The sequence below is a fragment of the Mangifera indica genome, chromosome 20, assembly GCF_011075055.1.
Source record: "Mangifera indica cultivar Alphonso chromosome 20, CATAS_Mindica_2.1, whole genome shotgun sequence".
NCBI classification, from domain to species: Eukaryota; Viridiplantae; Streptophyta; class Magnoliopsida; order Sapindales; family Anacardiaceae; genus Mangifera; species Mangifera indica.
The window spans coordinates 10,005,669-10,244,768 of record NC_058156.1 but is presented as its reverse complement, the minus strand read 5'-3'; the positions used below and the strand labels follow the sequence as shown (position 1 = coordinate 10,244,768).

At 31.7% G+C, this 239,100-nt stretch overlaps 26 protein-coding genes, 1 long non-coding RNA gene and 2 pseudogenes across 46 annotated transcripts; 17 read left to right on the top strand and 12 right to left on the bottom strand.

Moving 5' to 3' along the window:
• The first annotated feature begins 12,462 nt into the window (after positions 1-12,462).
• LOC123204643 lies at positions 12,463-14,660 on the top strand. The gene is made up of 4 exons (XM_044621416.1): positions 12,463-12,619; positions 13,376-13,570; positions 13,677-13,740; positions 13,908-14,660. The coding sequence occupies exons 2-4, from the start codon at positions 13,413-13,415 to the stop codon at positions 14,196-14,198; spliced, it is 513 nt and encodes a 170-aa protein (XP_044477351.1). The 5' UTR covers positions 12,463-12,619; positions 13,376-13,412; the 3' UTR covers positions 14,199-14,660.
• A 4,362-nt stretch (positions 14,661-19,022) lies between these two features.
• Positions 19,023-25,262, bottom strand: LOC123204016 (kinesin-like protein KIN-14P). Of its 3 annotated transcripts, XM_044620542.1 has the most exons (21): positions 25,022-25,262; positions 24,639-24,886; positions 24,389-24,546; positions 24,180-24,290; positions 23,769-23,979; positions 23,570-23,697; positions 23,380-23,463; positions 23,221-23,298; positions 23,045-23,137; positions 22,934-22,963; positions 22,621-22,844; positions 22,221-22,515; positions 22,058-22,139; positions 21,881-21,976; positions 21,629-21,805; positions 21,225-21,331; positions 20,971-21,149; positions 20,257-20,421; positions 19,919-20,172; positions 19,655-19,818; positions 19,023-19,377 (listed from the first exon to the last, which is right to left on the bottom strand). In XM_044620542.1, exons 2-21 carry the CDS (start codon positions 24,718-24,720, stop codon positions 19,306-19,308), a joined length of 2,790 nt encoding a protein of 929 aa, XP_044476477.1. In that variant the 5' UTR covers positions 24,721-24,886; positions 25,022-25,262; the 3' UTR covers positions 19,023-19,305. The 3 variants fall into 3 exon arrangements, with proteins under 3 accessions (XP_044476477.1, XP_044476475.1, XP_044476476.1); XM_044620540.1 differs by having other exon boundaries at positions 22,221-22,844; positions 25,022-25,261; XM_044620541.1 differs by having other exon boundaries at positions 22,221-22,844; positions 25,116-25,261.
• A 4,782-nt stretch (positions 25,263-30,044) lies between these two features.
• On the top strand, positions 30,045-31,153 carry LOC123204046 (LOB domain-containing protein 41-like). Its single transcript, XM_044620585.1, has 2 exons — positions 30,045-30,332; positions 30,420-31,153. Exons 1-2 carry the CDS (start codon positions 30,143-30,145, stop codon positions 30,884-30,886), a joined length of 657 nt encoding a protein of 218 aa, XP_044476520.1. The 5' UTR covers positions 30,045-30,142; the 3' UTR covers positions 30,887-31,153.
• A 5,469-nt stretch (positions 31,154-36,622) lies between these two features.
• LOC123204079 lies at positions 36,623-38,986 on the top strand (annotated as a pseudogene).
• Positions 38,987-46,313: 7,327 nt separating this feature from the next.
• On the bottom strand, positions 46,314-48,500 carry LOC123204074 (zinc finger protein CONSTANS-LIKE 16-like). Its single transcript, XM_044620620.1, has 2 exons — positions 47,332-48,500; positions 46,314-46,831 (listed from the first exon to the last, which is right to left on the bottom strand). The coding sequence occupies exons 1-2, from the start codon at positions 48,310-48,312 to the stop codon at positions 46,559-46,561; spliced, it is 1,254 nt and encodes a 417-aa protein (XP_044476555.1). The 5' UTR covers positions 48,313-48,500; the 3' UTR covers positions 46,314-46,558.
• Positions 48,501-51,899: 3,399 nt separating this feature from the next.
• On the bottom strand, positions 51,900-55,543 carry LOC123204202 (lysM domain-containing GPI-anchored protein 1-like). The gene is made up of 5 exons (XM_044620796.1): positions 54,467-55,543; positions 53,169-53,283; positions 52,547-52,708; positions 52,423-52,454; positions 51,900-52,298 (listed from the first exon to the last, which is right to left on the bottom strand). The coding sequence occupies exons 1-5, from the start codon at positions 55,116-55,118 to the stop codon at positions 52,039-52,041; spliced, it is 1,221 nt and encodes a 406-aa protein (XP_044476731.1). The 5' UTR covers positions 55,119-55,543; the 3' UTR covers positions 51,900-52,038.
• Positions 55,544-55,575: 32 nt separating this feature from the next.
• On the top strand, positions 55,576-56,673 carry LOC123204203. The gene is made up of 2 exons (XR_006499467.1): positions 55,576-55,846; positions 56,157-56,673. It is a non-coding gene; the product is annotated as an uncharacterized LOC123204203 (long non-coding RNA).
• Positions 56,674-60,504: 3,831 nt separating this feature from the next.
• On the bottom strand, positions 60,505-62,243 carry LOC123204186 (ethylene-responsive transcription factor ERF117). The gene is made up of 2 exons (XM_044620769.1): positions 62,044-62,243; positions 60,505-61,684 (listed from the first exon to the last, which is right to left on the bottom strand). Exon 2 carries the CDS (start codon positions 61,653-61,655, stop codon positions 60,693-60,695), a length of 963 nt encoding a protein of 320 aa, XP_044476704.1. The 5' UTR covers positions 61,656-61,684; positions 62,044-62,243; the 3' UTR covers positions 60,505-60,692.
• Positions 62,244-84,378: 22,135 nt separating this feature from the next.
• On the top strand, positions 84,379-85,083 carry LOC123204321. Its single transcript, XM_044620927.1, has one exon. The coding sequence runs from the start codon at positions 84,379-84,381 to the stop codon at positions 85,081-85,083; it is 705 nt and encodes a 234-aa protein (XP_044476862.1).
• Positions 85,084-85,736: 653 nt separating this feature from the next.
• LOC123204320 (F-box protein SKIP23-like) lies at positions 85,737-94,019 on the bottom strand. Its single transcript, XM_044620926.1, has 7 exons — positions 93,949-94,019; positions 93,707-93,827; positions 91,837-91,901; positions 91,402-91,519; positions 89,492-89,562; positions 89,344-89,408; positions 85,737-86,848 (listed from the first exon to the last, which is right to left on the bottom strand). The coding sequence occupies exons 1-7, from the start codon at positions 94,017-94,019 to the stop codon at positions 85,737-85,739; spliced, it is 1,623 nt and encodes a 540-aa protein (XP_044476861.1).
• Positions 94,020-94,039: 20 nt separating this feature from the next.
• LOC123204319 lies at positions 94,040-95,090 on the top strand (annotated as a pseudogene).
• A 488-nt stretch (positions 95,091-95,578) lies between these two features.
• LOC123204318 (non-specific lipid transfer protein GPI-anchored 10-like) lies at positions 95,579-96,555 on the bottom strand. The gene is made up of 2 exons (XM_044620924.1): positions 96,022-96,555; positions 95,579-95,883 (listed from the first exon to the last, which is right to left on the bottom strand). The coding sequence occupies exons 1-2, from the start codon at positions 96,500-96,502 to the stop codon at positions 95,735-95,737; spliced, it is 630 nt and encodes a 209-aa protein (XP_044476859.1). The 5' UTR covers positions 96,503-96,555; the 3' UTR covers positions 95,579-95,734.
• A 50-nt stretch (positions 96,556-96,605) lies between these two features.
• Positions 96,606-97,362, top strand: LOC123203888. 2 transcript variants are annotated; one of them, XM_044620357.1, is made up of 3 exons: positions 96,606-96,737; positions 96,823-96,907; positions 96,997-97,362. In XM_044620357.1, the coding sequence occupies exons 1-3, from the start codon at positions 96,726-96,728 to the stop codon at positions 97,179-97,181; spliced, it is 282 nt and encodes a 93-aa protein (XP_044476292.1). In that variant the 5' UTR covers positions 96,606-96,725; the 3' UTR covers positions 97,182-97,362. The 2 variants fall into 2 exon arrangements, with proteins under 2 accessions (XP_044476292.1, XP_044476291.1); XM_044620356.1 differs by lacking the exon at positions 96,606-96,737 and having other exon boundaries at positions 96,751-96,907.
• A 4,089-nt stretch (positions 97,363-101,451) lies between these two features.
• LOC123204081 (aluminum-activated malate transporter 9-like) lies at positions 101,452-105,643 on the top strand. Its single transcript, XM_044620627.1, has 6 exons — positions 101,452-101,978; positions 102,923-103,060; positions 103,167-103,436; positions 103,550-103,686; positions 103,778-103,924; positions 104,601-105,643. Exons 1-6 carry the CDS (start codon positions 101,627-101,629, stop codon positions 105,273-105,275), a joined length of 1,719 nt encoding a protein of 572 aa, XP_044476562.1. The 5' UTR covers positions 101,452-101,626; the 3' UTR covers positions 105,276-105,643.
• Positions 105,644-107,126: 1,483 nt separating this feature from the next.
• Positions 107,127-114,169, top strand: LOC123204085 (serine/threonine-protein phosphatase 2A 65 kDa regulatory subunit A beta isoform-like). Its single transcript, XM_044620630.1, has 13 exons — positions 107,127-107,226; positions 107,739-108,153; positions 108,447-108,693; positions 109,294-109,406; positions 109,500-109,579; positions 109,855-109,996; positions 110,133-110,213; positions 110,935-111,039; positions 111,473-111,655; positions 112,651-112,743; positions 113,022-113,161; positions 113,246-113,312; positions 113,947-114,169. The coding sequence occupies exons 2-13, from the start codon at positions 107,761-107,763 to the stop codon at positions 114,064-114,066; spliced, it is 1,764 nt and encodes a 587-aa protein (XP_044476565.1). The 5' UTR covers positions 107,127-107,226; positions 107,739-107,760; the 3' UTR covers positions 114,067-114,169.
• A 931-nt stretch (positions 114,170-115,100) lies between these two features.
• Positions 115,101-119,646, bottom strand: LOC123204086 (aspartyl protease APCB1). The gene is made up of 9 exons (XM_044620631.1): positions 118,811-119,646; positions 118,075-118,192; positions 117,029-117,255; positions 116,694-116,933; positions 116,220-116,367; positions 116,058-116,143; positions 115,867-115,981; positions 115,707-115,779; positions 115,101-115,348 (listed from the first exon to the last, which is right to left on the bottom strand). The coding sequence occupies exons 1-9, from the start codon at positions 119,356-119,358 to the stop codon at positions 115,209-115,211; spliced, it is 1,695 nt and encodes a 564-aa protein (XP_044476566.1). The 5' UTR covers positions 119,359-119,646; the 3' UTR covers positions 115,101-115,208.
• Positions 119,647-120,916: 1,270 nt separating this feature from the next.
• LOC123204418 (DENN domain and WD repeat-containing protein SCD1) lies at positions 120,917-136,695 on the top strand. 3 transcript variants are annotated; one of them, XM_044621050.1, is made up of 31 exons: positions 120,922-121,255; positions 121,332-121,425; positions 121,584-121,785; positions 121,894-122,032; positions 122,132-122,232; positions 123,040-123,103; positions 123,302-123,415; positions 125,855-126,075; positions 127,154-127,208; positions 127,414-127,497; positions 127,743-127,938; positions 128,047-128,176; positions 128,272-128,335; positions 128,424-128,468; positions 129,265-129,340; positions 129,465-129,538; positions 129,620-129,670; positions 129,900-130,057; positions 130,497-130,544; positions 131,608-131,665; positions 131,789-131,872; positions 132,469-132,727; positions 132,818-133,017; positions 133,417-133,481; positions 133,606-133,729; positions 134,648-134,829; positions 134,925-134,996; positions 135,094-135,254; positions 135,376-135,417; positions 135,862-136,070; positions 136,292-136,695. In XM_044621050.1, exons 1-31 carry the CDS (start codon positions 121,088-121,090, stop codon positions 136,385-136,387), a joined length of 3,636 nt encoding a protein of 1,211 aa, XP_044476985.1. In that variant the 5' UTR covers positions 120,922-121,087; the 3' UTR covers positions 136,388-136,695. The 3 variants fall into 3 exon arrangements, with proteins under 3 accessions (XP_044476986.1, XP_044476985.1, XP_044476984.1); XM_044621049.1 differs by having other exon boundaries at positions 120,923-121,255; positions 121,891-122,032; XM_044621051.1 differs by lacking the exons at positions 134,648-134,829; positions 134,925-134,996; positions 135,094-135,254; ... (1 more) ...; positions 135,862-136,070; positions 136,292-136,695 and having other exon boundaries at positions 120,917-121,255; positions 121,891-122,032; positions 133,417-133,504.
• Positions 136,696-138,959: 2,264 nt separating this feature from the next.
• On the top strand, positions 138,960-146,595 carry LOC123204959 (protein CASP-like). Its single transcript, XM_044621785.1, has 19 exons — positions 138,960-139,178; positions 139,813-139,923; positions 140,147-140,325; positions 140,560-140,709; positions 141,202-141,290; positions 141,522-141,631; positions 141,855-141,949; positions 142,452-142,507; positions 143,082-143,244; positions 143,478-143,570; positions 144,097-144,225; positions 144,447-144,566; positions 144,661-144,741; positions 144,953-145,039; positions 145,162-145,305; positions 145,388-145,489; positions 145,809-145,888; positions 146,150-146,242; positions 146,314-146,595. Exons 1-19 carry the CDS (start codon positions 139,088-139,090, stop codon positions 146,372-146,374), a joined length of 2,034 nt encoding a protein of 677 aa, XP_044477720.1. The 5' UTR covers positions 138,960-139,087; the 3' UTR covers positions 146,375-146,595.
• Positions 146,596-148,471: 1,876 nt separating this feature from the next.
• LOC123204017 (peptidyl-tRNA hydrolase, chloroplastic-like) lies at positions 148,472-151,307 on the top strand. The gene is made up of 8 exons (XM_044620543.1): positions 148,472-148,896; positions 149,069-149,153; positions 149,887-149,954; positions 150,065-150,115; positions 150,233-150,306; positions 150,607-150,665; positions 150,751-150,827; positions 150,903-151,307. Exons 1-8 carry the CDS (start codon positions 148,813-148,815, stop codon positions 151,011-151,013), a joined length of 609 nt encoding a protein of 202 aa, XP_044476478.1. The 5' UTR covers positions 148,472-148,812; the 3' UTR covers positions 151,014-151,307.
• A 4,391-nt stretch (positions 151,308-155,698) lies between these two features.
• On the bottom strand, positions 155,699-157,526 carry LOC123203921 (protein ASPARTIC PROTEASE IN GUARD CELL 1-like). Its single transcript, XM_044620410.1, has one exon. It carries the CDS (start codon positions 157,457-157,459, stop codon positions 155,990-155,992), a length of 1,470 nt encoding a protein of 489 aa, XP_044476345.1. The 5' UTR covers positions 157,460-157,526; the 3' UTR covers positions 155,699-155,989.
• Positions 157,527-162,423: 4,897 nt separating this feature from the next.
• LOC123204156 (protein ASPARTIC PROTEASE IN GUARD CELL 1-like) lies at positions 162,424-164,277 on the bottom strand. The gene has a single exon (XM_044620737.1). It carries the CDS (start codon positions 164,146-164,148, stop codon positions 162,673-162,675), a length of 1,476 nt encoding a protein of 491 aa, XP_044476672.1. The 5' UTR covers positions 164,149-164,277; the 3' UTR covers positions 162,424-162,672.
• A 3,974-nt stretch (positions 164,278-168,251) lies between these two features.
• On the top strand, positions 168,252-176,262 carry LOC123204862 (actin-related protein 4-like). The gene is made up of 20 exons (XM_044621667.1): positions 168,252-168,393; positions 168,501-168,592; positions 168,820-168,987; positions 169,082-169,155; positions 169,610-169,690; positions 170,254-170,314; positions 170,461-170,510; positions 171,193-171,247; positions 171,637-171,714; positions 171,828-171,881; positions 172,641-172,694; positions 172,770-172,830; positions 173,699-173,750; positions 173,991-174,057; positions 174,267-174,329; positions 174,435-174,497; positions 175,062-175,124; positions 175,312-175,376; positions 175,762-175,830; positions 176,004-176,262. Exons 1-20 carry the CDS (start codon positions 168,381-168,383, stop codon positions 176,047-176,049), a joined length of 1,329 nt encoding a protein of 442 aa, XP_044477602.1. The 5' UTR covers positions 168,252-168,380; the 3' UTR covers positions 176,050-176,262.
• A 1,294-nt stretch (positions 176,263-177,556) lies between these two features.
• LOC123204050 (carbon catabolite repressor protein 4 homolog 3) lies at positions 177,557-181,149 on the top strand. Its single transcript, XM_044620593.1, has 13 exons — positions 177,557-177,912; positions 178,019-178,182; positions 178,464-178,529; positions 178,635-178,687; positions 178,764-178,845; positions 179,108-179,194; positions 179,574-179,666; positions 179,768-179,800; positions 179,896-180,008; positions 180,199-180,310; positions 180,413-180,498; positions 180,582-180,666; positions 180,892-181,149. The coding sequence occupies exons 1-13, from the start codon at positions 177,612-177,614 to the stop codon at positions 181,009-181,011; spliced, it is 1,395 nt and encodes a 464-aa protein (XP_044476528.1). The 5' UTR covers positions 177,557-177,611; the 3' UTR covers positions 181,012-181,149.
• Positions 181,150-184,113: 2,964 nt separating this feature from the next.
• LOC123204534 (lipase member N-like) lies at positions 184,114-189,217 on the top strand. 6 transcript variants are annotated; one of them, XM_044621249.1, is made up of 10 exons: positions 184,114-184,399; positions 184,634-184,807; positions 185,787-185,945; positions 186,054-186,177; positions 186,310-186,593; positions 186,689-186,757; positions 186,839-186,895; positions 187,300-187,352; positions 187,442-187,517; positions 187,723-189,217. In XM_044621249.1, exons 1-10 carry the CDS (start codon positions 184,359-184,361, stop codon positions 188,660-188,662), a joined length of 1,977 nt encoding a protein of 658 aa, XP_044477184.1. In that variant the 5' UTR covers positions 184,114-184,358; the 3' UTR covers positions 188,663-189,217. The 6 variants fall into 6 exon arrangements, with proteins under 6 accessions (XP_044477184.1, XP_044477183.1, XP_044477187.1 ...); XM_044621253.1 differs by having other exon boundaries at positions 184,115-184,251; positions 184,365-184,399; positions 185,852-186,177; XM_044621251.1 differs by having other exon boundaries at positions 184,116-184,251; positions 184,365-184,399; positions 185,787-186,177.
• Positions 189,218-189,920: 703 nt separating this feature from the next.
• LOC123204784 lies at positions 189,921-194,760 on the top strand. Of its 2 annotated transcripts, none has more exons than XM_044621582.1 (7): positions 189,921-190,037; positions 190,137-190,299; positions 190,872-190,965; positions 191,889-192,088; positions 193,016-193,124; positions 193,745-193,844; positions 194,336-194,760. In XM_044621582.1, the coding sequence occupies exons 1-5, from the start codon at positions 189,978-189,980 to the stop codon at positions 193,117-193,119; spliced, it is 621 nt and encodes a 206-aa protein (XP_044477517.1). In that variant the 5' UTR covers positions 189,921-189,977; the 3' UTR covers positions 193,120-193,124; positions 193,745-193,844; positions 194,336-194,760. The 2 variants fall into 2 exon arrangements, with proteins under 2 accessions (XP_044477517.1, XP_044477518.1); XM_044621583.1 differs by having other exon boundaries at positions 189,945-190,037; positions 190,209-190,299.
• An 11,949-nt stretch (positions 194,761-206,709) lies between these two features.
• On the top strand, positions 206,710-217,097 carry LOC123204574 (histone deacetylase 15). Of its 2 annotated transcripts, XM_044621310.1 has the most exons (18): positions 206,710-206,827; positions 208,511-208,710; positions 208,892-209,068; positions 209,237-209,345; positions 210,574-210,650; positions 211,216-211,291; positions 211,427-211,491; positions 211,822-211,877; positions 212,498-212,621; positions 212,707-212,832; positions 213,679-213,729; positions 214,398-214,466; positions 214,561-214,669; positions 215,417-215,496; positions 215,863-215,945; positions 216,031-216,076; positions 216,503-216,674; positions 216,768-217,097. In XM_044621310.1, exons 2-18 carry the CDS (start codon positions 208,546-208,548, stop codon positions 216,914-216,916), a joined length of 1,734 nt encoding a protein of 577 aa, XP_044477245.1. In that variant the 5' UTR covers positions 206,710-206,827; positions 208,511-208,545; the 3' UTR covers positions 216,917-217,097. The 2 variants fall into 2 exon arrangements, with proteins under 2 accessions (XP_044477245.1, XP_044477246.1); XM_044621311.1 differs by lacking the exon at positions 206,710-206,827 and having other exon boundaries at positions 216,798-217,097.
• A 522-nt stretch (positions 217,098-217,619) lies between these two features.
• On the bottom strand, positions 217,620-219,431 carry LOC123203899 (transcription factor MYBS1-like). The gene is made up of 2 exons (XM_044620370.1): positions 218,878-219,431; positions 217,620-218,404 (listed from the first exon to the last, which is right to left on the bottom strand). The coding sequence occupies exons 1-2, from the start codon at positions 219,351-219,353 to the stop codon at positions 217,927-217,929; spliced, it is 954 nt and encodes a 317-aa protein (XP_044476305.1). The 5' UTR covers positions 219,354-219,431; the 3' UTR covers positions 217,620-217,926.
• A 4,293-nt stretch (positions 219,432-223,724) lies between these two features.
• Positions 223,725-228,494, bottom strand: LOC123204507 (protein DENND6A-like). Of its 5 annotated transcripts, XM_044621196.1 has the most exons (5): positions 228,236-228,487; positions 228,056-228,150; positions 226,072-227,853; positions 225,722-225,914; positions 223,725-224,515 (listed from the first exon to the last, which is right to left on the bottom strand). In XM_044621196.1, the coding sequence occupies exons 3-5, from the start codon at positions 227,670-227,672 to the stop codon at positions 224,360-224,362; spliced, it is 1,950 nt and encodes a 649-aa protein (XP_044477131.1). In that variant the 5' UTR covers positions 227,673-227,853; positions 228,056-228,150; positions 228,236-228,487; the 3' UTR covers positions 223,725-224,359. The 5 variants fall into 5 exon arrangements, 3 of the variants coding, with proteins under 3 accessions (XP_044477131.1, XP_044477132.1, XP_044477130.1); XM_044621197.1 differs by lacking the exon at positions 228,056-228,150 and having other exon boundaries at positions 223,725-224,509; positions 228,218-228,489; XM_044621195.1 differs by lacking the exon at positions 228,056-228,150 and having other exon boundaries at positions 228,218-228,487.
• A 693-nt stretch (positions 228,495-229,187) lies between these two features.
• Positions 229,188-238,778, bottom strand: LOC123204927. 4 transcript variants are annotated; one of them, XM_044621742.1, is made up of 14 exons: positions 238,480-238,776; positions 236,824-236,914; positions 236,581-236,665; positions 236,240-236,324; positions 234,998-235,067; positions 234,364-234,433; positions 233,633-233,678; positions 233,245-233,494; positions 232,971-233,176; positions 232,792-232,866; positions 230,971-231,040; positions 230,640-230,720; positions 230,171-230,250; positions 229,188-229,426 (listed from the first exon to the last, which is right to left on the bottom strand). In XM_044621742.1, the coding sequence occupies exons 1-14, from the start codon at positions 238,593-238,595 to the stop codon at positions 229,396-229,398; spliced, it is 1,356 nt and encodes a 451-aa protein (XP_044477677.1). In that variant the 5' UTR covers positions 238,596-238,776; the 3' UTR covers positions 229,188-229,395. The 4 variants fall into 4 exon arrangements, 3 of the variants coding, with proteins under 3 accessions (XP_044477677.1, XP_044477676.1, XP_044477678.1); XM_044621741.1 differs by lacking the exon at positions 229,188-229,426 and adding an exon at positions 229,598-230,044 and having other exon boundaries at positions 238,480-238,774; XR_006499644.1 differs by lacking the exon at positions 229,188-229,426 and adding an exon at positions 229,598-230,044 and having other exon boundaries at positions 232,792-232,901; positions 238,480-238,778.
• Positions 238,779-239,100: the final 322 nt, after the last annotated feature.

Genomic DNA, 239,100 nt, shown 5'->3' with positions numbered 1-239,100 from the left:
TTCGCGGTTCTACCTCGCTGCTGCGATTTGAAATGCCAGTCCCTACATCAACTTTTTTAGGTAAATGTATAGAAGGTGGCAGTTTCTTTATGTATTCATTTTCAAGTTCCAGGGTTTCGAGTTCAGAAATTCGGTTACGGTTATGACAGGGACTAACCGATTTCAATTTTCTGAACAATTACAAAATTGATTTCGTTACTTTATAAAGAGAATGCTCATATTAGTAAAGCATGCGCTGTTTTGGCTTTGCAGGCGCCTGCCCGATAAACTTTGAATTTAGTTGAGATGCATGCAGATAAAGCATCAGTCTCTCAGCTTATCTCATTTGGTTTAAAGACAAAGAAAATCTGTAAAATTTCGTAAGAGAATCTCCTTGTCTTAACATCTATCCTGTCGGCCAATCTAGCCTCCATACCTTATTCGAACCTTCAACAACCTCAACAAAGAAGATCCCTGCAAGATTATATTTATATGTTAAGGAAACATAAATAAAACAAACACACAAATACTCAACACAAGAACACAACTACATACATGAAAAACCCAATAAAAATCGTGGGCAAATGAGAGTGAGATTTTTCACTAGGTATGAAAAATATTACAGGATGAAAAAGAGATTTGTTTGTTTTCTTTGTCTGAGCTCTTAATCTTAACTCTCTTTATTTTATTGTATATACTCTCTTTTTGCATGTATTTTAATACAATTTTTATTTGACACGTATACTCATTGGTGGCATTTTCATAACAAGTCGTATTCTCACTATAGTCATACCTTTGTTAAACTAGACAGATCTGTTATATTTACCTAAGTGTACTGAAATGATTCATACCGCGGGGACAAAACCCCACACCCATATGAGATTATATGGTGGTGGGCTATGAGATTAGTCCTCTTCGCTACCACCACAAATCCCCTTAAAAAAATCATCGTTCAAATATGCACTTATTGAATTTGGATAACCCCTTATAAATTTGAAATCACCACTAAAGAAAAATAAGATAAAAAAATTAGGCCAAATGACTATTTCCCACCCAAGGTTTAGCGTTTTCTCAAAAGTCCCCCCTTTAACTATGGAAACACCAAACACCCACCCATGGCCGGTTAGATTTAACCAAACCCTAACGGTGGTAAGGGTAAAATCGTCATTTTGGCTATAATATTAAAAATAAACTAAAATATAATCTAATTTTGCCCCCCTAAACTTTAAAAACTAAAATTTTCCCCCACCCTAAGTTTTAAAAAATCACAGCTTCACCCTAGGGTTTGGTTTTGAAATCTCCGGCGACCTCTCCGGCTCCGTTGCCGACGATCGCTCCCTCTCGAAGCAACCTCTCCTTCCGACGATCTCTTTCCTCCCATTTGGAGGTCCGATCGGCGCCCAGAGACGCCGTGGAAGACGAAGACTTCGTCGGGAAGACGAAGTTCTTCGTCTTCCCAGAAGAAGACCTCTGGGAAGACGACCGTCTTCCCAGACGAGGACGACAGCGTCGGCTTCGTCTGGGAAGACGACCGTCTTCCCAAACGAGGAGACAGCGTCGGCTTCGTCTGGGAAGACGACCGTCTTCCCAAACGAGGAGACAGCGTCGGCTTCGTCTGGGAAGACGAAGAACTTCGTCTTCCCGACGAAGTCTTCGTCTCCCACGGCGTCTCCGGGCGCCGATCGGACCTCCAAATGGGAGAAAAGAGATCGCCGGAAGGAGAGGTTGTTTCGGGAGGGAGCGGTCGTCGGCAACGGAGCCGGAGAGGTCACCGGAGATTTCAAAACCAAACCCTAGGGTGAAACTGCCATTTTTTAAAACTTAGGCGGGGGAAAATTTTCAGTTTTTAAAGTTTAGGGGGGCAAAAGGAGATAAAATTTTCAGCCGTTAGGGTTTGGTTAAATCTAACCGGCCATGGGTGGGTGTTTGGTGTTTCCATAGTTAAAGGGGAGACTTTTGAGAAAACGCTAAACCTTGGGTGGGAAATAGTCGTTTGGCCAAAAAATTATTAATTATTTGTTCTGACCAACTATACTATAATAACTTTAATCTTTTATAACATTTGAAGATGATTCATAACCGTATTCAATAATGAGTCCATTTCATCAAGAACACGAAAGTATAACAATATAATCAAAGTATGGCATATTGTGATGCAAAATTTCCACAAATCAAGTGATTTAAGTCAGCCTGGATGAACCTTTAGTAGTCTTATGATCTTTCTGGGATTCTCTGGTCAATTTCTTTAGTCAAAATGAGTGTTGATATCATGATGTAGGCCAATAATAAATCATGCCAATCTTAACTTTTATTCTTCGTGCTTACAAATTCAGTAATGTTCCATTATTAATAGCTTTTCACAAAGACTTCTGCTTTATTAGTCAAATGGCATCACAATTATTAGCAAGTTAACTACAGTCTGCTGTGGTGGGGAGAAAGCAATTAAACTAACAAGACCAAAATCAAACTCTTCCCATCTTGATTGAATTATGTGACAACAAAGAATTAACCAAAATATGATTCTAATACACCAAACAACAAAAGCAAGTATAACAAAAAAGAACACTACAATTTAACATAGAAACCTCTTCAATATAAAGAGTAAAACTATGGGGTATCATCCAAATAAATCAATCCACTATATACAAAATAATGGTACACTGTTTTCACTCTATAAATGAGTACACAACCCTTCAAAGCAATAAAACAAATAAACAACACAACCATAAAAAAAAATAAAGAATATCAAAGCAAACTCGTAAGCTTATATCTTACATTACAGGCATCAAAAACAGATCTCTACCATCCAAAAGATAGCACCAGATATACTTAAAATACTATCAAAATTTGAGAGCAATCCAAGAAAAAGACCTTTTTTTAAGAGTCATCTAAATAGAATTGCACCAAACAACTGGTCACATTTTAACACAAATAATAGCTTATTTGAAAAACAAACACAATCTTCATCATTCAAGATAAAGAACAATGAATCTTCTATCAGCAATCCAAAAATTAGAGCGATCCAACAGTGAACTTGAGAGAGAACGAAAATCTGCCACGAATGAGCACAAAAAATTCTCCTCTTCTCTTTTATGTATTCTGACTTTGTGTGTTATTTCTATGTATATGTTGAATCTTATTTTGCCTTAATTTATGAATATAATAGGTTGAACTTTTCACCTAAAATAAATTTAGGTTTCTCCACATACGCAGATGGTCAAGTAAAGCTTCTATTTACAATTTCATACTTGTAAAAAAATCTATTCTACAAAAAAAATACACCCATGAAACATATATAAATCACATCGGACTAATGTAATCAGGGGATGATTTAATTCGACCTATTTGAGTTTGGATAAATGTTAAACTCAAATGAGTTGAACTTCATTTAAAAAAAATTCAACTTTAGTTCAATTTAAACTCTTCACCACGTAGCTGTCATCATACAAAAAATCTAACTTATAGATGATTTTTCTTCTTTTTCAATGATTTTTATCTAACAATTTAAATAAGTCAACCTCGATATCAAATCATCCATTCTGAATTTAAGATGAATTCCATTAAAGTCTCATTTAGGTTCAATTTGAACCCACATATCCCTAAAAAGGTGTTTGGTTTGAGTAATGTTTTATTATCAAAATATAAAGATTCCCTTGAAGATAGATTACTTAGAAGATTACTAGATATAAATAATTATTGTGTTTGGTTAAAAGTAATGAAATATTACTAGTAAATTATTTTACTTAAATACCCTTAAATATAATTATTTTTAAATTTTTTTATATTATTTATCATATTAATTAAAATAAATTTATTTTTACCTCAAAAAATTAATAAATAATAATATAATTATAATAAAATCAAGATTATTTTGGTAATCAGATTATCATCTATATTATCTGTCATGTCAATATTAGTAATAGAAGATTACTGTAATCTTTTATTACTGATAAATCAAATAAAAAAATAAAAGATAGATTATCAAAATAATTTTCAAAAACTGGAATCAAATTGTCCCTAAATGTAATATATTTTGACTGGTTGGTCTCACCCGATTTGAGGTGATAAAATAGACGAACGGTAGAAACAACAGTACCGAACATACGCAATGATTTGTCTGTCGTTAAACAACACGACAACGGAGAGTTACTTTATACAAACTCTCTCTACTCAATTGATGTCGGCCTTTTCCTCCCACGCTCTTCCACGTGTCGTACTTCTCACGCCACTGCTAGCCTTGGAAAATGCGGATTATCTTGGAAAGAAAGGATGATCTCATAACATACCCCAGTCTTTCTTTTTATATTAAAGGTCCTCAACTTAATAAATTTAGGAATAATAAACCTTAAATTTAAAATATGAATAATCCTAATTAAATTTTAATTTAATATTAAATAGGCCAAAAGAATTATTTCCACCAAGTTTTAATCCATTTCCAAAAGTCATCTCTTGGGTTTTAAAAACCTGAATCCCTGTCCACCATCTAACTTAGTTAAATTTTTCTGTTAATTATAAAGATAAAATTATTATTTTATTATTAATATTAAAATAAATAAAATTACATCTCATCTTTTCTCTTAATTTAAAAAACTTAATAATTTTTTCTATCTAAAAGTCTGAAAATTTGCATTTTCCCCCTGTTATGGTTTAAATTTTTCATTTGGAGCACGTACTATCAGAGGAAAACTTGAAGCCTACCGATGTAAGTACAAAATGGAGTGTTCTGGGAATGAGCTTGAGCTTTAGATTTATTGAAAGGGAACTAATTTTATTGTTCATTTTAGGCAAGCGCACGGAAGAGGAAAGGGACCTATGAAGCAGTTGGAAGCCCGAGGTACATCAATCTTGCACTGTGGTGTTCTAAAATTTTTAGTCACTTTATGCGTATTTAAATATGTGTTTAGTTAGCTTTTGCTATAATATTGCTTCTTTAATAATTTTTATGTTATGTCATATAGAGTTCACTGTTGTGCATAATATTTTTTCATCTTTTCCTTTATTACGAGAACAGAATAAATTGTGCACTTTTATTTTGCTTTTGCATCTTTTGCTATTTCTTAAGGAATAGTGAGTAATTTGTATTCATTATTTTTTCTGATCTTAATATGCTTTTCCTGATTTAAAGTAATGAAGTTGCAATGTTATGTCATTCTTTTTTCTTTTCTTTTTCCTTCCTCTCTCTTGGTCTGGCATATCCATCTTTCCTTATGTTTACAATTCACTGGAGGCTGAGGGCGTACCAGCAGAAAAACTTTTGAAAAGATCCAGGTTGTGAATGCTGCTCAGATGGGATTTGAAGTGTTGATTGTGTGTGTCTCTTTAACTTGTTTTTGTCTATTCCGGTTCCAGGGATGAGACAGAGGTAGTGCTCTACTTGCTTCTTACACTCAGTTGCATGTATGGGGATTTTAACTTCAGGTATCTCTTTACTGCCATTGTTAGCTTATTGGGCGACATGGCAACCCACTGTATCATCCTGTTTTAATTGCATTGGGAGTGTTGTCAAAAGGTTTGACAAACAGTTTATAAAACTGTTGCTCTAGGAGGAGCTAAGAGTTCAAGTCTCTCCATTTCCCAGGTCTAAATCTGGCTATTCATTTTCTTGTTTCATGTTTGATACAATTCATATTGTTATTACAATTCATATTAGTACCATGAATTGCACTATGATGATGCATCTATGTGTCTTCTATTTTTATTGTCATGTATTACGACATTGCTTTGGATTTTTTGGGGTTTTAGTGCAGTGAATGTTTGTCAATACCTCCAAGTGATATCTTGGAACAAATTTCAGCATATGTTTGAGGATGTGATGTCTGAGGTTACAAAGGTATTAAATTATACTATTTTTCGTAGTTGTCAAAGGTGTGCCTCCTACGTAAGGGTTTACTTCATAATTTTTATGAATAGTCTGCTATTCTGTGTTTGTTTAAATATGGGAAATTTACACTTTGGGGTTCTTTTGTCTGGAATGATTTTTGGTGCTCCTTTATTGATTACTCCTTGACTTGACTGTGGCGACTTGATTGTGGCTTCTTGCTTACGCAATTGAACAGGAATAGGCTACGAGATATGGTGACCCTTCCTTGTTGGCAACATTGCATGAGTATCTGGACGAGGTGAACTTTACTTCAAAAACTAAATGCATTTGTACTTAGAAACACTTTTTGACGCATACCTAGTGATGCAGGCTATAACACTAGATGAGTGTAAAATTTACCATTACAATCCAAAGTATGAAGAAGACCCAATTTATGTTGATCATGAGATAAAAAGACTGTAAATACCCGTATATTAGGGATGGATTTAAACCGTGTTGACTCGAATCCTCCCTTACTAGTGTTATGATCATACAACACATAATTTGTATTCTTGTCTCGGTATATATGAATACTTATCTGTTTTGTTCAAATAGTGCATGTATTTCTTTTTCTACAATATAGAACAAAGACGAGTTGTGGGCTATGCTTTTTAGTGGTCAAAGTGGGCAAAAATGTTTTACTTAAACATCAGATCTCTTGAACTATCATGAGTATTCATTGGTCTTGCCATCCCTAAAACATTTCCACGTGCCTACCTATCACAAATCATTATTATAAAGTTTTTTTATTCTTGTTTAGTTTAGTAGCCACTGGTCAAAAGATGTTCATCTCCTCAAAATTTTGGATGAAGATGAGGAAAATTTTGAGGAGATGAACATCTTTTAACCAGTGGCTGATAAACCAGACAAAAATAAAAAAGACTTTATAATAATGATTTGTGATAGGTAGGCGCGTGGAAATATTTTAGGGATGACAAGACCAATGAATAATCATATGATAGTTCAAGAGATCTAATGTTTAAATAAAACATTTTTGCCTACCTCGACCACTAAAAAGCACAGCTCACAACTCGTCTTTGTTCTATATTATAGAAAAAGAAATACATGCACTATTTGAACAAAACAGATAAGTATTCATACACACCGAGACAAGAATACAAATTATGTGTTGTATGATCATAACACTAATAAGAAAGGATTCGAGCCAACAGGGTTCAAATTCATACCTAATATACGGGTATTTACAGTCTTTTTATCTCATGATCAATATAAATTGGGTCTTCTTCATACTTTGGATTGTAATGGTAAATTTTACACTCATCTAGTGTTATAGTCTACATCACTAGGTATACGTAAAAAAGTGTCTTTAAGTACAAATGCATTCAGTTTTTGAAGTAAAGTTCACATCGTCCAGATACTCATGCAATGTTGCCAGTAGGGAAGGGTCACCATATCTCGTAGCCCATTCCTGTTCAATTGCATAAGCAAAAAGCCACAGTTAAGCCAAGAAGCACCAAAAATCATTCCAGACAAAAGAACCCCAAAGTGTAAATTTCCCATATTTAGACAAACACAGAACAACAGACTATTCATAAAAATTATGAAGTACAGCCTTGCCTAGGAGGCACACCTTTGACAACTACGGAAAATAGTATAGTTTAATACCTCTATAGCCTCAGGCATCACATCCTCGAACATATGTTGAAATTCGTTCCAAGATATCACTTGGAGATATTGGCAAGCATTCACTGCACTAAAAATCCAAAGCAATGTCGTAATACATGGCAATAAAAGACACATAGATGCATCATCAGAGTGCAATTCATGGATTGTAATAACAATATGAGTTGTATCAAACATGAAGCAAGAAAATGAATAGCCGACATCTGATCTGACCAGTGGCTGCTAAACCAAACAAGAATAAAAAAGACTTTATAATAATGATTTGTGACAGGTAGGCACGTGGAAATGTTTTAAAGACAAGACCAATGAATAATCATATGATAGTTCAAGAGATCTGATGTTTAAGTAAAACATTTTTGCCCACCTCGACCACTAAAAAGCATAGCCCACAACTCGTCTTTGTTCTATATTGTAGAAAAAGAAATACATGCACTATTTGAACAAAACAGATAAGTATTCATACACACCGAGACAAGAATACAAATTATGTGTTGTATGATCATAACACTAGTAAGGGAGGATTCGAGTCAATACGGTTCAAATCCATCCCTAATATACGGGTATTTACAGTCTTTTTATCTCATGATCAACATAAATTGGGTCTTCTTCAAACTTTGGATTGTAATGGTAAATTTTACACTCATCTAGTGTTATAGCCTGCATCACTAGGTATGTGTCAAAAAGTGTTTCTAAGTACAAACCGCCTCCACGCACGAATCAACATTCTTCTTTTTCGAGCTGTTTGTAGCTCATTTCAATGCATATTGCACCATCCTCCAAAAGTCCTATATCTAGAATCGATTTTAAAGGCAACTGACTTTCTCAAAGGTCCCAAACCTGACAAGGAAGGCCCCTTTATCCTCATAAAATCTACTGTTTATGCCATCCAGCCCTTTGACGGTGAAACATCTGCACCATGGTTGGTCGAAGTCGAAGAGACAACTTCAGGAAAAATCCAAATAAAAATCCCCTCTCTGGATCTTATCTTAAGAACTTGCCACATAAGCCTTCGAACTTGTTGGATTATCGGGGTAAAGGAAATAAATAAATCCTACGTGTTTGAACCAGCTTTCAACTAGAAAGGCAATAAGACAAAAGTTGTAAAAGTAATGCCTTCTTCTTTTATCGATCAAAACGATGACGAGTTTGCTGTCATGGCGAAATTTAACAGCTACCTACTATGCGTATGGAGAAACATAGATAAGAAGTGGACTAAGGTATACACTTTTATTGGGCTTCCTGACTATCTTGTCGATATTGTTTATCGCAATCACAACTTCTATACCGTTACCTACTATGATTCTATTATAATTATCGATCCTAAATCTTTGAAAGTTGTGGAGGTTGAAATACCAATAGATCCGCCAGGTAAGTTTGATATATATTTGTTGGAGTCTTCAAATGATTTACTAATGATTGCCAGGTACTACGGTATAGATGACAAGTTTTTGGTGCTAAAGTTGATAAGAGAAAATTGCTGGGTACTACGGTATCGATGACAAATTTTTGGTGTTAGAGCGTGATGAAGAGAATTGTCTATGGATGGAAGTGACGAATGGATTGGAGGATAGAGTGTTCTTTGTGGGTCTAAGAAGTTCGTGTTCTATTGTGGCTGAAGAATTTAGTGGGTGTAAAAGGAATTATTTTTATTTCAAAGAAAAATAAAAAAATGATTTATTTTGTGGTGAATTAGATCTTAAGCTTGTTAACCTAAAGGACTAATCTGTTGAGAAGATTGACAATTTTCCTAACCTTTTCTGGCCTCCACCAGCTTGGGTTCTTGCAGATTAGTTATGTATTTTTATGTTAAGTATTATCAAACCGTGGCTCAAAATCTCTTCTTTATGCAAATTTTTTTTTCTTTTATATCTGAATTGTTCGGTAGATTCATTCAACAAGTGTTTGTTGGGGTGCATGTGAATTTGGATTTGGAATGAAATATGCTAGCTGAATTTTTTATATATTAAGTTTACAATTAATTTATTAATAAACTACAAATTTAAATCGTAAATTTAAATCATATATTTGAGTCAAATTTAAATTAAATTATTTTTATTTAAGTTAAATTTAAATTATTATTAATATTAATTTGATAAATTTAATTTTAATTTAAATTAAATTATTTTTTATTTAAAACAAATTTAATTCATTTCGTATTTCCAAAAGGTTTAGGAATGATTTGTTTTGGGGCTATGAAATTTAAGAGAAGAGCGAAGGAAAATACGTGTCGTGTGGGGATTGGGCATGTGACGTCAACAAATCAGACAAAGCCAACAAAAACAAAGCAAAAGAAGAACAAAAATGGGGTCCACATAAATTTAGTTGTCCCCACATGCAAATTCTGTTTTGTCTTTACGAAACGGAATCACGGAGCTACTTGGCTTTTTGTCAATCAGTAATGTTTTGTATAATTTTTGTGAATAAATAATAATATATTATTATATTTAAAAATAAAATATTATTTAATTATATAATAATATATTATTAATTATATATATAATTATGTATAAAATTTACATAACTTTTTTATTTAAAAAATACATCCCCACCGATAATCGTATCCATGTCAAATAATCCTCTGCATATTATATGAAACATCTTTTGATTCTTTAATTAACAAACAATTATTATAATTTATTTTCTTAAATTATATAGGGATGAGGGCCATCGGCCCATTTCATAGTGAACACACTTGGGAGATTTATCAAAGAGCAAATAAAATTATATATATTTAGTTTTAAATATTTAAATTAAGATTAAATTTAAATTAAATTTATTTAAAATAGAATTTAACTCAATTTAGTTTGAAATGAGTTTAATTTAAATAAGTTCAAACTTAATAATTTAATAATTATGAGATTAGACTTCAAGAATGTTTGACTCAGTTTATAATCTTAAAAATTTTAATATAAAATAAATTATTTTCACAAAAATATATTAAAATAATATCATTTTAGTACTAAGATAAACTTAAACTCAATTAAAGTTTGACATATTTGAATCAGACTAGAGCACTTTTGAATCAAACTCGAGCTTAGTTTTATACAAATCAAATTGAGTTCAAACTGAATCTAACTCTAATCCAACTAACTCTAAATTATGCGTATATAGCATTACTCTTAAAGTATATATAAAAATAAAACTGTGTTTAATATTTTATATACAATGATATGGGCAAATTATTTATGGATGTTGGTGCGAAATGATTCTTATGGTGCCATCGATTCATATGATCTTTTATTATTAAACGTAAAGTATTATCACAAAAAAATTATTTAAAAAGGAAAATTAATATACAAACGAATTGTATAGAATTCTTTATACAAAATAATGAGATAAGTTGTGATTAGATGATATAATTATTTTTTTTTCCCCTTCAAAATCACTTATCAGACATTATTATCTTAATTTATATAATTTATTTATATATTTAATATTAATAAGTATAAATTATTAGTATTTTTATTAAATTAAAAAATATAAATAATTATTTTATTCGATAGACATTAATATTGTTTTATTGAAATGTCTAAACATGTTAAACTGTCATAAAGGCGAAACCACGTGGGTGAAATTACAATAAAATAAAAGTTGGATAGGGCTAGATGAGATAAGATCAACGAAACTATAGTAGATGAAACAATATTATCATCAAATTAATTTAAATTTTGTTACAAACCTATCTTTATTTATTAATTTTTTAAAAAACAAAAATATTTTTAATTTTCAATTAAAATAGCAAATTACATACAAAATAATTCTTAAAAAATATATTAATAATTTGAAAAAATAATTTAATTAATTAATTTTATAATTGAATAATATGAAAAAATTCTAATATATTATTGAGATGAAAAATATTTTTAAAAATATACAAAATAATAATATTAATTTATACTTAATAATTTTTTAAAGGTATTTAAGTAACCCATTGTCATAACATTATATTTTTTCCACCAAATATAATAAAAATTATCCTATAAATCTTTAAAATAATTTCTTTTTATATTTTTTTATTTTTTATAATAAAAATTTATTCAAACCAAAGGTTTGTAAATTTTTTCTTTTTGTAACAAGCAACTCTACTTAAGTTAGATCATCTCTTTGGAATTAAACCAATCACATCAAATATGACAAATTTTGGGTTTAATAATCGACCTCACAACTATTAAATCAGATAAATTAATAGTTTAATCTTAACATATTATTAGAAGAAACTTAAATTTATGATCTCTTATATATAAAATCATATTTTTAAGAATCATCTCTTTAGAATCAAATCAATCACATCGAATATGACAAATTTTGGGTTCAAAAATTGATCTCACAATTATTAAATCAGATAAATTAAGAGTTTGATCTTAATATATCATTAAAAGAAACTTAAATATATGATCTTTTATATATAAAATTTTATTTTTTATCATTCAAACTATTTTTTTATATTCGAAAATATGATAATGAATCTCAGTAATTTATCACTTTTAAGAAATGGACAACCCAATTGTTGGCAAAATTTCATGAAAATTTATTTAGTCCAATTGTTATAAATTTGATCGTTATATTCCACATTTATCTGTTCAACTAATATAAATAGCTTTTGGCATAAATAAAAAAGGGATAATAATTTAGTTACTAAATCTAGTTAAAACTCAATGAACGCGGACAAAATATTAAAAAATTTTTATTTGTTATTAATATTAATTATTTAATAAATATATAGTTTATTTGTTTTTTAAATGATCAGCCAAATCGAAAAGACTATAATGCCCTCACCTACGGAAAAAGATACACGTGCATGCGTGTATCTGTAGATAAAATCTCATCTCCACAACCGCGATTCACAGTTGATGTTGACAGCGCATCCAAACGACACGCTGGCCGTTCGATGGTAGTCAACTATCGAGCGATTATACGGTGAACAACACCGGTATCACAGAACTGCAATAAACGGGACCGCGCACAAGTCTACTGAATCTTCTTCTGTTTTGGAATGTTTAAAAGCCAACCCATTCGTCGGATGGGTTCCTTTTTCTCCTCTTCTCCCACAAAAATCTCTTTTTTTCTCTCAGATTTGTTCTAAACTCTCTCTATTTTTGCTCCTTGAAACCCTCCTCCTCCTTGGAGGCAGCTAAGGTCAAGGCCCTCTCTCTCTTTTTTCTTTTTTTTTTTGGTTGTTTTTTACGTTTAGATCTGTGAAAGAACCATTCAAACTATGGAATGAAAGACATGTATTAAAAAGCTTTTTCTTGTATGGTTTTCACTGTTTTTTCTCTTTCGTTTGAAGGGCTGCTACTCTCTTGGCTTGTAACCGGTAGTGGTTTTTCTTCTCTTAGGTCTGTGTTGTACCGACACTTGTTTCAGATCTTAGTGTCTGCTTGGTTCCCGAGAAACCTTGTGAGCCAAGCGAAAATGGAAATGACTTAAGGTTTTATCTTTGTGGGGTTTCTCTGTCTTTCGTTTTGAAGGAGAAAGTTTTTGACTCGTTTGGTAATAATTGTAACTGTAACAGTTGCGTTAGATCTCTGTTTCGTTTATTTTCTGGTTGTTTCCCAGGAAAAAAAAAAAGAGCGAAAATTGTTATAATTATGTTTTTCTGATTCTGGGTTTTCTTTGGTTTTTCGTTTTGAAGGAGAAAAATTAAACTTGTTTGGAAATAAACAAGCTTCACTTTATGTGAGTTGTCAAATTTTAATTTTCAGAAAAAAAAAATTGTTATTTTCAAGCAAGGAGTTTTGTTTGTGTTTTTGCGAGATGACAAAGGTTTTTTTTTGGGGTTTCATTTAAAGACAAAATAATATAAATCTAAACATTGGTTTTCATAGATCCTTGATATGATGGCACAGAGTTTAATTAAGCTGAAACACAATATTTTGATGTGTGTATGTACAGGCGTTGGTGTTCTGATCTTTGATTAATTAAAGAGAAAATGAACATTTGCGCATATCACCAGAGGAACGCCATGGGAGGAGGAGTCTATGAGGAGGAGAGGAGCTTTTGTTCAGTGGTTTGCCCTAAGCCCCGTAGATTAGGCCTCTTAAATCCAGCCATTAACGATCATATCAGACATATGAGATGGCCTGCAAAGTATTTACTTAATTTTATTTTCTATTTATTCCTTTTTTAACCATTTAATGCTGATTGTGAAGTGCTATTCTGATTTTCTTTTTCATTTTTTTTCCTCCTAAATCAGTCACCATAGTGAGATTGGAGATTCTAAAGCAGGGACTGAACTACTGGATATGATTCTTACTAAGGTACTTCTCTTCCATTGTTGAATTTTTATGAATTTCATTTATTTCTGTTTACACTTCTGAAGTGTTTTGTTCGTGTAATTTGATGGCAGTTTCAGTGATGAATAGCAGGTATCAATCAATTTGTCAATAGATTTTATCTAAATTTGGTGCTCTTTTATTGATGACAGGGAAGTTGTGGTGCCGAAAGATCTGGTAATCAGGTGGCTTCATCACCGCCACCTTTTTTCAGCGGGTCACCACCTACTAGAACTTCAAATCCTGTAATCCTGGATGCACAATTTGGGAATGAGAAGTTCACTCCCTCTTCGCCGTTGCCATCACCTCTGTCTCCATCATCGCGAATGGGAGGTGGATGTGTAAGAATGAAGTTTGGCCACAAACCTGCTGCTGTGAGGATTGAAGGGTTTGATTGTCTTAGCCGAGATCGCCGCAACCACAGCATCTCAGCTGTGGCATAAACCACAGAGCTCATCACAGGACAAACAAACCCAGATGAGAAAAAATGGCACATTTTGTAGCAAATTTTGGCATGGCCAGAAAGGTGAAGTAGAGGAGGATCTAAATGGGCAATAGTTGTTAAATTAATACTTGAAATTTGTTGTATATCCAAGTCTAAGTCAAATGGGGTGTTCTTGTTTGAGTAATATCTTTAGTCTTCCTTTTGGTGTCATCAAATCTTCCTCATAATATTTGTGGATGCAAGAATAAAAGGAAAAGAAGAAAGGCTAGAAGAACCTGTAACTTTTCCCTGTAAGGTTTTTGTATATAGATAAAAGGTTGAGAGTCTTGTTGAGAGCTAATGTGAGGTTTCATGGTGAAAATTTGTAATATCATGATGTTCCTCCATTGTCACTTTCATCCTCCTGTTGTAATTGTAATTTGGAGGAAAAAGAGAGAATTGAATCCATCTGTTTTCTTTATTCTTGTGCTTAATATCTGAGAAGTTGCTTGGAGCCTGCAATTTGTTTTGAAGATGGTCTTTTTCATTTATTAGTAAGCCTGGAAAAATTCCAACTTGATGGCTCCAAAATCATCTCCTTTACAGGTTCCTTCTCATGATAGTATTCTTTTGGCCATTTGAGTTAGGAATATGTTAATTTATGGTGGCATATGAGAAGAGAAGTTAAAAGTTAGGCTTCTAGTCAGGGGGCCATGGTTAAGTTTGTTTGTGTGTGGAAGATAAAGAAGGCGGTGGAAAAGGCTTGAAAAGTGACAAAGTCGGTTTGATTGAATCAACTAAGGTGTGGCTTTTTCTTTTTTTACAAAGAGGCATGCTTACTTGAATTGGATGTCTTTTTGGGTTGAATCAATCATTTTACACAACTGATATTGAAAATTTAGTAATTAATCTTATAATTATTATACCGAATAAATAAAGAATTTGATATTGATATATTTTTTATAAATTTCAGATCATTATAAGACATCTAACAATGAAATTTTGTGTAAAATTTGTTTGATGTACATAACCGTACATTTTATGAAAAATAAATTACAATAATAATAATTAGAATATAACGAGAGATAAAATTTTTAATCAATAATCAGAATGTATAAGTTTACAATATTATTATTGATAAATATGTATTATAATATAATAACGATAATACATTTCGAGAGAAAAATACATTCAAATTTGACAAATAAGGATTTCTTATCCTCTTAGTGTTATAATAAATATATTTCTAATTAGGGATGCAAATGAGTTAGTAAATTGAGTTTGAGCAGCTTAAATTCATTCTTTGAACCAAGCTCATGTTTAATGTTGTTAGGTTTGATAAGCTAGCAAACTTACAACTCGACTCAAATAAAATATTAAGAATTCAAGTTTTCTCGCCGAAAAAATTTTCAATCATCTTGTATCAAGTTCCCTGGTGATAATTGAATATTTCATGAATCATGAAAAAGCTGAGAAGTGCCTTAGTTTCCTCTTCTTCACTATAATTGGGTATTTAATTTAATTTCTCATAAAAAAAATTTGTGAAAGAAAAATTGTTTTTGAATGAGATATATGTAAATAAATTTAACGGTGCGTTTGATTGAGAGGGATTAAAGATTACTATAGGGATTAATAATTATTATGGTAATATATTTTTTATTATTTATATTACATTATTTTGTTTAGTTTACTATTATCAATGGTGATGTGATAACTCATATAAGAGGTAATTTGATTATCATTTTTATCTTAAATATTAAAATATTATCAAGGCAAACTTAATTTTATTATAATATATAATTTTTTTATTAATTTTTTTTATAGTGAAAATAATCATATTTTCAATTAATATAACAAATAATATAAAAAATACTTTAGAATAATTATACTTACAGGTATTTAAGTAAAATAATATATTAGTATTCTTTTATTACCTCTAATCAAATATAATAATGATTTATATGTTTATATTTTTATTAAATATAATAATAATTTATATCTAATAATTTATTTTTAAAATAATTTTTTAATTTTAATAATAAAATATTCCCATCTCCAAATAGCCCTAATGGTTTTGTTTGAATATGGTCAGGCAGGCAGGCTGGCTGGCATAATAAGACTTATCTGCTTATGGCGTGAATATTGAAGAGAATGAGCTAGAACTGTATAATTTTCTGGTGCCAAGCAGTCCCATACAGATAATGTCTCCACGCTATGAGGGTGAACTGGAATAGTATTATGACAATACTACATTATTCATCCTATTAGTAGTCCCCCGATAATACTTGGTATAAATTTAAATTAGATTTCGGTACGAACTCACTTAAATTCAAATAATTTATGGTTTTAGTTTGATTAAAATAAAAAATTGTTTGATTTAAGATCTTTGAGCCAAAATTAGAGATGATTTGAGTTTGATTCAAATAAAAAATGATTCGGTTTAGTTTAATTCTAGTTCAATTCTGGTTCATAACTAAAAATGGTGGTTAGAATTTGTAGTTTGGTTTGGCTTACATTTATTACTTGAATCGATTATTTAAATTTGTGACTCAGATTCATAGTTCAAGTTTGTTAAGTATTGATAAAACGACATCATTTTATCTAAATAATAAACAAAACCATATATTTAAGTCATAAATTCAAATCGAATTAAGTTATAAATTTGAATCATTAATTTAAACTATGAATTTGAGTTGGATAGAACTACAAATTCAAATCACTAATTCGAGTTATAAATTTGAGTAGAACATTAATCATACCAAACCGAACATTTTTTAGTTCAAGTTTAATTTAATTTAAAAATAAATTAAAAATTTTTACTCAAATTTGACTAAAATTTGTTTAATTTAAATTTAAATTAAATTGATTTTCAAGACTGAATTGATTCAATTTGAATCTAATCATAATTTAAACAAACTTAAACTCAAATTAAATATTATATTTTTTTACGTAAAGCTCGAGCCAACCAATCAACCCCAAGCGTAAATTTGTATTAACATAGCTGCAGCCTAAAGATTACCGCTGATTTGAGGACCACTTGACACAAATCGGTGACTCAGGATCCACAAAACCTGCAACAAGTTATGGTCTTCTACTGTTTTCTTCTTCTCAAAAAAAAAAAAAAAAAAAAAATCTTCTGTAATAGAATTTATTTATATTATGTTTCTTGTCACTTATTATATTAAAAAAATATAAAATAAAATAAAATATGGTGGGTCCTGAAATTATACAATAAGATAAGGTGACGGTCTGATGGACGAATTTTTGTGCCATGTGGCAGATGGAGAATGGCTGATATCCATAACCAAAGATCAAATTCCAACCGTTAGATGGAAATCTCTCAAAACCCACAAGGTCATGTATGTAAAAGTGAGTATTTAAATGATATAAGAAATATACGTAATAAGAGTGAGAGTAGGAGAGTTTATATAAATATGATAAAGGGTAATTTTGATATTTTTAAAAAAAATTGAGTTTTTGCTTAGGAATAGGAAATTTGGATATTTTTATCTAAAAATAGTGAAATTAAACATTTTTACTGAACAAAGAGGTAATTTGGTCATTTATTATAATTTCCCTATAATATTCCATATGGTGATTATCCCCTTGTATTAGAATAAGACAATGATATTATATATGCACTTTTGGTGGTGGCGCTATTGCTAAGAAATTAGCCAAACAAAGCATTACTACAAAATCAACCATGGGATATGATGGAGTATTAGACTTTATAGGAAAAATGTTTGGGTTTGAACTTTTATTATATTTGTAAAATTTTAATTTATTTAATATAATAATTATAGTAAGTCTGATCATTCTATTCGAATTTATAATAAGATTCATGAGAGTAATAACAAGTCATTTATTCATCTTGCCAAGACTAATTATTTTGCCCCTTCCTAGGCCATGGTTATTGCTAAATTGCATTAATTGAAATTTTGAGTGCAAATCTCTCGATGAATTTCATATCTCTTACGAGTGGTATATTTCATTGTAGTATACACTTGACGAAATCTTCTATGTCTAGTGTGAACGGTCTATTAGCACAAAACAATGTTGAACAACAAAAATGGGGGTGTAATGTGATTAATAAGGTTTCAATTTTCAATAAACAGATTATAGTTCATATAAGCTAAAAGTTTCACCATTCTAGAGGACTTGACTTTATTTTGATATAAAGTTTTTTTTTTTTTTTTTTTGTGATTTATAAACAATTTTACTTCGTGGGCTTGTATAGGGCTAATTAGGGCCAGATTCATGTGCATATCCATACTTTTAATTATTTATTTTATTTTTTTACAAAATAAAATGCTTACCTAAAACTTGTTATTTTTTTGGTTTAGGGGCATGTTACACTATTTATCTCATTTTCAATTGTAATTAATGTTTTTAGAATCGGATCAAATATCGATTTGGTAGAGAGGACGGTCTAATCCAATCAATATTTAGATCAGTTGATCAGTGGTTAGAAGGTTAATTCGTCAAACATAATATTTAAGAATTTTTTGTATATTTTATCATTGTATCATTAAAATATGTTCAGTTTAATTTGATATATATTCAAATGTGATAAATAAAGTTTTAAATTTAAATTTTCATAATAAATTTTTAAAAAAATTAATTTTTTTATATTAACCAAATCAAACCCAGTATTATACATATTCTAACCGAATAGTTCGAATGATTTAATGTAGTTCAATCTTGTTTAACTGTAAAAACAATTTTCAAATGAATCGAAACTGATTTGACTAATAGTTTTTTAAAGCCATAATTATAACATAAATATTATTTAAGTGATATGTCATTATTTTTTTATTACATCCAACATTCATATGGTTTATTATAGTCAAATATTGGTATTTTATTTCAATTATAAAGAGTATTGCTTTCATGTCAACTCATGTTCCTTTTTCTATTCACAGCTTCCTCTACCTGCAACTTCCTCTATATGCATCTCTCTATCCACAACTTCTTTACAGACGTTATAAATTTCCTTTCCTTTCTTTCATTGTTTCTGCTCCTAAATTTTTTCCAAAAGTGCTTGTTCAATCTTGAAAGATTATTCTCGCTCATAGAATAAATCCTCAAGCTTCTGGTCCAACTTCTTGTCTCTGAATTATACAACATTATGTCTTTATGAGGTTCAACCTCTCAATCTCTTCATCCTTTTTGGCAATCGTGTCTTTAAGAGATGCCAGCTGCAGAGGTCACAAAATTTAGTAATAAACACAAAAAAACAAGCAGGACAATATGATATATTCTCTCTAACCAATGATATATAAGGTAATTAGATTATATATAATTGCGTTACCCAATTACGTAATAATCTATTATATAGATGTCTAATTAGATATTTAAAACTGGGTATATATAGTTTTGTTGATTCTCCTTTGACAAACAGAAACTTCCCATTTATGGTTAAAATTTTTCATAAAACTTCAATCACATTATCGAGGGAGAAAAAAATTAACAAACCTGCTCCATTAATTCCCGAACATCCCTGCCCTCTTTGCTGCTCTTTGCAGCACCCAGCTCAACTCCAGAGACCCTCTCTGCAAACTTCAAGGTACCCAAACTCTCAGTAAATGAAGTTGCATCAGGATTGAGCTGCACAAACATAATGGTTTTTGCTCGGCCTCCTGCAAGCCATAAACCCAAAAACATACTTTACGTGAATCCAAAAGTTTTATCCAGAAACAGAACATTTTATGACAAAGAAAATAACTCAGATGGAAATACCTAGAGAGCTTTGAAGTAACTGAGTAAGCTTGCTGTTTCTATAGGGGACATGAGAACTCTTTTGTGCAAGAGCAAAAATAACATCTCCAAGGGCTGACAAAGATTTGTTTATATGTTGTGCTTCCTTCAGCCTGTCGCCTGTCACCTCAGAGCGATCTACCCTTTCACTTCCTGCAAGATCTACCAAGTGGAGATTGCCATAAAGAGGAGAACCAGTCTTCAAATCCTTCCCACGAACATGAATGGTGACAACACTGTGCAAAATTTTGATTTAGTTCCACAACACAGGAAAAAACAAAATGCATTGTAAAAGGGGTTTTATAAGTTCAGTTAAGAACCTGTGAGATCGGCTGCTTCTTTCATTAAGGGCAGTGGAACTAACAACTCTATTCTTAAATCCGAGGTCGATTAATTCCATCACATCTGCTGTCACTCTAACAGGGTGCATGGTGGCATCGGGAACAGCTAGCCCATTGGCTTGAGTGGAAGATAAAATCCCAAGTGTGTGCAAATCAAGGAAACAAATATATAGTCCACATTGGTTGAGAAAAGAGTTAAAGTGCTAGCATACGAAGTGTGAAGGAAAAACTCAAACTCTTCAGCTAACTTTTGAGGTGAGAGTGGTTCAATACCACCCAACAGTGGTATCAAAACCTAGTTATAACAACTTTAAACGAAAGTCTATCAGACCAGAGTGGCCCAATGCCCTAAGTTGATTTGGTGGCGAGGTCAAGCCAAACTATAATAATAAAACTATATACATCTAATTTTAAATATCTAATTGAGTATTGAAATGAAGTGTGATTATGTAACTCCACCCAGTTTTGTGTATTTAATTAGATACTCACATGAAATGTTTGGATAATCAGATAATGTGTAATTGAGTATTATTTTATCTTTATTTTAAAATCAAATAATAATGATGTGTGATTAGGTACTACATAATTTTAATTCAAAATCATTCAATCATATCATAATACATAATTTATATATTTAAAACTAGGTGCACATAAACATTTCTCAAACTATAAATATATTAGTGAAAAGGATATTTTTTCTGGGAACCATCACTTGATAGTAAATCACGCACTTGTTCATTGTATATTTCAATCATTTGAACCTCAACTTCATAATTTATGGAGCTTCCTCTACTTTGTGAGATATTGAAAAGGTAATTGAGAGCTCGAAAATTAACTCCCAAATCTTTTTCACTCGCTCCATTAGGACCACTCTTGAAATGGAGAACAAATTTCATTAGTTTCCTCATAAACAAGCTCATATATCATAATGGAAACAATTTTCTCACCATTGTATATGTTTTTCCTGAACCTGTCTGCCCATAAGCAAATATGCAGACATTGTATCCGTCAAGCACAGATCTGATAAAGGGTTGGATATCTGAAAACACCTCCACTGCCAATATGCAGAAGTGCTGAACAAGTCAGACATTTCATGCTTTTATTAACTAATGAATAAAACTATGTATACAAACAAATCTTACCAACTTACCTGTACAAAATGAGGTAGCAACTTGTGATTGGGAGATATTATTGTTTACTTTTTCTCTCACCAAAAAATCACCCAATCAGATGCTACCACATCAGATTGTATAAATATATTCATACAATTTATTTGTACATATAGTATTACTCTTAACTAATACATTATGCATGCAACAGCCAATATACATGTTGAAAGATAGATTATAACCTTGAGTAGCAGCTGGATCATAGACCTTATTAAACTTAAACATCCTTTGCCCATCTTTTCCTGGTTTGGATGGATTTGAGATGATTATCTCCCCATTATCGCCAATATATTCTATGCATGATTTTCCAGTCTGTTTAGGCAAAAATGGCCTTGTTCGACAGTAAACTCTAATGTTGCCTGCAAGGGAAGTGAAAAATGATGTTAAAATTGGACCTTTATACAGCCTAACACAGCAGAGCCAGGGCACTGAACCTTTTAGTTCTTGAACTTCGTTAAATAACTGTCGGTTTTCGGCAAGAACACTATGATAATTTTCGGCTGCATGTGCTAATTCTTTAAGCTTCAAGCCTGAAGAAGGTGAAAATTAACTAGTGAAAACCTACTGTCACATATTGCACAGCAGTGACACAGGTTTTTGAATTATCCTACCTAGGGAATTAAAGTCATCTGAGAGGCTCTTTTGAGTTTTTAAAACTTCTTGCTTGATGGAATGTGAAGAAAGCTTCAACTCCTGAATATTTTCATAAATTCAGCAAAGTAAACAATATTGGACAAAATTGTTTGAAGGTAGAAAAGGAGCATCAGAACATACCCTCAGCACACCAAGTTGAAATTCCAGGAAACTTCTGCAGATGTTAGCTTTCCTAGTCCATCCCTGGTTCCTTGAATCAGAATGTTCCTCAAGCTCTTTGACTTCATTCCTCGATGCCGTTAAAAGGCCCTCAATCTCCTTCACTTCCATCCTTGATGCCGTTAAGAGGCCCTCAATCTCTTTCACTTCAGTTCTCGATGTCGCTATGAGGCCCTCAAGCTCTATTACCTTGGCCTGAAGGTCTTCTTTAGCTGTATTAGCTTCTGTTTCCACTTGCAAACAGTGCAATTCATATGTCTTTTTGGTCAATTCTAGTTCTTGCTTCAGAGCTGAAATCTCAAGGCTACTTTGCTCCTTCTCTTCAGCTTCTGTTTCCACTTGCAAACAGCGCAATTCATATGTCTTTTTGGTCAATTCTAGTTCTTGCTTCAGAGCTGAAATCTCAAGGCTACTTTGCTCCTTCTCTTTGGCTTCTGTTTCCGCTTGCAAACAGCGCTTTTTGGTCAATTCAAGTTCTTGCTTCAGAGCTGAAATCTCAAGGCTACTTTGCTCCTTCTCTTTTGCCAATTCTACTGCATTTTCCTCTCTAAGTTCCTTCTTCTCTTCCACTTTTGGTTTCTCAGACTTCAGAAAGAAAAAGAATTGCAAAAGGGTAATGTGAGATATATACACAACAAAACATAGATCAATATCTAATTGTCTTTGAACTTTACCTTTACTTGCTGAAGCTGTTTCATAACAAGCTGCAGGAAGTAATGTCAGTAATTAATAACTGGTAGAAACAAACTACAAAAAAAATACCCACATCAAATTATGTACCAGACCTCAGTCTCTTCACCAGTGGCAGATGCAAGGGCTTCAAGCACTTGGATTCTCGATTGGTATTTCTCTTCACGAGCCTTAAAAAGATTGTTTTGCTGTAGCATAGAACCATGAAGAAATTAGTACAGGGCAGCTGAGGGAAATCTGCTGTAATTAAGAAATCAAGAACAAATTTTACTGTTCTCAGGTGTTCAGCTTGAGTTGATATTCGCCTTTCAATCTCCTGAACAACTTTTCTCAACAGACACGCGACACGCTGCGCAAGAAAGGCAGTAAGCTTGGACTTCAATCACATATAAACTTCAATTTTACATCAATTCATCCTTGAATAACTTACATAAGGTATTTCACCGTTCTTCCTTTCGACACTTTCGTCCAGAATCCCATTTACAACACTTAGAAGTGAAGCAGTTGGAGCATTCTGTAACAAGAGATGCTGGAATGTATTAAAGAAACATAACTAACAAACAGGAATTTCAAACATGGTATGAAGGTCTATTAACATAACAATAAGACTGAGAACTTACATCTAAGGCATTTGATTTCATCATCTCTGAAATCTTCACAGCAGGAAGATCTGAGTAATGGCCTTGTTTCAATTGAAGAACCTCAGGGAATTTATGTCCAACATTATGCAATAAAGCAGCTGATTGCTCTGTAAGAGGAGGAAAAGTGTGACACAAAATGCCCAGAAACTCTTTGAAGCTCAATCCAGATTTGTAGTACCTGATATTAGTGAACTGCGTGAAGCACCATTAATTTTGGACTCTGACAAAACTTTTCTCCTTTCTTCTCCAAATACTGGAGAAGGAAGGCCTTCATCATTTTGCAGGTTTCCAGATTTTGTAACTTTAGTATTGATTGATAAATTCTCTTTGGCAGGGGAAAATCCAGCTCTAAGTTTTAAAAGACAGCCTATAACAGGCTTCATACAACCCTGAAGGAAAAAGAACAAATTGAAAATAGTCCGAGAAAAGAATATGTTATTAGGATCTGAAATGTAAGGTATGAAACTTGGATTCCATGTTAGAATGTATAAGCTTAATAGTTAGCTTTTGAAGTATGATTTTCTCAAGATCAATCATATACATACACAGAAACAGAAACGTATTAGAATTTCAGGTGAAGAAACAATACCTTCTCTAGGTCTGACACTGCAAATCCAGGAATCCCTAGCTTATCCAGAGTTTCCAGAAATCTTCTGACATATTCTGAGCTGGAAACTGAGGAATGATGAGAATTGCCTACCTAGAATAAAATAAAACAAAAAATTTACAAAAAACTAACCATCTAATGAAAAACTTAGAGTATAAGTCAGCAACAGAAAGATACTAGATTTCAACAACCTCATTATCTGAAACTAGTCTAAGCCTCTTCAAAATCTGAGATAGGAGAGTGCCATCAATCAGACATGCTCTCAGCTCTTCATCAGAAGCTTTTGTTGGCAAATTTAAATGTGGGTTAATACTATTTAACCACTCCACCAATATTGCACGTTGGTTGGCTACAAAGGGAAAACAAAAGAGAGAGAAAAAAAAAAAAAACTCAGTGCTACGAGTGGTTGATCAAACCAAGCAGCAAGAAAATCATCTTTACCTTCAGCCTCAGGACTAGCGTTTGTTAATGTATCAGAAACCTCCCTTTTACCAGATAAACTGGATCCATTTTGCCAACTCATTATGACCCACAAGAGATGAACATCAAGACTTGAAACTCAATTATAACTATATATGGTTCAGGAGATCCTCCTCATCTTCAATGTAGTTTAATTCAAATCGGAATAAAGAAAAATAAACACTCAAATAACCAGATGAATATAACATTTTCTGCACCTTGAACAGAAGCTGCAATACAAATCATACAGCACATTAAAAACCAGAATATTTCAAACGCATAAACACAAAACCCAGAACACAAATCCGCATTGAAAACACACTAAAATCCATTTGAACCCAACTGAGTTTAAAAGAAAATCATACCCAGAAAATGATTTCTACAATTAACAATGGTGAGATGCAGAATGGTTCAAGAAATTGAAATAGTATGAAGAAAGTCAAAGGGAGGGAGACTAACAGCTATTGCACGTTGCTATTCAAGGTGGAAGGAAAACTTGTCATTTCTAAGTGATTATAATAATGCTAATTATGATTTAAACAGAAAAATTGTTAACGATAATATGTGATTAGTTTATCATTAACAATTATTATCGATTTTCTTTCAGGTTTTATTTTTGGATTTGATTGTTTGGTCTTCCGTGTACCGATGGTGTTCCTAACGACTCAGAAAGAGAGAAAATCCTTCAACGTAGGAGTTCAATCAAGTCAGTTTTTGACGCGTGTCCACACCCCCGACCATGACGGCCCTTCGCAAGTTCTTTTGTGTTTCCATGACCTGGAAAGTGGTCTTCATTTTAAGCCTACATCTTCATCTGGCCCTTAACCAGGTCAACCAATGTGTTACAACAATTGAATTTAGGGCTGGATTCAATCTAGTTAGTTGAGTCCGAGTAAGGCCTATCTCGAGATTTATAAGTTGAAGTTCAAACTCATTTCTAAAATAATTTTATTTTAGATTATATTTTAATAAATTCAAATTCAAATTTTTGGATGAACCAGTTTTATAAAATTGAGTCTAATCTTTATCTAAATTTTGATTTATCCAATTTAAGTCGGAATAAAATTTAATACAAATTGAATTGTGGGTAGTTTTTTTTTTTTTAATAAAAAACTTGTACTGCTCCTAATTCAACATTTGAATCGGTCTTGTCTTGTGGTAACTGAACAACATGTTGTTCTTATGTTTTCCGAAAAAGTAGTTGAAAAGCCAGAATAATGTTGTGTTTTGTTTATTAATTATGGTTTTTAACCTGGTGGAAAGGGTTTGATTGATACATATATAAATATCATAGCTATTTGTGTTAAGGGTTAGACACAATCTGAACTAGTTCAGATTTAGATTGAATAATCCGAAATTAAGCAAGTGTAATCCTAACTCGAGATCAAGTCTAATTGGCTCAACTTGATCTCATTGTAAGAAAGTTTTTGATAAATTCATCTTCTCTGACAATTTCTCGTCTTTTTCAATGATTTTTCTTCTCTTTCAATTTCTTCATATTATTTTTCATCTCTAGTGACATTTCTTCATCTTATCCGACAACTTTTTTAATGAAATCATCCCCGATTGAGTGAATAAAACTCAATTTTAAGATGATCATTTTTAATTCTAATCAAATTTAAATTAACTCTTCTTCGAGTAAATAGTAGCGAATAAAAAATATATAATAATTGATCATTTTAAGATGAAATCATCGCTTTTTATAATGTTTTTCAACCATAATTAGAAATTAAATAACTCATATCAAGTTAAGAGCGAACGATTCTCCATTTTTCATAACAATTTAACTTTAACATACAAGTATATAATTACTCTCGTAACATTGGTCCTTGTCTTGTAAATTCAAAACTGCACAAAGGTGAGGGATGAAACTTATAACATTTTTACTATTATGCTATCAAATTATAATAAGAAATACTAATAATATAATGGTGAATGTCGGCTTTCGAGTAGTAAGTTAAACTAAGTTAAAAAATGTTTCTTTGTTATATATTTCATAGTTTATTATTGTTCTTAATTCTTTACACTAAATTAGTATTTACACTTTCGTGTACTTCTTACAGGTTTGGGCTAAGTTGGCTCGAGCTCAATTGTTAGCTTAACTAAAACGAGTTCAAAACAAGCTCTGTTTAAGGAAACTTACACTCGAGCTTGAGTCTAAAGGTTTATATTATCAAGCTCGAGCTTAAGGTTGTTTGGTTTATTATGCTCAAGAGTATCTTAAAGAAGTTTAATTCGACTCAACTAAAAAAAAATCATTTCAGTCAATATACATTAAAACGACATAGTTTTTATCCATTTTACTTGACTACGATACCAAACCAAGCTCAACTCAACTCCTCTCAAATCTAATCAAACTTGAACTAGTTTAAAGGAAGCTTGTCAAAGTCAAGCTTATATTCGACTTTGACTCTTTTAAGTTAAGTTGAATTCAGGCTAACCTAAACTAAACTCTACTAGTCTCTAATCCAACTCTTTTCATTATAGGTGCAAATTTTAACATTCACATTAATTACTCTATTTTGTCTTAAATCTCAATTTATAATTAAACTAAAAATAAATACAAATAAATTATACAAATTTATATATATAAATTAAGGTGATAGCATCTAATTAAGTAATTTTAAAATGAGAAAAAATTAACAATCATATTATCTAATTACAAATTATTATCATAATTTTTTCACAAAAGTTTATACAAATAGTTTTAGGCCAAAAGACTTATTCCCACTCAAGGTATAATGAAATTCTAAAGTTTTATCCTTCGACTTTCCTTAGGTTTAAAAATCTCACAATTTTTCATCGCCCAAAGTTTAAAAAATAGCAATTTTCTTATAGGGTTTTTCCCTCTTTTCTTTGGAGACGATATGTTGTCTCCGACTATCAACTGTCCTCCCTTTTGTCTTATCTTTCTTTCCAAATCTCTCTCCCTTTCCTCTCCAGCCACGAATTGATGAAAATTGTCTTGAAATTTAGATGATTGTAGTCTGAATGATGACGCATCTAGACAAAAATTGTCTGGATTTTTAAACAATTATTGTTAATTTGTGCTTAGAGAGGAAAGAGAGAGAGAGAACGGGATGAAGAGATAAGACTGGAGGGAGGATGACCAATGGTAAGAGACAATAGATTGTCGCTAGAGAAAATAAGAAAAAATTTTATGGAGAAATTACCACTTTTCAAATTTTGAAAGAAAATTTAGGGAGAAATTGTGAAATTTTAAACTGATGAGGAAAAATATGATAAAATTTTAGTTTCTTAAATATTTTGTTAAACTATTTTATCTCTAACTCTAATTGAGATTTTTAATAAAAATTGTCTCATAAATAGGTATTTAAATTTTTTAAATTTTGAGGGTAAAACTGCAAAATCTCATTATATCTGGGTGGGAATATGTCTTTGACCATAGTTTTGTTCGGACTAATAATAAGTCCAAGGAAGAAAACGTGTAACGTTCCAGGCAAATTGGATAAGACTAGAAGTGAAAACGAGGTTGAAAAAGACAGAGAATCCAAAACCAGAGGCTGAAGAGACAAGATCAGAGGGCGCCCACAGTCCACTTCTCAAAACCGGTGTACGGATTCCAGCTTCCACAATACCAGGAGATGAAGCAAGTGGCTCCTTCGACCGTCGTAACATGAACGTAAAGGACGTTTTCTCACAAACCAAATTTAAACACGTCGTCTCAAGTCCACGCGCTTTTCACTTCACCCAACAATTTTACCCTCTGCCTAGCAGCCACGTGGCGAGATTAGAATTTGGCCGTTGGATTGTGGTTATCCATTGCGTGATTACGATGTGCGTGTGGGAATGTAATGGGGCTGTGAGTTCGATGTGGCGACTCGTTTTTACGGAAGTCATAACACGTGTTGCTCGCTAGCTGTTTATTACGTTCGAATTCTAAATTACAGTTTTGCCCAATCCACGGTGATACGTATAGCTTTTAAATAATAATAATTTAATTAAACAATTGAAATTAATCAAATAACTCAAACGTGATGCCAAAAATTATATATACAAAAAATTTAACTTACAAACTCATTTGTTATGATCCAAGTGTACAAGTATATAATTTAAATCTCACATTAAAATGTAACATTGGTTGTTTATCCCGTAAATTCAAATTTATATAAAATTCAAAGACAAAACTTTTAACATTCTTATTATTATGTTATCAAATTTTATTAAGAAACATTAATAATATAAAGGTGAACGTAATCTTTTGAATAATAAATCAAATCAATTTAAAAAATGTTATTTCGTCTCTTGTAACTGTATATAATTTTATGCTAGATTACAAATTTTTTTCTAATTTATGGTGACTTAGTATATTATTTTTTAATAATTTAAATTAAACTATTGAAATTTAATCAATTAATTCCGACATGATGCATATATATATATATATATATATATATATATATATATATATATATATATATATATATATATATATATATATATATATATATATATATATACACATATATATATACACACACACACACACACATACATATACATATACATATATGTATGTATGTATGTATGTATGTTTTTTTTAATTATTAAAGTTATTTGTTATTATCTAAAATGCAAAATATAAGATTTATATATCATATTGAAAATTATGAATTTTTTATATAAAGTTCATATTACTCTGGACTCTCATATCTTAATAATTAACATTTTCCAAGGTTTTTAATATTTAGTATTAAAGTCGTAATTATATCCCATACTTATAATTGTGTAATGTTCATCGTAGAGACATAGCATATAGTCAACCCACATGGGTGCTACAGAGTACTATAAAATATAGTCGTATGTTAACTTCTATTGTACAAAGCTAGCACATAGTCAAACTATGGATGCCACGGAGCACCACAAAATATAGTCGTATGTTAAGATCCAAAACATAAAGTATGGGGCTTGGTTTTTACGTCAAAAAAGTAAAATATAAAACTTGAATCTAATATCGAAAAATGTATGCCTCTTTTGTGTGAAGTTTATATAAGATTAGAATCTTGTGACACAAGCAATAGCTTTAGCATTTTTGTGTTCACCTAGAAAGTTTGTGTATAGCCAACAATCAGGGAAGGATTCTCCATTTCATAGTACCTAGCTTTACACATTTAAAATTTTTAAAATGATTTATTCATTTTTCAAGCATGTTTTGTGCATAGAATTTTTGTTTGAAGGCTAATTCTGGAATTTCACTGGGCTTAAAATATCATGGTCAAGTACAACTAATTAAAAACTGAGAAACCAGACAGCGCCCACCCGCACTACACACCCAGTTTTCTTGGAAACCACTGCGCCCCACTTTCCCCAAATCCCAATCCCACCACCACCTCACTCACTTCAATAAATTAACCCTTTTCCCCTGCTTTATCTCTCATAATAATTTTCTCTTACTCTTCCCTTCAATTTCTCCCCAAATTTCCCTCCCTTTCCTCCTTTCCAAACAACATCAAACCTCAGTAACCATGCGTATCAGCTGCAACGGCTGCCGTGTCCTCCGCAAAGGCTGCTCCGACGACTGCACCATCCGACCTTGCCTCCAATGGATCCGAAACCCCCAGTCGCAAGCCAATGCCACCCTCTTTCTAGCCAAATTCTACGGCCGCGCGGGCCTTGTCAACCTAATCGACGCCGGACCCGCTCATCTCCGTCCTGGTATTTATTCATCATCTTCTTTGAAAGACTACTTATTTGTTTTTCGTCTGTGAATTGATTTTAATTGTTGATTTGTGTTATCTACAGCAATATTTAAATCTTTGTTATTCGAGGCGTGCGGGCGGATTGTAAACCCGATTCATGGATCCCTCGGGTTGATGTGTTCCGGGAGCTGGCAGCTCTGTCAAGCCGCTGTTGAAGCCGTTCTCAAGGGCAAGCCGATCACTTCAATTTCCTCCGACTCTGAATCAGCTTTTCGAGCTTGTGATATTCGCCACGTGTCCAAGGATAATGGATCTGATAAGCTCCACAAAGTTAAGTCTCGGACGCGGTGTAAGCGATCGGGTCCTAAGCCGAATCCGAGTAAGTTATTACCCGAGGGCTTTTTAGGTGAGTTTTGTGAGTCAAAGAGTCATGAATCGGAGGTGAGTCAGCATCGGAGTAACGGAAGTGATAACGGAGAAGGTGACAGCGTGTCAGTTGAGACGGTGGAGGCTAAGCCAGTTAAGTCTGACGGGAGTGACGTGGAGCTGGACTTGACTTTGTGTTTATAAAAGTTGGTGCCGTGATTAATCTGGTGTGGCCAAGTCCATGGTGGAAATAGTTTTGACGTCTTAGATTAAAGGAAAAGCATCATAGTAGTGATCATCGTTGTTTTTGTTCTTGATCAAATATGGTTATTATAGGCTGTATACAAAGACGCCATAGAAAATTATAAATATGGCATTCTTTTTTTTTTTTTCTATTTTGTATTTTTACTTATAAATAGGAATATAAAATTATGTAAAATACATTTAAATAAATAATAAAATTATATATTATTCGACCATCCCAAATTAAGCAAATTGGCTATGCTTACAAAGAAACAAGAAAGTCTGAGGAATGTTATATATATATAGATATATTATTATATTATTAAATATTATTTTATTATTAATTTAAAATAATTTAATTGTATATATTTTTATGGATATATATTTATTTATAAAAAATATATATAATTTTATTATTTGATATTACAATGTTACATAATTTTAAGCATTGGACTGAGTCAAGCTATACTGTGCCTTATTTGAATTGGCTCACCAGAAATCAATGCAATGGGCAGATTCATGGTTTTGTGGATAAACTTTTTGCTTTTTGAAATGACCAACAAAAAAATTAATTTTTTTTACATATAGTTTTATATATTTTAAATTTTTTATTTCAATAATGCATCGTGGAACGACCAATTATCGTATCTAAAACAAATCAACACCTTTTAATCATAAGAGATAAAAGAAATATCTTTGTACCCAAATAAGCTTAGACTTAGTCAAACGATTGATTTAGCACTGAAACACAAGAGCTTTTGATATACAGTTACATTTATAAGACCAAAAGATTTATTTTATCTAAAGTTTAGTGTAAAGATAAATATATACTCATAAAATTTTAAAAACTCAACTATCTATTCAAAGTTCACTCTATTTCTACACACCTAAGAATTATTTGTTAAGATTAAAAACAAAATCATAATTTTATCAAAAATATTAAAATTAATAAAATTATATTTTATTTTTCTTCTTTAATTTGAAAAACTAATAATTTTCTCAAAAATTAAGTTTTGAAAAATGACATTTTTCCTCTTTAGGGTTTCAAATTTCTCTAAGGATTTTCTAGAGAACAACAACCGCTCTCTCTTCCTCTTGACAATAGTTTTCCCTCCAATGTCTTTTCTTGATTCGAAGCCCTCTCCCTCTGATCGGAGATATTTGGATTCGGAGAATCCAAACGAATTGTCATCATCTAGATGATGACAATTCATCTAGATTTGAATTCTTTAAATCTAGACATCGTTGATCGAAGAGAGAAAGCTTCAAATAGAGAGAAAGTGCCAAAGGAAAAACTATCATCGAGATGGAAAGAGAGCGGTTGTTGTTCGTCAAAAAATCGTTAGAGAATTTTGAAACCCTAAAAGAGAAAATATTATTTTTTAAAATTTAATGCTAAGGGAAATTATTAGTTTTTCAAACTACAAAGAGAAAATGATTTTTAATTTTATTTACTTTAATATTTATAATAAAATAACGATTTTGCCATTAACCTTAACAACAAATTTTTGGGTGTGTTAAATTAGAGTAAACCTTGAGTGAGTATTTAAGTTTTTGAAATCTTGTGGATATGTGCTTGTTTTTGTATCAAACCTTAGGTGAGAAAATATCTTTTGGCCTATCTATTATGTACGTTCAAATAGAATTGTTGGATAATGTATTGCATATCTTGACAACCTTATGTAATTGCATAAAAAGAAAATAAGTTAAAAGTCGTGGTAATTTAAGCATGTCCACTGAACCAACGATTGAATACAATCTAATGGCTTAAGCCATTTTTAGTATTCATCCTATTTGAACTAACCATAACCATTGAGTTTTGGTCGAACCATTTGATCCGGTTTGAATTTCAAAACTATGGTTGTAAATTCATAAAATACTACACTTTTAACATAAAATGTTGTATTCTAAATTTTCAGTTCCCTATTAGATTGTCAATTAGCCTACTGAACTTGACCTAGCTTGTTTAAGTGTAAGCATGTAAATTAGTTTCAATTCAAGCTTTAGGCTTGCTCATTCGAACCTTAGATTTTTTCATCAAACCTGATTTATTAAAATATTTAGGGTTTAAGCTTGTTTTAGGCCAATTTTTGGGTTGACTTTAAAAACTTGCAAAAACACCTTGTAGTCCCTTGTAGGTTTGAAGATGTAATACTCACAAATAAGTGCAAGGACACTTTAGTCTTTTTCTTTGTTTTAAATTAAGTAAATTAATGGTTTCCAAAGTGATACATGCCCGTGTATAGGGGTATACACGACCATGTATCATCGGCAAATTTGAATTTATAAAATAAGCTCATAATCGCAGTAAGATCAAATGTTGTCTTAGTTGTGCAATATGACATACCCTCGTGTATTGTTGGTAGATGCTCGTGTGTCGCATCTAGGAGGCAAAAATAAACGTGTATTTAACTTAATTCCTTTCATACCTAACTGCACCCTAAAAAGAGAAATGAGAGAGGAAGAAATGCTTTGGTCGCCAAAGGAAGTTGTTGATTGCCAGAAATCACTATAGCCACGGGAAGAATTGCTTGTACATCGAAAGTCAAGTAAGTCAACGTTCCTCTTGGTGATGTATAATTGATTTATGACAGGTTTATGTATTATTGTTCTAAACCATGATATCTTGTGATTCTCTGAGAGTTTTGATGATTGTATTCTTGCATATATGTATATAATCATAGTTGATTCTTGTATGAATTTTATTAGTATGAAATCGGGATGAGCATGATAGATTGGTGATTATAATGATTAGGGATTGAAGTTTGTTTATGTTTATGTAGAGATGTTGATGGGCCGGGCTGGCTCCGACTCGGCCCATCGGGCTAATGGGCCGTGTCGGGCCTAAGGCCAAACAGTAACGAGCCTTCGGGCTGGGCCGGGCCATTAAAATATAAAGGCCCAAGGCCTAGCCCATATAATAATGGGCCTTAATCGGGCCGGGCCGGGTTGGGCTTTAATCGGGCCGGGCCGGCCCATTTAATCAATTTAAAAAAAAAAATTAATTAACATTTTTTAACATAAATTTTTTTCAATTATTAAAACCGATAACAGTATCCCGAATATTTTATTTATAACCCCTCACTTGTGACGGAGGAATACTGTAGTTATATAATGAAAAATATTATAAATTGATAACATAGTACAAATAAATTAATTTATATACGGTATAAATTACAAAACATAAATAAAATATATCTACTATATAATATTTATTTATTCATCTTTTATACTTAAATCTCTGAATTCTTCAAAAATAAATAATTATTATTTACGAATTTAGATATTTTTTGAAAGAGAGTTAATGAAATTAAAAATATAATGAAATAATTGAAATTGAGTGATTAAAAGATTTATAAATAAAAGTGAAAATAAAAGGAAATAAAATAAATTTATTTAAAATTTTTTTTTTAAAAAAATTATGTAGAGGCTTCTGCCTGGCAGAAGCATGGCAGCTTCTGCTGCCAGCAGAAGCTGCTGCCCAGGAAAAAAAAAATATATATATAAACAGTACCGGGCCGGGTCGGGCCAGCCCATGGGCCTAATATTAAAGCCCTAGGCCCGGCCCGGCACTCTACAGTGCCGGGCTGGGCTTTATTGTGTCCGGGCCTTTATTCGTGCTTCGGGCCGGGCCTCCATTTGGCCCGGCCCAATTGACTTGTCTATGTTTATGTGTTGACAAATGTGAAAAGTTAATTTAGGGTGCTTAGAAACATATTTACATGGTTATACATATGTTGGATCGTTAGAAGAATGGTAGGTTGTGATTCTAGATCGTGACATACATAGCCATGTGTCCTCAATTCAAAATAGGAATTTTCAAAATTCCCGCATATTTATTTTGAGGAAAGGCATACACAATCATATGGTATGAGACAGACGTTCGTGTGTAACTTTCCAAAAGTAGATGTAGCACTTAAAAAGAGGCAAATAGGGGTGCACCTTAGGCACACACTCGTGTAGCCAGTTAAAAGACCATTTTACCCTTAGTTTAAGCACAGTGAAGGAGAAGAAGAAAAAAGAAGAAAGAATAAGAAATTTTAGTAAATAAGTAAATAGAACTAGAAATAGTGTTTGATTATACGGAAAACAACACAAGACCCTGACCAAATTGAATCTGGGTTGAAAGTTAGAAAAGGTAATAGAAGTGGTTCACATCTAGATAGCAATCAACAATATATATAAGTGGCAAGATACATGAAAACAATAAGGTTGAATACCCATGAGATGCATCATGAATTTGGCACCAAGGTGTATAACTACTCAATTCATTTCAAGTGTGCATGGCAAAGATAATGGCTTTTTAGATATTTCTTCATATGATCAATGAGATGCATTATCTATGTACCTATGTTAAGGGTCATCCTAAGATGGTTTAGACAATAGTTCCAAATAACTTATATGATAAAGAAAGGGACTATTACTAGATTATTCCCTATCTGACCAGAGTGTCATAGATAGCTAGCCCAATAGGACATATGACATGTGCACAAGACATGACAGACAGTGATACACAAGGTATCTTACATTTTCACTAGGGCATCTTATATGCTAATTTCAGTTTAAGCTATAGTAACCTTTGTAGATGGCTTATGTCAGAGCACGAGAGTATTTAGTTGTGACCACATTCAAATTCATAAATGGAACTCTAAGTTTATCAGTTTTATGAGTATTCAAGATACCAAGAAGTTACCGACTCACTGAGTGTTTTCACTCATGCATTTTTTTGTTGTTGTTGTTTTACATATAGAAGTGAGTAGTGAGGCATGCAGAAAATCCAACGATCCAATGAGTAGCTACAAAAGGGTGAGGGGCGTATTAGTCATTTTATTCAGATTTTTCTATTTTCATATATTCAGATGTTCAATTATAATTTTATAATTATTCAAGCACTAGTATTATTTTAACTAAGTTTTAGATATATTTATTTATGAATATTAATAAATGAGATATTTCAATATTTTCTTATCACACTTTTTTACATGCTTGAGTATTCATGATCATACATTAAATTACAAGTTTTAAATTAACTTGTACAATCATGCACGTCTCTTTGAATCCTATTTTAAGTAGAGGTATATATTTGGAGATAGGTGTTACAGAAGACCTAATAATATATCCTTACCTACAATGAATTTTCGAGTTTTATCTTAGACCTTGAGTATGAACTGTCTTGCTTCAAGCTCAAACTTGAAAACTTAATGGATAATTTATTTTATCCAAACCCACTCAAGGCCCAAATTATGTTTGATCATACACTAAATTTTTCGGATCAAATAATCAAATCTCGAATTGCTCAACCCGTTATCAAATCAAGCCTATTCACTATTCATTTTGGGAAGTCATCCCTTTTACTTTCAATACGATTATGTATATTTACTTTAAATACACATTTATATGTGTCATTATGTGATGAGATGATTTAAAATTGCTGATAAAGTAACACTCAGTCAAATGACATATAGTATTGCTCTTTTATATAGACTTTTTCTAAAAATATTTTGATTTTTTCATTTTTGTATATTTTGAGGCTTTTATCATTAAGAAAGATGTTAAGATGATATTCCCATTAATTATTTAAAAATATATTTAATTGGAATAAGTAAATTATTTCCGAATAATATTAAAAAAAAATTATTTGATACTTTTCTTTGGCCCAATGCAGATCCCAAAAAAGTCCACAAAAATGACCCGGCCCAGAAAATACCAAACGGAACCCGAAACCAAAAGCACAACAAACAAGGAGGCTGAACACAGTTAAGAACTAGACCGTCGGAATGGAGCGGAAGAAGGGAACAGTTGAGTTCGATGAAACGGCGCCGGATGACTTTGATCCATCGAATCCGTACAAGGACCCGGTGGCGATGCTGGAGATGAGGGACCACCTGGTGAGAGAGAAGTGGATTGACATCGAGAAGGCGAGAATACTAAGAGAGAAGCTGCGATGGTGTTAACCATCTACAAAAATGCCGCCATCTCGTCCAGCATTACCTCAATTCCACTCGCGGCATCGGCTGGGGCAAGGACGGCCGCCATCCCTCTCTCCACGGTCACTTCCAATTGTTCCATTTTTTTACTTCCTGACTGATAATTTGTCTGAGAGAATTCAAACTCATTTTCTTTTATTTTGTTTTGATCAGGACCAAAGGTGGAGTCTGCTGAGTCTGAAGAATGAGGTTTTCTTTAACCTTGAATTAATTAATAAAGTGCATGTTCTTTCTGTTTACTTCTAGTTTTTGGCTGTAACATTGCTGGTAGGTTATTTTGGTGGTAAGATATGAATATTTTTAGTTGTAATCAAACGGTAATATAGCATTATAGCTTGTAGCATTCTATAAAGGTCTATATTAGTTTACAAGTTTTGTGTGCAATGCTTTTATTGAATGCGATTTATGAAGAATTAAATACCACTAGCTTTTGTCTATGATTCTTTGGGATTTAGAGTTTCATTTTTATTTGCTTTTTAGGTATAACAGTGCCTTCTTTAGTCTCAATAAACAAATTATGGGTAATGGTTTTCTGGCTGGCATGTGTGTATGTTGTTTCCAAATGAAGTTTACGTCTTATAGTAGGTCTCCTGTAAATTTACTTTTTGTTTAAATGTGCTGAGGTTGCTTCTGTGGAAGGGATACTATTAGTTTATAAGGATTGTACCAATTGAGAGCGTTGAAAGATTGTTATCCAAGAGCAGATTGCAACTAAATTAGTTAAGCCATCTTGGTCATATTAAGTGGAAATAGCATTTGAGAAGTCGGTGAAATTTGTTTCAACTGGATTGTTATGTTAGATTCAGTGGAAACTTAATCAAGTATTGGAAACTTATTGTGTCACGAAAGGAGTTCTGGGCCCTTGAAATACTACCAATGACTATCAATCCCAGGGTCTAATGGAGAACAGACAATTTCCTTTAACTCAAAATCATTTGGTATTCTAATAAATGGCATTCCATAATTATGGTGTTGAATCTAGGAGTTTATTCTCTGCTCTTATTTGCTTAAGACTGTTGGTGAATTGAGTGGAATATTACTAAATTAAAGGCTTTATTCATTCTTATCTTTCTGTATTTTGTTTTTTTTCATATTCTAACATGATAATAATCTTATTTTGTTGCACTATGATTGTTCTTGATTCATCACACAATTATGAATGAAGAATGGCTGATTGGCTTATATTGACTCTATCATTGAGGTCAGTGTCAGTTGAATTAATTAATCAAATGACAAGATTGATTGAGGTAAAACCCCATTGAAAAGGATATATAGCATGCCTCAATCACATTAAATAATCAAAGGATGAGATCAGCTCATTGGCATGTATATATCACCATTGAACAACATGGCCTCTGTCAAATTAATTAATCAAATGATGAGATCATATGATATACTTGTTTATTATTATACATATTCTGTTGGTTGGAAATGATATGTTATTGGTATTTAAAACTTTTAAGTATCTTTTGTCATCTAAAAAATCTATCGGAATAAAATAGATTCCGGTAGACATGCTTTCTGTCCAAGATTTTCCTTTATAAAGTATCTATTGTCATTTCCATGGATAATATATATTTTGATGTCAGTTTCGTAATTATTGTGTATAATACCTAAAGTAGTTTCATCTCTGAATGTGAGGATATCATTTAACATTTGCATTATAAATCCTTGTGCTCATTTTATTATGAGTTTTCTTCCTGATATGTGATAGCACTGTATTTTGCAATATCTGGAACTGAAAGTTATTGGAGTTAAGGGAACATAAGTTTTGCATCCTTGCAGGTGATTACATTTTGCCTGTGGAGGAACGTGGAAAGTGAAACAGAGGCTGGGCCAGTTTACATACCAGTTACTTTCTTATCTTTTGTTCTAATTAAAACGTCTGCTCTTCCTCTTTTATTTCCTTTCATATTATGTATTGTGGCTAGATGATACTGGCTTGTGCTTGTACCTCAACTGCTAGTGTGAGTTAGCATCCAAGTGTTGGTTGCAATTTGGACTCATTCAAGTGACGAAAAATACATCAAATAATGTTAATAAGTTAATTGTCATTACTTGTTATAGTAATCAATCAATGGGTTCTAAATTTGTGGCCTGATTGGTTACGCGGTTGTTGATTTGATGAAGGAAAAGGACATATTGCCATCCTCCCGCCATTTTGGATGGGCTGTATAGTTCTAAAGTTTATATATTTTTTTAATGTAATGGGGGATTAGTTATAATTTTACATCTCCTAGGGTGAGAAGAATTCAGTAACATTAAGGTGCAAAAAGCTTCAGTAGTTTGTCAAGATTGTTTTTGTTCTTTGGTTTTTAGCGCTCATGAAATTTTACTAGTATAAGTCGGAAGTCAGGTGTTAAGACTGGGTTCCAAATCTAGATTCGTCTGCCTCTTTCAGACAAGGGGAGCATTCAGAGTCTTAATCCTCTCATTCTATTTTGTTCTCAAATTCTCGAATCTACATATTCATTTAAATGAATATATTTTAGTGAGACTGAAATGATTTTCGTTATTTGATGCAATATTTATATGTCCTCTTCACCAATATGGCCTGTATAAATTGCTTCCCTCAGTTAATAATTTGTCTGTTTAAGAGAAAAACATGAACATCTGGCTTCTGTGACGAATTATTATTGCTAGTAGATGGTTTCATTTACACAGATGAAATAATAAAAATTGAAAACTTCTTCCTTGGGTCTATTCCTTAAGCATTGTTATGGTTTTTTGCAGTTATGGTTTCATTTATAACGGTGAAATAAAATTGGAGACTGTAATGGCTGATCCTAAAGAAAGGATACCCTTTGAAGCTGACTTTCTGGGCAACCAAAAAGGTTTTTCATTACCTTCTTCTTATGATTTTTTAGGTAAATCGATACGATGGACTATGTCAACAAAGATGCCACATCTAAAAATGTTATATATATCTAATTTTGAATATCTAATGAGGTATTTAAATAATTTATTATTATATGATTAAGTGTTATTTTATTCTCTATTTAAAATCATTCAGTTATATAATAATATATTTTTTATTATTTATATAATAACATATTATTTAGATATTTAATTAAATACTTAAAATTACAGAAACTGCATCATTACGGCACTTTAAACTGGAAGGCTGCATGCCTATTAAAAAATATACATTTAAAAAAGAATGAGGTGATGCCTATTGAAAAATATACTTAAAAAAAGAAAGAGGTGAAGAAAATAAGAGGCATAGAGGCTGCTCTGTGAACCCCAGCTAACTTCAGACTCAGACTTATCACCTGAAATAAAAAAAAAAATGAATGAAACAAAATTAGCACCCTGTGCAACCAATAACTAAGACTTAAGCAAGCTGGAAACTTTCTGAAACTGAAACTAAAACATGCATGAACATGAAGAAGAAGAAGAAGATGAAGAGGCATGCATAGATAAAAGGAATGAAATAATTTGAAAAACAAGTAGCTAAGTCTGTAAAAAGGAGCTCCCTTCAGTCCAATATGTGGACGAAGTAAGCGGTAGGAGTTGCTCCCAGACCATGCACCTGGCTAAACTCAACACTCATTGTTGCTAGCCAGCCAGTCTCTAGAGAAATATTAAGTGTAGCCCAGTGCATGAGATGGCAGCTCTAGCCGCTTCTCAGCCCTCGGTATTGGCCTGGAGGGAGTTCCTAAGGGACCTCAGCAGCTAAAGTTAGGAGAGAGAAGATATTATGGACCACAACTTCACTCCTTGCTTCTTTAAATGCAACTAAAGGTGCTAATTTATAAAATCCTAGAGCAGGTCTCCTTCGGAGTGAACACAATTAGTTTTACTATTATTATTTTTTAAAATGTTAGGTCAAGTTTTCCCGGAGTGAAAGATTTATTTATTTTTTGGGAATCTTGTCTTTCCTTAAGGTATTCATATGGGATTCTAAGGTTTTGTCTCTTTTCAATTTTGAGTTACCTCTTCCTCCAAGGTTTTTTTTTCTTTTTTAACATCGTAACGTGGTTGAGTTGCTTGATTTGATCTTGGTAGTATTTAAAATGCTACTACAAATGAACAATGTTGATAGAGAAATGATCAAATCACCATCTTGATACATCATATAAGTACGCTCTAATTCTTAGAAATCCACTATAAGGGAAAATAAATTAAGAAAACCAATAAGAATTTTCTCTATAGGAAAATTGATATCTTATTCGTTTGATGAAAATTTAATACAAAATAACTCTATTTATATTAAAAAAAGGTAATATTATATGTGTAAATAAATTTTACCAATTTATCTATACAACTTGATGTACCCAACTCTCATTTAATGGTTGTGAACATAAGTTAAGAGTTATGATAAAATCTTGTGTCTCACATATATGATCAACTCATATAAATGTGGATATTATTTGTTCAAAGTAGCATAGGAACCTTGATCAAAGATGTCAAGACATGTGAATACATAAATTACCTTATAAATAAAACATTTTTTTTATTTATAAAATAATAATTTTTATTATTTCAGAAAATCTTTGTATTCTTAGAGTATAACACTAATAGACACGTCATTTTGTGATTAAATGATTTTAAATTAAAACTAAAGTAACACCTAAATACATGACAACACATCATCATTAGTGCACTAACTAATACTTATTATTAGAGTAGCGTTATGTGCATAACTTTTATGAACAACTTTATACACACACAACGACATGTCATCATCTAATTGAATAGTTGAAAATTAAAGATAAAACAACATCCAATCATATAGTAACACATCGTTGTTTGTACACATTGTTTCATTGTTATTATTAATATACACAGTTGTTCTTAATAATAAAACTCTAATTCTAAGTCCTAATAATGAAACAAATGAAATTAGTAGTCAACTCTGGTTTAGGAAAACAATTAAAATTAAGAATCCTAAATAAACTATAACAGCTAAATTCTAAGTTCTTATTAGATTCTCATTTAATTACTTATTATGCAATCACAATGTGACAGAAGGAAGCACAATTACATGTACTGGGATTGCCACCTTATATATTCTTCCTGTGAACAACTGGGTTTACTCCATTTTGATGCAAAAATACATAATTCTATTTTTTGTTGTTTGTTTTTGGCTTGTGTATTTTGTTTTTTCATTTTTCTTCTGTTTTAGCTAGGAATTGGTCGATGCTTTGCATGCAAATTTGATACTGTTAGATCAAGACTTGTTCTTGCTAGTTATTTTCAGATGACAGTGCAAATAAAATTGTTGGTATTTCCATGGATTTAGCATTTTTCTTTTTATAGTAAATGATTAATGAGTCAATTTTCGATAAAATATTATGAATTTTAGCTTTATTTTTGTGAAAATTTCTACCTGATCAATCGAGTGCTTGTGTTTAAAGCCCAAAAATTATGCAGATGTTTCAGTAGATACTGTAAGTCCATCACACAGAATAACCATGAAAACTGAACTGTATCAATATAAAAGCAACTGCCAATTTTGACCACCAAATTGATCACTCTGACAAAATTTAAGATATTATTGTTTGGACTCACTAAATCTTTGAATCAGATTCACCCTTATCAATTTTTTTGGGTTGTATGAGGTCTTCTTACTTGAGTTGGACTATCAATTTAGGATTGGACTGATTAAATCAAACATATCTAATAATTGATTCCACAATTACTGAGTTTGATTTTGAAATATGGTTAGTGGATTTTGAACTTCGACCCTCTTGTTTAGATATTATTTCTTTATCATTCAAACTTCCTTTTAGAGATTTAGTCATACCATTTTATTCTCAATGAATCTAACTCTCTCGTACCATTTTCTCTCTTGTTTTGGATATTTTCAGCTGTTTCTCTGTTCTTACTTTTCAATAGAATTAAAAACATAAAGACAACCAGGTGTTCTTAGATTCAACCAATTTTTATTTTGTAAACAAGTAAATATATTTGAAAATAACAAATCAAATTGATGATTGATAGAGTTTAGAAAGATTAAATCTTAGTAAGTATATTTCTGCGTGAATGATATTTCCAGAAGACTAGGAATCAGAGGCCTGCTTTTCAGAGTTATTCGGAAACTGAGTCTAGAAATGAGGAATGGGCCAAACAGTAACAAATAGTTGGCCATGAAAATCTAGTACTTGTCACCGTCTCCCAATCTATCAGGATTTTGATTCTCTTTTTCGAATCTTTCACACATATTTACAGGAATCCTGCTTGTAATTTATTCAGTTTTTTCGTTAGAGACGGCAGCATTATATCAATAAAATTATGTGTTGTCAATTTTAAGAATCTGACTAATATTATAATATGTTATTATATGATTAGGTACAATTATATCTTTAATTTAAAATATTTTAATTATATAAAGTTATATCATCTGTGTATTTAATTATATAATTAAAATAGTATGTGTATATATATATATATAGTTTTGTTATTATGAATTAATGATAAAATAATATTTAATCATATTATGACATATTATGAATATTTCTTAATAGAATATTCAAAATTAGATGTACATAATATTGCTCCTAGCACCGATTGATTTGGATTGAAAAGGAGGGAAGCAAGAAATTGTATATGTGGGGTTGACATGTCAATTTGATAAATAAGAGTAGCCAAATATTACGTTTTCAAGAGATAATATTGATATAATTACATAAAGTTATATATGAATTTCAAAATTTTATTTTTCTATTTAAATATTAATTTTAGATCATTATCTAATTGCTTAAGTTAATTTAATATGGTATTGAAGTTTAAGATCTTTAATTTGTTCAGATCGTCGTGACGATTTTCATATGAATTTTATAATATATATATATATATATATATAATGGATTTTTAATGGCTATTTCTAAATCATAAGTTTCAAGAAACAAAAGCAGTTTAAAAATTAAAAATAATAATAGTTTATGTATAAATAGTTAAACACTAATTAATAAGAATAAATAAAATATTTATCTATGTAATAGTACTTAATTAAAAAAATAAATTTAGGATGATGAGTATTACTTAATTTAAAAAATAAAATATATAATTTTTAAATAGATTAAATTGTGATTTTTTATTGATTTTAATGTATAAAAAGAGTTTTGGGAGCGAATTAAATAATGCGGCCTTTTTCTCTAAAATTGGGCCTCTTTGTAGGAACGATTCGAAAACAGAAATATTATTATTTTACAGCATAATAAAAGAAAAAATAAATAAATAAATTAGCCTAACTTAGGTGAGATCAAGCTTAAGTTTATGTTTAAGCACGAGGTTGAAAAGTGTTTGACTTGTCAAACGTGTAAACTTAAAAAATTTAATTCTGTGTCAACTAAAATAATAATGTTTTAAATAATACATATCAAAATGATATTATTTTTTATTGATTTTTACTTAGTTACAATATTAAACTTGAGCTCGACTTAGTACTATAGTCAAATTCGAATTCAAGTCTTCTCAATTTGAACTAACTCAAATTTGTTTAAAAAGAGTTTGTTGAACTCAAGTTAACCCAAACTGATTTGACTATGTTCAAATCCAACCCTATATGGAATAAGTTGGAAATGGATGAGTTTATTTCATAAATTAATTAAATAAGAACAATACTATATGTACAAAGTTTTGATATACAATCTGAGTGTACAGATGACATGTCATCATATAATTAGATATTACTTTATCTTTCATTCAAAATTATCTAATAATATAATAAAATATCATCTATACACTTAAATTATATACTAAAAATATATATTCATAATTTAAATAAACAAATAAATAAAGCGATATAAGTAAATGACTTGCCATAAGAATGGGAGTACTCATTATGGTTTAGAATAAGAATTTGCATGGACAGTCGACTTCCATCCAAAAGCCTTTTTTTTTTCACTCCGAGTAGTCGTCCTCATGCTCCAATTTTTATGGGGAAATCTGGCTCAAAAAGACAAATTCAAAGGATGTGCTGGCATCTTCTCTGCAAATTTAGTAATTTTAATGACATATAATAGCTACCTCGCATATAGGTAAGATCAATAATGAACTATTGGTAAAGAAAATGTTCAGCATTGGTAAATCAAAGTTTCATAAGTATAATAAAAATTTAAATTTAAATTCAAATCTTTTTTTTAAAAGTTTTAATACTCACCAGTTTTACTAATCCTTAAAGTCATATTGTTTTTACTTTAGTTTGTAATAGAACAAATGTATTTTAGATTATTTATAAGGGTAAAGAGGAGTTTAATCTTTATTATTTTTATTATTGTCTTTGTTAACATTTTTTGGATTTGTATATAGCAAATCAATTAAAGCCATGAGGTATTATTTGCTGTTATTTTCATTGATCTCACAATTTTACCCTGAAAAGGCATTATGCGAGGGAGATGAAAACAATGAGTTTATATTGATTCAAGACTCTTGACTCTTGTTTAATATAAAGTTTTTGGCATCAACACAACTCTCAATCGAGGGCTTGGATAGAGCACTTAACATTGTCCTTACAAAGGATGTTATTGTTGATATGTTGTCTTGATATAGACATAACAAGTCTCTTAAAATAATAAAGTATTGTTCATTACAATCTTCATTAGTCTCACTATACTGCCCTTATAGAGCATCTTGTGAGAAAAGAGACGATGAATTTGTATTGACCCAGAGCTCTCAATTCCCATTTGATGTGAGATTTTTTACATCATAAATCATGCTTTCCATTTCTCAATTAGAACTATCAACTAATTAAGCATCTTCATTCATATCAAGTGTTAATGTTTAAACCATGCCGGCCTGAAGTACAATCAAGTATTTAGTTTTTTACTTTAAACCAACAGAAACAACCTTAATTAAGCTCATTATTCATGTCTTCTACTTCTCAGTAATATTATAGATAAAATATGCCATTTTCTAGTTTTATATATCAGCTGATGAAGCTTGCTGCGAGAAATTTTCATACTCATAAGCCACAAGATTTCAAATGGTAAGAAACTAGTTCATTTCAAGATAATTACGATACGAATCTTGAGAGAATCATACCCAAAAATTGTTGAGATTAGAGAGCTCCCCTATAAACATATGAACATTGTAATGTCAAGGCATCCCCACGTCTGTTGCACAGTTGCAATGGGAGACCTGTTGGTAACTTGATGCCAAATTTGTAGAACCAAAATCCAAAAACTAAATATTAAAATTGGAGAGTTAAAAACGATATTAACCCTACACTTGAAACTCGTATTTTTCAATATTTTATACCTTACTCTACTGGTTACATTATATAGTAATTCTTTGTTAACAAGGAATTAACTTCATACTTCTTGTTAATTAAGCAACTCATGAGCCTTCAGTGTTTCAGTTTTTTACGAGGGTTTTTCTTCACAATAAAATTATATGCATCCAATTTTGAATACTTAATTAAATACTTAAATGATAAATTATAATGTGAATGGATATTAACACATCAACTAAGTATTTAGTTATATACTGAAAACTAAATACAGATAGCATTGCTCTTTTCTATATTCCCCTTGGAGATATTGATATACATATGATGTACTCCAACGGTTATTTATTATTCTAATTTAAGCTACCTATTCAGCTTCCCTTTATAGTAAAATCAGCCATGAGTAGCAATCAACACCATCTCCACATTTAGCCCCGGAGACAAGCAATCTCCCTGTAATTCGGCCATCACCATTTATTTCTTCAGGTAGGGAGAAACAGAAGCAGCCGCAGCTGCAGCTGTTATAAATGAAGCACCATTAGTCCTCTTAACGAACCTCCCTTTCATTCTAGGCCTCTTCTCCGCGTTCAGCTTCCTCACTTCGTACCTTATCTTCTTCGAAAACAACCGCGTCCGTCGCTTCTCTCTATACCTTGAAACTCTCGCCTCTCGTCCTGCATCGCCACGGCCGTGACACCACACTGCTCCACCGTAGAAGTGATGAACATGATCTTCAGAACATGTGCCCTATAATTGCATACACAACAAAATAATCAGTTTTTTGATTGAAATTACGCTGAAAATAGATGGATGAATTGATGGATTAAGAGAGTATATTGTCACAGGCTGACTGTCCCGTCGACGCAGTCTGGGCAGCACTTAGCGGAAACTCTCGCTAAGCCAGCCTTTAACCCCAAACACTACTAGAAAATATGCGGAAGTTTGCTGTAAAGTCCGAAGAGCAGAAGCACAATCAAGAATACAGAAAATAAGCAAAAACACAACATACGAGAGAATAGCTTTGTTGGAATAAGTTTGTATTGCTTGAATGTTGTTTCCTCTATTTGGATTTTATAGCAAGCTTCTGCATATTTTCAAGTAGTTATTGGGGTTAAAGGCCGACTCAAGGAGAGCTGCCGTTAAGTGCCACACAGGCTGCGTCGACAGGACAGTCAGCCTGTGACAAGTGGTATCAGAGCTGACATTTGCGAGGAGGTCAGAAATTTTAACATGTGACAAATACGTACCATGCAGTTGGGCCAGAAGTCTTTGGGATTAAGCTCAGGTCGGGTCCCCGTCCTCCATGGACGACCTTGGGTAGCCCAAGCGTTGATCACAGCTTCATAATTTAATCTCAAAGATACGTTTCCCTTCATCTCAAGTTTGCATTCGGTGTTCGCCATTGCTGTATCTGCTAGAGGCGTCACTTTCTCTTCTTCCTCATTGACTATAGTCGGTGATTTACAGTCAAAGTTCCAGTCTGTTCCTTCTCTTGTTATGTTGAAAGCGGGATAAAAACGGCAACTGTTAAGATCTAATTCCTCTTCTTCTTCATCTTTAACCTTCACTGTGCTGTCTCCGAAGTTTACATTGGCTTGAGTTTCAGTTTCTTCTTTGCAGTCTTCATTGAGCCCACTTACTAGTAATCTCTCAACATCAGCGGCAAACTCAGCAAGATCCGTATCTGATTGCAAGAACCCTTGTAAATCATCCAAATCACAGCCTCCTCCTTCCTTCACCGTGGCGATTTCAGTGTCACAGTATAAACCTGAAGCAAACGGGTCAAATACCGGCACCTGATAAAGCAGCTGTTCTTCTTCTGATGAATTCTCCTCTAGTGACCCTTCTTCACAACCAATCTCAGGAACAAGAGGATCATTATTAAAATTTGAAACTTTCTTTTTCTCTTTCTCCTTCCCTTGTTTCATCAACACGTTCTTATTAGGCCTCGGGGTCCTCGGCTTTCTGGTGAACCCCTGGTGCCATGCCGGAGCTGCTACAGATTTATCATTTGATGCTCCATTCAGCTTGGCCGATGCAACTTCAAGTCGAAGCCTTTCGTGTCTGCCGGCGAGCTGGTTCGCCGAGTGAACAGATGCATCACAAGCTTGGCAAAGGAAGGCATCATCAGAGGCGCAATACCAACGTGCCCGCTTGCGTAAACAGCCATCGCAGGCTCTTGCCGTCTTTCCTCCCATAGCATTTGCAGCTTTCTTTTCAGTGATCATACCGCAAAGACTCTTTTTTTCAAGCTGAAGATGAAATCAACGAACTCAAAAAGGCCTGTGAAGTTAGCAAGTACTTATTTTGAAAGACCTGTGATTCAATTATTGTACAGAGAGACTTGACAGTGTAATGTGGTGGCCGCAGAGACACGAAAGCGCAAGAACCGAATATTTCGGGGGTGTTTCAAAAATGTAAAAAAATTCTAAACGCATTTTTTCCTTATTTTCTAATGGATTTTACGTTTCACTTTTTTTTTTTTTATTTCGAATGTTAACTTTAATTTTGTCTCCTCTTATCTCTTGTATTTGAAAGCTTATCTTCTCTCAAACGTATTAAAACTCATCTACTATCTATTTTTAACTTTCTTGAACTATTGGTGAACAATTAAAATAATTAATTTCATTAAATTTAATATATATTATTATTTGATTATCAGTTGATAGATTCGAAGTGGTTAAGTGCACCGTTTATTACCATTAAAAAGTTGTTGCATTACCTTAAAGAGATACATGTTATTTTTTTTTTTATAAAATTTGGTATTTATTAAAAATCTTCCTATTTTTCATATTTTGGACATTTCCTTAATATTTCTATTTCTTATATTTTCAAGAAAATACATTTTAACATTTCTACATTTCGCGTTTTCATTTCGCTACTACATAGCTGGCTATAGTGACCCATAATGGCGCTTTTACTGATGCTATAGAATTTTTCCATGGCCAATTCGGGACCCGGAAGTTGGTCTTATCTGGGTGTTGATTGGCTAAAGTTTTGAAATCCATCCGAATCTATGAGCCCTGATTGGCTGCCTGTCATCCCAGGGGAGATTGCTCATGGGGCCAACAAGCTGTCAATACAAATTCTTGAAGAAGACCCTTGTGTTTTCTTGTCTCTATATCTCAACTATTCCTTTTCCGACTTTTATAACTCTTGTTTTGCGGTCCCCTGTGGGCCGTTTTCAACTTCCCTGCACCAGAACTTTATGCTTAACTTTCACTTAGTCAGGACAAGTTTATTACAGTGCCATTTCAATGAATGATATCCCAAAACTAACTAATTAAATGAGAGAATCCAAAGCTATATAAATTATAGACCGATACTTTCCAATGCACTCTGCAGCCAAGTGCCCATGTGGATTGTCCCCACATGTGCACTAGTTCCTTGCTATCCTTAGGCTAACATTGTAATAATAACGGCACCACCTGCATTTGCATAATTATAACTAAAAAACGTGATGATGACTTTATACTAAATGAATTTTAGGAGACTCACACTTTAAAAGCTAATTAATGAAATTAGAAAACTTAAAGTTATATAAATCTCTAATTAGAAACTCTCACTTTTCAATATGACATTTAAGTCTCATACTCTGCACTTGCCACAGTTTGTTATCTTTCTTTCATGTTTCAAGAAAATTATAAGCCATTCGCAGAAGTAGACATAGTAGCTCTCTCTTTTCATTGGTCAATGAGAACCAGAAATATCAGGTCCAAAAATTAACATTTTTCTTTAATTTTCATAAGAAAAATACAATCACCAACTTGGAGTAAGTTCTTATGTCGACGTCAAATTAATTTGAGCCATAAATGGTGGCTTCAAACGAGTGTTCTGATACAAAAAGGAAAAAATAAAGTTCATGTTCATCGGAGTCGCCGCATATATACATAAAGGTAGGGAGAAGCCCCCCTTGCTGTAGTTGGAACTTTCAGATCTCTTCCTTTGTTTGTTCAAATACAGAAAAAACAAGAAAATTATTATTTTTTATTATTCTTCCGAGTTGAGGCAAATTTGATCTCTTGTACAAGTACAAACAAACAAATTATATGTTGAATTTTACAAATAATTCAGAAAGATAGTAGCCAGAAGCACTGAAAATAGGTTGATTTGATTACTGTTTATTATATGTATTTTACTATATAGTCAACCAAAAAGGTAGAGTGTGTATCCCAACCCGCTGAGCACATCCTTGAGAAGTGATCATACGCAGAAGGAACAGTTCGTGCTTCAACTAGTAGATAGACATCTTTCGCGCAATGAACATAATCAATCAATTGGCATCCATCCTAGGTCATTTGTCCAAAATGAAAAGTCATACTTCTTTCCTTATCCGCCCTCATGGTGATCTTATCTTTTATGAAACCAATTATGAAATTATTATTTCAATTTGAATATATTCTGATTATAACCGACTTCTCTCATTTTTTAAATAAAGAAGAATATTGAGTGAGAGGGCAGGGGAAAGAAACCATAAAAGTTAGTAAGTACTGTTATTAATTTTCATTTTTTTTTCAATTTTGATCAGAATATACACGATATATACAACAAAACAATTTAATTAGCAATCAAGACTAGTTTTCATCATTATTTATAAGGCCAAAGGACTTATTCCCACCCAAAGATTAGTGAGAAATGGCTGGGAGAGAGAGAAGCTAGGAGGTAAAAAGAACGTCGATGGCTGGAGAAGAGCTTGTCGCCGGAGGGTTGCCATCAAAACTCTAAGGTGGAAATGATGATTTTTCAAATTTTAAATGAGAGGAAAATTGTTAGTTTTTAAACCTAAGCAGAAATGTGCTTAATTTTTTAATTTTTTTTTAATATTTTTATTAAATAATGATTTTACTTCTGACACTAAAATATTTAATTTTTCAAAGTTAATGAATAGAAACTTGATAAAACACTAATTTTTGGTAGGAATAATAAGTCTTTTGGCCTTATTTATAATCACCAAAATTGACCTCCGGGACTTAATAAGCTTCATAGATACGGAATTAAAGTAAATGCACGATTGAATATTAGAGTTCACCAGAAGATGATTACTTGGATGCAAGCCAGATTTTTTCTGCACTGTGTGTGTATTTAAGCTGTTAAAAGGTCAATATGAAATAGACATGGACAACTTCTGAGTTTTGAGCCAAGTCACAAAAAATTGACTAATGATTTATTTGTCAACAGATAGATAAATTAAAGTTTCCTATAGTCATCCATTTGCTTCTGGGTGATTTTTTCTTCAGAAGTCTACATTTGATTGTGATGGGTCGAAATCAAATATTGTAGAACTGATATAGTGAAAGGTAAAATTTGTTATTATTGGACACTTGTTCCGCTCTCCTGGTGAAACATTTAAAATATAGATCAATAGACTAAAGATTTTCTTGTTACTGAATAATCCTTCAAATTGGGTTCCCGGTCAGCCTCTTTCTGCGGGAAGTGGATTCCTCAATAGGCATTGGGACAAGGATGGTTAAAATCTCCATAAATGAGACAGGGTGCAGAAGGAGATAAATATATTTCTTAAATATTGAATTTCTTTAAACTATTGAATTTCGTTAAAAGTTTGAATTATTTTATATATATATATATATGTGTACACACACTTAGTACATATTCTATGAGTTTTTTTAGCATTGATGAAAAGGGGAATGAAAGAGGAATTTTTCCATGGGGATGGAAAGAGGAATGGGAAAGAAATTTTTCTTACAAAAAGGGGATGGGAAAGGTTTTTTCTGTAAGGACGAGATGAGGATTAGGCCAATTGCCATACCTAATACTAAATTAATTGATCTTTTTCTATTTTTTTTCCCATTGTCTATTTCCACAAATTTTACTCCAGAGAGTTTTAAAAAAAATTATATATGCATGTCGACAGAGAACAAGTACAATATATGCCCAAGATCCCTTAATTTCGTATCATTGTTGAAGTGCTAACACAAAAAAAATAAAAGAAAAAATCATAAGAAATATATAAAACAGAGGACCAATTCTAAAGGCAGCAAAACGTAAAATAATATAGCTTGACCAAGCAATCTGCTTCCATGGCTAGAAGAGTTGGAAGTTCGTTTGCTTGCAGGGTTTGTGTTGTTCATTCCCCTGGTTGGATTAGAAGAAGAAGATGGTGATGGTGATGGAGACGGGGATAATATTATGACTGGAACGGTCAGATTAGATGATGGAGACACACTTGCTGGCACTGCCTTATCACTTTGGTTACCTGTGGTTAAAAATTTTAAGGCGAGACCCAGCTTTAGATGTATAATTAGATATTCAGATAATGTGTTTATATATGTGGGCAGAAGAATTTGACGGAAAGAGTCATGAGAAGGCAGCAATCTTACCAGGGCATTTTACGTTTGAAGAATTTGATAAACTGCAAACAAACAATTGACATACATATAATCAAGCTCCAGTTCATTACAGTTGAAGGCTGCTGCTTTCTTTATAAACAAAATTCTGGTATACCTTCTGAAAATTTTGCCACCATTGTGGCCACGATAAACACAGGTAGTGATATTGCATCCGATGCGTGTGCGATCTACGTAAGAGTCGCCGATGAAGAGGTTGGATCCTTGGCACTGTAAATGGGAGCAGGAAGGTACCATACCAGAAGGTGCACATTGCAAACTGATCATCATCATCATCATCGTCCACCATATTAAAATATACTAGAGTTAAAGCATATATTCACAAAGAAAATTAAAACTCAAACAATAAAACTAGATGCATTCAGTTTTGAATATCCAATTAGATATAATGATACATCATCATGTGATTAGATGATTTTAAATTAAAAATAAAGTAACACTCAATTACATAATGACATATCATTTAGATATTTAATTGGGTGTTCAAACTGGGTGTATATACATTGAGCCTAAAAGTTAAGTATTTTCGTGTTTGAGTTTGAGTTTGCTTGAGTTAAACTTATTTTCGAGCTCATATCCAACTTTATATGCATCCAGTTTTGAATATTCATTACATTATTTTGATATCTAATTAGGTAGTCAAAACTGGTTCTATATTATTGCTCAAAGTAAAAAATGAAGGAATAAATGTGATATAAAATTGAACTTTAGAGACTTACTTGAGATGGGTTCCTCCACAAGTGCATTTGATACAATTGGAGGCAGTAAGAGCATAAGAGCCATTTGGAACAATGAGACTCTCGTTGTACCATTTAAGATTTGCTGATGAACATGCTGCATCCATGCACATTGTTTTTTATTTTCAGGTGGAGATTTTGAAAGAGAATTGGTTGATGTATCTTATTTATAGTAATTGAATGTTAAAAATCAAAACATGACTATGTACATCCAGTTTTGAATATCCAGTTATATATTCAAATAATGTTTTAATTTATTATTATTTTATTTTTAATTTTAAATTATTTAATTATATTATATCATATTATTTACTTAAATATTAAAATTGGATGCACGTATTTTTACTATAAAGACAAAGTATCTTTACTATGACTAGAAAAGTGGGTATCAAGTACTTTTCACATTTATTATATGATGTAATTGGGGCAGCTCTGGACCACTAAATAATATAAGAACAATCTTATTTTACCGCAAAACCATGAAATATTAACAATTAATTAGCAGTTTTATATTATCTGGCGATCAAACATTTTCTTAGTCAAATTCAAAAAAATGAAATTTAAGAGACAAATAACCATTATATGGCAGTTGACTATGTAAACAATAAGTTACGACTAAACATATCATCTATCCGTAGATTAACTTAAATACAATAAGAAATTTTTTTATTCAAAAATAACAAAAAAAAATGAATCTTAGTAATTTTGTGGTGTAATTAATCACATTTATCTTTGACGTTAATAGATAAAAGGATAATATTTTTATCTTTGGCGAATACATGATATCGATCATAACACAATTATCTCACATTACTTCAAAACAACATGATAAAAAACTTTCGATTAGAAAACTAGATTTGAAATATTAGGATCTACCAGATATTTCTTATGTAATTTCCGGAATTAACTCAACCTCTTTAGTCTTATAAATGAAGCACCATATAGAGATAAGAGGGATCATTTAGCAAACTATGGCTCATTTATAGTCTCTTCGTCAAATTCTGGTAAAATATTCAATAACATAATAATGATGTTGACTTTTAAATAATAAATTAAACCACTTTAAAACGTCTTTTATTTTTTTTATTGTTTTTTGTTAATATTATATGCATCTAATTAGATAAATTTCAAGTAAAAAATAAATAATCAGTCACATTACACATAATATTTTATTATTTATTGTGAAGTTGGGAAATCCGTTATGTAAAAATTCTTAGAAAATATTATATAAATATCTTGTAAATTTAAATGCTAATTAATCCGATTTACTCTACACTAACCTGGAATCGGAACTGCCAGTATGTCTCCAGGTTCAACTCCAGGTTGGCCAAGTAGTCCATTAACAGCCCCCAGGTCGGCCACCGTAGTCCCAAAAACCTGGCTAATTCTGCCCAAACTCTCCCCTTTCTGCACCACATATGACAGATACACGGCGGCGACACCATTGTTACTGTTGTTAAAGCAAGTGCACGGCAAAGGAATCACCAAGCTCTCCCCACTTGTCAGCGGATTCGTGGCATTGATCCCATTGAAACTCCTCACTTGCTCAGAGCTCACAAGCCCTCCGAATTCCTCCAATATAGAATCAACAGTGTCCGCCGCCCGGACAGTGTAAGCTGTTGATACGGAGCGTCTGATGCCATCCACACAAGGGCACAAAACGGGCACTTTGACAAGAGAATTTGCACGAAGAATTTGGTTTCCTAGGGAAGGAGTATTAGCTGGGTCGATGGAGTTGGCGGCTAATAAATCGGAAACATTTAATTGAAAACGGTAGGCGATTTCTGAAAGCTTAGAGTCAAAAGGTAACAGATAAGAGAGAAGAGAAAGGCAAGAATCAGAAGTGTTACAGGGCTCAATGACGGATTTTGCTTGTGTTAAAGGAGTGAAAATGAAGAAGAGAAGGCATAATCGCAGTTGAATATGTCTCATATTTCTTTTTCGGTTTCTGGGAAAATTTCTGGAATGATTTCGAAGAATTGAAAGTGTTAGGTGGATAAGTTTTGTTATTATGAGAGTAACATGGGTTGTCAGATTTGAAAGGAGGATGAATGATGATGATGATGATGATGATGTTGGTAAAATGTGAGCCCATCTAACTCAGTTTGCCTCCAGGTCTTCTCTTTGGTGTGGCCAAGAACACTTTATTTAGCACAATTTTGTAGTTATTTCTACAGAAATCTTTGCCTCTGATGTATAGAGAATTCAATGAGCGACCAGTCCATTGGGATGCATTAATTGCTTATAGACATAAGGGAAGCAAAACAATTAAAAGTCCTTGCCAGCTTGGCCTGGCAAAAATGGGCAGTACAAGAGAGATAATGAGTTCAACCCCACTTGTAATATATTAAGATTTAACTTTTGACTTACTTAATACGACCGATGGCTGGATCCAAGATTTCAGACTGATTTGCTCACGATCAAGGGTGTAGCATTGTTTGTAGTAGCTATCCTTATATATAATATTAACAATCAAATATAGTAGTTGAAAGAAAAAATCTCTGGAAAAAGTGTATCATGCCCGAATCTAATTGGGGTTTGCCGTGGTGGAGGAACTGGGCTCGAAAGAGATCAAACGCGGAGGAGAAGGAAGTCGAGTGCTGCAGACAAATGCCGCTGCCAGTGGACTTTCTCCTTCGGCAATTCTTCTAATTTTAGAGGTATAAAGTTGAAACATTTCTAACAAATTTTATGGAATTAAGAATGTTTTTCATGAATTTTAATATTGAACTGTATTCCTTGTATATGCATGTGCTGCCTGTGCTCTTGGAATTGGAGAGGAGGAATAAGCTGATATGTAAAGAGATTGAACCTTACAATGCAAGCAAAATTTGTTTTCTGGCAAGTTTAAATAAGTTGCCAGTGTTTTCTGGCACAGACTGAAATTCTAGAAGGAAGTTTTAGATGGGATAGATTCTGCAAATGGTTCGTTGCAATTATGATGATTGATAGTAATGTTTGCTTTTGCAGCCACAAGAGTTTGACTGTTTTGATGCTTCAGATTATCTTCTTTGGAAAGATGACTCCAGGGGTGATTATAAGGTAATAACATATGGCAAATGCACCCCGAGGGATAGTTTAAGTGGTAAAAGATGAAACTTCATTATGAGAACATGAGTTCAAGTTTTCTTTGATAACATATCAAAATTAAACTTTTGATTTAACTAATTTAGTAGTTGCGGGCCTTAATTTCTTAATTTTTTCTGTAATAGTAAATATTAGGCCATTCAATTATGCTGTATCCAGTGTGAAATCTAGGAAATTTATGTGGTATTAAGTTGATGTGCACTCTAGTGGTTGGATGTCTATCTCAAGGCCATTGATAAAATATGGATAGACTGATGAAGAACTAACAGTGCAATTGGCAGAAACCAAGTAACACAACTTCGGCGCCAATTGAGCACTACAGTGCATAGTTTGGGATCCTGTAAGCTGTTTATTAAGGATATCTTATGCATCTATGAATTTCCATTTTGTTTGTCATGAATTTTCTTGTACTTCGATGGATTTGCAATCTTTAGATAGGGAAGTCATAAGATGAGAAAATAGAGAACCCATATAGCACGGAAATGGAAATGCAAAAATGCATCAAATATATACTTATTTATGTAATAACACATTATGTATATACTTATTTATGTACTTAAAAGTGAATACACATAATATTATTCTTTTGAAAAGCATTGCAGGGCTCCCATGTTAGGTACTTATATAGTTAGTAATTTTTAAGGTTAATTTGTCACTTGATATCTGCCTCAAATAAGAGAATAAATGATAATTTGCTGTGTTAAAAAATTTCAATCAATCCAATCCAATCCAAACTAATCCTGTTTTGATCAGGCTGATGATAGAAGAGTTGTCTTAATCGGGAAAGAAAAATATCCCAATTGAGTTTGTAGTTGACTAAAGCAGAGCATGCAACATTTTCATTATTTTAGAATGTGAAATGTTATCATAAATGTCTCAAACATAGGTTGTCTAAGATTCTGCAGTTGACTGGCTCAAAGCATGCATGATGAAGAAGCCTTTGATTTGAAATTTTCAAATTGTGAAGTATAAGCTGAATCTCAAATGCACAATCCAAATGTTTTCTAACTCAGGGAGATTTAAATCTTATTTATTTATATAAATTGGGGTCGTAACATATGATCGGATAATATAATTATTTATTTTTTCTCTCACTTTAAATTTATTTAATCACATATTGTCACATCAAATTATACGAATAAGTTTATAAAATTTATTTGTATATAAAGTATTTGCTCTTAAATATTATATATAGCCTTCAGAAATGGTGATAGTGTCTGAATTCTTATTTCGTGTTAAATCCTTGAGTGGTCATCATAGATTTTGAAAATGCTTAAGAGACGTAATCTCGTGGAGAAATAGATTCTTCATCAAAGTGCATTGCATCGGAGTAAAAAAAGATTTTTCTTCTTCATTTTCTTCTTTAACAATTTTTCTCTTTCTCTAATATTATTGTTCATTAGCTTGATTGAGTCAAGGTAGAACTTGCCATTCAAGTTTCAAGCTAAGTTTGTGATATTCCTTGTTTGGGTTTGCAGCAACAATAATAGTCTTAAACCATATTTACTAATTTAAACCTTAATTTTGACGTAATCATTCAGGCTGCTACTATTTTTGTGAGGCCTACAAGAAACTGGTCATTGTGTGTTTGACTTTTTTTCAGTTAAATATTAAGTTGGTGATGGTCTTTCACCTAACAGATTTAATAAGTGGGCATGAGTCACATTGTTTATTTTTGACAAAGACAAAGAAAAAGAAAGAAGCCTGTCACTAAATTCATACTAAATCAATGCCTTTTATTCTAGAAAATTAAAGTGAAAGAAACTCTTAGAAAAAATTTGAATCCCCTTATAAAAGTATCAAATTTTGATATTATCATGATATGGGCATCCATAAAATTGATTTTTTTTTTAATTATTAAAAATCCCCTTACAAAAATATCAAAAATTCATTGGGTATAACATTTTCATTATTGATATTATTATGATACGGGCATCCATAAAATTGGCACCAAAGCTTCATTGGAGAAAGAGAGAACAGAAGAAGAATAAATAAAAAGGCTTGTGTGTGGATTTGATTGGTCTTGGAAGGCGGAGGCAACAGAAGGGAAACAATATGAAAAATAGTCAAAAAAAGGAGGCCACACCGCACAAGACAATCTTCCCAAACTGTGAAGCTAGACAAAAATTATTTTGATTCTCCATCATTTTCTACAAAATTCAAGGGCTAGGATTTGACACCAAAGCTCAGTCTTTGATACTTGAGTCTACACAAGCAGGATTCTCAACTGGGTTTGGGTTCTAGTCATTTTCTAGTATCTACATATAACACTATTCTTCAAAATATTAATAGAAGAATATTCATTAATCACTCGGTCAAATTTGGTATACTTAGAACTTTTTTTTGATTAAACTTACAAATGCTAAATTTTAAGGGATTCATGACAAATAGACAGGCATTGCACTGGCTCATAGATCAAAAAGTTGGATCTCACAGCTCAATAAGACACCTCGAGAAGAATACGATTTCTTTTAAAAGTCACAAACAAAAAATAACGATTTATATTCATCCATAATGCATAAAATAACAGTTTTCTATTGTCTTATAATCATTCTACTCAATTTTGATAATCATATTAAGGTGTAATTGATTTTCTACTGCTTCGGGTTCATGACAACGTCAATCAAACCACCAATCTCCACATTCCCTATGAAAGTTATATGTATAATTCGAACTTTCACTAGTATAAATTGGTAATAGTGAAAGAGTTAAAAGGGCACAAAACACTTGAAAACATTCAATTAGTGATATGGCTTTATAATCTCTCTCCTACATTTACCAGTACAATAAAAATAGGTTGTTGGTATTTTCGGTCGAACCACGTTAAAAACCAACTCTCCATTTTCTCTTAAGTGTATTTTCATATTTTTACATTGAATTCTACCTAGATTTGGTATATTTTTGTGTCGGCGTGAATATCAATTTGTATATTTAAATTAATAAAGGTAATATTCTAAATTAGAAGAATCATTGAAAAGTCCCAATTATGTTGAAAAGTTGGGTTCACTCAAATTGGAGGAAGCATTATTGGTTGTTATAATTGTAATTGACAAGTACATATAACTACCACATCATGGAAACTTCAAAGTCCACCTATTTTGCTTTTGCTTGCCCAACAAGACATTTCTTCTCCTTTTATCATCAGCCGCCTCATTATCTTTGCATTCCAACCAAGCAACACTGACTTACTATTTTTCCCACATTTTTTTCCTTAATTGTTTGTCTTAGTTGTCTCATGAAATTGCTACAATAATATTTTTACCAAACAAATAGATTTATTTTATTTGTATTGACTCTATTCACTCCAAAATAAGGGTGCAAATGAGTATAACAAAATTTTGTTTGGTTCACCCCCAAAGGATAACTTAAGTAAAAAAAAAAAAAAGTTTTACATATAAAAAAACATTGATTTAAATCTCCTTTAACGGTATATCAAGATCAAACTCTTGATTTATATAATTCAGAAGTCGTAGAGTCGATCACTAAATCGAGGTGTATATATATTCTTTGGTTCAAATTTCAATAAAGTTTACCTATTTCAATAGTTTGGGTGTTATCATGTTTCAATATGAGATCGATAATGAAAATGAAAACTCAAACTCAGCTAGAGTTTGGCTTGAGAAATTGATTAAATCTCGTAACTTTTTATATTTATTAATTATATTTCTGATTAAAGGTTTGATGATAAGATTTTAGAATAGTAAGTATAAGATTTTTTAAATCTTAAAAATTTATTAATATTATATTCAAATTGAGTGTTGAGCTTGTGAACCGAACAACAATAAGCTTAAACTTGACTTAAATATAAGACTTGAGTTGAATTCCGACAATAAACAAGTCAAGCCTGGCTAGTTGGCCGCCCATCTCTAAAGCCTAAGCAAAATATACTATTCCTTGTCTTTTTATTTGCTAGGGAAATGCCCGTCTATGTAGGCCTTGGTCTTCTATATTTGTTTTTCAAATGAAAAAAAGACTCCAATCACCTAAAATCTGATGAACATTTTTAGTCTAAAACACATGTTATGATTACGAGAATATCAATAAAATTATGTATACCCAATTTTAAATATTAAATTTGATATTCAAACAATAAATTATCATATAAAAAAATAATTTTGAATCAATAATATAATCACAATCCAATCATATAATGAAAGATCATCTATTAGATACTCAAAACTGAGTTTATGAATTCGTCTAAAAACTTGAAAAGACAAATAGACATGCTCAATTAAGAAAATAGCAAAAGTTTATATCATAAGTTATCATTCAGGTACAAGGACTTGCAAAATCTCAGAGGCTCCAACGAGAGAAACTCTCCTCGACAAATTTGACAAAACTCTCAAGAACTTCAAAGCATCTTGTTCTTAAGATTTTATTAACATATAGTAAAATCATATTCCTAACTGCAAAAATTTATCAGCATGAAATATTCAGAGCTCCGTCGGCCCAAGCAAAGTCCTCCAGACTAGGCTCCATGTCAGATAAATTATTAATCACCTCACCATTTCCCAAATCTTCCAACACACAGGAATCTTCAAGGTAATTTTGATTATGCACCGCAGAGAATTGGTCATAATCGTCCTCGCCTCGCTTAAATATGTCATTGAAACTGAAATCTCCCAAATCATCGGCAATTTTTTGTGATAATTCTGGCACTTCCAACAGATATGATACAGATTGCTCATATTCATAACAGAATTCTCCTCTGGCAGCCTTCTCCAGGTTGCATTCTTTCACAAACTTTTCATAGACATTCTCTTCTTTGATTTGATCGCCGAACGGGTTAGTAAGTGAAGCTGAAGTTGTTACGTCCAGCACAGATGATGGCGATGGATGTGAAAACTGATCCTTACTATCTTCTAAGGCTAGAGTTGATTCAGTAGATGCAATCGACAAATTCTTATTCTTCTTGAATTCAATCATATTCTCAAACTCGCGCTTCTTGTTCTGATAAGCCATTGCAGCCTCTTCTGCAGTAGTATAAGTTCCAAGCCAAACTCGAATCCGCCTGAACGGATCCCTGATCTCTGCCGAATACTTCCCCCAAGGCCTCCGCCGCACGCCTTTATATATGGTAGATGACTTATGAGCTCTCTTATTCTCTTCAACCTCTGTACCATCACCAGCTTCAGTAGTTTTGCCTTCAACAACATTATGCTGCAAAGAATTTTCTCTACAGGCTTCTCGTAGCAAACCCGGAAGAGAAATCTCTGCAACATATCGCTTAGCACCCGGAAATTTACGAGCTTTTCTGTGACGGCAATCATCTTCTTCTTCACTTGAGGAGTCTGTGGCTTCAGGATCATGGTAGATTATGCGAAGCTTCCTCATTGAAAACAAATTTTCTTCTCTTTTCGCCTTTGTTTTGCTAAAATTCATCTCTTGATTCAAAATTTGCCTTTGAAGGCCTGGCATTATATTACAGGCGAATATAACTTACACAAGGAAAACAAATCCTCTTAAATCCCTGAATAAATTAAAATAGGAAAGAAAATTTTCTCAAAATTGGCTACTTGAATAGCAAGAAAAACTTAAAATCCCTCAAACCCAATTATGAAAAATAATTATTATTATGATGTTTTCTTAAACAAGCCTTAAACGAATCAACCCAAGAAGAATCCCTGCAACAAGAGAATTAAAAAGCAAAACAGAACAAAATCAGAAACAGCCTAAAACCCATCTAATAAATCATGAAACAAACACATTAACAACTGGATTTCAAACAGATATACGATAAAAACAAATCAAATAAGACAAACCGACTTACCTTTTTGTCCTGGTAGAAAATCTGAAAAACCTCTGTGGGTTTCTCTTTTCAAGAGACCAAAAGTTAAAGAAGAAGAAGGAACAGAAGCAACAAGAGAGAGTGAAAAACCAGAGCTTGTTGACAGCCCCAGTGTTAAACAGATCAGACTTAGGCGACATAAATATCCCCGTTCGTTTGCTGAGAAAATCTGAAAAAGAAGAAGAAATCAACACAAAGACAAAAACTTCAACATCAGGCACGGAGCTTTTGTTTCGAAAAAACAACACACTGACAGAAACGAAAGCGTGGCACCTAAATTAAACAGAAAAATCAACAGAATATTCTGTGTTGCTTACTTAAATAAAATGAATGGGAACCAAAAAGAAGGCTTAATGCTGATTTGTGTGTGAAAATCTCTGAAGAGAGTGTCTTTATAATTTTGAAACTTCAACGTTATGCTTTTGTTGGTGTTATGGTGAATGGTAGTTTCAATCAAGAAAGACCTTGAAACCCGCAAGCACCAAACAACGCGCGCCTCTCCAAACACAATCCAAACTCTAGCTCCTGCTCCTTCCCGGCTGTGGCCCCGCGAATTTTTGTAAGATTTTGTTTATGATTTAATCAAGGTTTTTGGGTGCTGAAGTTTGATTTGATTATAACACTAAACCTTTATTTATTTATTTATTTTTCACTTTCGGCCTATACTACGTTACAGGGTGGGTTGGGCCTTCTTCGACTTAGCTGCATATCACCCACCAAAACTTTTATTTATCATTGTAGTCAACAATGGAAATTAATTTGAGTCTAACTGATTTAATTTCGACAAACTGAGTTTGAGTAAAAGTTTCAACTCAATTGTTTGGCTCATTTCTCTACCTAATCAAATTATTTATACGAAATCCCTAATTTTAACAGATAATTTGAATGATAAAAAAAAGATTTTATATAAAAAAAAATATGGGTTTAACTCTCTTTTAATAATATATCAAAATTAAACTTTTAACTTACTTAGTTAAAAAATTATAGAGTTAATTATTAGACTTAAAGTTTATTCTATTTGACGTAGTTGGTTTCGGTCTAATATGACGGTCTAACTAAGGGGGTTTCATCCAAGTGTTGATTTGGCTTTACCCATAAACATAGTTAAAGTAAAGCATAAGTTGTAACCATAATTATTAACTCATCATATTTATGACAAAAAAATAGTAATTTATGTACTAATAATAACGTGTCATTATATAATTTTAAATTAGAAATAAAATAATTTTTAATTACATAAAAATATATTATTATATTATTACTTTCATTTATTAAGAGTAACATTATACGTGTAAATAAAATTTACTAACCTAATCATACCCTTACAAAATTATATTTAGTCAACTATTATTTAAACTAACAATAAATGAAAAATTAAAATAAAACATGTAATGGTGTTCATTAGTCAAAGAAATACCAACTCTAAAACGAAAGTCTACTTGCTTAAATATAAATTTAGAAAATTATTTGCATAAATTCAATGTCACGCCTTTCTATAAGAATAATTCCACTTTTCCTAAACCAAAAAAAAGATTAAGTACACCTTGTATTGAGTATTTAACTAAATTTTCAGATAATATATTATAATATGATTAAGTAATTTTAAATTAAAGATAATAATCACATAACACCTAAGTACCTAATTATAAGCAATCTTATATGTACCCACTTTGGATAAACAGATAGATACATATTTATATGTGTCATCATATGATTGGGTGTTATTTTATCTTTATTTCAAAATCACACAATTATATATAAATAGGTACCCATTTGTATACTCAAAGTGTGGTACACATAATTTTATTGTCTATTTATATACTCAAAATTGAGTGCACGTAACATTATTTTTTTAATAAAATTATGTATACATATTTTAAATATATAAATAGATACATATTTGATATACATTATCATATGATTCGGTGATTTTAAATTAAAAATAAAATAATATATAATTATATAATAATATATATAAGAGTGTTTATATTTTTATACTCAAAAAAAATACACATAGTTTTTAAGGGTGGGGGGTTAGAAGCAAATGGGTCTTATTTCCAAAGTCTACTTCATATCAGCCCAATTCCATCTTAATTTTATTTCTAAGTACTCTCATAAGTCCCCTCCCCTTTTAGCCCATCAAAATGCGGCGTAAGGTTCAAGTGAATCGGCCCAATGTAGACCAACTATATAATTATTAATCAGAGTTAACATCTTAAAAGACGGGAATCATATTTTAAAAAGAATAACCATGTGCCACCGGTTTTTTGTTTGAGTGACGATTCCCACCCTTAAAATCAAAAAAATGACAAATCACTACCTACTATTAAATTTTGTTAATAAATTTCATTAAATTTTAGGATAAAAATACCTTAAGTTGTGTTTTGTTTAAAGAATAGGAAATTACGGTAATCTATTTTTAAATAATAAAATATTATAATAACATTTTATTATTAGATTATCATGAAATATGATATTTCAGTTATTATAATCATTACATTATCTTTAAATATTACAAAATTGTTAATGTAATTTTAATTTTATTATAATTTTACTTAACTTAATAAGTTTAGTATTATAAAGATTTCAAGTTTCTTTTATTACTACGAATCTATTAATTTAAACAAATACATTATTAATTTAAACGTATTAATTATAGTAATTTATTTATTTTTTTGATAATCTATCAGTTTTAGTAATAAAATATTTCTGAAATTAAATACAACTTTATAACAATATTAAAATGAGAAAATTGTCCTTCATGATTCTTTTACATTGAAGACTTGTAATTTAAAAGGTTAAAATTTCTTATTATTTAGCATAACATAAACCATATCTTCTCTGTCATGGTGTGTTCATATTCCATTTACTTAACTCGAACAAACTTCTAATATTATTAGGAATCTCCCTTTTAAACTCATTATTAACAAAGTTAAACTCGTTTAATTTCTTTAAAAAATGAACCTGACTTGATAACTCATTTGATAAATCATCACTATCAAACTCAAGGGCTCCTCACCCACCAAGATTAGTAAAACCCTTGACAGTTGTCCACTAAACTTATTATCACCACCATAAATGACGATAAAGTTTTTCAAGAAACCAATCTTTTCACACAAAGAAAAATCAATCAAACAAACAATTAAAATTCTTGTCATTGCTTCAATAATAATCAAACAAACCCAATTTAAAAATTAATTATAATTGAAATCACACCATTCGTACACAAATCCCACCGAAGGCGCTTTGGTGTTTGGGGTTCATGTTGTGATCAATTTTGCAATTGAAACTTGGAGATGAAGAAGAATAGATGGTTGGGGAGTGTTGAAAAATATGGTGAAATAAAAATAGAAGAAGATGAAATACAAGTTAGCCGCCACTTGTTTTTCCAAGGAGAATTTTTGGTAAATCCAAGTTAACGGCAAATGCTTTGACTTTTAGATAAATTTTCAAATTTTTTTTCAAATAATGCGTTTTTGAAAAATTCCCATGAAAGTTGCTAGTAAATAGTCATGAGATACATCGAATCGAATTTGATATAACTTATTTTGTTTACAAATCATGTCGTATCAATTTACAATATCGCAAATTTTAAAATACGATTCAAAACTCCTTAATCATGTTTCATAGACTTTTAACAGATTAATCTCTGTGTATATATATATATATATATATATATATATATATATATATATATATATATATATATATATATTTATTTATTTATTTATTTATTTATTTATAAGACGTACTGAATCAACTTATAGACCAAGCCTTAAGACTCCCGGCATGATGGCACAATCTGCGGGCTTGTGGACCGGCATGGGCCCTGAACATGTCCAGTTGCTAGAGACTTTTTCTAACAAGATGTTATGGGGAGGAAAAAAAAACAAAAAAAGTCTTGATGAATTTAGCACATGTTTAGTATGCCTCGCTATATTATATTACTATGAAATTTCTAATGCAGAAAACTTTTCTCTTCTTTTGTATTTTATTCACCATCAACGTGGAATGCGATGATATAATTTCATAGTTTCATATTAACTTTCAAACTAGGTAATATATATATTAATAATAAATATAATTTTAAATATAAATATAGAAATAAAATATTATTTTATTTTTAATTTAAATTATTTAAATAAATAATATATCAATATTTATATGAAATATTATTGGATGATAGGAGCCATTTATGAAATTTCCAACGCAGAAAACTTTTCTCTTCTTTTGTATTTTATTCACCATCCACGTGGAATGCGATGATATAATTTCATAGTTTCATATTAACTTTCAAACTAGGTAATATATATATATTAATAATAAATATAATTTTAAATATAAATATGGAAATAAAGTATTATTTTATTTTTAATTTAAATTATTTAAATAACTAATATATCAATATTTATATGAAATATTATTGGATGACAAGAGCCATATTTAGATTAAAATTATTAATAATATTATTATATATATTTATAATGAATACTAATTTATGTATCAATGATGAGATATTACTATATAATTTTGTGATTTTAAATTAAAATAAAGTAATATCTAATTATATTATATTATATCATCATTAATATTTAAATTAATATTCATTATTAGGATTAAATTTGAGTCAAACCAAACTCAAATAAAATAAAACCCATTTTCAAGGGGCTCAGTTTGGGTTTGTCGAGCCTAGAGAATAACTTATTCGTGTTTGACTTACTTCATGGATTGGGATTTCATGTTTGGCCCACATAAGACTCAAGTTTGCGTAAAGAAATTGAACTTGGCTCAAACTCACCAAACTTATTTGTTTGAATTTGGTCCCCTTATGATTTATGCAGCTTCATTTAAAAAATATTTTAATATATTTTAGCTCAGATTTATGCTTATGATTAATTTTCAAATATATTTTAGTAAGGGTTCGAGCTTAGATTCGTATATATCAAACTTGAATTCAAGTTTGTGATCGATTTTCAAATTTACTGTAGTTTAAATTCAAGCTAAAATTTGTATATATCAAACTCAGGTTCATATCATTTGAGCAAAACTTCAAATTTAATTTTATTTATTATAAATATATATAACATTCATTTGTAAAAAAATATAAATAAATTAAAAAAGTATAAAATCAAAATCACCGCTATAATAGTTGATGTGGAATAATTATGTAAATCATGAAACATACATTGAAAATTTGATATATAATATTTCATTTTTATACATAATTTTGTTAAATATCTTAAAATACATATTATTATAAGAATAATATTATATATATAAATAATATATATAATTTTATATATAAATAATAATATTTTATTATATAATCAAATAATTTTAAACAAAAGATAAAATAATATTTAATTATATAATAATATATTATTATTTTTAATACATAATTTGATAGAGAGACCAGAGAGAGAGAGAGAGAGAGAGAGAGAGAGAGAGGGAGGTGGCTACGTGTCCCAAGAAATCCCCGAAGTTAAACTGCAGAGAAGTATCGATATGAAAAGGAGGAAATTTTTGGTCCAGGCAAACTGTACAATGGGCCCGTACACTTTAGAATTTTTCAGCCACTAGCCAAGGTGGTAGGGCATATCTAATTTTGGGCTCAGAATAAGACTCGACAAGTCCCTCCACAACTCTTTATTCATTTACAATAATTAAGTATTAAGAAACGAATATATTAATTTAAATTAGTCAACCCATTTGGAAAAAAAAAAACATTATCAATTATTCGATTCTCATGACATTTTTAATTTCATACTTATCACACAAAACGTCCCCTTATTAAAAGGAACCGAATTTGTTACATATTGACGTGGCATTAAAACAAAAAAACAAAAAAAAACATGCTCACGGGACATGTCACGGTTCATGGAAAAGTTTATGGAAACACGACCCACAAGTGCTGTAAACCATGCTTCAAATCTTATCATTAAAGCCACTCAGAATGATGGATTGTATCAAATTAGACACAACCTAACCTAATACAACCTATCTGGAATTGTTACGGGTATCAATTTTTTAAGTATATGAATAAATATATTTATGATGTATTATCATATAATTGAATATTATTTTATTTTTAATTTAAAATTATTAAATCATTAAAAAAATATATCAAATATGTATTTATTTATATATTCAAAATAAATAAACATAATTTTATAGATAAATTTTAAAATATATAAATAATATGTAAAATTTTATATATAAATAATAATATATCATTATATAATTAGATAAATTTAAATTAATATTAAAATAATATTTAATAAGTGGATAGGCTTGCGATATTGAATAAGGTAACAAATCCTTATAATTATCGCCACGTGTAAAATCATGCTAAGGTACACAACATTTACATGCACCCGAGTAACACTTAATAATTTCTGTTTTCCCGCATAAATTAAGTTGACTAGTTGGGGAATTTACTATTGGATTTCTTTTAGGAATCATCGCTGCAAGGAACACAAAAGCAACTTTAAAAGAATCGTTTCCACGCGCTATCCATTCACGGGCAAGCCAAAACGACAACGTCCACAACTTTCTTTAGTCTACCTTCGTCAACGTACCCCCCGAAAAACGACAACTAAGCCTCAGAATATATGTTCTGGTTTGAACCAGAAAAACACACGGTACACACCACTGGAATCTAATAATTTAACAAAATTATTCATGATTCGAAATTTTTACAGCACCCTGGATGATTACACGTAATGTTTGTCGCCATGGTTAGAATCTTTAAATTATATTTCTAGTAGTGTAATTTTGTGTTGGTGGAGTTAAAATTATGGAAGGCAGTGGAGAGAAGAGGAGGAGGTTGGAGAAAGACGGTGAAGAGAAGAGTAAGAAGAAGAAGAAGATGGTGAGGAAAGAGTTGGAGCGGGCGGAGGAGGTGGCGGCGACGGAGGAGGAAGTGGAGGAGTTTGTTGCGATACTGAAGAGGATTCAGACGGCGGTGAAATATTTTGGAGAAGGATGGAGGACGGTGGTTGAGAGTGAGGTTGTTGTTCCGGATGGCGCGGCGGAGGTTGTTGAGGAAGGTAATATTAACGGCGGTGACGATGAAGGAAATGAGGAGGAAGAAATGGTGGTGAGGAAGAGAGGTGAAAGAGTGGTCCTGGTGAAGGAGGATCAGAATGGCGGTTTGGATTTGAACTCCGTGCCGAAAGGAGAAAGCCATCTCGCCGCCGGTTGATTTGTCCTGTGCATGACAAAGTGTAGCTTCGTCAAAGGTTGCAGTTTCGATCTTCGAGCAAGAAGGGTTTTTTAATTATTATTGTTTTTCTTATTTTGTTTATTTTCTATTTTCTGCTGCTTTTTTTTTTTTTTTTTTGAGTTTAATTTGTAGTCAGTAATCAATTAGTTACTTACATGGTATATATTTAATTATAATATATATATATATGAGCGTTTTTATTATTATTTTTTTATAAAAATAATATCAAATTATAAAAATATTTAACATAAATATTATAGAATAAATAATAATTATTATTTACAAATTAAAATTAAATCTTTTTGAATTTTCCAAAGAAAAAATAAAGGTTGTTTAAAATCTCGAGTTTGAGTTCAAATTAAATTTAAATAGGTATTCGGAGACTTGGGTGAGCAAGCATAAATGAGTTTTGAGTATGGGGAATGAACAGACAGACCGATATCCCTTCTTTTATCATATCTTGCATGTACTCTTTATTTCATAAGGAGGGTCGAAACAACTCTCAAACAAATATTTTATAAAATTAGATGATGTTGCATCATGTGTTTTTTAAAGGCGTGACATGCCCAACGCTAGGCACTTGTGTTCAGATGTTGACACTTGGGGAATTTCAATCCCTAATCAAATCTATACATTCTAGGATCCTAGGAAACCTCCTCAAGCTCCTCAAGCTCCTCAAGCTCCTAAAGCACGCATAATTGCCCAATTTCCCAAAAAACCCTATGATCGAATGTTTAATTTAGTCAATTCATTCGGCTTAAACCAATATTTTTAAATTGGCCAAATAAATTATTTTAATAATTTATGATTTGATTGATTCAATTTATTATGTATTTCTTGAATAATTATAAATATTTAATATATTTTTAAAATATAAAATATAATTTGAAATATGTTAATTAAATAATTTACACTTCATTACATAAATAAAGAAAAAACTAATTACAAATTTTATCATTAATTCAATAAGATATTACAAATTCTAAATCTTTTAAATTTTAATGAGATAAAAATTATTTAGTATTAGATAAACTTGGTTTTGTTAATTTTAAATAGTTTTTTGGTTCAATTGAGTTATCAAGTTTGACTATATTTTAAATAAGTTATTATTTATATATAAATTAGACTGGATTGTGAAACCGAACAAGATTATAAATTAATTTATAATTTAACTAATCAGTTCAGTCTGTTTTTAAAATACTAGTTTAAACGTTGTCCCTAAATTATAAAAATTAAAGTTATTGTATTCTAATGCAAAGGACTCAATTTTTATGAAATAAATATACAATTCACTTACCTAAAACCTCTATTGAGCAAAATCACCATTGATTTTCCTTCTTAAAGAAATTAAAACATCTGGAGACATGTTTTATATAATTATATAGTTAAAAATTAAATCAAATGGAATCCTAAGACTAGTCCTGGCCACGGGCCAATTTGGCTTGTGAACCAGACCAAAACTAGTCTGCTTAAAATCGAAACCGTCAAAATCAGAACAATATGAACCAAAATCAAAACCGAATTTTGATAATTCGGTTCCAATTTTAATATTTATAAAACCATCGGTTTATGAATAACTGTTCAAAAATTCATAGACCGATATTTTTTTTACATGAGCTGGCAACATTTGCAGAGGACTGCCATATTTTAAGCATTTACAAGGGACCGGTCCCCTGCAAAATTTTAAAATATGGCTGCCTTTAAAACATTTGCAGGGACCGAGTCCCCTGCAAATGTGTAAAATATGGTCGTTTGGTTTTTTTTTTTTAATTTTTTAATATAAAATTCTACTCATAAATATTATTCAATCTTTCAAATCTAATTTTATTATTATTATTTTTTATTATATAATTTCATAATTAATTATAAAATTTATCTTTATAATTAATTTTATTTATTATCTATTTTTTTCATTATTTTTCATAATTAATTATATAATTTATTTGAGCAATACTATGTGTACCTATTTTTGATACACAATTTATATACACAATGATGTGTCATCATATAATTAAATGATTTTAAAATATGTGTTATCATATGATAAAGAAACATCCAATCATATGATAACACCTCATCTATGTATACAAATTGTGTATCAAAATGGGTACACATAGTTTTATTGAATTTATTTTATTCATTATAAAAAAATAGTAAATAGAATTACATAAACTTCGATTCTTCTAAATCTCAAGAGGATACGTAGAAAGTTTAATTGAAAAATTAAATTAAATTTTTTTTAATTTTTTATTCTTATTATTATAATTATTAATTAAAAAATAAAAAATAAATCAGGTCATGAATCATAACTGATGGTTTAATATCGGTTTCAAACCAAGGCTATGAATCGAAACCGTTGATTCCAAATCGATTACGAATCGTCCTGTAACGGTTCTGATTCAGTATTTGAACCGTGACCAAACCGTTGGTTCATAAACCGCGGCCAGGTCTACCTGAGAATATTATGAATAAAAACTATTTTTATATCAATTGAGAAAATATCACATAAACCTCTAGATTTTACCTTTCTTTTTTATTACCCTTCCAAGTTAACCATTTTTTTTTTTCATCTCACAATTTAACAATTAACAATCTCTCCCCTTCATTTTATCAATTCTATCCTTAAATTTATATAATTATCACTTACCCCCCGGGGAAGATCTTAACCAAAAATAACATAATGATACAAAAATATATCCATTCTCCTGTAAAATTTTCAGCCCCATAATTCTTTAAATCTTAACATATTTATTTTAATTATATAAGTATTAGAAATCAAATTGTTTTCTTTTGGGTAACATTGTCTATATCTGAAATTATAAAAAGCAAAATAATAATAATAATAAAGGATTTTATTTTTATTTTCTTTTTATATTTAAATTATTGGGCTTCCATAACAACTGGAAGTCTGGAACCCAACTTCTTCAGACTAAAGCCCAAGTCAGTTATAACTTTCAAACCCAACGGACACTATGAAATCCTCTCTAGGGTAGATTCAATCTAAACGTGCTCCGAACGTATCCAAAGCTCGGTTAGAATAAATTGCTTTTAAGAGAAGAGTTTCATCATAATAGATCGATTTATTTATTTATTTAATAATATTATTTATTTTATTAATAATATTATTTATATCCTAATAGCATTATTGATCTCACTAGTGATCTTCCAATAATACTATATACTAATTCGAAATATTATGGGTTCAATTTAAACTTGAACTTACCTCAAAGTGAGATCAAAGCCACCCCTAATCTTTTCAACCAATAAACTATTTTTATATATAGGTTAATAACAGTAATAATAAATTTTAATTCAAGAATTACTACTTTTATATATGTGTGCACTTTTTGATAATTTTACATCTTATATAATATACGAGCAATGTTATGTGTAGGGGTGGATACGAACTAGGTCAAGTCTAAATACTCTTTGTTTCGAGTTTAGTTCAAATAAAAAATAATGTTGTTTAGTTCAATTCAAATAAAAAATGATTCAGTTCGAGTTTAACTTGATTTTGTAGCTCAAATTAATAGTTCGAATTTGTAGATTTTTCAATTCGAATTTATTATTTGAATTTATAGTGCAAATTCGTAGCTCAAGTTCATGGTTCATTAACAAAATGACGTCTTATTACTAATTCAAGCCAAAAATTTGAACTAAACCAAACTACAAATTTGAGTCATAAATTTGAACCAAATCAAACCACGAATTCGAATTACTAATTCAAACTATGATTTTGAGCTAAACTCGAACCAAGCCGAATTGAACACCTACAAGCGCAAGTTCAGTTTAGTTTAAAAAACAAGTCAAATCTTTCAGCTTATGATCAACTCAAATTTGAATCAAATGAATATACACAAAGTTGAATCAAGCCAAACCAACTTGGATCATATCTAGGGCTAGCTATATATGTCTAGTTTTAGATACTTAAACGATATGTCATTATATGATTGATTTATTTTATAATTCAAAATCATTTAATCATATTATAATACATTATTTTGATATCTAATACTATCGATAAAATATGGCATTCGAATAATGTTGCATCATATAAGTGACAATCAACATATGTATTAAATGCTTAGAACAATTTGATAATTTATTAAAAAGGAAAAAGTAGTAATTTGCAAGATGGGAAACTTATTTCGTCCTGATGTGAAATACTGATGGCTTCATAGACACTGGCCCAGATTTGCAATTCAATTATGCAGAAGTAAACAGTCCTTTAATAATTCACTATGATTTCTAAGGCCCTACAGCTTTATTATCAATCAAATGATCACCCTTTCAATCTTTGAAGAGACTTTTATTATTGCGATTTCACATGGGATAAATACATATAGACACAATCCGCTGGTTAACAAAACTGGTGAAGTATTAAAATTTATAAGATGAAGGTTTAGGGTCAAACTTTTTATTATACTTATAAAACTTTAACTTATCTAGTATAGTTTTTATAGGTTCGGTCATTGTATTTTGAATTTATCCTTCCAACAAATATGAACAACGCTCTCATTATCATATATATATATATATATATACACACACATACACAGAGAGATTTATCCGTCTAATAAATACAAATTTATTGTCTATAAAAAATGGCATCTTGTCAAATATGAACGCAACAGTGTCTTTTCTTTTGTCTTTTCTTTCATCCAAACTCCTTTAAAGAGTCATAAGATCGGTTTATAAGCAACAAACATGATAAAATGGGTAGATCACCCACATGATCCATAAATAATCACTTTAAGTTATTCTAGTAATTACAGTTGAATTTGATCTAAACTATTTAAACTTAAATTTGAATTTATATTAAATAAATCGAATTCAGATCAATAATTCAACTTATTTTTATAAATGAGTCAAGTTCGAATTAGTTCAAATCAAATTTAAAATTAAATTATTTTTAAATTATGTTCGAGCTTTATTAATAAATTTTGAATTGATTTTTTTAATTTCAAATCAATTTTAAATTCAATTTTGTTCAGATTCATCCTAAATCACATCATGCCCTAGTTATAATTAAATAATTATATTGTGGTAGTTGAAGAGCCTTCCCCAAATATTAATTAATTGAAGCATGGACGCGAGTAACTGCTTGATTTGCGGGCTAATAGATTCTAATTAAAGTATTAATTAGCAGAAGAATAGATGTTTAAACTTTAAAGCAGACGCAACCCTTTTCTATAATTAATATTTATTAATTAAAATTAATAACACAAATAATTAATTAAAACAATATTATTATATTTAAAAAAATATAAATATATAATTTTATTAAATTAACCATGCCCCGAATTTAAAAATTAGTATTATAAACACCATCTTTTAAATATAAAATATAATTTTTATATTTCCGTAAAATTTTGTTGATGGTTTCAAATAGGTCGAATGACTTATTTCCTCTTACGGTTTGATGTATTTTAAAATTTTTATCCATAAAATTTAAAAAACTCAAATATTTATCATTCTGTTAAAATTTTTTTATTATAAGTAATGGTATATAAAAAATTAAAATTTTATCTCATTTCTCTTATTTAGTTTAAAAAACGAATAATTATTTTATTCAAAGTTAAAAAATTGTATTTTTTCTTTTAGGGTTTGATTTTTTTCAGTCACACTTTTTGGTTATTACTTAGTTCTGACCGTCAACCGATCTTATATGTATCTCTCTCTTCAATGGTTTTTTGATGTAAAAACCACCTAAAATCCTACTAAAACAGTTAAATAATATCGCATAAATCTATATATTTTACAAATAAGAGTTTGGGAGCGTATCAAATTTTGGGTGGGACTAAGTCTTTTAACCTTTTACATATATATAAATTTTGTTAATTTGCTCTAAAATATGAAATTTGATTTCATCTTCAAATATATGAAATAAATGGTGTAAAAAATAAATAAATTATTATTATTTTGTAATAAAATAAACTTACATAAATTCATCCGAGATAATTACTTGTTCCTGTAAAATCAGGCAAATAAAAGACTCGTATGGGGCACGGCTTATCTGATTGAGATTGAGAGTTAGTCAAGAGGAAAATGAATCAGAAAAATCCAATTAATATTTTGGATGAATTATCTTGTAATTTCACAATTGCATCACTGATATTGACTTGATTTAATTGTTTCTAGAAGAAGTCAGTCTCGTACCTGCCCATTTCAATTCTACCGAATGTTGGATCAAGTCGGTTCCATGAATACTGAAATTACGTAAGTGGGTTTGAAATTAAATTTCAATTTAAAATTTTAAAATTTTAATATTTAAATTTATAAAATTTATACGAATAGATTAACTTAACATCGTTTTAATCAATATGTATTAAAACGATATTATTTTAATATCAAACCAAACTCAAGGCACGATTGGAGCTCAAATTCGAATTTGACTTTTTTCAAACTAGTCGAGTTAGAATACTTTTGAAAGATACTCAATAAATATGAGATCGACTCCATTGAGAAAAGTTGAATTCAAGTTTAGACAAATTCGAGTTTGATTTAATTCAAATCAAACCTAAACTGAAATCTAAGTATTTCACTCGAAACCTATTTTTAACTTAAAATGAAATATACAAAGGTATAATAGTCAAGATCTAAGTATACTTTTCAAGCTTAATAGTGTCAATGTTTTTGTAATCAAATAGAATATTACCTCGATGGAGGGGATACTCCGGAACAATTGATAGTCAGATTAATTAACTGTTTAAAAATATGTTTATTTAATTTATTTTTAAATATCTAATTTAAACTATTTTAATATTAAAATAAAATTAATTAAACAGATGATCTGATTTTCAAAATCCTTAAGCATAAAAGAACGTTTCAAATTATTTTATTAGATCCAATTATTTGAATTACTTAACTCAATGGGATCTAATTTCAAAAATAATTTTCAAATAATTAAAATTGTTTTTATTGATAAATGTTGGCTCAATAAATAAGGGTCAAACAATCTGATCCGATTTTAAAATCATAACGTTTCAACGTAAAAAACACAAGGATGTATTGCGTTCACATCTCATAGAACAAATATTTTATTAGGTGTGAAAACAAAGAAAATCAAACATTCTCACTACAAATTCACACAATTGATTCAATTTTACCAACAAACTTGACCATTTTGCCCTTTAAATCTCTCTTGCCATGATTTCAAGATGTGAACATCTTTTTTTTTAAATTTTATTTTCTTTCTTTTTTAAATCAATTTTTTTTGTAAATTTCATCAAAAAAAAATAAAATTATATGTATAATTTTATATACAAATAATTATATATTATTTTATGATTCAATATTAATTTAGTTTTAATTTTTAATTATTTAATTATATGATGATATATCGTTATTTATATGTAAAAATTATATATACGACATTACTCACCCAAAAAAAAAGAGTGGGAGAAGGAAAGTAACCTAACATGGAGAGTTGGAAGAATTATTTATTAAGATAAGTAATCTTATCTTATTCTCCCACTAATTATGTTTATAGCCACAATTATTGCCAAGTTAGCCTTTTTTTAATGAATAATTTAATGACCCAAAACACTTTTATTTTTTAATCACAAGTTTATTTTCTACCTAATCACAAGTTTCATATCTTCCAAGATAATCCACAATTATTAATATTATATATGCATATTTTATATACATAATTTAAATATATAGATAATATATCACTATATAATTAAATATTATTTTATATTTAATTTAAAATCATGTAATTAAAAAATGATATTTCATCTGTGTATCAAAAGTATATACATATAATTTTATTAAATCAACCAATAATATAGGTAAAAACAATTTTTATTAATTAAATTGTATAATTTGATGCGATAACATATAATTGAGTAATTTTAAAATGAGAAAAAAAACAATTTATCTGATCCTCCGATCACATATTACAACATCAATTTATATAGATATATTGATAAGATTTGTTTGTACATATTATTGTATTCATAATTCACATATGAATAATGTTTATATATACACGTTTTTTAGTTTATACATAATGTATTATCATATAATTAAATATTATTTTATTTTTAATTCAAAATTATTTAATTATATAATAATATATCGTATGAATACTTATTTATATGTTAAAAAATATGTACATGTATTTTTATTGTTTACATGTGAAGACAAATCTAACCCGTCAAAAACAAACCTTTGACCAACTCAAAGTCTAGTATGAATATGAAAATATTAATTTATACTTTCCAAAGATGTGATATTTGTATTATGTGTAAAATTTACATTAAATGTGATAAAGGTGTGCACAATCTAATTTGATATGATTTGATAGTTTTTTCAAATCAAACTGAAAAAAATAGTTTAAAAATTTTTCAAATTAAACCAAACCAAATCAAATTAAAAAAATACAATTAAAATTACAATTTGAATATATTAAAATAATTTACTTTTAAATATATATTATTTAATAAAATTAATTCAATTATAATTTTTTACAACATAATATAAATATAAGATATATATATATGTGTAATACACATATAAAGAAAATAATAAAATAAATATGAAAAAAATAAATTATACACTTAATTACTTATTAAAAAAAATTATCATATATATATTAAAAACACACAATATAGTTTAGTGCGGTTTGAAAATCGTCTAAACTACAATTTAAATGAAAAATTATTTTTTTTTAAATTTATAAATCCAACTCAAATCAAATCATAATTTTTAAATATTTTGGTTTGGTTTTATGGTTGAAACTAAAATATACACAATCCTAAAATTCGATTTAGATATCATATAAAATAATAAAACTATGCGTATCTATTTTTGATAATTTTAAATTAAAAATAAAATAACAACTAATTATATAATAATATTTAATTTATATATAAAAAATTAGATACACAAAACAGATGACAATATAAAGTAAGCCTGGATATGATAAGACCCATTTACTTTTACTATTATTATTATTTAATTAGTTATTTATTTAAAATTTGTTGGCTATGATATTATTTCTTTCCAATCATCTCTCAACCTTCCACGTGTTTTGCCATTTTTCTCCATTAAGTATTTAATTAGTAAAATAATCGATTAATTAATTCATGATTATTAAATATTTGGATTCATATCATATCCAAATTTTAACGGGGCCAAATCAACCCTCAATCAATTCAATATTTAATACAAATTTAATAAAAAAAGAAAAAGACATTTTAAAATATTCAAACTTGCGACCTTTCTTAAAGTAATTGTATTCCCACTTTGCCTTGTACTCTTCACTTTATTTCCAATAAAATCATACGCACATTTTTTTATATATAATTTAAGTTTATAAATAATATATTATTATACAAATAGATAATTTTAAATTAAAAATAAATAATATTTTATTATATGATGATACATGATCCGTGTATTTAAATTATATATTAAAAATATGTACATATAATATTATTTTTTATGTAATTAATTTATTTGATAATACTATTAAATGGGCAATATATATATATATATTAATAAAAAACCTTTTATGTATTAGTTGAACATGTAAATATAAAGTATAGTAATCAGACTTACAATTACATAATAGAGGCTCAAACTAAGAGTTTTTTCTTGAAAGTTTTAATATTCTATCAATTTTGTTAATTCTTAAGATCTAAAAGAACAATATTATATAAATATATTTATATATTTATAAATATTTTATAATTATATAATAACACATCATTTATATATAAAATATTTTACGTAATTTTGTAAATGATTTGATATATATACTAACAACTTTTGATATATTCGTAGAATGTCAGCTAATCTCTCTAGGGTTTAATTTAAAATTTTAATAATAATAATAATAATTATTTTTTTTTCAAATCACTCTTTCCTACCTAACCTTAAAGAAGAGACTTGAAGCTTTATTCCAGAAGCTTCATTTCATTTTCATGGCAAGAGCATTTCTTGGGACTCTTATAACAATTGGGAAGATGCAAAATATTTTTCTCATTTCTTTGATGGTTCAAAAGACACACAAATTCATCATTCCTGCCTTTATTGAAGAGAACAAGCAAATAATATGCTTTCACTCTATCATCGCTTTGGAGAACAAATATACTTAATTGCTTGGAAGATAAGATACGACATATCTTAAAAGTGATTTTAAGATAATATTTGTTGAGATTATTCTGTTTTGAGTATTTAATTAAATATTTAGATAATATATTATGATATAATTAGATATTAATTTATCTTTAATTCAAAATCACTTAATCATATGATAATATATCATCAAAATTAGGGATGAATAAGAACTCAACTGAGTCCAAACAATTTTTGACTTAGGTTTGACTATAATAAAAAGTAGTTCAGTTTGATTTTGACAATTTATTAAATTTATAATTAAACTAGTTCGAAAAGTGACTCAATTTAATAAAATAGATTTAAATTTATAATTTAAATTTATAGTTAATACCCTCAGTAGTTTCAAATAGAGAGAAAATGGGAATGCTTTTCTTAGGAAGAGAACAAATACCCCCTTAGTGGGTAGGTTTGAAACTTTTGAATAAAGCCCATGGCTTTTCCCATGACTTTTAATGATGATTAAGTCAGCTTAATTGCCTCTAAATTTGGCTTAACTATAATATTATTATCTTTATGAATAAGATTATAAGTATAATTTTATATATAATTAATGATATATTATTATATAATTAGATAGAGTTGAATTAAATATAAAATAACACATAATCATATGATGACACGTCATTATTTGTATATATAATTTTATTGTATTATTGTCATCATTTGGTTTTCAAAGTCAGTTGCATGATTAAAAAAAAATGTAATAAAAAATTTTTTTATTAATAAAAAAATGTGTATATATATTTTATTAATAAAAAAATATATACATAATTTTATTAATAAAAAATTTAAATTGGACGAGGTTTTTTATAATGAAAAAATAATAATGAGAATTAAGTGGTGCACATGATAGGTAAGGACAGGTGGCAATCCAAGCTAGCTGAAGGTGACATTTTTGAGAAATTTCAAATTATTAATTTCCTTTCAATTTTATTGAAAAAGAAATGCAAATGCATATGTACACCTAACTTTTCCGCATCATATTCATTATCTTAAATTTCTTTTTATTTGATTACGAATAATTTTAAATTAAAAATAAAATAATTAATTATATAATAATATATCATTTAAATATATAATTAGATATTAAAAATTAAATATATATAATAAAAAAATAATATTATGTATATCTATTTCAAATATAAAAATATATACATACTTATATATGTTATCATATGATTGAATATTTTTTTATCTTTAATTTAAAATTATAAAATCATATGATAATATATATAAATATGTATGTATTTATATGCCTAGAATAAATACATATAACTTATTGAAAATAAAATAATCACAATAGATTAAAATGTATTCTAAAAAATAATAAAATTATATGTATTTATTGTGAATACATAAATGAATATAGTTTTTATATATATTATTATATGATTATATAATTTTAAATTAAAAATAAAATAATATTTAATTATATAATAATAAATATATATATATTTTTTGGTTACACATTCAAAGTAAGAATTTATGGGATTTCCCTTTAAAAAATTATTTTGGTTGAAGTGAGGAGAGGTCCTAATCCTAGGATAGAGCCTGGCATTACATTCAACCAAACAAGCCCAGAGCTGGGTAGGTGAGCTATCACGTAATTGTGACAACACATTAAGGGTATTTATGTAAAAATGCATAAAAAATATCTTGTACCTTTCATGATAATCTCACCACCACCGTGCATTTGATGCTTCACTTACTGCACTAACCACAAGTCCGAACAAAAAGCGTGTGACTGACGGCTTCTTTTCGTGTCACCGCTAATACGTGTCAATCTGTGATTCACTTGTGATTTATTCCCCGTTTACCCGAAAAAGAGGCGGTAAAAAGACCACCGGTTACGTGGGCGGCTATTCTTGCGGCAAGCCATGACGTGGGGCAGAGCATTGATGAGAGCCGCAGAGAATGTTCCCGTTATGTCATTGACGGTGCATTTAATTTTATAAAAAATATTAATATATTATTTTATTTAAATATTTTTAATATAATTATTTTAAAATATTTTTATATTATTTATTATATTAATAAATAAAAATATAATTATAACAAAATTAATATTATTTTAATACAAAAATAAAAAAATAATTAGATTATTATTTATATTATTTATCACTTTATTATAACATTTTATTATTAATAAAAATAAATAAAATAATAAAAAAATAAATTATTAAAATAATATGTAATTGGAGAAAAATAATCAACACTTTTTTCCTTAATTAGCCAAGCCAGCTATAGATTTAGTTAAAAAAAGTCGTTGGTTAATACTAATAATCTAAAAATCAAATCATGTTAAACTTTTTTCCTTAATTTTTATATTAAATATTTGTTGTAAAATATATATTTTAAATAATAATTGTGATATTATTATAATAAAAAATATTACAAATTTAGTTAAAAATTTAAAGTATATATATATATATATATATAAAATCATTTTATCCCCCTTTATAAAATAAAATTATATTAATATATATTGATAATATTATCGTATTATATAATAAATATTATATTATATAATACATGTATTATATTATATCAATATTAATATATTTATTTATATTATTTATATTTTACTTTATGTATCATATATTATAGAGTCTGATTTTTTCAATTCGGTAATACAAGAATTAATGGATTATCATTGGGTGGGTTTAAATGATGATTAATTTTAATAAATTAATTTGCATCACCTAATTTATTTTTAAATAAATAAAAATAATTTAATTTCGATTAATAATTTTTAAAAATGAAATTAAGTGTAACGTACCCGTTCATGTTAAGAAACCTAATCTCTAATCATGTCTGGTTGGGATCGAACTGAAACCGGTAATTACGATGGAAGGACTAGTCCCGGTTTCATGTGAGGTGGGTCCCAAAACTTTGGCTACATTAGTTGAGACATTTTCTTTCTACTTTACTTTTGTTGTCGCTTTTTTCGTTTTTTAAAAATTAAATTAATTGGTCCAAATCGTCGTCGTACGGGTGGGCCCCTTCTATTAAAAATCAAGGGGGACCGACGAAAACATAGGACTGAATGGGCGGTTAGAAAATTAGCACGCCCCATCGGTTAGTTCGTTAGTTGCTAACCGGCGTACAATTTTTGTGTAGATTTTTCCGTTTACGTGGAAATTTCTAGAATATTTTTTTAATAAGTTCCCCTTCGTTTGCAAGTTTAAATGATTAACGGAATAAATAACATAAATTTAAAAAATATTTAAAATGTAATTTCGATGACTTAAAAACTTGAATGTTCTAGTCAAATTAAATATTTGTGGATTACGAAAATTCTTTCGTGTAAGTCATAAAATTTAATAAAATTAATAAAATATTTAAAATTTTAAAATAAAATTTTGAGTTTAAATCTCTATTATATTCATAAAATATTAATTTACTTGATATATTTATTATATCTTAAATTTATCTATTTAATAATTATTTTTATAAAAAATAATTTATTTGATATAATTATTATATTTTGAATTTATCCATTAACATTCGGATTACGAACAAAATTCTCAATTACAAAAAAATAATTTTTTGTGTGGATTTATAATTCAACCATTTAAAAATGATTGAAAACATGTAAAAAAAAAATTATTATTGTTTTTTTTTATTTTGCACGAGATCAAATGAATAATTTATGTTATGTGTTTAAAACTCATTTAACATTTACAAGGATCATCTTAGCTTATGTATAGATACTAAATACTATGATCCCAAAGTGGGTCATCACATGTAAATAAAAATAATTTTGATTTATTTGAATTGAATCCAATGATTCGTATAATTGAATTGAATAAAAAATTAAGTTTTACTTAATTAATAAAAAAATAAAATAAAATAAATCCTTTGATAAAATTGAACACAAAACATCAGTTATATACTATTAAACTATCTCAATTATATTTTTAATAATTTTTAATTTTATTTTTAGATATCAATCAAATAGTTTATTTATTGGTTAGATCAAATTGCCCTTTCCGTCAAATGATGATCCATACGATTTTGAAAATATTGCTCTTTTAATTTTTTTGTTGAATTTTATAATCGGTTCAATAATTTAAATTAGAATGAAATAGTTTTTTTTTTATAACGAAAAACATTATTTGAATCAAATTATTACTTTTGTAATCGGATCATCTACACGGATAAATTTGCCATTAAAAGAAAATGTATAAAAAAAATTCTTAACAAATAATACATTCATCTAGAACGATAAAAAAGGATAAGATAAATGTGAAATATAAATGGAATATGGGCAAAGAAAGGAAAGAAAGGACAGAAACTTGGCAGCCATATTTAGTTTATTAGAATACCGAAAATACCCTCAACAAAACGGAGCGTGTCAAATGAAACGAAACCTCCCATTCAAAACGACAGCGAAGCAAAAACCGAAAAATCATTTTTCATCTTTGGACTACTTCACAAGTCACTCACTCATCTCAGCCAAAGTCCACCACACATGATTATTCCCATCCCTCTCTCCTCCTAACTCACTGGGCCCCACTAACGGATTTCAAAGATTTCTTTTAAATTTAGTTAATTGACAGAAAATCAGAAATAAAAATTAAATTAATAATAGAAATGGAATGAGGGGCAAGAAAAAGAAAAGGCATGAATGTGGCCTTTAAGCCTCCGCTCCGCTCTACACGCGCCTGTCTTTTTTATTAAAACTAATTCTCTCTCAATTTAATTATAATATTTATTAAAATTTTAAAAAATCTTTCAGTTCCTTCTATTTTCTTCACTATATATATCCTCCTCGTTTCTATTTCCCTCTCATCTCCAACCCCTCATTCAACAACTCGTCTTTCTGCATCTCTACGACTGAGTTTCAAGTTACAGTTCAATTCGCAATCTTCAACGATTCTACTTTTCTTCTTCTCTCTGTCTTTTTCTCCCTTCCAAACTGAAGGCATTATTCTTTTATTTGAGTATTTTTCATTATAATGGCGGAGTACAAGGAAGATAACGTCGACGACAACAACAATAAAAACAAGAGGAAGCGAGTATCGCAGCACGAGGACTTGGACGGTTGCAACTCGGCCGAGTCGAAACTCGCCCGAGTTGACTCAGTTGACTGGGAGGAGAACTCGGCCGGAGCGAACGTTGTCGATGCTGATGCGTGTAACTCCGGTTACTCTTCCGGTGTGGACTCGCCGGCTGCGAAGCGAATTGAGGACGATTTGCTTAGCAGCATTCTCGACGAGTCTGATCCTGATCCGGCGATCCAGGGGCTCGATTCGGTGATTAAGAGCTTTGAAGAGGAGATTCTTTTCCCCAGGGAGTTGCCACCGGTGGTGACGTCAGCTTCCGGCGAACAGAGGCCGGAGATTGGTTATCTTTTCGAAGCTTCTGACGACGAGCTGGGCTTGCCTCCGGCGCTTTCTGCCGGAGACGAGGAGAACGCCGGAGAAACCGTTGATTTGAACGAGATCGAACCTGAGCCGTTCTTTCCATGTGATAATATCGGTTTGACTTTTGACGACGGAATGTTGAGTTACGACCCCTTAAAATTCGGAACCGGCGGTGATTCAGATAATAACGAATTTTCTCATGATTTTATCACATTAGGGGGAGGTTTATTCGATAGTTTTGAACCAGCCGAAATATCGGAACATTCGTGGCGGCAAGAGTCGCTTTCGGCTTCGTAAGAATTAAAAAATAAATGTTTCGGCCAGCCGACACGTGTGTTTAACAATGAAATGTGTTGATGGTACGGTAGGGGAAAAAAAAAAAAAAAGAAAGTTAGAATGTTAATCGTTAATACAACAGTAACAGGTGCCTTGGAAAAGAAATTAGCAAAATTTATTTGTTTTTTAATCTAAATATTTACACAGATGTATTAAATTATTAATTCCACAAATACGTTAAAAATAAAGGAAAAAATATTTTCAGTTAAAGAATGTACGGATTCTCAGTATTTTAAAGATTATAAATTTAATTTTATTCTGTAAAAAATACATAAACTTCAGATATGTCTAATCCTTACTATGTAAGAAATCCTATAATTTAAATATGCGTCTCAAATTTGTAATTTGAATTGGTGGGTTATCAAGCAAGTTAGGTGTAAACTTAATATATGTAGGCCCTTAGACAAGATTCAACTGTAAAATATTTGGTCTCATCGACAGATTATTTCATTCAACTAATTTTTTTTCGCAATTCGTGGCTGATTGACAGGTTCATCTGAAATTCAGCTGCTTCATATTTTATTTCATTACAATCCAAACCCCAACAAACACTTGCTGAATGAATGAATCTACCGAAAATTCAAAAAAAATTATGCATTACATCAAAAACATAACTAATCTGCAAGAACCCAAGTTGGTGGAGGCCAGAAAGGGTTAGGAAAATTGTCAGTCTTCTCAACAGAATAATCCTTAAGGTTAACAACCTGAACATCATCTAATTCACCACAAAATAAATCATTTTTATATTTTCCTTTGAAATAAAAAAAATTCCCTCTACACCCACTCAACTCTTCGGCCACAATAGAATACGAACTTCTTAGGCCCACAGAGGACACCCAAACCCAATCCTCCAATCCATCCGTCACTTTTATCCATTGATAAATCTCTTCATCAAGCTTTAACACCAAAAACTTGTCATCTATACCGTAGTACCGGACAATCATTAGTAAATCATTTGAAGACTCTAACAAATATATATCAAACGCACCTGGCGGATGTACTGGTATTTCAACCTCCACAACTTTCAAAAATTTAGAATCTGTAATTATAATAGAATCATAGTAGGTAATAGTATAGAACTTGTGATTGCGATAAACAATATCCACAAGATAGTCAGGAAGCCCAAAAGCCACTGTAATGTCTACCTTAGTCCACTTCTTGTCTATATTTCTCCATACACTCAGTAGGTCGCCGTTGAATTTTGCCATGACAGCAAACTCGTCATCATTTTGATCGAAGAAAGAAGAAGGCATTACTTTCACAACTTTTGTCTTATTGCTTTCATAGTTAAAAGCTGGTTCAAGAACGTAGGATTTACTTATTTCCTTAACCCGATAATCCAACAAGTTCAAAGATTTATGTGGCAAGTTCTTAAGATAAGATTCAGAGACGGGATCATTTATTCGGAATTTTCCTGAAGTTGTCTCTTCAACTTCGACAAACCATTGTGCAGATGTTTCATCGTCAACAGGCTGGATGGCATAAACAGTAGATTCTATGAGGACAAAGGGGCCTTCCTTGTCAGGTTTGGGACCTTTGCGAAAGTCAGTTGTCTTTAAAATTGATTCTGGAAATAGGAGTTTTGGGGGACCGGGCAGTATGCATCGGAAGGAGCTACAAACAACGCGAAAACGAAGAATGTCGATTCGTGTGTGGAGGTGTTTTGCTATTGACGTAAGGAGTTTTCCAGGAAGACTAGTCCAATCCGGAGTGGTGGTATCTATGACTGCAAAATAGCTCAAGAACAAGAGGATGAAGAATTAAGAAGAGAAAAATAAAAATGCAGCCAGGCATTTGAGATAACAGTGATTCAATAGGAGGCCACTTAATTGTGACTTCTCCTCTCAGTTATTTATAGGTTAAAAATAAAGCTTTTTCTTGTCAATTAAGTCTTTGAAAAGAGTAAGAGTCCTGATAATACGAAGAGACATAATCACATTGTTAAATAATATATATACCTTTTTATTTGATCTGATTCTAATTGAATTCGATTCTAATTTAGTTCAATCTAATTCTTATTTGATAGTATTTTGATTTGGTGTATATTATTTTTCCAATTTAAAAGGGTAAATTTACCTTTCAGTCAATAATATTTATGTAAGTTTACAATCCAATTTGACATGATCACTAGTCAATACTATTTGATAATTATACATATTTATATATATAATACTAATCAAACTGCATTATTGCAAGAAGAATCAAAAGGGAGACCAATGAATAATCATATCATGGTTCAAGAGATTTGATGTTTAAGTAAAACATTTTTGCCCACCTTGAGCAATGAAAAGCACAACCCACAACTCATCTATGTTCTATATTATAGAAAAAGTAGTACATGCTCCATCTGAACAAAATAGATAGGTATTCATGTACATCGAGACAAGAATACAAATTATGTGATGTATACAGGTACATATGACATTTTTATCTCACCATTAGAATAAATTGGGTCTGTTTCATAATTTGGATAGTGATACTCAATCGCATGATAATACATCAACTATGTATTCAATTATTTACTTAAAATTATGTACACATAATATTATTTTAATAGATAATGCACCAGCAGTAAATCGGCCTTCACTTTACTCTTACTATATCAGTAATCAATAAAGGAACACCAAAATCATTTCAGACAAACGAGCCTCAAAATGTAAATTTCTCAGATTCAAGCAAACATAGAACAACGGATTATTCATAAAAATTTTCAATTAAATTATCAAGGCTAGGCTTGCCTAGAAGGCACACCTTTGACAACTACAGAAAATAGTATAATTTAATACCTTTGTAGCTTCAAACATCTTATTCTCGATTATATGCTGAAATTTGTCTTCGAGATTTCTCTTTGAGATACTGGTAAGCGTTCACTGCACTAAAAACCCAAAAAATCCAATGCAATATCAGAAAACATGGCAAGAAAAATAAAAGACACATAGATGCATCGTCAGAGTGCAAATCTGGATACATGCAAGTGAGTGTAAGAACCAAGTAGAGCAATGCCTCTGTTTCGTGGTTGGAATCGGAATAGACAAAAACAAGTTAAAGAGACAAAAAATCAACAGTTCAAAACCCATCTGAGCTGCATGCACAACCTTGATTTTCTCAAAAGTTCTTCTGCTAAGGTGTTAGCGTCCAATGATTCGTAAACATGATCAAGGATCTGAAGTAACAAAGGGATATGCCAGACCAAGAGAGGGGAAGAAAAAGAAAAAAAGAAACACATAACATTGCAACTTTGTTACTTTGAATCAGGAAAAGCATATTAAGGTCAGAAAAAATTAAGAACACTAATTACTCACAATGTGCTCTTGCGTATTTTGTTAAGAAATAGCAAAAGATGCAAAAGCAAAATTATGATTGATTTACCTCGCATCTCCAACGGTTACATAGATCCCTTTCATCTTTTGTATGCTCATCTAAAAAGAACAATAAACTAAATTCCCCTTCAATAAATCTAAAACTAATTTCCAAAACACTCAATTTTAAACTTACAATAATAGGCTTCACGATTTGTGAGAATTAAACCAATTTTTATTTTTTTATTTAATTAGTTTAGATTATAGCCTATATATTAATTTTATATTAGAGATATTACTGTTAGTTTTTTTGTGTGGTTGGTTTCTTATTTTTTGCCTAAATTTTGTGGCTAGAGTTAAGTAATGGTTCTATGATAGTTCTGTGCAATGAATTAGAAATTAAAAATTCTGCCTCATAAAATTGTTTTATTCTGGTCATCATTTATGTTCTTTTAATTTTATTATTTTTCTTAACCAATATTTTGGCTCCCGCAAGATTTCCTCTTATACTATGTGCTGAAATTCTCGAACATATGCTTAAATTCGTTCTAAGATTTCTCTTTGAAGTATTGGCAAGCATTCTCTGCACTAAAAACCCAAAACTTCCAAAGTAATATCCTAATACATGACAATAAAAATAAAAGACAATAGATGCATCATCGGAGTGCAATTCATGGTACTAATATGGATTGTAATAACAATATGAGTTGCATCAAACACGAAACAAGAAAAGGAATGGACAGATTTAGACTTGGGAAATGGAGAGACTTGAACTCTCAGCTGCTCCTATTGGCACAGTTTTATAAACTGTTTGCCAAACCTTTTGACAACTCTCCCAATGCAATTAAAAGAGGATGATACATTGGGTTGCCATGTCGCCCTATAAGCTAACAATGGCATTACCCATGATCCTCCTTTATACCTGAAGTTAAAATCCGGCTACATGCAAGTGAGTGTAAGAACCAAGTAAAGCAATGCCTCTGTTTCCTGGTTGGAATCGGAATAAACAAAAACAAGTTAAAGAGACACACAATCAACACTTCAAAGCTTATCTGGGTAGCATGCACAACCTGGATTTTCTCAAAAGCTCTTCTGCTGGTAAGACGTTAGTGTCCAATGATTTGTAAACATGATCAAGAATCTGAAGTAACAAAGATATATGCCAGGCCAAGAGAGGGGAAGAAAAAGAAAAGAAAAAAAGAAACACATGACATTACTTTAAATCAGGAAAAGCATATTAAGATAAGAAAAAATTAAGAACACTAATTACTCACTATGTGCTCTGGAGTTTTTTGTTAAGAAATAGCAAAAGATGCAAAAGCAAAATTATGATTGATTTACCTCGCATCTCCAATGGTTTGCTCACCTAAAAGGAACAATAAACTAGATTCCCCTTCAATAAATCTAAAGCTAATTTCCAAAACACACTTCTATACTTACAATAATAGGCTTCATAATTTGTGAGAATTAAACCAATTTTTATTTTTTTTATATAATTAGTTTAGATTATAGCCTATATGTTAATTTTATATTACAGATGTTATTGTTAATTTTTTTGTGTGGTTGGTTTCTTATTTTTTGCCTAAACTTTGTGGCTAGGGTTAAGTAATGGTTTTGTGATAGTTCTGCGCAATGAATAGAAATTAAAAATTCTGCCTCACAAATATATTTTATTCTAGTCATCATCTTTGTTCTTCTAGTTTTATTATTTTTCTTAATTAATATTTTGGCTCCCGCAAGATTTCCTCTGATACTATGTGCTCTGAGATTCAAATTATGGAAAAATTTGTTTAGTCTGAAACTATAAGATTAAATGCCCTAATTCCAAGATCAAATTCAACATAACAAATTTAATTTTAAACATTGAAAATTTTACTATATAAAATCGTTATATAATAAAAAGATCATTATAAGTTGATTCAACTGTATGCTATATCTTCTTTGTGAAAATGGAAAAAGAAAAGGCACAAAATTAATAATAATTTTCATAGTTATTCATAAACCTACCAGCGAAGTGGAAACAAGAAGGAAAACGTTGGGATAAGTGGAATTACCTTGAATATGAGTTGCACTGGCCCTTGTAAACTTTTGCACTAACAGTTAAAGAACCAAAAGAACAGGACAAAAAAACTCAAGAGGGAAAAATGAATGCTCTGGAATTTTATTCTCTGAAAACCTTAATGGTTTTACAAACTACACGGCTTTTATGCATGAAAAAGAGCGGGAAAAGTAAACAACTATTGCCAGTTGTAGTAGGTAATCGAAGCTGTTTAGCGGAAACCAATCTAACCGTGATTATTCCTTCATCAGATGACAAGTAACGCTTCAGCTTCTAGCTTTACTTCTTAACGTATAAAATGTGATTCTTCCTATTCATAGCTATGTTAATGATATAGTGCGTATTAGCAAAACATGCCGTATCACTAAAACATTTACATCATCCGCTTACTTCGTCACCATATCACAAATTATGAGACGTATGATAATAACACTAGTAAAAGAGAATTTGAGCCCACACGGTTCAAATTCACCCCCAATATACAAGTACCTTCTATCCTTTTATCTCATCATTAGCATGAATTGGATCTGCTTCATAATCTAGATGGTAACGGTGAATTTTACACTCATCTAGTGTTACAACCTGCATCACTAGGTACATGTCAAAAAGTGTTTCTACGGGGAAGAGTCACCATATCTCGCGGCCTATTCAGCTGGGTAAGCAAGAAGCCAAAGTCAAGTCAAGGAGTCTTTGATCGTCATAGAACTTTTTTTCGGCCTTCACTTTACTCCTATTAAATTAGTAATCAATAAAGGAGCACCAAAACTCATTTCAGACAAAAGAGCGTCAGAGTAAATTTCCTAGATTTAGGCAAACACAAAACAGTAGACTATTCATAAAAATTATCAATTAAATTATCAAGTAAAGCCTTGCCTAGGAGGCACACCTTTGACAACTATGAAAAATAGTACAATTTAATACCTCTGCAGCTTCAGACATCGCATTCTCGAACGTATGCTGAAATTCATTTTGAGATTTCTCTTTGAGGTATTGGCAAACATTCTCTATACTAAAAACCCAAAACTTCCAAAGTAATATCCTAATACATGGCAATAAAAATAAAAGACACATAGATGCATCATCAGAGTGCAATTCATGGTACTAATATGGATTGTAATAACAATGTGAGTTGTATCAAACATGAAGCAAGAAAAGGAATGGCCAAATTTAGACTTGGGAAATGAAGAGACTTGAACTCTCTCCTAGAGGAACAATTTTATAAACTGTTTGCTAAACCTTTTGACAACTCTCCCAATGCAATTAAAAGAGGATGATACATTGGGTTGCCATGTTGCCCTATAAGCTAACAATGGCATTACCCATGATCCTCCTTTATAAGCCTCTGTAAAGAGATACCTGAAGTTAAAATCCGGATACATGCAAGTGAGTGTAAGAACCAAGTAGAGCAACGTCCTTTTTGCCTGGTTGGAATCGGAATAGACAAAAACAAGTTAAAGAGACACACAATCAACACTTCAAAGCCCATCGGAGCAGCATGCACAACTTGGATTTTCTCAAAAGCTCTTCTGCTGGTAAGGCGTTAGCATCCAATGATTCGTAAACATGATCAAGGATCTAAGGTAACAAAGAGATATGCGAGGCCAAGAGAGGGGAAGAAAAAGAAAAGAAAAAAGAAACACATGACATTGCAACTTTATTACTTTAAATAAGGAAAAGCATATTAAGATCAGAAAAAATTAAGAACACTAATTACTCACTATGTGCTCTAGAGTTTTTTTGTTAAGAAATAGCAAAAGATGCAAAAGCAAAATTATGATTGATTTACCTTGCATCTCCAATGGTTACATAGATCCCTTTCATCTTTTGTATGTTCACCTAAAAGGAACAATAAACTAGATTCCCCTTCAATAAATTTGAAGCTAATTTCCAAAACACTCAATTCTATACTTACAATAATAGGCTTCATGATTTGTGAGAATTAAACCAATTTTTATTTTTTATATAATTAGTTTAGATTATAGCCTATATGTTAATTTTATATTACAGATGTTACTGTTAATTTTTTTGTGTGGTTGGTTTCTTATTTTTTGCCTAAACTTTGTGGCTAGGGTTAAATAATGGTTCTGTGATAGTTCTGTGCAATAAAATAGAAATTAAAAGTTTTGCCTCACAAATTTATTTTATTCTAGTTGTCATCTTTGTTCTTCTAATTTTATTATTTTTCTTAACCAATATTTTGGCTCCTGCAAGATTTCCTGTGATACTATGTGCTCTGAGAATCAAATTATGGAAGAATTTGTTTAGTCTGAAACTATAAGATTAAATGCCAACTTAATTCCAGGATCAAATTCAACACAACAAATTTAATCTTAAACATTGAAAATTTTACTATATAAAGTCATTATCTAATAAAAAGATCATTGTAAGTCGATTCAACTATTCGCTATATCTTCTCTGTGAAAATGGAAAGCGAAAAAGCAAAAAATTAATAATAATTTTCATAGTTATTCATAAACCTACCTGCAAAGTGGAAACAAGAAAGAAAGCGTCAAGATCAATGGAATTACCTTGAATATGAGTTGGATTGGCCCTTGTAAACTTTCGCACTAGCAGTTATAGAACCAAAAGAACAAAACACAGAAACTCAAGAAAGAAAAATGAACACTCTGGAATTTTATTAAAGAAACAATGTTATAGCAAAAGTTAACTAAACACATATTTAAATACACATACAGTGACTAAATATTTTAGAACACCACATGTCCAAGCTTTAAAATGATGATCGATTTACCTTGGGCCTCCAACTTTTCGATAGATCCCTTTTGTGTTTTGTGCGCTCACCTAAAAAGAACAATAAACTAAGTTCCCCTTCAATAAATCTAAAGCTCAAGCTCATTTCCAAAACACTCCATTTTATACTTTCATTCATAGGCTTCAAGTTTTCCTTTGGTGCTACTTGCTCCGAGATTCAACTCATTGAAGAATTCGTTTAGTCTGAAACTATAAGATTAAATACCAACTTAAGTCCAAGATTAAATTCAACCCAACAAATTTAACCTTAAACACTGAAAATTTTACTGTATAAATTTGTCATGTACTAAGAAGATCATTGTAAGTTAATTGAATTGCACGTTATATCTTATATATGAAAACGGAAAAAGGAAATGCACAAAATTAATAATAATTTTCATAATTATTTATAAATCTACTTGTGAAGTGGAAACGAGAGAAACAAGAAGGAAAGCGCCGGGATCAGTGGAATTACCTTGAATATTATGGATTGGCCCTTGTAAACTTTCCCACTAGCAGTTGTAGAACCAAAAGAACAGAACATTGAAACTAAAGTGAGGAAAAATGAACACTCTGGAATTTTATTCTCTGAAAACCTTAATGATTTACAAACTACAGCAGCTTTTATACATGAAAAATAGGGGGAAAAGTAGACAACTGTTGTCAGCTGTGGCAGGTAATCTGAGCCTTTCAGCGTAAACCGATCTAACTGGTCACCTGAGATCCCCTGTTCCTGCCGTTGGATCTGTTATTCCTTCATCAGACGACAAATAATGGCTCAGCTTCATCTGATGAAAGGAAAAGGAAAATGACTGTATCCTCCGATCCATCTGTCACTTGGTTCAGGACATAATGATGACGACATATTGTCAACAAATTAGTTGCATAATCCAGACATCAAAAACATAAATAAGCTGCAAGTACCCAAGCTGGTGGAGGCCAGAAAGAGTTAGGAAAATTGTCAATCTTCTCAACAGACTTCTCAGTGGGACGGTTTAGGGTTCTTTATGCAATACATGTGCGCTTTTGGCATTGGCTTTGCTGTATGTGTTGTTGATTTTATTGAGTCTCGAATTAGAAAATGTTAAATCAGTTGAATTGGGAATTCTTGAACAAGGATTTTGAAATTTGAAGCTGGCTGGTTGTAAATGTAGAAGATTATAGCAGTTAAAAGATTCATTTTATTCACATGATTATATTTCTTGTTTAACAAAATAATATTTCACAATTGGAAAATTAGATTAGAAGTTGTAATGTAGGCTCATGGGGAATACGATTTGGTAATTGAAATCATTTTTTGTCTCTCACATATTGATCATTGAGGGTGTTAGCATTTTCAGTAATTCATTTTGGCGCAGGATTGTTTTAGGTTAAGAAATGACTGCTTATGTGTTAATTGTTGGCGTTTTATAAAGCTAATTCTTGATGGCTCTCTGGGCTGATGTTGCTGTTCTTGTGTTTTTTGGTTAATGAAACAGCTGATTGCCCGTGGTATTGCTGTGGTTACATAAAATGAAGGAGCCATGGATTTTAAGGAGACGCCTGCATACAAAGAGTCAGTCCAATCTCGAGAGCTTTTAGAGGGACTTGAGGCGTCTGATTCGGATGTCTTCGAGTCCAACCCAACAGAGGTAGTACCTAGTCTGGATTAGTCACCTTTCAAATGAATGGAAAAGAAATTGTATTCCAGACACGGTCTAGTTCTAGTTGAAAGAAAATCCTTTGAAGGCATTGCCCTCAATTTATAAGATAACGTTTGAAATTTATCTCAAATTTATCTTAACATTGTGTCACATGTTGATACAAAAAGACATTTTATTGTGCATTCATGACTGGCAAATTGCCAAGATGTACATCAGTTCGACCTTTGCAGTTGTGCTTGTAGAAAGGCTAGGTTTGGTTTCTGGGGTATCCCTCATTTTTCGAACATTCGACCTTTTTGTGGATTTGTCAGCAGGGTCCGCCCTGTCTTTTAGATGATAATAGCATTTGGACAGAGAAAACAGCCAAAAACTTCATAGGAGATTGTTTGTAGAAATTTAAAAAAAAAAAAATTGCATTGGTCCATTAAAATCTTCGGGAAAATCTCAATTGATGTGATATTGAACAGAAATTTAGAGTTGATTTTTGAGCTTATGCTGTAAGAATGCTTGAAATAGCCCTGTTTTGGGATAGCAGAAAACTGATATCTCTCTGGTTAGTAATGTAGTTGGCGTTTGTTTGTGACTTAAGGCCACTAATTATTGATAATTTGCACTTAAATTATTAATATATTCTTGTATGCGATATGTTAAATTTACTTCTGCCATTGCCCCAAGCAAGCAAGCCTTATTTATAAACATAATGATAATAACATCTGAACACACTTCAAAGGGAAACATGGTAAATTACACCAAAGCTGATTGCTTAATGCATATACTGATCTCAAATACTAGTAAAGTTTACCAGGACACCATAATCACCTACTGACAATGACTTAATTGAAAAAGCTACTGTTGGATTATTAGATTTCACATATTGCAAACAGAATTGTTGAAATTGCAGCCATAACTGTCAATACACCTTCTGCCGGCAACTTTATACCAGTGCTCCTGCCAAGTCCAAGTCCCATCATGCTTGGCCTAGGTAAATCCGGACCCAGCATAGGAGGAGCTTAAAGTCAACTAAAAGGTGCTTAAAATTTTGTCAATTGCATACAGCAACACTAAAGTTGGCATTGGCGCCAACGGGAACTTGAGGACCGGCTGGGGCAAGTACCTCTTCAGTGAAATCAGAACAATGCTTAAATTGAGGTGGACAATGATATATCCGCTATTTGTGACCTTATACATTGAAATTTTATACAAAGAATAGGCAGCTGCAGGGCTAGTGTGGAGGTAATAGGCAAATTCCTGAGGGTAGTGCCAATGAGCAAGAGGCAAAGGCAAGCAGGTTGCCGGCTGTAGATTTGCTTGAGGTTGATACAACACATCTGCGCTGGTGACTGGGTGGTGCCTTGGACAAATGGCACACATGGGGATAGTGGTAGCAAGTGAGTTACGCGATTGGTTATGGTCAGCGGAGTTGGAGCAGCAGGGCCTTGAGAAAGGGCAGTTGGAGGAAGGGCAAAGAAGAGCAGCATGACCACAGACCTTCTAGCAATGACAGGAAGAGAATGAACAGGGAACATAGATTGTTTCTTGTTTTGTGTTTGTGTGTGTGATTTCTTGAGGGAAATTAATTTCAACACAAATTGGTAACTTATAGATACTGAAAATAGATATTGGTCCATGATGTAGAAATATGGTCCCTCAATTTATTATTCTAGCACGCTTTATCTCCATCCATTCGCTGTTAAGAAGTATAATCAGCTAAAGAAGATCAGATTTCTCAATCAAAACTGGTCCAATCTCTTGCAAAAATTGACAACCACTTTTGTTTGTAGTAACCCTAAACTTAAGCCACATATCATGGCCTTACCTTCTTAGACTTAAACTCTATCTAAAGCTATAGAAATGGCTCCTCTGGTTGGTTCTCTGTCACTGCCTCTGGTTTCAATGGAGATTTCATATAATACTAATGAATTTTGGGACAATGGTGTTTTGGTTTCAGTTTCAGGAAGTGATTTTAGCAGCTGATATGAGGTGTGCCAAGTGCCAAGCGAAGGTAGCCAATGTAATTTCCAGAGCTGATATTGGTATGTTTCTTCTTCAAAATACATCTCAACCCATTATTTAAATCAGAATTTTAAGCTCTGTTTCGTATAGATTGACCATATTTCTGCAGATGTGGAAGCTATAGAAGTGAATGTATCAAAGAAGGAGGTGATTCTTACTTGTACACCTGTCAATGAAGGATCATCATCAAGAGAATCTTCTACCGTATGCAACAATTTACCCAGAAAAGCCCCACCGACTGTATGGTTTCCTTCCTATAATCGATCTCAAATCAGTGTTATCTACAAATTATGAGTCCTGTAGCAGTTTGTAGAATCAGTATCCAAGTGATGAAATAAATGTAAACCTTACAGGCTTTTTGTTGGGTCTTTTTTAACAAGAGATGCAGCCTCAGTCTGTTCCACACCAGTTTGATCATGAACCAATCCTCATTGCTATAATAATTTGTCAAAACTGAAAAAATGTTGTGGCTAAATCTTTTGGAGATGATCTGAAACATGCTAATTATTGTCTGTTTTGCTAGTTTCACGAGTACTGATATTGGAAATTTAACCCGATCTATGGCAAGCGTTATCTGGTTATTCATAATTTTTCTTTTCTTCTAAGTTACTCCTAATATTATAATTTTTCTTTTCTTCTAGTTCGAGAGGATTTTGTTTTTGGGTTTTGGACAGTCATTATCTAAGTCTAGTTCTAGAGTTGATTAGAGAGACTTTCGACGCTTGAAAGGCCAGAATTAGGGGACTTTGGATTCTTGAACTGGCAGTTTATAGTTGTAAATCCCAATTATTTTGTAAATCCCAACTCTAGAGGATATATACATTATTTCTTTTTCTCACCAATAAAAGTAAGACTAGATTCGAGTTGAGCTTGCTAAGTCATGTCCTGAAAAATAACAAACAAATTCAGCAACTTCGACAGAATCACAGCTACACAAAATCGACAAACAAGTTCCCCAAATCTCCCTGGCGAAATGGCAAACAAACAAAACCAGTTCCCAACCTCAAATCTCCACAGTCAGCCAATGACTGCAGGGCCTAAGACTGATACAAGATTGCAAATATGGGATCAATCTTTAGAGGAAATCCACAATGCCAACCCATATGATATCAAAGCCACAATTTATTCGTAATCTTATGAATTAGATCCAAACCAATAACACTAGTAGAGTAATGCTGAATACAAGTAGTTTTGAGTAACCAAATGGGAATTTTGATAATGAGACTATTACTTTATTTTTAATTTAAAATCATCTAATAATATAATAAAATACCATTTGAGTTCCCAAAACTGAGTGCATATGCATTATACTCAGAATAGTAAAGATCCCAACTACAACTATAAACAACCATTGCCAAATTTAAACCTGAATGATGTGAGGTTGATGGGCCATGTCCATGTGCCGCTGGAGGGTATCCAGCCGGCGGATAGCCGGCAGGAGGGTAACCTTGCTGTGGCGGATACTGTCCTGGAGGATATCCATGGCCTCCATGACCTGCCACATGACCAGCTAAATGAACAGCAATATTAAAAACAGCCCTTCACCGGATTCTTCATTTTTGCCACCGCCCATGTTTTCTCGATCCCAAAATAACTATATATCTGCAACAACGATTTCATAAACCTAAAGATAAAAAATTTACAGAACAAAACTGTATTAGATCACAAAAGAAACCATACCAGATCGAGTTAATTGAAAATTCACAACAGCAAACGATCAAACAAACAGTTTAAATTAACTTAAAAAATAAAGAAAACAAAATAACCCTGAGATAAACAGAAATAAAGAGAGATGACAAAGACTGACCTTTTACCAACGAGATTACGAATTGCAAAACCAAAAAGCAATGAAGTTGGTGATCTACTTCCGAGCAAGTTCGTACTTCAAATAATAGTCGAAGCCGAGCTTGCTTATACCCACTTGAGTTGCTTACGAGTTTTGCTGATAAAATGTATTTTGTTATGCATCCAGAGCTTTCCACCTCATCGAATCAAAATAATGTCATGGGAAAGCATTTATGTGAGGGTGGCTACATGATAAAGAAATTGGAAAATTGAAAGAAGACATTAAATACCTTTTATATGAGCCACCTGAATTTGTCAGGGGAGTTGGTGAAAAATTTATATATAAATACCTCCCTTCTCTCTCTCAATTTATGTATATATTTTCTTCTTTTATTCGAAAATTACATTTACTTTGACTCTCTCTTTCTCTTTTTTTCTTTTCCATTCTTCTTGAATCATTTATCTTTGTATACTTGTGTATTAAATTCATAACATATTTATCATTATCCAATTTTTTTTCTTGATAACTGCGTTGGATTGAGATTGAGGCTGAGGGCCACTGTGCTTCGTGTCAGCAGTATAACACGCTTTGGCCCGTGGCATGGCCACCTAGCAAGCCGACTAAGACGGTGAGAACTTCTAGTGGGTAATGTCACTGACCAGCCGCTGAATCAAAGGGCATTGTCTTTTGGCCTAATTATTTTAAGCTATTATATAACCCAGAGTTGACAAACCCATATTTCCTCGAATTATAAATTTTGGTCCAGGGCAGTAGCGTTCAACCAGTTGAACTCGATTCCAGAGAATCGATTTGTTTATAAAACTGCACTAAACTCAAGTTAAATAGGGTGATTTGATCCAATTCACAAGCTATATGATATTCAATTTGATTTATAATTTAATTCAAGTTATATCAAAAATTGTTAAAACAATATCGTTTTATTTATTATTATTTGACAATAAACTACAAACTTAAGTAACAAATTTGAGTCACAAATTAAAATTATAAATTTAAGCCATAAATTCAAATCGAGTTTCAAACTTTAAATTAAAAGTCTAAATTGAACTTAAACTATCATTAACTTTAAATTGATAAACTCGAATCGAACCTTAACCACACTTTTTCTTATGTGAGCAAAACTTTAAATAAGAAAGTATTTAAATTCAGTTTTGTTCATATCCATTTCTATCCATTAGTCTGTATTATTCGTCTCTTGGTCTTGGTTTAGCCCTAATAAGTGTTATACATTAATAGCTTAATTGCTTAAGAGTTGAAGCATATCTCTTTTTTTTTTTTTTAATTTAATGAAAAACCCTATCTGAATCGAACTATTTTTTTGAGGTCAAACCAACTATATGGAGTAGTAAAACTCTAAATCTAATAATCGATTTCATAACCATTAAATTGAGTAAATTTAGAGTTTAATCTTGAATATCGTCAAAAGAGTTGAACTCATACTCTTTTATATATATAACATTCTCTATTATTATTCAAACTATCCCTTAGAAACACTTAAAGAATATTTTGCTAAAGAGAGATTGCTAATAAGGTGAATTAGCACTATTGCCGTATGACAACTAAGGCTAAGTCACATAGAGCTTGGATAACAAGTATTAAAATAAGGGTACTAACCAAATCAATTGATATTTTGTTATAATATAGATTGAGGTTATTTTATCGGTAATTTTAAATCATTTAATTATATGATAGTATATATTAAGTATATACTTATTTGTATATTTAAAAAAATATATATATATAATTTTATTGATATAAGAAACACTTTAAATGCTATCATGAGATTAAGTTTGCATTCTATTAAAAGGTTGTTTGGTTCTCGAAAAATAAATATTATAGTGATATTTTATTTTTTATTATTTATATTATTTTATATAATTTGGTAGTAATAAAATATTATAGTAATTATTTATTAGATAATATAAAAGATACTCAAATTATCATATTTACCTTAGGTATTAAAAAATTACTAAATTAATTTTAATTTTATTATAATTATATTTTTATTCATTAATTTTTAAAGATAAAAATAATCGCATTTTTTATTAATATAACAAATAATATAAAAAATATTTTAAATTAATTATATTAAATAATATTTAAATAAAATAATATATTAATATTTTTTATTATTACTAATTAAATATAATAATTATTTATATTTAATAATATATTTTAATATAAAATTTTAATTTTAGTAATAAAATATTACGTAAATTACATGGATCATATCTCAAATTACCCAACCCAAATTTTATGTAAATAGTTTACTGTAGGCCAAATATAATATTTAATATCATTACTTTTTTTTAATTAAAATTTTTAGAGCAACATAATTTAACATTCCTTATAAATAATGTACATAAATAATTTACGGAATAATAAATTTTAATTAGATAATTTGGAATTAAAAATAAAATATATAATTTATATTTTATTAATATTTATTATAATTATATATGATATTATTTATTTTTTAAGTTATGCATAAATATAATAAATATTAATTTTAAGTATTAATAAGGATATAAAATAATACAATTATATATTATTATTTTTTAACTAAAAATCAATTAATTAAATAATAATATATTATATTTTCGTTAATATTTAAAATTATATTTATTATACATTCGCATAATTTTATTATGAAATGAATATTTAAAATAATTTGGTATATTTGAGGGGGATTTGTGGGTCCCGGTTTCAACTTTGAATACATTGACTGAAAACGACCACGTATTCCCACTGCACCCCCAGATCTCTCTCCCCATTGGTCTCATTTCTTTCGACAGACGTCTCCTTATCCACTCCATACTACAAATGCGAAAAACCGCATTCATCTTCTTCATGTAAACAAAAAACCCAAAACCCGTTTTCCGATTCTCATTTTTCACTAAACTGTAACGTAAAAGAAGGTTCTTTTTTCACAACAATGGCGACACGGCTCGGGGCATTGAGGGCGAAGTTGGTCTCGGTGAACGGCTACTCAGAGCTCGGCTCGAGCGTTGCAGAGTTCAGCGAAGCAGATCAACAGAGATGTTGTTGCTCATGCCGGGTCATTTGCGATAAAATAACAAGCACTACAAGGCGTTTGGTCTATGTATTCGATGAGGCTGTGCGAATGGGCAAGTCTGATCCGAGAAAGATTGTGTTCGCAGCGAAGATGGGTTTGGCTTTGATTGTCATCTCATTGTTGATTTTCTTGAAAGAACCTGTTATAGAGCTCAATCGTTACTATGTTTGGGCTATTCTTACGGTTGTGGTTGTGTTTGAGTTCAGTATAGGTACTTCTTTTTTGTTTTTGTTTTGGGATAGATTTTATTTTGTGATTTTGTTTTATGGGTTATTTTTATCATGCATTTAAATTTATCTTTACGCTTTTCTGTCGTGCATATGGATTGTTTTTAAATCAAGCATTTACTTGGATAAATATATGTTTTAATTAACTTCCAGCTTTGTGTTTATGATGTTTATTTAACTTCTTATATAGTTTAGTGCTATTAGCTAATGTGTGTTCTGAGTGAAACCAAGAACTCTGATTAGAGAAAGTTCTGATGTCTTTGTATTTGATAAGGGTATTGTATTTTTGCTGATGTTTATTTTGTTTCTGCTTGATTTAGTGATTTTAGAAGGTTTGAATTTCCTCAATCGTGGAGTTTCAGCTGTAATGAAGCTGGCTTAGTTATGGTGCTATGCATACACCATTCATTTAGACATTGGATTTGATAGAATTGTTCTGCTTCACTTGATGGAAATTAGAAGTTGGAAGTTTGTTACCAGAATTGATAGCAGTTGAATTATATGATAGATAAAATTTCCGCAGCCCCAGATTCATTGATTCTTATGTTTATTCAACCTTGATGTGAGTCTGCTTTGGTCATTAGTTACTCGTAACAAATTTACTAAAATCTATGAACAAGTTTATAGGCTGTCTAGTTCCTTTAACTATATAGAATAAAGTTGTGATATTTTATATTAATCCTTGATAATAACTGCTCATGAGAAAAGTAGCTTAGCATTTCTGTCGTTGTAACCTCAATTTGTTCAACATATATGATTAATATATCTATATATATACGTATACATATATATATATATAAAATATTATTTCGCTCCTTTATCCAAAGTTGACATTATAGTTACTATCATCCTACTGCTACCTAATTACCAGCAAGAAAAAAAGAATTTGTTTTATTTTTTCATGGTATATAACCGTATTTGTGTGCAGGAGCAACACTTAGCAAAGGATTAAACCGTGGATTGGGGACATTGTCAGCTGGAGGGCTTGCTCTTGCTATGGCAGAGCTTTCAGAATTGGCCAGAGAGTGGGATGAAGTTTTAATTGTTACAAGTATCTTCATCATAGGTCTGTCCTTGTATCTGTGCTATATTATCAGAATCTCCATTAATTTTGTCTCCAAACCATTGTTGTCACTTTTGTCTCTCTAATTCATTATGCTGTTAATTGCCAGGATTTTTGGCTAGTTATGCAAAGCTATACCCAACAATGAAGCCTTATGAATATGGGTTTCGAGTGTTCTTGTTGACATATTGTAATGTAATGGTATCTGGGTATAGGACAAGGGAGTTTATTCATACAGCTGTATCACGGTTTTGGCTCATTGCATTGGGTGCTGGCGTTGGTTTGGTGGTAAATATATGCATTTACCCTATTTGGGCTGGTGAAGATCTGCACAACTTGGTGGCGAAAAATTTCAGGAATGTGGCAACTTCTTTGGAAGGTAGATTCTGTTCATTTATTGTCTTACTGAATTCATTAGATTGCTTCTCATAACTTTTTTCCCCTCCTGCTTGCCTTTCTATCTGTGACTAATGTCTTTGAGCTTCTACCTAGGTTGTATTAAAAGTTACCTCAGTTGTACTGAAATTAAGAGGGTCCCTTCCAAAATTCTTACTTACCAAGCTGCTGATGACCCAGTTTACAGTGGCTACAGATCAGCCATAGAATCAAAAAGCCAAGAGGATGCTCTGGTATTCTTATTTCCAATTTGCAATTTATTTCATGAATGGGAATGATATAATTGTTTTCTCAACCCCTTCCACATTCCTTCTTCTAATATAGATGGGATTTGCTGTTTGGGAGCCACCTCATGGCCCTTACAAGTCGTTTAAATATCCATGGAAGAATTATGTCAACTTAAGTGGCGCACTAAGGCATTGTGCGTTCATTGCTATATCGTTGCATGGATGCATACTTTCGGAAATACAGGTAATGACATTGCAGAAGTTTTGAAGTTTGACATGTGCACAATATTGGTACAGCTAATTATTGTGTTTATCATTTTGAATTAGTTTGCCTAATTTGAAAGCTCAAGAAGTCATATTTTTTTACTAAGGAATGTTGAAGAGGCCTCTATTCTCAATATTGACTTGAATTATGAGTTTTGGTGAGGCTACTGCCTACTGGTAGTCTAATCTATCACTGTCTGTTGCTAAGATATACGAGAATCACATTTTGTATGCAAGGAGATCTTATTCCTTCCCCTACTTAAAGAAGCAAAGAGAGTCACTGCTCGTGTCTGCTGCAACATTGAATTGATCACTGAACACACATCTTTCATTATAGTTTTCCTTGTCTTGTTTAAGTTTCTTCAAGTTAACAAATTTACACTGCTATCCTGGCATCTTTTGTTTTACATCACCGTGCATGGGGTAATTTCATATCACATATGAACCATGGTTTCATGTGCTAAATGAGAAAGTTGTACCTGTTTGTTGGTCATTTGTATCCATGACAAGCACTGTTGTGTATAATTGTGTTGTTGTCTTACTTCATGCCTGTAAACATATTTTATTATAAGGTTATTTTAAGAGGTGGCCTCACTTTTCTCTTTGAGTGGAACTATCTGTATATCTATTGAACTTTACAATATTTGTATGTATAGGCTCCAGAGGACCAGAGAGAGTTATTCCGTCATGAGCTGCAGAGGGTGGGTATTGAAGGTGCTAAAGTGTTGCGTGAGCTTGCAAATAAAGTTAAAAGGATGGAGAAATTAGGTCCAGTTGACATACTCTATGAAGTGCACAAAGCTGCAGAAGAATTGCTAAGCAAAGTTGATCGGAAATCTTACGTTCTTGTCAATGCAGAGAGCTGGGAAATCGGAACCCGGGAGAAGGTTCAGGGAGAACCCCAAGAATTACTGAACTTTGTTGATGAAGAAAATAAAGTGCTTGAATATAAATCTCGTAGTGAAGCTGCACTTGATCTTAGATCAGTTAGAACAGACTTCGGTGTGAAATCCAGATTGGTATCTGATGTTCCCTCTGAAAACAAGATACAGATGTCATGGCCAGCTCGTATCTCATGTGATAATAATGCAATGCCACAATTGAAAACATCAAAAACTTATGAGAGTGCAAGCGCACTGTCTTTAGCAACTTTTGCTTCACTTCTGATTGAATTTGTTGCCAGATTGCAAAATGTTGTTAATGCATTTGAAGAGTTAAGTGAGAAAGCAAATTTTAAGGAACCTGATGGTCAGTCAGCAGAAGAGGCAGCACAGCCGACTGGGTTGTGGAGATGGCTGAACGTCTGGAGTAAAGCAGAAGCATCTTCCTGACAAAATCATGAAACATGGAACTCATCATATCTTATATGGATCTTCAAGCGGGGTTTTTGTGGAACTGCAGCTTAGGACATTCGTTGCAAGATTTTCAAATGTACATTGGTTGCAGTTTCCGAAATCCGAAGACAATGGAAGCTAATTTGGGATCAACAAAATTTGGTAGAAGAAATAATGTCTAAACTCTCTCTTCAGTGGTAGTTTATCTAGGATAGAATGGTAATTACAGTATCTGGATCACAAAGATTGACTTAACTCAGTGGGAAATGGCAGCTGCAAGAAGGGAGGAAAGTTCTGATGAATTTTTTTGGCGATAGAATAAAAACGTTGTAGAATATTTGAAAATAGAAACTTTTCGAAGCTCAGAGAATTTTTATTTTCCTTTGCTCTTTGATTTCTCATCTCCTCTTGTTGATTCCTTTGCTGCTTGCCTGTTTTGTTTAAGTTCCAGTTCAAGTTTGTTTTGAAACCCGCATTTCGGGTCGGTTTATTTGGACTTTTTTTGTGATGCTCAAAGCCGATTTGTTTAAATATTTCGAGTAGGGCTGGATTCAAGCCGAGCCGAGCTCGGCTCGGTTTATTTATGGGCTGCTCAAGTACGGCTCGGTTCGGTTCGTTTTTCATATCAAAACGACATCGTTTTTAATATATATGGATCAAAACGACGTCGTTTTATATAAAAATTTTTTTAAAAAAAATCTACTGAGCCAGCTCGAGCTCGATCGAGCCGAGCATAGCTCGGCTCATTTCAGGCTCGAGTCCAACCCTAATTTCGAGCTTCGGATAGAATTTCGGGCTTATATGAGGCCTAAAATAAAATGTAAATACTCTTAAACCATTGGATTTGAATTCTATTCGAACCTTGATTATTTTAGGCAAAACTTTCAAGTTTCACACTTATGAAGCGTAATTGATAACACCAACTAAAAGTATTGATATCTTGGGTAACTTCACATTATTTTAATAAAAATTAAAAAATTAGGATCGGGTTAACATTTCAAATCCCAATTAGATTTATCAATTGGATCAATTAAATCGGATCTGATTTATTCAAGTTAAAAAAATTTAAGCTTGAGCTTTGAAACTATCTAATCAAATATTGGAATTTTTGTTTAAACCCAATTTATTAAATTTTTCGGACTTAAAACCTATTTTGAGCTTGTTGTTTGTAACTTTAAGCGTGCGTTTGTTTTAAATAATCTTTTATTATTAAAAATTATTAATTCTTATAAAAATAGAGTATCTTCAAGATTGTATAAATTATTATTATATTTGAAAATGATAATTTGATAAATATAAATAATTATTATATTTGATTTGATGTAATAAAAGTAATTAAACTTTTTTTAACTTTAATGTTTCTAAATATAATTATTTCAAAATATTTTTATATTATTTGTTATTTTAATTGAAAATAAAAATATTTTAATTATATAAAATTAATTATAATAAAATTAAAATTATTTTAATAATATTTTAATGTCTTAGTCGAAGATGATAATTAAATTAACTTTTATATTATTTATCATATTATAATTAATAATAAAAGATCATTGAATTATTTTGTTATTTGACGTATAAAACTAGGTAGTGCAAAAAATAAAATATGGATAACTAAAAGAATATTTTATTATTGAAAACCAAATGTCTCCTAAAAAATATGTAAAAACATCTTTACAATCCTCTATAAAGTGTTTTTTTTCTTGTTTAAGAGCAATCCTGATAAATTTGAAAATCTAACAAATACATTTTTTATCGCAATGAATTTTCGGATCTATCGGATATTGGGCTTAACAGCATGCCCAATTCACAGGCCCACAAATTATATCGTAGCAATAATAATTTCTGGAAAAAACAAAAAGGGCTCCGATACTCTGAAGTAAATTATAAAATCTACTGGCTACAGATCTCTGTACATTTTCACCGGATCAAAGCCAAGCCTCTGAAGGTACTACTGTTTTTGCCCTTTTTGTTTTCTGGCAAAATATTTTTCATTTGATCAAGGTTCTTACTGTCTCTTGACTTGTTGAATTTCTTTGATACAATTTTTTTGTTTAGAAACCTATAACTCGTGTAATCACTCTTAGTTGCCCAAGATCTTATCAAGTTGTGTTTCTTGACTCTTTTTTTTTTTTTTTCAATTAATTGAATTATTTTTAGCATTTCGTGAGGCGTGTATGGAATGGTTTTGAATTTGTTAAATTATGAGAATCATTAATTATTTTATTTTCTGCTATGTACTGTTGTATATTCAGGAACTAATGAAATTCAGTTGTTTTAAGGAACATTTGAACCACAAATTCAAGTTTGTTTTAGTTATCTTAGATAATATTGTTCTTTAGAGTGTAACAGTTGTGTTTTGGATTTTTGAGGTACGAAGAATGGTGCTTTTTATATGTGGGTTTGTTTTTGTAGAGTTAGATTGTGCCAAAACTTTATTTATTTATTTATTTTCTGTAGGTGTGAGATCTTCTGAGCCAAGATGGCTATGATTGATGAGCCACTTTACCCAATTGCAGTGCTAATTGATGAGCTAAAAAATGATGATATTCAGCTTCGGTTGAACTCAATCCGGCGGCTATCAACTATTGCTCGTGCTCTTGGGGAGGAGAGGACTCGGAAGGAGTTGATACCCTTTTTGAGCGAGAACAATGACGATGATGACGAAGTACTTCTTGCAATGGCTGAAGAATTGGGAGTTTTCATTCCTTATGTTGGTGGTTTGGAGCATGCAAATGTGTTGCTTCCTCCACTGGAGACTTTGTGCACTGTTGAGGAAACTTGTGTGAGGGACAAGTCAGTGGAGTCATTGTGTAGGATTGGTTCACAGATGAGGGAACAAGATCTGGTTGAGTATTTTATTCCATTAGTGAAGGTCAGTTAATGCCACTTCATCAATTAGTATTTAGGGACTCATGTAACAGTGAATGCATCTTGGTGTATTTTCTATAGCTTAGGTTCTAACTAGTATTCATTTGGTTACTAGTACTATAAGTAGGCTAGTCTGAGTAATTGGCCTTTGCAAGGTGATATCTCAGTGTTGCTATCATCCATCTTTTTTTATTTCTGGTTTTAATTTACATTATTTAGGTGTTATATTTTGACCTTACTACCGTTTGCATAACTCTGTTTTTTTTTTTTTCACACATTTTGTTCCTGAACATCTAGAGACTGGCTGGTGGTGAGTGGTTTACAGCTCGAGTCTCCTCATGTGGTTTGTTTCATATTGCATACCCAAGTGCTCCAGAAGCATTGAAAACTGAACTTCGGACAATATACAGGCAACTGTGCCAAGATGACATGCCCATGGTTAGGAGATCTGCTGCAACAAACCTTGGAAAATTTGCTGCTACCGTTGAATCTACCCATTTGAAGTCTGAAATCATGTATATATTTGAGGAATTGACACAGGATGGTATGTAGATTCAGAATTATATATATACAGTTAGTTTTTTTCATAATTCAGTAATACGCTAGTCATTATTCTTTGCTGATTTAATCTTATTAATAGACATTTTTTCAAATGATTAATCCACGTATTCTTTTTTTCGTGCTCAATTTTATGCTTATAGCTAATTGTTAACCTAACATTTACTGCAAAGATGATGAGATAGATTAACAAATACCAGGAAATGATGTTACTCTTTCTAATGCAACTACTCTCATTTATCCCTCTTAACAAAACTTAAAATTATAAAAAATAAATAAATGAAGGGGTAAACTACTAATGGAAATTGATTCTTGAATATTTCTAACTAAAGCAGTTCATTTCCTAATTTTATGTATGTTGTAAGGAAATCTACAGATATCACTCTAGTGTATAGAGCACATATATGGGTTAGTAACATATTCTATAAGTTTGTGGCTTCAATTTATTTCATGCAAATATGGTTGAAGTCTTAAAAGTTTCCACCTTTCAGGGGAGATATAGGATTATCTATCAACCTTTTGTTTTATTTTTATTTTTTAAGTTTTGGGTTAATATAAATTCTTCTCAAATTTATCTTCATTTCAGAGCAAGATTCTGTTCGGTTGTTGGCTGTTGAGGGTTGTGGAGCTCTAGGAAAGTTGTTGGAACCCCAAGATTGTGTGGCACATATTCTACCTGTTATAATTAATTTCTCCCAGGTTTGTTAGTATTGATTTTATCTATCTTATTTTCTCAGATGTCATATCCACTGATGATTTATCACAACATGGTTTTATTTTCTTATTAACTAGGATAAGTCTTGGCGTGTTCGTTACATGGTTGCAAATCAATTATATGAGCTATGTGAAGCTGCTGGTCCTGAGCCTACCAGGTAATCACTTTTATGTTCTGGTTTCATAGCCAGATCCTTTCGCTTAATTTTTCATTTTTAACTTGATATTTTCTTTTGTACTTGCTAATACCTTCTCTCTTTGAAATTCTTATATTGAGGTTGTGACACTTGCCTTTTAGTGTTTTGATCATTTAGTCTTTTTACTTTCTGCTGTCTATTTTGGATGCTATTGTTTTCTTTTTGGATTTTTTAATCTTTTGTTGGTTTTCTTGAAGTGTAAGTTGCACTTATATTGATGTTTGACATTTCTTTAGGACGGATGTGGTTCCTGCATATGTTCGGCTACTTCGTGATAATGAAGCTGAAGTACGTATTGCTGCTGCAGGAAAAGTAACAAAAATTTGCCGGATTTTGAATCCAGAACTTGCAATCCAGCATGTTCTTCCTTGTGTGAAGGTACATATGTGTTAGATACAACTAGTTTATTTAGTGCAAATTTCTTTTCATATTATTGCATTCCTGTTTGATAATGTTTATTTCTTGGGTGTCCATGTGATAGTGGCCTAATAAGCAAATACACTTCCTACTGTAGGAATTGTCAACAGATTCATCTCAGCATGTTCGTTCTGCTTTAGCTACAGTTATAATGGGAATGGCTCCAGTGTTAGGAAAGGTAAGAAATCTGTATTTGTAATCTTACTCTGTGAATGAAAGTATGAGTTGTCCATTCATTTACATGTTCACAAACTTTAGATGGCATGGGTTACATGATATTCATAAGTGTCATTGCTAAACATCAGACCTTTGTGGATAACTGTGTGATTTTGAGGAGCTGAACTATTGTTCAGACCATTCATTCTGGTCTTTCATTCTGATAACCTGGTGTAATCTAGATTTGACTTATGACTGATGATGGATTTTGTGTTCTCACATTTATGGCTATATGTACATAATTCTATATCTTCTTCAACAGCTTAACAATCATGTCGTTGCCGTTGTCGTGTGTGCTTCTTTTGTGTGTTTTTGTTTAAAATAATTTTTCTTTTTGATATATGACTATCTCTTTCATAATTTAGTGTGAGATGGTGACACACCCTAATGCTTTTAATTAGTCAGCCAACTTAATGACATTCATGATATTTCTCTGAACAAACATAGCATTTTCTTATCATAAGTTCTAATACTTTGTCATGTGAATCACAAGAATTAACGTTTTTATGTTTCTTGGGGAGCGAAGATTCTTGGTTCTCATGTGGATCATAGAGGGCAATGTTCCCTACATTTTTGTTTTTTTGTTTTCAAATCCGCATTATAAATATATAGTTATTATAGTTATTCCTTTGAATGCTTATTTCTCTCTGGCCATTTCATTTACTTTCTTCCTATGGTTGCAGGATGCAACAATAGAGCAACTGCTGCCAATTTTCCTTTCTCTTCTAAAGGATGAATTTCCTGATGTCCGGCTTAATATTATTAGCAAGCTTGATCAAGTGAACCAGGTTTGTCAAAAGTTCAGAGTTTGAATGTGACATATGCATTTTTACTGAAATTGTTATCATGTTTTTATATCTTCATTTTTTATGGATAATTGATTGAATGGGTCAAGTATGTATGCTGTTCGACAAATTTATGAGCTAATGATTCTGGATATGTAACTTGGAATTAGATATGTCATCGTCTTCCGCTCCCTACTTAAAATTGATACTTCAATGCACTTTTTCCTAAAGTATCCTTATTCTTATTCGGACCATAAACCCTTTTTCTTTCCTACCCATGAATGCGGTTTTTACCTAAAAGTATCATTATTCTTATTCGAAACATACATCTTTTTCTTTCCTGCTGATTTGATAAAATAGCATTTTGTATGCATCTGGCTCTGCATGATCAGTGATTTTATTTGAATGAATTATTATAACATTGTCTTTTATGCAGGTGATTGGAATTGATCTGCTATCCCAATCTCTGTTGCCAGCTATTGTTGAGCTTGCAGAGGATAGACACTGGAGGGTTCGACTTGCAATAATTGAATACATACCATTGTTGGCAAGTCAGTTGGGTGTTGGGTTCTTTGATGATAAGCTTGGTGCTCTTTGCATGCAATGGTTGAAAGACAAGGTATGTGAAGCTGTGGGTAGCGTGAATTTGGGTACAAGTGTCTGAAATATATTATTCTATCTCTTTCTTTCTTTTGAATTTTAAGGTCTGCCAATTTGTGTTACTTTAGAATTTCAGCTTTTTTCCTTTTCTTATAAACTGTCATGGTTGGGTCAGATCAAACACTAATGATTTTGTTCCCAGTCAAAACCATTGCTAATTAACAAATCGGTGGCTCTGGTAGACTTTTGCTTTTTTGGAGAAAAGGGTAGGGTTCCATTCTTAGCGATTAAAGGTGACAAGACAGCAAAAGATGTGAAGTGCGGGAGTAGCAGAGCATGTGTGAAAAGGGCCTACAACAATGAAGGAGGGGTTGGAGCTCATTCAGATGAAATAAATTGATTATGAGATAGAAATTGTGAGAAATAAAAAGGCAAAACACTTAGAAACCTTTCTTTGACTAGCAGTTAAATCTATTTCCTGGAATGGCCCTGTATGCATGCTTGTGGCTGGAATCTTAAGAGTATTAAGTATGCTATATGTAAATGTGTGTTTATACCTGCAAATATTGCTGTAGATTCACTGAAACACATTTGACACAAACTAATAAAAACACATCTGACACCAAGTCATTATAACTGTTCTTTGGAAGGCTAGGAGTAGATCAGATATGTTGGTTAACATGTTAACTACGATAGCTGCTTGATAAATTATGTAGTTATAAAAGAAATTAATTAAAGCATTTGTGTTAATCTTTGAATGAAAAGTTATAGAGCATTAGCTTTTTTTTTTTTTTTTTAAAATGTGCTTAAAGGTTCTTTAGCTTACATTCTTGGTGTACATATTTGTAGCTGAAGTTCTTTCTTTTGTCCATTATAAGCTTGAGAAGGATGGATTTGTCCATTTATTCAACATATGTTGTTCTATCCTGGTTTTTAAAGTGTAGTCATGCTGCTATCATCTGTTAAATTAAACTCGTTACATCCATTTTGCTTACTTATTGATAATGACCATAGGTTTATTCCATTCGTGATGCTGCTGCTAATAATGTGAAGCGTCTTGCAGAAGAATTTGGCCCAGAGTGGGCCATGCAGCACATAGTTCCACAGGTAGTTCGGACTATGTTGCAATGATTTGGTTTTTATTTCAGCATCTTTTTCTCTGGAAATGATATTTAAACTTGTTTCACATGAATGAAGTTGTTAGGAAAGACAAAATGTAAGTCAATTTGTAACTAAATGTTTTGGTACTTGTAATAATGCCCGTCACACGTCTCCCTGACAAGACAGATTTTCAAGTGTAACTATTTATTGGCCATTATTTCATATTGATTTTTATTTCTGTAATCTCCTTTATTGACTTTTTGTAATTTTCATTCTGTTGACAGGTTTTGGATATGATTAAGAACTCACATTATTTGTATCGTATGACCATTCTACATGCAATTGCTCTGCTTGCCCCTGTTATGGGCTCTGAAATTACTTGTTCAAAGCTTCTGCCCGAGGTTATAAATGCATCAAAAGATAGGTGAATTTCCCAGACTCTGAAGCTTATGAGTATTTGTTTTGTTACAAATAATTTAGAATACAAGGCTGAAATCACATGTGACAGGGTACCAAACATCAAATTCAATGTGGCGAAGGTGTTGCAGTCACTTATTCCCATTGTCAACCAATCTGTAAGCTATTTAAAATAATTATGTTGGCTGGAATCATTGGAATCTTTACTTCTTTACAATTTAGTTATGGTATTTTCTTACGGGCGAACAATTTAGTTACAATTCAGCATGTAGTTCTATACATGCTAAATTAAAGGCCTGATATCAGAACAATAAAATTACGTACACACACTTTTGAGTACTCAATTGGATACACAGATAAGATATCATTTGTGATTGAATGATTTCGAATCAAGGATAAAGTAAACATCTAATCATATAATAAGACATCATTTGTATACTCAATTATATACTCAAAAGTGTATACATATAGTATCGCTCATATCAGAATATTTACAACTTGATAGAGCTAGATAACATTTGACTATCTCATGCTCTCTCTCTCTCTCTCTCTCTCACACACACACACACACACACACACACACACACACACACACGCAAAAGAGCACGCTTATGTAGGTTCAGCTACCTTTAGATCTTGGCCCTCTCATTAAATCCAGGGATCATGCAGTTGAGGAGCCCTAATTTCATTTGTTCATGAGTCGTTTCCTATAAAATATCACGGAAAGTTTCTTGTGTCAACTTATATTTCATGATCTGGTGTATAATCGGGAAGGGTTCTTGAATGATGCAGGTAGTCGAGAAGACAATCCGTCCATGTTTGGTCGAGCTGAGTGAGGATCCGGATGTTGATGTCCGATTTTTTGCTACCCAAGCCCTACAGTCAAGCGATCAGGTCATGATGTCCAGTTAGATTGTTGCACTCTGATATTTTTAATACCTTTTTTGCCTCTTCTATAGTAAATGTTGGCACGTATCAGTAATATGAAATATTAATTCCATATCTTTATTTACCATCTCTCTTGCCACCCATTTGTGTGCTGGTTTCCTTATTGGCATCAGATTGTTTTAGCTTTTCAACTCTGCTCTTTATGACAAAACAGATGTCTGCATGGCAGTGAAAATGAGTCCTGGAAGAATGTAGCAAAAAGGCACAAGGATTCTAGGAAAATTTTACTAATTATTTGTATCTAATTTTATATGCTCAATTAGATATTTAAACGATAAAGTATGATTTTGAATTAAAGATAAAATAATACTTAATCTTATGATGATATATTAACTTATAATGACCTATTATTTAAATATCTAATCGAGTATTCAAAAGTGAAGGTAACATAATGGATCAATTTTCAGATTTGAATTCAACTAAATACTTACTGCAATGGCACTTAAAGAAATATATATTTTGTTTTAGCATTTCCAAATAATATGAAATATAATTGGCCAAAATTGAAATATTATTTTTAGTAATTTTTTAGTTTATCTCATTCCGACTAGCTCATTGGTCGGAAAACAATAATTCACTCTTAATTTTTCTGTTCTTGAAATTGTATTCCAACACTTGTTGATCCATGAATTCAGACTCAAATTTGGACAAGTTTGTGTTTGTCTTGGTATTGCAAATGACTAAAACACTATTATTTTGATATATTGTAATCAAATTAATGTCATTTCAACTGTTTCAAATCAAATTTCTCAAAACTCATGAGTTTAACGAGTCAAATGCCTCCAAACTTACGCTTGCACTAGCCTAAGGGGAGTTGTTTCGAGCTATATCAAGTCAAACTAGCAATCAAACTTAAGCTAGTTCGGTTCGAAATCTAATTCTATCCATGAAAAAATAAGATAAAAAGGGAAAGAAGAGTTTGTTTTTTTTTTTTTTTTCTAACAAACAAATAAAATCAAGTGGGTTACTATTGTTTTCCCCTTGACTTTGCAGCCATATACACACAACTATATTTTCATAAATGTTGAGGTTCATACACAGAATTTCATCGAGAGTATAAGTATAATGAGCTCTAAGATATAAGGTTAATATATACATAAAACTCCCTACTTCATACCCAGATCAGCTGATCCCTCAAAGAATGGCAGGGTCTTCATCTGTTGAGGCTTGACGCAATCTGATTTTGTCCAACCAATCCTCCGATTCATGTTGTCATACACGACCAGTTGCCCACGCATAGAGATATCTGCAGTTGTCAAATGAACTTGATGTTACAATAAGGAAAAGGGATCGGGTAAGTTTGGGAATAACTTCAAGGCAGGGAAATCGAACAACACATTCACTTTGAAGTCATTACGACTGAGTGTGATCTATCTACTTATATATGTTTCTCTAATAAGTTTCTGTTGAACTTGATCAAGTACCGACTTCACGATGGTGAAAATTGTTAACCTCTGTGGGAACTTAGTAAAAAACCAGCTTTAGATTTATATAGAACTAACACGAACTAATGCCATTAAAAGATCTAAATATTTTGCATTGTGCACAAACGATAAAGACATTTTTCATATTTCTCGATGTTTTCTAGTATCGAATAAGTGTACCTCCAAGTATAATTGTGGATCCATCATGTACTTCACTTCCATTGAGTATACCCAGGCATATATTGCCTTTCTTCTGCAAAATAGAAAGTTTGTTAGGCAAAACGTTTTCAGCATCAACCAGCATTGAGAGAATCTATTATAAATTGTTCAGAAATCTTACACTAACGATCAAGTAGCCCTCTGGCGGAATCCGAAGCTTTGTAGAAACAATCCACCATTTGCTCCCAAACTGAAGGGTCAAAGTCTTGAAGTACTGCTTCACATCCATAACGGACCTGCATGCATATTGTAACAGGCTTTAGGAATACAACACTGTTCTTGTTTTACAGCAGTTGTAAAACACTTCATAACCTGATGGGAAGTTTTGCTCGCCAACAAATGGGCAATGTTGTATCCGATGAATCTAGGATGAGTCCCATGTTGGAAACTTCTTTAAGCTGCGTAAACGTATAAAGTGAAATGCAGATTTATGATCTTTTCCCATGGATAGATCGTGTGGATAAAAACACTTACCAAAGCAACCAATCTGATATATGCTTGTTTTGTGAAGTAGGTATAAGAACTGCCGGTATCAAACAGTACCCGTACTACTCCCCAACTGCCTAAACTGAGCAGGCTACTTCCATAATTCATTTTCACAATCGCCGTATGATAAAAGTCTCTTAACAGAAATAAAAAAGGAAGTGAGAAGTAAAATAAAGGCAAAGCTGAACAAATGTGCAAGGATAAGCATTGCAGCCCTTAAAAGTTCATTTTTATCAACCAAGTAGCAGCCAACAACAGCAAACAACTGAAAAATAATGAGGGTTGACATTTTTCAATCTGCAGGTGTAGGTAGAAACATAATGAGCTTCCAAATAATGCTCATTAAGTATGATCATTCCATGAATCCTAATGAGTCAATATATTGTTTCCATGAATATCCAGCAGCAATTAATTTCCTCGAGTAACTAAGAGAGAACAAAATCTTTTAAGATCTATACTCACATGGAGGGAGTGTCCAGCATGGGAACCCATGTCATACCCCAATTTGGTACAAGATCACCACCTAAGAACAGATATCCGCCATGACCAGCATCGGTGTCTAGGCAGTGACCGACCACATTATCAATGAATTTTTGGCTTGCCAATTGGGAAGGTAAACTGACTTTAGCTCTGCTTAGTCCAAGGATTCCATCTGTTTGTACTAGAGTGTTTAAAAGCAAGCCTTGTTGATCATACGCACACCTTACCAACAAAATTGAATGCACAAGTTAGCATTTAGATTTTGGTATGAAGATTAAAAATTAAAGTATGTAGCTGTGAAAAGTGAAAGGGGATACCCAAAAACAACATTTAACTTGGTCAACGATCCATTTGTAGTCATTATTTGAAGCTCATCTTTTGCAAGAACCCCCATAGAGGAGCTACGATCTGCGTATTCAATCTCATAGTCACACTGGCAAGCTTCACAATATGCACCTTTCTGACTTCTCTGAATTTCCTTGCACAGTGGGTCCTTGGAAGGTACTATGCTCTCAATTCTTGGCTTATATAAAGGATTTGCTCCCTACATAAACTGTTTCCATTAGGGTAAAGAGCAATTCTAGCCAAACAGATTTATCAAAAAGCTTAAATTTCATCATCTATAAGGTTAGCTGCTTTTGATGATGGCATTCGATTATTAAGAAGGCTAGTTTTACCTCCACATTTAAGCTTCCTATCCCTGCTCAAGGCCAGGGAAGGGGTGAGGGGATAAATGTTGAAAACTTGAAAAGTTTAATCATCTATCCAGGAGAAGAAAAGGAAAAAAAATGCAAAGAGGACTCATCAGTCTCAAATGCATAAATGGTTGAATAATTAGCACAACATTTTTTTTTTTATTTTGGTTTTAACTACTGAATTGCCACAAAACGAAGAGCACAACAGTATGTGGTGTTGTCTTTGACACTGTTTTATGCCAAATAGTAGAAATCATAAAACAACAATCCCTTTTTTCATCCTAAGGATGGTTGATTTTACCACGATTTTGGTTCCGGAACGTGGGAAGTATGACGGGTGACTAACATCAATTCAAGAGGTACTTTTAGAGTAATCCTCGTTCTAATTTCATGGTCTACAAACAGATAAAATAATGAAAAGGAAAGGCCTTCCTGCGCACATATTTTTCCTCACCAATAATTATGCTACCTTGCACGAAAAAGGGAAAAGTCTTAAATGCCAAAAGATAAGAAAAAAAGAGTTACAACAGAAACAAAATTGGCATATAGACATATTCACTTTCCATAGGGAAAGAAACCACATTAGACAAAGAATTGTGTGAAATTTATACAACAAAATCCAATGATCAGTTGAGCACTTCTGTGCATACTTTCAGATTAAGCATTACCTTGGCACAGCTGGAGCAAGGAGCATCGCATTGAATCCATGTTAAGTCACTCCCAGTATCAATATCAAGAAAATAAGGTCTTGGAGGGCTCCCGACAAGCATATATGTGAAATATAGTCTGTATGGAAGTTAAAAACTTTAGTTAGCACCATAAATGAATCCCAAATATAGTTGTGCATTCATAGGCCAATGCAATAATTATAATAAAGCTGTCAAGTATATTGATTCTGATATTCCAACCAACCAAACCCATTAAGCCAAATCAGCTTCAGGGACAAACAATCTTTGTCCTTCTTCATAGCCGAATAGCCTAATAGCAACAGCATATAATATCATCTCTACCATGTTATCGCCATGGCTTACAGAAAAAACCAGAAGTTCTACCACCACCGTTGTTCACATCACTATACAGATCCAATAAGCATTGTCTCTGCTATGTAACTTCTTTTTTTCTTTATTTTAAATTTTTTGGTAAGTTCTGCTATGAACACAACACATCCTCCTTTACAAATAGTATAATATTAGTTGCACAGAGAACTTATCTAACCAACTGGCCTTGATACTTCATGAATTATCACTATAGAATAACAAAGTCAACACAATCCTAATCAATTATATCTTGAATCCACCAAAAAACACATAATAAGCTAAACATTTTCGGCAAAGAAAAGCTCCAACTAAAAAAGAAAGAAAAATAGAGACAGTAATTAAAGAAAGGAGTGAACTGTCAGCATACCCATCTGGATAAACGTTGCCCCTAACTGGGAAAATTGAAGAAGGATCAACACCCACAGTATTAGCAGAAACAAGCTTTTTGTTGATTTTCTTTTTGTCAGCATCAATTGGAGCTACAACCCTCCCTAGCTTAAACTCAATATCATTCTCACGAACACTAGATTTATGATACAAAGGGAAAATAAAAGTCTTCTTACCCTCACGATCATCATTAGAATTACGAAGCTCTTGAAACGTCAGTGAAAACACAGAACTATAAAGAAGAAGAGCCAAAACAGAGATACCCAGAAGGCCAAAAAGCTTCCTTGGAAAGCCAAAAAGGAGTCTTTGCGAAGAGAACCGAATAGTGGGAGACTGAAGTGGAAGTTCAGGAACTGGGTATTGCTCCTGAGGAATCACACCATTTTCTTGTGGAGTTTGGTGTGGTTGTGGAGAGTCATCAGTAACAGTAAAAGCAGTGATGGTTTTGCCTAAAGAAGGGTTATCCGGAGGAGGAAGAGTGATGATAACGACACCTTTGAGCTGGGGAGAAGACTCGTCAGAATCCATATGATAAACAGGGATTCTGAAGGTAAAAGACGACGAAAAGAGTACCACCCCAAGAAAAAAAAAGGATAGTACTATCTGATGTTCGTGTCTTCCTGATGGTTTGGTTAGTGAAATGGATTTTGATTGAAAAAGATGACAGGTTTCTCTTCTTCTTCTTGTAGTTGTAGTTGTTGATGGTGGTGTTGAATTCAAAACTACGAGTCAACCTGACAAAATGGATTAGAGTATTTTCGTACGCGTAGAATACTGGAAAGTGCAAGCTGAAGATTCCAGGAACTTTACACCTTGGACTACCAAAGCTGAAAACAGGTGAATTTACTGTAACCTTGGATTGGAAAAATCCATCGCTCTTTGCTGTTCTTACTTCTAGAATGATACAATTTTAAGCCTGAATTATTTAGTATATTTAATTTTTATCTTGAAAAAAAAATTCCGTTTATAATTATCTTACTATATATATATATATATATATATATCATAAAATTTATTAAATTAATATTATAAAATAAATATATTATATTATATGATACATATTATTATTCTAAATTATATATTTTTTAAATAAAATATATATAAAAATAATATATATAATAAATTTTAAATTTTCAATGATGATTATAATATTTTTCAAAATAAAGATATATAAAATTAAATTTTTGAAATACAATATAATATGAAATTTGAATACTGTGATTTTAGTTTTAACAAATTTTATTAACAAAAATAAAGAATCAAAAGGAAAAAAATATACCCAAGTGAATATATACATAAGTGATATAAATGTGTTGGAGGATTGGTGGTAATAAAATTAGGAATAGGTTAAGCCGTATTCGACTTGTGTTAAGTTAGGTTTGAGTTTGATTTTTCAAATCAAGTTAAAACTTGTTATGTAAAGCCAAAAGTTTGTAACACAATTAAGTATAACATTAAAAGAATTTTAAAAGTTTAAAATCTTCTTCACCTTTTTGCTTCCAAATCACAAGCTTAAGATCAACCTTGAATAAAAAGGGTAAATGTCATTTGATTATTCCCGTTGAGTAACATTATATATATAAATAATTAATATAAATTTATGCACAAAAATGATAGTGTATTATAATATGATTAAATATTATTTTATCTTTAATTTAAAATTATTTAATTATTTAATAATATATTATCATTTGTATCATTATTTATAAACATAGATTTATCGGCTCTCATTCTTATAATAAAAATTTAGAATTTATTTAATTTATTATTTATTTTTCTAATTTAAAATGTAATTTGAAATTGAGTAATGTAATATTTTTAGATAATTATTTTTATAAATAATATATCATTATTTAATTAAATATTTTTTAATTTAAAATTATTTACCCATATAATATCATATTATATATATATATATATATATATATATATATATATATATATATATATATATCATCAATTACATACTTTATATTTTGGAAATTATCCAATTCCCCATTTAGTTTTCTTATTTAAATTCTCAGCCGTTGGGCTTGGATCTTTGTAAAATACATAGAATCACAATATGCCCCCAAAACATTCCAAAATTACAAGAAAATAATTCTCCTTCGTCTTCTTCGACATCCCTTCATTACCATTTCTCCGCTTCTAAGGGGGGAAAAAATACAAAAGAACACCGAACCCACATACAATGCAAATCCGATCACGTCAAAAACCTCTTATCTGATCTCAAAACTTTCAAATTCAGATCTGTAAAATGGCGCGAATCTTCGAATACTTCGTTGTGTGCGGCCTTGGCCCCGAGATTCGGAAGCTAGATGGCGACAAAGGCTATCACGGAACAACATTTCTCTACATGCCTTCTCTTCTCGATCAATACCCACCTCTCAATCACTACCCGTCTCCACCTCCCCAACTCTCCACGGTAAGTCGCTTTTTGCTTTCTGAAAGCATTTTCATTTGTTTCCTCTGCTTTCAATTTGTGTTCTGTGTTTTTGTAGTGTGTTCTGCCTGCTGGCGTTCAGATCTACTCCTCTGGTTTCGATCCCAATGACGCTTCTTCGTTTCCCAGGAGCTACCCTATTGTTTTGACCGGTATTTCAGAGTTTATTTAGTTTGTGATTTGTAGAAAATTGATATATTTTTTAAATAAATATATGATATTTATAACTCAAGTAACTTGGGATGTGTATTAGAATTCACTTAGAATTGTATATGAAATGCGGTTAATTTTAGTTATGATTTTGTTGCAGAGGGTGATGGATCAAAGATTTATGTTAGTTGCATAGCATTTAGAGATCCAGTTAGCGAAGATATTGCTGAAGCTTATCATATTCCTGCGAATTCATTTGCTGATAAATGTATATGTTTTGTTTCACACTCACCTAGTTTCCGTGTTCTTCGAAATGCTCTTGAGGAACTTTTTTCACTTTGCTTTTCATTTAGTGGAAGTAGGTGAGTCTCATTTGATGAATTGGTGTAGATTGATTTAATGCGGAAAGCAATGATATTATATTTTGTTCTTTGCATATAATGCTATCAGTTCTCAAACAATTTCAGCAGGCCATTGTGGGATACTATAGCACACTTGGTGTCCAATGTTCCATTACCAACTCCTGGAAAAGATCGAGTCTTGTTTGCTGTTGAGAATTGCTTACTGTCTGTGGAAGCTCCACCTAAGGATGGGTTACCTCATGCTGATGTAGGGCCTTTTGCTTTTAGCTGATTTGATTTAGTGATCATTTTCATTGATAGGGGAGCTTGTTATTTGATAGTTTTTCTTTTATTTTGTTGAATTCAGATATCATTTCAGCCACTGATGCAGTGCTTGGATGTTGACAATTTGCTTAAACTTTTCACAGCAGTCTTGCTTGAAAGGAGAATTTTGCTTCGATCGGACAAGTATCTATTTGTCTTTTGACGAATGCCTTTGTATTTTTTAATGCTGTTGCCAAGTTAATACTGAATAACATAATAATTATATATTTCAAGGGATAATCTGATTAATCTCTTGAATAATTGTTGTAGTGACAAAGACAATCTGCAGTGTTGTATTGGAATTGGTTGTATGGTTAAATCTCTTTTGTTGGATGAAGTCTAATTTAATCAGTTTATTAAATTAGTTGCACCAAATCGTAGACATTTCTATTTCTTCAAATATACAAAAAACCTTTGAAGTCTGTTGAGGGTTCGGATCTAATGCCAATGGTTTGACTTCTGTCTGGTTGATACTTTGTTGACTGCCAATTTTTTGGGGTCACAAATGTTAGGACCTTGCAGTTGTTTTAATGAGATGGTTTTCCCCTATTTATAAGCTGAGGTTTTTGAGGAATTTTATTGGGATAATTAGGTGGAGTAAAAGATGTTCTCTCTCCTCCATTTCCCCTCTATATTTCTTTTTCTTCTACCATATGTGAATTCTAGGTAGTTATTCTGAATAATGATACTTTTATCCCAGTTAGCAATAGATTGGTACCCTCTTAAGAAAATTAATTTGTATTTTGATATATTTAATTGATTGAATTTATGTTACATATTGAACGGCTGTCTGGTGAGAAAAAAAATTCGATTACTTTACTAATTGTTGTTTTATTGCATTTGTTTGGCCTGGATTGGGTTGGATGATTCCTTTGGTTGACCAATTCCATCATGATCTTCCTACCAATGCAGTTATTGTATATTGATTGTGCTTTATCTTGTCTTTGGTAGGTATTCTCTTCTCACCCTAGTATCAGAGGCATTATGCCACTTAATATATCCATTCCGGTGGCAGGTTAGTTTCAAATAGTTGATGTATCTCTTTTGCGTTAGAGTAAATTATATTTTCATTTAATATAGATGTTTAAAGTATTATTAGATGGTACCATGTCATATATGATGATGAAAATCACAAATAAATGTCTATTGATGGCTTGATGCATTTTATTTGTCTTGACTGTCATCTAATCCTTTTATGTTTGTTGTGCTGAAGCATGTCTACATTCCATTACTATTTTTCAGTGGAGCAGACTATATTGATGCTCCTATGCCTTATATGATGGGTCTCCATTCAGGTGTTGATACATCAAACCTCGCCATGGATGGTGTAAGTAGTCTTGAGAACCTTAGTCTTTGATGTGCACTTTTTTCATTAAATGATGGACCTCTGATCCACTTCAGTATTTGTAAATTCCTTTTAGTATTGAAACTTCATACATTCATCTATTTTTATCATCCTTATAAGTTATTTCTTTTTTGCTACATGGTGCTTCATTATAGTCTTTTGTTATATTTTTCTGCTAATTGAATTTGTGTATCCAAGATAAATCGTCTTTGATTCCTTTCATCATGGACAATTACGTAAGGTCGATGTTGAAAGCTTTGGGTATGAATCTGCATCTGCTTGTAATGAAGCACAACGTGATTGGTTTAAACCTTCTGGAAGAGTCATTAAAGTACATGTTTTACGTGGATCATTATGTGATTCGTAGCTGAAGTAATTTGAACAAAAAATGATATATTTACTTGGAGATAATTATCTTGTCATGCTATGCTAATGTCAATGAGGGGGGTTTCTGTGTTCTCTAGCCTCTTCCAGCTCTGATAATACCCTCACTGATGCATTCAGATAAGTACATTTATTGATTTATATGTAATAAAGTATAGTAAATTTCATCAATTTAGCTTTATTAATTCATCAAGAATCAGCTAAGTGATGATAAGAGCCATCACATAGTATGATATGTCTATAATGTTTAGACTAATGTGCAAAATTTAGTTTATCCATACAGAGAAGTGCTCCTTCCTGCATTATTTGTGTTGAAATAGGGCTATTCCCTGAAGCCTATAGGTAAGAGTTCAGCTTAGGATTTAAACACCTGTCACTTGCATGGCAAAATTCAGCTAATAGCTTTTGGGGTGAGTCCAAATGGAAAACCATCTTACTTTATGCTATATTTTAGTTGACAGAATGAAGAGATTTCCACAAATGCAAGATTATCTGAATTTTATCAAATTTTATGTTAATAGTTGGTACCCAATAATTTAAAACTGATTAGCTTTTGAAGGGGCATAGTTCACCAAATCTTTAAAAAAGTTTGGGGTTATATCACTTAGTTTTTAAAATCAGCTTTTGCTCTTTAAGTGGCCTGAACTTGTCTACTTGAACATATCAACTTCTATTATTTTTTAAGCATTTGATTACTCATGATCTAAGTAGCATGGAAACAGAAACAGAAACGCGGAAATGAAAACACTGAAACATTTTTTTCCAAAAAATATAAGAATCGGAAACGTGGGAAACATATAAATATGAAAAATATAAGAATTTTTTAATAAATACCAATTTTTTATTAATAAATAAAACAACCTTTTACTTTTCTTTAAAAGTGTGTACTGTACAGATTTTTTAACCTTTGCTATTTTTGTTCACTTAGTTGACATGTGTCTAGGCTGGTTAGAATTGAGTGGAACCTAGACCAGAAAATCTTAGTACATTTCCCTTGAAGCTCTTGTCTCTATATTTTAACTTAGTTTCGTCACAGGCTTGGATTGATTCAAAACATTTTGTGTCTGAGATTCACCACACTTCGGGGGTTAAATCCCAAGAGCCTGAATACAACAATCCTTGCTCTTCGTTTAAGCTCAAACATGAAACTGCATTGAATTTGTTTGATTTGAAGAGCATTTCTATTCCGTCAAAATTCGACGTAGGTTCCTTAGGTTAAATGAGCATTTGATAAAGTCAGTTGGTAATGTTTGAAATCTTGGGTTAAATGGATGATTAGGTTTTTGTTTGAAATCTTACACACTCGGATTTTTCCTTCTTGATGACTTGTAAAAATCTCGTTGACTTGAAATGCTGCTTTGGAGAAGCATAACAATTTCTGACTCTGGTCACTCAGATTTAAGCACTTCAAATGCGTTTCCATTTTTTTAATAATTTCCGAAACATGCCCAAAACATTTCGTACCAGTTTTGAGCCGTTTTGGAAACTTAAACATTTCGGAAATGCATGCATTTTGGTTCTTCCTAGCTCATGACCTTATTCTTGAACATCGAGGACTTAGGTTTCACTCCCCGGTCAATTTCCTTTTCCCTTCTTGGCAGCAACTCTTGTGTATCTCGTTTGACTATTGACCTGTCTAATTAATTTCCTAAAAGTCTTCCCAATAATGAGTGAGCAAAAGATGTTGGTTATGGGCTTGGATTACTATGAAATTTGAGCAATTTCTTTTTCTTTATTCGATTGGATTTGGCTGCTGTTATTTCTTAAGAGTCTGAAATCCTAAGTTTTGTTTTTGTTTTTAGACTACTGGCCCACCTCTTTGTAAATTAATCTTTCTTTAATAACAAATTGTTGTTTCTAGTAAAAGGAAAAAATAAACTGCGCATGTATCTGGGCATAGACTTTTGTAACTTATCTTTGCCTTCCTGTTTGTTTATTTTATTCTTTTTGAAGTTTGTGGGTATGTGTGCTATTTCACAAATGTCACTTCTTTGAGAGATTCTTGTACCTCTTTTTCTTCTGCCTTTATTGTTGTAGGTGGTTGTTGTGGACCTTGAGTATAATCGAATCTCTACAACAGAAGAGATACCACCGATTCCAGAGCCTGAATCAAGTTCTCTACGTGGAGATATTCTAAAGTTACTATATCCTAACGTTGTTGGGATTGATCATATGAGTTTTCATCTAGCTACTTCATCTGAGCTATATCCTAAAGGTGTCACCAAGCCATGGGGAGAGGATCATGACCTTCAACTTAGGTGATACTCAGATGCAATGTTTTGTGAAGTATTCATTACTTTCCCAGTGCCAGTTGTTTTAGATTAACTGCATCTATGTTTTGCTTTGAAAGATTTTTGTTTGTTATTGTCTTTCCAAATGTTGACCCATGTTACATTTCAGAAGGTATACTGTATGTTTCTTACATCTGAATGATTTTCTGTATTATGTGGTTCCAAATTGTTGCAACTATAGTAGTAAACGGTAGTTGCATTTTTCCTTTTCCTCTCTGCTGTTTATCCATTGTTATAGTGATAACTTTTTTTTTTAATTTTTTTCTGAAAATGAAACAGAGAGAATTAGATGCTTGGATGCTGGAGATGTTAATAAATGCTGCTAATGCTTGTTTTCTGCCTTCTGAAGTGTAGCTTGATAGTTGTTAGTACCTATTGCAAGTTTAATCCATGTGATGGTCAAAGTTTTTAAAAGCTTATTGACAAACATTGTTTTGGTTTTTTCAAATGAGTTATTACTTAAAAAGTTATTTTGCATGAACAACTAGAATATGTGTGAAAAAAACACTTTGATTAGTACGTAGGCATGTTTTCTTCATTTGGATAAGTGTTATGAGAAGAATTTAGCTGATGATCAGATGTTACTTTTGGGTTTAATCCAGGAATTCTAGTTTTCATTTTTACTGTGAACCACTTTTTAAATACTGCTGGACACTTCTAGTTTGTAAGTTTCCATTCAGGGATTTTTAAAATTGATTATTACTATATTTAAGTATAATCTTATCTGGTGGGTGTTCAAGATGTACAGTATAACGTTAATAGCTGTTCCTATTCCTGCTATATCTTCTAAATGTTACAAACTCATTTACAGTGCTTATTATTGTATCATTATTAGTTTGGTTTTTGAATACAGTACTATTGTTGAGAAACTGATGAGGAATAGTTTGCTCTTATTGGAGCTTTACTGTAAATTGTTTATCTTGTTGATGCAGTGATTCTTTGGCGTTTCAGTACAGATATTTACATTATTTAAAGAACTCTCAAATAGAATTTGACAAGGGAAGCCTGTTTCTAATGGTTTGTCATGCTTTTTATTAATATGCAGGTTAATATTCCTAAAGTTCTTTGCATCAATATTAGGTGGCTACCGCAACTTCATTGTATGAATTTTAATCTTATATCTTTTTGTATGATGTGGCTTTTGTTGTTTCATTAATATTCTTAGTAATAGCTTGTATAAGATAGTATTTTTCTCACAAAAAATAGTGACACTTTTCTATTTAACATTGAATTTAAACTATAATTCTTGCTTTTATTTTGTGCTGTAGTCTTCTAAGTACTATTTTGTTTAAATAATCTTGTCAGGAAAACAGTGGCAGTCTTGTCTTCAACAACCAAGCATTTTTAAAGAAGCGGTCTCGTTCAACCAACCAGCCACCAGAGCCCATGGTAATATTATGTCATCCCACTAGTTATTATCTTTTATCTACTTAAAATTGGCTTCCTTTTTATGTCTGTCACTCTGACTCTTAAATCACTTGCTTTTACCACTTTCCTTCTCACTGTATCATGAGTGCTTGCAGATATATGATCATGTGGAAAGTGCTCCCTTCTTTAATACATTCTTCCTTTCCAGCATTCTCTGTTAGTGTTCTCATACTATCCTCAATTGATTGTCTCTTTGTTGTCTGCAGATAACCCAGTTTTTAGATTCCCTTGGTTTCTTGGATTTTGTGGAGAGAGGTTTTGGTTCTGAAGAAAATAACCATAATCTCCTTGACAAATTACAAGACGCAATTGGAAGGGGTCAAAATCCTATGTCTATTCTTCCACCATCTTCAGTTGACCCTGAGATTATTACCATATCAGATTCTGATTCTGGATTATCGGGTAATTTTAGCTCCATCTTTTGCCGGGGATCTCAGTTGTATACATTAGAGTGAGTTAATTAAGTTGTGTTTGGCAATAATCGTGTTTTCATTTTCTTTGCTGTTGCAGGATCTGGTGCCAAATATACTTATGATAGATTTCCTTCAAATGTTAGAACCGAAGAGCAGGAAGAGAAAAGGAAGCAAATTCTTGCAGTGGCAAGTGGAGCTTCGGAATACTCAACAAAGCATATTCCTAGGTATGCATTTATGCATGGATATAAAAACTCCTTTGTGGTTTACCTATTGCTACAATGTAATCTATTTTTCCTTCTATATTTTATCTTTTTACCAGTTCACCTTCTGGGCGAGTGGTAAAAGACTCCAAAGCAGATAATCTGAGTCCAATGGAGAGGGCTGTAAGTTCTTCATTCCTTATCATGATCTATAGTCACACGGTTAAAGTTCAAAATTTACTTTGTTGATTCAAATGTCAATTTTTCACAGGCGGAAAGGGACCGCATGGTTTTGGACATAAAAGTTAAGCTGCAGGTAAATCTTGTTTTTGTATACTTTTTTTAAATATATAATCTTCTTTAGTATCTTAAGTGATATACCCTTAATAGTTACCTGTTAATATTGGAATTAATTTCGATATTTTGAGTCTCTTTATAGTTCAGATAATTTGGTCTACTCAATTCACATTTTTAGGGTAATTGTTGGATTGCTGTAGGTTTTTTTTTATAATTTTGTCTGAGAGTAGGGAACTGGCAACTGTGGGTGCTAGGTTCTTTATATAGATTAGTATAACAAAGTATAGATTTTGGTTGATATACATACATACATACATACATATATGTATATGTATATTTATATGTATGTATGTATACTACTGAAGACATATATACTGTAAGAAAAGAAAAATTAATATTATTAAATTTTTTAATAAATTGGCTATTTTTAGTTGGTCATGTTATGCATAACAAAGTGTAGTACCTCTTCTTCTAACATCAAAACAAACATCTGACAACCTTATTGAAATTGGAATATACTAACATGCTTTTCTCATGATATGCAGTTTGGACTAGTCCGTATAACTTTACAGTGGTTCTTGTACTGATCTTATATCTTTGGGACTATTGTCATCAAATATTCATATGATTTTAAACTGTATGACTTACAGAAAGAAATTATATTGTTACTGTATTCTCATTAAATCTGTGCAAGGGATTTCCTTGCTGTTCTTTTTAATTTTTTTCTTAAATATATATTTTTACAAGTACGAAGACAGACAGATTAGTGAATTTGATGCTTCCATGCTTATATAGTTATATGATTTCTTAAACAGGGTTTGTGGCTGCGCCTTCTGAAATTGGGAGCCACTGATGATCCACTTTCATCATTTGAATATGGCACAATCCTTGGTATGCTTCTTAAAAGCTCTGTCATTTGTTTTTTTAAGGAAAACTCCTTATAGCATGCAAATTCAATCTGCTTAATAGCTGAGATACCCTTACTTTAACACACATTTATAATCTCCTTTCACAGCCTTGATAGAGTCTGATGCTGAAGGAATTGGTGGAAGTGGGTTTGTTGAATGTATCAGGGAGCATATACATTCAGTAAGTTCAGCAGTTAATAGCATCTACTGATATAACATGTACTGTGCGAACATGACTTTGATACTCGATTTACCCACTCAGGGATGGCATTGTCAATTGACTGAGGAACAGTTTATTGCAGTGAAAGAATTGGTAAGCAGATGATAAGAAACTCCTCGTTCCTCAACCTGCATATACATGCACTCATCAAATGATTTCATTGAAATATGATCTTCCACCAGCTTTATAGTGATTGATTTTGCCCCAGTTTGTTCATCTGTTGTGTTCCCTTGTTTCTTTGACACTTTGTTTTGGAACAGAACAGTTAATATTTTTATGGACTATTGGTATTTTAATCTCCCTTCCTTCTCTTTTCATGTAGCTCAAAACAGCAATTAGTCGTGCAACCTCTCGAAATGATGTGTCAACTATAATAGATGCCCTTGAAGTGTCTGCTGAGATGTTCAAGAAAGATGCTAATAATGTTTCTGACTACATTCAGCGCCATCTTATATCTCTCTCTATTTGGGAGGAGTCACGGTATGTATCACAGATCATAATTATAAGTTTGGAATTTCATTAATTACTGTGCTTTATTCTTCATCACCTTGCCCTTGCCATTACACATAGCCTGAGTTGGTTATAACTGAAATTTTGCCTAATTATGCCTTTTACTTGTAGTTGCCATTTAGGTTTTCTTGTTTTGAGATATGTTTCCCTCCTTCTAAGAAAAATATAATTAGTACTTAAATCTTTTAAGCTTGCCTAGAAAGATAATGGCCCAGCTCATTTTTACTACCTTTATTTTATTTTGCTTTTTAATAATAGGTGGTATTGGAATATGGATTTTCTCTTATTCAGTCTTTATAATTTTGAGTTATTTTGTTCACCTGAAGTGGTCGTATAAGTTTTTGGCATAGCAATCCTGTAAAATATAAAGTTGCACTTATTTTGAAAACCTTATATGACTCTCTTGCAGGTTTTGGGAAGGCTACTTTGACCATTTAACAGATCGATTTTCAAGCCAGTAAGAAGATTAAGTCTTGCCATACATAGATATGAAAGTCTTGTCATTTTTATTTATACAATAATCCATTGAGCATTTCACCAATTTTCTTCATTTACTTGGTGCTTATTTCTTGTAATTTTTGGTCTTGCTTTTGTTTCTAGAATGACACATATGCTGGCCTCTATCTACAAGCTTAAATACACAATGTTAGATTTTAGATGAGGATTTTCTATATGGAGACCATGGTTGCACTGATATGCACCATGTGTGGTTTTGTGTGGTTTATCACTTTACTTAAATTGTATATCGTGGTGATGCTTTATTTTGGTTCTGTTTTGGTTGACTTGGAATCAGCAGGAATACTAGAAGCTGTGAAAATTATGAACTTACGATTTAAAACCAACTGGATATTAAATTGAACGGCCACCCAAATCTATCCATTGAGGTTCTTATAATTTAGTAGATTTTCATTGGAGAATGAGAGAATTTTTCTTGGCATGTTTAACTTGTAAAATTGAGTTTTGACTGCATAAATAAACTGTAATGACTATTTGTATTGGGGATGATGTGTGGCAGGTCACCTTATATATTAGCCGAACTGTACTAAATTTGGCATGGTTTCTATAAACTTTTATTCCTGACCTTATTTGATGGATGTGCAAATTAACCATTGTTTGTCTTTGAAAATATATGTTAATCTCACAATGCATGATTGATGCTGTGAAGAATTAATAGGGCGATGTAGTTCAGAATTATGTGAATGTCTGTAATTTTTTCATTGGTATTTTTGGTATCATGTTCAAATCTGGGCATTGGATTTGATTTGACTGGGTTTTGTTCCAAGGGTTCTTTTCTTTTATTGTTGGGTTGGGCTTTGTTCATCTGTGGTTTTTTAAGATCCGAGTAGGGTACTTGCATTTCTAATTGACATTTTTATTTAGCCAGAAACCCATCTCCGGTATCTTTAACTTGAGAATCTAAACAATGCCATAATTTAATGTATGAAATTTCTTTGATTCTGTGGGAAAGTTTTTATTTGGGAAGCATGCTTATCTATTGTTTTTTTGTGTTGTCATGGCAGATCAGCCAATTATTCATCTTTGGTGACTGCACAGCTAATTGTAATGGCATCACACATGGTACTGTTCTTTTCTCTTTGTTAATATTTTCTGGTTCAGCTTTAGTAACCTCCAACTTGGCTTAATGTATATATTTGTTATCATTTCTTGAATTTCTTGATCTCATTCTATGTAATCATGAAGGATGGATTAGGGCTTCCAGATAATGATGCCTGGCATATGATCGAAATCATAGCTGAGAAATACAATGTTGGATACAAGCAATTTGTAAGTTAAACTACCGTTCTGTAGTATTTAGCTTTGATTTATGTTTCTTAATATATATTCTGCTCTACTTTTTTTTCCTTGTTTCTTTTTTCCTGAATTTATGGTTTTTCTATTCAGGATTTCCATTGTGATCAATTCCTTAAATGATCTTGGTCTTTTGGCCACGAATGCAATTATTTCATATGATTCACTTTGGTGTACTGTTTAATTTCTTACTTTGTCTCTTATCAGCCTTTGGGGTGTGTGTGTTGCTTGATGTTAATTACTTCAAGTCTTAAATGGAACACAAAAAAAAAGCATGTATAGTCATTGACATTTTTCTTTCCTTTTTTATATTTACAATATTCTCTCATTAACAGCGGGCTCTATCTCTGTTGAAACTCAATTCAGTGTCAGTGAAATTGTCTAGAGTCACTGTGAGTCTTAAATTATAATGATTTTATTTTCATGAGAGCCCTCAGGATTGCGCTGTTATGAAATCGGTTGAAACTTTTAAGTTTTGTGGTTCCTTTTGCTGTGACGTATCATGCAACTGCACTGTTGCCTCAATTTATGTAAATTGGCAATTAAAAAATTCATCCTTTAATTTGTTTCAGATACAAATAAGAGGGTTTCTCTCACATATCCAGCAAGTTCGAATTGGTTACTGGGGATTGTCATCTTTTAAAGCCCAATCAACATTGTCTCATGGGTTGCCATCCCCACGTCCAAAGGATGCCATAAATGAGGATCAGCAACCTGCTGAGGCTACTGGTGTTGGAAGAAGCTGGGTTCAGAGTATGTTTAGCAGGGGGCCATCAACCAGAAACTCTTTTAGTCGAGTTCGTAGATGGACTTCTGATAGTGGGTCTTCAGGTATGTGTTTTATCAACTTTAGGTTTGCTCTGCTATCCATTATTAAGATCTATCTCTATATTATCATGTCTTATTGTCTCTTGTGATCAGCTGCAAATGACAACGAAACTGTGAAAAAACTAGACTTAGCAGCTGCTGGGCAGAAGAAACTTCAAACCAATGTTCGTATATTAAGAGGTCATAGTGGTGCGGTTACAGCTCTACATTGTGTGACAAGGAAAGAGGTATGGGATCTTGTGGGTGACCGTGAAGATGCAGGTTTCTTTATCAGCGGGAGCACCGATTGTTCAGTGAGTTACATCTCTGATTATTTTCTTCTATCATTAAATTCCTTTGCACAAAAGTCATGCATTACTTGGAAGCTTGATTTTTGTCTCATTTTGTGGAGCCTGTCAATGAGAATTGTGGAGTGTGGACTAGTGTGTTTGCTTGAGCTGCTATTTATAAGCTTTTGATAATCTATCGAGCAATTTGCCAGTGAACCATGTTTCCTGAAAAAAACCATGTCTCATTTAGATTCTTCTGGCTAGTAAGTGAAATTAAGAATGAAATGAGTGGCACAAAATGTAAAATTGTGCCACATTCTTAATATTGAAACTTCCAAATATGATGGATGGGTTTTTAAAACCTTTTTTCTATAATTTGGGGCAAGTTTCAACTTGATGTTTGATTGCCCAAATATTTTGCAGGTTAAGATCTGGGATCCTAGTCTTCGTGGTTCAGAACTTCGAGCGACCTTGAAAGGGCACACACGGTTGTTCTTTTGCTGATATTTATGTATTACTTCTTTTATGGATTTCTAGAAGCTCAGGTGCAACTACACCATACTTCTAATTAGTTGTTGCCCTGGTTGTAATGCCCTTTCTTCTCTTATGCAGAGCCATTCGGGCTATAAGCTCTGATCGAACAAAGGTGGTTTCAGGATCTGATGACCAATCTGTTATTGTATGGGATAAGCAAACATCTCAGCTTCTGGAAGCTCTGAAGGGCCATGATGCACAGGTTTTATTTCTAATGTTTCTTTGCTTGAATTATGGACTGGATTTATAGCTAGAAAGGTTTTTTGCTTCTTGTGCTTTGACCTTTCTGCTGAATAATCGGCAATTTGAGCTTAAAAATCTTTGTAAGAACCTATAAATTATGGGGAAAATTGAGATTAATTCTAAAGGCTTGTTAGGATGAAGCATATGGAAAATAATATCACAGATGCTCATGGTAGTTAAGCTTGGCTGTTATATTATTGATGACGGTGACACATTCCAGTATTTCTTTCACTTGGGCTTACCAGTGGGTTTTGGGCTCCTGATGAATATTATGATGCTCATTTTGATCTCTTAATTAGAAAGATCTATTCATAAAGGCCTATTTATTTTAAATTAAGAAAATACTTATTAGACAATTAATCTTCATTTTGTCCTTTTTTTGCTCACTATTGGTGATTATAGTTTATATTGAAACCTTTGGATTAAGTAATGAATGATTATGACAGCCAAGTTTTTTGCTCATTATCATTGTTTCATATCTTCTGCATACACTATAATGAACTTTTTCTTTCTGCTTTTTGTATCTCTAGATTCTTTTGCCTAAATGAATAATTTTTTGTGTCTGCTGTCGTAAAATTTATTGTAATATACAAGCACATCTTTGGTTAAATATTAAGGGTTATCATTTGTTAGTAGTACATCAGTGAACATTATGGAACATTTGCAATTTTATGGATTATTGTTTGTGTTTGCTGTCTTACAAGTTATTGTTAGATACAAACACATCTTTGGTAAAATATCAAGGGTTATCTTTTGCTAGTATTGGATCAGTGAATATTGTGGAAAGAATTGGCTGTTTTATGGTCTGGGTAATAAAAATATCATATTGACAATAAGGATCAAAGCACGTGATAGTTCTTGTCATTCATCACGGTAGGTCAGTTGTGTGCGGATGCTATCAGGTGAACGTGTCCTTACTGCTTCACATGATGGGACTGTGAAGATGTGGGATGTTAGAACTGATACTTGTGTGGCAACAGTTGGTCGATGCTCTAGTGCAGTTCTATGTATGGAGTATGACGACTCCACTGGAATCCTGGCTGCTGGTGGTAGAGATGCGTGAGTTTACTTGAGCGTACATCTGTATCACTTTTGTATTTGAAATTTGATTTTTTTAACTTTTTTCAGAACCTTTTATGTACTTGCATTATCAGGGTTGCAAACATCTGGGACATCCGTGCAGGTAGACAGATGCACAAGTTCTTAGGGCATTCAAAATGGATTCGGTGAGCCCAAAGAACTTGAAGTTTTTTGTTTCTGTTACTTCGGAAATTTCGTAGTTATAGCTCTGAAGGAGCCTTTAATTATTTGTCATTTATGCAGGTCTATCAGAATGGACAAAGACACTGTGATCACTGGCAGTGATGATTGGACGGCTAGGATGTGGTCTGTGTCCCAAGGGTTATGCGATGCTGTCCTGGCCTGCCATGCTGGCCCTATATTAAGTGTTGAGTATTCCTCATCTGATAAAGGAATAATAACAGGTGGACACTCTTATTATTTTTTTCGCTATGATGCAACATGTGTTTTGGCAATCATATATTATCTTTAGTGCCAAATGAACAGCTAGGAAGCTAACTTTGAAATTTTGTACCTTTTATTCAGGTTCAAGTGATGGGCTTCTCCGATTTTGGGAAAATGATGAGGGTAAGCGCAATCATTCCTACAGATATTGAATTCTTTTCTTCCATTTCTTTGACTTTGAGGCTGAGCTTCCATTATGGTTCCTGTTTTTTCTATTGTCATAGTCAATGGCATTTGGGTAAACATTAACCAGGAGTCCTCCATATCCAAGATAGCTGATCTTTTAGCAATATTAGCACAATTATCATGATATATTAATAGAAATGCTTAAGATTTTGGCAACTGTTCCATAAAAGAGCTTTCTTTTTTTCCAACCAAACAAATTTAAAAACCTGTCAATCAACAAAACCTAGTCAAAAAGTCTGTAACTATCTTAAAGCTGTGCTGAAAAATATATTTAATGGCTGCCAATGTTCCAATGTTATTTTTCGGGAATGAATTGTATTCTCTCTGGTTTGATCTGCCCATCGAGTATTGCTGTAAGCATTTATTTTGTTGCACGTGTAGGAGGTATAAAATGTGTGAAGAATGTTACCATTCATACATCTGCGATATTATCAATCAGTGCTGGGGAAAGCTGGTTAGGAATTGGAGCAGCCGATAATTCTATGTCTCTCTTCCATCGACCTCAAGAGCGACTTGGTGGCTTATCTAGCTCTGGTTCAAGAATGTCCGGGTGGCAACTATACAGAACACCTCAAAGGAATCTAGCTGTGGTATGTGTATATTTCCTTGTCATCTTTCAGAACTCCTACACTTTTTAATCCTTTCCCACTTCCTTCTTGATTTTAATAGAAAACACCCATCTGAATCTTGTAACATAATTATCATTCTACTTCATCTCAATGTCACTTATCCCTTCCTTGTCCTAACTAGGCCGAGAAACATGTAACTCCAGTATCTGTTTCACTAGTTTTGCTTATTTTGTGATGAGCAGGTAAGATGCATAGCTTCCGACCTTGAAAGGAAAAGGATATGCAGTGGCGGGCGTAATGGACTTCTTAGACTCTGGGAAGCCACCATCAACATCTGAGTTTCTGCAGCTTTTTCTGCGTTTAAAGTTTTGAGTTTTCCAGTGATCTTGCCAAGAGTGCTTGTGGCAATAAATTAAGTCTGGTATGGTTAATGTTATTCGATCTTCCGGCTTGTGCACGAATAACCTGTAAATCATATGAAGACTAAAATTGCGGTTACATTAGTGTTTAGTGATGCTATTGATTGATTTTTTTTCTGTTCTAGCTAGCATAAATGGTGTTTGTAATTTTCAGAAAACATGACAATTTTTAAGAGGAAATGTTGTTTCAATTGCTCGATTGATTATAATCCATTGGAATTTTTTTAGCGAGGTTGCTGATGACTCTGTCAGATGAATCGTATCAATTTCGAAATTGATTTTTTTTTTTTCTGTTTTAAAAAATTATGGGGTCATTGAACATCAATATATTATTATGGATATGATTAGATTTGAATTGAATCGAATTTGAATTTGTCTGAGCTCAAACTCAGTTTGATTTGTATGAAATCACGTTCGAATTCAAGTTCATTTCAAATGAGCTGAAGCTCGATTTGTTTCAAAGTAGCCGAATTTGAGTTCAAATCAAGTTTTTAGTTAACTTGTTATTAAAACGGCGTTGTTTTAATCAAAATTGATGAAAACAATCTCCTTTTGTATAAAAGATTTTAAACTCATGAACTTAACAAGTTGAACATCTTAAAACTTGAACTCGAAAATATTAAACTTTGAAGTTTGAGTTTGATTTGTTTTAAATTTGTTTGAATTGAATTAGAGTTTAAACAAACTCAATTTCGAATTTAGCGCTAGTTGTGGATGTTTTTCTGGGTAGATGCACAATGATATTGAATTAAGCACCTCTTAAATGTGAATTTTCTTCTTGAGCTTTTAAGGAGTCTCTCCTATCATGAACTTCTTATAATTCAGATCAATAAAAGGTCATGTGAGCATTGATTATCAACTCAATTGTTATATCATTGTTAATTCTATTAGGATGATATAATTGTTTATCTTTTCTCTTATTATAAATAAAGTTTTGAGTTAAGATTCATTTGAAAACTTAAATATCATAAACTGATTTTCTTTTGATCAAATTTAGAAACACGAATTTATTTCCTTTTAAATGAAATCATAGTGCCGGATATTGAGTGAAAATAAAAATGTAAATGCATTGATAAGGGTTAGGGTTTATATACAATGTATGAAGGGTATTTTCGATAGTACATAAAAATACTTGGGTGTTTTGGGTTAAGTAGTTCAAATTTTGGGTAATTATTTAAGTCCTTCAAAAGTGGGCAATTTTCCTTTGGATATAAAAAAATGGGTATTTAATTAAATTCCCCTTCTAAATAATGCAAAAATATATGAATGTAAAAAGAATTTACAGGGATTCTTTTCATGGCATCGCAAACAGGCGCTTCAGATGGAGCAAAAATATAGGGTCTCTTTAATCTGGTTAAACTATTAAGGATTCCCCATAAACTAGAGGGGTCTCTTAGATTTGATCCAAACTATAAGGGTTTCCAAAATAAAAAATATGAGAGTTTTTCTAACATCACATCAAGATATCTCATATTGATCTATCCGGTTGATATTATAGTTTGAAGTTAATTAATTTGTCCAAAATTGTAGATTAAATATGGTTAGAAGGTCAAAGGACTTATTTCCACCAAAAAATTATTGTTTTTCCAAATTTTTATTATTTAATTTTGAAAATTTTTTTGTCTACTTATAAACTGTTAAATTTAACTAAATTTGTTAGTTTTAAAATTTTATTTTTTTTCTTTTAAACTCTAAAAACTAACGATTTCCCCTTTAGGTTAAGTTTTAAAAAATAATATTTTTCAGGTTTAGTTTGCATTCTCTAGTAGCTTCTCTTTCTCTGAAAGTCTCTCTTAACAAAGTCAAGAGATGCTTCATTTTCTCATCTTTGTCTTCCACCTTGGATGGTCGACAGAAGAAGATATGGGGAGAAAGAGATTGTCAGAGGGAGAGAAAAACCGTTAGAGATGGCATTGAAGAATGCAAAATAAACCTTAGAAAAGAAAATATTATTTTTTAAAACTTAGCGAAAAAGAAAAAATTATTAGTTTTTAAGATTTAAGGGAAAAATAAAATAAAATTTTAGTTTATTTTTAATAATATAACTAAAATAACAATTTTGTCTTTAAAACTAATAGAAATAATAACTCATAGGTGGGTGAAAATGTTTTTTAAAATTAAAAAATAAAAAATAAAAAAAGCAATAATTTAATACAACTTAGCTTAGGGTTGGATCGGTATTTGTTCAAGCCATCGGTATTTGCTTAGCGGATAAGATGCTCGTTAAGTGAACATGATGGTTCAAAGTTGTCAAATAAGATGAATCTGTTAAACTTAATACAACTTAGCTTAGGGTTGGATCGTAACTCAAATCGGACCTTCTTTTTCTTTTTCTATATAAAAAAATAGCCCGAATTGGGCCAAATCGAGTCCAATATATTTTTATCGGGCTAGGCCCAACTCAATTATCGACATAATGAATCATGAAACCCATGTCCCGTGTCAGACGCTGCACTAAAGTATATATAAACATTGAAGAAACTCAAAACTCACCAATTACCATTTTACGGCCAAACGTTTCTCAGGGTCAGATCTATTATCATCCGTTGGCGCGCTGAATTATACTGAAATCCAAACGCAAAACCCTCAGCATTTTGCCGGACGATCCGAATTCTCAGAATGGAGCCTCCGCTAAGTGGATCCAACCGAGACAGACCGAACTCTTCTTCTTCTTCTTCTCCCGTCTCCGTCGTCTCTAACTTCTGGAAAGGTATCAAAAGCCATAAATTCTTGCTGCTTGATTGTATTTTTTATTGATCAGTGAGGACTTAGCTTGATTATTTGCGACAACTTTTGTTTTTTCTTTCAGTTGTTTCAGTAACTTGTGTGTTCGAGTTTAATGTAGGACGTGCTAGATAGGTGGATTTGATTGAAGTGAACTTAGTTGTAGTTTTGAAATGATGTTACTGAGGTCAATTGTAACTTTTCTGTTGTTGTTGTTTGTGAAGATCGTAGTTGATTGGATTTTGGTTGAATTTAGTTTGATTCGTCTGGAGATGCTGTAATGCGGTGAAATGAACTTATTTGTGGCATCCTGTGCTCTTTCACGTAATCTTTTATATAATTAATTACGTAGCAATGGAAATTAAACTATGTAAGACTAGTTATATTTAGATCTAGAGAGACAGTGTTTGTCACTGCTCTCTTTAGTTTCTGTTTTGGAGAAAATATTTCTGCTCTTCATTTGCATTGTGCTTGATCAACCCTATGAAAATTGTTGATCACTTGTGTACGGCAGTCACCTCCTCACTTTTTTATTACTTGATTCCTTTGTGTTGTGTGTAAAAGTGGAATATATTTGTCCTTCTATTACATATGTCTTCTCCTTTTTCTGTTCTGTGTAGAGTTTGATTTGGAGAAGGAAAAAAGTGTGCTTGATGAACAAGGGCTTAGAGTTGCTGAAAATCAAGAGAACAGTCAAAAAAACCGTCGGAAGCTTGCAGAGAACACGAGAGGTAAATTTAAAACTTTGAAAGCCCTTCTATTTCATTTGTTTGTTTGATTGTATGAGAGTAGAATGAAGAAAATTGGGTGGACTAGAAGGGTTACTTTGTATTCTACCCCTTCAAGTGCAGCCATGGAGAGGTTTTCGTTATATGTGTTGTTTCTCATTGCCTTTTTTTTAAAGATGCTTTATGTAATTGCCTTTGCGAAATTTTGTATTGGTGTCCATAACAGATTTCAAGAAAGCTTCACCAGAAGAAAAGTTAAGTCTTTTCAATTCTTTACTGAAGGGTTACCAGGAAGAAGTTGATAATCTTACCAAGAGAGCAAAATTTGGTGAAAATGCATTTCTTAACATCTATCAGAAACTTTATGAGGCACCGGATCCTTATCCTGCTCTTGCTTCAATTGCTGTAAGTATTAACTCTTTCATTCACATGTTTAGGATGAGTTCTTTTAAATTTTCAGTTTCCAACATTGATTTGGTTTGTCTTGTTGGAAGATCAAGTGTATTTGAATGACATAGTTGTTTATGATATTCAGATGAGAACTAGTTTTAGGATTTAACACCTTTGTGCAAAGTCTTGCTTTTTGTGTAGTGGGCATTGTTACATTTTCTTAGTGAGTCCTCACTTGTTTCTATGCAGGAGCAAGATCTAAAAATTTCTGAACTAGAATCTGAAAATCGGAAGATGAAAGTTGAGCTGGAGGAATTCAGGACAGAAGCAACTCACTTAAAAAATCAGCAGGCCACAATAAGGAGACTTGAAGAGCGCAATCGCCAGTTAGAGCAACAGGTTAGTAGTTCTCAGTTTAAGTTGTCATAGTTGTAGCAATTTTATTTGCTATTATATTATTGCCTTCTATACCTATGGATGCTGCTGGTGTTAGTTACATTGAATTTCTGAACTTGGGAGTCATAATAGAGTTGTTCTGTGAAAGAAATTGGATGATGCATCAGTGATTTCTATTGAGAAGCTTAAGGTCTACTGTTAATAACATTCAAAAGTTACACTCACAACCAAGATTTGCATATGACTGTTTCGGTGGTTTAGAGATAAATATCTCAATTTTTTTACGGCATTCAGTGTAAAATGTATGCCTCCCAATTTTTTGTGTGGTTTTGCATTTTAAACATGTACAGAGGATAATAGTATTAGTCAGAGTTGGAGAAGGAATTTCTTTTCCAGAATTTCATTCTGTAATTGCTTTTTCATTTGTTAAATTGAGAGGGAATTCATTTATTGAAGATATTTACTATGATTACCTGCTTTCTTATATTCATTCAGATGGAGGAAAAAGTGAAAGAAATTGTGGAGATCAAGCAACGAAGTCTCGCGGAAGAGAACCAGAAAACATTAGAAGTTTTAAAAGAAAGGTAGCTTCTTCTTGGCTAAGTGGCAAGCTGTATGTGGAAATGTTTGGGAATGCCAAGTTTCATTTGGCATTTTAGCCTGCCTATACACTGGAATATTAGTGAAATAGGACACATTAGTTCAAATTCTTTACTTTGAATTGATTATATATTGTGATGATGCTTTCTTATTGCAACTATCATTTTCCATACTTAACTCTTTATCCTGATTAATGATTTAATTATGTTTTTCAGAGAACAGTCATTGCAAGATCAATTACGACAAGCTAAAGAAAGTGTTTCTACCATGCAAAAATTGCATGAACTTGCACAAAGCCAGTTGTTTGAAGTCCGTGCTCAATCAGGTGATACACTGAATCTGATTTTTCTTAAATTAATTTATTTATATTTTTAATGTCGTGAGTATGTTTGCTTCAGTTATTAAATTGTCAGTTTTCATTCTGAGAAGTAACAATAAATTTTCTGTGTTTCTTGTTTTAATTTTTATTTTTTCCCTCTTATGTTATCTGTCAGTCTCTTCAACCCTTAATTTACATACATGCCTATTTTGTTGTTGAACAATATCAGAGGAAGAAAGAGCTGCAAAGCAATCAGAAGTCAATCTTCTGATGGATGAAGTGGAACGAGCTCAAACACGACTTCTTAGTCTTGAGAGAGAGAAGGTGCATATATTATGATATTATGTATTTAATAATGATCCAACATGACTCTGATTCATTCTATTTATCTAAATGATTTCTCTTCACCTCTTCTTTGGAATTCATTGTTAATTTATTTTTGTGTGTTGAATTGGTTTTAATTTAAGTCATTTCATCTTTTCACTATTAGAGGATGTATTATTTACTGAATCTTGTTGCAGAATTAGCTAACATAGGATGCCCTTTTTCACATTATTTTACACTTACCCAAGAAAATAGAAGAAAAGAATTATTTCAAAAATTTACAAAGTCTTTAACACCAAAAAGCTGATTTGGTCAATTTGTTATGAATTAAAATTGTAGGAACATGTGGGATTTATACGATGGGGGTTTTGTTATAACTTTATCCTTTTTGTTCAGATCCTGTTATATAATACATACCACTTGTTCCATCAAATTGAAAGATAGGGCTTGCAATGTGCAGCCTTAATTGAATGTTCCAATGATTCACTCATTGTATCTGCAGGGGGTCCTGCGGTCTCAACTGCAATCTGCAAATGAAGAGACTGATAGTAGGAAAAGGTAAGACATTCTTGGTGTATTTTCTACAATATTAATTCCACCAAATCTACACATTCTGTTGCTTTATGGTATCCATAATATCCTAGGTAGGTCAACTCAAGGGTATTTGAACCTCACATTTCTTGGTTTGAAATCACAGTCATACTATTTGACTAATTCCTTTAGATTCACTAGCAAAAACCTTTCTTCCTTGAAATAGGAAGAATTCTATGCATTGAACTTAGGGTTAATCAAGGAACCTTTACATTTTATTCTAGCAATGGCATGTTTATATTTATGTTGATTAGATATTGCATGTTCCTATTTGAGCATCTTTATTTGGAAATGTAACTTTTTATGTTCATATAGGAAGCAACCCATGAAGCAAATTGATGTTAGATATTTTATCTCTATCTTTCACATGCAATCTACCATAGTTTTTTCCAGAATTTCTACCAAAATTAAGGTGATATGTTGTAATTGAAATGTAGATTTTTCCCCGTCCATCCTGATAAAAAATTGTCCTTCTATTTTCATGTTATTTAGAGTACTCAGGTTTTGTAATAGAACTCATTTTCTTGTGCCATGGTTCCAGTGAATTGGATTCAAATAGCTTCCTTGAGAATTCTTTGAGTGCCAAAGAAAAAATTATCTCTGAACTGAACATAGAACTTCACAATATTGAAACCATCTTATCTAATGAGCGAGAACAACATGTGAATGAGATCAAGAAATTGCATGCAAAGCTCAATGAACAGGTAATTTACTTCCATTTCTGGCTAATGTATATCAATCTCTAGTTAATGTCAGTTTTTTCACTTTTCTTCTCTTGTAAGAGTTCTATTATTCATTTAGAAAGTAAAATAATGGTTCATGCAGATGCAGTAGTCTTATGATTTAATTCTGTGAAATCTCTATGCCACTTTGCCGTCTATATATGACAGTTTCTTTTAATAATATATCAAAATTTTTGCCTTGTTTGGTAATCTAGGGTGCTGCTCTTGAGGGGATGAAGAAAGAACTTCAGGCTAGGCCAACAGACAAATTGGTTGAAGATTTGCGTAAAAAAGTGAAAATCTTACAGGTAACTTCATTTTCTAGTTCCCTGTCGAGGATTCTCCCTTGATCAAAAAAGTTTCACCTATCTTGAACTTTACTAAGAAGTTATAAAGTTTAATAAAAGTTAAAAGTTGTTTATTGGTATATTGCTAGTGCTTGGGTTGTTTTAAATTACACTAATAATTTCAAGTATGTAGTTCACCTTACTACTCATGTGATTTTGCTACCCTATCCAACTTTATTGTGCAGAATTACTTAGTCGGTGCGACTTAAAATTAATAACAATGTAGGAAAAAGAAAAAAGAAATCCTGAGTTTTGATTTTTAAGATTTAAGAATGTGTCAGAATGTACCTTCAGAAATGGTTTTGCATCTTACTATGGTGCCTTAACTTTTTGTTTGTGCTGTTGTTATGTTTGTTTACTTCCGAACAATCTTTTTGTGCTTCTCTACTAACAGTTTTCCTATTATAGGCAATCACTAATAATTCAGTAGCTGCTGAAGCTCTATAATGTTTATGATGTACATCTGTTTGTTGTTTGACTTTCATAGGCAGTGGGTTATAATTCAATTGAGGCAGAAGATTGGGAAGCAGCTACAAATGGCGAAGAGATGAGCAAAATGGAGTCTCTTCTTCTTGATAAAAATCGAAAAATGGAACATGAACTGACACAGTTGAAGGCATGCTGTTTGCTTATTCCTTTGTCAGTTTTATTTTTTTCTTGTTTTTGTCAACAATATGCACTCTACAAAGTGATTATTATATGGATCCGTTGAAGTAACCAGTATCAAATGGAGATACTAAAACTCTTATTTTGGGAATTTCATTAGTTAATAATTGTACAATGGTGCTTATAACTTTTAAAGTTTTGATTAAAATTGTTATATCTTACAATTTCCAGGTCAAACTTTCTGAGAAATCATCCTTGATTGAGACAGCTGAAGGCAAGATAGCAGAGCTTACAGCCAAAGTTAATGAACAGCAAAAATTAATACAGAAGTTAGAAGATGATATATTAAAGGTTTGGTTGATCATCAATTGTTTTCATTCGGCCAACCCTCATTCCCTATCCCCACCGTTTCTCTTTGTTCTAATCTCATTTGGTTGTATTGCAGGGATCAAGTTCCAGAGACCGAAAAGGCAATCTTTTTGATGAGTGGGATTTATCAGAGGGTGGAGGGACTGATCTATCCGAGGTAAGACTCTCATTTCTCTTGCTACTCTTCAAGTTAAGTTTATAAAATGTGTATTTTCTTTTCAATTAGAACAATCTTCTATTGTTTCATTTATGTAACAAGTTCACGACAGTTTCAAATTATGTTACGTGAATGATGTTACACTTTCGGAGGCAATTAAAATTCTTTTCTTCAACATGGATTTGTTTTTTCACACTGTCTTCTGAACCAGAAAGTTGATCAAGATCAGAGTTCAATGCTTAAGGTGATCTGCAATCAGCGAGATCGATTTAGGGCACGCTTGCGAGAGACAGAAGAAGTATGCTGTTCATGCTCTTGCTATTACACACCCTCAAACTTTTTTAAAATTATCTAGCATAAGTAGAATTGTTTGTACTCCCATGCCATTAATGAGACTTTACTGGAATTTCCAAATTTTAGGAAATAAGGCAGTTGAAGGAGAAGATAGGTGCCCTTACGGCAGAGCTAGAGAAATCAAAAGCAGATAATGTCAAGCTCTATGGGAAAATTCGTTATGTCCAGGATTACAATCTTGAAAAAGTAGTTTCTAGAGGGTCAAAAAAGGTAACTCGTACTACTGTAACATAATATCCATTTAGCTTCTTCAGGACTCAAGCTGATAGTATTTGTTTATGCTCCTTTGCAGCCTGTAGAGGATCCTGAAAGTGGTTTCACATCAGATACCGAATCCAAGTACAAGAAGATATATGAGGATGATATTAATCCTTTTGCAGCATTCTCAAAGAAGGTTGTTTAACTAGAACACTTTTAGTCAAATTGTAAATCTTGTATTACAAATTATACCCTCTATAAATGAGCACGATTTACCATGTTCAAGTTTCTATAAATGGTGCCTGCCCAACATTTGGAAAGAATCTGCAAATATGATGATATGTATCAATATTAATTGCTGATAGTTTTATTAGGCATCATTTAACATTTATGATGTTTGAATATTTGTTTTTGCATTTTATTGGACGGATATGTTTATTTTGAATTAAGTTCATATTTACTTGGCGCTGTTTGTAAAAAGCCATGTACTCACCGTATCTTTTCGCTTTGACCAGGAAAGGGATCAAAGATACAAGGAGTTGGGCATCAGAGATAGAATTACACTGAGCAGTGGACGATTCCTTCTTGGCAACAAGTAATTCCTCTGTCCTTATTTTGAATTTCTTAGCATGTTTTGTGGTTCATAATGGAATTTTGTTTTAATGCAAGTTCCTATCAGGAAAAAAGAAAGTTATATGAATGCGATTCCATTTTGTTCCATCATATCTTTACCCATTTTTGTCAATTTCTAGCGTCGCTTTGTAACAATGGTCTTTCTGGTACAATTTTAATATGTCGTGGGCCTTTGAAAATTCCTTCTTTCTGTGTTCACTTGAAATCATAATCGCTGTTGCAGATATGCTCGAACTTTTGCATTTTTCTATACCATTGGGCTGCATATCCTGGTGTTTACTTGTCTCTACCGAATGTCTGCTCTGAGCTATATGAGGTAATGATTTCTCAGACTTATCAAAACCCCAGTTAGTTTTTCCCTACTCATAATGTTCTTGTGTTTTGCAGCAACGGCAATGAGGAACTCATCGCAACAGAGAAGATTGTCGATCTTCCGCATGCACTCTGATTGTCTTGCACAGTCACTAGTTTTCACTGGCATGAGTTGGGTCAAAATTATGAACAGAAACGCCATACAATGTACAGGTAACAGAAGAACATGTTTTCCTACTTTGCCAAAATTGTATCAAATGATGGATACAAATGGATATGCATATAGTGGGCATCATCTTTACATTAAATTTTGATTATTTTCCTGGAGTCTCAAAGCAATTGAACAATTTTCAACTAGTTCGGAAAATCTACTAAGTGGATCGCACTCCACGCATTTCCTACAAGAGAATTTTCTTGGCATTTCCTTATAAAATCAATAAAAAGTGGGAAAACTAACAAGTCTTTGTAATATTAATACAAATAAATTATGAAAAGATTTTGTGTAAACAAGGTTGAACATACGGAATTTTTACTTGAGACACCTATTTAAAGATCATAACTCATCTAGTCTAGAGATTGTTCAGGCAAAACGATTTTCGTTCATAATTTTTTACAAATATTTTTCTATTTCTTATATGTAAATACTACAAGAAGTTGTCTCTCCTTTCTAATTTGGATTTTTGTGATATTGTAAATGGTATAGTTCAAATAAAATAGAAACAAACCATTATAATCATATTTGAATTATGAATTCCTCGATAATTTGAGAGAAAAATAGAAAAACATAAAAAGACCGTTGGAGAAAAATTCCTGAAGTTGAGTGTTGGCCTTTACTGACACTCAAAACTCTTATTCATTGTAATTAGTTTCGACCTGGGTGCAGATCAACTAATGACTTGGCCATGAATGCAAGTATTCTGGCCATCAGAGAAAATTAAGTTTAAAATATATAATATCAAATCGATAGAATTATATGTATAATTTCATATATAAATAATAACATATTATTATATAATTAGTTATTGTTTTATTTTTAATTTAAAATTATCAAGTCATATAATAGTATATTATTATTTGTGTATAAAATTGTATATATTATTAGTGTATATTAGAGATGGCAACGGGGAGGAGGGGAGAGGAATCTGAATTCTCATTCACTTCCCAATCCTCGTCCCCGTAAAGGTTATCAATCTTCATCCTCGTTATGGGGATAAAAATAATTTTCCGTTCCCTCCCCGCAAACAAAAATTTTCTCCCCATTCCCGCGACAAAAAATCTCTTTCCTATACCGTAAGGAAAAGTCTCTTCCTTATTCTCTCTAAACATAATATAAATATGTTAAATAACAAAATTAAGTAAAATTAAAACTAATCTACTATTTCAAATGTCACAAATATAATATATTAACCGTTTTAAAATGTACAACAAAAATCTAAATAAATTTAAAAAATATAAATAATCTAAAATTATAAAATATGCTAATATTTTAAATAAATATATTAATATAAAATGATAAATATGGGGCAAGCACAAGCCGGGGGAGGGAGGCGAAGGGAAACCATCCCTAGCACATCCCCAATTACAAAGATTTTTTTCATACCTGTCTTCATCCATTTTTCCGTTTCTATCAAAGAATCTCTTTTTCGTTAGGGTCAAGAAGGATCGAGATTTCTAAAATCGTATAGAAATTGATATCTCTAGTGCATATAACATGACTCATATCAAATTATTTTTTATCATATAGATTTAATTTTATTTTGTTATATTAAACTTTTTTTTTAAACAGAGAAACCAAATTTATAAATTTTTCTACAAAAGAGTTTGATTTTTCAATATTTATTATATCAAACATATTAAATTAGAATTATATATTTATTTAATAATATTTTATATATTTATAATCAGCACTAATTTAGATATTAAAAATAATATATTATTATATAATTAGATATCATTTTTATCTTAATTTAAAATTTTTACTTACATTATAGTATATTATTATTGGTGTCTAAATTAATACGTGCATTTTTTTTTTATTTCAAGGGTGTGATTAGTTAAAAATTTCAATATATTTTATTGTTATTATAATTATTAGGAAGATATATTAAATTAAATTAAATTAATATAATATAATATATATTATTGATGCGGTAAATATAATTTTTTTAAAATATAATATAATTAAGGTGTGTATAAAAAATTTTAAAATTTGAAAGTGAATGTGTAATTTTCTTTTAAAAGAAGATGACATTTCAGTACCAAAAATATACTACCATGCTTGTTCTTGCAACCCTAGATCTACCTCTCCTTCCATGTCCATTCCTTTCTTCCCCCGGAATCCTATCTAAAACCCAACCATAACATTCAGAAACAGTGAAATATGAAATTGGTATTTGGCAATTCTCTTAAAACCACAGTATCCACTCTCTCCTTCCCACACCTTCGCCATTCTTTCACAAATTCCCCTTTATTTTCTTTCAAAACAAAACCATTTATGTCTCAATTCTCTTCTAATTCGACCTCAATCAGAAGCTTTCTTTCACTACTCACGACGACTCCACGGCTTTACCCAAGATGCCAAAGCAACAGCAGCAGCACCCCTGGCTCATTGTTGGGCTCGGTAATCCGGGAAAGAGATACAGCAGCACGCGCCACAATGTCTGTAAATCATTTTTTTTTGGGTTAAATTTCATTTAGATCTCTTGCTTTTTTTTTTTTTTTGTGTAGATAGGCTGTTTGCTGTTTTGATAGGTTTAGGAAGGTTGTTAAATTGTTTGAATTTTTTGTTATGATGTCATGTAATGAAATTGGATGGTGTTGTTTTGATCAGGTAGGATTTGAGATGGTCGATGCAATAGCGGATGCTGAAGGGATATCTATGAGCTCTGTTAACTTTAGAGCCCTTTTTGGAAAAGGTTCATAATTAATTCGTAATCTTTTTCAATTGTTTATTCATGTTGGTTTTAGTGATTGTTTAGCTTATTTAATCCGGATTATCAAATTAATCTATCGGTTATGGCATGTTTAGGATAGTTTATGTAAATTAGATTAATCTAATTGTGGACTATAATCACATTTAATGATTTTTTAATATTTCTAATGCAAAAGTTAAATTATTAAGCATATTGAACATTTTAACACATAAATTAACTTTTTAAATTATTTGTCATACAATCCCTTAATGTTTTAAATTCAATTAAAACTTTAGATTAAAGATTGTGTTGCATTGGCTTTAACTCAAGGACATCATATGAACAAGAACTCGGAAAATTACCTTAGATACTTAATACATTTGATTCACTAACAAAATTATGTTGACTATTTTTGCTTTAAAATTTGTTAATGTGTTGCCTGGAATATCTGGGAATAGCTTAGTTGGTAGAGTTAAGGGGGAACTAGTTTCAGTTTACTAGAAGGAATTGATTTTAAATTTCAGAAAGAATAGTATATGTGTGTGAGTTTTTTGCAATGGATGCACCTTATGGCTGGTTGGCTGCATACATGTAAATATTTATGAATGTCTTCATGAGATGTTTTTAGAACTTCAGATTCTCCCTATAAAATTTTGCAAAGGTGCACATGCAAGCATACATACGTTTAGAAATTGCAAATATAATGATCTTGACAGTGTTAGCTTATATTTTCTAGGTCTTATTGGAAACGTTCCTGTATTGCTTGCCAAACCACAAACGTTTATGAATCTAAGTGGTGAGTCTGTAAGTAAGCTTGTCTTGAAAGACCTTTTGATAATTATTTTTCTGATGTGTGTTTATGTTTATGCTTTCACAATACTGGAAATTATTGAATGATTTTGGATTCTTTCAAGGTTGGAGCCATTGTCTCATATTATAAGATTCCATTGAAGCAAGTACTTATGGTAAAATATTCTTCCTCCTGGGTTGACTGCCACTGCACCTTTTTTTTATTTAATGAATCATTACTGTGATTCAACACTGCCTTTTTCTACAATCAAGCCTATAATTTTGTTTTACAGATATATGACGACTTGGATTTGCCTTTTGCTAAATTACGTCTATTGCCAAAAGGTGGACACGGAGGACATAATGGGTATTCGTTTTCCCCTTAATATTTCAGTATTGTTTTGTTCAAATCAGCATCAAATAATAGATACTAATGAACCTTAAATTAAAGAAACAGAATGGTTTTGGACTTACAACCATTTAACATGTGGCATCCTTCCTTTCAACTAAGTTTTTAATGCAGTTAGGGTAGATAACAGAAAGAGACATAAATTACAGAACATTTAAAATACTGGACAATTCGCACAACTTGAATAAACATATTTCTTTCATTAGAAATTTATTTCCTAGTCTGAGATTGGAAACTTGTATGATCTACTCTTTGCAGGATGAGGAATATTATTGATCACTTCAAAGGGAACCGTGATTTTCCTCGTTTAAAAATCGGTAGGGCTTATGGAGCCCTGGAATTGTGTCTAAAGTTATTTTTCCATAAGTACTTCATTAATTAATATTTTGATATTTTTCTAAGGGATTGGACGGCCACCTGGAAAAATGGATCCTGTTAGCTACGTTATGCGGCCATTCAATAAACAAGAACGTGAAGAGGTATGAATCACAGACCTGAAAAATAATTTTGTGATTGGATAGTGGAGTCTAATTGCTTATCTAAATGTCTTTCAGTTGGATTTTACATTTCATCGTGGTGTAGAAGCAATCCGGATGCTTTGTCTCGAAGGGTTTGATAAAAGCGCAACATTTGTCAACAGTGCCAAATCCATAGAATTGACATAGTTAAACTACTACTTAAGCTATGATCATTTTGATGACTGCAAGAGGATGTATTTGCAGATGAAGATTGTGCATTACGTTCATTGATTTGGAGAAGCCTAGCCTTTCGATGTAGTTTTTTATCTCTACATTTATTCTTCGATAAAGTAATAGCAACCAGAAACGATCTGGGTTTTGATCCTTCTGTATTAGAGGATGCCCTGTTTCAATTTGTAATATATGTCCTCAGGCTTTGGGGATATATTCATATTTTTTTTCCGTTTATTTTTATTAAATAAAAAAATGCAGTTGAAATTATTTGTAATTTTACTTAGTTTAATCTTCCTCCAATCCTATGAATCCTATAAACAAAGGAGAGAAACAGAGGGAAGAGGATTAATCTCTTTTTCCAAATTCCGGGATCATCCGCCTGAATTTTGTTCGGAGACAACAGTAACATAACCATAGACTAGCCTCGAGTAGTAGTTATCTAATAATATTTCATTGATTCTATTCATATTATAATTATTAGTTTCTACGATATGTATTAAAAATATTACAATATGGTAATTATATTATACGATATGATATATATTATCAATATTTTTTAAAAAATTAAGATAAGATAAGGTGTATTTAAAAAAAATTTTAAAAAATTATGATATTTTTTAATAATTTAAAATTTTTAATATATTTAATATTATTTTTAAAAAGATATATTATAAAATATGATATAAAATACATTAGGAAGAATTAAATTTTTAATAAATAATTGCATTCAATAATTTATATCATCATTTTCTCCTTAGGCAAAACCTAATCTTGGGTACTTATGTTAAAAAATATAATTAAAATAATACCATTTTAATCACATATATTCTCCTTATTCTGCCTCGAACAACATTCTATAAAGCATGATTCCCAAATCCATATTAGTTCTTATCTATAAGTAGACATGTCAATTGGGCCGGGCTAAATGGAGGCCCGGCCCAAAACATGAAAAAAAAGCCCGGGCACGATAAAGCTCGGTCTGGCACTGTAGAGTATCGAACCAGGCATAGAGCTTTAATATTAGGCCCATGGGCTGGCCTGGCCCAATACTGTATATATATATATATTTTTTCTGAGCAACATAAGCAAAAGGTAGCAGAAGCAAATTTTGGCTTCTGCTGCCTTGCGGCAGAAACAAACGGCAGCAGAAGCTGCCTTGGCAGAAGCAGATTTATGCTTCTGCCAGGCAGAAACTGCATAATTTTTAAAAAAAAACTTTTTTTAAATAAATCTATTTTATTTCTTTTTATTTTCACTTTTATTTATAAATCTTTTAATCACTCAATTTCAATTATTTCATTATATTTTTAATTTCATTAACTCTCTTTCAAAAAATATCTAAATTCGTAAATAATAATAATTTATTTTTGAAGAATTCAAATATTTAAATATAAAATATGAGTAGATAAATATTATATAGTAGATATATTTTATTTATGTTTTGTAATTTATACCGTATGTAAATTAATTTATTTGTACTATGTTATTAATTTATAATATTTTTCATCATATAACTATGGTATTCCTCCATCACAAGTGAGAAGTTATAAATAAAATATTCGGGATACTGTTATCGGTTTTAATAATTGAAAAAAATTTATGTTAAAAAATGTTAATTAAATTTTTTTTAAAAAAATAATTAAATTGGCTGGGCCGGCCCGATTAAAGCCCAACCCGGCCCGGCCCCATTAAAGCCCGACCCAATTAAGGCCCGTTATTATATGGGTCAGTCTTGGGCCTTTTTATTTTAATGGGTCGGCCCGGCCCAAACGTCCATTACTGTTTGGGCCTTAGGCCCGACCCGGCCTATTGACATCCCTATCTATAAGTGATCGGTGTATATAAATAGTATTATTTGTATAAATAATGAATACAAATTTATATATAAATGATAATATATTTTTATATAATTAAATGATTTTGAGTTAGAGATAAAATAATATATAATTTAATAATAATATCTTATCATTTATATTCATTAATTATGTCTTTATTGATTTTATATATATATATATCTTTTGAAGTTAAAATTTGTTAAATGTAGACTTATTGTTAAATAGTTATTTTATAATAAACTTATGTGTATTTATTTTTATATATATAGTTAATATGTTATTATGTGATTGAGTAATTTTAAATTAAAAATAAAATAATATCTAATTATATAAGATACATTATCTCTACACACAAATTATATATCAAAAATAGATACGTATATTACTGTTTGTTATTTTAATAGAAGGTCGAAAGACTTATTTCCAGTCAAGGTTTGGTGAAAATCCAAACTCATATCTGCTAATTTTTAAAAACTCACATATTTACTCATCTACTAATTTTAGTTGCTACTGTTAGAGATAAAATCGTTATTTAGTTAAAAATATTTAAAAAATTGAAACTTTACCACTTTATCCCCTTTAGTTTACAAATCCCCTGCCCCTAGAGTTTGAAAATTTATATTTTTTCCCCCAAGGTTTCATTTTTACTTATCTTTCTCCGACAAGCTCTCTCTAACGAACAATTGACTTTTTTATCTGTTACAAACAACCGCCAATATCAACTGCAATGATAGCCCAAAGAACGACGTTTCCCGAAAGCTTTGCTGCTCTTCGTGACCAAAATCAGTGTGAACACGTTTCCCAAAGACAATGGACTTCGAAGATCGGCTTTTCGTGCAGATCTTTGTTGCAAAGAGCAGTGAACAAAGAGGCATGCGACAATCTTCATAAGCCAAAGAGAGAAGGGAGTAGACCAGGAGGGAGGACATCGAGGGAGAGAAATTGATGGAACTAAAGATATGGGGTGAAATTGAAAATTTTCAAGAAGCTGGGGTGGCAGGTATTTGTGAAAAATATGAGTGGTTGAAACTTGACTTAGAGGGGGGAACCTGTTTTTAAATCAGAAAAATATAAAATTAGGGGCATAAATAAAAATTTAAAACTGTAGGATAATTCTAAAATATTATTTGAAATAAAATTTATAAATAATAATAATTTTATTTCTAATATAATAACCAAAATTAATTGATAAATAAATATTTAAATTTTTAAAAATTTACAAAATATGAATTTGGTTTTCACCTAAACCTTTGGGTGAGAATAAGTCCTTTGGCCTTACAAGAATAAAATGATTGAAGCATAACAACCATAAAAAGGGAAGAAAGAAAATCATGCCAAAGTTGCGCCTCAATTGAAGGCAAATTTATGGGAATGAGACTAATAAAAGTCTAATAAATAAATAATAAATAGTCTTTGAAAATCTAACCCACCAAATTTAGATATTAATTATTTACTGCCTTTACAGTTGACCAAATTAAATTTTCAACCTCAAATATTAAGAACATTAAATGCATCCTTTTCAATTTCACCTAAAAAAGAAAGCAAAATAAATGTGCCATTCCACTTATAGGTAATTTTTATGAAATGTTAGTGATTATTTTATCAAGATCAAAGTTTTTGGTTTATTTTATGTAATAATTATGATATCAGCTATTCGATTTAAAATTTATTTTACCTGATATAATTAATTTTGATCGAATATAACGAGCTAATTCGATCAAAATTTCTCGTTAAAACAAAATTTTATTTTTTATTTTTAGCCACTCATAAGTAATTGATTAAAACTTTTTTATTGAAAGGTAGAATTTAAGTTTGCAATTTAGCAAGATTGCTTAGAAGAAGTTGAGTTTAGTGTGATTATTGTTTATTCAAGATTGAGTTTGGCTTTCGAATTGAAATCGAAAATTTGATAATCGAGCTTGTTGTTGTTAAGCTCTATGACTTTACATCTCCATTCGAGTGTAATACAATAAACCATTAGAATAGTAAAGTTATATACTTATACTCCCAAAATTTTATTTTCTCACTCTGAATACGAGATTAATTGATAAATCAACGGTGTTACATGCAGTAAAAATTTGGTATAAAAATCAACATTAACGTACATAGAAATTGATAGGGCAACTCAAAGTCCTCTTCCACATTACTATTTAAATTGCCCCATCAACTTCCACCTTTGTTAATACTGATTTCGATAGTAAAATTTTGATACATATAATATTTTTTTTAGTAAATATATAAGTTACAGTATTTAGTTACAATTTGTGAAAATGAATTCAAGTCAACTATTATTTTTACAAACTCGAGCTCAAATATTCAACTGTCAAATTTGTCAAATTTAAACTCGAGTTATATATATATATAACTATAATTAACTCAAACTTAGGCCCACCCTAGTTTATGCATCTTTGTATATATTTATAATTTATATATTATCTGGATAAGAGATTCCCCACACCATTATGCTCATTTATGCCCCCACAAACTTTAAATTCTTGTTCATATTGAAAGAGACATAAAGCAACCATTCATGTATATAAAAAAGGCCAAAAGACTTATTCCCACCTAGGATTTAGTATAAATTCAAATTTATATTCGTTAATTTTTAAAAATTTAAATATATATTTAATTTTATTATTATTATCAAAAAAAAATACATTTATATATAACGAATATTAGTTTTTCTTTCTTTCTCTCTCTGATAATAATTTGTCGTAACCGATTGTTAACATCTTCCTCTTATTTTGTTGATTGCTCTCACTTTCCCGTACAGCTGTCAAAATTCTTGTTCATATTGAAAGAGACATAAAGCGACAAATCATGTTTCCCAAAAATAATTCAAACATTAATATTATTTTAAGACAATCACGTACAATTACTCTTGCCACTAATCTTCGTTATATTTACTATACATGCCATTCAAATGTATGATTTATGGATTCCATAAAACGCCCATTGGCTTTGTGATAGTTGCTATTTATTAAGGTGGATCCCACTTTCATCCACCCGCCAGATCTAGTACTTGCATTTCATTATCCTACATTTAACCGTAGCGGAAAATACCCAAGTAACGATTTTTCAAAATTAAATTACCCTCTGAAAAGTTTCAAATTTTCAACAACTCCGAGGAGTGAACCCCACACGATTATTAGCCAAATTGAAATTGACACGAATGCCCTGTTGTTGTACGTTGCCTATAATTGACATAGACGACGTCGTTGGGGCGAAGGCAAAACAGAAAGTCCCAGTAGAGTCCACTGGGATGAGATAATTCTTGGCTGGTAAATCCAGGGAATTTCCACCCGTGAACTGAAACGACACCGTCGGCACAGTCACTCTAGATAATCCAGAAAAATCATAACACGTGTCGAATAATGCGTAGCCTTTTGTAGATTTTAATGTCGACGTGGATTTCACGAACGCGTCACGGAGTGCGTTATAAGCCTGAGTCGGTAACCGAGTTACGGCGGTTCCACAGTCGACAATGACTCCACCGTTGCCGGATTGGTCCAATTCGATAACGGACGGTGGGATTTGAACCCTCTGGCCTCCAACGCTGAACCCGCTGAGCCCCACGTAGTAGAATGTGTCAATTTTTGTACTTTTGAGCAACGGGGCTGAGACCGAGTTTGCGGGAAACGGCGAGTTGAACTCGAGATTACCCGATTTGTCCGAATTCCGATCAACCAAACAGTAAGAAAACGACGTCGCTTTAACTTGTTTAGTGAGTGAGAGCTCGCCACCACCGAGGCCAAGCAAACCGGCAGCTCCCACGAATAACCCTTCGTTGTCGTGACCACATCCTATAGCAACATTTTGTATGGCCCCGCTGTTCCCAAACGACACCGTTTCGGTGATAAATTCACCGACGGTGAAAGACCCATCGCCATAAGACACTTGATAGAGGCAGCTGCTTCCTCTACAAGCAGAAGTGTCGAGAGCTCCACACTGAGGAGAGTTACAAGAGACAGCACGATGCGTCGAGGACAAACTCGGGTCATAAATCGGGTCAGATTGTTGATAACAATCGGAACAAGGTTGACACTGAATCCAGTTAATGTCACTGCCAGTGTCGAGAACCATGTAGAACTGTTTAGGCGGAGACCCGACTCCGACCCGAGAGAAATACTCACCGCTCCCTTGGCTTATCCCAGACACGACGGGAGTGGACAAATCCTCGGGGAGGATCTGGTTCTCGAGGGGCTTGAGGTCTTGTCCGTTTATCCCATTGAGAGCGAGTTGGAGTTTAGTGAGGAGAGAATCAACTCGGGCTGAGTCACGGGCGAGTCGAGAGTGGAGTAAGGATTTGTAGTCTTTGTGCTGGGTTTTGAAGACAGTTTCACGAGAGTGAAGCGGCAGTGAAAACAAAGAAGAAGAAGAAGAAGAAGAGGAGTTGACTGAGGAGAAGGAAAGGGTTTGTTGAACGAGCGGTTCAATGGAGAGAATAGCGACTGTTTGCTGAAGAGCGACGGAGACATCGAGGAGGGATGTGGTGGGTTCTGGTGAGATGGTGCGAGAGACAGTGACGGTGGAAGCTAGAAGAAGACTGAAAGTGAAGACAAGAAAGTGGCTAGTTGAATACATTTTCGTTACAGAGAGAAAAGAAGCTGTGGAAGAAAGAAGAGTGAATGTGAGACAGACTCGGGGTCTCTCTTTATTTAAAGAGATTCGTTGGGTTCCATCACAAAACGTTAATCTTGCATGAGTTTAATAGTAAAGACGGTGGAAGAAAATTATGTATAAATTTATTTGAATAAAATAAGATAATAATTTATGAACGAATAATATGAATATATATTTTTGTATTTTATTTATTTAGTTATATATTATTATATTAAATTATATAAATAAATTTATATAATTTATTCATATATATATACAATAATTAATAAAATTATATATATAAATAAAATATATAAATTAGATATTATTACCTCAGTTTATATAATTTGTTTATACATATAATATTACTCTAATAATAAAATAATATTTAATCATATAATAACACATTATTTATGTACTTAGGTGTGTATTAAAAAATGTGTTCACATAAATTGCTCATTTAAAGTTTGTATAATATTGGTTAGAGTCGTATTATGTGTATAAACAACAAGATATAATTATGTAATTTGATAGTTAAAAATAAAAAATAAAAAATACTCAATTATACGATAATATATTATTATTTATATACATAATTTTATTATATTGGTTATATTAGTAATGATTAAAATTGGTTAAGTAACTTTTTTATTTATTATAATGACAATAATTGAAGAATAATTAAAGTATGCGGGGATTAGATACAAAAGAGTTTTTAAGGTGAATTGGTTTTAAGAGTTTATATTTACGATCTATTTATTGATTACTCTAAAAGTTTTTTTTTTCGATAATAAAGATTATGTTCATAGTTATTGGATAAATAAATTCAAAGTATAATAATTAAATTCATAATCATTAGATCAAGTAAGTTAAAGTTTTATAAAAGTGGTAAAAGTTTAAACTTAGATTTTTACTTTAAAAATTTTAATACTCTACTAATTTTGCTAACTTTTAAGGTCACTCTGAAAAAATATTTTAGTTAAGTGTAAAAAAAGTTTTTGAAATAATGTATCTCTTTTCTTTGTAACGAGAAAATCTATTCGAATTAGATTTTTATTTTCAAGATTAAATTAATTATATTAAATAAGATAAATTATAAGTTTAATCATCAATCGTATCAAAAGGTATCTTAAGAATGCCTTCCTAATACACTAAGGGGTAGATAAGAGAATAATTGTTGCTTTCTATGGTAAGCATAAGATATGAATTAAATGCATTGTGATAGGTCACCTTCTATAGGCAAGGGATTTTTACTTGTATACCGAGTTGTTGGTCATTATATTTAAAACTAATTACTTCTTCGATTATAAATTCGATCAAAAAGTAGTTTGACAATATGATATCCTTTTATCTTTTTTTTTAAAGAATAATAAAATCGAAGAAAAAACATTTTAATTTTAAAAAATAGAAATAATTAATAAAAAAAGCAAAATGGATTATGAAATTATAAAATAGAATTGATGGGAGAATTTTTTTTAAGATTATATTTGAAATCTTTAATTTTAATTTTGAAAATAGTTTTATAGATTCTTTTTTTTTTTTTTAAATTGCATTGAAAGTTTATTATATTAATCTCTGAAGTCCTAAGTTTTATTCTACATTTATTCTTCCTATGACACATATAGTATAATTGATATTTCAATTTTAACATTAGCACAATTCATACCTAAGAAGTTTAACTGACAAGTAGAATTAAATTCGAATCGAATCATACTTGAGAGTAATTAAAGTTTTTAAGCTTAGCTTATTTAAGAAAAATCGAGCTCGAGTTTGAATTAAGTTTTTACTTTAGTTCGTTATTAAAACAATGTCATTTTGATATATATTAATTAAAATAACATTATTGTATATCAAATTATTTAAGCTTGTAAGCTTGACAAGTTGAATATCATAAAATTCGTGTTTGAAAATATTAAACTTTTAAGTTTGAGTTCATTTGAGTTAAGCTTGTTTAAAGCTCATTCGAAGAGTTAAGCTCATTCAAGGCGAGCTTAAATAAGCTTGACTTGAATCAAACTCTACTTACAATGATTGTAATAACATTTTCAGATTATTCCGGATCAAAAAACTGTTTTTCAAATGTGAAGGACTCAAATGATATTGACACAATATGATGATATCTTTTTAACCTTCAAATATTCTTCTCTGCGTGACAGGAGGAGAGGGACAAAACTCTCGTGAAAGAAAAAGGGAGAAGGTAACGTTACCGGATAAAGAAGACAGAGACGGTAGTCAGCAATGAAGAGAGGCTCACGTCAAGCTTGCTGGCGGATAAGGGAGAACTTTGAATAGCATTAAAGACCGACAACAGAATTCCTCACCTAACTCTGCGGCCCGCCGCTACCAGGAATCCCGCAGACTGTACCGTACAGTCCGATTTAATTTTATAAACATTTAATTAGATTTTATTTTTTGGAATTTTGATCTTAAAAGTAATTTAATCTTTTGTGCAATTGTGCATTCCAACTTCCCTTGTAAATTGCAGACACTGCCTAAGGTTAGAGAGCGTGACAGAAACAATACATTGGTGTGTTAATAGCCAGAGTGTTTGTGATATTTGGTTATATGAGTGCATTATTTTTTTTTCATGGCGCCCCAGCCATAAAGCATGCGAAATAAAGTAGAGTAGAGGGGGTGACAACATTGAAGAAGGACTAGTCATCTTTACATAAACTAATTGAAGACTGGAGTTAATTCTTTGATAAATCTAAGACAAGACGAAATCAATGATACAAAATCATAACATGGATGCATACAAAGTTGATCTTGAAGAAGAAAGCTTCAGAAATGTTACGAAAACAAGTGAAAAAATTAGTTTGTGACAAAATACACAAAAAAAAGCCATGAAATATAATATGGGTATATAATGATCACATATAGGGTTAGATTCAAATCGAGTCAAGTTTAACATTGACTCAGTTTATATATAGCTGAGCTCGAGCTCATCGAGCTTGTGAAAGTCAAATTCAAACTAGGTTCGAAATCAGTTTGGTTCGTTGTTCGTTATTAAAACAATGTCGTTTTAATATATATTGGTCAAACGATATAATTTTATATCAAAAATTTTAATTGAAAAATTGGCGAGTAGCTTGAGCTCAAGCTACTCGCTAATTTTCGTTATTTCGTTAGAAATATTATTACAATATCATTATTTAACCAAATTTTCGTTAGAAAATATCAGTAACATAATAATGGACATAAGTTTTTAAATAGTAGATTGAACCATATTAAAAACCTTTTTGTGTTCGTTATTTTTTTTTATATATTTCATTTTATTTTATATTTGAAATAATGTCATTTCTGTAATTTTGTAAATTGAACAGTTTAAAAAATACATACATGAATTTCGATCTATTTGATGTGTATAAATTATTTCCACAATATAACTTACTACCATATACTTCGCTTGGATTCTATGAAAAAAGGGAGACTTCTTCGCATTTTTGGTGTTAAGATAGGAGATGAGAGAATTTGCTTTCCGTAATATTTTGTTACAACCTTATATAACTACAATTTGGGATAATAAATAAATATTACACCAATTATCATCAAGGTAATTTATATAAATGGATCACATCGATCCGTTATGGGTAGATCTAAATTTAATAATAATTTTATAAGATATATAGATGTAGATATTTACCCTCCTATAATTACGTGGAAAAAATGGCGCATGATATGTACGAAAATGGGGAAGCAAAATGGGGCTTTGACTTGTTTTGTAGCGTTACGTGTCTTTGAAAGTTTGATCCACCTGCCCTAATTAGTTATGATTTCAATTATTCCAACATAAGTATTTTACAGTATACAACAACATCTAATTATTTTTTTATTTAATATAATCTTTTTTAAAATAAAATTTATTTGATCACATGTTTGGTCTGTCAGCTAATTATTTTTTATAAAAAAAATAAATTTTAAATAAAAGTTATTTGGTTAGGGGTTTGGTTGAATATTTGGCCGATCGGCCAATTATATTTTTACGATTTTTTTGACAAAAATAGTTGGTTAAACGACGGCTACACACCATACCAAACATCCGACTAAATAGTTTTCGTTTACAAAGAGGTCAAACATTTATATTAAACGGTTGAAAAAATGGCTATAATAAGTAATAATTCAAAAATGCAAGTAAAATAAAGGCAGCCCAGTGTTACGTCCATTGTTATGATATGGCTGCATTGGGCCTAAACTTTCACAACTGACTATGTATATGGGAAGCCTGATGAAAAAGCCCAATTAAACCTCCTAAAAGCCCTCGTGCACGATAAATCACAATTCTCTGTTTTCATGAAGACCGATACTATATGTATTTTGAGTATATAAATAGATATATATTTATATATATTAATATATAATTGAATCTTATTTTACTTTTAATTTAAAATTACTTAATAATATAATGACACATATAAGTGTATATCATACATTGCTACGTATAGTTTTATTGTTTCATGAAATATGAAATTTTCTTTTAAACAATAGTTTATTTTTTGTTTTATTAGGTTTTAGTAAGAGTGTTCAAAATTATCTAATAATTAAAGTGTATCGATTTTTGAATAAAAATAGATTTTTTTAAAAGTTGGTTTGGATAATAATTGAAGAATATAGAAAAATCATTTTTCTAATTCGATTACCTTTTTATCTTTTTTCTAAGATCAATTAATCAAACTAAATCAATTTAAAAAAGAGAATGAACAAGAAATTAATAAAGTGTTGAAACTATTTTTAAAAAAAAAGAAAAAAAATGAAGTAGAATAATCTTTTGAAATTTGATTTGAAACTAGTTAATTAAAATTTTAATTTAATTAATTAATTAATATTTCTATTTAGCTCAAAATCAATTATTTTTTAAATTGGTTTGGTTTTAGTTTATAATTTTCTTTAAATAAAAAATTTGATTCGATTTAAAATATTATTTCCATTAATCACTTTTGAATAAAATCTAACATCAACTCAAATGGATTAATTATTATTTGTGATAATCAAAAGGGATAACTCGGTATTACATAAAAACTTAAAGGAGGGACATGTAATTATGTTATTTATCAGAGTGAATTTCGCTTTCATCAGCCAACTTTAACCATCAGATCTCCTGATCATAAATTTAAAGACTATGAAATTACACTTCATTTACACTTACGTATCACTATAAAAGACATAATTACCCTTAATTAGGAAGCTTTTGACTGCCCTTAACATTTATATGAAGCGAATCCCACACGTTCATTTGCCAAATCAAATGTGACACGTGTCCCTTGTTGTTGAACGTTCCCTATAATTTGCGGAGACGAATCTGTTGAAGCAAATGCAAAGCAGAAAGTCCCATCGGAATCCACCGGAATCAGATAATTCTCAGTCGGTAAATCAAGATATTTGTTTCCGGCAAATACAAATGACACCGACGGAACCTTTACGGTTGATAATCCGGATAAATCGTAACACGTGTCGAATAAAGAATAGGGTCCTGTGGATTTTAAGTCGCTTGTTTCATTTCGAAACGCGTCACGTAGAGCATGATAAGCTGGGGTCTGTAACCGCGATACGGCGGTGCCACAATCGATGATGATCCCACCATTGCCGGATTCATCCAATTCGAAAGTGGACTCCGGAATCTGAACCTTGTGGCCCCCGACGGTGAACCCAGTGAGCCCCACGTAGTAAAAAGTATTAGTTTCGTTGCTTTTGGATAACATAGTCGTGACTGAATCACTCGGTACAGGTGAGTTGAACTCGAGAGTACCTGTCTTGTTCGAGTCACGGTTCACCAAACAGTAAGAAAACGATTTCGTTTTGAGTTGTTTAGGAAGCGAGAGCGAGCCGCCGCCGAGTCCGAGTAACCCTGCTGCTCCGGTGAATAAACCTTGATTGTCGTGGCCACAACCCATAGTGACACTTTCCACGTATCCACTCTTCCCAAACGACAGAGTTTCGGTCATGAGATTGCCAGCTGTGAAAGACCCGTCACCGTACGTCACTTCGTAGAGACACTGGTCTCTAAGACAAGCTGACACGTCGAGCGCATCACACTGAGGAGAGTTACAAGAGAGAGATTTATAGGACGAGGAGGCGGACGGGTCGTAAAGCGGGTCGGATTGTTCGTAACAGTCAACACAAGGTTTACATTGAATCCAGTTGACGTCACTGCCGGTGTCGATCACCATGTAAAACTGCTCCGCCGGAGACCCGACTCCGATCCTAGTGAAGTACTCGCCGCTCCCTTGGCTTTCGCCGGACACCAGCGGGGCCGATAATTCGCCACCCTGAGTGAGCATCTGATTATCGGTAGATTTCACCTCGTCTTTGTTCAGAGCACGCCGGAGTTTTTTAACCAGAGAGTTAACTCGGGCTGAATCCCTTTCGAGTCGAGATTGGAGGAGGGTTTTGTAGTCTTTGTATTGGGTTTTATCGAGTATTTCTCTAGAATGAATAGGAAACGAGAACGAAGAAGAATTGAGAAAGGGTTGTTGTATCGTTTCTTGAGCAAATGGCTGAAAAGCTACGTCTGAATGAGCATTGAGGGTGTTGAGAATTTCAGTTGTTAGTTTAAGAGCAGAGGAGACATTGAGAGGAGATGTTGTAGAGGGAATGGTGCGGGAGAAAGTGAAAGAGATAAGAAGGGAGAAAAAGAAGAGGAGAGTGAAAAGAAAGAATGGTTTAGTTGTGGCCATTGTTAAGACTGAGAATGAGCATGAGACACTTGGGTTCCTGTGGGTTTATATTTAAAAGCTGAAAGGATTCAGATGGCGGAAAAGGCAATATGAAAATTAAGCTCACTGCTCACGTCAAGCGGCTTGTTGGCAGATGAGAAAAAAAAAGGAAAACCAGAGAGGCTTCAAAGGCTTAATTAAAGTGAGAAAAAGATTTCTAGGCTTAAATTATGAGATTTTTTCCCGCTGGGTATTTAACTGGGAAAATGAACATAAGAAAGCATTGATTATAACAGGGTTATTTGCCATAATTAGAGTTGGATTCAAATCAAAGTTTGAGCTCAGCTGAATTTAAGCAGAGTTGTGTTTGAGTTTGAAGTTCGGTTTAATATGGTAATCAAATAAAAAATAACTAAAACGATGTCATTTTAATCGTATTAGTCAAAATAATATTATTTTAAACGGTTTGTATAAAAAAATTATAAGCTTTAAGCTTGGGGAGTCGAATACTTTTAAAGCTAGAGCTCGAGTTCATTTCAAATTCGTTCGAGTATAACTCAAACTCGATCTAACTCAATTCGAATATAACTTAAACACTCAAAGGTTGCAATTGAAGATCATAGCAAGCGAGGGGGCATTTAGGTCATTTATTTAGGGGGTTTAATTATTATATAAGATTTTGTAATTGACTAGGTTTAATGAAGAAATGTGAATTCACGTGCAAAAAGTCTTTAATTCTAAAGATTAGTGTTGAATTGGCATACGACAAACCATCTCAAAATGTGAATCAAAAGGAAGATGTTGTGTCAAATATTCATATTGTGAATATGTCATTTCATATGTCAATTGTTTTAAATTAGAAATTTTGCATTATAAATAAGAAACATGTTGCTCTTTTTACATTATCATGTTATTTTAACTAATAAGAGTTAAACATGTAGACAATCACTAGGGCTGGATTTGAGCTTATCGGGCTTGTACTCAAATTAAAATTTTAATTTAACTTACTATTAAAATGATATCATTTTAATGTATGTTAGACAAAATGATGTCATTTTGTATTAAATTTTTTAAATTCGTAAGTTTGATGAGTTTAATACTTTAAAACTTGAACTTGGGCTCAAAAATATTAAGCTTTTATGTTCAAACTCAAACTTGCTTGAACTAAACTCGTTTTAGGCTTGTTAAAATCGAGTTTGAATAAGCTTGATTCAAATCCAGTCGTAACCATCACAATTAAATTCTCTCTAATTTAATTCTTTTTTAGGGTTAACATTATAAAATTTTATTTTGTTCATACTTATGGTTATAATTGAGCTAAGTCAAGCCAAGTATTGTTTGTTTCAAACTTAGCTCAATTAGGTTTGCGTAATACGCAAGTTCAACAATCTCAAGGAGTTGTAGAATTGCGACAAGAATTGTTTACTCGAGTTTAACTCAAATTTTTTTAATTAAACTTGATAACTTATATATTTATAGAGTAAATTCAAAGTTTAGCTTTGAGTTGTATATGTGAAATTTAAAATTCGAAGGATCAGATAAAATTTTTCATAACAATAGTTGGGTATATGTCAGTTTTAGGAGAAAAATAAAAAATTTTAAAAGTTTAAGTATAATATATCATATTTTAAAAAACTTACCGATTATATTTGAATTAAACTTTAAACTTACAAGTTTAATTAATAAAAAAACGATAAATTTGAGTTTAATTTGATAATAAAAAGTTTGTCAATCCAACATGATGAGATGTGTCAAATCAACATCAAATGAAAATACTTAGTAAACCTAAGAGCACCTTGATTTACTTCATCTCTAATCTCTTGTATAGATGGGGAAGAATGAAAAACAAGGAAGATAGGAACTTTGTAATTTTTCAACAATCATTCTAGAAGCATAGTGTGAATAGAAGGTAAAATATTCAACAAAGGAGCAAATTTAGCAACAACTCACCTATTTGTAAACAAAATTACGCATTATCTATTTATAGCCGAAGGTTCTATCACAAATGGGAAGTTGTTGACTTTAATCTAATTACAAAAATTAAGAAACATGTTGTTCTAACAAATTATAGAGTAATATTATACGTGCGTATTTTTAGTATATAAATAGATACATATTTACGTGTTTTATTATAGGATTGAATGTTATTTTATCTTTAATTCAAAATCAACTAATTACGTAATGACATATATTAAGTATGTATTCACCACTCACCAATTGGTGAGTCATGACACAACATGACTTACAAACAAGATACAACATACCATATTCGATTTGATTAGGACTGGATTCAAATCGAGTTAAGCTCAAGCTTGACTCGGTTCATATATAGTCAGCTCGAGTTCGAGCTCAAGCTCGGCTAAGTCCGGCTCATTTCGGGCTCGAATTGGACTCGACTCGTTTTTCGTTATCAAAATAACATCGTTTTTAATATATATTGGTCAAAACAATGTCGTTTTGTATCAAAAATTTTAATTAGAAAATCTGACAAATAGCTCGAGCTCGAGCTCGGTTAAGATCGACTTGTTTTGGGCTCGAGCTAGCTCGATTTGAATCCAACCCTAGGTTTGACACAACTCACTATGAGCCATTAAATAAGACAACTACTAGAATTATATATTAGAAATGAGCACTAATTACTAAAATTTGGTGTTTACTCTAATAAAATATAATTACTATTTATTAATCTTGGCAAAACTTTGTATCAAGAAAAAAAAAAAAGAGATTTTTTTAAGCAATATTATGATTAAAAAAATATGATAAAGTATTTATAGATTAATAAATCCATGACCTAGTGTTGCATGATATAAGTATAAAGTTAAATTTACCGTTGTTACAATTATATTCAGAAGACTGTAGTACAAGTCACCAAATAAATTAATTGAAATTTTGAAATACCAACCTTATTAAATAATTTTAATAATTAAAGAGAGGCTATTTCATTAATTACATTGATTATTTTGGATAGCTAGCTTTAGAGGATAGAAATTATTGATTTGGTCCCTGAAAAAAATAAATTAGACTAAACTTAAGACTTTGCATCATTGCTTCGTCTTTTTTAGTTAGGTTTGTCCCTTTCAAGGTGATACATTTTCATCCTATAAATACGTAAATAATATGTGTTAGGTCAGATGGGTTAGCTTTGGCATAACCTACGTATCTGTAGGTCATACTAGGCCCGATGTCTGTACAGTGACAAACCTTTATATCAAATTGACTTACAAAAATATATAGGTTTATAGTATGATCCATACTACAACAAATTATATTGTATCGAACCCTTAATAAGCTGACCTCAAGCATTTGACAAGTTGACCCGTTAATTATATATTTTTAATTTTTTGTTATAACTTTTAAATTATTTATATTAATTTTTTAGTTTTTTTTAATAAAAATAATGACAAATAATTAATAAATTTACATTCCCCACATTATTTTTTGGTTTTCCTATAAAATTAATAATAAATTTTGTTATTACTTTTTAATTTTCAATAATATTAATGAATATTTTTGGGTTTTTTATGTAAATTATTTGTATTCCTTATATAATAATAAATAAATAATAACAAATTTAAAAAATTATACATAGTATTGTGTTGGCATCGGACAACCCACAAGTCGAATTTCATGGCCCATAACACAACTCATATGTGTCATAAATTGCACAGTATGTATTAGGCCCCTGTGGATCAGGTTAAAAGGAGACTGAAACTAATTTAGTTCATTTGATATGTCTAATCATATTTATTATTTAAAATTAAACTTAGTAGTGAAATTTTGACGCAACTTTATGCAAAGATCATAATTACCTTACTACCCCTTCTTGCCTCTCATTCTAATTTTGTTCTCTTTTTCCAATTGTAAGATGAAGGTGAAAGTTGTTTGTGAGAATGCTAGATTACAACCTACCGGCCAAGCAAAATGTTGTCATCAGACCTAATGTGGCCGGGTTTACTAAAAAAAATAAATAAAATTTAACCTCTTCTTTCAAAAGGTGAATCCGGAAATAAATAAATTCGAAGTTTTATTTTATATTCTCGAAATTAAAATGGGCATATAATTAATTTTTAAAATAATAAATAAAAATAAAAAAACATTTTATTTATTTTTTGTTGTAAACATAGGAGTCGAAGCCCTCAGTCTTCCACTCAGCTCTCGCGGGCCAAGCACGGTCAAGGCTTAACTAAACCAAAACCCTAGACAGCCAGAACCTCTGCAAAGTTAAACCATCTCTCCCTTCCGAAGCTCCAGTCATGTATGGAGGAGGTGAGTACTCAAACAAACTTCCAAACTTCCGCATCTTCGGTGTCTTCTGAATTTATTCATTTATCCTTTTTTCAATTTTTTGAACTTTCAATTTTTTTTTAATGCAGATGAAGTATCGGCTATAGTTATCGACTTGGGCTCTCACACCTGTAAAGCCGGTTACGCCGGTGAAGATGCTCCCAAGGCCGTCTTTCCTTCTGTAAGTCCCTGTTTTATTTTATTTATTGCATAATAATATTGTCCGTTGGCGACAATGTGATTCGTTTGGAGAATAATTTTTGATGTATTGTTCGGCTTTTTTATTGATTTTGAGTTTGTTAGTATGATTATTTGTTATTTTATGAAAATTGGGTTGTATGGTTCGAATTCTGTTTGTTAAAATGCAGTTGTGTTGGAATTTGAATTTTTGTCTTGATGTTCTTAAAGGTTGTTGGGTCAATTGATCAAATGGATGTTGATGACTCTGGAAATGCTGAAAGAAATAGCGGTTCTGGTATGGATTCTAAGAACAATGTTGATTCGAACAAAGGGAAGGGAAAACGGAAATTATATGTAGGAACTCAATCCTTAGGATATCGCCGTGATCATATGGAGGTCAGTTTGTTGATTATCTTTTTTTTTTTTTCTTTTTTTTAGCCTGAAAAGTTTAGTTATGAAGTTTTTGATTTCTTATTTTCTGTGTTATCAGGTTTTATCACCCTTTAAGGATGGAATTGTTGCTGACTGGGATATTGTGGATAGTATATGGGATCACGCACTTAGGTAACTGCTGTTTGTCCTGGTTTATCTTTCAGTTATGGTTTTTATTATTGCGTTTTGGAATTGAAGTGAAACCTAAACTTCAAAATCCATTGCCTAGATCCTGTATCTGAGTTTGGAATTTAACTACAATTCCAAGAACCTCAATTTTGTAAATCCAAGTCCACATGAAAACTAAAGAATGATAAGCATACATCAAATATTTTATGGCTCTAGAAATAAAGTGTATATGCAAATTCCATTAACGAACAGTTATTTTATTCAAAAAGTATTTCTTGAAAGTAAACTGAAATTAGAAAAAACCAACCTGACGTATGAATAGAGTTTGATCCAATCAATAGCAATTTAAGGTATTAAATTCCAATTCCATGCTACCAGACGCAATGTAGTGTAAAATTTATATATCCTGTCAATTATTTCTGAATTCACTGGTACTAATTAGTTATTACTTTTTTAGGGAATGTTTGTTAGTTGACCCCAAAGAGCATCCAATGCTACTTGCAGAACCATCTTCAAACACTCAACAACAGAGAGAAAGGTGATTTGCCACTCTGAAGTTTTCTTTTACTGGTTTGTGATAAAAGCATAGTTTCTACTATTCCATCATCCTTATATATTTTCCAGTAATTGTTATCATTACGATTCGCAAGTTGCCTATTATGGCGCTATGTAGGATTCATGTGTTAGAGATGTGACCTTCTTGACAGCTTATACTACTCTATTAATGTAGATTTTAGTTTTTGTTTATATATTGTATTTTATAGTTTTTAATAGCAAACAATTTGAAGTGACTCGGATAAAGGTAATGTTTCTTTTTTCAAGGCCTGTTGTTTGGGGGTTGCTTTTGAAATTACATTTCAAGCCTTCCATTATGCCTTTACCTAGATTCTTAGGTGGGTTACAGGTATTCTTGTTTATCCTTTTCTTGACAGCTAGTTCACTTAAGTGGATACTCTTTAATGTATCTGGTTAAAAATATGCTTATATATATTTGTGGTGCAATTGTGCTGTTTAGCTGGTTATCAAGTTTAGTTATTTGTTGGTTTGTGGCATATTAGTTTTATGTCCTGTGTTGGAGTTTGACTTGTTACATTCTGACAGGGCGGCTGAGCTGATGTTTGAAAAGTACAAAGTTCCAGCCTTATTTTTGGCAAAGAATGCTGTATGTCTCTAGGCTACTGTGTCTCCATAACTTTAATACTGTACCAACTTTTTTTTACTCCACTTAAAAATTTCTATTTAAAATTTTTGCTGTTTCCATTTTCTGTTTTGCTTTTGGTGTGTGATTGTTGTATCTTATGATGCCAGGTTCTCACTTCTTTTGCATTAGGGCGTGCTACCTCTCTAGTTGTTGATTGGTATGATCTAGAGACTTATTGGATGTCATTTCAGTTCTTTTGGATTAATTGATGCAGTTGGTTCTGTTTCCGTGTTGCTACTGCTGCCCTTTAGTTTCTATCAGCTGTTTTTCTACATTGCATGTCTTTTTAGCTCAATTCAGTGTGAGCAACTTCTTGCAATTCCATTATACCAGGATTTTTGAAAATAAAGGATGAATCCATTCATTAGCTAGGTCTTAGTTATAGGGTATATATCTTATTTGAAAATAATGTCCTTATCGATTTCAGTATTTTGATGTCAACCCCACTTAATAGTTGCAAATAGATAGAAAAAACATATTTCTTTTGTTGTTTACCAGTTTCAGTGGCGGTTTACTATGTTGTTGCTTCTTTTAGGAAGTTTAAAATTATCATAGTTTTCCAGACTGTTGACAGGGATAAAGATTCAGTTTCTTTATAGGGCTACTTTGGCTAATTAGTATTAAATATTTGGTTTATGAAATTCCGTGAAATCATTGTTTCTGTGTTATAACTGTGCATGTTGCATTTAGAATTGTTTCATTTACATGATACAGCAGCAAGGTTTGCTATGTCATACTTTGCAGTATTTCCATCTACTTGTCATGTTTTATTTTTTCGTAAAAGCTACGTTTATTTTAGCATGATGAATGTTATTATTCTTAATCATTAACTTTTTCAGTGGTGGAGGGTCAACTACAGTGGCCCCAGTACATGATGGATATGTTCTTCAGAAGGTATTTTTCATGTAGCTATTTAATTCCAACTATAAGCCAAACTTTTCTCTTGACATAGGCATCCTTTCGTAATGTTTGAATAAATCATTTCTTGTAAAAATTGTACTACTATAAGAAGGGAGTATACTATTGAGTTCTTTCACAATTCCGTCAACCCTTTTTGGGTTTCAGCTGATGGAAAATATAAAATTGTCCATGTCATATTAGAATTTTGTTTATTATGTTCCCTTGGTTCTGAAATATATTATGTTTCATTGATCACCTTTGTTTTCTTTTTCCTAACATGCATATCTAGTTAGCTCTTTCTGATGGTCATTTTTCTTTTAGCGTGTTTTTGGACTGACCATTCTTTTCTTTTCTCTGCTATTCATTTTTTTTTTGTATATAAGGCAGTTGTGACTTCTCCTATAGGAGGAGAATTTTTAACTAATTGCTTGATGCAAAGCTTGGAGAGCAAAGGAATCACAGTAAGTGACTAGATCAATGTGCTTTCATTTTTGAGAGGTGAATTGATTTTCAAGAGATTCAGATTGATATTTATTGTTCAATTAAAAAATAAATTCTTACATGGTTTCTGCAGATAAAACCTAGATACTCTTTCAAGAGAAAAGAGAGTCGTCCTGGTGAATTTCAGGTCTTATTCTAATATCAGTGGCAATATTTTTTGGTTCATGTAGTTCATTGATTCTGTTTTAGCTTATTTTTCTTGTAAATATTTGAGCATGGCGTTACAATTACTAAATTCAGTTAGACGTGGCCAAAAAAAGTTTGTATTCAATCATGGTGATTTGATAAAATATTCTTTCTGAAATAAAAGTTCCATGCAATTGACTAATTGAATAAATACAAGGACATTGAGATGAAAGGAGTGATGAATTTCCAAAAAAATTGGAGACCACTGAGAGTATTCTAAACTTTACATTTCATTTGAAGGTATTATTTAGGTATTTGTTAGTGGACTGCTTGTTCACTCATGTACAGCTCCTTTTAATTGATGCATTTTTCTTATGTAAATATAAAATGGCTATGCCTAATTGTGGGGCTGATAAGAAGACTCTGTGTGTTGTTTGCTAGTTCCTTAGCAGATGAGTTGAGGTCTGGAGGAGTTCAAGAGCAATAATAGTGCCTTTTTCTAGGAGAGAACCATTTCTTGTCATATTAAATTATTATGTTGTATTTTGAAAATTTAAAGTAATTTAAATGGTTGCATTGTGGTGACTATTAGTTTCTCCCTGTTACTTTAAGCAACCGTTGCATTCCTTTCTTTATTTTCTGATTGTGATTTGACTTTAAGCTTAATTGAACTTTGTCATTTGTTAACTTAATACACTTATCGTTATTTTGTTATCTATGTCTTTTGACATTTTTACTTTTATATTGTTATATTTTACAGATAGTAGACCTTGATTTTCCAAATACCACTGAAAGCTACAAACTCTACTCTCAGGTTATCATTTATCAGAGTATTCCCATTTTGACATCGTTTCTGTTTACTGTACTGCTGACTGTTAGTCTGTGGCAGAGGGTGATTGCAAGTGATATCAAGGAATGTGTGTCTCGAGCTCCAGATACTCCATATGATGGTTTGTGGTCCTTTCATCTGTTTCATGTTCAGCTTCTCATACTTATTTTCTTGGCTATTATTGTGGCTCTTTCAACTTAATTATGTACATATATCTCCTTATCTGCTGGAAGACATATAGCTAATGCATGTATGTATAAATGATGGTAGCCATTTTGATAATATGGTGGTTTTATGTTCATATAGAAATAGAAGTGGTGTATGATGGTAGTGATAGTAGCAACTATGATTTGTGGTGATGATGGTGGTAGTGATGGTGGTTGGATGATGTCGGTAGTAATTGTTGAAGTGTTCCTGTTTGTATATGTTGGAATATAGAAGTCCCACATTGGGATGAAAAATAATAATGAAGGTGTATATATTGTTATGGGTATCCAAGTTAGATTGGCTTAAGTTATTTTAGCAATTGGAGCCCAAAACATGTTGAAGCCCAAATATATCAAAGCCCATAATTAATAAGTGTTGAAGTAGTTAGATTTTGAAGTACAAAAATGGAAAAAGAAGCAAAGAAAATTTTCAGCATTCAACATTTGGTATAAATAAATGAATCAGCTTAACTATTTATTGACTTGTTTGAATGAAGGTTAGACATATGATGCATTATCAGATCCACTTAGATATTTGGTGATGCTTAAAAAAAAAAAAAAAGAACAGTATCAAGTATATGTAAAATTATTAGGCATTGAATTTCATTTTTAAGTGCTGAATGTGGTTATTGAACACCCAAGTGTCATATGAGTTACATTGCTTATATCCTGAAAATTATTAAGCCAAATGTTATAAAAAATGTTCTTGGACACTCCTTTTCTTGACAATTTCTATAGCTTTGATGATACTAGGCACTCTGATATTTAGATTTTTCTTTACAGAAAGTGCATATTCAAACATTCCAATGACCCCGTATGAGCTTCCTGATGGCCAGTAAGTTCCTTGCAATATGACTATCTAAGTTTAAATTTGTAATGTGATACTCAGGTTACAATGTGCCTAGTTTTCTCTGCCATTTGCTTTCTCAATTGCCTTTCATGGATATACAAGGCAAATTGTGGAAATTGCAACCGTGCTGTATTACCCCGATTGGGTGCTTGATTGGCTTTGATTTTCTTTTTGGGATCATACTTATGATGACGTGATGCAGTATCTTTTTCTTTCATGATGCAGAACAATTGAAATTGGAGCTGATAGATTTAAGATTCCTGATGTTCTCTTCAATCCATCCTTAGTTCAGGTTGGTGACTCAAAAACTGATGAGATTATTACTCTTAACCCATCATACTTTAATATTTTATGACTGGGCATTTTCTTCTGGGTAATGTAATTTGCATTGGACTTGTATTTCTCGAGCTGCTGGTGGTTCATGATTTGGTGCTTAGTTTTAGTTGCTGGTTTCAGTTTATCCTCGGTTCTTTCATGTTTTTGTTTTTCATTTTCTACCAGACAATTCCGGGTATGGAGAATTATGCAGACATTGCTTCTTCCTTCCGTGGTTTGCCACAAATGGTAAATTTATGAAATGTTAGCTGACTTGTATTTTGGACCTTTACTGTTGTAATATTGTTTCCCATTTCCAGATTTTGTTTAGTAAGTTTTTTGTCAATTTTGCAGGTTATAGAGAGTATTAACAGGTGTGATGTGGATATTCGAAGAGAATTGTTTAGCAGTATACTGGTAAATCAAAGATTTTTTTTGTTTTTGTTTTTGTCTTCGAATAACTTAGATAAACAAATTTCTATGCCGTTTTAGTAATCTTTTTAACAAAAGCAATATTTGGAAGTTATAGCACAAAAAGATGCATGCATATTCACAAGGATTTTTGTTGCCTAAATTTATACTGAAATATGCACAGGGATTTTCTAATGATAAAAAATGCCTTGAATATTGTGAATATATATCGTGAATTCATGCCTGCCACTGGCAGATTAGGAGCCATGTTACATGCCTTCCTGAGTTGGATATATCTAATATTAAAAGGAAAAATCACTTATTCCATTCCTATTTGGCACAGTTTGCTTAAATATGGTAGAATTTCCTTCGGCATGATATGTGAAAATGGATATTCTCCTTAATTATTAACAGTGAATACATAGAATAGCCAGGACGGTGGCAATCAAGCATTGTTGAGTGATATGTTTTCCTTAACAGGACATTGTTTAATACTGACATGACATGTTTTGCTTTTGCCTTCAGATCCTGGAACTGATCTAATTCTTTATGTTTCTCCTTTTACTACAGCTTGCCGGTGGGACAGCATCGATGCAACAGTTGAAGGAACGTCTTGAGAAAGACTTGCTAGAGGTACTGCTTAATGTGATCTTTATATTATTTGTTTTTGCTCTTTTAACTCCTTCGATGTTTTCTTCACCTTATCATTTACTAATGCAATTGATGTGGCAAGACCATTTGTTATCCTTCAAACGGTAAATTCTAGTCATAGGAAATAGTTCAGTTACAAATGCCTTAATCATCATGCATCAACTTGTAGGAGTCTCCTCAAGCTGCAAGGGTCAAAGTAGTAGCCAGTGGAAATGCAACAGAAAGGAGATTCAGGTTACGTCATTTTCACTCTTTCTTTCCCTGCCTTTCTGCTTTCACATATATATGGAAATCGGTTGATGGGCACATTCACTCTGCATTTACTTTTTCTACCTATTTGAGCATTGGGTTTGAAAATTTTTTTTCGGTGGTTTGTAATGAAAGTTCTAGCCAAAAGATGGCTAGAATAATTTGCCTTTTTTATCAAGTTATTGGCAATTTTATACTCATGTTTGCCTTAATCATTATCATGCTTTTTAAGAGCTCCATTACCATGTTTCCACGTTCTTATTGAAAGGCTAAATGGAGCTTGGTTCCAGTCATCTTTGTAGAACTCTTTACCGGTAGTCAATAATTGTGGACTATTTCACTTACATATTGGTTTTCATACGTGAAACAGTGTTTGGATTGGAGGGAGTATATTAGCATCCCTTGGTTCATTCCAGCAAATGTGGTTTTCTAAATCCGAGTAAGTTGCCTTTTAGATCCGGTTTCTCTTCCTCTGCAGTTAATTATGCAGTACCATAAAAGCATGCCCTATTATTGTGCTTGTACGTTTTTATTTTCAAACTAAAATAACAGTAAGCAAACGATTTTCATTATCCCTGTAAGTTAATCTTTTAAATCACATGCGATTTGCAGGTATGAGGAGCATGGAGCTTCATATATACAAAGGAAATGCCCTTAAGATGATTTTGGGACACCTGTAATTCTGAAAAACTCTCGTGATTTTAAAGCACATTCTGCCGACTGTCCTTCTTAGGTTTCAATTAACTTCTCGATCCTCTAGGTGTGTGCTGTTTTAGCTTTTAGGCCAATGTCTGCTTATATCAGAAAGCATTAAGTTGTGTATCATTATTCTGTGAAAAAGACTTGGTTGATAATTTATTGCTTTGAACTAGGTGCGTGAGTGATTGATAGCTTTTTAAACCATTATTATACTCTCCCATATTCTTAGGCGCATATTAGTTTTTGTTATTAGTCATACGTGGGGGTGTTAAATGGGTCGGGTGAACCTATTCAAAGCATGGGAAAACGATTCGGCCCGCTATTTGTAATAGCCAGGTCAGGCCCATGGACGAGTCTAACCTTGGGTTCAGACATAAAACCCATGGGTTGATCCAGCCTAATACTGTTTTCATAATTATTAAAACAATTAATTAATTAATTAATAAGTATAATATAAAAATTAACTTTTATATATATGATTACGTCGTGAGTCTCATATTTTCTATGGGCCACTGGACGCTTAAGGTTCATTATTGTAAGGGCTCAGGTTGGGTTTGATCTAGCTCATTTTCACCTCATATGAGTTAATAACATCAGTTATAATAATTGAATTATTTATTGTATTTTATATAAAAATTCTAAATTTCTATATTATATTTTCTGTGATACGGTTTTTTATGAAATAAAATAATAAAAATTTTAATTGAGACGAAATCTCTTATAAAATATTATAAATATCTCTTTATTAAAGTTAAAAATTTCTTGGACATACTATTATGAATGAATTATCTACTCTTTAAAAATCTATATTAATTTGTATCAATAATATTTTTTTATATTGTATAATATATTTTGTATTGATTTGACATACTGTTCTCGTATGATATTGTATGATATCATAAATATCATATTTTTTATTTTATTTTTTATTTATATCATAAAATATGTATAGTGTATTATATAATATTAATAATCATGATTTTAATCTATATTCAGTTAGAGTAAAATTATATATATTAGTAAATCTTATTAATTTGTTCATAAAAATTAATGTGCCATTATAAAAAAATCACCTTTTAATACATAACATGAAATTAATTGGTAATATTTTATTAACGAATAAATAGTGTTATATGTGTAATTATTATATATAAATAATATTGTATTATTATAGCATCGGATAGTTAAAAATTAAAGATAAAATAATACTTAATCATACGATAATATATTATTATTTGTGTATAAAAGTTATATACATTGTATTATTGATAATATTAATTAATTGAAGACAATCCAATTCCGATTTATAATTTACGTTATTAACATAATTCTGTTCTTCAATTCACTTATTAACTGATTAAAATTATTATATGTTTTTCTGAAAAAATAAAATTCAAAATATTTGTCCAAGAATTTGGGTGCCAATTCAACAGTTCATTGACTTGACTTCAACCAGATAAGGTAATGAAAAAATAAAATGTGGCGCCAAGGAGTCAAGTTCGTTCACCAAATCCTCAACCAATGGCCTCCAGTATCACTTCTTCTTCGTGGCTCAATCGAAGCCCACCAGTCGCCACCGTTGGCTCCGCTGACGCCACCAGTTGCGACTCCCTCAAGCGTCACTTCTTCCTGTTCTTCACCTCCAGCAGATCCATCACAAACTCCATTGTTTCCTACTCTTATGGTCCCACACATTCTATTCGTTGTTCCTACCGCCGTCGATGGCTTAACCCCCTCCGTCCTAGACCGTTGGATCAAGAACCTTCTCCTGAGATCGTTCGCCACTGGATTTACGCTGATTCTCTTCCACTCGTATCGCAAGGTAAAAACAGCCGAAAATATAATTATATATTTTTATTTTTATTTTATTTTTTGCAGGTGTAATAAGAATGTGATATTTGTGTGCTGTTTGTTTATTTACGGTGTAGAGAAATTTAAAATTGCGTCATATAACATATTGGGAGACAAAAATGCTTTCAAGCATAAGGATTTGTACCCAAATGTTCCTTTACAATACATCAAATGGAGCCATCGCAGAAGGTTAATATGCCAAGAGCTAATTGGATTGAGCCCAGATATAATCTGTATGCAAGTAAGCTTTCTTTTCACTAATCTACTTTTGTCTTTTTCATTAAGAAAATTTCAGTGATTCCTTGAGGATTTGGATACATTTTATTGAACTTCAAGAGTGTCCCTATAATTTTAGGGAAGGTATCTGACTATTCCATTGTTCCTCAAATTTGACGCTAGTGGGATTTGTGTATTTCTGCTGGTACTACAAGGCGGTCAATGGAAATTTTCTTTTTATTCATAAATTGAGAAATTTGAGTATGATTTAAAGCTTATGGATGTTCATGAAATTATTTATGGTAGGAGGTGGACAGGTATTTTGATCTTTTCAATGTTATGGAAAAGGCAGGATATGCTGGTTCTTACAAGGTCAATTTAATTTTCCCTTTGATGTTGATTGTGTCTTACAAGTTTATGCATCATAAATTATTTATATACTAAAAGAAGTTCTGAATCAAATGTATGCAATGCCAGCGGCGCACTGGAGATAATGTTGATGGTTGTGCTATGTTTTGGAAAACTGACAGGTAAGTTCCAGTTCATTTGTTTCCACTGTCTATTATATTGAATTGCAATTCTGATTATTTTTCTTGATTTTGTTAGTTTTCGATTACTAGAGGAAGTGAGTATCAAGTTCAAGGAATTTGGTCTTCGGGACAATGTTGCCCAAATTTCTGTTTTTGAGGTAGCAATTCATTGCTTTGCTGTGATATGTCTTCATTGCTCTGTTGGGCTCATACTCCAAGTTTTTGAATTTTAGATCTGTAATTTACCGATATCAGGAAGAATAGTAGATTGGTGTGTTATATATTTAAATTACACATGGAATGAACCAATATTGCTTGCATTGATTTGATTTAAATCATTTTTGGCATTATGTATTTTTATAAGCCTGTTTACTGGCAGATTTTATCCTTTCTGTTTCTAACTTTACCCTGTGCAGGCAGATGTGTAAAGCAAAATCAAAGAGACTAGTGGTTTGTAATAATCATGTTCTTTATAATCCTAGCCGAGGGGAAGTGAAATTAGGTCAAGTAAGCCCTTTCACTCTTGATAATAATTTCTTTCTTATGCATAAATGGCAGCAACGTTTTTCAATTCAAGCTCTGCTTAGCCATGTTAAAGTTTTTTTTTTTTTTGTGTTGCTGCCTTTCAAATGCAGCTACTATAGAGATTTACATGGTCTTAAGTGACCAAATTTAAATTTGAATGAAAAATTTTACCTTTTAAGTATGGAATTTGTTTTAGAAGGCAATATTCCAGATTTAACAACAATATCCTAAGTAGTCTAAGCTTGAAATGGCTTTGGGTTACAGTATGATTTTGATCAGTTTCTTATACCAAAATGTATGGCTTATAAATTTGCTGCAAAGTTTTTCTTCTGTTAACAATAAGCTATATTTGGCTTTTCAGATTTGTTTACTTTCTTCAAAGGCACAGATCATCTCAAAGAAGTGGGGTAATGTCCCTGTTGTTCTTGCTGGAGATTTCAACTGCACTCCTCAGGTATGAATCTGAGATCCTTTTTCTACCTAAATATGTGACACTGGCTGGAAATTATGCTTCTTACTGTGACAAATTTATACTGTTTCTCTGTTCATTGACAGAGTGCAATTTACAAGTTTTTATCATCATCAGAGGTGAAAATTATGTTGTATAAAATTTAGTTATCAATATTGATAAGTTGTATTCTACATTTCACCCTTTACTGATCTGATATTGTTGTTATTTGCAGCTGGAAATCAAGTTATACAACAGAAAAGATTTATCTGGTCAGAGAGCTTGCCATCCTTCTCAAGTTTTCGGTGCTAAAAATGAAACATGTAACCCATGCACAGTTATAGATCGGTACTTTTCATCTTTTTTTCCAGATGATAACATAAGTACTTTTCTTTCTCACATCAGTTGCTGGCATGATATGCATCTGCAGTAGCCTGTATAATTTAGAATTTCAAAATCTTAAAGATTTGAATGATAGGACATTTTCTCCTTCCTAGTTCATCTTCATAATTTTTCATCTAATGCCTCTTCATTTCAGATTTTTGCAGACTGGCTGGACAGATGAAGAGATTAAAATCGCAACTGGGAACACTGATAGCCATCTAACCATGCTTCCGCTGAAACTTAACAGCTCATATGCCTGTGTGAAAGTATCCAAATTCTCGTTCACTGTTAGATGATTTGTATATATATACACACACCTTCCACATCAAAATCTTAAAAATATATCTAACAAGCAAAATTCCTTTCAGGGTTCTACAAAAATGAGGGACTCCACTGGTGAACCTTTAGCTACTTCGTATCACTCTAAATTTTTCGGAACTGTTGACTATCTATGGTAAATGAATAGTAATGAACCTATTGAATCTGATAGTTATAATGTTGATAATGAAACTATAAAATCTCTTATTATTATTACAGGTATTCAAATGGCCTTGTACCTACCGGAGTCCTTGATACCCTTCCAGTTGATATACTAAGAAGAACAGGAGGCCTTCCATGCAAGGTAAAAACTCTGCAACATATTAACAGAATTCAACGTGGTTTAATTTGTGATAATATATGAGAGAATGGATTGTCATGATGAGACTGTGCATTTTTGTCTAATTAAAATTGCCAGGTTTTTCTTACTACACATAATATTTTGTCTTTAAAAACATGTTTCTGAGCATGTATCAAATTGTGGTATAAATTTATCAGTCTCACATTCTGGTTCTCATTGGTGGTCCAGAAATTGGGCAGTGATCACTTGGCCTTGGTTTCTGAGTTTGCAATTCTACAAGGAACTGCAGACAACCACCATGGTAACAATACGGCATCCAGCAACCACCTCAGCAATACAACAATCTAGACCAGAGGAGATGTGCATACTTTGCTTGGTGAAGAGGTAAGATGCTAATTCACATGGTCTTGCCTTGATTAATTTAAGGAGAAAAACAGGACTTCATGTAAATCATTTTGTATTTATAATAATATGGTAGTAGAGAAAACAAATTATATTGTATCATAGTTTAAGTAACCTTATTTAAATTGATTTCAGTAAAATGAAACTTAATTTTATACAAGGATTACTATTTCATGATTTCGAGTTAGTTGGTTGGATCTGTATGTTAGTTGAAGGAGTTTATTTAAACCCATAATCTGATGATGTTTTATTACCAAAAATAAAATATTATATAAAAGATAAATTAAGTAGAAGAGTATATAAATTGTTATTATATTTGATAAAATTTGATGAATATAAATAAATATTATGTTTGGTTAAAATTAATAAAAAGAATACTAAAAATATTATTTTACTTAAATGTCTTTCAGTATAATTATTTTAAAATATTTATATGTTACTTATTATATTAATTGAAAATAAGATTATTTTTGTCCTAAAAATAATAGTATTTACAGATTTAATTATAATAAAATCAAAATTATTTTGATAATTTTTAATACTTAAGGTGGAGGTGATAATAAAATTATTTTTTATATTATCAAAATCTTTTATTACTTACATAATTAAAAATGTATAAAAAATAATAAAAAATAAATTGCTAGAATAATGTTTTACTATTGATAACCATAGACAAACTAAGTATTTTTTAAAGTTCTTTTGAACTCTTCATCTATATATTAAAAGTGTTTTTAAGATTTAAATAAACTAATTTATGATTATGAGAGAAGCTTAATTTTTTTTTAGCATTTCAAGAGTGTTGAAATTTACAAATATTCCTACACAATTTTATAAATTTATTTTTTATTCTTGTATTTTAATATTATTTTTTAAAATTAACACTAAAAAAAAAAAAAACTCTTCTTCAATTTATCTGTTTGTGCTTGTTATTAGTTTACATAATTTATTCTCATAATTTTGATGTAAAGTAAGAGTAAGGCATGTTTATTCCCACTGCCACTACCCACTAAGAAAGGAAGAGTTGTTTTTCTTAAATATAAGAGTGATTAACATTTTTCCACCCAAGTGTAGCCTAAAATTTTTTTTTTTAATTAATCACATTTTTCTACTCAAAACTTAATTAGTCAGCAGAAAATCTGTATGTAAAAAAGGTAAAATCATCATTTTTTTATTTCCTATTCTTTTAAAAAAAAGAAAAATTGGCTTTCTATCTATAATTGAACCAAATTCAAATACATAATATTTTTTTAATTTTAGGAATATTGGGAGTTAGGACTGGACTCGAAAACCGAGCCTATTTGGGTGTGAGCTCGATTCAAATAAGCCAGCTCTATACAAATTCATTTGAAATTGCTCAAGCTTGTATCCCTTCTCACCAAAAAAAAAAAAATCTCTTTCTTTGCTTTTGCCACCCCATATTTGATCATTGCCTTTGATTTAAAAATTTTTTTTTTTTTTTCAAATTAAAAGGTTTCTTTGTCCATTATTTTCAAAAAAAAAATATTCCGAGAGAAGATGAATATTAATATCATTATTTTTCCTAGACCACCACGCAGGTTTGTTTTGCAATGTTGAAAAAAAGGGGTGGCTGAGTGATAATCTGAATTTACAGGGACAAAAAAGTTTTCTATATAAAATTAAAAAATTGTGTGGCCACCCCTGGCTCCACCGGCCACTGATTATGTTTAACGCAAAAAAGCAAATATTTCATTGAAAAAAATTGCAAACTAAGCGACAAAACCAGGAATTTGAATACAATTTCAAAGCGGATTCAACAAAATACCTCAAATCTGAAACACACCCAGAGTCTAGAACACCAAACTGTACACAAACGTGAGTCCACCCATCAAAATGAACACTAAAATAAGAACAAAAAACCAAGGGTTCTTCAAAACCAAAAGAAATCGAAAACTCAAAAACAATTCAAAGAATCTTCAACCAAATGGAATCTCATTTTATGTACCAAAAAAATAAATCTTGCTTCGTGCTTTAGTGTCGTGTGGCTCGTGTCTCTTCTTTCTTCAGCTCTAAGGAGCCCCACAAATATACCTGCCATCGGTTTTCAATGAGATGGGAGAGTTAAAGTTTCAATTCGATATTATTACGTAGAGTTATATTCAAATTAAATTTATTTGAGTTTAAACTCAAGTTCGAACGAATTCAAAATGAGTCACTCCTATGTAAGTTCACTTGAATTTGAGCTCGAGCTATTTTTCAAATTTACAAATTAAAAATTTTTGATATAAAACGATATTGTTTCAATAAATATATATTTAAATGACATCATTTTAATAATAAAATAGTTAAAAACTTGAGTTTGAAACAAACCGAGCATAATTAGAGTTGAGTTTGAACTCAGTTTTCACGAATTCGAACTCTATCATATATAAACCAAACTGAGCTTGAACTCAAATGAATTTGAGTTCAACTCAACTATAATTCAATTCTACTATTATGGATAGACAACTTAAGTTTATATATTTAAAACATATTTATAATAATTTAAAATTGTTATCGATAATTCTATAATTTAGTTGATAAAAGAGATAAGTTCAAGAAGATGGGATGGATTGAGTGTGCCATAGATATATCATTCAGTCCTCGCCCAAATCTCCATTTGGGAGGTCTTAACAATTTTATATTTATAATTGTTTTTAATATACGGTATTCTTTCCCATTTGAGAAGGGTTAGATGGTCTTTTTGTTGAACAAAAAAATTCATCAAAATCAAATAATTTTATCGAATAAATTAAAGTTATATGTAATTCAATGTCAACTCAAACTTTTTAAAACCCAGTTTTTACTCCCCAAGCCACCTCTTGGGGGGCATGTGGTGAGTAAATAGAAGACTATAATGTCCAAAGTAGGACCCAACCAAATATCAGCCGTCAGATTTCTTCATCAGCTTCTCTAGCTGTGGACAAATCACCACTTACATGTAATCTTCGCCTCACATAGCAGTGCTGCAATAACGACACCTATTATTCTTTTCAACTAGCTACTCCCACGTGGCCTCGCTCCTATAAAGCCCACGGAAATCAAGCAAAATTAAAATGAAATAAAAATTAGAAAACAAAACAGCACTCCTTCTCCGTACGGTAAGAATCGACGTTCGACTTCACGGCGTTGTATCGTCTCATTTTCGTTCCCCGAAAATCGGAATTGGATTCGTTTTATCCAACTCCTGTGAGTTCGCTTCAATTTCTCTGTTTTTTTGACAACAGAAAGAAAAATTAAGAAAAAAACCGAATCCGAATTCAAATACTTGAAAAAATAAACTCAAAATTCATATCATGCAGCGATTTGTTGATAACGCCCTCGCCGTCACCAAAGAGTGAGTCCTTCTATCATTTCTATCCGACTCTGTCTGTAATATGCACGTGTTTTAACATACCTATGTATTCGTTTGTATTTGTGTTGATTTGAGGGTTTAGTTATTGCGGATCTTATTAAATGCGTTTTAATTTTGAATTTCTTAATCAAGTTTGGATCATAACGAGGGTGATTTTGTGAAATTTTTGGTAATTTTGATGAGAAATGAGGTTTTGGCGGTTGGTTTGTAGTGCAGGTCGGTGAAGACGTTCACGTATGAGTCATTGAACAACGTTGTGAGGCTGATCAATGGTATTTCAGCGCTTTTGCTGACTGTTCTACCGGGGAAAGCTACTATTCTTGAAGGTTTACATGGTTGGGAGCTTCGGCCGACATTTCGTGGGCCCAGGTTTCCCCGTTGGATGGAAAAGTAAGTTTTCGAAACTTCAGAGTTTAGTTTAATTGTCTGCATTGCTGGAGTTCTTGTGAAAAGATATTGACTTAGGATAAGTGGCTTTTTACTTTTAAAACGAATCATGATACAATGTGAAGACTGTTTAGAGCAAAGCACTTCTTCTGATTTGATATTAAGCGGGATATGGGAAATTCCTGAAATATCAATTATGTTTCTTTGTTTTCATAAATGAGTTAATCTGGGATGATGGTGGAGCTTTTGGTTTACTTTTAATGCGAATAGAATTTTTAAGTTAAACATTTTTGTAGCGTAGAAGAGAGGAAGTTGAACTATTGCTTGCTTGGTAGTTTACCTGTAGGCTGAAAATGATGAGGAAATTTAGTTTTTTTTTTGGGTTGTAATATCTTATGAATTGCTGGAAAGAGTTTCTTCTTCTTGGTTCAGATTTTTCAAAACTTTGATTGAAAGGGATTTGACTGTGTAGCACACCCATGATAAGCGATAATATTGGAGATTACAGCCTGGGGAATTGGTTGTGAATGTAACTTAAGCCAGAAGCCTCCACCTATCCCAGATCCTTAGTTCTCTTTCATGGAAGGATATAATCTACCTTAAGTTACAAAAGTTGCAGGAATGCACAAACAGAGGGAATGGTATTGCCTTTAATGAAGGAGTTTTATGTAATATTTGTTTATGCTGTTATGGGTAGTGAAGTTGCATAACTTTTTTGCTGGTTGATGGTTGATTTGAAACCAAATAATCTCCGCAAATTTCAATTTTTGGCATAAATATAGTTGCTTAATGTCTTTGTGGTGAATTATTTCACATAGTTTATCTTTCTTTTTGTTTTTCCATTTAAACATGTCCTCCAATTTTCCTTTTATTCTCTATTATTATTATTATTATTATTTTTGTGTGGTGGTTATTATCATGCCTTCTGACACAAATTTCAAGGTTTTTGACATTTCTGTTTTCATGATGATATTGATGATAGTGGTGTGTCCTCGTTCAACCAATTCATTCATGAGCTTTCTATGGATTCTGATACTTCAAGTGTAGATTACACTTCAGGAGAGGAGGATTTTGATGCAGGGTATCCTTCATCACCATCATCACATGGTTCACGAATCTCCAGGACAACTAGCTCCAATAAGTATGAAAGGCATAAGACTGGTTGGATCATGTTCATACTCTCATGGATTCTGTTTCCAATTAAGTTTTTGCTGAGGATACTTTTTCATCTTGGCCGAATGTCTTATAGAAGGGGGGCAAAAGCGTCTTTTCCAGTTCATCAGCCTCTGCATTTACGGTCGATTAAGAGAGTGCACACCCTGAAGGATCATGTTGTTCACCGTACTACTGACAGGAGACGTGGAGTCATTGAGGTTTGATCGAGTACTTCTACATAGTACCAAAACTATGGTGTTTATATTGATCATTGTTTTTTTCTAATATCTTGTGGGTATATTAATGTGGATTATTTTCTCCTTGTTCATTTCCTTTGTCATCTAAATCAGGACCTTCATCTAGCAATTGAGATTGTCATAGAAGTTGTATTTGATTTTTTTCACAAGGCTGCACATTTTCTTCTTTCCCCTACAGAAGCTTCTAGATTAGCGAACAGATGGTTTTCATCTGACAGCAGTGGCAGCAAAGATATTAATGATGGTGTTTCTGATGCCACAGTGCAAACAGCAACAATTGGTGAGAATGATCCAACTGTTAGAGAAAAGAAAACTAATCTTCATCACGCTATGAATACAGATGCTCGTACCTGTCAAGATGTTATAACAGAGCTTGGGTAAGGAAAATGCTTCTGTTGAATTTTTTAAAATCTGTGGTTGTGGAAATTTTCCTATGTTTTGTAAGTTTTTTTCATACATTTATTTCCTTTAGGTATCCATATGAGGCTATACGTGTGGTAACTTCTGATGGATATGTTCTTCTTTTGGAAAGAATTCCCAGGTATGATTGGTTTCCTTTCCTTTCAGAATATAGCTTTTTGTGGGAATGTTGTGTCTGATGCTTGTGATTGTGATTTTGCAGACGTGATGCTCGGAAGGCTGTTTATCTACAACATGGAATTCTGGATTCATCTATGGGGTGAGCTGTTTCTTCCTTTTTTTTTTTCTAGTTCATGATTGTGTTAAGTCCAGTCTCTTGAACAGTATATATTATAATAGATTAAGTATGCATGTTCCTTTTTTCCCCTTCTTTTTTGGTAAGGAAGTGCACATGTTCCCTTGCCTTCCGCATTGAGTGTTCAGGAATTCTGCTTGTTTTTCTTACAAGAAAGAGGCAAATGCAGTGTAGTTAGTGGACTATATCTATATATGGTGATTGTTTTCTATCTGGAAAGTAAAGGGGTAGAACCAAAGTCATTCTTGCTTTTGCCTTCCAAATTGCAGTTGCAAATTAGCTTATTTGTTCTGTTATGAATTTATTGAACATTTTGTATTTTATAAACTACCTATTTTTTCTTCTTATAAGTTTATTTTGTTGTTTAGGTGGGTTTCTAATGGAGTTGTTGGTTCTCCAGCATTTGCAGCCTATGATCAAGGTGTGTTATAATTGACTTGGAGTATTACATTCAACACATCACTCTTTTGATTTTTCGCAAACTTACCATTACATATGAATTTTATGAAGGTTATGATGTTTTCCTTGGGAATTTCCGTGGTCTGGTTTCTAGGGAGCATATCGACAAAAATATTTCCTCTCGACAGTAAGTTTGTATCAGAAACTATAGATAATTTCCTTTGCAGTCATATATGATTAACTTGCACATTGGAATCTGAAGTGGAAAGCATGGGACAGTAGATTTCGACATATAATCCTTTCTACACCCTGCATGCACGCACATGTCATAGGAGGTGGCCGTGAGGTACGTTAAATGGTATTTTACTAAAAGTAAATGTGACTTCATGTAGGTACTGGCGGTACTCTATCAATGAGCATGGAATGGAGGATCTTCCAGCTATTATAGAGAAGATTCATGATACTAAAACTTCAGAATTGAAGATAAGTCATCCTGATCTCAAGGAAGAAATAAATGAGGATCAGCCTTACAAACTCTGTGCAGTCTGCCATAGCTTGGGAGGAGCTGCTATGCTGATGTATGTTATAACTCACCGGATTGAAGAGAAGCCCCACAGACTCTCGAGATTAATTTTATTATCTCCAGCTGGCTTTCATGATGATTCCAGCTTGGTTTTTACAGTGTTTGAGTATCTGTTCCTATCTATGGCGCCTATTCTTCAGCATATAGTGCCAGGCTTCTATATACCAACTAGATTCTTCCGTATGCTGCTAAATAAGCTGGCACGAGACTTTCATAACTATCCTGCTGTTGGAGGCCTGGTTCAAACACTAATGAGTTATGGTGTTGGTGGAGACAGTTCCAATTGGGTTGGAGTGTTAGGTTTGCCACACTTCAATATGAATGACATGCCTGGAGTTTCATGTCGAGTAGCTCATCACCTTGCACAGATAAAACATTCAGGAAAATTTATAATGTATGATTATGGGAATGCATCCAAGAACATGGAGGTGTATGGCTCTCCCGAGCCATTGGACTTAGGTGAATATTATAAACTTATTGATATTCCAGTGGATCTGGTTGCCGGACGGGAGGACACTGTAATTCGGCCTTCAATGGTAAGGAAGCATTACAAGTTGATGAAAGACTCTGGTGTTGACGTATCATACAGCGAGTTTGAATACGCCCACTTGGACTTCACGTTCTCCCACCGTGAAGAACTCTTAGCCTATGTCATGTCACGCTTGCTTCTCGTGGAGCCTACCCCCCCAAAGAAACAACTTAGTCATAAGGCCATGAGGTCGAGGAAAAAAGGACAGGTTAGTTCCTAATGGTGAATATAATACAAAAGCCATCTGAATTTAGCTTGTGTGTTGTATCTCTCGGATTGTTGTACATGATTTAAAGATAGGTCTTTCTTCAAACATGATTATCTTGTGCATGATTTAAAGATAGGTCTTTCTTCAAACATGATTATCTTCTGGTATGTTTTTTTGACGCTGAAAGTTAATTGTTAGCTGGGGTAGAGTTAGGTACTAAAAGTTGTATACCAGAAACCAAAGGTGCTGTACTTCTATTTGTAGATAGGTCTTTCTTCAAACATGATCATATGAGTAAGCTTTCTGGTAAGTTTTTTCGTCACGGAAAGCGAACCGATAGCTGAGATAGAGTTTATGTAGTACAAAGTTGTATACCAGAGAACAGAGTATAGTCAGAATATGAATAGATTTGTGGTCTGTAATTTTATACTGCAAAACTTAGTTTTGGACAAAGTTTCCATCTCCATGTAATGCTGGGAGTACCCTTATTATGGGGGATGAATATATACGAAAGTGAACTAATGTGATTGTAGCAGCAGTACATAAAATAGTTGTTGCTGGCTTGCATCTTGATTTTGTCAAAGTTATTCAGAATGCATAGGGTTGGATTTTGCTAAACTTGTTTGAGCTTGAAAACGAGCTTGTTTTAAGTGAATTCAAGCATAAACCTAACAGTTAAATATTTTTTTAATTTGAGTTTTAGGGGAGATTCAGCTTGTCAAGTTTGTGAGCTTAAAAAATATTTAATATGAATTGGTTAAAACAACGTTGTTTTAATTTATATATGTCAAAATAATGTTGTTTTAATTTTTTTTTTTTTAAATTTAACAATAGTATTAAACTGAGTTTTAATTCCCTTAGATGATGATTTGATAAATATTAAGAATATAATTTCGCCCCATATATTACAAAAAACCTTTTCGAAAGAGAGAACAAATTTTCTACATTCGAATTATGTTAAAATGATAGAAGTTACATCAATATATCTACTTAAAGCTCATTAGCTCATCGAATTAAGTAACGACAAATTCAAAGATTAGTTTAGATATAATATTGGAGAAATTTGAATTTAAATTCGATTTGATAATAGAGAGCCATAAGTAGCTCCTATGCGCAGCAATATAGCTAAATTATTTATATTAAACTTTATCGAACAATGGTTGGTTTGTGAATGCACACTAAATGGAATAGTTAATTTATAAATATATATATTTTCACCTACGCGGGAAATTTTAAACCATTTAAAATATTATTTAAATTTGAATAACACTATATATAACCCATTCAACAAGCGGGAAACCACGAGAGGGTGGGAGGGCGACAAAGAATGGATGATTCGGGAGCGATTCTCAGCCATATTTCTTCACTGAAGGACATGTTGGATCAGGTACTGTTCATATTCGGCATTATTGTTCGATCGCTCTTCCGCAACTCGAAATCTAAGGCTTTCTTCATTAAAAATCTGAAACAATTCAAAATTTTCTAGATCAATGAAGAAATTGAAGCGAATATCCAGATCACGTCCGATATTGAATCTGAGATCGTTAAATGTACGGAGATCGAAACCGCTTTAGCGGTAAAAGAATCCGAGTTGACCAAGATGCTCTTCATCTCTCAATTTGAAATCATCGGATTTCAGTCCGTTACCGGTAATTTCGTAATACACTTCTTTTCTAAATCTTTTAATTATTATCAGAAAAATTTAGGTGATTTCAAGGAATTATTTAATTAAATTTTAGAAATTTCACTTCATTTGTGAAGAAGATTAATGGAAAATTGTATCAGGGAGGTTTTATTTGAATTTTAGAAGAGATGTTTGATATTTGGTAGATAAGTCATGCTACTTTACTTGGTTCAGTAGTATGTTTAACCAGAAAGTTAACAACGGTCTTAAATTAAGTCTTTATTATGCTACAATTATATTTTATTTATAATTTGATATTCAATTTTATGAGGCAATTGTTAGGATTTGTTTCCCTATAACATAACAAATTTCTTTTCAATATTAAGTTTCCAAAGAATTTTGAATCCAATATGGTCTGTTGTTATTACTCAAACTAGGAAGGCCTAACAAAGATTATCCCTGATGTTGTGCTGATGACTTATGTTTCAGCTTATAAGTTGCTTGTCTTGGAAGTTTACTATGCTATTGTTTAACTGGTTACCCAATCCTATCTATTTTATTATATCTTAATACATTTTTTTAATCCTGTTTCTATAGTTGATTCAAGGAAGTCAATGAAAGTTTTGGAGGACGAATTAAGTAATCTGAAAACAAAGCGGGATGACATACTGAAAAGAATGAACAAGAAGCGGTATTGTCAACTTTCTTTGTTTAATCCTGTGTGTTGTGTCTTTTAAAATTAAGTTTCCAATGAATTTTGAAACTAATATGATCTGTACTTACTTTACTCACACTTGAGAGGATACAAATGAAAATTATTGGTGATTTAATCGGTGATGTTATGTTAATAACTTATGCTTCAATGTTTTTGTTATTTGTCTAGGAAGTTTACTGTTATTGCTTTTTGTCTACCTATTTATCGTATGTATTTTTATTATGTTGAAACATATTTTTTCTACCTTGTATGTTTAGTTGAATCAATTAATTGAAATTTTTGGAAGAGGAATTAAGTAATCAATAATGCTACGTACTCAACTTTTGTACACAAATAACAATATATCGTCATATGGTGGATGTTGTTTTATTTTTAATTTTTAACTGTCTAATCACATAATGACACATAGTCGTTGGTACACAAAAGTTATGTACATATCACTACTCTTAAGTAATATGGGAAGAAAGAGGGAGGAGATCTTGAAAAGAATTGTGTAAAAAGAAGTATTTTCAACTATCATTGAGTATTGAACTAATAATTTTCAGCTCTGATACATATTATTTTCAAACTTAGCATATATGTTTGAGTATTGGATAGTAATACTATGTTCGAGTATCTGTTGATTGTGCTGTAGAAGTCCTTGTGTCTTATTGTATTTTTGAAACTATGCAGTGAAATGATATGTACATAATTACAATCTTTATATGAACAATTAAATAGGGCAGTATAAATTTTCAAGTGTGCTCACAGAAACAAATTAAATACATTGTCCTTTTTTACATTTGTAGAACCATACAATTAATTAAAGATAGCCACAAATGGAAAAAGATATATGCTCAGTTTGGTTTCACAATTTTCTGATGCTGATAGTGAAGACTGAATGGTGGTTTTACATACAGGGAATGTTTTACTGCACTCTGCCTAGAATTTCAGAGGGACATTGGCGAGGGTAAAAATGATGAGCTGGTAAACTTGTCATCTGAGAAGGAGAGTCTTGAAAATGAAGTTCATATGTTGGGTGAAAAAATTAATACAATGCAAAATGTGATGCTTGTATTTGAGGAAGAAATCCTTGAAGATCTTCACAAGTCCAATTCTGGTAATTTATACAGCTACCTTTTCATCTGTTAATTTGGCTCCTGAAGTACTATTTTGTTAAGAACCGTTTGATGGATGAGGCAAAATAGTGAAGTAAATAATAATATTATGGTCACTTGGGGCCTTGGGCATTTTGTCAATGCACATGAATGTTGTTGTATGTGTTTTCATACAATTAAATATTCTTCCCATCAAAAGGTGTAATTAACTTGGCTAATTTAGGAGGACATGGAACTTACATACATATCATGGTTAACAATATATGGATAGTTTTGTGTCACAGAATTGTTCCCATCTAAAAGTTTTGGGATTTTCTGCAAAAGCTCTGCCATCATCTGGATAATTGGATTATCAACTCTGTGCAATATAATCTATGTTTTGATATGCAAAATTTTAGATAGTTAATATATAGATACTCTGTAGTCTGCACTACATGAGCCATGTAAATGGCAAATTTTTCATATCCTTGCTATGCGAATTTTGTACTTCTTCATGGGTCAACTTGGTAGAGCTTCAAAAGAATTTTCATATGCATTCTATGTAGTGAACAACTAATGGATATCCACTCATGGTAAAAGCAAATAAAGTGTTTCCATTGGTAGAATAAGTGGTGTCAATCTTCCTAGAAAATTTATGATTTTCAATATTTTTGTGGCATTTGTACTGCATATAATCATATATCAAACATTGAAGATCAGGCTGTTAAACTAGCTTATGATTTTTCAATTTTCTTGCGGCACTTATGCTGTGGATTGTTAGAGATCAAACATTAAAGTTCAAACCCTTAATCAAGTTTATGATTTTTCAATATTCTTGTGGCACAATCGTTTGGTCTTAGCTGTGAAACATAAAAGTTCAGACCATTAACCTAATGACTGCACCATGATAATCTGCCAAATCTGTTCTTAACCCATTTTGCTATCTGCAGCTGTACATTTTGAGATACAAAACGATAAACAAGAGAACGAGATATTGCTGAAGGATATTGAAAATTTGAGGAGTACGTTGCTTCACTATTATGATTCATCGTGATTACAGTAAGTTCATTCTCTTGGTTTGGATGATTTTATCATCGTTGTTTAATTTCTTTTCAGTATTATATATAGAATAATACTAAGCTTCAAGTCTTTTTACATTATTATATTAATAGCACCTAAGACATCATATGAGATAAAAATTTTATAATAAAACTATATAAACACATGATCATCTTGCCTTATTAATTATAATTTCATTCATCAATCGAAGAATGTTTACATTTTGATGTGCATCTCTTTAGCAATAGAATTATTAGTAATATTATATGTACATGTTTTAAATACACAAATTATCTACTCCTGAAAAGAAAAATAAAAATGGCAGTTAATATTATATGTACATATTGTTAGCTAAAGGGGTCAGCGGGACGGAGGCTGATATTAGTAATGCTCCATGTGAAAGGTTCTACTTGGCAAAACAATGGCAGATCCTAAATCTTCCAATTCTTACCTATGTTTCACCTCCATCAACTTTTGTGACTAAAAATAAAATAAATATCAATGGCTTTCAATATTGACTTTAACTGAATAATGAACTTACCTTGCAATATTCACAGTGCTGCATCAAATGTAGTTTTCAGGCATTTACTGAGCCTATTTGTCATGACTACTTGTTGCAGAAACAAAGCTTGAAAGTGTAGTCCTTAGAATCAAAGCTGGACCACTTCTGTTCATATTTTCATTTCACACTGAGAACCTGAAAGGCCAGGAGCTATCAAGGTAAAAAAGCTGTCATAGTGATTCAGGGTCTGTTACTATACATCAGTACTTGGCTTTTGGTTTTCGTGCCACATGGGGAAAGCGACTGTTCATTGGTCAAACTTTTGACTTCCAAAAATTATTGCTTTCATTGCATTATTGTCGTAACTGGATTTATTTGAATTTAAAAATAAATTTAACTCAAATAAATCTAAAATAAATTTGATTTAAGTAAATTATAATTTAAATTAAGTTTAAAAATTAAATATTTTTAAATTTAAGATTGAGTTTTATAATTATTAAACTCATAAATTTAAAATATTTTGGTATAAATTAATTAAAATAATATTATTTTAATTAAATTAACTCAGACCTTTTAAGCTAAATGTATTTGAATAATTTTGAAATGAGTTTACCCCTAGTTTGAGATCTGGATCCGCGCGTCACTGGTAGTTTTGGACCTTTTGGTACATTCTCATCTTACCCGAGTGTCTTGGATCTTTCTTTTTCAGGTAGGGGTGGGACATTGGAGATTGTTTGTTAGCACGCTCACCAATGAGTACGATACTTGTTTCTTCCCAGTATAAGCGTGGAAAAGAGGTAGGTAAACAATTGCACCAAATTTGAAGTTTGAAGACTCGTTGGGTTCACGAATAAACTTATTTTTTTTATCTAAAAGAATATATCGGTCGGTAGGGATTTATTCTTGCATTGAATGTCTAATTGTCTTGTAGTAATGATAATGTTAATATCTTGAATCCCAAGTCCAAGCCAATATTGAGAACATGGCTTGGGGAAAAAAAAAACCAAATAACTATGCCCACCCAAGGTTTGGTAAAACTTTATTTTGCACCTTTAAGTTTGAACCTCTTTCCCTTTCATTCCATCTTCTTTCTCCCATTCATTTATCTTTAACAAATATCAACATTTTTCTGTTTTTTTCCCTCTTATTTCTTCCACTCAGTTGTTTTTAATAAATATCTATCTGTCTTATCCTATTATTACTCTGTTCATTTATTTTTAATTCAAATAAATATAAACTCTAGCGTTATTAGTAGATTTTTGTAAGAAGATAAAAATAAAAAAGTGATAGTGAAAAGGATGGGAGGACAAGAATGACTAATACTGAAGATGACTAGAGTAGAATGATGGTTGGTGGTGAAGATAAATAAAGAAAAATGATGGTTGATGAGTGGTGGTGAAAATGATATGAGAGACAGGATAGCTTGCGGTCGTTTGCCAAAAGACTATTTTTCATCTTGATTGTCAAAATACTATTAGCAATCAAGTTAGGGTTTATATTGGTCTTTTGTAACTCTTATCTTAGGGTTAGATTCGAATTTAAGTTTGGTTTGATATTATAGTTAAGTAAAAAATAATTAAAATAATCTTTTATTGATATGTATTGATCGAAATAATATTTTTTTAATAAATTTAAATCAAAATTTTAATTTCATGAGCTTAACAAGTGGAACACCTGTTAAGCTCAAGTTTCATCTCAACAAAGTTAAACTTTTAAATTTGAATTTAAATTCAAATTTGTTTGAATTTAATTTATTTTCGAATTTAAACAAATTTAACACTAATCCAGTTTAACCTTATCTCAACCTATCTTATTCAATTTTGTTGGTGAGACATGATGGTTCTGTATAGTAACTTATCTACTGCCGTCAAATTTAAGGAGTCGAGGTTAAATGATTTGCCAAGTTTGGCCTTCTTATCACTAAAAGTCAGACAGTCCCAACTCCCAATTGACAAATCGAGCCCAATAAAGTTAATTAGACAGGTGAGTGACAGTCCCAATTGACAAATCGAGTCGAAAAAGGTTAACTGGACAGGCGAGTGACATAAAGGTGTGAGAATGTGGTCCGACCATCACAGGACACCCAACACAAGGAACGGTGAATGCAAAACGAATAGGAAAGAACAACATCTAAAACAGTAAAACTACATTGTCGTCCATGTCACAGACACTAACCATGTTTTCCTCGTGAATATCACATGTACCCGTGACCACAACCGTACCATACAGCTAAGTCTTTTCTGTTGTTTGTGCATTGAATAAATAAGCTTCGAATCTTTTCTTACGACCAGAAAAAAGAGTGCTTGAAAACAAATACTCGGCTTGGGGGGCCTATGTTTCATGATAGAGCTCTTTAATTCATTTGTCTTAGCCCCTACATTTAACACAGGAAATTAAGACACGTGAGGAAGCCCACAATGGGAGCTTAACTTCAATTATATATATATATATATATATATATATATATATATATATATATATATATATATATATATATTTATATTAATATTTATATATTTATATATATTAAGATTTGGGGTCAAATATATTCATTATTATTTAATTTTAAAAATTTAATTAAGTATTTAGATAATATATTATTATATAATTTTATATGATAAAAGATAAAATATATTATCTGAATATCAAATTAAAATAAATACTCACCAGTTTGTTTGATAAATGTGAAAGTCTCTCCACATATATGATTCATAATTAAAAGATTTTTTTTTAAATAAAGAAACTTTATTTTATTTAAGTTGAATTATTCTTTTGAAAGTAAATCAATTATACTAAATAAGTAAAATTTTGAATGATCGATTCAATAATTATTAAAGTAGTTATATCAAGAGTTTAATTTTGATATGGGGAAAAAGATTATTTTCTACCCAAGTTTTAACTCAATCTCAAAAACATATCCATGTTTGATGAAAAACTCAAACACTTACTTATTTTTAAATCGTCGTTAAGTTTTCTGTTAAATATAGGGGTAAAATTGTTATTTTATTGTTTATATTCAAGTTATATAATTTTATCGCATTTTCCCCCTCAAATTTTCAAAATTAACTTTTACCCCCATACTTGAACTTTGAAACCCCCAAATCCCTAATTAAATAAGTAATTGTTTGATAATGAGCAAGGAATATCTGTCTTTCGGCTAAACAGGATGCATTGAACTCATAATTTATTAAATGCTTTTTATGAATGTCAACTAAGTATCGTAAGTAAATTGTTCTCGATTATTCAATCATTTGATAACCGGAGTCATTCTTTGATAAATGATCACTTGGACGATGGTCATCCTTCTTGGATGATGATCGTCATCCAAAGGTTGACCTTTGGACGAAAACTTCTTCGTCGTCGGTCAATCGTTATTAGAGAAATTGGTTGGATTTTAGGGGGAAAAAAGTGAATTTTTTAAAACTTAATTCAGGGGATAAATGTTAGTTTTTCAAATTAAAAAGGGAAATGAGATAAAATTTTAATTATTTAATATTATTGATAAAATGATGAATTTGTCCCTTAACCCTAATAGAAAATATATGGGTGGGTTTTAATGGATTAAACTTTATATGAGTGTTTAAGTTTTTCATCAAACGTGAGTATACTTTTGAAATTAGGTTAAAACTTAAGTGAAAAATAGTCCTTTTCCCTTTGATATAGTATCAATAGATTTTGAACATATATTTTTATACTTAAAAATTTTTTTTTGTCACTCAAACTATTCCATTAGAAACGTAAGTGAAAGATTCTTTTAGGGGAGAAAATAATAAAGTAAAACTCTTAATAGGGAAAAAAATGAAGCAAAGTGAATAAAGTATGGATAGTTCGTGTTTAACTTAAGTCTGAACTGAAAGGTAGGGTCATATAGATATTATCCGTCAAAAGTAAGCTGACTCGTAGCTGAAGAGGCAAAACAGATTCATGCATCTTTGGACGTTGGAGGGATATCACCTGTGTGCAACCGTGTGTCATCCATCAACAAGGGCGTGTGGAAAAAGATGGCACTTTAGATGAAAGGATGATGGTTTCATTAAGGCAACATCACTATTTCGCACTCAAAGTTTGACAAAACACAATGCCCACCTTTAAATTTGGGAAAACTAACTTTCTATCCATTTATTAAATATTTTATGAAATTGCTGAAAAAACGAAAAAGTGTTCAAACTAAATGACACATTGCCCCCAATTTTTTAAAAACAGTTTTGTACCCTAATTTGTATTATTTTGAATTAAAAATATTGAAAAATTAATACGTCCAAAATTGATAGGGGTGTTGATGACATAAAATTTATATTTAGGAAAAAACAAAAATTAAAAAAATTAGTACGCAAAGAAATTTAAAGATGGTTTTTTCAGTAAAAAATGTGGATATATTTGAGATTATAGTTACCCTTGTAAAGAATTAAATATAATATAACAAATTAGGTGTAAAAAATTATATCATAAATAATTGAGATTATAGTTATGTTTTTAAAATATATAGGAATGAATATGATAGTTTTTTAAACAAAATAGGAAAAATGTTCATTTTCCCAAATAAGTTTAAAAAAAATGCATTTGCATATTTACAATATTGTTTATCGTTTAATCTAATAAAGATGTTATTTTAATATCTTAAACTTGGAAAAAAAAAATAACATTTAATAATTTTTTTTATTATTATATTTAGATAAAATAACATAAATATTTGTTAATGGCTAAAATTAACTGTTGCCTTCAATAGATGGGCGAGAATTTGAATTTTTTCAAGTTTAAAGGGTTAGAGAACATTTAATCAAATGGTGGGTTGTAAATAGTTATTTGGGCTTTTTTTATTTTTTTTAAAGCAAACAATCCATAGGTATAATAGTGACACGAAGTTGATGATGAATTTTCACGCCTGGATGAGTCATCATTTTGAAAAGCAGAGAACAAAACTTTATTGAAAGTAAAATGATAAAGAAATTAAAAAAGAAAGGAGAAAAGGGTTTTTATTTTAAATTTTAAATTTAAAAAAATTATGGTTTAGTTTTTAATTTCTTTGGAATAATATTGTGGCTTAATTTGGTTAGATCATTTTCTTAACTTCTGCAATCAACTTCAAGGATTTTCATATAATTTTGGTGGAGTTTATGGTTAGGATGGAATACGGTGAAAAAAGAAATAAGTCTTATGAGTTTTGATTAGAGGTTTTTTTCAAAATCATCTGATAATCGAATCGAATCAAAAATTAAATAAAAAAAATAAGATATTTAAAAGACCGATTGGGATAGTAATTCAAAAATATAGAATAACTGATTTTTTGATTTAGTTATCGGTTGGTTTGTTTAATTTTTAAAAGTGATTAATTGAGTTAAATTAGTTTTAAAAAAATTAAATAAAAAATTAATAAAATATCAAATATTTTTTGAAAAAAATTAGAAAAATAAAATATGATAATTTATGACTAACTGAAGTTTTGACAATTTACGACGGAGGATCATCTGGTAAAATCTGAAGAGTAGGAAAGTAAAATTTTGAACTTGTGAAAAGGACTAAAATGTGAACAGAAGGAATTTGAGAGAGGCTAATAAACCAAGACACATGGTGACAAAATCCAAGGAATTTTGTCAAACAAAGTTAGACGATTCAAAGATTCTAGCGGAAGGCAGAGTCGACTCGACTCCTACGCTATGGGTTGGTTCTGTCCAAACTACATTGATTGACAGCCCAATTAATTTAATCCGCAGGTGTAGTCCCCCACATTCAATGAGAGATTTGATTAGTGTGATAGTGCCTTCTATTCTTTCTTCCTTTGTCTAGTGACTGGGCTTTGATAATCTGGCAATCTCCCCTTAATAATTTATGTTTAATATTTACCAATTTCATTGTTATTTTATTTTATTTAAATATTTTAAAGATTATTGTGTGTAATTATTATAAAATATTATTGGCTTTGGGTTTGTTGAAAAACTATTGAAAAATTATTAAAATAGAAGAAACATCGTTACATATGAAAAATGAAAAAAATAAATAAAAAATTATTTAAAAAGATGAATTTATTAATAATTCAAACTCGAGTTAAAAGACTCCCGTAACTCGAACTTTGCTCATTGGGCCGATTCATACCCGAATCCACCGCTACGTGAGAGAATGTTGCTTGCCAGTGAGCGGGGACCCAAAGTGGAGCCCCGGGTGAGAATAAAAATGTTGTATTTTCCCTTTGGGGAGAGCCGTTTTTGGTGCTTTGATGAGTTGTTGGACCCAGAGGAGCCTGGACCATTCCTACCTCTCCCAGTTTGTTATAAGAACTCCCCTCCTTTCTCTTTTCATGCATTTCAATCATTATCCATCCCAGGTCTCACCCACACCCCAAAAATGATCCACCATTCACAAAACATCAGAGAGAGCATAATAAAAGTTCATTGATTGCTTCTATCCAAGAACAGAAAAAGAAAAAGAAAAAAATTGGAGAGTTGATTATGAAGATGAAAAGTTCTACCATTAATGAGTCTAAGAGAAAGCTTTCAAGTAAAGGTCTATGTGGGTTCCTTAAAGAACAAAGAGGTAGGCTCTACATAATAAGAAGATGTATTGTTATGCTTCTATGCTGGCATGATTAGGCTGTTGCTCCTCTTCTTCACCTGCAACGTATTGGAATCCACTTACTGTTTTCTTTCTTTCTGTTTTTCTTCTCTCTTTCTTTGTGGAGTTTTTTGTAACTTTGTATCGTAAGAATATGATGATCTCTTTGTTTGTTTCTTTGTCTTGCCTTCTCCATGCTCCTTGGTTTCATCCACCATTAATTCTTCAACTACGCCCCTCTGGAATTTATATGGTCAATTTTCTAATTCAAAGTCTATAGCCCTCACCTTTCTTTAACTTGTAAATTCTCTCTTAGATCTCTTCTTCTTCAATGCTGGTACGTCAATGAAATCATCATCATCATCATTAAAAATATAATGTGGAAGTAAAGAGATTGATGAAAAAAACTATTGCCAAGCTCTCTTGTATATCTTTATTTGTTTTGTCTTTTTTTTTTTCGGTTCTAGCATTTTATGCATGCCATTAGCACTGCTTGGCAAGTGTTCATAAGGCTGAATTCAAATTGAGTTTGAAATGAGTTTGCCTCAAATAAGCTCAAGCTCGTGTTCTCACATTCAAGTCTGATAGTTTAATGTTTTCAAGTTTGAGTTTAATGAGTTTGAGGTTCAGAAAGCTCGCGAGTTTAAAAAATTCGATACAAATTAAGTAAAATAACATTGTTTTGATTAATATGTATTAAAATGATGTTATTTTAATATTGAACTGAGCTTAAAACTCGATCCGAATTCAAACTCAAATCGAATTTGTGTTTGAGTTCCTCTCAAACAAGTTGAATTTGAACACTTTTAAGTGAACTCGGTGAGATCAAGTTAAAGTTTAAGCTCCATTGCTCTATTAAAGTGAGTTTGAGTTTAGATAAATTTGAATTTGATTCGATTGAAACCTAACCTTAAGCGTTCACAGATGACTGACTCAAAATCGAAATCAAATGTGGGGTTGAAAGATGTATTGTCCACAGGCAATACAAGGCCAACACCAGCCATTTAAAAAAAAAAAAAAACCTTCATGAAATTTTTTCTTTTCTTTTCTAACATATATGTCATAGTTTTTTGTATTAGAATGTTATTAATGGATCAAGTATAAGCATGATGAGCAATGCGGGTACTAATTGGTTAGTTAAATAATGTGTTATTATGTAATTAGATGATTATAAGTTAAAGATAAAATAACAGTCAATTATATAATGATACATTATCAAAATTTCTCATTAAATACTTAAAATTATGATTTTAAAAAGTGGATCGGACCGATTGTTTGAATCATCCATCGTTAACCAAACTAGTTTCAATTAACCTGAAAACTATTTTTGCTATTAAATCAGATTGAACTAAATTAAATTATTCAAACTATCTATTTGAATTAGATATAAAATTAGGTTTGACCTGATTAATATAAAAAATTAATATTTTTAAATTCATTATAAAAACTTAAACCTAAAATCTTATTTATCATATATATATAATGAAATTAAACATATTTTAATATTAAATAAAAATTTTAAATATTATTTTTAAACCATTAATCAATTACCAACTGATTTGGTCATTAGACTAATATGTTTTCTTCACTAAATTGATGTACAACCTAATTCCAAAAACATTGCTAAAAACTTAACGCAACTAGTTTTCCAGTACAATAATTAGTTGACTTTATATTCAATAATGCTTCATTGTTGATGAAGCCAAGCTTTTTGGGTGCAATAATTAAAATCTAGGCCGAAGGACTTATTCCCTACGGTGATATCTCAAACTCATACTTATCAACTTTTAAAAACTCAAATTTTTATTTATAAGTTAATTTTTATTAAAATTTTTAATTAGCGTTAAAAATAAAATCATAGTTTTAATAATATTATTAAAAATATATATAATTTATTATATTTTTTCTTTTAGATTTAAAAAAATTAACAACTTCATCTCTACTAAATTTTTTTCACTTTTAAAAAATCATATTCTATCCCCCCTCCCCAATTTAGGGATGTCATCTTTTTCCCATTTTAACTAACCCTAAAACTTTTAAAAACGTTAGTTTCACTCTTGTTGAACTTCACATTTTTGGAGTATTTTTTGTTTGTTGTTGCCCAAGCTATCCTTTGTCAATGTCGATGATGAGAAATGATGGGAATGGTTTATGGGTTTGGTGATGAATTGCACGTATATGTATCAAAAAACATGGATCTGTGGGTTGGTGTGATTTCTCGATAGAGAAGAAACCTTAGATGGGAGGAAACTCATAAACTATTATCAACAATTCCTAACAATTCTTGATGATTGTTTGTGTTTTTGTCATTTGGGAGCGTTGACATCAGCTCGACTATGGGGGGCAACAATGAATGGAGAGGGTGTCATAAATGTAAAGTTCAATAAAGGGAGAAACAAAATTTTTAAAAGTATTGGGGAGGCAGTTGAAATGGGAAAAAGATAGAAACCCTTAGGGGAAAATATGATTTTTCAAAAGGAAAAAACTTTAGACAAGAGTAAAGTTGTTAGTTTTTATAATTTAGAGAGAAACAAATAAATTATATATTTTTTAACATTATTATTAAAATGATTATTTTACCGATAATCTTAATTGAAAATGTTAACAAAAATTGAATTATAAATAGAAGTTTGAATTTTTAAAAGTTAATGAGTATGAGTTTGAGATTTCACTATATTTTAGACGGAAATAAATCTTTTGGGCTAAAATTTAAACATTTAATCTACCTTGCGGTATTTGATTGAAAAAGACACATGTCTAAGGGATATTAGGAAAGAAAATTATAATCAAACTGAGAAATTTTCATTAATCTTTCGTTTTCTTGGACTTCATTGGCTCAAAATTTGTAAAAAATGCCTCTCTTGAAGGCATAAGATTTTAGTTCATAGAGCTCCCAAAATTTCAGAGATTTTTTCAAATAGATTGTTTTTAAAAGGAAAATAAAGGATTGATTAAATCAAACATGAAGAGACGTGATGAAATTACGTCATTGAATTTTGCATGTGACTGTCAGAAGGAGTGGTGGGTGGGGTTCGGTACTATAAGGTCGGCTTCAAATTCAAAAGCATAATATCAAATTTTATTAAATATAATAATTTTTTAAATAATTTATTTTGAAAATAATTTTTTAATTTTAATAATAAAATATTACCCAAATCAAATATATACTTAGCATTGAAATTCATATTCTCTCCCTTTGCTACAAAATTTTTTTTCCCTGATTTTTGGGTCTTGAAATCCGGTTCCCTAAATGGACAAAATCCCTCACCAATAATTTAGAATAGAAAATAAAATAATAGCAATAATTGAAAAGAAAGAAAATGCAAAGAAAGCCATAAGTGAAGAACAGTAATGGGCATGCAATCTTGAAACACACGTACATGATTCACATGTATGGTTCCAGACTTGTCTGAACAAAACAAGAAGCATGCCCTCGTGTTCTGGTTCAGTTTTTCCATAAAAAAATATGTTCTAAATTGTTCACTTGCCCAAAACAAGTATGATAGTTGGCGCCGGTTAGTACTAAAAAGATAAAAAAATCCGACAAAATTTTATATATTTTTTAAATTTTAACCACTGTCAATTGACAGAGACTCACATTTTTGGAACATAATAGAGTTATTTTAGGTTCGACTCGAATGAATTTAAACTTAAATTGGGTATTTTTAGCTCAAATTGAATTAAGTTAACTTGATTTTGTTAAGTCGTTGAAAAATTATTTATAAATTCATCTTTTTCAATGATGATGATATATCTATCAATTTCAGAATTCATTTTCTTCGTCTTTGTTAGTATTCTGATAATTCATCCGATAACTCATAAACCCCATGTGGCAAATCTAATCTATAACCCACCCCTTTCTTTTTTTCATTCGTCTTTAATCAAACAGTTCAATTTAATCCCATCCTTGCTCTCGAATTCCACCTCGTACTTTGCCCAAAATTATAAGTGATAATTTTTGTTAATAGGTCGATTTTAGGATTACGACCAAATCGAGTATTGCTGAGATCAAATTTGATTTGATTGAGTTTAGTTAGGATTTGAGTTTTATTTACAAAATTACCATTAAGTCTCGTAACTTATATATATTTATTATCCTTTTATATTTTAAAGTTTTATGTACAAATTTAGAAATCGAGAGACCGATGAAATGAGTCATATTTAAATTTAAAAATTTAGAGGATAAATGTAAAATTTGGAGGGTATAAGTGAAAGATGTAAACAATGAGCAATTCAATATAAACTCAGATAAGTATTAAATTAAATACTCAGATTATGTACTATTATATAATTAAGTATTATTTTATTTTTAATTTAAAATCATCCACTCATATGATAACACATCGTCTGAGTATCCAATTAACACACATATAGTAAGCAATAATGTGTAGGGTTAGATTAGTAAAATCCCATTAAATATATTAATGCCAAAAATAGTAATAATGTAATGAATGCCAAAAATACTATATGGTTTATAAATGGTTTGTTCATTCATAATTTGACTTGAATAATTTGCTTCATGATAGGAAGGACTGGCCTAAAATCCGATAAATTGAACGAACTAATCATTCACCATTTATAAAGAAGGAACACTCATTTCATAAGTTATTCAATATTAATGGTTTGTTCATTAATAATTTGATTTGAATAATTCGGTTCATGGTAAGAAGGTCCGGTAAAAAAACCGAAAAATTAAATCAAACTAATCATTCATTTTTTATAAAGAAGGAACACTCAGTTTTATAAGTTATTTAATATTAAACGATCTTATCAAAATTGAAACAAACTTGATTTACAAAAAATACATGTTTATAGTAAAATCAAACACTCGTTCCTATAATGGGTTTTAGCTAAATTAATGTAAAATAACTATTGGAAACAAAGCTCCAACAACCTCCTCCATTCCTCTCTCACATCTCTCCCAATATAAAGTTATTTGGAAATTTGTAAGAGTTAGATTTAAATCAAATCGAATTTGAACTAGTCCAAATTCGAGTTTAGTTTGCTTCAGTAAAACCACGCTTAAGTTCGAATTCAAGCTTGCTAAACTCAAGTTCGGCTAGAGTTAAAGTTTGGTTCGATATTATAAAATGTTATTTTTAATCATATATATCTAAATAATATCATTTTAATCAATTTGTTTTTAATTTTTTAAACTCGCGGGCATTACAAATTGAGTATCCTTAAAGCTTAAATTCAAAAATATTGAACTCTCAAGTTTAAACTTAAACTTGTTTGAGTTAAATTTATTTTGAATTTAAATAAAATTGACTCGAATTCAACCCTAATTACTATTTAGAAAAAAAACCAAAACTTGCGATTATTTTTTTTTTTCTCATAAATTGGTTAACTGACTGTGGCACCCTTAGTTTGGTAGCGATAATATTGGGGTATAATGGGCTAGGCTGGGCTTCTTTTGAAGTTAACTAGAATAGACCATCAATCAAGCTCATCAAAATTGACCAACATTGGACCGACCTTAATTGGGCAAATATTGGGCCTAGAGTTCTTTCAAGAAACCCAAGCTTGAACAATTTTTTAATGTAATTTTCTTGAAAAAGGACCCAAAAAAAAAAAATTCTGTGACTTGAATATTTCACTGTGTTGAGCTGCTTCCGGCTCAAATTTGATTTTCTAATCGAGTTTGAATTTGTTATCGTTTGATTCGGTGAGTTTGCTATGTCACCGTTTGATTTTAATATTAATAAATTTCTAAAAAATTTAAAATTTTGAAAAAACACCCTTAAAATCTTTTTTAAATTTTTTAGTAGAGTTTAAATTATTTGTTTTTATCTTGGGTTCAAACTTAAACCTACAAATCTTAAACTTGTTAAACTCAACCTTTACATAATTTCACTTGAACTATGCTCCAGCCAAGGAATACTCAGCTTGGCTCAAGGGCGGATACGAATTAAATAGAATATGAATATCTTTTGACTCAAGTTCGGTTTGAATAAAAATAATTCGTTTGAGTTTGATTTGAATTTTTCAAGCCAACTTTAAGAGTAGTTTAAGTTCGGTTTAAATAAAAAAATGATTCGATTTAAGTTTGAATTGAATTCATAGTTTAAATTTTGGCTTGGATTCGTAATTTAAATTTGTAATTTATTGACAACACGACGTTGTTTAACAATTATTTAACATAATTCGAATTGAGACATAGGTCAAGTTTGAATCGAATTGAGCCATTCATCCAGTTTGTAAGTTAAATCGAACCGAACTCTCTCTAATTAGAGTTCAACTCAGTTTTAAAATAAATCGAATCTTTTAACTTAAACTTGATTTATATTCAAAATAAATAAATTTGAACTGATTTAACTTTTAAATCCAACTCAACTCGGTTTGGGTTAGCACTAGCTTGGCTTAATTGCAACCCCTGCACCGTCCTATCACTCGTCTAAATTTCTTCGAAGAAAAAAGGGGCATCAATAGAGAATCATTAAAAGCTCTGGTAAAAGCAAAAGATTTGGGTAAGAAGTATAAATACACAAAATAAAGTGCAGCAAATTTAAAAAACAAAAGATCTTCAGAGACCTATAGGCTATAATATAAAATAACAATATAATGAAAGTTTTAAAGTCTCAACCTTCTCTCCTCCGTCAAATTTATCGAATTTGCATCGAGACGCCCCTCGATTTGCCCTACTCAGCCCCTGGTGAGATTACTGAACCCAGTAAATTTTTGCATATTCCGATCCTTTTTAGTCCTTTTCAGTTTTTGTTTATTTTTTATCACTTTATCTTCTTTTTTCTGATAAAAAATTGCTCATGCCTTGCATATTTCTGCTGTATTTGTTAGCTTCTTTCTCATTTTTGTGTACTCATATCTAAGTAGGCTTTTTTGCTTCTTTTACTTGCAGTTATGTGATAAATATTTCTTTTGGTGCGTACTATTTGTTAACTGTTCCTCTGTAAAGAAAATCTTCCCACTAAAGCAAAAAAAATATTATTTAGTAATAAAAAGAACATACATTGTTATCCCTTAAATTGTTTTTAAAAAACCCGGTAAAGATTTTGCAACTCATAATTTTCACTCATGTCATAATCTACTGGGTAAGCTTGGCTGTGAGCTGTTTGTTTACAGTATCTTTGCTAAGAAAATTGTCCCACAAAAGCTAAAAAATTAAAATTCTAATTATAGATAGAACACACATTGTTAACCCTTTAATGTGTTTTAACCCTCTAAAGGAATTTTTTGGGTCTAATTTTAAATATGAAAAGGTTGAAACTTAAATTACAGAGTTTGGCTATAAGGATAGAGACAAAGAGGGAAATAAAAAATTGTTTTTGAGTACATTGTGCTAAATACAGTGTCAGTCAATGTTTAAGGCAATGTGTGGACCTTTCTTTGCGTTGAAAAGAAAAAATGATAATGCAATTGATATGCACAATCAATTTCAATAATTCTCCAATGATGAACAGTATATGAATATGATGCATAAAATCATATTACTTTGGACAAGCTCAATCTGCAGTAACTCTTATTTATTCAGTATCAGGGTTAAATGATTAATTATACATTTGGAAAGATTTATTACATTTTACATGTCGGCCATGTGGAGACCAAGGTCCATATTACTGTAGCCTTTTAATTATTTTAGTCAATATTACTTGATGTAGTTTATATAGATTTCATTTATTCAATTGGTTATGTCTACATGAGTAGAAATTTATCAGCAGAGATAATGACTTATGTTCACAGTCAGTTTCTTGATGAAAATACATGCTAGCAGTAATATTGATCAATCGAAGTGGTTTGCTTTAATAGCCACAACTTACTTTGTAATCTTGTGTAAAAAGGAAGTGTTATTGATTCTGAAATATAGTTAATGTGTCTGATGTGTAGAATAAAGGAATTTAAAATACAAAGGGCTCGTCTGCCAGTGCTTCTACACTTTCTATTCTAATATGGATCTTATGAAATGTTCTGAAAATGTGAGTTAAACCAAATGGTGGTGAATATTATAAGTGTTCTGCTGGAATCCAAAATTCAACTTCTTTGCTGATTAGCTACCTGCATTTTTTCCATTAAGAGTCTTCATTTTTTATTGAACTGTTGATTTTGAAGCCATTGTTGCATTGAATTTGGAAATTATATGCATTTTTGTTTCTGGTACTTCTTTTACCTGCAATTTTCAACACATTCTCTATTTTTTATGTTTTTACCTACTCTACCTTTTTGGGTCCTTCATTCTCTTTTTCTTTCTTTTCTTTCATGTGCCAGATTGTCACCTTTTTGATATATTTTTTATAAAATCTTGAGGGTTTGAATATCATATGAATATGCTCAACATTCTTTGAAATTATTGATTCATGATTTTTTTTTTTTTTAAATGAAGGAATGATTTTGGTGGAAAATTATATGTGACAAAATATGGCTACAAAAGCATTTCCAGCAGATCATTTATCAAATGGAGAGGCTGGGAACAGTCTTCACAACGAAGGTTTAGAGAACCCACATCAAGAATTTAAAAGAAGACATGCAAATTTGGCATCTGATGGTTCTGTTGCTCCTTCTGATGCAGAAAATTGCACTGAGGTACACATTGTATGAATCCAGCGGAGATGCTATTGAATATATCTATTTGAAACTCAAGCCTGATGTTGTATTCAGATGTGAAACACAAGATGTGTTACACATTCTAGATTTTTTTTTGCTAGGGAATTGTTATTAATGCCAAGGTTTTGAATACTTTATTTATTATGTTATTTATCTGCAGAAAAAGGCAAGGATTCAGAGAGAAATGACTTTGCAAGATATGTACAATGAACACGCTTTTGATGACGATGATGAGGAAGACAGTGACTGGGAGCCCATGCAAAAGCATGTTGAGGTTCTGAAGTGGTTTTGTACCAACTGTACAATGGTCAACCTGGACGATGTTGTTCATTGTGATGTATGAATTTGAGTATATGCTTAGAGTGGAAATAAATCGACAATATTTGCAATTTAAAAAAAAAAAATCCTGTATTATGCAATTCTGACATTATTCTGCCATTTCAACTATCTATTTCAAAGAACAATTGGGGCTTTGCAGATGATTTGGTGCATTTCTTCCATGCAGATTTGTGGAGAGCATAAAGACTCTGGTATTCTAAGGCATGGATTTTTTGCTTCTCCTTACCAAGGTGGTCTTACTGATGTTGAATCAGAAGTTAAAGAGAAATATAAAGGTGGTTCTTTATTAGATTTGTTAGATATGGTTACTATTGTTAGAAAACATTTGTGGTTGGTTAAAAGTCTTTTGTATTGTCTTTCCATTGTCATGTGGCCAAATCTTGTTCAACTCAAAGCTGTTTTTTATTTGTTTTTAATCTTTTGATTTTTCTTCTTGAGAATGCCTGTGAATTATCGTGTTAAATTATATAAATAGTTCTGAGTTCTCTGTAAAGGATGCTGAAATTGTTTGTGTTATGGGATTATTTATTTTCTTTAGGAATAATGGTGTTTGTGGGTTATCATGTTGTGTGGGCATCATTTCTGCGAGGACCCTGAACATTTTTTTATTATGACTTAACCACCATGTGTCAACTACATGGCATATTCTGTGAAATAGAGGATAATAGAAGCTAAAAGAACATGTGACGTAATCTGTGGAATTTATCATTTACTTGATGTGTCTTACGTTCTTGTAGAGGCTATCGCAAAATTTTTTTTTAATAATGGCCTTAGTCAATGCTTGGCTATCATCAGATTTTTCATTGAACAGGACATTATTTGTCAAAAGCAGAATGTCCTGTGCTGCTCACATTCTATGAAGAAGCTTGATTTAATTGAATTATCTCCTTTTTTGTTTTTTTGTTTTAAAATATTTACTCTGCTTAGTGTAATTCCGGTGTTGATATCAAAGTTAAAGGACAGCTAAAAATGTGGAAATAAGGTTTCTACTTTTCTGACAAGTATAGGCAGTCAACACCCCGTTGCTAAACCGTAAATTATTCTTTAGATTTACTGGTTTCCTAATCACTATAGACATTCAATTTTAAACATGTGAAACAAGGGATTTTAATTTGTTATCCTAGTTTGAAGATAGTTATCATGCTCGCATACCCATCAGTTTAGTCTTCAACAATTATTTCAGTAATTACATATCCGATTTGACCAATGGACAAATAGCAAGCATACACTACATGCTTCTTTGAGTAATGGCAATGATATTGTGCAACATTCCAAGCGACTTTGTATTTCTCTTTACATATTAAGCTAATGCCATCAATACAAGTTTTTTCTGATAGATATTGACTTTAACATGTTGTCATATTTTATTCTCCAGTGTTGATATTATATTTTTCCAATATTCTCAGTTTTTCTTAAGTTCCTCACCATGAATGAGAATATTAATGTTATCCACTGGTACATTGACATACTGTGGCTGTACTTATTTTTTCCTTGTCTTTCCAGACTTGCACGTGGGAGTTTCAGTCTCCAACAGTTGCACAGTAATAGGTTTTGATGAGAGAATGTTGCTGCACTCAGAAGTATGGTTTTGTGGCTCAACATGTTTTTTTAAAATGTCTAATTGAATTGGGATTGACATGAGATTACAGTTTTTATGTAATCATCTGTATGTGGATGAACATTGCAGATGATAAATTTTGTGACCTAAATAATATCTAATCATGGAATGATTGAATTCATTTTTTAATCCCATATTTGTTTGTATCAACATATTTTTATATTCTTTTTTCTTATGAAAATGGTGAGTTCCATAAATTCTATACTTTCAATCTAGTGGTAATGCACATACGTTACACAAACTTGAGATCCTCGAAACTGATTCCAATAGCAAATCAGTTTATAATAAAAATGAAAAAAAAAAAATAGAGTTCATGAAATACATATAAATTTGATTTAGTTTCATAATTCACATTTTAAAAATTTTTTGGTACCTTTAAATTATATGATACCAGCCATATTCCATTTATCCACCTTTGTAATGCTAGTAAAGTAGCTAAAACTTGCCTCTCTTTTTAACCTTTTTTCCTTTTGTTCTAAATTTTTTAGTATTTACACTCTGATCTTGGTGTTGCTTTGCTAGAGTAGGTTGAGATGAAGTCACGTCCACATCCTGAAAGAGCAGATCGACTTCGAGCTATTGCAGCTAGCCTTGCTACCGCTGGTATTTTCTTTGTAGCAAATTTTGTATTCTATGTTTCTGATTTGATTATTGTTGAACTGGTTATCTCACCTCTTCTGGCGCATTTTGCTATTCCTTATTTCAAGTAAACATATTTACAAGCTGCAACCTCTGCAGGTATATTTCCTGGAAGATGCTATCCGATACCTGCCAGAGAAATTACTCGAGAAGAACTTAAGATGGTTAGTGGCCAATTATTAACTTAAGGGGCATAGCAAGGCTCTGTTATGTATGCTTAGTCTTTACCAATATTGTTTTTAGGGGTTATGATCTGAACCTTTAAACAGAATTGTATGGTAATGAGAGTGAATTTGTCAGTTAGTGATATTCTAGATTGTGGCAGGTCGTAAGTACCACTGCACCATTTGTTAGAGCTGTGGTGCCCTGAGAATATGTTACTTTGGTGGTCAACTTGACCATATTCTTTTCTATTCTTTTTTAGGTTGGAATAGTTTATTGCTTGGGTGATATAACCTACAATGTTTCTGATTGTTTAATTTGGGAATTCACAGGTTCATTCCATGGAGCAGATTGAAGCAGTTGAACTTACGAGTCATATTTATGCTAGGTTTGTCAACTTACCATCTTTTATTAGTCCCACTAATTTTGTTTCTCTTTCCCTCCCTCAAATAAAACAATCTGGTAAGTCCAACTGTTATTCATAAATGGAAAGTGATACTTAATACAAAAGGTTTGGTTGGCTTAGTTTTTGCAATATAAACTCAAAATATAATTAAAGCTCCTGGTAGCAAATTGAGAGAGCTAGTTTAATTTTTGGTTGGTTTGTACATGTTCCATGAGGTAGAAAGCATAATTATAGTAGTTGAGGGCATCTATTTATATATCTAAAAAGTTGGGAGCGATATAATTCCATCTCTAATTCAGTGGGAAGCTTAGATCTCAAGAGGAGGAGGTGGTCAAATCTGATCTACTTTTGCCTGGTAAGATGAGGCATCTTTGTTCAAATTGTAGTTCTTGAAATGGGTGAAGGGGAAATGAGTGACGCCAGTGTGACTTTATTGCGATGAATTTTTCTCATAAGGTGGTTACTATCAAGGAGTTACTTTGTGATGAAATTATTTGAATTGCATGATCCAATCCTTGATGTTGAGTCTAGTGATCTTGGATTGAAGACTTCTGGGGAAATGAGATTTGTTCCTTGGCTAACTGGTGATTCTTGATTGACAGTTACTTTACTCCTGACACCTATGCTAATGAACATTCGGCACGTGCTGCAAGGCTTGCAGCAGGTTTGTGTGCGGATCTTGCTTCTGCAGTTTTTTCTGGACGTGCCAAAAATGGATTTGCTCTGGTATGAATACTTATAGTTTGTATCTATGTTGAAATCCTAACTAAATCTAGTTTTAGTATTTTCTCTAAATGTTTTGATTTGTCAGGTTCGGCCCCCAGGTCATCATGCTGGTGTAAGACAGGCCATGGGATTCTGCCTCCACAATAATGCAGCAATCGCTGCATTAGCTGCTCAGGCTGCAGGGGCAAAGAAGGTTCTTATTGTTGATTGGGTAATTTTCTTCCAACATACATACACTTGATGCTTGCTTTGCTTTTATTGGAAAACCGTTAGTCCCAAAAAAAATTTAACCGATCAGGTAGGGTTCAATAATAATAATTTAACTCTGACATGCCTATCATGACCAAGGCCAGATTTAATTAACACTTTTCATGGCGCACGTAGAAAAAAACTTCAAATATTAACACAAACATAATTTGTTATGATTTAATTAATATACGAAGGAGATTCGCATATATGACCTCATAGTCAACATGCCCCCTGACACCTACTGAGAAAGCTGCAATCCCAGAAGTTTAAGATGATAGGTAAGCATTAATAATAATAATTACTCTGACAACTCATTACATGTCTCAAGGAGCATGATGTTGCCATCTGTCATCCATTGAAACATGTTGGAGGTTTAGAGAACTACGTGTGCATCATTACATAGACTAGTCTTTTGGGTTGATTGCAAGTATCTAGTTTATAATAAAGTTGTATTTGGGTGAGTCCAAAGTGTTGTCTGCTTTTTGGTCTTCTCCTTTCCATGTCAAGATCTTGAAAGGTTTTTGGTGGGCGTGGGGAGGTGAGACATGAATGGTATGTTACATGATTGGGTGGGTAAAATGTTGTTCTCATGTTAGATAGAAATGTGTTAGATTTTGAGCTTATTAGGGTAAATGTATAATTTCACCTAGTCCTAGTGGGCTAGTCTTTTGATTTGATGGCAATGGCAGCCCAGGTTATAGTAACTTGTTCCAAGAGGCATGAGAATATTGGAGAAGATAATGAGAAAACAAAGATATTCTAGGTGCTTTGGGAATTTCATATATTTTTTCTTCTTTGATTACCGCAGGATGTTCATCATGGAAATGGTACTCAAGAAATATTTGAGCAAAACAAATCGGTGCGTTTCATAATAATGATATACTAAAGTTGTCTTTTTTTTAAAGTGTTACACTTTTCATTGAATGTTTTTGTTGGAAAATGTGGAGTGGTTTTGGCTGTGCCAATTTTGTGGTTTATGATAAATAACAATTAAATTTAAATGCTGTACTTTGTAGCTCGTAGAAATTTATTTAACATTGGGCTACTCAAACCAACATTGTATTTTCGAAAATCACTGTAGAGGTTCATAAGGACTTATCTTTTTCCTGGATTCTGCTAAGGAATAATGTGATGAAAGACTTTACCATTGAATGTTTTTGTTGGAAAATGTGGAGTGCTTTAAGCTGTGCCAATTTTGTGGTTTATGATAAATAACAATTAAATTTTAACGCTGTACTTTGTAGCTTGTAGAAATTTATTCAACATTGGGCTACTGAAACCAATATTATAGCTTCAAAAATCATTGTTGGGGTTCATGAGAACTTATCTCTTTCCTGGATTCTGGCAAGGAATGATGTGATAGACACCTAGTTTGTTGCAAGCCTTTCAATGTTGTACCGGACTTAACATCTCTTTCCTTTTTGGCATTTTCTTATGGATTATTTGCCTGGGTGATACCTTTTCAACGGAATGATTCTAGTTGTTTTGTTTTAAATTTTCACTGCTAATCCTTGGACCCATTTATAGGTTTTGTACATATCTTTACACAGATATGAGGGAGAAAAGTTTTATCCTGGTAGTGGAGCTGCGCATGAGGTACTTGATTACTTACCCCCTTTTTTAAGACAAAATTAATATGAAAAATCAGACCAAATGTACATATTTTTATTTGATGATGTTATTTCTGCAGGTTGGTACTCAAGGTGCTGAAGGCTATTGTGTGAACATTCCATGGAGCCGTGGTGGAGTTGGAGATAATGATTATGTTTTTGCATTTGAGAATGTTGTTCTTCCCATAGGTTACTATCTACTATTTTCTATTCTTTGATGTCTGTGGTCATTTGAAGAAGAGATAAGGTATTAGTATCCATACAGTAGTTTCTCCACTCTCAAGGAACCAACTACTAAATTGGTGTTTGTATGTCACTGCATTTTCATAGTGTATGGTATTGAAGAAATTTGTGTTTCAGCTGTGCTAATATGGGTCCACTGCATATAATCATGGCTCACCGATGGTCAATTAAGGACCTTAAGGAAAAAGGATGAAGGAATATTGTTTGATATCATTGTGATTGTGTAAAAGTCTATTTGTCAGGACTTAAAAAGGGCTTTTATATTGCTTTTCCCTCTGAGTTCATCAACACTCTTGGTAGGTGAGAAAGCAGAAGTCTTCGATATTAAGCTTAAGGGGGATCTTTCGAGCGATTTGGTATTTGAGAAACAGCTGATTTTTTGACGCTAAGAGAGAGGAAAACATCAGTTTTTTTGTGTGACAGAGTTTGGTTTTTACCTTCTTACATCTGAATCTAATCTTGTGATGCCCATGTATTTAGGAGAAAGCAGTCTGAATGCTAGAGAGTGGGTGGCTTTGCATAATGTTTACTCTAATCTCTATGTATATTACTGGTGATCAGTAGCTTAGCTTGTTGAATATCCAGATTCTGACCCTGTGTTTTTAGATGTTTGAAGTATGTAGCAGGTGCAGTCCTCTGCATTTTATTTACTCTAACTCAACTAAATTATTCTTTAACCACGTTTAATTGCAGCTTCTGAGTTTGCTCCTGATTTCACAATCATATCAGCCGGATTTGATGCTGCCAGGGGTGATCCATTGGGTTGCTGTGATGTAAGGATTTTTCTGTCAAAACTTTTTCTTTATCATTCCATTTAGATGCTGCTGCTATTTACACTAGTTGCCACTCAGTTGTTTTGCTGTGTTTCTGGTGAAACTGTTTATTGAACTTTCTAAAAGGCCTAGAAGATTTGTGCAGCACCTCCAATAAAATTTCCCTTTCAATGGTCTTTTGATGTTTGGAATGCCCTTAGTTGAAGAAAAAATTGAAATTCAATGCCTTGAAATTTCACTTGTGCATAAAACTTGAAAAATTAATTGGTTTGTCTGAGTCTTGTATTTTTGGTTGTCTGCATTCTATAGATTCAAATTGAGCCATTTAAAATTTTTGATTTCATATTTCACATAATTGTGTTGTAGGTTACTCCTGCTGGCTATGCACAGATGACGCATATGTTGAACACTCTCTCCGGTGGCAAGTTGCTAGTTATTCTGGAGGGCGGGTTTGTAGTTTTCTCCCATTATTTTTCAATTTCTACCTTTATCGTTAACTTCAGAGGTTAACATGGATAAAAATGTTTATTGCAGCTACAATCTCCGCTCAATATCATCGTCCGCTACTTCAGTGATCAAGGTCAATTTTTTTTTCCAGTACCTGACAATAAACATGTTTGAACTTTAAAGTAGATGGATTTTCACTTGGGTAGTGCCTATCTTGCAACCTTCTACAGCCTACTAAAAATCTTTCACTTCACCCGATTTTTTTTTTGCCCTTTTTTCTTATATTCCTTTGTAAGCAAATGTCACCTGACAGTTTGGGCACTGCCTAGGAAGTTAACATATTTAAAATAATATGTGCAATGCAGATAACTTGTTTGTTAGTCCAACGGACAATCTTCTAAAAATTAGAACTGTAGGAGGTTATAGTGTTATTTCAGTCTTGGGGATAAATGGGTTTTTCATATGCACATGTGCACCGATATATCAATACCTGTAGTTCATAATTTCATTCAGAATGTTATTTTATTTTACTTTTTGACATGATGACCTGGTAATAAAGGTACTGCTGGGTGAAAATCCTGGATGCGATTTGCACCAATACGCTCCTTCTAAAGCTGGCCTACTCACGGTTCTGGAAGTTTTGAAGATTCAGATGAACTTCTGGCGTACTCTGGCACCCCGCTTTACAAGATTGCAGTCACTGTGGGAAATATATGAATCTAAAAGCAAAAGTAAGGCATTTGTTTGCAAGCTTCTCTCATCGTTCACAAGTCGACAACCCAAGTTTAGTTTATAATAATTTATAATAACTTTCATTCTGCCAGATCCCTTACATTTGATTCATTGGCTCGCAGAGAAACAAATTAAGAAGGTACGGCGGGCTGAAGCACCTATATGGTGGAAATGGGGCCGAAAAAGGTTATTGTACCATATTATCAAAGGGCATCTTCGTGTAAAGTCCAGGGGATATTAACTGACTTGAGGTTCTTATCTTCATGCTCTTTCCTTTCATCCTGTAATTTTGTGCATTTTGTATACCAGTTAGGTTCATCGTGCTGTCTTAGCGTCATAGGATTTCACCGTGCATCAGTTTGAGAACAAACGTTTTGAACTTTTTATTAATGCTAATGGACTTAGACAAGAAGTTGTGCAAATCCCTTCGCTTTTACTCTTTGCTGCTCTCTGGTTGAAATTTTCATACAATATCGATGACTGCAGGTCAAGAAATTTTACTCATCATGCTGCCTAGATGTTTCATTGATGTGTTCTTTCAATTCTGAGTTTGAAGAATTAGCATGCAATTAGGGGTGTATTTGGTCTGGGTAATTTTTTATTGCAAAAAATGAAATATTATCATAAGGATAGATTATCTAGAAAATTATTAGATATAAATTATTATTACGTATAAATAATTATTGTTTTTGGTTAAACATAATAAAAAATACTAAAATATTATTTTACTTAAGTGTTATAAAGATTAGGTATAATTTTTCTAAAATATACTTCATGTTATTTTTATGGTAATAGAAAATGATAGCATTTTTATTATTAAAAATATTAAGAATAGAATTGTTTCAATATAAATATTAATTAGATAATATTTTAATGTCTAAGATGAAAGTAGTAGTAATTTATTTATCTATATTACTTATCATATCATTATTAGTAATATAAAATTATCAAAATATTTTGTTATTTGACAAACTAAACAACATAATATTAGTAATAAAAGATAGGTGCTATGGTAATTTTTACTATGAGCCAAACCCCTTTTAATAGCCAACTCTAAGAGGCTGTTTCGGCTTGTTGTCTTAACTAGGTTGACTGTTTTATTGTTCAATCTTCCAGGGAAAAGGGGGAAAAAAAAAATCTACAGCTTCTGTAACGATCTGGGTTTTGGGCTCCCATATTTTTCTTAGTTTCAGCACCCACTTCCTCTAAGACTACTGCAAAGTCTGATTTTACATGAGATAAATGATGCTGTTATTGGTGTGTTGTCGTTGGCGGTGCCATTGGATAAGCCACCGGAAGAACATACGAAGTATGAGGATGATGGCCTGGAGGGGGAAGCATAACAGGAGTCCCAACAGCAGAAGCCATATGCACAGGAGCTGCAATTGGGTGGCCAACAGGAGCTCCAAATATCCCCAATCCAGGCATATGTGGCTGACCCCCTCTGTGCTTCCCAGATGCCCCCATTGCCGAACCCTCTCCCAGATTAGTGTTTCCCTGTTGCCCTGTTATCAAAGCTTGATGATGATGAGACGATACCTCCCTGTTGTTCACACTTGTTATATCATGAATGCTCGACCGCCTCCTGTCTCTGTTCATTGAGTTCAACCGTATGAAATACTTCTGTGCATGGCTAGCCACTTGTGTTGGGGTTCTTGTTATCACTAAGTTTCTTGAAATGCTCCTCCAATCTCCCTTCCCAAATTTGTCTAAACCAAGTAGGAATAACCTGTCAAAGAGATAAGAGTAAACTTCCCAGTTCAGAAAGCCATGAATTTCCAAATTCCAATTATATAAAATAAGCCCTATAAAAGTTGGTGATAGCTAAGCTTGAATTTAGCTCATTTGAGAGGAGTTAAGCTTGAGCTTGAATAGAGTTTTGAGTTTTGCTTGATACTCTAACTAAACAAAAAATGATTAAAACGATATTATTTTGATATGTAATAAACAAAAAAACATTGTTTTAGTTAATTTATAGTAAAATTTTTCATACTTATAAGTTTGTCGAGTCTAACACTCCTAAAACTCAAGTTTGAACTTGAGTTTGAAAATATTAAACTTTCGGGTTTGAGTTTGAGTTCGTTTGAGCTGAGTTTGTTTTAGACTCATTCAAACAAAGCTTGAACAAACTTGCTAAAATCCAGCCCTAGTTGCAGTGAGTCCAAAAATGGAAACTTAAAACAAAAACTAAATTAAAGATACCTATGCTCTTCTTCCGTCCACGGAATTCCTTTCCTCCTTTCTTGGTCAGACTTTGAGCCTCCTTTGCCTCCATGCCCGCTGGACTCATGGCTGAGCCCTGTGAACCCACTTCCATAGCCACAATTTGATCTCTTATCTCCACCCACTGAGCCTGAGAATCCATGAAAATCTTTACTTGATGAAGTTGTTGCCATTGTTGCACCTTCCAATTCTCCTACATAATCTGGTAGTGGCACCCTTCCGGCCTCTATAGCCTGCAAATCCTCCATTAAAAACTGGTAATGTTGCTTTAATTCTTCAATACCTTTAGTTGGAACCATTGAAGCAATCTTTTGCCATTGCTCCTCTGATGATGATGATGATGAGTCTTCTTCACTTGTAGCAATACTAGTACTACTATTCCAATGCATTGCTATGGCGTTTTCAAAAGCTTTTTCTTCTTCTTTACTCCAAGAAGAAGCTGAATTATTGGACATGGTGTTTTTTGCTTTTGCCTTCTTTGTTTCGAAGAAATGTTGAGTGTTTTGTTAAATTGTCTCAGTTTTAAGTGGGGCTTTGTTGGCTTGTTTTTATTAGGAAAAGAAAGAGAAGGGGGTGCGCAGGATAAGGGGGAAGAAGACATGAGAAAGGGTGCGTAGGATAAGGAGTGTGGTGGATCTCTTTACTATCAACAATTGATTGATGAGGACCACTTTGTATGGGTAATCTGTCATGCTTATATCACAAATCATAAAACACCATTCTGGATTATTCTGAAACCCTCAAACCCTATCAAAAAGGGTTGGATCTGAACTAAACCAGTTTAGTTTTAAAAACTGGTTTGATTTAATTCAAATTTGATTTATATTAAAAACATAACCAAACTTGAACTAGAGGAAATTTAACTTAGTTTGACTTACGAGTCAAGGAATGGTTTGATTCAGTTCAAACTTGGTTTATAGCTTGATCTGAATTATATCAAACAATTATAAAAAATAATATTATTTTGTCAATAAGTCATAAATTCATATCACAAATTCGAGTCATAACTCAAACTACCTTTAATTTTGGTTCATTAAACTCAAGCCAAAGATTCTAAGACTTATGTCAAAAACATATTTCAAGGAGTAGGAACACCCATTCTACAAACTCTACAAACCATATTCAGAGAACTTTTTAGGGTCAACAAATCTATTCTCACTCCGGCGGCTAATTTGCATCATCCAACAATTTTTCTTGTACAAGAGCAAGCATTTGGAACATATTCAAGATTAGAGATCATCCAAAGAAATCCAAGTAAATAAAACACACTCTATAGCTCAAATTCATCTCGTAATCTCTACTCTTTGCACTCAAATGAAATCTTTTGAGAGTTTTTACATTCTATTGTGAAAATCAACCTAATAAGAGACACATTTGTTTATAATCACTTTATATTCAAACAAACTTAGATAAAATATTGTATAAACTATTAAATTGAGCGAAATCTCAGATACATTATTATAAATGCATAATCCAAGACAAACTAGGATGAAATATCGAAGAAACTAGGGTTTTCCAATAAATTTAGTTTATCAAATTGATATATGATAGTAGAACTTCAGGAAGATTTCCTTTAAAAAATTGATAAATGAGACTTGGGATAGAAGTTTCGAACCATTATAAATCATTTGAACAATTTGTTCCTTCCCTTTATTTTATTTACTATGTTCTATTGTACCTTGATTTAGAATAACAATAAAATTATGCATACATTTTTTTGTATATAATTTAAATACACAGATGATATGTTATCATGTGATTGAATAATTTTAAATTAAAAATAAAAAATATTTAATTATATAATAACATATTATCTATATATTTAATTATATATAAAAAATATATACATATAATATTACCCTTAAAGTAACTAAGTTTTTAATTTCGCATACTATTACATAGTTCACAAATTAAAAATATGGCGAGTGGTAAACACGCACTTGAGAAGAAAGTGGAGGAACTGGCATTATAATTTTGATTGAAAAATCTTTTCCTATACGTGGCCAATTTTCCATTTCTAGTTTTACGATAAAATTGCACCGCTAAATAATTCCTTTACTATTTCGCCTTACTTCCTCATTGAAAAAGAAATAAATAAACAAATAACTTATTTCATTTCTAATTCACAAATTATTAAAAATCGTCATAATTTAAACAATAATTATATGAAATTAAATTATAAATTTTTTTATTCAAAACTTGACAAAAGAAAGATACAAGTTTCTATTAGTATAATTTCAGAAATTAATAAAATTGATAAAATATTAAAATTGGTAAAAGAACGTTTAGACTTGAATTTTTATCATGTTCGTGAAACCCTGTTGTAATAATTATAAGTTTAATTATATTTTATATTTATTCGTTCAATCAATACAGATAATTCTATTATTTAAAAAAAAAATACTTATTTCTATTGGTTACTTTAAACCTATGATTGGGCAAATTTGTTTGCATTTAATCAAATGATTACGACCCACCAAATTTTATTCATTAGATACACTCATTTTTTAAAGTTTTTGGATAAATTTTTATCTTAAAAGATTTTATATGAAGTTTTAAGCTTGAATTTTATTTCATTCCTTAAAAAAATGTAAATAAATAATTATTATTATTTTTAATTAAAGAGGTTTCATTAGTATTAAATATGGATTCGAATCGAAATGATTTGACTTAAATTTATATTAAATTTCAATGAGTCAAATTGAAATTAAAATTTTAATTTAATTACTCGATTTGAATTTAAAGGTTTGTAGTCATCAAAACTTTTCTTTTTTAATAATTTTTTTTGGATAATTATTCTATCTTGTTAATGAATTTTTTTCTACTTTGATGGCTCTTTTTCTTCTTTCTAACGTAATTATTCAATTAAATCTTAATTAATTTTACAAACTAGTCCTAATTAAAATTGATTTATTTTAATTGATTTTTCAATCATTTATTTGAACAAGACTTGTGAAAATTGACATTACGAGAATTATAAAAATCCATAAACAGTATAGAGATGCTTCATGTTGACTCCTTTGGATCCATTGCTCTCGAAAGTACAAAATGATTGGCAATTATAGCATGAGCACTAATGTACCTTCAATCCACTTTATCTTCTTCTTCTCTTTTTTTTTTTTTTTAGAGGAAAACAAAAAAACCCCTAAGTTCCCATGCATATTAATATGTATACAAAATCATAATGCAAACCCTAATTTCCAAGTTAATAAAATTATACATATATATTTTTATATATAATTTAAATATATAAATGATGTATTATTATTTAATTAAATAATTTTAAATTAAAAATAAAATAATATATAATATATAATAATATATTATCTGTATATCTAAATTATATATTAAAAATATAAAATTGGGTCAGATTAAATATTGAAGTAAAATTGATGAATTTCATAGCATAGACTATTGTTAAACTCTATGAAATTTTGCTTCTTTCTGTTATTGGATTAAAATTACACAAGGAATCCTATGTATACACTATTATCATGATTGATTTTGACTTGAAAAATGATTTGAAAATAACTTTGTGATTCATGTCTAGCTGCAAATACATTGATCATGCCTGGAAATTGACTCCTGGGTCGTTCACTTTCCACCGTTGATATGATATTCATATTGATATAACCCAATAATAGTGCAATCAAATATTATATTATTGGAACTTCAAATTTACAATTATATATACAAGATTATATTATGTAACTTTGTTAGTAACACTACAATCCGATATAAGCCATTGATAAGATCAATTTTAGGCTATTAGAAAGAGGGATGTCAATTTTGATTCGAATTTAGAATCTTTGATTTTAAGGAGAATAAAATTTCCAATAGAAATAGAAAAGGGGACAGGGATGAAAACAAAGATAAAAAAACATCTCCGTAATCGGAGACGGGTTAGGGACAAAGAAACACGATACCCTCTCTCCACCTTGTTTTCATCCTTTAATATTGATATTTTTACGTAAAATACTAATATATTTTTATAATTTTAAATTATTCATTTTTTATTATGCACATTAAAATGATTAACATATGTTATTTGATATATTTGAAACATATCAATTTTAATTTTAGTTAATTTTATTGTTCAATATATTTATATTGTGTTTAGAGAATACAAATAGAACTTTTTTCCACGGGTACGAGATGAGAAGGAGATTTTTTCTAGTGGGTAGAAGATGGGGAAGGAATTTTTTTCACAGAAAATTATTATCATTCCTGTAACGAAAGTGAAGATTGAAATCTCTAATGGGAACGAAGATGGGGAATAGGGCATTCGGCCCCATTCCTCTCCGTTGCCATCCTTATTTAGAAAAGAGGCAAAGCATAGAAATCAAAGATACAATATGATTGCAGATGGGAAAATTTTCAAATGTCACCGTCAAAATATCAATTCATCAAAGCAATCTCGACACTTTACAGTAAAGATAAGGCTTCATCTCAGTGTGGTCCAATCCACAGCTTCAGTCTCTTCCTCTCCTTGTCAATTACGGATGAAATCTAATGAGAACCAATGAGAAAAAGTAGATTTCAAAATCTAATGCAGATTTCCCTTTCCACTGCCCTCTTTTGCAGATTTTTGTAAGAGGCAAATTTGACCTATATTTCTTGACTTTGGGTTAATATGATTAACACCAGAAAGTCATTTTTACAACCAACAAATCATGATATATATATGACATGAACTAATGCTGCGCTTCATGATTGGATAGTATCAGTAAGAAAACAAACTTTCAATGGTAAAATCTAGAGGCTGGTAGAAAATAATTCTACCATTAATCTTGTTCATCCATTTCTGGATTGAAAAAAAATGTCAATGAATACACCAAATTTTCCTTCTATTCCTTTCTGACAAAATCTGGAAAAACAAATCAAAACCCAGCTGCAAAATGTTGAAAACAATTATACAAGACAAAAACTACAACAGGGAGTTCTGCCTCAAGTGTTATACAACAGTTGTAAGCTTTAGAGACAATTCCTTGAGATTGAAACAACATGAGTCTTCAATTTTTCATAAGATGGAAAAATGTCAATGCACCATAAACTCGGAATGATGTAATCTAATTGTAGTTATACAATGTTATCTCAGACTCAAAAGTGCGTATAAAGAGGGTGATTCAAGATACAGATTAGTGATTCTCACATATCTGGAAAATGACACAGGATAAAAGTGAATTCCATTAAATCGCTTGTCGTTAAGGTGAGGGAAAAGTATTATGATTGTGAGAGGATACTAGTCTCACCTAGATAAAAATTGTGCCTGAAATTGGAGAAATACTCCCATTCCCATGACGAAAGCATGCTACAATGTAACTAAAGATAGCCCATCTTTCAAAAAGTATGAGACACCATTCTATACCCGAAGCCACCTAATTTGCAGTCATTCCATTGACATCATCATGAAATACATGGTGCAAACTTGACTAGGACGTGGGGCAGGCAGGAAGTTTTATTAGCTCTGGACTTGTAAAAAGGCTGCCGTCTGTGGGTTCATAAGCAGAAGCTGCTGCATATCCTTGGGAAGAACATCAAATATTGCCTGTAGATCTCCCTTTAGCTTCTGGCAAATCGTTGCACTATCTTCAGCAGCCCATCCAGACTTCTGCAACTGAAAATTACATTTAACAAGTAAAAATACTGCTGTTAAGTAATCTTAAACATTTCATGGCATGTACATATGTGCTTGGTCACGGATCATAAAGCATAAAACATCATGGTACACAAATTTAAGCATTGAGACAGAGCATTGTTTTCAATCATGTTTCCCATTCATCAAATGCTTGAGATGATACAGCGTATCAGTATCAAGACAGAGAGAAGCAAACATATTCAGCAACTTTGGAATTCATTTGTCAATAATAATAACTTTCTTTTGGCATTTTCACAAAAATTTTAACATTTCAAAGAATGTTTCACAAAAATGTTTTCCAAATCTTATTACTAAAGTTGATTTTAGATTCCAAATATGAAAACACAACCAATAACAGTGTAAACAGCATCGAAGGTTTTGGAAATGAACATTTTTCTAAAATGGATCCCTGCAAGTCAGATAGATCAGACAAAAATCTAAAAAAAGTACACTGCAGAGACCCTGTTGCCCATCTCACATGTATTAGAAATCTCTGCTTTTACATTGCCCTCATTTGGAATACTTGGAGACTATTTGATAAGAGTAAAAGCAGCAACAATTTACTGAAACTCCTACAATTAGGAACTCATTCTAACTTTTCCAGCTTCACAAAAGCATTCAGATTTTTTTTTTTTTAAATCATTGCTTTGATACAGTAAAAAGAAACAAAATCTCCAAAAAGAAATTTGCAAAAATCTAATTTTCAGGCAAACACAAGGAAGATATCCCTTAGGAGAGTGTTCAACAAACAAATGTATCAATGAATAAGCACAACATTTATTATAACTTAGATGAAATTCAGTACAAATATATTAATCCTTGAACACAGCCATAATTCTTTAATCCCACTTGATACACATCATTAAAGGAAAGACGCCTTTATGACCCCATAAATGCTATAACAATCTTTAGTCAATCATCCTTTCCTTCATACATTATCCTTAATGCAATAACAGTTGAAACTTGGCTTGTTTTTTTGGGAATTTCTCCCCAGAATATATGAGTTATGGTGTAACAAAAGCCAGTTTTAGGCAGTATTATTTACAGATTTTTTAAGAATATAGGATCTCTCTTGAAAAATGGAAGATTCTCTCAGTTAGATGTTTATAGATAGAGCAAAAGCTCCTAAAAAAAGGCTCAACCAAACAGAAATTAGCATTTTATTCTGAAGAAATAGAGAATTACCTGCGTTTCTTCAGTAAGACACCTCTCAATAGCATTGAATGAATCAACAATTTCCAACTCAGACATTTTAGAAATTAGCAGCTGTACGTTAGTCCTCATTCTTGCCTGCCTCCATAATCTATTCTGTTCTTGTTCTGCAGCAGCACGTCTTCTTTGAAACCATGGCATAAAGTTTGGTCCTTCCAAAAACTTCCTGAGAAAAAACATAAAGTGTATCAAAAGAAAACAATAAAAAGATAAATTCATTAATGTATTTAACTATAGAAGGAAGACAAAATTGTAGTGAAGAGCACCAAAAGTAAGAAAACAAACAAATAGTATAGGATCCGAATGACAGGAAGGCTAACTACCTGTACAAGTTCAGCCAATTGGATCTCATTCGCTTTGACAGAAACTTTCCAACACCTCTAGCTGATAAGCTTGAAATAAATTCATCAGCATTAAATAGAGGGAGAGGGGGAGGATCAGCATATGGAGAGGATCCTTCAGAAGGTGTGGTTGTCCTAAAAAATGGGCCAAAGGGAGCCAAAAAGTTGGTAGTGAGCTCCAAGAAATGCCGACGCAATATCTCATTGTTCACAACTGACATCGGCTCCTCAATCCTTGGTGACAGCCCAGCATCAATAAGCCTATTCAAGATAGAAGTATCAGGCTTGGTTGTTGCTGCATAAGTGCTCCAAATGGCTTCCTTATGTTCTGTCATGAGACAAAGAGGGCCATCTCTCCTCAACTTCACAGCATTCAACAAATTTGAAGGAGAAAACTTCTTTAGGGGACCAAACCCTTCAGGTTTACCAGAAAACTTGCCACTAGATGCCCTTCTGGCAAGTGCACCCTGGTTTGAATTAGGAGCAGGGCTTCCAACAGATACAATGTGGGGAATATTACGCAGAGCTTTAAGGAAAAAAAGATTTGTCACACCCAACACCATAGGAGGGAAAGTGTCCCCCTCCTGAAGTGAATTCAAATATGCAAATTCTGGATCATGAATAGTAAAATAAGGCCTAAAATCAATACTACAAAGCATTGGAGCTATTAAACTTACAAGACTAGCAACAGCTTCACAACATTGGGAAGGGGTTGGTGCTATGATAAGAATGGGTTCACCAATGAGTAACAACTCCCATAACACCCAAAGCTGCAATAGAAGGCCCCGAAATGTCCCAAATAGATCTGAATCATGAAAAAGACCTTGTGGAACTGACTGATTGTTAGGAAGAAAAGGAGCCATTGGGGAAACTGACTCTTCAAACATTGTTCCACTTTCCAAGGGCAAGCTATGTGAAGGTGGTAAGTTCACCTTAAGCATGGCATTCCCAATAGGAAGCTCCATTAACTTACCAGGTACAGGTGAAGGCCACATTGAAACATAAGCAGCAATGTGCTCAACAGCTTTCATCCCAATGTCAAAATACAAGGGACCCATGATTTGTAACAGTGGCCTAAACACACTAGAGAAAGGCCTTTGAGATAATATCACCACAGATTTTTGTTCCCCACCTCGCTTTAGCCTCTCATCATGCCTTTGCCTATTAAACACATAACCATACAGATATTTGGTATCTTCTCTATCATTTCTACTTTTTGAATTTTTATGTACTTTATCCTCTGGGGACCTTGGTAATAAATTGTAATCAACTCTGGTTATCCCAGACGAAGCCACATATCCCTGAGGACGAGTTTTCTGCCTTTGGAAACGGAAGAAGAATATGCAGTCATGTATACTTGAGCGGTTTTGGTGTTGGGATATGGAATCCGGAAATGAACTAAAAGCAACCTCAAGCTCCTCATCTTGCGTAAGACAACCAGGTGGGTAACACTCTTCAACGAGCTGGCCTTGTTCAAGATCAAACCGAATAATGCAAAAGGCAGCAACCCATCTTTGCAAAGCTTCTGTGTCAGGCTTTAAAGCAAGCTCTGGCTTCATAGAAAAGGACGGTGACCTACTCATATCCTTGGATCTATCATCAATCAAAAACTCCAACCCTCATCCTCTTCACCGACCATTTCCACTAAAATCTCCATGAATTTTCACTCGTCAAAGTACACCAAATCTTCACACATTAAGCTGATTTTCCACTAAAACTCAACTCGGCTATTCTCTTCAAAACTTGAAGTGAAAAAATCAAACCCTAAAAAATAGAGCCCACAAAATACATTGATTTCAAGATAAAAAGAGCAAGAATCAAGACCATTATAAAAACTACAGCAATGCTCCGTTTGGTTACTAAGAAAATGTAGGGAAAAAGCTGAATCGCTAAATTTTAAATCTTAAAAATTCACTTTTTAACTAAGCTAAGCTTTATGCAACTATCTAACTTAGTCCAAACTTACTTTCTTTAAAACTTATTACGGTCGAAACTACTAAAGCTGATTCAACACCATAAAATTTCTTTTCTATTCCCTCGTTTTTCCAGCAACCAAGCAAGCTGGAAGCAAAAAACAAAACAGAAAATCAATAAGATCCACAAATGGGATATATATATAAAAACTTACCCAAAACGAAAAACCTACGAAGCAATAATTGCAGAAACCAATCTGGATCACCGATAAATGAGTACCCAATTGTCCTCCAAGAAGCAAGAAATAAAGAGTTGGGCTTGAATCAAATTGCACGAATTGGATGAAACTTAACTTGAGGAGAAGCTAAATGGTGATGTAATTACAATAATTTCATGTGAAACATGCGTCAAATTGTTGCTTTCGATGTTCTTTCCTTTCTCTTCCGTTAAAGGGAAAGGACAAAATAAGGTGGTAACTATATACGGAAATCGTAAAATTATATGTTTTTTGTGCTCTCCGGGCGGGTGATTCCGGTAGCCCCTTATGATCTTGCCACGTCAGTGATTGAATTAATATCTGGCCGAACGCGTTTATTCAATTTAGAGCAACGCAATGTTTATCCATCGTTGGATATATAAATAAATATATATGTATATAATATATTATTATATAATTAAATTATATTTTATTTTTAATTTAAAATTATTTAATAATATATCTGAAATATATACATAAAATAGGTCTGTATAATTTTATTATTTAATTTAAATAGAATAAAATCTTGCATGAAAAAGTTTGAAACATATCATATGCCATCGAATTTTGGAAATGAGTGCTGTTAATGAGTTGTATTCAATACAATTTTATATATATATTATATATATAAAATATTGTACAAATTTTAATATATCCAAAAATGATTTTTATAAGATCTTAAAGCCTAATTTAATTTTATGGTTGTTTCTGTCAATTTTATAGTTATTAGTTTGCATTATTAAATAAATGAAAGTATAGAAAGCTTTCATAATTACCAATCTAATACTCAATTTGTACCAATTAGGTTATTAGTCAATGATTGTTTTTTTATTTTTTATTTTTTCGATTGTGTTCCCAGTTTTAAATTTTATTGATTATAAAAATAACAATTATATGTTTCTACGCAAACAAATAAAATTTTACACATACATGGTTGTGCATGCAAGATGCATGGTCTTCCATCTCTTTATATCTACAATCCGACAAAATTCTGAAAGCGTAAACGGGATAAGCTCACAACCCATGTACTTGTCAAATTTTGCCAAGACCGTATAAGGTGTCAAAAGAAAAATTTATGAATTACAACAATGCATGGTCATAAACCCTCGTATGCAGGACCATATGTGGCACGTTTTCTAAAATTTCGTCCCTCCAAATTCCAAAGACCTGTTGCCAAAATGAGACAAAATGACAATTGTTTGTCTCATCCCAATGTCACCCTCCATTAATCATTATCCAATTGAATATTCAAAATTAGATACATATAGCATTACTCTTAAAATATTCATAACAATCCATAGGAAAATCTCTCTAAGAATATAATTAAAATGCCCATCATAACAGTAATGCTTATTAGATTAAAGAGGGTTAAGGGGAGGAAGACAAACGGTAATGGCCCGATAGACCAAAGCAAAAGTTAACCCATATTCAGGGCAACTAATTTACAACCTCAATGGACAATACTTTAAATCTTAAAAATTTAAATATATTTACAATCTCTGAAATCTAAGAAAAAAGATAGAAACTGACCATGTATAAATCGTGGTGGCTGCATTCTATATTTCCTGTAGTTAGCTTTATGCCCAATTCAACAACACTAACTAAAGTAAAAGTTTTAGCAAAAACTGTAAAACCATTTTTCCTAAAGATGTTATTTGATCTCCTTCCGGCTGTCCAGTTCTTTAAAATAGACTGGAAGTTAGAGATTAAACATCATATACAGTTAATCGTTTCTCGATAGTGGCACGGCAAATTGGGCATTTTTTACATTTATCACAGCAGGTGCTGCATCACAATGGACAATTATGAGCATGGAAAGCAAAATGAGGAAGAAGAGATGAAGGAATATAAGCTTGGGATTTTATCGAGTAAGATGTCAAAATTTAGATCTAAAAGGTAAATGAGCATTACCTGCAAAGGATGTGATGCCGACATGGAAGAAGAACTACACTGATGTCTGCCTCGAAGCAAATTCTGCATAAAACTTTTTCCTGGAAAATTTTTAGACATGGTTCAGGCATTAGCAGTTTGGGAAAGAACAGAGCAAAAGTGAATCCCAATGAGATAATTCAAATTTTAACACCAACATCAACAGCAAAAACAATAGATGACCATCTGAAGTGATTCGATAAATGGTCCAAAAACAATGCAAAATTTTATTTGAAGAGTGACACTATAGATCCTTGTATCGATTCATCTTGCCTTACATTGGTCCTGCTCCCTAGAAGGTTGTAAGCTCTCATAATAATTTTAAATGGGAAAATGAAAAAAAATTGTACTAATGATCATGACATCATCTCAACAATAACATATGACAGACACTACACTCAAAGAAGGATTCCCAAAGTGAGGAACATTCAATCTAAGTATAAGAGATTACGTTTTGAAGTCTTTCAAACTCCCGCTTGCTATATTTTGATTTCTCTGTCTGCTCACTGAGCACTGCTTGGAGTCTCCATACCTGAGATAATTGAGAATCAAATAAATGAACTAAATGCAAGAAGCAGTAGGATCATATTAGTGTCAATATGTATTAGATAATGAATATGTTAGGACTAATGTTTACATTCCCCGCCCTGCTGGAGTAGCTCGGGTCCTGCAACAGTGTTCAGGTACGCAACAGAATATAAAGCATAAAAGATCTTAGCACAGATAAACAGAGTGATCTCGTAAAAATAATGTGGAAGGAAACACCATAAATTCATAATCACCTCTTCAGCAAGATCCTTTTTGGCCATTTTCTTCACCACTTCAGGTGGATAACCACAGAAAGTGTCATACCTGCACGGTAGGGAATCAAAACTCAATAATCACTTCACCTCCTTTTATCTTTCTAGAGCTTCAAATCAGCCCTTGGGGAATTTTTAGGAAACTCTAAATACAAGATTTAGCATGCACAGAACTTAAAGCAGGAAAATGAGAAAGAATGAGAATACTTCATCAAGAATGATATGAAATCAAGAATCTTTTATTAGTTAAATACAAACAAAAACTAATGTAAGAAAATATTACTGACTGAGTATATGCAATTAATAAGTATATTGCATGCATGATGCATCACTCAAAAAATAAGTTTTTGAATTTTAATGCTTTTAACATATGTATTCGTTAGGAGCCTGGCCAATTATTTAAGCAAAACAACCAAAAACACAAACAAATCAGTAAACAAAGTCGATATTATTGATAAAAGGAGATTTACATCGGTAGACCGACAATTAAAGCAGTCAAGACCTCTCTATTCCAGTCTTTTGAGGTGCTGAAAACCTCTCTAAGACTGCCACAGCCAATGGCTAGCCAAATCCTAAATTTTTTTCTTTCTTCCCTATTGACAACTCTTAACTTCTTTTATATAATAAGCTCTACCCTCTAAAACCAGGACAAGTGTCCCCCTAGGTCCTAACATTACCCACCCCTTTGAGAATCATTTTGCCTTCAAGGTGAAAAACTAGGATTTTTTAATTTTTTTTCAATTTTTTGATATTATTAGGTTTTCTTTTTTGTTGGATTTTTTTTCTTTTTTTCTAGTTGTTTGAATTTTTTATACATATGTTAGTTGTCCAGAACCTTTTTTTCCTTCTTTTCTCTTCCCCTTTGCGTCTTCCTTCCCAGCTTCTTCTTCTTCTTCCTTTTTTTTTTCTTCTTCCACGTGTGGTCCAACTTCCACCAAACTCGCACCTCTGCATCACCCATGCCAAGAATCCTGCCAAATTTGTGTAGAATCCACTTGATTCCACCGTTGCATTTGCCAATCTCACTGAGACTTCGACTTTTCCTCCATTTTCTGACAACTCTTCACCTCCCACCACATTTTTTCAATGTCAGTCAACCTTCACTTTTGTCGATTCATCTTCCTGTCACCATCCTGAGCTGATTCCATTTCAGTAGCACATTCTAGCAATTGTCCACCTTCCATTGGTGACCGTTCAACTTCCTCACCATTTTCAGTCGCCTCACTTGTTAGAATTGCCACAGAAACCCAAATCTCACCACTCTAATACTATTTTTGTTAGGAACCCAACCAATTATTCAAGCAAAACAACCAAAAACACAAACAAATAAGAAAACAAAGATGATTTTATTGATAAAAAGGGGTTTATAATGATAGACCAGCAATTTGAGGAGACGGGGTCTCCTAATTCTGGCCATTCAAGATGACAAAACCTCTATAATCAACCCTTAAGCTGCCCACAATCAATGACTTCCCAAACCCAAATTTTTTTCCTAGTTCCTCGCTTGACAACCTTAACTTCCCTCATATAATAAACTCTACCATCTAAAATAAGGACAGGTGTCCCCATAGATCCTTCCAATATTTCACATTCCTCTATAAATCTAATGATCTGAGTTTTCTAACAAAATATATTCCTAAAATGCAAGAATTTGGTGCAACTTTTATAACTTATCTAACTTCATCTCTGAAAAATACGTTGTCCAACAATCATATTTCACAAACTTGAACACAAAACTGAAAGAATTTTTTCATTCGATAGGTGTATTTCCTAAAACCATGAATAAGGTAAATAAATACTGACCCAGAAGCACTCTCATGGATAAGTCGAGCCTGTTCTTCTCGACTGCCTTCATCAATTGACCACCATCCCAATAGCCTGTTTTCAAATAGCCAAATGAGGAAAATGTTCCTCTGCAGGTGTAATCACCAACTACTCAGTAAGTGCAAAATTTGTCTACCGAAAAAGTAAAAAAACATTACCTGGAACCATGGTGCAAGAACCCCAAGCAATCATGAGCTCTTGCAGAAAATCTAAAAAATATTCCTGTGCCAGCTCCACTCTCTAATAAAAGTACAATTTTCTCAATCAATCTAGTTGTAGCAAATAGGACACCAGCACCTTGCAGCAGGAAAAGTGGAGAGAACAGGACAGGAACTGGTATATCTCTAGCACCAGCAGGCGTACCCTAATATAGAGATTGTCAATAAGGCATACCAATCAATACCCGTAAACACAAAATGACAGTTCATATACCTCTAAACGCATACAAAGGAGGATTTCAAATCCTATTATTGGAACTTTCATAATGTGGCCACCAATATCTGACAGGCTGCACAGTCTATCCTGGTTCTGATCCTCCCCCGGAGCAACTACTAAGCCACTATTCCAGTCAAGATATCTAATAGTCATAGAAGATGAGCTAGATTGTACTGTGGAAGGATTTCGATGAATTACAGGATTAGACCACTTTGTACAAACAAGAAAAGCGAAGCATTCTGCAATGCTGTGGATAACATGTTCACATTCATCACTCATATGATAATCCAAATCCTGAATAGGAATTTAATGTCACTGTATTTAAGTCAACCAACAATGTTATAAATCAGTGAACTGTATGAAAACAGAAGCAGAGAATTCGCACCCAAAATTTATAAACAGGTCCCACCAGCCAAGAGCACCTACATAACCTGCAATAGTTTATACATGAAAATCAAAAACCAGTTGTGATGAAAGAAATAATAACATAAAGCAATTACCTAGTGTCAATTTATTAAACACTGGATCAAACAATGTAAAGATGTTTTGGCTTTTAAATTATAGTCGTAGAAGTAAAATACTTTGGTATTATGCATCCCAAGGGCCAATGGCAAATATTTCTTTTTATTGTGATTAGAAAACAATGAGAATGAGAAGTCAGTAGAGAATCATTAATGAATAAGGGGTATTAAAGGCTGAAGACCAAAGATATTCTGAAAAGTGAAGTAATAAAGAATAATTCATTATCTATATAAATTTCATCCTTCCAAAATAACCAGATAAAAGTTAAAGGAATAGATATCCTTATAGAATTACATATAGCATCTAATGCAGTATCAAATCACCTTAGTAAGTCTTGAGGAAATTTAAGTTAGTATTCGGATGACCCAAATCAAAAGTGTTACTAGTAAAATATATGCAAGGAAAACAAGATCAGGCACAATCTAGGAATCACTCACCCAGTGAGTAAAATATATATATATATAAAATACAAAGCCTGATTCTGCTAAAAACAAGTCATCCCACAAAGACATCCAAAAGTTATACAGCATGGCCATGAATTTACACACTTACTTGCAAAACTACATATAATCTAACAGAAGTTGAAGAGTTTACCGCATAACTTTAGGAGGGTAAATACTGTAGCAGCTATAAAGAAGACCATGGAAATTGCAACCCAGAAGTGCTACAAGAAAAGGTTAAAATATCAGCAACAATAACTTTTAGATTTTAGATATACTTGATATATCTGCATCCCAAATTAAATTAACATTCCATTCTGAGAACCAACAAATCTGAGAAAGGCACAAACTTGCTACCATGGTATCCTAACAAAATAAAAAGATATTGCAGTAGCTAATGCTGCCTAAGTGCCATTGTTAAGTACAGATGAATCTCTCCATGACAGCAATTGCAAAATAAAATCCAGACAATGACAAACTAAAAACATTGTTTTCTTTCAATTATTTCCACCTCCATAAAACACAACACCTAGGGCTATGGCTACCACTGTCCTCAGGCTCAAGCTAATCAAGGATTATACTATTTCAATGATTCAAAAAAGCACTAGGAGCATAAGCATTGATTAGTTAAGAGTAACAGTATCTCTTAAGCAATTTACTCTTGGGTTGAAATTTTGTAATCACAAAAAATTGTCATTTTGTCTGGAATGGAATGCATTTAACGAACAGGGGGCTAATTTGGGACATGTCACTTCCATGTTACATATGACTAACTGAAGCTAACTTACAGGCAGTGCCTCCCATATTGCTTCATCGTTCATGCTTTCTTCTTCAGCTGGCATAAGAGCTCTACACATTCTAAAAGAACAAATAATCTTCTCGTCATAGCCCATATAATAGTTGATCGAAAAAAGGAATCACAATTATGAATCATCCATAAGGAGAACAACATAAGTTTGGATATTAATGATGAGAAAGGAAAGAGCAGAGAAAGTTTCAATAACTTTGAAGTCATTACTATTGTAGCTAAAAAACTACAATGGTCAATCATAAAGTACCAAATCCAGGGTGATCATATAGGTACTCCACACTTACAAAACATAACAAGAAACTTAAAGATCCATAAAACGGCTTTAGTTGATGAAAAACAGGTATGAAACTATCCAAAATATTATTAGATGAGCAAAAGGCTCGAATGCACTGATATATTATTGGAAGGGACTGTAGTTTAAAGAGAAGAACTACTGCCTGAGCATCATGTTAAAGAACAAATTTTCTAGCAGTTTTGAGGCATGACAGATCAGTTTGATTATATTCATTTATTAAGACAAAGACATGGTATGGATCAAAGCTGATAACAATACAAAAAAGGAGGCTAGCAATTAGTAATATTTTCATATTTGGTAGTATCAATTTTTTTTTTTTCAAATTAACACGATAAATATGTTGGGAATGTAAACAATGAAAAATTAAAAATGGGTGCCATTAGATGCACACAACTAGGAATGATAATATGGAAGTGTTAGCCTTGTGACTCTTGTCAACATGCAGTAAGCTTATAATGATTTTATGTCGGTTTTATCAAGTAGAAGGTGTTAAAATTCTATTGTGATGATGGTTGGTAGTACTTTTTTTTATTTTTATTCTTTTTTTAAATCATAAATGAAAATTGTGATTCAAAAGAAGTTTGTCAAGCAAGCAGAGTAGAAATCTAAAAAAATAAATAAAACAGAATATCAATTATATTAGCAATAGCATTCCAGTTAGCCAACACCACACAGTATAAATGGTTAGTAATAACAGTAATGATGATGATAACTATGACAGAGGTGATGTTTCCAACATGAAGCGGACAATGATAGTAGTGGCAGCAATAGTAACAGAAATAGTGGTAATTTTTATTTCTATCAAATTAAGTATCTTGGGACCTACATGCTAAGCAAGAAAAATATTTCATCTAAACAACAATTATTAGTACTTGAAATTTAGCAGAACAAAAATTTAGATGAGATTTCAACTAAAGAACATACCTGAAATTATCTATTAGGATAACTATTTCAAATGCCAAAAGGGGGAGAAAGACAATCTTCAAATCGACAGTTGGCAGACCTTGAGCTTTAAAAGGAAAAAGAACTTTAAACAATTAAAATTTTTAAAGCCTTAAAAATGCTTATTCTATAGGAACACCTATATGTAATGAATTCATAATTTGAGTACAACTTCATGGTATTAGAAACGCAAATAGTTTCACTAAGTTATTATATCTTGAAGAAATCCTCGCATTAGAAAAAAAAAGGAAAAGGGAGACTATAAAGAATGATTGTCAATCCCTCAAATAAAACAAAAACAACAGCAAAGTCTTCATACATACCATAAATACTCTCAAGATAGGTACAAAGGAGAAGCTCAAATGCAACGAGCAATGGTGTTGCAACAATGGCATGGCAAGGAGCCCACTGTCAAAGAAAAAGAGATCCCATCAAACTTGACCATGAATTTGATCAATGTGCACATAAATAATAAGAAATTTATTGAAGAAAATATTATATAAAAATAAATAAATAACAAGTCTTTTGGATTTTCTTCATCTTGGTAGAGAAACATTTAAACACACATGGCGGTTATGCGGAACTGATGGAGCAGGCAACGAGAATCTTCCCCGAGCAATAACTGCATGAAATGTCCAAATGGGGAAGAAGACTATCCTGCATGCCAAAGTCAACAAAATATACAGCAATTAGAACCAAAATCATTTTTAAAAAAAAAAACTATAATACCCAAATATATAGAAAACTGGATATAACCAATTTTATATTTGAAAAGCTTTAAACGATTGTAAAATAGCAGTCCACTCCACCTATTTAAGCAGCTTGACAACAGAAAAAAAGAAATTTAACAAAGAATGGAAAAGGTCAATTTCTGCTATTGAAAGATAACATATAACTGAAGCAGAAAACACTAGGCACTGCTCAAATTGAAGTATTCTACAAAATGACCTTTCCACCCCATATACAATTAAAGACAACAAGAACACAAGGATCTACAGTCCCTCAGCAAGAGTGTTTTCATCTGATAACCATAGGCTCCACCATGTCAAACTACACAAGCCCCTAAATTTTTTATTCATACAAGCAGGCTCTTTAGAATGGAAAAATCATAATAAATATCATGGCTGAATCCTCTTTCAATTTAACCATCACATGCACTAACCTGCGCACTTGCACAGCTTGACACCTCTGAGAATCCAACCCTCATGGCAGAAAAAAAACTTACCCATCTCATTGTGTCATGTGCAATTCACATGCTTCACTTTACTACCAATCACAATACAAGACTTCCTTGTTTGGTTCTATATTGGCTTAAAATCATAACTTGTTTGATAGCTTTGAAATTGAAGAGAAAGTCATTTAAATATTTATATTTATTTAAATATGCATATACAAACCAAAGAATAAAATAATATAATGTTACTCAGTGTAAGACTAAATACAAGATTCAAACAACAAAGAAGTTAAAAATTCGTTATAATGTCAAGTGTAGTTGAACAGTCAATCATGTGTGTGACAGTCTAAAAGCTTATCTCATTACTCCTTTTAAGTGGTCATTGACAGTGATCAACTCAGTCATCAAATGGTGAAACTGGAGAACAAAAGCTCCACTTAAAAATTTTTCAATAAAAATCAGAAAGCTAAGTTTTTTTCCGCCTTCAGTATACAAAAATGCATTAAATTTTACAGCTCCCTGACTGCCAGGTTGTACAATCCCACAACTTCTGAACCCATCACACAGAGATTTCTGGTTATCCAAGAAAAAGTATAAAAATACTGAAGCACCAAGGTATTAAAAGAATAGTTTGTGAAGCGCGTCTTCTACAGAAGGTTTCTCACTCGTCTCTAAAAATTTTTTATTTTGAAACAAATCTAACTCTTCACTCTCTGACTAGAAAAAAATCTCTTTACATGATTCAAACAATTCTTTTTTCTCTTCTTTTCTTAAATAAAGGCCTCTATCTACATTCACAGTATTAATTCGTTAAAATTTATAATTTAAGGTAAAAAGAGGACTTAAAATTCGATATATCTAATTCATTCATGAAATTTGTTTTCAGAGAAATGATAAAAGTAATGAAAAAAAAAAAATGAAGCCACCTAACGAAACCTACAATTTCTGAAATTATTTCAACAACGACAACGAAACATGAAAATGATAACAACAACATCAAAAGCAAAAGAAAATAATTTTTCAAAAAACAAAGAAGAAACGAACTGACCACCACGAGTAAGAAACGACGTGATCGAGCTTGAGAACAAGCAAAAGCGTGAAAGTGAAGAGAAGGCTATGTGCAACCAGAGTCTGTACAGACTTCAACACTCTTCTCCAGCTCATCTTCTCCTCCTCCACCTCCCTCTCTATCCAATTCACTCTAAATACAGAGAAACCAGAAAACGACGGCGTTTTCAGGATTCACTGAGCGCCATCAAAAACCCTCCATGTTTGTTTGCTTCTTGATTTGATGAAGATAAAACAAAAGGCATTAACTCTCTTTCGCCCTTGATAATTTCAAACTTCCTATATTTTATTCTCTCTTAACTTTGCTTCACGTCGTACCCTATGCGAAAAGACGCACATGTCCTTACATAGAGATAGGAAAATAACTCTTAAAAAATAAAATTCATTTATTTAATGAATTTAAGGGTAAAATTACTAATTTAGACTCTAACAGCCTTTACCATACAAGGAATGGGCCCGACAGTAAGAAATAAAAGGTTGCCTGATTTGGTAATTTCCAGTGACTCGTCTTTAAATTAGTTGAAATTGTTAAGTTTCCAGAGAGCGGCCGGTGAGGGCTGTGTAAAGAAGAAGTTACTTGTCTGCCCAGAATCGCTTTGGA

Coding starts and splice junctions, on each gene's coding strand:
- LOC123204534 (XM_044621248.1), top strand. CDS start 184,359: ATGCAGCGATTTGTTGATAACGCCCTCGCCGTCACCAAAGA. Junction 184,808..185,786: donor TTTCCCCGTTGGATGGAAAA/GTAAGTTTTCGA, acceptor TATTGATGATAG/TGGTGTGTCCTCGTTCAACC. Junction 186,594..186,688: donor GATGTTATAACAGAGCTTGG/GTAAGGAAAATG, acceptor TATTTCCTTTAG/GTATCCATATGAGGCTATAC.
- LOC123204507 (XM_044621195.1), bottom strand. CDS start 227,672: ATGAGTAGGTCACCGTCCTTTTCTATGAAGCCAGAGCTTGCTTTAAAG. Junction 225,915..226,071: donor AATTGGCTGAACTTGTACAG/GTAGTTAGCCTT, acceptor GTTTTTTCTCAG/GAAGTTTTTGGAAGGACCAA. Junction 224,516..225,721: donor GTCTTACTGAAGAAACGCAG/GTAATTCTCTAT, acceptor TGTAATTTTCAG/TTGCAGAAGTCTGGATGGGC.
- LOC123204927 (XM_044621741.1), bottom strand. CDS start 238,595: ATGAGCTGGAGAAGAGTGTTGAAGTCTGTACAGACTCTGGTTGCACAT. Junction 236,325..236,580: donor CTATCTTGAGAGTATTTATG/GTATGTATGAAG, acceptor TTCCTTTTAAAG/CTCAAGGTCTGCCAACTGTC. Junction 234,434..234,997: donor CAATATGGGAGGCACTGCCT/GTAAGTTAGCTT, acceptor CTTTTCTTGTAG/CACTTCTGGGTTGCAATTTC.
- LOC123204202 (XM_044620796.1), bottom strand. CDS start 55,118: ATGAGACATATTCAACTGCGATTATGCCTTCTCTTCTTCATTTTCACT. Junction 52,709..53,168: donor TGTGGAGGAACCCATCTCAA/GTAAGTCTCTAA, acceptor GATGATGATCAG/TTTGCAATGTGCACCTTCTG. Junction 52,455..52,546: donor GGTGGCAAAATTTTCAGAAG/GTATACCAGAAT, acceptor GTTTGTTTGCAG/TTTATCAAATTCTTCAAACG.
- LOC123203888 (XM_044620356.1), top strand. CDS start 96,790: ATGAATTTTGGGACAATGGTGTTTTGGTTTCAGTTTCAGGAAGTGATT. Junction 96,908..96,996: donor AATTTCCAGAGCTGATATTG/GTATGTTTCTTC, acceptor ATATTTCTGCAG/ATGTGGAAGCTATAGAAGTG.
- LOC123204085 (XM_044620630.1), top strand. CDS start 107,761: ATGGCTATGATTGATGAGCCACTTTACCCAATTGCAGTGCTAATTGAT. Junction 111,656..112,650: donor TGCAATGGTTGAAAGACAAG/GTATGTGAAGCT, acceptor TAATGACCATAG/GTTTATTCCATTCGTGATGC. Junction 113,162..113,245: donor ATAAATGCATCAAAAGATAG/GTGAATTTCCCA, acceptor CACATGTGACAG/GGTACCAAACATCAAATTCA.
- LOC123204046 (XM_044620585.1), top strand. CDS start 30,143: ATGCGTATCAGCTGCAACGGCTGCCGTGTCCTCCGCAAAGGCTGCTCC. Junction 30,333..30,419: donor ACCCGCTCATCTCCGTCCTG/GTATTTATTCAT, acceptor TGTTATCTACAG/CAATATTTAAATCTTTGTTA.
- LOC123203899 (XM_044620370.1), bottom strand. CDS start 219,353: ATGTCCAATAATTCAGCTTCTTCTTGGAGTAAAGAAGAAGAAAAAGCT. Junction 218,405..218,877: donor TGGACGGAAGAAGAGCATAG/GTATCTTTAATT, acceptor TCTCTTTGACAG/GTTATTCCTACTTGGTTTAG.
- LOC123204016 (XM_044620540.1), bottom strand. CDS start 24,720: ATGAGTTGGCAAAATGGATCCAGTTTATCTGGTAAAAGGGAGGTTTCT. Junction 23,980..24,179: donor CAGTGTCAGACCTAGAGAAG/GTATTGTTTCTT, acceptor TTTTTCCTTCAG/GGTTGTATGAAGCCTGTTAT. Junction 22,140..22,220: donor TTCAACTTGGTGTGCTGAGG/GTATGTTCTGAT, acceptor GAAAATATTCAG/GAGTTGAAGCTTTCTTCACA.
- LOC123203921 (XM_044620410.1), bottom strand. CDS start 157,459: ATGTATTCAACTAGCCACTTTCTTGTCTTCACTTTCAGTCTTCTTCTA.
- LOC123204186 (XM_044620769.1), bottom strand. CDS start 61,655: ATGAATTTTAGCAAAACAAAGGCGAAAAGAGAAGAAAATTTGTTTTCA.
- LOC123204784 (XM_044621582.1), top strand. CDS start 189,978: ATGGATGATTCGGGAGCGATTCTCAGCCATATTTCTTCACTGAAGGAC. Junction 190,038..190,136: donor TGAAGGACATGTTGGATCAG/GTACTGTTCATA, acceptor AAAATTTTCTAG/ATCAATGAAGAAATTGAAGC. Junction 190,300..190,871: donor CGGATTTCAGTCCGTTACCG/GTAATTTCGTAA, acceptor CTGTTTCTATAG/TTGATTCAAGGAAGTCAATG.
- LOC123204862 (XM_044621667.1), top strand. Junction 168,593..168,819: donor CCAAGGCCGTCTTTCCTTCT/GTAAGTCCCTGT, acceptor ATGTTCTTAAAG/GTTGTTGGGTCAATTGATCA. Junction 172,831..173,698: donor TCCAGATACTCCATATGATG/GTTTGTGGTCCT, acceptor TTTTCTTTACAG/AAAGTGCATATTCAAACATT.
- LOC123204081 (XM_044620627.1), top strand. CDS start 101,627: ATGGCGACACGGCTCGGGGCATTGAGGGCGAAGTTGGTCTCGGTGAAC. Junction 101,979..102,922: donor TGTGTTTGAGTTCAGTATAG/GTACTTCTTTTT, acceptor ATTTGTGTGCAG/GAGCAACACTTAGCAAAGGA. Junction 103,687..103,777: donor AAAGCCAAGAGGATGCTCTG/GTATTCTTATTT, acceptor CTTCTAATATAG/ATGGGATTTGCTGTTTGGGA.
- LOC123204320 (XM_044620926.1), bottom strand. CDS start 94,019: ATGAAGCTGAGCCATTATTTGTCGTCTGATGAAGGAATAACAGATCCA. Junction 91,520..91,836: donor TATCCGGATTTTAACTTCAG/GTATCTCTTTAC, acceptor GCCATGTATTAG/GATATTACTTTGGAAGTTTT. Junction 86,849..89,343: donor TAGCCGGATTTTAACTTCAG/GTATAAAGGAGG, acceptor GCTATTTTGCAG/TCATAGATACCACCACTCCG.
- LOC123204643 (XM_044621416.1), top strand. CDS start 13,413: ATGAACATTTGCGCATATCACCAGAGGAACGCCATGGGAGGAGGAGTC. Junction 13,571..13,676: donor CATATGAGATGGCCTGCAAA/GTATTTACTTAA, acceptor CTCCTAAATCAG/TCACCATAGTGAGATTGGAG. Junction 13,741..13,907: donor TGGATATGATTCTTACTAAG/GTACTTCTCTTC, acceptor TATTGATGACAG/GGAAGTTGTGGTGCCGAAAG.
- LOC123204017 (XM_044620543.1), top strand. CDS start 148,813: ATGCCAAAGCAACAGCAGCAGCACCCCTGGCTCATTGTTGGGCTCGGT. Junction 149,955..150,064: donor TGAATCTAAGTGGTGAGTCT/GTAAGTAAGCTT, acceptor GATTCTTTCAAG/GTTGGAGCCATTGTCTCATA. Junction 150,828..150,902: donor ATAAACAAGAACGTGAAGAG/GTATGAATCACA, acceptor AATGTCTTTCAG/TTGGATTTTACATTTCATCG.
- LOC123204318 (XM_044620924.1), bottom strand. CDS start 96,502: ATGGACCAATATCTATTTTCAGTATCTATAAGTTACCAATTTGTGTTG. Junction 95,884..96,021: donor GGATATATCATTGTCCACCT/CAATTTAAGCAT, acceptor GTTGACTTTAAG/CTCCTCCTATGCTGGGTCCG.
- LOC123204050 (XM_044620593.1), top strand. CDS start 177,612: ATGGCCTCCAGTATCACTTCTTCTTCGTGGCTCAATCGAAGCCCACCA. Junction 178,846..179,107: donor CCCAAATTTCTGTTTTTGAG/GTAGCAATTCAT, acceptor CTGTGCAGGCAG/ATGTGTAAAGCAAAATCAAA. Junction 180,009..180,198: donor CCATGCACAGTTATAGATCG/GTACTTTTCATC, acceptor TCTTCATTTCAG/ATTTTTGCAGACTGGCTGGA.
- LOC123204321 (XM_044620927.1), top strand. CDS start 84,379: ATGGCGGAGTACAAGGAAGATAACGTCGACGACAACAACAATAAAAAC.
- LOC123204418 (XM_044621049.1), top strand. CDS start 121,088: ATGGCGCGAATCTTCGAATACTTCGTTGTGTGCGGCCTTGGCCCCGAG. Junction 123,416..125,854: donor CAAACCTCGCCATGGATGGT/GTAAGTAGTCTT, acceptor TTATTGTTGTAG/GTGGTTGTTGTGGACCTTGA. Junction 129,671..129,899: donor TTATTGCAGTGAAAGAATTG/GTAAGCAGATGA, acceptor CTTTTCATGTAG/CTCAAAACAGCAATTAGTCG.
- LOC123204574 (XM_044621310.1), top strand. CDS start 208,546: ATGGCTACAAAAGCATTTCCAGCAGATCATTTATCAAATGGAGAGGCT. Junction 210,651..211,215: donor GAATGTTGCTGCACTCAGAA/GTATGGTTTTGT, acceptor TTGCTAGAGTAG/GTTGAGATGAAGTCACGTCC. Junction 213,730..214,397: donor TATTTGAGCAAAACAAATCG/GTGCGTTTCATA, acceptor ACCCATTTATAG/GTTTTGTACATATCTTTACA.
- LOC123204156 (XM_044620737.1), bottom strand. CDS start 164,148: ATGGCCACAACTAAACCATTCTTTCTTTTCACTCTCCTCTTCTTTTTC.
- LOC123204086 (XM_044620631.1), bottom strand. CDS start 119,358: ATGGATTCTGACGAGTCTTCTCCCCAGCTCAAAGGTGTCGTTATCATC. Junction 116,934..117,028: donor AAGTTAAATGTTGTTTTTGG/GTATCCCCTTTC, acceptor TTTGTTGGTAAG/GTGTGCGTATGATCAACAAG. Junction 116,368..116,693: donor ATGCTGGACACTCCCTCCAT/GTGAGTATAGAT, acceptor ATTTCTGTTAAG/AGACTTTTATCATACGGCGA.
- LOC123204074 (XM_044620620.1), bottom strand. CDS start 48,312: ATGATCACTGAAAAGAAAGCTGCAAATGCTATGGGAGGAAAGACGGCA. Junction 46,832..47,331: donor ACTTCTGGCCCAACTGCATG/GTACGTATTTGT, acceptor ATGCAATTATAG/GGCACATGTTCTGAAGATCA.
- LOC123204959 (XM_044621785.1), top strand. CDS start 139,088: ATGGAGCCTCCGCTAAGTGGATCCAACCGAGACAGACCGAACTCTTCT. Junction 145,040..145,161: donor GCTTGCGAGAGACAGAAGAA/GTATGCTGTTCA, acceptor TCCAAATTTTAG/GAAATAAGGCAGTTGAAGGA. Junction 145,889..146,149: donor CGATTCCTTCTTGGCAACAA/GTAATTCCTCTG, acceptor TCGCTGTTGCAG/ATATGCTCGAACTTTTGCAT.